The 243,793-nt window shown below is 48.6% G+C and overlaps 3 protein-coding genes and 1 long non-coding RNA gene across 18 annotated transcripts in view; 2 read left to right on the forward strand and 2 right to left on the reverse strand.

Annotated features, from left to right (window-relative positions):
* The window catches only part of LOC119440814 (parathyroid hormone/parathyroid hormone-related peptide receptor-like), a 1,097,515-nt gene extending 1,024,538 nt beyond the window's left edge, over positions 1-72,977 (forward strand). For all 11 annotated transcript variants that reach the window (XM_049662649.1, XM_037705691.2, XM_049662648.1 and 8 more), the window contains exon 14: positions 70,883-72,977. In XM_049662649.1, the coding sequence (XP_049518606.1) occupies positions 70,883-71,145 (263 nt within the window). In that variant the 3' untranslated portion in view covers positions 71,146-72,977. The remainder of the gene's footprint in view (positions 1-70,882) is intronic.
* Positions 72,978-116,255: 43,278 nt separating this feature from the next.
* LOC119443182 (golgin-45-like) lies at positions 116,256-155,832 on the reverse strand. 3 transcript variants are annotated; one of them, XM_037708349.2, is made up of 8 exons: positions 155,629-155,832; positions 147,698-147,833; positions 147,445-147,640; positions 141,338-141,537; positions 135,495-135,623; positions 128,443-128,653; positions 117,989-118,648; positions 116,256-117,414 (listed from the first exon to the last, which is right to left on the reverse strand). In XM_037708349.2, the coding sequence occupies exons 1-7, from the start codon at positions 155,639-155,641 to the stop codon at positions 118,505-118,507; spliced, it is 1,029 nt and encodes a 342-aa protein (XP_037564277.1). In that variant the 5' UTR covers positions 155,642-155,832; the 3' UTR covers positions 116,256-117,414; positions 117,989-118,504. The 3 variants fall into 3 exon arrangements, with proteins under 3 accessions (XP_037564277.1, XP_049518611.1, XP_049518612.1); XM_049662654.1 differs by having other exon boundaries at positions 147,698-147,860; XM_049662655.1 differs by having other exon boundaries at positions 128,397-128,653; positions 147,698-147,860.
* Positions 155,833-156,438: 606 nt separating this feature from the next.
* LOC119443185 (protein Mo25) lies at positions 156,439-242,093 on the forward strand. Of its 3 annotated transcripts, none has more exons than XM_049662653.1 (9): positions 156,439-156,596; positions 172,817-172,955; positions 173,020-173,049; positions 197,971-198,138; positions 204,149-204,267; positions 210,379-210,547; positions 212,713-212,838; positions 223,891-224,034; positions 240,607-242,093. In XM_049662653.1, the coding sequence occupies exons 2-9, from the start codon at positions 172,854-172,856 to the stop codon at positions 240,784-240,786; spliced, it is 1,038 nt and encodes a 345-aa protein (XP_049518610.1). In that variant the 5' UTR covers positions 156,439-156,596; positions 172,817-172,853; the 3' UTR covers positions 240,787-242,093. The 3 variants fall into 3 exon arrangements, with proteins under 3 accessions (XP_049518610.1, XP_037564278.1, XP_037564279.1); XM_037708350.2 differs by lacking the exon at positions 240,607-242,093 and adding an exon at positions 238,791-239,570; XM_037708351.2 differs by lacking the exons at positions 173,020-173,049; positions 240,607-242,093 and adding an exon at positions 238,791-239,570.
* On the reverse strand, positions 206,174-208,850 carry LOC125943372 (uncharacterized). The gene is made up of 2 exons (XR_007465784.1): positions 208,689-208,850; positions 206,174-206,782 (listed from the first exon to the last, which is right to left on the reverse strand). It is a non-coding gene; the product is annotated as an uncharacterized LOC125943372 (long non-coding RNA).
* Positions 242,094-243,793: the final 1,700 nt, after the last annotated feature.

Consider the following 243,793-nt stretch of genomic DNA (forward strand, 5'->3'; position numbering starts at 1 on the left):
CTGCCAATTCCAAAACTGAACCATCAGTGAATAAAAAGAAAATGAACGTACAGCGCCACTTATCAGGCGGCGATGAGCTGTGTAAGGGCCGACCCGGAATGATTCCCCAAGATATTCCTTTCTCTAACATTAACTCAAGCAACAATAACTATTTCAGTACTCGCATGCACATATATAGGTATTATGATAAGTGGTTTTACTGCGCAAATCTAAACGAGACACAGCGAGATACATACGTAATACTTGTAACCAACTAGCCCACCTTAGTTCCTTGAACACAAATAGAGGTAATGCGCGCAGCCGTAATATGTCAGCGATAGGGCCATTTCCCCATCTTGTTGACAAAAACAGCGAAAACGTCTATCTACGTACCACTTCAAATGAACCTCGAGTTTCGACCAAAAAATGCCGTTGACAGCGCGCAGTTTTCAAACATTTTCAGCACTTCATTTTCTAATTACGCTAGCTACGCCGTTACTGACGATATCGGTTGCAGCGACGATCACAGGATAGTATTTACCAGGCTGCTAGAGCCATCACCTCAGCACCCGATTTTCTAAGTAATGCTTGTATACGCTTGATAAATTATCGGACAAAGATATCTTTTTCATCTTTCTGATTGACCCGCAGGTAGAGCAGTCAGTGACGGTGCGTTCAAGCAGCGGCAAATGTCGTAGAGCTAAACCTGGCTGAAACAAACAAGGCTGCTGAAACGAAAACCGGAGTTCGTTTATAAATAAAAGCGTATCCTTGCCTTTCTTCGCTCGTCATCGTCGCGCCCAGAGTGAACTGAAACCTAGAAATCAGCTGCATGAATGTTACGACATTGGTGGTCGACAAAGGGGACGGAAACCTTCGCACGACTGAGAGTTGAAACCGCGTAAAAAACACGTGCACCGGGCATGCCGCCGATGCCGCCACGACGTCAGTCGAACCGGAAGCTGCTAGCAGACGGCGCGCCCCACAATTCCTTGCGATTGCTCATTGACGCCGGCGCCAACGCCTGCTGCCCAACCACCGTTACTAGATTACTTTGCCAGTTTGCAAACTCCGCCGGGATGCAGCGGCAAAGGGTGCGACTGTTTTTGTCACGTCTGTGCAGCAGCTTGTGGCTGCCGACGATTTATTACAAACAAGGAAACATGAACATGTTGGCATAGCTTAGGCGTTGGAGTCAACAACTAGCCAGCGTTCGATGACAAGCTCGCGCTCGTGCCATCACGTCCCGTGCATTCGCGCGCGCACTTCGTTGTCGTCTTCTTCTAGCGCGACATGTCAATTCTTCCTCCCTTAGACGAAGTCTCCATAGCGGTCTGGAGGACGCCTAAGTTCAGGTGGTCGCAGTTTCCTGCTTGTGACGTCGAGGTCGACGGTTGCAAGGAAGTATTGTCTTGCCTGTCGAGCGAGTCAGGCCGTTGAACCGCAGAACTCGACGGTGTCTCTTCTGACGTGGTGCCTGAGAGACCGTCTGCTTTGCTCCAATCTATCGGTGATTGGGTTGCTTGTCCGGTCTGGCTCGTCTTCTTCATGTGGTTGAGGTAACACCGAACCTTTCCTTTGTCGCTTTTTACCAGCCAGGATCGTGGTCCGACGCGGCACAGTATTTCGCCTTCAATCCAATCCGGCTTTTTCAAAAATTGACGGATGAGTACTACCTCCCCTACAGCGAAGCGACGTGATTTCGGTAATGTCTCCTGGATCAAGGGATTTGTATCTCCGTCTCCCTCTTGAGCAGATCAAGAGCTAGGTCATAGAAGTTCTCTCCCGAACATGGCTTTCGCAGGTGTCATCCCTGTGTCAGTGTGTATAGTTGTGTGTTGTCGATACAGGAATCTTGCAAGTCGGCACTGTATGGACTTGTCTGTATCACTCGGGAGTGCTCTCTTCAGCTCTGCCACATAGCGTTCTGCCTGGCCGTTTGTTGCAGGGTGGTACGCTGGTGATGTTATAGCCTGAATGCCATTTGCCGTGTAGAACTGCTTTGTCTCGGTGGAAATAAAGGCTTTTCCGTTGTCCAAGACGACCTTTCGGAGAATGCCAAACGTTGCAGAGAGGCTTCGGAGCACATCGATGACAACCGCGGATGTTGCTTGCGTCACGTGCCGAACTTCCACCTACTTTTTGTGTGCGTCCACAACAACCAAGTAGGTGCGCCCGAGTAGTGGCCCCGCAAAGTCAACGTGCACCGTGTGCCAAGGTGTCCGAGGACGGTCCCAGGTGGGAATGGGAGCTTTGGGTGGGCTCTTCTGCGTTGTATGGCATTCACGGCACTGTCGCACCGCTTCTTCGATCACTTTGGCGATTTCGGGCTACCATACGTAGCTCCTTGCGCCCTTATTCATGGCTACCATGCCTCGGTAACCAGCATGTAGAAGTGCCAGGACGTGAGATCGTGCTGAGTTTGGTATGATCACCCGTGATCCAAGTGTGATGCACTCACGATGAAATGCTAGTGCGGTCGCTCTTCGTCATTAAGGAGCGAACTCCTCTCCAGTGAGTTTTTCCACTGTGCCATCCTGCACTGCCTTGTACAACCTCTGCAGGATGCTGTCTTGTTTTGTCAGACGTGCTATCTCTGTAGCAGTAAACGGAGGTCTCGACAGAGCTTCAAACAACAGTACGTCGCCTAGTGGCCAGGGTTCATCCAAACGTTCTGGTGATGGTAATCGGCTCAAGGCATCTGCATTTTGATGGTTCTTGCCATGCCGGTAGACGATGTTGTAGTCGTACGCCGATAACTTGATACACCATCTGGTCATCCGTGGTGAGACGACTTGAGCCGTGGCTTTCCTGGACATAGTATGCCGAGAAGCGGTTGATGGTCCGTGACGAAAGTCACCTTTCTTCCCGCAATATACTTGTGGAACTTGTGCGCTGCAAACACTACAGCGAGGCCTTCTCTGTCCAGCTGAGCATAATTGCGTTCCGCCGACCCTAGCATCCGAGATGCGAAAGCGATTGGCGCCTCTCTATTCTGGTCATCACGTTGAGACAGAACAGCTCATATGCCGTACGGTGAAGCGTCACATGAGACGAGAAGCTCCTTCTGTTCGTCGTAGTGTGCCAGTACGGTCTGACTGAGAAGCAATCTTTGAAGCTTATCGAATGCTTCTTGATGGTTGGTCTCCCATTTCCACGTGGCGTCCTTCTGCAGGAGCTGGTAGAGACAGCTGGCAATTGTTGCCCTGTTCTTCAAGAATCTGTCATAGAAAGCCAGCATTCTGAGAAATGATTGAAGTGCTTGCTTGCAGTTTGGTGCTGAGCCTCTGTTATAGCTCGGACTTTCTCTTCGTTGGTGCGGACGCCTGTCTCGTCGATTCGGTGTCCCAGAGAAGAAACTTGTCGCACTGCAAAACAGCACTTGTTTTTGCCGAGCCGAAGGTTGTACTTGCGCAGCCTCTTCAGGACTTGTTCCAGTCTCTCGGCGTGTTCCGTCTTTCCCACTGATGATCACGTCATCTAAGTACGCGCAAACGCCTGTGATGCCACATAGCATAGTCTCCATGAAGCGTTTAAAAATGGCTGAGGCTGCAGAGATTCCGAAAGGAAACCGTTTGATCTTGTAAAGCCCTTTCAACGTGTTCAGGGTCCATATCTCTGCTGTCTCTGGCGTTACGTGAAGTTGCTGGTAAGCCTGTGCCAAATCCAGAGTGCTGAAGACCTTGCCTCCCCTCAAGTGGCTGAGGACTTTATCTGTAGTAGGAAGTGGGTAATCTGCCTTCTTCGATACCTGATTCACTGTGCAAAGGTAGTCGCCGCATATTCTCAACGAGCCGTTTTTCTTTCGGACAAGTACGAGAGGCGTTGCCCAATCCGAATTCTGCGCAGGCTCGATTATGCCTTGACTTTGCAGCCGATCCAATTCAGCTTCTATAGCTGACCGCAGCGCAAAAGGAACCGGCCGGGCTTTTAGAAACTTCGGTTTCGCTCCTTCCACGAGTTCAAGCAGTACCTCAGGACCAACGTGTCTTGAGATGTTCTCGTCGAACACAGACTTGTACTTGTCCAGAAGCTTGGAAACAAGTTCGTCGTCTGATACGTCATTGATGCCCATGATCTGCATCATACCCAGATGAGGAAACCAGTTGCGTCCAAGGAGGTTACACCCTGCTCCCTTGATGACAACAAGCGGTAATGTCAGGGTCTTGTTCCTGTGCGTTACATCCACCGTTGCACATCCGAGAACACGAAGGGCCTGGCCTGACCAGGTGCGTAGGAGGATGTTGTCTGTCTCAAGCAGGCGCGGATCCAGGGGGGATGTCCGGATGTCCTGACCCCCCCCCCCCCCTCAAATTTCTGCATCGCCCCCTCGCTGACAGGGGGATGGCCCTGTCGCAAAAAAAAATATGGCCACCAGCATTCTTCAAAAGCATTTTTCACGAGTACCATTGGTATCAGCCCTGTAGAAGTAAAGCTAGCTCGCTCACAAGCTTAGTTGTATTCCGTAGGAGTGTGGTGTCGCGAAGTTGCCGTAGTTTTTCTCATAAGCACCTTGGACCTCCTGGCGCCGGCCGTGCCTTACTCGTCCCGTCGGTGGCGTCGAATGAACTGAGGGGACGTCCCTTTTGCCAAGCACGCCGAGGTCCGCTCGAGTGCCTTCGCGCCTGATAAACTTAGTTTCCCCTTCGGGTGTCAACGGTTACCTCATTCGCTGTCATCGGTTCCGCGACCAACCTGCTTAATGAAAGAGATCTCTCGCTGAAGTGTTCATATATAAATAAAAACAACTAACAGCTAAACTAAGAACTACGCATAGGCAACTTTTTTTAGCTGTAGCACTCATTGTGATCACAGTTGCACGTTGACAATATCCAGTACGAGCACAGTACCGTTCGTACGCTACAAGTTTTTCATTGTGACTTCGCAGTTTTATTGTCGTACATTAAGCATATGAGTCTCAAACCCGCCGGATCCGTTTATCTGAGTGGGCGTTCTCGCGGAGCGGGGCGAAGTCAGCCGCGGCTGCGAAGTGGGCGAGCGTGATGTCAGCGGCGAACGCCAGCGCACGGGCCTGTAGACCTACACCACGGCGCTACGTCACGAAAATTCGGTGGCGCAGTCGTCGGAATTTAGTTTCGCTTGGTCACGGCCGGGCTCGACTGGCGCGCGCGCCCCAGTCGAGCCCGGCCGTGGCTTGGTAGGCACTCCGCCGCCGAGCCGCCGCCCGTGTCGCGCCTACCACAGCAGCCGCTGGGTTTCGCGGGTGGTTGTGCAGTTCCATCTGTGAGGTCTTTATTCTACGATTTTACAATGAAAGAAACGCAGTATGTGGATGAGCTGAGTGGCGTCGAAATACGCAAGAGACTAAAGTTTTCATAGGTTTCCTGTTGATGAAAACAGTCGCAAGCAATGGGCCGCCGCGGTAAAAAGCGAAAGTTGGATTATGATACCAGATCATCCATTATGCGCAAAAAAAATCGTAACCGTTAAGCTTCTCTTTTATTTCGATTGGCGTGCATTAGCCGATCTTAGGATCGTTACGATCTTAGGATCCTTATTAGCGTGCCATTATAATTGCTTGCCGCACTGTGGGAAAGCTAGATTAGTATTAGCCTTGAATGTAGGTCGAGCGAGCAGATGCCCCACAAAACACGTCACATTCGAATTTGTTTTCATCTCAAAGAATTGAGCCACCAGCAGTGTAAATATCCTATCACACGTTCACATACGCAGGCAGCAGGGTCACAGCTGCGTTTATTGCAGTGTGGAAGTCATAAATGCGCCTAAACGTGTCAGCTAAATTTCGAGCGCGAAACAAAATATAGTGTTAGTACAGAGCTGCAGCGATCGGACGGCCGCGGCCAACAGCTAGCTCACATTGCGCGGGCCTACACAGGCGGCGTCGCTGTAGGGCCGGTACCTTTAAAGCCCCTATATTTATATATAGGGGCTTTAGGTACCTTGCCGGTCCCATCACCGAGGAGACCGCTTCTATCGCCGCTCACGGCGACGTAGAAATCGGCTACAGCTTGTTTTTAACATAAAATAGTTCTTAATAGAAAAGCTATCTCGAATTTGCGCGTGTTTCGTAAAGCAGCGCCCAGTACTAAACCACTGGCGCGATATGGAGCAACGACCCGACGGCATTTCGTCTCGCAGACGGAAACCGAAGCACCGGCCGTCTCAGCGAGGCGGCTCGGCTGGCTTGCAAGTACTAAGTTTCGTTTGTTATACGCACCGCACCAACGACACCGCGAAAAGCGATTCATTTAAGCCCACATTAATCGTGTTGTCGAAAATAAGCGCACAATGATGAGCAGCAGGCCAGGCCGCAAGCGCTGTAGGCCGTCACTGCGGCGGTCAACGAGCTAGGCCTAGCGTCTCGTTCGGCCGTATCCCGATGGGGGCGAGATGCCAGAACGTGCATTGGGTGCACATTAAAGAGTCTCACGTAGTCAAACTTAATCCGGCGCCCCCATTACTGTGTGCTTCATAATGAAATCGTGGTTTTAGCTCCCCCACCCCATTAAAAAAAAATACCCCATCCGCGAGTGCAAGCGGTGGCGGCGAAAGTGGGCGGAGCCAGACGTTGGGCGGAGCCTACGCGACGTCGCTATAGGGCCTAAAATATATCGACGGTGCCTACCGCTGTTTACAAACTTGGTGTAGGTCTATAGATAAAATCTTCGCCGCGCGCCGTATGCCCGAGCGGAAACGTGCGGGGACGCGCGCTATCACGGAGAGCGCGCGCACTCAATCTCCCACGCGCACGCAAGGAAGCGGAAAGCCAGCGCCGGAGGGGGGGGGGGGGGGGGGGGGGGGGGGTGCGCACTTCTACTCTGCCAACAAGCGCGCTCGTCGCTCGCCCGCACCGTCTCTTATCTCCACAGGGCTCTGACCTTTGTATGCGCTGTGCATTCGCCGCTCAGCTTCCGTTGAAACGATAGACCGCACGTACCTTCGCCCGCTGCGGCGTATGCGCTTGCTGCCAGCGTTTTGACAGTCGTTGTCTGCAGTCATTCAGTGGGATCTATTCATGTTTGTTTGTGCGCGCTCACACCACGCTTGTTCATTCAGTTAGTAATAGTCGGGCCACATTTTCCAACGCACGCTACACATGCAATGCTGCCCGGATCGGCAGTGCAGCGCTACAGGTGTGTCCCTTCGCACGCGCTGCCCACGGGAAGCGCTTCTCATCAACACCACCGTTTCACACGCGCCTTCTCGTGGTCGTCGAGTCTCTCTTCATGTCGGTCTACTTACACCGCAGCACACATGCTTACTTAATCAGCTCATGTTTACTACCATTCATATTGCGACCAAAGCCGCTCACCTTACTTCGTATGACATTGCTGTGTTGCTATCGCATTCATTGCTTCGCCCTTAGGGCGAAAGTGTGACATTTTTTTTCCCTATCTCTGTTAGGCGGCGCGGTCGGTGTGCGGCGCCTCAGTTTGGATCAGCTCATTCCACGTGAGCGAGAAGTTGGCGCGCGTATCATATTCGCGGCGTGCGTTGTTTTGTTTCGCTTGTGAAAGCGCTGAATGCAACGATGAGCGAGCCTCCTGACCGCCAGAAGGTGATCGAAAAGTAACTCCAAGGGTTACATTATCACGAAGACGGCTACTCCCATGGCTACCTGAAGTCAGACGATGAGCTTAAGCTTTTTAGAGGTCCTTGGCTGCCGTCAACGAGAGGTATGCTATGCGGACATCAAGAGACGTGAACAAGCCGTCTAAATGTAAGGATGTATCGACTGCTTCTTAATGTCTCGCTCTGCGCGTAGATTTATCATTGAAAAACGCAGTAGTAATTTTAACCAGGGACTCAGCCCGGCAGAACAACTTGTTTTCAGTTGCGGTTAGTGGCAACACTAGACAATTGATTTATCTTGATTCACCTGTTTGAATATCGGGTTATTGTTCTGGTTACCGGTTCAGAGTGCCCCTGGCACCGATTTATTTCGGCTTGATTGGAGTATTGTTCTGGTTGCCGCTACATGACCCGATCCTCAGAAATGTTGATAAACGTGACAATAACTCAACTATTACTTTTCGGTTTCAGTCATGATTAGAACCGCGCATGCAAGCGAGCGCGCGCGCCATTCGAGCCCGGCCGGGGCAAAACGTGGCCCCTTTCGGCTCCCGCTCGCGAGGTGGCGCTTCCGACGCCACTGACCCTGTCACATCATGGTTACGGAGCCTGCGCGCTGCGTTAAACGCAATTAATCAGTTGATTCTGTGTAAGGGGAGTTATTTCCGAGATTGTGAACAAACGTTATTTCGATTGTGCAACTAGAGTATCGTTTCAGTCACTAGAGCGATTACACACGGCAGAGATGTGACTGAGATGCCTCAATCTATCTAGTGCTATGCGGGACTCTTATCCATTCAGCTGTGAAGATTAATCTGGTTCAGTTCTTTTAGATGCGAAGCATCTTATGCTCGGGGCTATGTCACTCGCTCCTTCCCTCCCTCCCTCCATCCATCCATCCGCCGTGCGTCCACACCCCTAATGCGCATGCGCATCCTCCTCCCCCTCCTCTCCTTGTCTCATCTCCTCTCCTCTCGGCATTCCTCCTCTCCTCTCCAGATTGCGCAACGAATGGCAACACCTGCGGCTCCGCGCGCGATAATGCGAAGCAGCTTAGGTTAGAGGCGCGACGGTAGGCGCCCCAGAGGCACCGGCAACAGTCAACAACGCCGCGCGCGTTCGGTGCGAACGCGGGCAAAACGCCGACGGCGTCGACAACAGTTCTGCGCGTTGCTGGTGCTGCTGCATGTTTAAGTTTATACAGCTGATAAAACTACCTTGAGTCGACTCCATGGCTGCTTCGCATACTACTCGGGGTTCCCCTACGGGAAGATGGTGTAATTTTTAATTCAGTTCTATATAAGATTACGTGTTTACGGTGGATCACGGAACTTAAGTATCTGATGCCGCCGAAAATATTGAAACCTAGAACCACTCGTTTGTTCGAGAACACTCAATGCCAGGATATGCGTTTTTTTTAAATCAAGATACCGAAGTACTTCAGTGAAAGCTCGCCGTTTTTAAGGCTATAAAACGCGAAAGACGACGAGAACAACATAAGTCAAATTGAAAACAATTTATTAACGCGAAAACCGTAGATAGCTCATGGGCAGAAAAATCCGACGTCCGGTGTTACGGCACCTAAATTCATGGTGCCACCAACAAAGGTTGTGGTTTCGAGTGCCTTAGTTAACTCTACCTTAATTAACATAGAGTTCATTAAGGCACTCGAACTCACGATTTTTGGTGTTACTTAAGGCAAAGTTAATTAAGACACAGTTAATTAAGATATAGTTACTGATGGCACGCGGACCCACTACCGTTGGTGGGAGTCGAATCCTCAATCATTAAGGCGAAGTTAATTCAGGCGCATTTAATCAAGATATAGTTAATTAAGACACTCTACCCCACGACCTTTGGTTTAATTAAGGAGAAGTTCATTAGGGCACACTGAATTAAGGTACTCGAACCCACGACCTTTGGTGGGAAAGAACAAGTAATAGGAAGTAATTGCAAGTTAAAGGTGGTCAAAGTTAACCCAGAGTCCACCACTACGGCGTGCCCCATAATCATATCGTGGTTTTGGAACATATAAAACACCAGAATTTAATTTGATTTTTTAAGCTCACAACGCATTCGAATGAGAATGTCAAGTAATATAATGAATTTCTCGTGAGCGCGCATGCTTTCGCATTCATTCTCTTTAGCATATGCTAAAGTGACTGTCAACAAAGTGACTATCAACATTTCAAAAGCCAAAGTTACAAACGACGCGCTTATTTGTTTGCTACAGCCATCTTTTCCTTGCTTTCTAATCGATACGCAATATGTTCTTTTTGCAGTATGTTACTGCGACATCAAGTGGGCGTACGTTTTGCACTCCAGCGGGAAAGTAGGAGTTAATTATAGAGAGCGGGGAGCAACCCAGAATAGTTATTTCTAATATTAAGATTTCACATTCGGATGATAGGGTATGATGCGAAATTTTTGCTTTATGACAGAATTTAGACGAAACGAAAAAAGCTAATCCGCCACCTCGGGAAGGCCTATCCAATCGAAAACACTTGTAATTGTTTAAATGAAAGTCTTGGTCAGAGGACAAATAAATTTCTTGTAATAGTATAACGTCTGGCGATTGTTGGGAGATTAAATATAATAAATCTGTAGTTGCAGAAAGCATAGATCGGCAGTTCCACTGCAGTATCCTTAGGCACCCTATGTTGACGGTAGACAAGCAGCCGCAACTGCTTGGTCCAGGATACTGTCTTTTAGAAAGTCAGTCCTCGTAAGTGATTCTTTCACGCTTTTTTGTTGTTAGGCGATCTTGTGCGTTTAAGAACTCGAGTGTCCATATCTACATCTCGATTGCCTAGAGTGTCTGAATCGGAATGGCATTCATAATCAACCTGAGCGGAAGTCGAAGGACGTACTGAATCCACACTGTTAGAAGGAAGAGGTGTCTGATATTTAGGTTATGTTGCAAGTAAGGCGGCCGTATTTTGTGCAATGTTTGTTAGTGTCTGAGATATACCAGCCAATTGCGTTGATATTACTGAAGCCAAATATTCAGAGAGATTTAGTAGAATTTTTTCTAATGCCTTTTCCATCGCTTTTTTCTATTGCTGCTGTAATTGCCTGGGGCAGTGACTGATCCATGCCGAATGACTGACGGGCTGTTACACCGGCATAAACCTTTGTCCTGCTCTGAATTTCTTCAAGAGCTTCTCGACGAGAGCACCATCGCCTCTCAATTATTTCAATCACCTGGATTTCTTTGGATCTGGCAGGGCAGTTGGAGTAGTCTACAGCATGATTCGCATTGCATAAACAGCATGACTCTCCTGAGACGTGCAATCGTTGGCATCATGTTCTTCTCCGCATAATCGGCATCGAGCACTTGAACGACAGGCATTAGCGCTGTGTCCGTACCGCCAGCACTTGAGACATTGTAGTGGTCGCGGAGCTAAGGGTTCAACCCTGTAGATTAATGGTCATGCCTTTATCTCTGATGGGCGAGCCGTCCCTGCAAATGTCGCTATGATTGTTTCTGTAGGGACCCTCTTATTGTCTACAAGTCTGGTACAGCGGTACACGGAAACTACACCTGCTGCAGAAAATATGTCTAGGATTTCTGGTGGAGTTAAGCTTATGTCCACACCACGGATTAGGCCTTTGCAGCAAGCTAGATGAGGAGGGATAAGAGATCTCACCGGCTGCGTGGCAAAGTTAGTGCACTTGAGTAGATCCTGTACACAGGTCTGGTCTGGTGAACAGCAAAGGATTCCCCCACGTCCAAACTGTCTGACCTCGGTGATTTGCTGAAAGTGGGATGAGATAGCTCGAAGTTCTGATTGAATAACCTTGGGGTTCTTCATACGGATAATTCCTCCATTGTTAGGTACCAAAGCCAGAGGAACGCTACTGGCTCCACTGCGAAGAAACTATTCCACCGGTAGATCCTGAGGGCGAATAGAAGCAGACCACAGGGTAGCCCTCTGGCCTGGAGATGAGACAGACATCACCTTATCAATAAACACCACTGTCTCTCAAGGGGATTAGAACAAAACAATAAAGTTAAGAAAAGTAACCGCCGGCTACTTGTCAGCAAACCCGGATAGGACCCGATCAGGGCACGCCAAGGCAGCGTCCTTCGAACTGGAACGATCACCGAGCCGCCACGTCCATCGCCGAGCGGCCATGAGCGGTCGTCATGAGCGGCCAGGTGAGATGCGTCCGCTCGCTCCGCCGGTAACTTCTTTCTCCGAGAGATACCACTCTCGTGGTGGTAAGAGGGGACTCATGCTGTAGAACTGAATTATCTCCTACTCTGAGGTCTTGCAAATACTCATATAAGCTCGTCACTTCAGTGAGCAATCTTCCGAGGTCACTCGAATTTTCCAGTGTAATTTTGTAAAGGTAAGAGGTAAGATATATATATATATATATATATATATATATATATATATATATATATATATATATATATATATTGACGCGTGTGCTCTAGGCAGACGACAACGACGATGGGAGCATTAACGGACTCCGTCTAGTGGGTCAGTGGGTTTTGGCTGACGATTAAGAAGACGTGTCTCCGTTCTGTTTTGCTAGAACAGGTTGCCCTGCTGTTCTTAAAGAACGTCTTCCTGTCCTCTCTTGGCTTTGTACCACGACAGTAGTGGAGGCGCTGGGTATATTGGCAGGCCTGATGCTCCGGACTCCTCCTGGGAGTCGTTCATCAGGCCCGGACACATTGTCACCAATTACGACCCCCGTGCATCGCTTCAGTCGTCGACTGCTAGGCCTTGCCCCGGAGTTCTCCTCTCTTCTACCACATCTTTCCAGGAGCTCCACACATCTGGCAATGGCCGAAACCAGCCCACCACAAGCACCCCAATGCAGCCGGTCTCCCAGTCAACAACAGGTAACTGTTCTTCATCCGCTGGTTCCGATCGCTATCGCGGTTCAGCCTTCGAAGACATTGAAGACTGGCTTGACAAGTACGAGCGCGTCGCCCAGATTAACCAGTGGACTGAGCAGCAAAAGCTCTCCCACGTCTATTTCGCGCTTGACGACAGTGACCGTACTTGGTACGAGAACCGCGAAGCTAGCCTATCGACATGGCATGACTTTCGGCAGAAAATCACCGATACGTTTGCAAGTGCCGACGCGACCGCGCCCAGCAATTGATGGAGCTACGGGTGCAACAACCCAATGAGTCGGTCACAATGTTCGCCGAAGACATGGCCCGTCTCTTTCGTAGAGCCGACCCGAACCTGACCGAGGATAGGAAGTTACGCTACCTCATGCGAGGGGTAAAAGAGCAGTTGTTCGCGGGGCTTGTGCGGAATCCACTAGTCACCGTCGCTGATTTTGTCAAAGAGGCTACGGCTATTGAGCGGGCCCTTCATCAACGGTGCAGGCAGTACGATCGACTGTCCACCAGCACCGCAATCAATGCCGCCGCATTGACTTCAGAGTATCAGAGCCCCTTGCGTGAATTGATCAGAGAGATCGTCAGAGAAGAAGTTCACCGGATCCTGACACCGACACTGGATAGCCCCGTCGCGTCAATCGCCGAAGTGGTACGCGACGAAATCAGGCAGGCGTTACCGGCAGCCGATCTTCCCGACCACCAGCGTCTCATGAGTTTCGCCGACGCTGTCCGATGTTCCCCAACCGTTACAACCACACCCCCGTACAACCAGCTCCCGAGAGCCGCTCCTTGGTCGCCGCCGCAAGAGGAGGCATGGAGGCGCGCACCCGTGATGCCGATGCCGTCGTACCGCCAGCCGTCATTCGCCGCGCCTTGGACCAAGCCGCGAAACGACCCTACGAGACGGCCACAATTTCGGAGATCCGACGCGTGGCGCACCGCCTATAACCGCCCTCTCTGTTTTAACTGCGGGGGTGCTGGCCATATTTCGCGCCATTGCTGGCATCGCGACACATCATTTCGACCTCTTCGTCCGTGGTCTGATGGTCGAGGTGCAGATGGTAACTCCTTGCTACGCCGCGAGGATGCTGCTTTTCAGGGACCTTCCATAGCGCACCCGAATGACGAATCCGTGCCCAATGATTGGACTGATTTCGGCCGTCAGTCGCGATCTCCAACTCCTCCACGTCAGATGCCTGCTGGACGTACTTTTGCTAACCTTCAGGGCCGAAGGTCGCCCAGCCCTCGCCGGGGAAACTGAAGGCGGCGACCTCTGGGGGTAAGGTTGCAGGCCCGCCGGAAGAGAATAAAACGCCCCCAACTCGCCCGCTGCAAAACGCCGAGAAGCCGATATCCACCGACCCCGAAGAAATTGTTAGCGCCGACCTTGATGTTTTCGTGGATGGGCAGCCAGTGGCAGCGTTAGTCCACACTGGTGCTGACTTCTCTATAATAAGTCAGGAACTCGCCCTCCGCCTGAGGAAAGTAAAGACGCCAAGGACGAGACCTCACATAAGGATGGCAGGCGGCCAATTACTGATGCCGACTGGAAGATGTACTGCAAGAATTAATATTGGAAATTCTTCTTTCGTGGCCACTTTCATCGTTCTTCCTGCGTGCTGTAAAGATTGGAATGGATTTCCTAAGGGAATATGGCGCCGTAATTAACATTCCAGACCGCTTGGTGACGTTTTATAAGAGCCCTGGTTTAGTCCATTGCTTATCGCCGCAACACAATTCATTTCGTCTAACAGAAGATGACGTCGTAATTCCACCTCGGTCATGTATTCTTGTTTCGGTGGCCTGTGACGTACCATTTCATTGCGAAGGATTTGCCGACCAAATAACTATTCGGCTGCTTACTCGCGGTATCTCGGTCGCACGAGGAATTGTAAATGTCACCGACGGGCGCACGAACCTATTGCTAATAAATTTTAACACAGAGAAACGGCACCTTCCAAAAGGCACGGCTGTGGCTTATTTTGACGGTGTTTCGGATGTTCGCGGCTGCTGTTCACTGCTCGAAGAAGCGCCTACACAAGACCCAGCTCCTGTAATTGACGTCAGCACTGTTTTGCCGCAGCACGAACGAGAACAGCTTCTTACGCTATTGGCCCAGTTTGTCGTTTGCGTCGACTTCAAGAGTCGGTCGGACGCCTCTAACAAAGCACCGAATCATTACAGAGGATACGGCGAGACCAATTCAACAAAATCCTTATCGTGTGGCTCCCAGGGAACGTGAAGCCATACAACAACAGGTGACAAAAATGCTTGAAGACGACGTTATCCAACCATCAGCGAGTCCCTGGGCATCCCCTGTAGTTCTAGTCAAGAAAAAAGACGGCACCTTGCGTTTCTGTGTGGACTACCGAAAACTAAATCAGGTGACGAAGAAAGACGTGTACCCGCTTCCCCGTATCGACGATTCCCTCGACAGGCTTCGACACGCACGTTACTTCTCTTCAATGGATTTAAGAAGCGGATATTGGCAAATTGAGGTAGACCCGAGAGATCGTGAAAAAACTGCTTTTGTGACGCCAGACGGCGGCCTATACGAATTTAAGGTTTTGCCTTTCGGCTTGTGCTCTGCCCCTGCTAGCTACGTTCCAACGCCTCATGGATACTGTGCTTTCCGGTCTGAAGTGGAAAACCTGCTTAGTGTACCTCGACGACGTCATCGTGTTTTCCGCAACGTTTGAAGAACACCTCGAAGCAGTTCTGCAGTCCATAAGATCCACCGGCCTCACCCTGTAGCCGGGGAAGTGCCACTTTGTATGTATGTATGCTTTATTTCCACAAAAAAAGTAAATACAGCCTTGCTGGGGTAAAGTGGGGGAAAAAGCTGCTCGTAGCAGCTTGACCAGTCGCTTTGGCTTTGCGGAACTACAGTTTCTTGGTCACGTCGTCAGCCACGCCGGTGTCCGCCCGGATCCTGCAAAAATTACCGCTGTCGCGCAGTTTCCCGTACCATCCGACAAAAAGCCTGTCCGGCGGTTCCTCGGCCTCTGCGCCTATTACCGGCGGTTTATTGCAGACCTTGCTCGCATTGCGTCGCCGTTAACTCGCCTCACGAGAGACGACGCTGCTTTTGTATGGGGCGATGAAGAGTAAGGTGCATTTAACGTCTTGCGGCAACGTCTCCAGACACCTCCAGTGCTTGCCCACTTTGATGAGACCGCTCCTACATTGCTCCACACGGATGCCAGCAATGTTGGCTTGGGAGCTGTTCTTGTGCAGCGGCAGGAGGACACGGAAAGAGTGATTGCCTACGCAAGCAGAACATTCTCACGCACAGAGGCTAATTATTCCACAACTGCGAAAGAATGCCTCACCGTGGTATGGGCGGTTATGAAATTTTGCCCATATTTGTATGGCCGCCCTTTCAAAGTTCTTAGCGACCACCATTCACTGTGTTGGTTGACGAACCTTAAATATCCGTCTGGACGATTGGCACGTTGGAGCCTAAGGCTGCAGGAGTTTGACATGACGGTCATGTACAAGTCGGGGAAGCGACATACGGATGCTGACTGCCTGTCTCGATCGCCGATAGAGTCGGCTTCTCCACTCGAAGAAGAAGATAAAGCATTTCTTTGTGTTCTGGACACAGCCGCCATCGCTCAACAACAACAGGACGACCCTGAGTTGCTTGCACTCATCAACTACTTAGAGGGAAGGTCTGCGAAAGCACCTAGAGTTTTCGCAAGAGGACTGTCGTCGTTTTGTTTACGGGCCAAAGTCCTTTACAAAAGAAACTTTTATTCTACCTGCTCGTCATCCCTGCAGCTCTTCGTTCGGAAGTACTTCAAGCCCGTCACAATGAGGTGACTTCTGGTCACTTCGGCTACACGCGAACATTGGGCATAGTGCGGCAAAGCTACTACTGGCCGAGGCTTACCACGGCCGTGAAACATCACGTTCGCACTTGTCTTGACTGCCAGAGGCGCAAGTCGCCTCCGACGAAACCAGCAGGCCTCCTGCAACCTGTTCAGGTTCCTTGAACTCCATTTGATCAAATTGGAATGGATATCTTGGGCCCACTTCCTACTTCCACTGCAGGGAATCGCTTTGTTCTCGTCGCAACCGACTATCTGACACGTTGCGCTGAAACAAAGACCATCCAGAAAGGCACAGCAGCCGAAAGGGCGCGCTTTTTCATTGAAAAATGTCACAGTTTCGCCCTAAGGGCGAAGCAATGAATGCGATAGCAACACAGCAATGTCATACGAAGTAAGGTGAGCGGCTTTGGTAGCAATATGAATTGTAGTAAACATGAGCTGATTAAGTAAGCAGGTGTGCTGCGGCGTAAGTAGACCGACATGAAGAGAGACTCGATGACCACGAGAAGGCGCGTGTGAAACGGTGGTGTTGATGAGAAGCGCTTCCCGTGGGCAGCGCGTGCGAAGGGACACACCTGTACCGCTGCACTGCCGACCCGGGCAGCATTGCATGTGTAGCGTGCGTTGGAAAATGTGGCCCGACTATTACTAACTGAATGAACAAGCGTGATGTGAGCGCGCACAAGCAAACATAAATAGATCACACTGAATGACCGCAGACAACGACTGTCAAAACGCTGGCAGCAAGCGCATATACGTCGCAGCGGGCGAAGGTACGTGCGGTCTATCGCTTCAACGGAAACTGAGCGGCGAATGCACAGCGCATAGAAAAGGTCAGAGCCGTGTGGAGATAAGAGACAGTGCGGCCGGCGAGCGACGAGCGCGGTTGTTGGCATAGTAGAAGTGCCCCCCCCCCCCCCCCCCCCCCCCCCGCTCCCTCCGGCGCTGCCGTCCCGCTTCCTTGCTTGCGCGTGGGAGATTGAGTGGGAAGTTCCCCTTGCGCCCGGTTGCAAGATAGGCCTTTGGTGCCGGAGCGCAGCGTCACCCCGCCTCCCTCCCTCCCTCCTATGCCCCCACGCGCGCCGATCGCGTCTGCTTTCCGCCGTGCGCTCGCTCTCCGTGATAGTGCGCGTCCCCCGCACGCTACCGCTCGGGCGTACGGCGCGCGGCGATGATGTTATCTATACGGAACCTCACGGCGACGGCGACGGCGACGGCAGAAATCCAGTTTAAGTGTCCATATAATTGCTATCGCAATAAAATGTTGTGTTGCGACATGGAGCCCCAAGCGTCGTAATTACCGACAGAGGAACTGCATTTACGGCTGCACTTTTAGATCATGTCTTGCTGCTAAGTGGAACGGCTCATCGGAAGTCGACCGCCTACCATCCACAAACCAACGGACTGACAGAGCGCCTAAACAAAACAATTGAAGACATGCTTTCAATGTACGTGAATGTCGAACATAAAAATTGGGATGACATCCTCCCTTATATCACGCTTGCGTACAACACGGCGAAACAAGAGACGACGCGCATGGCTCCATTCACCCTTGTTCACGGCCGCGATGTACGAACGATGCTGGATGCAATGCTTCCACACGAATTTGACGACACTGAAACAGACGCCGATGTGTTTACGCAACGCGTCGAAAAGGCTCGGCAGCTCGCGCGCTTGCGGATCTGCCAGCAGCAAGACTACGACGCAGGGCGCTATGATGCTCACCGTAGAACCGTAACCTATGAAGTCGGCGACAGAGTGTGGGTTTGGACACCTATACGGAAACGAGGCCTCTCCGAAAAGCTGTTAAGGCGATACTTCGGTCCATATCTAGTATTGCGGCGACTGAGTGATGTCACCTACGAGGTCGTCCCCGATAGTCCCAACTATACGAGGCACCGCTCGCACCGTCCTGAACTTGTGCATGTTGTACGCATGAAGCCGTATGTGAGCGAATGACTATGCAAGAGACCCTCACTACCGCAAGTGACATTTCTCGTATAGCATCGGGACGATGCTCTTATAGGGAGGGACAAATGACGCGTGTGCTCTAGGCAGACGACAACGACGATGGGAGCATTAACGGACTCCGTCTAGTGGGTCAGTGGGCTGACGACGAAGAAGACGTGTATCCGTTCTGTTTTGCTACAACAGGTTGCCCTGCTGTGCTTGAAGAACGTCTCCCTGTCCTCTCTCGGCGTTGTACCGCGACTATATATATATATATATATATATATATTCAAAAAAGGAAAAAAAAGACGAACGTTTATGGGCATATTTACTGACTGACGTTTCGGCCGGAGGACCGGCCTTCGTCGGAGTGAATACAAGTGTGGTTGCGTTACAGGTATATATAGAGACACTACACACTTATCGCGTTGTCCCATACGACATGCGCACAATCAAACCCTAGTCACAGCACGGTGACAAAATGAAAAAAATGGCTGGGCAGTTCTAAAAATCACAGTTGATGAAAATCATCACTACATATAATCACATAATCATGCGGTGTTAAAAAAGTACAAGCAGCGCACGAATGTACAACATGAACGCGAGTGCTGTCTTCCGCCCTGTGGAAGAAAACAGGATTAAAAAATCCTGTTTTCTTGTTGGCAGGCCATTTCCGTCTTCTGTGTTACAGAAGACGTGTCCCTTCTTCTACCGATTGGCAAGACTGTAGTTCAGCGCCTTCAGGCCGCACCAGATCCCAGACATCGCAGAACGGCAGGAGTACCGGAACCCCGCCTTACCAAGTTTCGACAGCAACGTCGTTCCCCCACAGTAAGGATCCGCCCATGCCTGGCATCGCATCAAGCACAGACACAGTTGCAGCAGGCCTCGGTGATGTATCACCACGGTGTCCTGACAGCATCATGGCAGGACCGTCCAGCGAGGCATCTGGTGCATCTCCTGCTAGGAATCGCACCGCCTTCGTGACGGTACGCAATGCCAGCATCAACTCTGCTTCAAATTGACTCTGTACCGGTAATGTTCCTTTTCCCGCCCATTCGAAGGACTTCCTTGTAGTTAGAAAGCTGGTTGAGAGACGTGTTCGTGCCGAATCCCATATTGATGCGCTTAAGAAATATCTGAATGCCTCAATCATACCAAAGGGCCTGAGAATCAAATTACGCCCAGCGACTTCTGAATTATGCAATGTCGATAAGACTAGATGGCAGTGTGTGTTAAATACTGCATCGCTTGAACTAATCCGTATCTTAATATCCCGCTATGAGTCCTGTGTGCCGACTTATTGTAAAAAAGAGAGCGCTATGTTTTCTTTGCTTACTTCCCCGGACAAATGTTCTCTAGCACATTACCGGGCACAAAAAGCAGATACACTGAGTAAAACAAAATCTAGAAAGCTGTTACGCGACAATGTTCCCGACAGTGCACCTGCCAAAGAAATAAGAACATTATTTTCTGAAAGTACTCCCCTAACGCACGCACCGCAACATCGCGCGCCGCCTGCAGGAAACGCAGACCACCAGGATCTTCATTCCCAGAAAAAGGTGTCGTCACAGAATAGCAATATCATAAACCTTTCGAACGTGGCTTTGTCATCAATTGAAATTGGGGTGCTTTCAAAAGGATTAAGTTTTTGTCCAGCAACTGGTGGTTTCAGCTATTCAAGGACCTAGACAATTTCGCTCGAAATTTGAGGTTGCGCGAGTTCTTTCATGGACGTGCATGTGAAAACGGTGCTCGCAATATACTTCCGTCTCAGAAGCATTGGACGGCCCCGGCACAGCGAGACAAATGCTTAGATATCCGAGCGGTACAGGATGATATTCTTAACGCCTATAAGGTGCATACGCCCTTTCGTCGCAACCTATCTCGGAATAAAACCAGCGCCTTGGAGGAATTAAGCTCCCGCCAAGACGTCGTTATCAAACCAGCTGATAAAGGAGGAGCGATCGTAGTAATGAACCGCGAAGACTATATCAATGAAGCAAATCGACAGTTAACCAACCGTTAGTTTTATCAAGCTCTTCCCAATGACCCAACCAGTGACTTTAAAAGCAAGGTTAAAGAAACGCTGTCGGAGCTCCTTCAACAAGAATTGATAGACGAAAACACGTTCCGGTCTCTTATGCCACTCAGTCCAGTAGCAGGTCGCTTTTATCTATTACCAAAAATTCACAAGCCAGGGAACCGAGGACGTCCAATTGTTTCAGGCGTACAGACTGTTACCGAGAACCTTTCTCGGTATGTAGACCAGCTAATTAAACCAATTCCCCCAACCTTCCCCTCTTACTTGAAAGACACTAACCATTTCTTAAGCGAAATAGTAGACCTACGCATTCCCTCTGGTTCACTGCTTGTGACGATGGATGTCGTGTCCCTCTATACGAATATCCCCCATCTAGACGGCATTCGCGCTTTATCCATTGCCTATGGAGAAGCTGCCATTGACAAGCCCATTAGCGTTCTCACACTGGGCACCTTATTGAAACTCATTCTTGAATTAAATAATTTCGAATTTAATGATTGCCATTATGTACAGGTCAGTGGTACTTCTATGGGAACACGGATTGGGCCGAATTATGCTAATATTTTTATGGGCATACTGGAAAATGAATTTCTTGAAAACTGCACCCTAAAACCTGTGTACTATAGGCGTTTCATTGACGATATATTTCTTGTATGGCCCCATGGTGAATCGACACTCCTTAACTTTATAACTGGCTTCAATAGCGTTCACCCGAGCATTAAGTTTTCACATAACCACTCAACGTCAGAGATTGACTTCCTCGATGTTACAGTGTCAATAACCGGAAATAGTTTTACAACCAAGCTTTACAAAAAGCCAACGGACAGGCGCCAATATCTCCATTTCCAAAGCAGCCACGTTCGTCATTGTAAAACCGCGATCCCTTATAGTCAGGCACACCGTATTAGGCGCATATGCTCTGAACGAAAAGATTTTGATGCTAACTGTGCAGAGCTAAAGCGCACACTCGTGGACCGCCAGTACCCTAAGGAAATTATTGATGACGCAATAAAACGATCCAATAACTTGAAAAGGGAAGATATTCTCGTGAAGTCAAAGCCGGCAGTGACCACTTCTGCTACTAACCTTATTTTGACGCACTCGGCGTCTATTCCGAATGTTTCTGCCATTCTCAAACGGCATCAAAATATTCTGGGCCAAAGTGAAAGACTTAGAATAATTTTCCCACAGGCACCGCGTGTAGTGTACCGACGCTCAAAAAACATTCGCGATTTGATAACATCTTCTAAAGTCGGCGCCCGCGTACATGCAGGTTGCAGTCCCTGTAACAAACCACGCTGTAAAGTATGCCCGCATATGCTAACCACGACAACAGTGAAAAGCAGTGCTTCTAACTTCGCGCTCCGTATCAAAGGCAGCTTCAACTGTGACACGTCGAACGCCATTTATCTGCTTGAGTGTGGTACGTGCCACCTACAATATATTGGTCAAACAGAAACGCCGTTCAGAATCCGATTCAATAATCATCGTTCTCACGCAAAGCATCTCCCACACCTTCCGCTGTCAAAACACCTGTGCTTAACTGGGCACTCTTTTGACAGTCTCAGAGTGGCTATATTGGAATCTGGTTTTCCTTCCCACCACGATCGTTTAGTCCGCGAATCTTACCTGATATACAAGTTCAACGCCCTTTCTTGTGGTATTAACGAAAACATCGGAAAACTAACCTGCATCAGCAACTCACATTGAGCAGTTCTTATGTATATATATATATATATATATATATATATATATATATATATATATATATATTGCTTGTGTACGTGCGCACTGTGGCTGCTTATACGAGGTTTTCTAAATTGAATAGCTTGTGTTTGTGCCCGGTGACTGGCAGCTACGGCTATGACATTCTCTGCATGGGTCACGTGTTGACTGACTGTTGTATAATTGCAGCACGGGGAAGTTATTATTATTATTTTTTTGTGAATTCATGATGTAAAGGTTTTTGTCCACGTGTGCATTGTTAAATCTGTCCACGGGCGCATTTCTTAATCCTGTTTTCTTCCACAGGGCGGAAGACAGCACTCGCGTTCATGTTGTACATTCGTGCGCTGCTTGTACTTTTTTAACACCGCATGATTATGTGATTATATGTAGTGATGATTTTCATCTGCTGTGATTTTTAGAACTGCCCGGCCATTTTTTTTTTTTTTCATTTTGTCACCGTGCTGTGACTAGGGTTTGATTGTGCGCATGTCGTATGGGACAACGCGATAAGTGTGTAGTGTCTCTATATATACCTGTAACGCAACCACACTTGTATTCACTCCGACGAAGGCCGGTCCTCCGGCCGAAACGTCAGTCAGTAAATATGCCATAAACGTTCGTCTTTTTTTCCTTTTTTGAATATACCTTCGGGTCTGGCGCGAAACCCTTCATCTTGTATGCATATATATATATATATATATATATATATATATATATATATATATATATAGGTCTGTGTTCTTACTTCAGACGCTTTATTCGCAATTTCGCCGCCATCATCTCACCCCTGACGAAACTGCTTGCACGCAACGGGCCCCTCACTTCGTGGTCGTCCCAGTGCGACGAGGCCTTCACACAGCTGCGTCATCTGCTTACCTCCCCGCCAATTTTGCGCCACTACGATCCGACAGCTCCTACTGAGGTGCATACAGATGCGAGCGGGGTTGGCCTCGGCGCTGTTCTTGCCCAACGCAAACAAGGGTTTCCTGAATATGTCGTCGCCTATGCAAGTCTCACGCTTACGAAAGCTGAGACAAATTACAGTGTGACAGAAAAAGAATGCTTAGCCATCATCTGGGCTCTGACTAAGTTCCAACCTTATCTATATTGCCGTCCATTTGACGTCGTCACGGACCACCATGCACTATGTTGGCTGTCATCCTTGAAGGACCCTTCTGGCCGTCTTGCTCGATGGGCACTTCGCTTGCAGGACTACGATATCCGCGTGCTGTACCGCACCGGACGCCAGCATTCTGACGCCGACGCCCTCTCGCGCTCTCCGTTGCCTGACAATACCTGTTCTTCCCTATCCGAGATTATTGTTTCTTCGCTCGACCTTAACACCATCGCTTCTGAGCAGCGCAAGTACCATTGGATTGTCCTCCCTTCTAGACTTGCTTTCTGGTTCGTCGGCCCAACCAAGCACTCGCATGTTGCGTCGCCAAGCACGCCACTTTGCCATTCGCGACAACCTGCTTCACCGACGCAATTATAACCCCGACGGACGCCAGTGGTTGTTTGTTAGTGGTACCCCGCAGTCTGCGTTCCGAAGTATGCGCAGCTTTCCACGCTGATCCACAGTGTGCGCACTGCGGCGTTTTCAAGACTTACCAGCGTCTCCAACAGCGGTATTACTGGCGCGGGATGTACAGCTACGTTCTCAAGTTCGTTCGCTCTTGTCCCGATTGCCAGCGCCGGAAATCTTCGCCCCGCCTCTCGCCGGCCGGTCTGCAACCTTTACCTTGCCCTACCCGGTCGTTTGGACGCGTCGGCATCGATTTGTATGGGACCCTTCCACTCACGTCGGCTGGAAATCGCTGGGCCATTGTGGCAGTCGACCACCTGACGCGATACGCCGAAACTGCCGCCCTACCGGCAGCTACAGCGCGCGATGTTGCCTCCTTCTTGCTTCGACGATTCATCCTGCGCCATGGGCCACCCCTGGAACTGCTTAGTGATCGCGGACGTGTCTTCCTGTCCGAAGTCGTTGAAGCCATTCTCAAGGAGTGCCACGTTGTTCATCGCACAACTGCGGCGTACCACCCCCATACCAATGGCCTTACCGAACGCTTCAACCGTACCCTCGGGGACATGCTTGCTATGTACGTCGCCTCCGACCATACTAATTGGGACGCCATTCTGCCCTTCGTCACTTACGCCTATAACACCGCTACTCAGAGCACCACTGGCTTTTCACCTTTTTTCCTACTGTACGGTCGGCACCCATCGCACACCTTCGACACAATTCTACCGTACCGGCCGGATGCATCCGAATGTGCGCCCATTTCTGACACGGCAAGACATGCCGAAGAGTGCCGCGATCTCGCACGGGTCTTTACATCCAGTGACCAAGAGCGCCAGAAGAGCACACGCGGTGACACCACTTCTGCACCCACCTTCCTTCCTGGCGCGCTTGTGTGGCTCTCGGTTCCTTCCGCTACACCTGGTCTCTCATCCAAACTAGTGCCCAAGTATGAAGGCCCCTACCGTATCGTCGAACGCGCATCTCCCGTCAACTACGTGATCGAACCAGTTGAACCTTCTACGGACATGCGCCGTCGTGGACGCGACATTGTCAACGTCGAGCGCCTCAAGACCTACTATGACCCACTCATAGTGACCAACTGTTAGGTCGCCCGACGGCTCCCTTTTCGCTCCCGGGGGTGATTGTAGCGAAGGATACGAACGCCATAGTGGGTCATGCTCTACAGCCCTTTCTAGTGGGTCGATCCCTCCTGCGCTCTCCTCGAGAAACGCCGCTCGTGCTGAGATCTCGGGCCTTGAACTAAAGGTCAGTCCAAAAGGCTGGTGCCTAATAAGCGCCTTTATATATATGCATACGTGGGTAGGCTTCGGAAAGCTGGTCAGGCCCCAGACCCCTCCTCCCCCCCGGGAAAATGAACACTTTCCGCCTATGCACTGTGGCATGTGCCGCGTCGGAGCCACACCGCTCTGCCCGTGCCTTCGCGGGCCTTTCCCTGCCCCGAGCACAGGCTGGTGTAGCACCGGAGCCACACTGCTTAGGTGCTGGCACAAACTCGCTCGCTGGCCTCGCTTTGTCCCGAGCACAGTTTAGTGCCCTAAGTGCCGCATCGGAGCCACCCCGCTTAGATGCTGGTACGCATACGCTCGCTGGCCGACCTTTGTCCCGAGCGCCTTTCTCGGACGAATACGCCGCGGTGTAGCCTTCCCGCTCCGCCGTAGGCGCAAGCTCGCTCGCTGTCTTTGTTCCGAGAGCAGTTCGGTGTCCCGTGCGCCGCAGCTGAGCCTCCCTGCCTCGCTGTTGGTGCAAATCCGTTCGCTTGGCCTCTCCTTGTCCCGAGCGCAGCTGGGAAGCAATGTCGAGCGCGAGCCGCCCCGCTCAGCCGACAAAGTCGCCGCGCTTTCCGACTACTGCTTGCTTCATGCACAGCCGAGCGACATTTTCGACGTGCGTGAGCCACCCCGCTCCGCCGTCGATTCGTTCGCCGGTCGCCTTAAGCCTCACGCACGCGTCGGAACGGCAACCCAGCTCTCCTCCATGCCGTTTACTGGCCCCTTAGGGTCAGGCGTGCATTTCGGAGAACAGGCGCAGGTTGGCCCTTCTCAGACCGCCGCGCCTGGCACGGAGCAAACGCCGCTGCACACCGCAGCAGCTCAGCTTCTCCAAGTCCTGATGGAGGCGCCGCGCTCGCAGCCTAGTGCTCTAAACGGAGACCTCCAGTCCCCTCAGCCAGGTGTTTCGAGCATCCTACGGGTACCTCCCGGAGTACGGCGGCTATTCGGACCGCATGAGTGCTACGGAGTACCTCGAGGCACTGCACCACTATCAACAGGCAATGCGGCTGGACGACAGCGCGATGCTAAACACTGTATTGCCCGTCTCGCTAACGCCCCACGTGGCACGGTGATACCAACTTGTCGGCCATCAAGCTCGTTCGATGGAGGAGTTTAGGATGCTTTTCCGCAGCGAATTCCTCTCTCCTGACTATGAGCGCCGCATCCGTCGCGAGCTAGACCCAACACCCCGACGAATCTCTGCTCGAGTATGTCAGGGCTATGCAGGAGCTTGATCTTCTTGCTGACCCCTTTGGCATCTGACGCCGAGAAGGTGGAGCGGGCCATTCGTCAAGCCCATCCAACCTTCATCGCCGCTTATCTTCAGAGCGCCTGTTATCGTGACCTAAACGAGTTGGCCTCCGATGCGAAGCGGATTCAGGGCAACATACTGGCAGCGAGAGCCTACTGCCCGCCGCCACCGCCGTCCGCCTCTTTCGAACCTCGGTGCGCGGGGACTGGTGATGACTCGTCACCTCGTAATCCCCCGAAATACGAGTACACGAGAGAGTACCGAGATACGCGGGACCTTTCGGGCCGTGCTCTCGACCCGTACTCGTACGCCCGGGCGCGCTGTTCTGCCCCGCACGGCCAACGAGAGCGGGAACCCCGTGCCCCAGCACACGAGGGGAAATCCGATCGCGGCGCCCCTGTGGCTAGCGAAGGAACACCACCTAGAGATCGAGACGCGCCCAGGCCCCTCAATCGGCCCGAGGCGTGGTCTGCTACCGTTGTCATGAACGCGGCCATATTACCCGAACATGCACTGTAAGGAGATTCTTGTTGAAAAGGGGTGAAAGGTTGGGTTAAGTGCAACGCGATAACTGATAGATGACACCTCAACCGCGCTGCACAGGGATAGGGGGTTGAGAGGTAGGAGACAGGGATCGTAAGCGCAGGAGCAGCAGCAGTAGCCGGCGCGCTGCAGGCGCACAAATGGGCGGGTCAATGTTTACACTCGGTCAGCCAGGCCGGCGTCTGCGCCGCCCGACGCAAGAGCCTCCTCGCCAGTCGGGAAAGGGCGTGTTGGTGAAAAACTTTTATTTGTCTAATAGAGTTTGGGGGCCACAGAGTGCCCCGCTACATGGTCGGCGTCCCTAGTCCTGGCACCGCATGACGAGGCCCCGTCTTGCGCCCGTTTCACCAGAGCCCGTTGGGACTCCAGCGAGGAGCAGTTGAGGAGGGCAGTCTCCCATGCCTCTCGGGAAGGGTTAGGGGAAGGGGGGAGGTGGGGATTTTTAGTACATGCTCACACCATGTGGAAGATATCACAGGTCTCCCCACAGTGCGGGCACCGCCCATCCTTGTTGGGATCGAAATGTTTGATGATTGCAGGACAGAGTAGAGTACCTGTCTGCAGGCGCCTTAAAGTTCGCTCCTCCGCCTTACTCAGCTCCTTTGCAGGAGTCGGGAAAAGGCGGTGGTTATCGCTATAATGTGTTATAATTACCTTGAACCGCAGCAGCGGTAGGTTTGCCTCCGAGCTAGAAGAGCTAGGGTGAGGAGCCCGGTGGGTAAACGCTCGGGCAGCCGCGTCAGCGGCCTCATTACCTCGTAAGCCCTGGTGGCCAGGAGCCCAAATAATACGTTTCGGTGTTGGGTCAGTCGCAGCCCGTCTTAGAATTTGACTGGCTAAGGGGGAGACCTCCCCCTGTCAAGTAATGATCACATGCTTTACGGGAGTCCGTGATGATGATTCTCGAATTTGGGTCCGCGGCATCAAGTGCTATCGCTACTTCCTCAGCTCGCGCTGAATTTTTAGCTCGGAAGGAGAGCCCATCAACGTGCTTTTGCCGGTGAACGACGGCAGCCGTGTAATATCCCGCGGGCGACGGCCCTGCTACGTCTACATAGCATACACCAGGTTGGGAACCGTGTTGTCTCTCCCGAGCCCGCGCATGTCGTCTGCTTTTGTGCGTGTCGGTATCCATGTTACGAGGTAGCGGAGAGACCCAGAGCATATGGCGCCACAGTTCTGGGATACGCTCCGCCTCCTTTGGAGTGCAAGCGTGTTGGATGTGTAAGCGGTTGAGCAGGCGGCGCCCGGGGGCTGTCTGCATGAGCCGCGTGTATTGGTTCACGAGGGGGGCCTCCCGCAACTCCTGGTTGGAGTTGAGCACCCCCAACGCCTTGAGTTTTGCATTAGAGGTAGTCACCGGGAGATCCAGGGCTCGCTAAGTTGCTTTGCGGATGATGGCGTCTATTCGCTCGTCTTCTTGCTTAGTAGTGCGAAGGTAAGGCACGGCGTAGAGGATCCGGCTAGTCACGAAGGCATGGGCTAGCCGAAGCGCGTCCCTGCCTCGCAGACCGCCCCGCTTGTTGGAAACACGGTGGATCATGCGCCCTACCTGTTCGCCTACACTCTTGAGATTCGCAATAGTGGAGTCCGGTCTGAGTCTGTGGTAAATGAACAGGCTCAGATTCCGGAGCTCATTCACCTCTCTGATAGGACCTCCCGACAGAGCGATGTTGACTTATCCTTTGGGTTCGCTCTGATATGCAGAAGCTCTGATTTGGCTGGAGCACATTGGAGCCCACAGTCGATGGCATACGCCTCGGCTATGGAAGCGGCCCGCTGAAGGCGGTCCTCTATTTCCTCAAAGCTCCCCTCGGTGGTCCAGATTGTAATGTCATCTGCATATACCGCGTGTGGAATGCTTTCCACCCGGGCCAATTGGCTTGGGAGGCGCATCATAGCTATGTTGAACAGGAGCGGTGATAACGCCGCTCCCTGAGGGGTACCCCGTGTTCCCATCGTGTAAGGGCCATATTCTTCGTCCTCGATCCGAAGAAGGGCCTGGCGCTTAGAGAGGAAATCTCTTACATATGCGTAGGTCTTAGCGCCGCAATCGGTGGAATTCATGTTGGCCAGGATGCTACCGTGTTTAACATTGTCGAAAGCCTATTTCAGATCAAGGGCGAGGAGGCTTTGTCATTGTGTTGCATAGTTGTGGGTCGTATTACGTCCCGGTGCAGCTGGAGGAGGACGTCCTGTGCAGACATGTGCGGGCGACACCCGAACATGGTAGCTGCAAAGAAGCCCCTGCCCTCCAGGTATGGAGAAAGGCAATCCCGTACCATTGTCTCCATAAGCTTCCCCGCACACGAAGTCAGTGATATGGGGCTCAAGTTGTCCGTATTCACGGCCTTACGTGCTTTGGGGATGAACGTTACAAGTGACGTTTTCCATTCGGGAGGGATAGGACGCCCGTCCCAGATTTGGTTCATGTATTCTACCAAATGGAGGTAGGCTGAGTCCGGGAGGTTCGCCAACAGTTTCACTGTTATGCGGTCCCGTCCCGGAGCCGTACCCCGGCGCATTTTAGCCAAGGCCGCCTTAAGGTCAGGCAACTCAAAAGGGGCATCGAGTTGTTGATTAAGCTTGCCAGAGTACGTGTACTCGGGTCCAGTCGGGTCCCCCGTACGACAGAGATATCTATCGCACAGGGTGTCCGCAAGCTGCGCCGTTGTACCTTGGTACGCAGAGCCCGCCGGAGCTGCTTTTGCGTCTCCCCTCTCGTTTGAGAGGGGTCGATGAGACTGCGAAAGAGACGCCATGTGCCCCTGGAGCTCATCTTATGAGCTGCGGCGTCGCAGCGTGCTATCCAATTTGAATCTGAGAGCTGGGCAGCATACGCTGCAGCCTGCTCTGTGAGTTGGGCTATGCGGGCGCGTAATTTGCGATTGGTTTTCTGCTTTTCCCACCGTTTAGTTAAGCTTCGGCGCGCCTCCCACAAGTACAGGAGGTGAGTTCCCACTGCCGGGATCTCTTCGGTGGTTTGTAGTATAGTTACGTGTTGTTTCTGAATGTTGTCTATGTGTTTTGCCCATTCCGCGTAGCCGCCAGAAAACAGTACAGGACGGATAGTCTGATTTCGGAATTTGTGCCAATCGGTCAGCTTAGCTTGACCCCATTTTTTACGCGCCGCTTTTTCCAAGAGTGTAACCCGCAGAAGGCAGTGATCGCTGCCTAGAGAATCGCCCATGTTCTCCCAGGCGGCGTCCCCAGCATTTTTTACGAGAGAAAGGTCCGGACACGTGTCACTGGTTACCGAGTTCCCCACTCGGGTGGGGCACGCTGGATCCGTGAGCAACGTGAGGCGAAGGATGGAGATGAGCTCCGCCAGCATACGCCCTCTGGCCTTCTCGAAGTAATAGCCCCAGTGAAGGCTGGGAACATTGAAGTCTCCAACGATCACTAGAGGCTCTTTGTCTGCCTGTTTGATCGCGCGAAGGAAGATTTCACTAGACGTTACGCGCGGTTTATGAGGGGGGCAGTATATGTTGAGGATATGTATGGACGGGTCGCGGCGTCTGAAGTACCCGGACCATTGTGTATTCTTGCTCGGTGCTGAAGTCCAAGTTGACCTGAACCGCGGTGTAAACCTTATTCACCAGGATGCACGTCGAGGGGCCCCCCTGGGAGGTGCTGTAGCCTGAGAATTTAGCGTCCATGCCAGGCTCCTGCAGGGCAAGGAGCGCCGGCATGTCACCGAGGGACCGCAGGTAGAGCTGGAGGTGCGACCGCGTTTTCCAAGCTCTAAAACCCCTGCAGTTTCATTGGATGATCTCAAATTTTTCTAGATATTTAGCGTTGCTGTTCCGTCGACTAGACATCTTGTATTTATTTTATGTGGTGGGGGACCGGCTCGAGCCGGGAGAAGGCGCAGTCCGAATCAGGGGCTGCACCGGCCCACCGAGAGCCGCCCCTGAACCGCTTTCCTCTGCTGCCTGGCGGGAGGCTGTCTTGCGTTTGAGCAGCGAGGAGTCGCAACGAGTGGCATTTTTAATTTGGGTGCTGACCCAGGGCTGCATGGCATTAAGTTTCAAGTTTCAAGTTTTAAGTTTCAAGTTTATTTCTTCAAAGTTAATACAAATTGTTTGCAAACACTGTATGACCCCTTAGCCAAAGGCGTGGGGGGTCATTTACAAATATGTATTAGTAATCTTGTCAGTGACACTTTATAGCACAAAATAAATATAACGAACACATAGAGCATATAGAAAAACAGTATAGAATGAAAGGAACACTTGGTTAGTACGACAAAAAAATCTCGTTTGCAACTTAGCATACAAAACATATTTGTAAACTAGTACATATTATTTCTCGCGTACATGGGATGAACATATTCAGACAGGTTCCGCGGACATTTGCTGAAGATAGTATTTTTTTAACCAATGTGATACATTTTTGTTTTGTTTTGCCTCAAATGGTAAGTCATTTCATATTTTTATGCCATTAAATTCCACTAATCTCTGGCCATATATATTTCTTGTCGGTGGTATATTGAAGTTGCAAAAAGTTTTATTTCGTGTTGGGCGAGCAGGCATACGTAATATTGATACATGAAATGGATGATTGTCTGTTATGATGCTATTAACGCATTTGACCATATTTATTTCTCGCAAAGAATCGAAGGGCAGTATTTGTAATTTGACAAAGATTGGTTTACTTGTTTCATTTCGCTGAGAGAAAGTAATGGTGCGGACGGCTCGTTTTTGAAGGCGTCGAATCGGTTCTAGGTACGTTGTGAAAGTCCATGCCCATGACTCAATACAGTATATTAAATGAGATTGAATAAATGAAAAATACAAGATGCGGAGAATGTCTATTTGAAAATGTTCCCGTGCCCTGAGAAGAGCATAACAGCCAGATGCTAGCTTTGAGCAAAGGGCTTCTATGTGGAGTTGCCAGTTTAGATTTTTGTCGAGAATAACGCTGAGATATGTATATGAGTCGGTGCGTTCGAGTGGACATTGATTTATAGACAATGAGATAGAATCACTACTGACGGTTTTGGAACGTGAATGAAAAAGAGTATATTTCGTTTTTTTTTGGCATTTATTGTTAATTTATTTGCAAGAAACCATTCAGAAATCTTAGAAACCTCTATTTGCGTTTTTTCTTCTATTTCCTTGATGTTGTTACCTGTGATTATCAGAGCAGTGTCATCGGCATACATTAATACTTTAGCGGACGTTAAAATCTGGGGTAGATCATTGATATATAGTGTAAAAAACAAGGGACCAAGCACAGATCCCTGTGGCACTCCTGTTCTCAGATGTTGAGGTGATGAGGTTATCTTGTTTATTTCAACGATTTGGTTTCGATTGTGAAAGTAACTACGAAGGAATTCAAGTACGTTGTTGCGAAAGCCATAAGTGCTTAGCTTATTAAGTAAGACATTATGATCAACTGTGTCAAAGGCTTTCTTTAAATCGAGAAAAATAACTGCCACTAGTTGGTTATTATGAAGCGCGTTGTTTATTGCCTGTGTTAATGAAAGTACTGCGGTAGACGTAGAATGATTAGGTCGAAAGCCATGTTGTTGTGGACTGAGTACGTTATATTTTTTTTAAAGAATGTATACGTTTAGCAAGAATTTTTTCGAAGATGGTATTGATAACACTTAGAACAGATATGGGGCGATAATTAGATGGGTCAGATTTGTCTCCCTCTTTGAAGATTGGGGTGACCTTAGCAGTCTTTAACATTGAGGGATAGTTTCCCGTGTGCAATGAGTGATTGAATAAGCGGAGTAGTACTGGACGCAATATATCAATGTTTTCTTTGACTAGCCTCACAGTTATGCCATCAGGTCCTGCTGCTTTCGCAGTGCTTAGATTGTTTACAGTAATAAGTATCTCCTCCATATCAATGTCATGCATAACAAAAGAATTAACTATAGGGGTGACAGAATAAGTGGGCAAGGTATGATCAGGAAGCATTTCTGCTAGACTAGGGCCTATGTTTGTGAAATACGTATTAAATTTCTCAACAGTACTTTCTGTTAAATTATCAGGAAGAATGCTCTGCTTGCTAGACTGGGAGATAACTTCATTAACAATCTGCCATATCCTCTTGGAGTTACCTGCAGCTTGTTTAATCAGTCCTGAGTAATAGTCTTTTTTTTTTCGCTTACGCAGTGCCGATACTGTTATATTGCGGGCTGTTTTATACTCACTTAAGTAGTAAACATTGCTTTTGTTGTGTGTCCACTTATGGTACCAGTAGTCTTTAGCCTTAAGCAGGTCTAATATATGATTTGTCATCCATGGACAAACAGGACCGAGTCAGAGACCTGAGCCACAATTTCGGGAAGGGTTTGCGTTAAGGTCGCCGTGAACATGTCCAGGAAGGATTCGCGAACTGCCGACATGATTTGATTCGGGAGGGCTGCGACTCGCTCCCCCAGTTGCTCGGTTGTGTGCTCCAGGGCCTCGAGGCGGCCGATGTGACCGGCAGTGAAAACTGATCCAACTACCGTGTCCGCGGTCTGCCGCGAGACGCTAGTGAGGCAGGATTTTACGATGACCCGTCATCCCCGTTGTCTAGCTCGGCTTCCTGTGTTGTCTCGGATGGCCCGGCCTGCTTGGCCTCTAATTCATGAATTTTGCGCGCTAGAATTTGGTTTTGGCGCCTGAGCGCCTCTACCTGCTGCTGTCGGGCGGTTTCGGTAGGGGAAGGTCTGGAGACTGCCCCCCTCCAACTGCTGGTTCGACGGGTGCCAAGGGCGGGAAGTCCTTGGCCTTGAGGACCGGGGGCCTCGCCTGGGTCCCGGACTTGACATTTGTAGGTGACCCAGTTTGGGCCTTCTTAGGTTCTGGTATGACGGCTGACGCTTTCTTGGGGCCGCCCTTGGGCGTAGGAACCTGTTTATGGCCTGTCTTTGGCTTGGATCCATGTGGGGAGCCCGGCTTGATGGGTTTCCAGAACCTCCCGCACAGCCGGGAGCTCCGGTTGGGTGGCCGCCTCCGCAGAGGAGAAAGCGCAGAGCACACTGGTGTTCTGCGGGACCGTTAGGAGTGGCATCAGAGACCTGGACCCCGCAGCTTCTGCAGCACCCGGCCTGCGGTCGCGGGCAGGCATCGGCCCGATGGCCCACTGTCCCACACAGGGGGCATGCAGGCACTGTCTTCTTATACCTTCTTATACAGGCGAACAGGGAGCCGCTCGTAGCTGTATAACACCGTCCGCGGCACCTTGGTCCCCACGAAAGTGAGCACCACAACAGGGATTCCCCCCAGCTTCCGCACAGACACTACATTTGGTTCCGCACTGAGTTTGCGTTTCACGCTTTCGGACGTTTCGTCCTAAGAGACGGTCACGACGCCCCGACAGTACTCACCGGAGAGCTTGAGGTGTCCCCGGAATGGCAGCTGGCGGCCCCCAACCGGCAGCATAATATCCCGGAGTAGCTTCTCTGCGGCGTCCACTGATTTCAGCGCGCACACTAGCACGTTTTGGTCCCAGACGGGCCATACCACAAGTCCTACACTTGCGTCGTCCCCGATGATGCTGCGGATTGAAGCCCCGGCTTGTCCAGGACCAAAAGTTTGCCTTGAGGTCGATGGTCTTTCGTGGTTTCAGCACCACGATGATGTCGTCTTTTTCGATGCGCGGCGTGTTCTGCGGCCGCCACTGGAGTTGCTTGGCGCTCTTCGAGGACGCGCACGGCGCGCTCCCGCCCTGCGCATGCTCAGAGCGAGCGGCCGTCTATTGCTGGGCGGCACCCGCGCAGGGATCCCTCGAGGCCGCTCCCCTGTTCTTCCTTCCGCGCCAGACGCGGATGATATCCTGGAGGTATTCTTGCTCGGTTGGTAGAGGTGTCTCGGTTTGAGCCGTATCCATGCTTACGATCCGTAGGGTCTCCGGGTCGTATCCGGTGAGTTGATTTGCAGCCGCCATCGCCGGGGGATCCCCGAGCGGGGCCAGCGCGGGCCTTTCCGCCGTTAGGCTCAGCTCCGCGGCGGCGTGGCAAAAGCTTCAAATGGCCGAAAAAAAAAAGAAAGAACGGCCGAAAATGGCCAAAAGTTGGTCCACTCTCACAAACGTGGTGTCTACGGGTGCCGCAGAGGTTCCTGGAGACGATGGTAAAAGGCTTGCTGGGGCAAGAGTTAACTTACCGCAAATAATTGCGATCTTTACAGTGCCGACGTCGACAGTAGGGGCGCCTGGTGGTGAAACGCAACCTCTGGCTCCAATGGCGTGTCGCGCTGGCACTGACTCGCGCCACGCCCGCGCCTTTCATCGCCCTTACTACAGTGCCTAGAATATACTTACTATTCTAGGCACTGTACCCCTACTAAGTATATTCTAGGCACTGTACCCTTACTATGGCTGGTCGACAGTGTGTGGCGTTGCTGGATAGCAGGGTCTCGGTCTCGCTGTTCGGCGAAGAGGTTATGGCTCATTTGCGCCGGCGTTCTGTCCGCATTAGAGTCTGCGACACCGCCTTCCACCTCGCGAGCGGCACGGCCACCTCGTGCGGCTCGGTGTGGTTGGTTGTGCGCTGGAAGAATCGCGTGCGCCGTCAGCACTTTGTGCATTTCCCGGGTCTTTCCGTGCCCGTGATTCTCGGTCGCGACTTCCTCGTCCGCACGGGTATCGTGATTGACGTCGCAAGCGGAGGCTACAAGGCTGGCCTATCCGGCCCCTTGCAACTTCGCTACACGTCCGCTGTCCACGGCGGCCCCTCAGGCGCCGGATGCCGCGCGAGTGAAGGAGGAGAGGAGACCTAGCGCGGACCCCTTGGCTCGTGTCCCTCACTCCACCGCCGAGATTGGCCCCTTGGTCGGCACGGCGGAAAGCGGTCGGTGCGATCCGCTTTCTCACGAGCATTGCGCTGCTACGGCCTTCAAGGTTCCAGCTCGGACTGCTCGCTGCCGACTTTGTCTGACAGCTTGTCGGTGCACGAGAAGGCACACCTGTCGTCGCTGCTGACTGCACCTCCCTTGTGCGACATTGGATTGACACACGCGACGCACTGCCCTGGAAATGCAATCCTCGCCCCGTTAGTGTGGCCAAGAGGAAGGCAATTGACCAGGCATTGGATGAGCTTATTAAGACCGGTATTGTCCAGCGCTCAAACAATCCCTGGGGTTCTCCGGTGGCAATAGTCCCTAAAAGAGACGGCTCTTTTCGGTTCTGTGTGGAGTACCGCCGGCTGAACGAGGTAACGAGGAAGGATGCTTATCCTATGCCTGACGTGGACTCAATCGTGACTAATCTAGGCGATGCGTGCTACATCATCACCCTAGATGCTAGCCGCGGCTACCTGTAGGTTCAGATGGAGCCGGCGGATGCGGAGAATACTGCGTTCACCTCTCACCGTGTCCTTTACCAGTTCACCTGTATGCCATTTGGCTGCTCTGGAGCGGCATCTACGTTCCAGAGATTGATTGACCGCATTCTCGAGGATGAGAATATCGTGGTACACCACGATATTCCTAGCGAGAATATCGTGAATATCGATATTCATACCCGAGAACATCGTAGTACACCACGATATTCTCGGGTACACCACGATATACACCCGCATTCTCGGGGATGTCATCTTCTCTCAAACGTTCTAGGAGCACCTCCGCCACCTGGAGGACGTCCTCGAGAGGTTACGTGCCGCCGGGTTGACACTATAAACCCGAAGAAAGCCCAAATAGCTGAGACTCGTATTTCCCTATTGGACTTTACCATCCACAATGGTCGTGTTCTGCCGCGCGAAGACAATTAGGTTCGAGCTATCCTCGAATACCCGACGCCGGTGAACATTCAGGGCCTTAGATGCTTTTTGGGAATAGTGAACTGCTACAGACAGTTCATCCCGAATTGCGCCGCTCTTCAAGCGCCGTTGACCGCACTGTTGAAAAAATCGGCACGATGGAGCTGGGGGCCTGAGCAGGAGGGTGCCTTTCATCCACTGTCCCGAGCTCTAGTGGCCACAGCTGAACTGAAGTTGCCCGACTTCAACAGGGAGTTCGTTGTCTAAGCTGACGCGAGCGACCTGGGCCTTGGGGCTGTGCTGCTTCAGGAGCACGGCGGCGTTCTCCTGGCCAGTCGCTTTTGCAAGCCGGTCACTTAACGCCGCCGAGCGCAACTACAGCGTGACGGAACGGGAGTGTCTAGGTATAGTTTTTGCTCTCCAGAAGTTTGACTGCTACGTCGACGGAGTGCCATTTGTGGTGAAGACAGACCACATGGCGCTCACCTGGCTTAAGCGCTAGCGTGAGCCTTCGGGCCGCCTCGCGCACTGGGCGTTGACACTGCAGCGGTACGACTTTGTTGTGCGCTACCGGAAAGGGAGTTCAAACCTGGTGGTGGACGCCTTGTCGCGAGCCCCCGTTTTGGCGTCTGATCCTTTGGTCCGCCACTCCCATGAGCATTCGCACCAAGCCTCAGTCTCCAATGGCTCGAAAGGCGCGAACCTCGCGCACTCAGTAGAGACCGGAGCCTGTGTCTCCAATGGCTCGAAAGGCGCGACCCCCGACGGCGAAGCGATCCCCGGATTGCCAGCCCCGGGAGAGGACGTTTACCTGGTGGACCCCGTTACCTCATCGGGTATCGTCTTCAGCAGGCGGGAGTTACTGAAGGCACAGCAGAGCGATCCATTTTGTGGACGAATTGTTGACGGGCTCAAGGAGCCAAAATCTCAAAAGGAGCGGGGCGGCAATGCCGTCGGGCGCACCCGGACAGCTGGTATACTGTTGGCGCCGAGTGCGACGCAGCTGGTGTTACTGCGGGCACGTTGGATACGTATCTGATTGATGCCGATGGAGTTCTGCTGCGCTATATCCCATCTGTTAAGTTAAGTTAAGGACCGCACAAAGAGCGATGGAACGAAAAATCTTAGGACTAACGTTAAGAGACAGGAAGAGAGCGGTGTGGATCAGAGAACAAACGGGGATAGCCGATATTCTAGTTGACATTAAGCGGAAGAAATGGAGCTGGGCAGGCCATGTAATGCGTAGGATGGATAACCGGTGGACCATTAGGGTTACAGAATGGATACCAAGAGAAGGGAAGCGCAGTCGAGGTCGGCAGAAAACCAGATGGGATGATGAAGTTAGGAAATTTGCAGGCGCAAGTTGGAATACGCTAGCGCAAGACAGGGGTAATTGGAGATCGCAGGGAGAGGCCTTCGTCCTGCAGTGGACATAAAAAAATATAGGACGATGATGATGATGATGATGATGATGATGATGATGATGATGATGATGATGATGATGATGATATATCCCATCTGAGGAGGCTCCCCAGGAGTGTTGCAAGGTGCTCATACCCCGCAGTCTAAGGAAAGCCACCCTGAGCTATTTCCACGACTCGCGGGTGGCCGCAGAAGAGAGTGGCCTTAAGACTCCAAATGTTGTGCCGCTCCGCTACCTGGCCAGGCATGAAGCGTGACGCTCTTCACTACGCCCGCTCATGCCACGTGTGCCAATGTTTGAAGCCTCGCGCGGGCGAACCCCCCGGGCTCATGCAGCCAATCGACAGCCAGCTACCCTGGCAAGTCGCGGCCAGTGACATTATGGGACCCTTTCCCAGAAGCCGGCGAGGCTACGTTTTTCTCCTGGCTGTCACAAATCACTTCACGAAATGGGTTGAATTCTTTCCCTTTCGGAAGTTAACGGCACGCGCAATCTGGGACAAGTTAACTGAGGTCTTTAACCGCTTCGGCTATCCGGCGGAGCTGATAACGGACAACGCGTCCTGCTTCACGGCCAAGATGTTCGTGGATGCGTGTGCTGCCTTTGGCATTAAGCACCGCGAGACAACCACGTATCACCCAGAGGCCAACCCGACAGAGCCGATTAACCGGAACCTCAAGCCCTTAGCACAAATGGTTTCCAGCAGAATGTATGGACACGGACAGAAAGGGACGACGACACACGCTGGACTAGCAACTAAATGTTTATTCTTGGTTTCCCACACCTTTTATAGCACAAGACAGCCAATGCTTTTTCCTTTTGTCATGCCGGTTATCCGTCTTTCAGAGCCAAATGTCGTCTTTGCGCAAGTAGTTTTTTTTTCTTTTTCTATTAGTAGTATCGATGGTGTACTGATGCATGAGTACACCATCCACCATAGGTGGGAGGCGGTGTACTCATGCATAAGTACACCACCGATAGCTCAGGCAAACACTATTCTCAAGCCCTTGCTCGCGGCCTTTGTCCAGCAAGACAGGGATTGGGATGTCTGTAGTGTCTTAACCAGATAGGCTTCTCCTTGCGGTCCACGGTGAACCGTTCGACCGAGGACACGCCCGCTTTCCTTAACTTCGGGAGAGAGCTGTAAAACCCCATGGACCGCGTTCTGCGGCCCGGCAGCAGCGCGTGCGCCACGAAAGCCGGCCTTGCTGGCTACACGGCGGAACTGCGCTCACGCATGGACGCGGCCCTTGACCTGAACCGTTCTAACCTGGCAAAAGCGTGAGCTGGACAAAAGGCCTAATACGACCGGTCACATCGGCACGTGCACTACGGTGTCGCCGATCTCGTCTTGATAGACGCAACCTTTTTTTTTTTTTTTTTTTTTTTTCATCGAGGCTATTGTATACGCAGCAGATTCTGCACTGCCAGACTCATCGCTCGTGCCCCTCATCATACCGTGAGAGAGAGAAAACATTTATTGTTAATGAGGGGGAGGGGGGGGGGGCGACTTCCTCGTAGGGTGGAGCCCTTAGTCCAGGGCCCCATTCACTCGCCCCAGCCCGCGTGTCCGCTGGATCAGCCGTCGCTGCTCTTGCGGGTCTAAGCTGGTCAGCGCAGTCTCCTAGGAGGAAGGTGAAGGAATAGGGGAGTTACCCGGAGGGTGTGAGTACTCCCAGGCGCAATGTTATACTGTGGGCTTTCGCCACAGTAGGGGCAGTATGAGGGATATTGTGTGGGGTGGAATAGGTAAAAGTAAAAGAGACAGAGAAATAAATTGACTGCTAGCTGTCGCCACGCTACGGCATCTTCTAGGTTAAGAGAAGTGGGGGGAGTGGCTCCTGCTACCACTGTAATGTTGTAGAGTTTCGGTGTAGTTCAATGGTTCTGTCGGTGCGTCGTCTGGGTTGGACAGCTCTTCCAATGGCGCCAGGTTAGCGAGCTCTCGGGCTACCGCATTAGGGCGTTCATTACCATGGAGAGAGGCGTGTCCAGGTGTCCAGACGGTACGCACCCTATGTAATGCTGTGGGGTGTAATAATGTAAGGATGCGGTCTGTGCAGGGTGTCACCATCGCTTGTGCCAAAGTCCTGCACGCGGTTTCTGAGTCAGTGACCACTCTGATGGGTACATCCGGTGCCGGTATGGTTGAAGCGTGTACGATGGTTAGGGCGATAGCAGCCTCTCCGACGTGCCACTGTCCACAGTGTTGAGCGTAGCCGAAGCGCTCAGAGTGTCTGCTATCTAGTACGACTAGACACACAGCACGTGTTTGTGGGTACCGAGCCACGTCGGTGTAAAGGACCGGTGTTTCCGATGTGTCATCGCCAAAGATTCGAGCCAGGGCTTGTGCTCTCTCTTGCCTGTATCCGACCTTTATGACGGTCATGGTGCATATTCCGGGGAATTGGGCCACACGTGAATTTTGTTTCGAATGCTAAGCGCAAGAAGCGTACGGTCTTCCTGTTGTGGCTTTCTTGGTGTTTGGTATCCTGGCCGGGATAGAATGAGGTACCCCTGCCTTGTTCGTTGGAGGAGTTGTAACTGGCTGTTAAGGTGGCCTTCCACTAGTTCTCGGGTGGTGCTGCGTACCCCGAGTCGTAGTAGGAGCAACGTGGCAGCATGTTGGGGTAGTCCCAGCTCTGCCTTTATTGCCGTACGGAGGAGGCTGTCCATCTGGTTCGTCTCAGTCTGGGTCAGGTTATGGTAGGGGAGGCGGTACGTTAATCTGCTAATTATGAGAGCTTGCACGATTCGGAGAACATCGTTTTCTAGGAGTCCTTGTCGCCGGTTCGTAATGCGCTTTATCATGTGCGTTACTTGGATGATGTGTTGACGCAATATGTGTAGGGTAGGCAGGGATCATACTGGGACTTCCTAAGCGGATACAGCATCAAGTCCAACTTGGGGCACCACAAGCACTAGAAGACCTACTGCCAATTATGAAGCAATTATTTGTCCAGGAGCGGAAGCATGCGACGACAGACGCTAATGCCAGTGAAATATCAGATTCTCTAGTACTGGGGTTCTGAGGCGACAGTTGTTGGAAGGCAGGCGGCAAACCTGGTTCCTTTGTGGAAGATTTTTCTAAGCACAAGAAAAAGAAAATACTTAGAAAGATGCCTGACGACCTCTCACCACACCTACAGGAAACAATTTTCCTCACTGATCGTGCCGAACTGATAGATGTTGCCGCACAAGTAAATGGAAAGAATGTGAAAGCACTCGTGGACAGCGGAGCGTCAATCACTGTGGTTAACAAGAACGAGATCCGCGAGCTGAAAAACCGGCAGATCCCACGCCCTGTGGGACTCGATGTTACGCGAAGCAGTGTGTGGGGAGTCTACCAAGTTAACGAAACGACCATGAGAGCACCAAGACGTAGGCGGCTCTTTCATGACCTACATGACACGCATGTCATGACATTCATGTCATGAGTCCTCAAGAGTCCCTTTAGCTACACCTAAGAGACCTTAAGGCGAAAGCCGTAGTCATGCTCATGACCATGACTTCTACCACCATCCTTTCGTGTTTCCTTCACTTAGTACCACGTCCGAACCCATTTCAGTGGTCTTTGAGTATTATTCTTTTTTCCCTGAGTCATTGTCATTTTTGCTCAGTCATGGTCATAGCTATGACTTCTACCATCATCGTTTAGTGTTTCCTTCACTTAGTACCGAGGTCTGAACCCATTTCAGTGGTTCTTAATCTTTTTTCGCTGAGTCGTTGTCATTTTTGCTGAGTCATGCTCATGACTATGACTTCTACCAGCATACTTTAGTGTTTCCTTCACTTAGTACCCACGTCCGTATCCATTTCAGTGGTTTTTTAGTGTTAATCTATTTCGCTGGGTCATTGTCATGGCCTACATGACACGCATTTTATGACATTTGTCATGACCTATCTCTTATGTTCGTCATACACTCCTGGCTTACTATGCCAATTTTGATACCTACCAAGTTAACAAAACGACCATGAGAGCACCACGATATAGGTGGCTGTTTCATGACTTACATGACACGCATTTCATTACATTCATGTCATGACATATCATTTATGTTCGTCCTATACTCTTGTCATAGTATGCCAATTTTGGTACATACCAAGTTAACGAAACGACCATGAGAGCACAAAGACGTAGGCGGCTACACAGACAGACGGACGGACGGACGGACGGACGGACGGACAGGTTCACAATGAATGGGCGGATGTGCTCATTAACGTGTCACGGCAAGAGCACCTCCATAAAAGCCCTAGTTCTTAGCGTTGTGAAGTACCAAATGCTTTTGTCCCGCCCGATAACGCAAGAGCTCAGTTTAAACCTCTACTGGGATGTGCGAAGTCACAAAGCAAGACGATCGCCGGTTGCCTTCCTTGACAGCCCTGGATGAAAACCCTCGCAAGCCCACTGCAGTAGAAGACGTCACTCCAATGTACTCATATCTAGCTTGCGTCGGAGGCTACCAAGAGCAAAGTCAAAGTTTCAAGTATTATTCTAGCTACGAGATACGACAGTAGTGAAGCGGAAGGCCTACAGCATGTCGAGAGACAAGGAGCTTTGGCTGAAAGAAGAGCTGCAGGAAATGCTTGACGCTGGTGTCCACACGCCCCTCTACATCTTCGTTTGCTATCCGATCACGATTGCGCCTAAAGGGGATGGAACATTTCGTCTGTGCACCGACTACAGGCAGATAAACAGACGGACCTCTTCCCGTTTCCGATGTCACATATAAACGAAATAATTAATGAGATGGGAGGCTGCAAAGTTTCTTCTCGCTTCGACCTTTGCAAGAGCTTCTGGTAAGTTCATCTGCGAGAAGAGGCGAAGTACTCAGCATTCATCACACCGTTTGGTGTTTATGAATACAATAGATTCCCATTTGGCTGGAAAACTTCTCCAGCCTGGTTTCAGAAGATCAAGAACGGCGTTTTGAAGCCACACTTGGGACTCTTCTGCAACGTTTACATTGACGATGAATAGGAATAGGATCACGATCAGAATAGGAACACTCCGAACACCTGGCGAAAGTTTTGCAAGCGCTCATTGAAGCAGATCTTAAGATAAATGTGATGAAAAGCGAATTCTTTAAGTAAAAGGTGGTTTTCCATGGAAGAGTGTTCGACGGAGCTACCAAGAGCACTAAACAGGAGTCCGTCCAAATGATCACGAAGCTTACAAAGCCGCACGACATTCATCCCTCAGGGTCTTCCTGGAACTCGTAGGTCAATTCAGGAGCTTCATTAAAGGTTACGCCAAGATAACCAAGGCTTGACGGAGCTCACAAAGAAATATGTACCTTTTGTCTGGACCAAAGAATGAGAAAAGACTTATCAAGAACTGGTACAACGTATATTTTCAGACCCAATTCTTACCCTGCCGGGCTATAATTTATCTTTCGGGATGAACACGGGTGCATCAAATTATGGTACAGGGGCGGTTCTGTACCAAAGAGATTTGAAATATTGTCCCACTCAGCAGCTGCGGGTTATAGGATACTACTCCTACACGTCCAACCCTACTCACCTGAATTATTCGACAACTAAGAAAAAGGCACTAGCTGTTATAATGGCTCGGCGTTACTTCCGTTCATACATCGATGGAATACATCGTTCATACATCGATACACCCATCGTTTAACTATGTCAGAGCCCAGAGGGAAGCTGGCCCGTTGGATCAACGAGCTCCAGCAATACGACTTCGACGTCTTTCACCGTGCAGGCAGTCAACTTACAGATGCAGATTCCCTGTCTCGATTGGCAGTGGAGGTCCCATGTGGAATGGTCAACTTGACAAAATTATGGCAAGGGTATGAACACCTGCACTTCGAGGATGGAAGCATCGCTGTACCAAAGACGCTGATACCAAAAGTACTTATATTGTCACGATGCACAAACAGCAGGAACTGGGAAAACAGGGCAGGACACTATGACAATCTGAAAAGCGATCAAGCATGGACATCGTATTTTCTTCTGCCATGCGCGAGATCTCCTTCCTCTACGTGCCGCATATTGGATGTGGCATTTGCCTGCCGCCAGAAAGAGCATCGTCCCGATGATCACCCAACGGCAGGAGATATGTCAGACGAGAAGCGGGCACTTCATTCTGAACAGTAGGGCTTCATGCGTACAATGTGCACGACTTCTGGTGGACGCTGCCTCGCCCTGGAGGAAGAAGTGGCAATATCATTACAGCCCTGATTCTGGTGGCCATGACGGCTTCTGGCGGGCATATAATAAGCTTCTTCGGAGGTTCACATGGAAAAATATGAAAAAGGACATCGAAGATTGCGTCAAGTCGTGCCACTTGTGCCATGTTAACAAGGCCAAGTACCGGCCGCGACCCGACGAACTAGTCTTGCCATATCATTCCGAGAAACCCTTTGAAGTTGTGCACGTAGACTTTACTGAACTGAAGAAGAAGAGTCCTTGAGTGCGCAAGACGCAATCTTTTCTGGTTGCTATATACCAGTGCACCAGAATGGTAGCAGCACGCACTCTAGAAGAAGACGCTATCAGCGTTATGGCCCTCCTTGATCGAGCAATGTTTTCACAGCTGAAAGTTGTGATATCAGACAATGGACCCGCATTCCAAAGCAAGAAGCTCCAGCAGTGGGCAGAGAGCCTTGGTGTTACGCTACGACGTTGCGCTTCGTATCACCCGCCGGCAAATGGAATAACCGAGAGAGTAATTCGTGACCTTAAGCAGTTCATCTCCATGTACCCAACGTTTAAAGGAGGGTGGAAATCCTGTCTAGAAGCGGCTGTGGCTCACCACAACGGGAGGCACACTGCTAGTCTTGGTTGTAGCCCTCATTTTGCTGCTTATGGCAAAGTACCGACGCTGTCAGCCGACAAAGAACTTGGAATTGAAGACAACATGCGCCTGTTTGAGTGCCGTAAGAGCAACGAGGAGCAAACCACGTATCGAAAAGCGATGAAGTTACAATTTGACAAGGGGCACCAAGAACTATAGCACTGCACGGGCCGATTTTTTCAGCCCGGGCCCGGCCCGGGCCCGTTTTTACGTTGGGCTGCCGGCCCGAGCCCGATCAAAACTTTTATGGCGAGACCCGGGCCCGGCCCGGGCCCGGAAATAATCTACGTTACCCGCCCGGCCCGGCCCGCCACCTCTCTACCTTAGGCCCGAGCCCGGCCTGAGCCCGTGCAGTGCTCTACCAAGAACACCGGGTTGATATTACATTGAACGATCTTGTGCTTGTACGAAAGAGGCTACGCGGCAACGATACAGGAACACTTGGCCCATTCAAAGTCGTGCAAACATCGGTACAATAGTGTGTGCTTAAGACTATCGGGTACCTCAGCAACGGACAGCTAGAATTCGCTGCCGTAAGCACTGCTCTCCGCCATCACCCCATGAGGGGTGAACAAGAAAAACGGGGGGAGTCTCAGGTGGACGAGAAAGAAGATGACGCTCCTGCCGCTCCTGCCGTTCCAGAGAGTGTGCTTGCCGGAGATCCTCTAGCCCTGACCCAATCTACTTTCGAGTTTGCTGTCAAGTAGCCGGCTGTTATTCTCTTACATTTATTGCTTTATTTTACACCATTTTTTAAAATTCGTGGTTAATTTTGAGTTGATGTCTGTCTCATCTCCAAGCCATAGGGCCCCCTCTGGTCTGCTTCCATCGCTCCTCAGGATATACCGGTGGAGCTGTTTCTTCGAAGCAGAACCAGCAACCGTCCTGTGGTTTTGATACCCACAAACGGGGGGATGATCCGTATAAATATTCCTAACACCATTCAAACTTAACTTCGGGCAGTCTCCACTCACTTCCAGCAAATCACCGAGGTTCGGCAGTTTGGACGAGGGGGGATATCTTCTGCTCACACCACTGACGATCCTCACGGACTCCCAGCAGGCCTGATGCAACTTCCTACAGGGAAGAATCGCAAGACCTGCGGCACAAGTCCTAGCCCAAATACCCAAGGAGGACACTGACGACAACACCATCATAACCATCATTTGGATACCGGGTCACGCTTCCATCACGGGTAACCTGTATGCCGACAGAGCAGCTCGAGAATTTGCACATAACCGAGCACTCATCACGCCGACTGCAGATGACCCTGACCCAGTTGACCCCGAGTATTCAGCAATCCTGAACTACCACAGAGGGAGTCGCTTGCGATATCCCCCACCCCATCGAATACTAAAGACGGAGGATGCCGCTGCCTGGCGTAGGCTCCAGACAGGCACTTACACGAACCTACACATATTACATCGCATGCACCCCACAGCCTACAGGGACGAATGCCCGTGGTGTGGGGCCACACCAACCCTATACCACATTACGTGGGAGTGCACGCTACACAACATAGAACACCATGACACGAACACCACCAGGGAGCAATGGGAGGCACTGCTGTCCAGCTCGGCCCTCGACGACCAGCTCAAGCTGATCCAGAGAGCAGAGAAGATGGCAAGAGCCAGCGGAGCCCTGGACTAGGGGCCCCGACCATTAGCGATGCCCCATTGGGGCAAGACAAAACTATCTTTGGATTAAAGTTTATCTATCTATCTATCTTCTGCTCGTCGCCGGACCAGGCTTGTGTGTAAGATATGCTAAAATGCACTAATTTCACTACACACCCGGTGAGCAGTTTCATCCCACCTTACTTAGCTTGCTGCAAACGCCTAGTCCGTGGTCTAGATGTAAGTTTAAGTCCAGCAGAAATCTTAGACATTTTTTGTCCGGCAGGTGTAGTATCTGTGTACCGCTGCACAAGGGTAGTCGATAACAAGAAGGTCCCTACTGAAACAGTTATCGCAACGTTTGCAGGGTCAGGTCGCCCATCAGAGATTAAGGTCTGGCCATTGATTTACAGTGTTGAACACGTAACCCCACGAGCCTCAAGTGCTGGCGCTTCGGACATAGCACTAACGGTTGCCGATCAACCACGGGGATGAACATGGTGATAACAATTGAACATATCAAGATGAATCATGCTGTTTGTGTAATGGAAATCATCCCGCTGACGATTATAACTGCCCTGCAAGATCAAAGGAGCTTCAAGTGGTCGAAATAATCGAAAGTGGACACTCTGTTGCTCTCTGTCACAAAAGAGCACGTAATCAAAGCGCGCACCGCGTGTCACGCAAGCCAGCGAAAGAACAGGCGGGCCCCCGCGGCAACTTCAACAGAGAGGGAGAGCGCATACGCCTCAAACAGCCGACGAGACAAGCGGCGTCTAGACGCCTAGAAGGACATCGAAGAAGCGAAGGTAACCAGTGAGAGAGCGGGCGCCGAGACACCTTCTCACCCGGCAAGTCGCGAGAGAGAAAGAGATTACTACAGCGTGAGCGTGCGCCAACAGGATGACTCCCCACCCCCTCGACGACGCTCTGACGGCGGCGGTCGAAGGTGCGAGAAAAGACTAGAAGATTCCCAGGCTTTGGCCATGCTAGGAGAGCACGACTCCGATAGGAATGTTCGAGAAAGCCTGTGAGGGCTATATAACCGCCGTGTGAGAATCAGAAGGGAGGAGACCGCTCCGGTAAAGACATGTAACGGGAAGGCTGACCGTCTGCGGAAGAAGGGGATTCCCCGGCAAGCTAGTCGACGAGCTCATCGAGCATCTGCATTTCCGGAAGAAGTTCCTTCTTCGAGATTTGCCCCGAGCTACGCCGAGATCGTCCGACTGAAGACAAGCACGGTGAATACGATTGGACGCTTAGTGTGCGTATTCATTTTGTACTTTACGTGTTGGACTCTTAAGCTTGTCGTTAATTATTTTCCTGTGTTTTGTGGATACCCACCTGAATTGTATTGTGTTGTGTCTAGCCTAAGTATGCAAGTGAGTGTGTGTAACTGCCTTGTGGGAAGAATATATTTTGTTGTGTTTTGACAACTCTGGGCTCTGACTCAGTCTTTGGAGAGCAACCGACGTTCGCTGGCGCGCCAGAGGGCCCATTCTTAATTGTCCTTACTTTCGTGGGATTATTTTCGGAAGCTGATAAGTCGGCTTTGGAATTTGGTCCGGCGTTTGCGCCTCGTCCACGGGATCTGTGACACTCTCGTCGTGATGCTTTTGCAGAAATTCAGAGAACACAGGGATATGCTAGAGTTACAGCCCGCCACTCACTCAGCACGGACTCATCTTTTTCTCAGACGATCACAAACGTGATAGAGAAAGCTGTTAAAAAAAACTGTCAGCCCTTCCGCTGGTGTGGAGATGGAAGACCAGCGAAGCGGTACTATGGTGGGAATTATGTATTTCAATTATGACTATTAAGATGTGATGCTGTAGTTGGTTATTTGAACTGTTAAAGAATGAGAAATATATATGATCCGGTGGTTTTCATTTATTTAGTGACCACGGGTACCATGGCCTTATGGTCGCTACAGTACACCGCCATAGGGTGTACGGCAAAGGTTGGCACATTCTTCATAAACACGTCGCCAACGCCGCGCGCGTTCGGTGCGAACGCGGGCAAAACGCCGCCGCCATCGACAACAGTTCTGCGCGTTGTTTGTGTGACCGCACACAACCGCTGTCAAAACGCTGGCGTGAGGAAGCGCGCCAGCAGCAACGAGCGAATGTTCATGTGGTCTATCGCTTCAACAGAAACTGAGCGGCGAAAGTACAGCGCATACAAAGGTAGGAGCCGTGTTGCAGATCGCTTTCAAGATACGGTGCGCGCGACCGCCCGGCGCCGCGCAAAGTACAAGTTGCTCACAGAGCAGAAGCCGCAGCCCCTCCCTCACGCGCTGCCTTCCCGCTGTCCTCCTTTCGCGTGGGAGATTGAGTCGCCAGTTCCCCTTGCGTTCCATCGCGAGATACGCGTTTGGTGCCGCAGCTAAACCTCGCCTCTCCTCCCTCCCTCCTTCCCCCCCCCCCCACGGCCTTTCGCGCGACATATGTGGCGTTTGCTCTCCGCCTTGCGTTCGCTCCCCGTGAAAGCGCGCGTCTCTCCCGCGCTTTCACTCGCACATACAGCATACGGCCAATGATAGCTTTTTTCTACATCCGGACGCGATCATCGAAGACTGAGCCCTTAACAGCTTCGCTGTAAATGCAATGGGGCTCCTGCGTTGCCCAAGGGGCGCTGCGAAAATCGTGCTAAAAAGCGCCCTCTGTCCCAAACTGGGTATTACTAAGCTCGGTCGTCTGCTTCAGAAAGCACGTTTACAATATGTACCCGCCACTTTCGGCGGTGTTGTACCACGGCTTGCAGCGAATATCGGGCGCCGAAGATTTTTTCAGGAGTGGCACGCTGCGTAAAGGCAAGAAATTACGCAACGCCGAGTACGTGTAAGCCATTCAAGAAATGAGCGGCGAAGTTTTAGCGCGGTGTCAATCGCAAGTGAAGCGAGCCACGTACGAAATTGAACTTCGGGTAAGGTTTGCACGCTGCTAGATTCAGGCGCACAAACGCGAGGAAATGCTTGCTATCAATGAATTCACAGCAGCGATAAGCAGACATCATGTGTACGGAACTGCTCGAGCGCGCGACGGTACGCGCCGCGTCGGCAGCGGTCTTTCAAGATGCCGCGATGTACGAACTGCTCGAGCGCACGATCGTACGCGCCGCGTCGGCAGCGGCCTTTCGACATGCCGCGAAATGGCGAGCCTCCTGCAATCTTTGTTGACTGCATGTCACTAGACGAGTAATTATGCCTGCACTGTAGTAGCGGCCATCTGTCCCTTTAGCAACTGACAAATAACTGATGCAATGCATATGAGCTCGCAGTAACGTACGTGCGAATCGCACTGCAGCGCGAGCTCGTGCGCTGCCAGCTTGGTGTAGCTTTTAATGACAGCGCTCGCACATCGATGTGCTGTAATCAATACTACTTGCTGCGCTGCCTCAACGTGCTGGCTTGAGGTCAAGGATGAGCACATTTAACTTTCTACCCTGTGCTGCTCGTAGTAGGGTAGTGAATTGTCACCGAATCAGTCCGACCATTTGTGGTCATTTGCACACACCTGGTCATTTCACCACTTCACCCAGCGCGACGAACTGCAGTTATCCAGCGCGCCGGACGCTTCGCTTCGTGAGGCCTTGAAGGAAAAAGGTAGAATCTGACGTTGGGATTCAGGCCTTCTTGTTCATGGCAGCCCACGACGTAGCAATAATGACTGTGACGCTTTTTCGAGGCTGAGCTAGGTCTCTCCGGATCGGCGTCGCCGATGTCTTCTGCTTCCAGCATTACGTCACACGGCACAGGAGAGTCCGTTTTTTGTTAAACTGTAGGCTGCGGCCAACTTGCAGCGTGGTCGGCGTGGTCTGTGGGAAGTGACGAGCCTTTTCGCACTCGCAACAGGACAGAAAAAAAGTGCCAATCGACGCAAAAATCCGGCTAGAAACGTGCTTCGCCACAGCCAGGGCTCAATACAACCCAAGCTGATACTACCCAGATGACGTTTTTCGCCGCCACCAGGCGCCGCTATAGACGGTTTCATACTAAAGTCCCTATATAAGAAAAGTACCGCCATCTACTCTTTCCTCCGCCGCCTCCTCTCCTAAAGCGCTTGCTTTTTTCTTCACTTTTTGCTTGCGAAAGCCAAGTCGACGGTGGCGCACCTAGAAAGTCCACGTTGAAGCTATCAGGCCGGGCGCGCACCGCCGCCGCCGCCGGTGACTGCGGCTGCGCAGAGGACTTTCAACATGGCTCTGAGGCGGAAAAAAAGAAAATATAAAGAAGTGAAAAGCGCGCGCTATCATCGTCCAATCGGAGATACAGGAGAGAGAGAGAGAAGCGGCGTTTATCAAATGATGGCGGTACTTTTCTTATATAGGGACTTTATGTCATCCTAAAGCCATTGTATATAAAAATGTCACAGTTTCGCCCTAAGTGCGAAGCAATCAATGCGATAGCAACACAGCAATGTCATACGAAGTAAGGTGAGCGGCTTTGGTAGCAATATGAATTGTAGTAAACATGAGCTGATTAAGTAAGCAGGTGTGCTGCGGCGTAAGTAGACCGACATGAAGAGACACTCGATGACCACGAGAAGGCGCGTGTGAAACGGTGGTGTTGATGAGAAGCGCTTCCCGTGGGCAGCGCGTGCGAAGGGACACACACACCTGTAGCGCTGCACTGCCGATCCGGGCAGCATTGCATGTGTAGAGTGCGTTGGAAAATGTGGCCCGACTATTACTAACTGAATGAACAAGCGTGGTGTGTGCGCGCACAAACAAACACGAATAGATCACACTGAATGACTGCAGACAACGACTGTCAAAACGGTGGCAGCCAGCGCATACGCCGCAGCGGCGAAGGTACGTGCGGTCTATCGCTTCAACGGAAACTGAGCGGCGAATGCACGGCACATAAAGGTCAGAGCCGTGTGGAGATAAGAGACGGTGCGAGCGAGCGATGAGCGCGGTTGTTAGCAGAGTAGAAGTGCCCCCCGCTCCCTCCGGCGCTGGCTTCCCGCTTCCTTGCTTGCGCGTGGGAGATTGAGTGCGTTCGCTCTCCGTGATAGCGTGCGTCCCCGCACGCTTCCGCTCGGGCATCTGGCGCGCGGCGAAGATTTTATCTATAGGGAACCTCACCGCGACGGTGACGACGACGGCGACGACGACGGCAGAAATCCGGTTGAAGTGTCCATATAATTGCTATCGCAATAAAAGTAGCGCCATCCACTTTCCTCCTCCTCCGTTCCACTATCGCGCTCGGCGCGACCAGCGCGATCGAGGCGCAATATCGACAGTGGCGCCGCCTGCGTCGGTCCTGCCGTGGGAGACGACAGCTAACGCGCTACCAGAGGAAATCCGAGGAAAACTTCGATCGCGCCCTACGGAGAAGTTTTTGAGGCGCGATTTTGCTTCGTCAGTCAGTAACTGGTCTTAATAATGCCGTTTTGGAAGTAGCAACGCAACGATGCGACACGGCGCAAATATCAAGTGTGCAGCAAGCCTTTGCGCACGCCGGATGGTAAACAAAAAAAGCCTTTTGCCCTCGCCTTGTCGGTTGCGGCAACTTAAGGCGCAGCAGCATCCTATCACAACTAAGTTCTTGTCCCTAACACGTTTGATCCGTTTGTGTGTGCAGCACTTTCGTCGCACAGGCCCGAGAATGGCAGTCGGAGCGCGCTGGAAAGAAAAAAAAAATGTCACAGTTTCGCCCTAAGGGCGAAGCAATGAATGCGATAGCAACACAGCAATGTCATACGAAGTAAGGTGAGCGGCTTTGGTAGCAATATGAATTGTAGTAAACATGAGCTGATTAAGTAAGCAGGTGTGCTGCGGCGTAAGTAGACCGACATGAAGAGACACTCGATGACCACGAGAAGGCGCGTGTGAAACGGTGGTGTTGATGAGAAGCGCTTCCCGTGGGCAGCGCGTGCGAAGGGACACACCTGTAGCGCTGCACAGCCGATCCGGGCAGCATTGCATGTGTAGCGTGCGTTGGAAAATGTGGCCCGACTATTACTAACTGAATGAACAAGCGTGGTGTGAGCGCGCACAAACAAACGTGAATAGATCACACTGAATGACTGCAGACAACGACTGTCAAAACGCTGGCAGCAAGCGCAAAGGCCACAGCGGCGAAGCTACGTGCGGTCTATCGCTTCAACAGAAACTGAGCGGCGAATGCACGGCGCATAAAGGTCAGAGCCGTGGGGAGATAAGAGACGGTGCGGGCGGAGCGACGAGCGCGGTTGTTGCCCCCCCCCCCCCCCCCCTGCTCCCTCCGGCGCTGGCTTCCCGCTTCCTTGCTTGCGCGTGGGAGATTGAGTGCGTTCGCTCTCCGTGGCAGCGCGCGTGCCCGCACGCTTCCGCTCGGGCATACGGCGCGCGGCGAAGATTTTATCTATAGGGAACCTCACGGCGACGGCGACGGCGACGCCGATGGCAGAACTCCGGTTGAAGTGTCCATATAATTGCTATCGCAATAAAATGTACAAAAGCGCAACGCGTGCTTCCACGTGACATTGATTGGCCTATAGGGGAGCGGAGGAGGCTGGGGCGACAGGAGGCGGCGAGGAGGAAACGCCGGGGTGAGCGCGGTGGCGGCAAGATCTAAGAATGGCGCTACTTTTTATATATAGGGGTTTTATTTCATCCAGCGCCACCGCGCTCTGGCAACGCTGTGCGCCGGCATCCGGCGCCTTTAGGAAACTTCCGATAGCCGTTCCTTTTGCTCGTTTTTGCTGGTATTAGTTCGCTCGCGCGCTCGTCCTGCGCATTTTCTGTGTTATTTTTCGGGTATATCGATATAAGTGCGACTTGTGGCATTCAGTGTGTTGCGTGACGGCGAGTAGCTCTTGGAGCATCGACTGTTTTCATTACGTTTACTCGTCAGCGGTGTTTTTCAAATCTGGGAGCCTACGAAGAGCTCCCAGATTTGCTCTGCTCACTTCATCCAAGGTACGTTACTACGTGGAGTAACCGGACTGCTATAATGCTGAATAATAAAAGTGCTACTGCACGATTGTTCTGGCCGCATGTCGTGTAAATCACGCGAGAGCAGCTCGACTCTCGCCCCGAGTTTGCCCGCTCGTCCAGTTTCTTGCCTCGGCGTGGATCGCCATGCTGCCGCCGTTTTATTTTAATGTTTTTCGTATCTGGGGCACAAGTGCACTTATGCAGCTTTACTACCTAGGTACATGTGCGCATTGGTTTATCATGTTTAACGTCCCGAAGCGACTCAGGCTATGACGGACGCCGCAGTGGAGGGCTCCGGATAATTTCCACCACCTGTGGTTCTTTAACGTGCACTGACATCGCACAGTACGCGGACCTCTAGCATTTCGCCTCGATCGAAATGCGACAGCCGGGGCCCAAATGGCATCTTTCGGGTCAGCAACCGGGCACCGTAACCACTGAGCCACCGCGGCGGCATGTGAGCATTCGCATCAGTATCGCAGAGCAGAATCGCAGAACAGTTAGCGATTTCCGTGCATGCATGTAGGAAGTTTCGACCACATTCTAAAAGCATTTACGAATTAACAGAGGCCAATTATGGATTGCAATCTCGTGCCCAACACTACAGGTTTCATTTTGTTAGAAGTGTGGTAAATTCGTGAGCATTTAAGTTAGCCCCATTTCAGTCGACCTAGGCTTCTTGCACTAAATGACTTTTGAGAATGTACAGTTATTTGTGAGTGCATATTGAAAAGCAGAAACAAGGCATATGACGCAGAAAGCATATGCATGTACACATGCACAGCTTACCACTTCATTGCTCCATCTTGCAGCAATTAAAGTGCCATTGCGAAATTTAAGAACGCCCGTGTGCTTGTGTTGTGTTAAAGAACCCCAGGTGGTCAAAATTAATCGGGAACCCTCCACTACGGCGAGCCTCATAATCAGAACTGGTTTTGGCACGTAAAACCCCAGAAAGAAGAAAAAAGTGCCATTAAAGTTTTTTCTAGTTTTCGGCAGTCCCATTACCTGCCTTGAAGACAACAGTCTGCGTTCATTGCATGTCCTCACTAAGATGTTCCGCTTGTTGCTCCGGGGTTGTAACTGAGGGAAGGTGTTTGGAGCCCGGCGAAAACGAAAATCGCTCGACATCATCGTCCAGCGGATCGGGCAGCTCTCTGCCTCTAAACATCAGCTTTTGGCGATACCGATCTTTTGCTGCGGTGCTAAGCGCCTTAAAGTAGTCGCTCGTCATCTCGACAATATTGTTACACGAACGAATAACTAAGTACAGGAGACTATTTACAAGTTTATTTACAAAAGATAGCTGCAGCGCTGGCCAGATCAGCCGATAGCTCGAGAGCCCAGAGCAGTTCGTCTTCTTCGTCTAGGCGCCCGCGCGCCTCGTTCAAACAACCAAATACCACACGCGTGTAGCATAATCCCCCGGCGGCAGAAGCGACGTCCCGGAGTGTCTAAATGTCATCACTGGGAGGGTGATACTGCTTCAGTCGTGTAACGTGCACGATATCACTGGACTGGGAAGCAGATGGGGCGTCAGGGGCAATCTCGTAGGTGACGGGAGTCACGGCACGAATCACTCGGTAGGGGCCTGTGTAACGAGACAGCAGTTTTTCTGACAGGCCGACCTGACGCGACGGAGACCATAGAAGCACCAAAGAACCAGGCGGGAAGTGCACGTCGCGGTGTCGCTGGTCGTACAAACGCCGTTGACTCTCTTGGGAGTGCAGAAGGCGGCCACGGCCAATTTCCCTTGCGTGGGCAGCGCGGGCGACGGCGTCAAGTGCATATTCACTGGTGGGTGCTGCATGAACAGGGATGCTTGTGTCGAGGGGCAGTGCTGGTTCTCGGCCGAACAGAAGGAAAAATGGCGAATAACCGGCTGTGTCGTGGCGCGAGGAATTATACGCAAAGGTGACAAACGGCAGAGCGAGGTCCCAGTCAGTGTGGTCGGAAGACGCATACTTCGCGAGCATGTCTGTGAGAGTGCGATTAAGACGCTCCGTGAGGCCATTCGTTTGCGGATGGTATGACGCAAACGAATGATGGATAGCTTGTGCCTCGTGGCACAGGACTGCAGGATGTCCGCGATAACTTTTGACAGGAATGTCCGGCCACGGTCTGTGAGAAGTTGTCGCGGAGCTCCATGTAATAAAATCACGTCACGTAGAAGAAAATCGGCAACATCTGTGGCGCAGCTTGTAGGGAGCGCTCGGGTGATGGCGTAGCGCGTGGCGCAATCTGTGGCCACAGCGATCCACCTGTTCCCAGAGGTAGAAAGAGGAAAAGGACCAAGTAAATCTAAACCAACCCGAAAGAATGGTTCCGCGGGAATGTCAATTTACCCAGCAGGGAGCGTCGACGGTGTCTTGCGTCGCTGGCATTTCTCACACGCAGCTCGTATCTTCGAACGGAGCGAGCAAGCCCTGGCCAAAAGAAGCGTCGGCGGATCCGGTCGTAGGTACGTGACACACCGAGGTGACCGGCAGTGGGGAGGTCGTGAAGTTCGTGGAGAACAGCCGAGCGAAGGTGTTTAGGGATCACAAGAAGTAATGCTGGGCCGTCGGGGTGAACGTTGTGGCGGTAGAGTACGCCATCTTGAAGTGTGAATAAGCGAAGGGAGCTGTCGGCAAGTGACGATTCCAGGCGGTCAATGATGACACGCAAGGACGGGTCACGGCGCTGCTCGTCGGCGACATGGACCAGTGGAAAAACAGAGAGAACGCAGGCGTCGGTGTCAGTATCAGACGTAGAGGTCGGGTCTTGGACTGGGTAGCGAGAGAGGCAATCTGCGTCCTGATGTTGGCGTCCCGACTTGTACGTCACTGTGTACGGATACTCTTGTAGTCGGAGAGCCCAACGACCGAGCCTACCAGTAGGATCCTTCAGCGACGAAAGCCAACACAGCGCATGATGGTCTGTGATTACTGAGAAGGGCTTGCCATATAAATATGGGCGGAACTTTGAAACAGCCCAGACGAGAGCAAGACATTCGCGCTCGGTAATCGAATAGTTGCGCTCTGCAGTTGTCAGGAGCCGGCTAGCGTAGGCTATAACGCGGTCGTGTCCGTGTTGTCGTTGCGCTAAGACTGCGCCGATCCCATAACCACTGGCATCGGTTCGGACCTCTGTAGGTGCGGACGGGTCAAAGTGGGCCAATATCGGTGGATTGGTCAGAATCGTGATAAGGCGTGAAAATGCGGCAGCCTGAGGGGAACCCCACGTAAAAGGCACGTCTTTGTTCAGAAGTTCAGTGAGTGGTCGAGCGATTGCTGCGAAATCTTTCACAAACCATCTGAAATAAGAGCAGATACCCACAACACTCCGGACGTCTTTGACAGACTGAGGTACAGGAAAAGCTGTTACTGCTCGAACCTTCTCCGGGTCGGGTTGTACTCCGGAAGCATCGACGAGATGGCCGAGCACTGTAATCTGTCGGCGCCCGAAGTGGCACTTCGATGAGTTTAATTGGAGCCCAGCCTTGCGGAAGACGTCAAGGATAGCTGCGACGCGCTCAAGGTGCGTCTCAAACGTAGGAGAAAACACAAGGACGTCGTCGAGGTATTAAAGGCAAGTTGACCATTTGAAACCTTGAAGCAGAGAGTCCATCATCTGTTCGAACGTGGCGGGGGCATTGCATAAACCAAACGGCATAACGTTAAATTGGTAGAGGCCATCTGGAGTGACGAAAGCGGTCTTTTCTTGGTCTTGGTCATCGACGGAAATCTGCCAATAACCAGATCGAAGGTCAATGGACGAAAAGTATTTGGCACCGTGAAGACAATCAAGAACGTCGTCAATTCGTGGTAACGGGTAAACGTCCTCTTTAGTGATTCGGTTTAGGTGGCGGTAATCAACACAGAAACGCCACGTGCCATCTTTCTTTTTGACGAGCACCACCGGCGACGCCCAAGGGCTCGACGAGGGCTCAACAATGCCTTTGGCGAGCATCTTGTTGACTTCCTGCTGAATAACTTGCCGCTCTGCCGTGGACACGCGATACGGTCGGCGATGAATGGGAACAGCATCACCAGTGTTTATCCGATGCTTAACAAGGGACGTCTGACCAAGTGGGCGATTGTCAGTGTCAAATATGTTGCGATAGGAAAGCAAAAGGCGATATAGGGCGGCTGCTTGGCCAGGGGCGAGGTGCGGAGCGACCATGGGACGTAATGGGCCGTCGAGGTTCAAGGCATCCTGCGGGTTATCAGGAGGATCTGGAGACGCGTCGGCTGCAAAAGCAGTGACGTGGTCGTCTGTCACTGACCGGAGCGTGGCCACCGCTATGCCTTCAGGTAACACTTGCTTCGTCAAGCCAAAATTGACAACGGGGAGACACATCCGATTAGCGGCAAGGGTAACGACGGAGTGTGGCACAGAGATGTCGCGCGCGCCAGGAGGACATCACGAATAGGGGCGACGACATAGTCGCCATCAGGCACGGTTGCCGTTGAGGCCAATTCGACGAAGGTTAGGGCTTTTGGAGGTAACCGAACAAACGCTGTAGTGCATAGGGTGTGCGGTTGTTCGGGGCGAACGTCGGAAACAAGAGGAAGCTCGAGGCACAGCGTACCGGTGGAACAGTCGATGAGGGCAGAATGCGTCGTCAGAAAGTCGAGCCCGAAGATTAGGTCATGAGGGCAACTGGTCAGCACGGAGAACAGGACGGGAACTTGGCGGCCAGCAATTCCTACGCGAGCAGTGCACATACCACAGACGGCAACAGTGGCGCCATTGGCGACGCGTACGGCTCGAGTGACGGCAGGCGTAAGAACTTTCTTGAGGCGACGACATAGGTTAGCGCTCATTATGGACACTTGGGCTCCAGTATCAATCAATGCCGTCAACGGGACACCATTTACATCTACTTCAATTAGGTTCGTGTTCGTGAGGAGCGTCAACGGAGGATTTGGACAGGACGAACGTGATGCACCACTACCTCCAAGAGCTGCATGGCCTAGTTTTCCGTCCGGGAGGGTCCATAATTGGTCGGCGACGAATAGCGGCGTGGCTGGGGCGACGGGGACCGACGGCGCTGAGGTGACGGCGAGCGAGTGGGACGACTGTCATCGACGGATACGTGAGAGCTAGAAGGCATACGGCGAGGCGAGTAGGGGCGAGGGTCGGCATATGGGCGAGGAGACGGGGAAAAGTAGCTCGAATTCGGCGATGTCCAGGAGGTGCGGCAGTGGCGAGCGACGTGGCCAATGCGGTGGAAACGAAAGCAAATGGGCTTGTCGTCCGGAGTTCTCCACTCTGTAGGGTTGCGGTATCTGGGACGGGAATACAGATCGCTGGCGAGGCGCAGCTGTCGGCTCCAGTCGGGCGTCAGCTCGGGAGATGGAGCAGGCAGCAGGAAAACCGAGATTTGCAAACTCTTGCCGCACAACCTCCTGAATGAGGGAGATCGCTGGGGCTGGTTGGTCAATGGTGGGGTCAAGTGGGCGCGGAAGGAACGTGGCAGGACTGGCAGCCTCGAGCTCGCGGCGAACAATACGCGTGACGGTCTCATTGGAGGTGGGTGAAGCGGTAAGGGCGACGCAGGACGACGTCGCAGCCGTGTTAGAGAGCCGGGAGAACTATGGAATGACGCGGCGGCTTTTGGCGAGCTCAAAGCGGCGGCATTCCTTGACAACGACGTTGATGGTAGACACATTGTTGAAGATCAACAAGTTGAACGCGTCGTCCGCGATCCCCTTGAGAACGTGGCCAACCTTGTCAACTTCGACCATGTTCTCGTCGACTTTCCGGCAATGAGCTAGCACGTCTTGTATGTACGAGACATACGATTCAGTGGAAGACTGAACTCGTGTAGCAAGCTCTTTTCTTGCAGCCTGCTGCCGACTGGTCGGATTGCCAAAGAGGTCGCGGAGCTTCTCCTTGAAAGCGTCCCAGCTAGAGATCTCCTCCTCGTGTGTCCGGAACCAGACACGAGGTGTTCCGCCCAAGTAGAAGAGGACATTAGCTAGCATTATGGTAGGGTCCCAGTGGTTGTTGCGGCTAACAAGCTCATGTAGAATGATGTAGCACGATGTAGAATCAGCTCATCACACATTCCACCAAGCAGTGCAAACATCGACAAGCCGGCCTCACGTCGCGCATGCCTTCAAACAACATAGCCGGAAGTGCTTCTAGCTCTCCTGCCGGAAGTTCCGATGGGGCAACCAATCAGCGGCAAGCAAGGTTTGTTTGTAAACACTGAAACCGTCTATACTATACCTCAAACTCCAGCGCAAGACGCCCATAGAAAAGCTTCTAGCAAATCTGAAAGACTCATTGGCGCAAGTACTGTCTACGCAATCCTCTGAAATATCTCAGGTTATAACAAAATGTAGTGTCCAAAATCAGACCTCCTCTCTTTCTCAGTCTCCTAAATCACAATTGCCGTAAGTACTCCCCTCCGCGAGCACAGATTTAGCGCGAGCTTCAAGTTCACAGCAATTTGATCAAGAAGTTCACTCGAAATCAGAGTTCTTCCTTCTGGGGTTTTACGTGCAAAAACCAGTTCTGATTATGAGGCACGCCGTAGTGGAGGGCTCCGGATTAATTTTGACCACCTGTGGTTCTTTAACGGGCACTGCCACACAAGAACACGGGCGTTTTTGCATTTCGCCTCCATCGAAATGCCGCCGCCGCGGCCGGGATTCGATCCCCGCTAGGCAATCAGGATGTAGACATGGACCCTCGGACTCGTAAACGCACCAGATCTCCTACTTGCCTAGTTGACTAGTTCCTACTAGTTCTCCTAGTTGCCTAGTTCTCCTACTAACTCCAAAACAAAAAGGTGTGCGAAAGATTCTCTTAATAGGGCAGGCTTTTTGAAAGAAAGTATTTTGGAGCAAGCAGTTGCTGCTCCTCAGCTTTCGTCAACATAGGGTGGCTTAGGGTACTCCGATGGAATTGCCGGTCAATACTTTCTGCTACTACAGATTTATTACATCTCATTTCCCAATATACTCCCGATATTATACTGTTGCAAGAGACTTGGTTGACAGCTGGTCAAGATTTTCATTTAAGAAACTATCGTTGCTTTCAATAGGATAGGCCTTCCCGTGGTGAAGGATTGGCTTCGTTGATCTCATCTAAAATTTGTCATAGAGCAAAAATTTCATATCAGACTATATCTCCTGAATGTGAAATTTTATTGTTAGAAATAACACTTCGAGGCTGCGCACCGCTACCTATAGTTAATACCTACTTCCCTGCTGGGATACAAGATGTCCGTACACTTGAGGTCACCGTGGACTACTGCAAAAATAACACGTTGTTCGCGGGTCATTTCAATTCACATAATGTGGCGTGGGGCTTCCGCACTGATGCCTCCGGGAAACGTTTATGGGATTTGGCTTCTTCTAACAATTTTACTTGCTTAAATTCTAAAGCTGCAACTTTTGTTCGATGTCTGTCGCGCTCTGTCTTAGACTTATCATTTGCTAGCTCAAGGTTATCATTCTCATCTTGGGCTGTCGTTGATGACGCCACAAGTAGTGATCACCGTTCTGTATTGATGGATACTGTCTGCCCCTAATTTCTTTATGTAACGAAGTACGTGTTTTCGTGGACTATTAAAAATTTAAGAAAACGTTACAGTCCACGTTATCTTCTTTGATAGGTGTGGAGAGAGACACTAAAACTATGCGCCTTTGCTCGGTATTGAAGGGTACCCTAAAGAAATCGGAGTTTGCAGTATCGACAGCAAAAGGTAGTTTTGGCTGTCCCTAGTTGAACCCTGATTGTGCACGTGATTACGGACGCCGAAAGGCTGCGTGGAAGAAACTTCTTCTTAACCAATGCCCCACAAATTGGAGTAACTATACGTATGCTGCAGCTATGTTTAAGCGAACAGTTTCATTAGCAAAAAGTAATTACGATGAAAAACGTTATAATTTTCTGTCAAGGAATAGCAATAAAAAAAGCGCTTTTTAGGTTTCTTCGTTTTCGCACGGCTATACCAACGCTTGTTGATTCAGTAATCCTATCGCCTAAAGAATTATCAGAATCATTGGAAAAATAGCCAGAGGATGAGAAAACCGTTTTAAAGCTCAGTTACAATTGAACTTTATCAGGATTGTATCCGAGGACAATTTTATAAATGTAACGATTGAAGAGCTTTCGCACGTTGTGAGACTGTTACCTGCCTCAGCTCCAGGTCCACACGAGCATGCTAAAACAACGGTATAACAACGAGCATGCTAAAAATATCAGTTGACGTGTCTCCACAGGACCTACTTAATATCGTCAACTACTTCCTAAAGAACAGTTGGATTCCTCCAGATTGGCAGCGTGCTAAGATTCTCCCCCTAATTAAGAAACAAGGAGCGGGATTGCATATGGACAACATAAGGTTCATTGCATTAACATCTAATCATCATCATCATCATCATCAGCCTATATATTGTCACGAGCCTCGAGAAGTAGTCCTGAAGGTTTAATAAACGTAGAGCAGCTGGCTCTTGGAAGACACGGCCGTCGGGGCTGGCTCGAGCAGAGAAGGAGCGCGCGGTCTTCTTTCTTCTCTTGGGCTCGACCCACTCTTGCCCTCGACCCACTACCTACAGGTGGCAATATCCCCCCTTCCGAACAAAAGCATCGCCTCGATGCTAAAAAAAAAAAATAGGCGTAGAAGACAAAGAAGAGGAAGGCAGGCAAAGCGAAAGTACACAAAAAAAATGTAGCCGTCACGCCGGCACAGTCAATGAACGAAGAAGCAAGCTCCCAAAGATAAATGAAAAGTAGAAAGAAAGAAGGGAATGAGAAAAAAAATTAAAACAAAAAAATTACGGACGCGCAATGTACGGCTTCATGCGCACAACATGAACTATGTCTGAGGTCGGTTGTCTTTGTGTCCTACTCCGTGTCTGCGATGTTGTGTCCGGAACAACTTCGTAGTTTACGTCACTGATGCGGCGGAGCACTTTATACGGACCGAAATACCGGCTCAGAAGCTTTTCACAGAGGCCACGACGGCGAACGGGGGTCCACACCCAAACTTGGTCCCCGGGGTTGTAGGACACGTCCCTGTGGCGGATGTTGTAGCGTCGTGCGTCTGCCTGCTGCTGCTGGCCGATATGCAGCCGCGCGAGCTGCCGAGCTTCCTCAGCACGCTCTGCAAATTCCTCGGCGCCAGTTGTCAATAGGTCAGCGTCTGGACACGGCAGCATAGCGTCCAGCATCGTCTGGACTTCGCGACCGTAGAGAAGGCGAAAGGGCGTGAAGCGCGTCGTCTCTTGCACGGCGGTGTTATACGCGAAGGTCACGTAAGGCAAGATCCGATCCCATGTTTTGTGTTGAACGTCGATGTACATGGCGAGCATGTCTGTGACAGTCTTATTTTGTCGCTCGGTAAGTCCGTTGGTCTGCGGATGGTACGCGGTCGTCTTGCGATGTCTGGTGTTGCTCAATTCAAAAACTTCGTCCATAAGCTGCGCAGTGAATGCTGTCCCTCTGTCTGTTATTACAGTGGAGGGAGCACCGTGACGCAAGACGATGTGGCGCATGAAGAACTGCGCTACCTCTGAGGCCGTGGCTCGTGGGATCGCCTGCGTCTCAGCATAGCGTGTTAAATAATCAGTCGCGACGATCACCCATTTGTTACCGTCGACCGAGAGAGGAAACGGTCCGAGAATGTTCATGCCGACTTGGTCGAAAGGCGTATGAGGTGCTTCAATTGGCTGAAGTAAGCCAGCCGGTTTAACGGATGGTGTCTTGCGGCGCTGGCATTCACGGCAGCCTTTAACCAACTGCTTGACGCTTGCCGAAAGCCCGGGCCAATAGTACATTTCGCTTACTCTAGCGAGTGTTCGTGAAAATCCTAAATGACCAGATGTCGGTTCGTCATGGCAAGCGAAGAGGATGTCGTCGCGCATGTCCCTTGGAACCACCAGGAGGTAAGCACGGCTGGTCGAACGAGCATTCTTCTTATAAAGCACGTTGTCTCGCAGACAGAAGGACGTCAGCGAGCGGGACAGATGGCGTGGTATGGTTGTGTCGCGGCCCTCTAAATGATCGATGATCGGTCTAATCTCAGCGTCGTCACGCTGCCGTCTGCTCAAGTCCGACGAACTAATGGCGCCCAGGAAGCCGTCATCATCCTAGGTTTCCTGACTGGTAGGATCAATGGGTGCGCGGGACAGCGTGTCAGCGTCTTCATGCTTACGGCCAGACTTATAAACGATGGTGATGTCAAATTCCTGTAGCCGCAAGCTCCACCGTGCTAGTCGTCCTGAAGGGTCGCGCATGCTTGCCAACCAACAGAGGGCATGGTGGTCCGTCACTACTTTGAAGGGACGACCACAGAGATAGGGGCGAAACTTGATGATCGCCCACACGACCGCGAGGCACTCTTTCTCCGTAGTCGAATAATTCGCCTCGGCACGGGACAGGGAGCGGCTGGCATACGCTATAACTCTTTCCACTCCATCTTGAAGCTGGACGAGCACTGCGCCAAGGCCAATGCTGCTGGCGTCGGTATGCACCTCAGTATCAGCATCATCGTCAAAATGTGCAAGAACGGGTGCTGACTGCAGGCGCTGTCGTAATTCAGCAAAAGCCGCCTGTTGCTCATTATGCCACACAAACGGCGTATCGTCCCTCGTAAGGCGTGTCAGGGGTTCCGCTATCTTCGAAAAGCCTTTAATAAACCGGCGATAGTAGGCGCACAAACCCAGGAAGCGCCGGACGGCCTTCTCATCGGCAGGAGCTGGAAACGCGGCCACAGCGGCAAGCTTGTCGGGATCGGGTCGGACCCCTTTGGCGCTTACTACATGCCCGAGGAACTTGAGCTCTTCGTAACCAAAGTGGCACTTTTCGGGCTTAAGTGTGAGGTCTGCCGATCGGCAGCTTCTAGCACACTCCGTAGGCGGTGAAGATGCTGCTCGAACGTTTCAGAGAAGATGACCACATCATCCAGGTACACAAGACAGGCCTGCCACTTCAGTCCAGTAAGGACAGTGTCCATCATTCGCTGGAAAGTAGCCGGGGCTGAACACAAGCCAAAAGGTGGCACTCGAAATTCATAGAGCCCATCTGGAGTCACAAAGGCTGTTTTCTCGCGGTCGCGTTCGTCTACCTCGATTTGCCAGTACCCGCTTTTTAAATCGAGAGAAGAAAAATAGTGGGCACGCCGTAGTCTATCTAACGAGTCGTCGATACGCGGCAGCGGGTACGCGTCCTTTTTAGTCACGTTGTTGAGCTTACGGTAGTCGACACAGAAGCGTAGCGTTCCGTCTTTCTTTTTGACAAGAATGACCGGAGACGACCACGGGCTGTTGGAAGGTTCGATGACGCCATCGTCAAGCATCTCCCGGACTTGCGTACGTATGGCTTCGCGTTCTTTTGCCGACACGCGGTAAGGCTGCTGGCGTATCGGGCGTGCGTCTTCGTACGTGATGATCCTGTGTTTAGTGATGGAAGTCTGGCGTACCTTGGAAGAATGTGCGGAGCAGGTCCTGAATTCAAGCAAGAGCTTGCACAGTGCTGTCTGGCTATCGGTGGACAGTTCAGAATTGATGTCGAGATGGCCCAGAGACGTGTATGCTGTCTCCACTACTTCTGACGTGAAGCAGTTGTTAACGTTTGCTACTGCGTCAGCAAACGCTAACGAAGTGCCGCGGAACAGGTGTCGGTGCTCGTAGCTAAAGTTGGTAACAAGCAATTTCGAATGACCAGCACGAATCTGTATAACACTTCGAGGCACACAAACACCTTGCTTCAGTAGGTGTTCCAAGTTACTTTCGGCCACCGCTTCGCCATCGCGTAAGCCACAGCATGTAACGTCGACGAGGACACTGGCTCGTGGAGGAAGCGTTACACTGTCTGCCGAAACACGAAGTACGTCGTCGCGCCGTTGGCCGTCTTGCACGTCGATTGCTCGTGCGGCAGAGAAAGTGATACGACGCTCTTGCAGATCGATAATCGCGCCGTACTCCTGCAGGTAGTCAACCCCAAGAATAACGTCACGGGAGCATTCGCGTAAGACAAGGCAGCTCGCAACGAATGTAGATCCTTGAATCTCCACTCTAGACGTGCAGGCGCCCAGCGGAGTAACGACGTGGCCGCCAGCCGTCCGAATCTGCGAGTTATGCCAGGGCGTGATCACTTTCTTCAGCTGCGTAACTATTTTCCCGCTTAGTATCGTGTAGTCTGCGCCGGTGTCCACTAAAGCACCCACGGCATAACCGTCAATAGTCACTGGTATATCGAGCGAAAGCCGGTCGTCTCGTTCAGCTGCAGGTGATGGCGGATCGGTATGTTTCCGTAACTGCGTCCGTCGGAGGTCTTCAGCGCTTCGACCGTCAGCGACCTCGCCCCCAAAGATCGCCTCAGTTAGTTTTCCCGGCGGGGACTGGTCGACCGCTCGGGAGAATAGCGCTGGGGTGGAGGTGAAAATCGTCTGGGAGACGGCGATCGCGACTGCCGCCTGGCAGGCGGTGGCAGGCGCTGCTGAGAGAGGTAGTCCTCAATGTCCCGGGGTCGCTGGCCGTATCGGGGTGGCGGCCAGTATGCGGAAAAGCCGCGAATCCCAAGGCGCCGGTATGGGCACTGGCGGTACAGGTGGTCAGCTTCACCGCAGTGGAAGCACAGAGGCCGATGATCGGGTGTGCGCCAAACATCCGACTTCCGAGGGGGCGGGCGTCTGTCGTCGACGTAGTGAACCGCTTGCTCCGAATGGTGGGCAAATGGAGCGGCATGAACAACCGGCGGCGGTGTATACCCAGCGTCGTAGTACGACATCGGCTGCGCCGACTGAATTGACACCGTAGGAGGAGCACGAACGAACAGCGGCGTAGAGGGAGCAGGGCGTTTCAGGGCTTCCGCGTAGCTCGCACGCGGATATTCAGGAGGTACTGCCGCAGCGTTAGCAGGAGGCAAGGTGTCACGGAGCGCCTGGTGCACTTCGTCCTTGATAATGCTCGCTATGGAGCTTACCGTAGGGTGCGGTGTTACGGCGGCCTTTTGCAACTCTTCACGCACGACAGAGCGGATGAGTTCTCGCAGACAGTCACCTTTGCTTCCTATGGCCGTGAAAATGTCAGCAGCAGACATGCTGTTCGCTTGCCGCTCATACATGTTCGAGCGATGCAGAAGCATCTTTTCCATAGTCACGGCCTCGGACAAGAACTCTGCGACCGTCTTCGGAGGGCTCCGTACGAGGCCAGCGAAGAGTTGCTCCTTGACCCCGCGCATCAGATGACGTAACTTCTTCTCCTCCGTCATGCTTGGATCCGCCCGTCGGAAGAGGCGCGTCATGTCTTCGACGTAAGTGGTCACAGTTTCGTTTGGCAACTGGACGCGGGCCTGAATCGCACGTTCCGCTCGTTAGTGGCGATCAGCACTGGTGTATGTCTCCAAAAGCTGACGACAAAACTCGCGCCAAGACGTCAGTTGCCCCTCGCGGTTCTGAAACCACGTACGCGCGCCATCCTCCAGGTAGAAGAAGACGTGTCGGAGTTTTTCCGTGTCGTTCCATTCGTTCACGGAGGCCACACGCTCGTATTCGACCATCCAGTCTTCGACGTCTTCGAACACTGTGCCATGAAACGTCTTCGGGATCCGTGGGCTCTCAAGTGTGTAACGGTTTGACATCGTGCTTCCCGTACCGGTTGGGGCGGTTTGAAGAGAAGCGCTGGCCATACCGGTTGATGTGGTGGGAACTGTAGCGTTGACGACTTCTGGAGACAGTCCCCTGATCCTGCGGCTGGCCCGATGCACGGGAGTGTCGACAGGCACTGGATTCGTAGCGCGGATCCTTGGAGGGGTCTGCAACATCCGTGAAGACGCTTACCCAGCACATCCACCAGTTTGTCACGAGCCTCGAGAAGTAGTCCTGAAGGTTTAATAAACGTAGAGCAGCTGGCTCTTGGAAGACGCGGCCGTCGGGGCTGGCTCGAGCAGAGAAGGAGCGCGCGGTCTTCTTTCTTCTCTTGAGCTCGACCCACTCTTGCCCTCGACCCACTACCTACAGGTGGCAATATTCATTTCCACTGCAGGCCGAAGGCCTCTCCCTGCGATCTCCAATTAACGCTTGGGCTTGCTGGTTCCAACTTGGGCCTGCAAATTTCCTAACTTCATCACCCCTCTTAGTTTTCTGCCTTCCTCGACTGCGCTTCCCTTGGCTCCCATTCTGTAACTCTAATGATCCATCGGTTATCTATCTTAGCATTTCATGGCCTGCCCAGCTCCATTTCTTTCTCTTAATGTCAACTAAAATATCGGCTGTCCCCGTTTGCTCTCTGATCCACACCGCCCTCTTCCTGTCTCTTAACGTTAGGCCTAGTATTTTTCGTTCCATCGCTTTTTTGTATGGTCCTTAACTTGTTCTCGAGTTTCTTTGTTAACCTCCAAGTTCTGCCTCATATATTAGCACCGGTAGAACGCAATGATTGTACACTTTTCTTTTCAACGACAGTGGTAAGCTCCAGTGGCGCACCGACGGGGGGTGATTCGGGGGTTGTAACCCCCCCCCCCCCCTGAGGCCGACTTAACCCCCCCCCCCCTTTTGTTTAATCCCTTTTCTTTCCTTACGCATTTGAGTGCTGCAACTAATATGTAAGACGCACAATCGTCTGCACACTCGCAAAAAGCGCATTTTTTGACAATTTCCCGTGAAGAAATCGAAATTAGTGCTGTTTAGATGGTATTGGCAAACTGTCAACCCCCCCCTGGCAGAGATCCTGGGTGCGCTACTGGTAAGCTCACAGTCAGTATTTGGCAATGCCTGCTGTATGCACTCCAACTCAATTTTATTCTTATGTACATTTCCTTATCATGATTAGGGTCCCCTGTGAGTAATTGGCCTAGATAACCGTACTTTTTTACAGACTCTAGAGGCTGACTGGCGATCCTGAATTCTTGTTCCCTTGCCAGGCTATTGAACATTATATTTGTCTTCTGGATATTAATCTTCAACGCCACTCTTACACTTTCTCTGTTAAGGTCTTCAATCATTTGCTATGATTCGTCCCCACTGTTGCTGAATAGGACAATGTCACCTTTGAACCGAAGGTTGCTGAGATATTCGCCGTTGATCCTCACTCCTAAGACTTCCCAGTCTAAGAGCTTGAATATTTCTTCTAAGCATGCAGTGAATAGCGTTGGAGAGATTGTGTCTCCTTGCCTGACCCCTTTCTTGATACGTAACTTTCTACTTTTCTTGTGGAGAACCAATGTCGCTGTGGAATCTTTGTAGCTATTGCCGAAGATATTCGCGTATGCCTCCTGAACTCCTTGATTACGCAATGCCTCTATGACTGCTGGTATCTCTATTGAATCAAATGCCTTTTCATAATCTATGAAAGCCATATATAGAGGTTTATTGTACTCCGCAGGTTTCTTGATTACCTGATTGATTACATGGATGTGATCCATTGTAGAATATCCCTTCCTGAAGCCAGCCTGTTCTCTTGGTTGATTGAAGTCAAGTGTTGCCCTGATTCTATTGGAAATTATCTTTGTGAATATTTTATTCACTGGATATACATGTATATGATATGTGACACTGTGTATGTGCTGCTCTTAAATTAACCTCTTTGATGACAGCTGGGCCGCGGGTAAATGCCAAAGGATATGTTCCGAGACCCATGTTGGCGTCAAAAAGGTTTATTGAAGACACTGTTTTTTTTTTTTTTTTTGTCTTCAATTAACGTTTTTGGCCTCAACTTGGATCACTGGGTACGTGCCTTTTTTTGATAATAATCATCATCTCTAATGGATAAATGCACCGCCAATTTATTAAGGCCTTAAGTGGCTCTATAGTTCATTAGAATGTCTTGAATGGCTAGTTGGTTCATTCTAATAACTGATTGCTAAATGGACAAAACTGAGAAACAGGACACCACACAACAAGAGATACACGGAAAGAACGAGCGCATTACTACCAACAGCTTTATTGCAACGGGGCGTTACAAAATATAGCATTACAGTCCCAATGCGGACTGCCCTGCCTGTGGACTAAGGGCAACATTGAACCATGTGTTGTGAGAGTGTGAAGCCATCGGCTCCGCCTTCGGCGAGGATAGGTGGGTTGCGCTTTTGGGCAGCCCCGAACTCAACGACCAAACCCTGGTCGTCCAGAGTGCCCGCGATAGGGCCGTCAAGCTCGGCTTGGCGGTCCCTACGTGGGACTAGCCGGGTGACACGGGGTCTTCTCTGGACCTAAATAAAGTTATTTCACTCACTCACAGGACAGCGCAGGAGCGTACAATTCGAAAGATAGATAGATATCCTTTCTCCTTCCCCACAGAACGTTCTAATGCATCCGATTAGTCAAAAAGGACATTTCTGCACTGAGCAGTGATATAGATGTGTCACTTATACAGAAGCGCTACCTCTTCTTTTAATAAAGATATCTCGTGCTTGCTTCTTCCTAGTATCTTGGTAAGATGAAATAGCGCCTTGCAGGTGCAGGCAGCGCAGTGAGCGGGTAAATTGCCAATTTCATTATTTTTGATAGTCAGCTGATGTTGCCGTGCGCGGTCGTTTACGCAGAGAAACACGGAACTGCGCACGTTATTTCTGCGTGTCTCTTCCTATCTGGTGTCCTGTTCGTCAATTTTGCGCATTTAGCAATCAGTCATTAAGTGGCTCATGGGTCGAAAAATTGACCGTCCAGCGCAATGGCACCAAAATTAATAGTGCCACCCACCACCAATGGTGGGAGTCGAACTCACGATCTTTTATGGGCGGATTAAGACACAGTTAATTAATATAGAGTTAATTAAGGCACTCGTACCCGCGACATTTGGTGTTAAGGCAGTTAATTAAGGTACAGTTAATTAGAATATTAATAATTAAGGCACTCGAACCCATGACCTTTGGTGTTAATTAAGGCAATGTTAATCTAGGCAGAGTTAATTTAGATGGAGTTAATTAAGGCACTCGAACCCGTGACCTTTGGTGTTAATTATGGCGAATTATGCCATCAATTTCTTTATAATAAAGCGTGAAGCTGAGGCAAACAAGCATCAGCACGACCTGTTGTGTTAAAACAAGGTAATTAAGACACAGTTAACTAAGATAGAGTTAATCAAGGAACTCGAGCCCACGACCTTTGGTGGGAGTAGAACCCACTTGGAGATATGGGTGAACCGGCCATATCTCCAAGTTGGATTGCCATCGCGACCGTCGAGAGTCGAACGCACGACCTTTGGTGTCAATTAGGACGAAGTTAAGTCACTCGAACTAGTCGGACCCACGGCCTGTGTAGTTAATTAAGGTAAAGTAATTAATGCATAGTTAATTAAGCTAGAGTTAATTAAGGCGTTGGTACTTACCACCTTTGGTGGAGTCTAACCCACGACCTTTGGTATTAATTAGGGCGAAGTTAATTAAGGCGCAGTTAACTAGGGTAGAGTTAATAAATCACTCGACCACACGACCTTTGGTGGGAGAAAACAAGTAATAGGAAGTAAAAACGCATTCGAATGAGAGTCAAGTAACTTAATGTCTCGTGAGCGCGCAGGCTATCGCCTTCATCGTCTTTAGCGTATGCTAAAGTGACTGTCAACTTTTTATTGCCTTGAAAAAAACAAGTCCGCTTGTCGAAACGTTGGCTCCTGCTTTCACCTTGTCCTCGTTCTGCTCAGCTTTTTATTTATTTATTTATTTATTTATTTATTTATTTGACACTACATGATATGTCATGATGCTGGAGACAAAAGGCGACATCAAAAGAGGCCTGCGCAATAATCTCTACACAGTAAATTCATATTCAATAATTAGTTAATGTATATTGTAGTTACTAATAGAGATAGATTATTTATTTCATTCCATCGAGCACGTGTAGAAAGGCGCCCACTGGTGACGTGCGCCGCTGTTCGCTTTGTGCAGTGGACAAGCGTGAAACCAAGAGCCCCTCTCCCAACTCTGCAATGAAGGCCCGCTCCAGCCAGAGACTGCTGAGCAATGCCGACCAGCTGGACATCGCCGGACGCATGGAGGAGTATCAGGACAGCCCGAGGGATGACGGAGGACACGAGGACAGGACAACGCCTGTCAGCCAGCACAATGGCGAAATAGCAACGCGATGGGATAGTCCTGAGCCCGTGGACACGAGCAAGGACAACCTGCTTGAGAAGGAGACCTGTCTTTAAGCCGACATAGCTGTGGTCGTGCGCTGCAAACTATCTAGCTTAAGTTGGCGCTGTCCTTGATTATTCTCAAGATACGACTTCAGTGTATGATAATGTTGCCAACCAGACAGAAAGGAAAAAAAACGCAGCCTTGCCAGCAAGGCTGCCGTGTGCAGCTTCCGCCAGAGCTTACTCGACGTGCACCTTACTTTTTCGTTATGCCTTGCGCTGGTTCAATTTGATGTTGCAGTGTCGAAAATAAAGGTGTGTCACTTTTCCACAAGTCAGGACCGGGCGCGCCGTGAAACACCAGCTTCGCGAACAGAACGTAACGGTCGGAACCGCAGAAAGTTCGCGCTTTAATGCCACATTTGCTTTGAAACTAGTTTGTGACAGCGAAATCCGGTACAGTTGACCCCGCAGTTCTACTGTACTTACGAAGTCAGGAGCGAAGACAGCGAAGAGTGCCACCTCTCATGACCATTGGCTTTTGAAGTGTGTCAATCGGGTTCGTGCAGCGGTGTTTAATCGCGCGACGCGGTTGCCATCGACATGCATGCCGAAGATATAAAGCTTACCTTAACAGTACCGGCCATAAGTTAAAACATTTTGCAATGACAGTTGTGCGTAGCATTCCGTACTTACTTTATCTGCGTAGGTGTCCGCGTTTTATGAAGCATGTCATCAAACACATGCGCAGTATAACAATACACCACAAAGCAATTTTAGCCAATGTATACTCCGTTTCAAAAAAGCTCTTCGAAGATAGCGTACTTTAGAGGTTCGAAGGTGGTCACATTGTAACATGCTAATTCCTATGTTCACATCCTGTTTACTGGAAATCCCTTATGATAGCACATCCTTTGTTTAACCCTGCACCTTTCTATATCAAACCCGCCGTATGCTCCTAAAGTTGTCTGTGCTAGTCAATAGCTAAAACGAAATGGCGTCAGCACAGCGTTTTGTCCACAGCATGTTCCTTGTGTTGTGCAGGCCGCTCTATCTTGATGCTCGCACTTATCTGCGAGCTCGTTTTAACGCGATAGCGTGAAGGGCCCCGTGTCGCAGAAAATCCGGTGTTGGCGTCGGTGTGCGGCGTCCGTGGCTGAGAAAATCATCCCGAACCACCCCGACCACGCAGGCCCTCCGCGTGGCGCAGAGTTGTTCTGAACTACTTGAATTTCTCAAAGTAAAATCCGTCAGAAAAGTCGTAAAGTACGACTTAACCACAACCTACAGACATGATAGCGTCGGATTGTAATTTGAATGTACGAGAAAACATAATTCTTTTACAAGGAAACTCAAACACAAATCCCTTTTCCAGCATTTCTACCATAGAATTAACAGTGGCGCGCCCGGGTAGATTACTTGCAAAAACACCATCCAGGTGGCGCTCGCCTCCTCGGCAGGTCAAACTCGGACTTAGCCTGCCTAATGCGTTTTGGACACGCGCGGACTCGGCGCAACAGCAAAACAATTAATAAAATAATAAAAAAGGTCCTCGAGCCTTCACATTTCCATATAAGCCGCCTTATATTGCCCCTGTAAAAATGCCTTCCCAGCAATGCATTTGTGTTGAAAAGTGAAGCCGAATTTAAAGGGATCGGTGTTAGCTTGGTTTTTGTAAGGTAGCTTTCCCACGTTGTATGTTGCAGTGAAGCCTACTCATAAAGAAAAATGCGATGCGAACGGGGCCCGATTACGCTGTCGCGTTCCACTCTTAAAGGCGAAGCTTAAGCGTCCTCCAATTTTTCTTCTGCGGTCTGTTTTGAGCCACCTGTTGATGTTCTCTGATGGATCAATTGTGCACCTGCTTGTGCCGTTGCTGTTCCCCTGTCTGACGACCGAAACATATGCTGGTGTCCACACCTTCACTGTGTCTTCCCATTATTTCTGCTGACTCAAGTGCTACTATTGCATTTGTTCAGTGGCTTGGCTGTGTTTGCTCGCAGCTTCCTGGCCCATCCAGCAAGCTCTCGCGACCACGAACCCTAGGACTAAATTAGAGTAGACTTCGAGTATACCTCGAAAATGTAAAAAAAAGAGGGTTCAATATCTATTTCCAACGCCAATAATTAAGACAGAAATATTAAAGTTTCGCCCTATATTACACATAAGATGCTTCCCATTTCCACCTAATGTAAGCTTGATGTGAGAAAAAATTATTGCAGGACACTGAGAAACATAGCGTAAAGTGGCCATATAATGTTTTTGAGCACTTGCTCAAGAAAGTTTTTTTTACAAAGGACTCATTTGATCCACACATAGTTAACTTCGCAGACAGATTCGATATGGTGTCAACGCCATTTTTCATAAACTTGATTTTAGTGGCATTTGTTGTTCTCTCAGAGCAGCTGGATAAGTTCTGCGATGTTCGTAAAACACACTCCAAAGCAGTTCCATAGGTAATTTACTGTTATAAAGTCGTAATAAGAGCGCACACTTTGAACTTGCCTACTCATTCCGCATACCTTGCCCCTAAGATTACCCAAACATAAACAAGGTACCTTATTTAGTTCGCAGAGTACACCGGGCAAATGTACTACGGACATCGTACAGAAGAAATTACCTAGAAAGCGAGGGTTAAGTAATTATGCACAACGCTCCTAATTAAGCTGAAAACATTTAAGCTTCGCTACACATTACACTCAAGGTCGCTACCAAATTTAATCTTCGTGTTACGTTGAGTTCTCTCGGGACATTGAGAAACGTTGCCGATGACGGCAGTATAGCAGTTTCGAGCACTCGCTCAATATTTTTTTAAGCCTGTGTTTGACGCCCACCAATTTTACTTCGCATATCGATTTCCCAGGTGGTCCAGATTATTCCGGAGTCCCCCACTACGGCCTGCCTCATAATCAGATTGTGGTTTTGGCACGTAAAACCCCATAATTTATTTTTATTTTTTCCGATAGTGCATGGACTCCCGACTTTTCACTAAGTTTCGTATTGGTGGTAGTTGTAGTTCTCCCAGGGCAACGGGATAAATTCTGCGTTGTTCTTACAACACACTTATAATGCTCCGGTTAGAACACGCTTATAAAGTCACTTATTTTGACGAAATATTAATGTTTTATCCTTGACTATGAGCAATCCCGACCAGATGAGTTTTCGTCAAACTGTTGATTTCATTAACAAGGTGCCTCGTCCATTTCATCGAGGACACCGGGAGAACCATCTACAAACCTCGTATAATGCATGAAAATAGGGAGGAAAACGAAGGTTCAGTCATAACTTGCAGTGCTTCTAATTAAGCCAGAGTAGTAAATGTTTCGCGACACGTTATACTTAACATACCCCTTCCCAGTGGCGCACCGACGGGGGGGGGGGGGGGATTCGGGGGTTGCAACCCCCCCCCCCCTGAGGCCGACTTAAAACCCCCTTTTGTTTAACCCATTTTCTTTCCTTACGCATTTGAGTACTGTAAATAAGATGTAAGACGCGCAATCACCTGCACACTCGCAAAAAGCGCATTTTTTTGACAATTTCCTGTGAAGAAATCGAAATTAGTGCTGTTTAGATGGTATTGGCAAACTGTCAACCCCCCCCTGGCAGAAATGCTGGGTGCGCTACTGCCCCTTCCCCCCATTTCTAAATATAAGCATGTAACCACATAAACATATAAACAGCTGGCCCCGATGTTTAAGTTCTAATAAAAAGTTGGCGTACAATGTTTTCCTTAATTAGCATTTTCAAGCTTACGTTTACATGCAGAAAAATTGCAACTACGTACATTGAAATCTGTGACACTATGTTTTTTTTCGAATGATTGTAACATAATTTATTTGTATCTAGCCTTCTTTTGATGTCTATAACGTACATAACAAGTAGCAGAGGTGTTACCAGACTACCCTGGGCGCAAGTCTTTCCAAACGTCAACTGCCTGGTCATTCCCACGCTATCTGTACTTTATTTTCTCGTAAATTTCATTCAGTACCAATATGTTGTCTTCGCCCAGGCATTCATTCCTAATATTGCCACGTAGTAGTGACGCTGAAGTAAACAGTCGTAAAACTGGGTATGACGAAACTGATTCTTTATTGGGCGAACCTGTGCCCACAAAAGCAAGCTACACTCAAAGCACAACGAAAGCGGCGAACACAGTCGGCGGTCGTCGAAAATCTGATCAGCGGCGAGACGCGTCGGCTTTTATACCTGAGTCATCGAAGGTTCCAGATTAATCCCTGATGCCCTCGTGTCTTCCAGAAAGTTCTAGACAATTCGCGTCGCGGTCACACAATCAGATAACATAAGCGTCGGTGAAAACAGGCAACGAAAAGAAGCATCGATAACGTTCTAGAAACTTCCGATACAGGCGCGTCCAGCGCCGAGCGATAACGTTTAACATTTGTTAGCCGGTGGAAAGCGGCCACCGGTGAAAGATAAACATGTATACGTGTCAATACCCTCCCCTTAAAAGGCATCGTCCCGATGCCACAAACACGAAAGCGAAAACAAAACCACGCGTACAGAAAGGGACAAAAATAACAAAGCAACAAAGGACCTAAGTTCGTCAGCGGGCGTAGAAAGGCTTAAGACGCACCACGTGGATGACTTCAGGTCGTGCGCGGCGCCGCTGTGATTGCGAAATACCGTCTGGCACGACCTCATAGTCCAGTGCGCCAATACGTCGGATGATCTTATATGGTCCGAAATAGCGACGTAAGAGTTTCTCGCTAAGTCCTCGTCGGCGTATCGGAGTCCAGACCCAAACACGGTCTCCGGGCTGGTACTCGACGTAGCGTCGTCGAAGATTGTAGTGTCGGCTGTCGGTTCTCTGCTGGTTCTTGATGCGCAGGCGGGCGAGCTGTCGACCTTCTTCGGCACGCTGCAAATAGGTGGTAACGTCGAGATTTTCTTCGTCGGAGACATCCGGTAGCATGGCGTCAAGCGTCGTTGCCGGTTTCCTTCCGTAGACCAGGTTGAACGGCGCCATGTGCGTCGTTTCTTGCATGGCCGTGTTGTATGCGAAGGTCACGTACGGAAGGATGGCATCCCACGTCTTGTGTTCGACGTCGACGTACATTGCCAGCATGTCGGCGATGGTCTTATTTAGGCGCTCGGTGAGGCCATTCGTCTGCGGGTGGTATGCGGTGGTCCGGCGATGGCTTGTCTGGCTGTAGCGCAGGATGGCTTGAGTTAGTTCAGCCGTGAAGGCCGTACCTCTGTCGGTGATGAGGACTTCTGGGGCACCGTGGTGCAGGAGGATGTTCTCAACGAAAAATCGGGCTACCTCGGCGGCACTGCCTTTGGGCAAGGCTTTTGTTTCGGCGTAGCGGGTGAGGTAGTCCGTAGCTACGACGATCCATTTATTCCCGGACGTCGACGTCGGAAAAGGCCCCAGTAAGTCCATCCCGATCTGCTGGAACGGTCGGCGAGGTGGCTCGATCGGCTGTAGAAGTCCGGCTGGCCTTTTCGGCGGTGTTTTGCGTCGCTGACAGTCTCGGCATGTCCTTACGTAATGGGCGACGTCGGCAGAGAGGCGAGGCCAGTAGTATTTTTCTTGTATCCTCGCGAGCGTGCGGAAAAAACCGAGGTGTCCAGCCGTTGGGTCGTCATGGAGAGCTTGCAGAACCTCTGGACGCAATGCTGAGGGTACCACGAGGAGGTAGTTGGCTCGGAGGGGCGAGAAGTTCTTCTTTAGGAGAATGTCGTTTTGCAAGAAAAACGACGCCAATCCTCGCCTGAACACCTTCGGCACAATGACGGTCTTGCCTTCCAGGTAGTCTACAAGGCTCCTTAGTTCGGGGTCGGCTCGCTGTTGTTCGGCGAATTCTTCGGCACTGATGGGTCCCAAGAAAGTGTCGTCATCCTGGTCGTCTAGTGGCGGCGGTTCTACGGGGGCGCGAGACAAGCAGTCGGCGTCAGAGTGCTTTCGCCCGGACTTGTAAACGACGGTGATGTCGAATGCTTGACTCCATCATGCGAGGCGACCTGAAGGATCCTTCAAGTTAGCTAGCCAACACAAGGCGTGGTGGTCGCTCACAACTTTAAAGGGCCTGCCATAGAGGTAGGGACGAAACTTTGATGTAGCCCAGATGATGGCGAGGCACTCCTTTTCTGTTGTGGAATAATTTGCTTCCGCCTTCGATAGCGACCGGCTAGCGTAACTTACAACCCTTTCTAGTCCGTCAGTCTTCTGCACAAGAACGGCGCCGAGTCCTACACTGCTTGCGTTGGTGTGGACTTCGGTATCGGCGTTTTCGTCGAAATGCGCAAGTATTGGCGGCGATTGCAGGCGTCGCTTCAGTTCTTCAAATGCTTCGACTTGCGGCGTCTCCCACTTGAACTCGACGTCGGCCTTCGTGAGGTACGTCAGTGGCTCGGCGATCCGTGAAAAGTCCTTGACGAAGCGCCTGTAATAGGCGCACAGTCCAAGGAATCTACGCACTGCTTTCTTGTCGGCCGGCGGAGGAAAGTTGGAGATGGCTGCAGTTTTCTGAGGGTCGGGGCGCACTCCAGACTTGTTGATGACGTGGCCCAAGAACAAGAGCTCCTCATATGCGAAGCGGCACTTTTCTGGCTTTAACGTGAGTCCGGGGGTTTTGATTGCTTGAAGAACTGTTTCAAGGCGCCGCAGGTGTTCTTCGAAGCTTGAGGCGAACACAACGACGTCGTCCAAATAGACGAGGCAAGTCTGCCACTTCAAGCCTGCCAGTAGTGTATCCATGACCCGTTGGAAAGTCGCAGGTGCCGAGCAAAGACCAAACGGCATGACCTTGAACTCGAACAGTCCGTCTGGTGTTATAAAAGCAGTCTTCTCCCGGTCCCTCTCGTCGACTTCGATTTGCCAGTAGCCGGTTTTGAGGTCCATCGACGAAAAATACTTTGCGTTGTACAGTCGATCCAAGGCGTCGTCAATCCGTGGGAGGGTGTATACGTCCTTCTTCGTGATCTTGTTGAGGCGACGATAATCGACGCAGAAACGTAGGGGTCCATCCTTCTTCTTCACTAATACCACGGGGGACGCCCACGGACTCTTGGACGGCTGGATGATGTCGTCGCGTAGCATTTCGTCGACTTGTTGCCTTATGGCTTCGCGTTCGCGCGCCGGAACTCGGTACGGGCTCTGACGGAGTGGGCGGACATTTTCGTCGGTTATGATGCGGTGCTTGGCGACAGGGGTTTGTCGAACTTTTGACGACGACGAGAAGCAGTCCTTGTATTGCAGGAGCAGAGCTTTTAGTTGTTCTTTGTTATTCCTGGGAAGGTTCTGATTGACGTCGAAAGTTGGTTCAGGTATTATAGTCGTCGTTGCAGGTGCACTGGAATCCTTGAAGGCGAAAGCACTGCTGGCTTGTACTATTTCGTCGATGTAAGCAACCGTGGTGCCTTTGTTAATGTGCTTGTATTCGGGGCTGAAGTTCGTGAGCATCACCTTTGCTTTCCCTGCACGCAGCTCAGCTATACCTCTAGCGACGCAAATTTCACGGTCGAGCAGTAAGTGATGATCGCCCTCGATGATACCCTCCATGTCTGCAGGCACTTCGGTACCGACGGAAATCATTACGCTGGAGCGAGGCGGAACGGTGACTTGTTCTGCAAGCACATTCAAGGCATGGTAACTTATGCTTGTATCCAGTGGTATCGCGTTGTACGTTGAAAGCGTTATCGACTTGGACCTTAAGTCGATGACTGCACCGTGTTGGTTTAGAAAGTCCATGCCTAGGATGACATCCCTGGAGCAGTGCTGCAGGATTACGAAGCTCGCCGGGTAAGTGCGGTTGTTTACCGTGACTCGCGCTGTGCAGATTCCAGCCGGCGTTATTAGGTGGCCTCCCGCTGTCCGGATATCGGGTCCTTGCCAGGGCGTCTTCACCTTCTTTAACTTGGCGGCGAACGAGCCACTGAAGACGGAATAGTCGGCGCCAGTGTCGACGAGAGCGGTGACGTCATGACCATCGATGAGCACGTCTAAGTCAGTAGACCGTCGTCTAGCATTACGGTTAAGTCATAGAGAAAGAAATTCAACAAGAGGGGACACTCGGCAAAAACTGGCAACAGGAAACACGTCACCATACGTCACGCTATACTTTTGACACCGAACGTTAGCTGCCGCGAGCATCTAAAAAAAAAGCAAGTGAACTTAAGTTAACAGGCATTGATTTATTTTTTTAAATTCTTTGCCGCGAAAACTAAAACGTTTTGCGTATAAATGAACTTAAGCTTTGCGACTTATTACCTAGCCACAGGTCAATGACGCGCCAGATACATGCGTCATCCGCCAGACAGTCCCCCGAAGCCAGCGAGTGCGGCCGCGCGCGCGTTTGAGCGCTCGCCCGCGGCGACCCGTCTGTTCCTTTTTTTTTTTTTTTTTTTTAAGTAGCCTGGTTTCGTGGGCTCCCGGCGTATGCTTACGTTCCTTTTGCACTGGGACAAGACACCACTGCACTATTGGATTACGGCAAGGTGAGAAATTTGGTTTCACAGTCTACGACGCATTTAGGCTTACGGCACGGGACCGAGACTTAAGACGCAGTTAGCGAAAAACAGCTCGGCCGTCCTGGCGCAGTTAATTTGAGTTAATGAATCGTGCTGGGACATGTTTCCGAAGCTTCCTAGGGGATTATTGTAACTTATTTCGGTTCTGTTGAGGCACACTGGCCGCGCAGCGAGCTGTGACGCAGTTAGCGAGAACCAACTCGGTCGTAGTGCGCAGTGTAGTGCATCTTACTTGGAGAAGTTTGTGCCGCTTTCTCTGACGCCAGACATTACTGAAGAGTAATTTCGTTACTTTCTGGGGTACTTTTGAGGCACGCTGGCCGCACAGCGCGCTGTGACGCAGTTAGCGATAAGCAGCTCGGCCGTGGTGATAAAGTTAGTTCGGCGTGTAATGAATCTTATAGAGGGTCAAGTTTGTGACGTTTTTTGTGTCCCCGCACCAACATATACCTTCTTTCGGTACTCACGCCTGTTGAAAACGCGATGGGCGATTGCCAAGAGTGATAACATGGGATTGTGCTGCTGGCGCCGGCAGAACGCGCGAAAGATAACGCCGAGGAACATATCACACTTGTAATTCGAAAATTCCGTCTTCTAAAGGACTGAAAACAGGCTTTGCACCCACGCGTTTGTCTTGAGTGCCTGTTGCGTCCGTCTCTGTGTATGTCACGTACCGTCGCATAACCTGAGGCCAAGTTGTGAAAACGCGAAGTCGCCCGTGTATTTGTGGTGCCAAAGTGCAGGAAATAATGCCCGGAAAGGGGGGAACGCTTGGAAATCAGATGTTTTCATACATGTTTGGGATGAGTCGGGTATTTTCTACGCCATGTATGTAAAAGCGAATTGCTTTTGTTTGTAATGCCGCCCATTCACCGCTATCGCACGTTTCGCCTCTACACGCAGTATTCCTATATCTAAATATATATTCCTATATCTATATCTAGCCGGCATGCTAGCTTGCGTTCAAAGTACGCGCGCCCAAAACCGAAACCGGAAGTGATGTAAGTGATCGACACCGACCGCTTGGCACGCTGCAGTCAATTCGGCCGCTGGGCCCTATGGGAGTGTCCCCTCTTGTTGAATTCCTTTCTCTATGGTTAAGTCGTGGCGTCGGATCACGGCTGCGTCGGCTTGCTCCGCTGCTGCTACGTCGCGTCGGCTGGTCTTCTTGCGGCGGCGAAGTGCTGTCAAGGCTGTTGCTAGGCGGTGTGCTGATATGTCGTCGTGATGATTCGCGAATCGTCGTCGTCGTCGGAGGAGGATCTTCGGCATTGCGTCGTACAGCAACCGCACCTCCATCGGTTGCTGCCTTTAGTTTCCCGGGTAAGGGCTGGAAGATCGGCCCCGGGTGGGACCGGTGCACTGACGGCGATGCGGCGAGGTGTAGCGGCCTGGTGACGGCGATCATGAGGGTCGTCGGGGTTGCCACTGGGCTCCGGCGAGGTAGTCGGCGATGTCGCGCGGTCGTTCACCCCGCACTGGACGCGGCGCGTTGACGGCGAACCCTCGTAGGCCCATCTCGCGGTATGGGCATCGGCGGTAGACATGGCCGGCTTCCCCGCAGTGATAGCAGAGCGGGCGGTGGTCGGGGGCGCGCCAAATGTCCGTCTTCCTTTGGTAACTGCGCTGGGCGACGGGCGGGCGTGCTGGCGGCGGTGGACGACGGAACTGCAGCGTTACGGGGCCCTGGCGCGAGCGCGGAGGGGGGCCTTGACGACGGGCGACGGCGGCGTAGGTCATCGCTTCCGGCTCGGGTTGCAGCGATTCGGGAAGTCCTAACGATTGCTGGATTTCCTCCCGCACGATATCGGCGATGGAAGCAACTTGAGGCTGCGACGACGGTAGCAACTTCTGCAGCTCTTCGCGTACTATCGCCCTGATGGTGTCTCGTAGGTCGTCGGAGAGTCCTTGGACTTCGGCGTACTGTGGCGTCGAACGGCGATTGTATTGCCGGTTGCGCATGTCCAGTGCTTTCTCGATCGTCGAAGCCTCCGAGAGAGTCTTGGACTGTCGTTGGTGGATTCCGCACCAGTCCGGCGAATAGCTCCTGCTTAACTCCCCGCATGAGCAAGCGAACTTTCTTGTCTTCTGGCATAGCAGGGTCGGCGTGCCGGAATAATCGAGTCATTTCTTCAGTGTACATACCGATGCTCTCATTCGGGAGCTGTGCACGGTTTTCCAACAAGGCTGCAGCTCTTTCTTTACGGACGACGCTCGTGAAGGTGTCCAGGAATGCGGCTCGGAACAGGTCCCAGGTTGTTAGTGCACGCTCCCTATTCTCGAACCAGGTTCTGGCGCCGTCTTCAAGCGAGAAGTAAACATGGCGCAGCTTGTCGTCGCAGTCCCACTTGTTGAACGTAGCGACCCGGTCGTATGCCTCCAGCCAGCTTTCGGGGTCTTCACATGGCGATCCGCGGAAAGTCGGCGGCTCCCTGGGTTGTTGCATCACGATTGCAGATGTTGGCGCAGGGGCTGTGATGGTAGCCGCTGCCGAGGTGGTGACTTTTGTCCTCTTGGTCGCTGTGGTCTTCTCGGGAAGAAGTCCGTACTCCGGCAGAAGTCCTTGCTGCCTACGGCTAGCTCGCTGGTCCTTGGCGACGTTGGCGCTGTCCTCCGGTTTCGGGCTTGGATCACGGCTTTGCGGGGGCGTTCGCTGCATGAACGCACTAGCACCTCCACCAGATGCCACGTAGGTAGTGACGCTGAAGTAAACAGTCGTAAAACTGGGTATGACGAAACTGATTCTTTATTGGGCGAACCTGTGCCCACAAAAGCAAGCTACACTCAAAGTACAACGAAAGCGGCGAACACAGTCGGCGGTCGTCGAAAATCTGATCAGCGGCGAGACGCGTCGGCTTTTATACCTGAGTCATCGAAGGTTCCAGATTAATCCCTGATGCCTGCGTGTCTTCCAGAAAGTTCTAGACAATTCGCGTCGGTCACACAATCAGATAACATAAGCGTCGGTGAAAACAGGCAACGAAAAGAAGCATCGATAACGTTCTAGAAACTTCCGATACAGGCGCGTCCTGCGCCGAGCGATAACGTTTAACATTTGTTAGCCGGTGGAAAGCGGCCACCGGTGAAAGATAAACATGTATACGTGTCAATATTGTTGCACAAAATTTCAATGTTTACGTTGCCGCACTTATTAGTAGTATATATCTTCACACGAGAGATTGTTTGCCTCTATTCTCCTTTCCGTGCCTATTCCTTCCACCATTAAGAGTAGCGATGATCACGGACAACTTTGGTGCAAGCCCTTCTGGATGCCAGTCGTCTAGCCACAAGTTCCTCGCCTGTCAAATGAACTTTGATAGGCTAGTATATTCTTTATAGTAGCGTTATGCTACATATACCTCGACGTTCCTCTCCCAACACGACGATATCGAAAGCGTCTCCTGCAATCGTGCTTGCGCCGTTGGAATTAAAGCCTGTACGGGCTACTTAGTGGTAGCCAAAGCAGCTGCGGCTTGTTGAACCTGCTTGTTCGCTTGCTTAGTGAACACTTTCTGTTCGTGGCCATTGCTTCTCTGGTCGCAATAACAAGACATTTTGTGTCGAGGAGCAGCAGCAATACCCACGGATGTCCACCAGGAATAAAGTTATTCGCAAAGTTCTACGGCGGAAGAACCAACGAGAAAGTTGCTTTGATTTTGTTCTCCACAAAGGGGAAGGGGATGCAAAAAAACATGCAAACCAGATACGAGTGAAACGTAGAACGGTATGAATAAAAGGAAAGTTTGAAACACACTGACTTCTTCATCGAGCCGTCGCATACAGCCGACGGCATGGAACGAACGTGGAGGAGACAGCCAGCTCTGGCCGATCGAAAGCCCTACACATCAAACAACAGGGCCGCTTGAGGTAACGGACAAGCGAGATCAGCAACGGTGAACAAAAAGATGGCACTAACGAAAAACGTGTCAAGTATGGATGGGCCATAGTCCCTACAAAAGAGGAAAAGACGAACCTGTTTGGCGATCAGAAAGAAGAGCGGGTAATGCAAGGGCAGCCCCAGCAGCGGCCGTAGGTGCTACCTACGGGGCTCAAAAATGGGGAAAGGTAGGCAGGCGAGAAACAGAAAGAGTAATGCCATAGGAAATTGGTGGAACCTACGACGGAGGCCGGCATATCTTTAAATATGGATGTCTGAAAGCAGAAGAAAGAAGCTCGCGCATGCAGGTGGACAGGCGATCCACCTTTAGAAACCTTCTCACCGATATAGCTTACGACAGGAGGTTTGTAAAGAGGGACACAGCCGCAAATGTTGTGGTACCACTTTATTCCTGCTGGTAACATTCTTTGTTACTTTCGCGTGCTGCTGAATGCGGTCATTCACACACGGATCAATTTCTCCTTTGTAATATTTTACAATAAGCTAGTGGGGCCTGTTGGCTCGAGAGAACAACGTCATGCCCAAGGAGAAAGATGTACCTGTAAATGCATTTGGTGCACCCAACCAATGTTCCGGCAAAGCGCCACACCTGTTTTTTCGTGCCCTTCTTTTACTCTCGCTATTCGACCTCAGCCATATGCGTGTTGTCTCCAGCGGTGCGAGCGCTAACGTGGAAGTAAGTGGTTCGTATGGACAGGGAAAGGTTGACGCTATCTTCTGCAGCCCTTGAGGGTAACTCGGCCCCTGTCGCCACAAAAGGAGAGGAGCGCTAACTGCCGCAGCACAAAATGAGCAACGTCAGAGACATTAAAACAAAAAGAGTGTGTAAGCAGGTTCTCTTGTTGAGAACATGACAAGAAAGGCGCGCGACCAACCGGGCGGCTCCCTTTTCACACCCGGGGTACCGTAAAAACCGCAATATAGGTCGAACTTTTTTTCAAAAAACCATTGCGAAAAGTCGACCCTCGTCTTATATACCGGACATTGGCGGAAAAACTACGGAAGTCTTGGGACAATGGGCATATGAAGTAAACAGCCGCCTTCGCCATCGCATTCAGGCTGCTTTTTCACATTTTGTTTCAAAATGAGCGGAAGCCGACGGCAATTCACGGTCGCCTTCAAGAAAAAGGCGATTGAGTACGCGGAAGCTCACGGTAACCCGCCAGGTTGCCGTATCGTGCGACCATCGACCCGCGTGTTTGTCAGCACCTTATCATCACTGCACGGAGCAGCATTTAAATAAATACTGTCACCATTGTGCAACCGGCTGAGTCGCATTTGTTTAAAGGTAAGGGTGTCTTTCGGTACTTTCGCCATTGAAAAATATTTTTTGTTTTTCATTTTTAGAATTGGTTAGTTGGGGGGTCAACCTATATTCCGGTTCGACCTATAGTCCGGTTTTTACGGTAATTGTAGCGAAGCGTTTGAACTCTGAAGTGGGTCGTTCGCTCCCTCGCCTTCTAGTGGGTCGTTTTCTTCTAAAGCCCCTATATATAAAAACTAGCGCCATCCACTTCCCTTCTCCTCCGTTCCACTATCGCGCTCGGCGCGACCAGCGCGATCGAGGCGCGATATCGGCAGTGGCGCCGCCTGCGTCGGGCCTGCCGTGGCAGACGACAGCTAACGCGCTACCAGAGGAAATCCGAGGAAAACTTCGATCGCGCCCTGCGGAGACGTTTTTGAGGCGCGATTTTGCTTCGTCAGTCAGTAACTGGTCTTAATAATGCCGTTTTGGAAGTAGCAACGCGACGATGCGAGACGGCGCAAATATCAAGTGTGCAGCAAGCGTTTGCGCACGCCGGATGGTAAACTAAAAAAGCATTTTGCCCTCGCCTTGTCGGTTGCGGCAACTTAAGGCGCAGCAGCATGCCATCACAACGAAGTTCTTGTCCCTAACACGTTTGATCCGTTTGTGCGTACAGCACTTTCGTCGCACAGGCCCGAGAATGGCAGTCGGAGCGCGCTGGAAAGAAAAAAATGTCACAGTTTCGCCCTAAGGGCGAAGCAATGAATGCGATAGCAACACAGCAATGTCATACGAAGTAAGGTGAGCGGCTTTGGTAGCAATATGAATTGTAGTAAACATGAGCTGATTAAGTAAGCAGGTGTGCTGCGGCGTAAGTAGACCGACATGAAGAGAGACTCGATGACCACGAGAAGGCGCGTGTGAAACGGTGGTGTTGATGAGAAGCGCTTCCCGTGGGCAGCGCGTGCGAAAGGACACACCTGTAGCGCTGCACTGCCGATCCGGGCAGCATTGCATGTGTAGCGTGCGTTGGAAAATGTGGCCCGACTATTGCGAACTGAATGAACAAGCGTGGTGTGAGCGCGCACAAACACGAAGAGATCACACTGAATGACAGCAGACAACGACTGTCAAAACGCTGGCAGCAAGCATACGCCGCAGCGGGCGAAGGTACGTGCGGTCTATCGCTTCAACGGAAACTGAGCGGCGAATGCACTTAAAGGTCAGAGCCGTGTGGAGATAAGAGACGGTGCGAGCGAGCGACGAGCGCGGTTGTTGGCAGAGAAGTGCGCCCCCCCCCCCCCCCCCCCCTTGCTCCCTCCGGCGCTGGCTTCCTGCTTCCTTGCTTGCGCGTGGGAGATTGAGTGCGTTCGCTCTCCGTGATAGCGCGCGTCTCCGCACGCTTCCTCTCGGGCATACGGCGCGCGGCGAAGATTTTATCTATAGGGAACCTCACGGCGACGGCGACGACGACGACGACGCCGACGGCAGAAATCCGGTTCAAGTGTCCATATAATTGCTATCGCAATAAAAATATACAAAAGCGCGGCGCGAACTTCCACGTGACACGGATTGGCCAATGGGGGAGCGGAGGAGGCTGGGGCGACAGGAGGCGGCTAAGAGAGGGCGAGGAGGAAGCGCCGGGGTGAGCGCGGTGGCGGCGGATTTCCGTCGGCGGATTTCCGACGGATTTTCGGCGTCGGCGCCGGCCGGCGGCACTCGACGGCGACCGGCGGCGTGGAGAACAATGCGCCGCCGGTCGGCGCCGCAAGACCGAGCAGGCTAAAGTCCCTTGATGTAGAGCAGGCCAGACTGCAGCGCTGACGGCGGAAGTGGCGGTAGACGCAGGAGACAAACAAAATATAGCCTCCGAGATGGTGCATCGTGCCATGTGAGTGAGCTCGGAGGCCATTTACAAAGCGAGCTTCCGGCGTTGTCGTCCGCGAGTGCCTGTGGTGCCTGTGCCTCGTCTGCGTCCCAAACAGCCGATCGCTCGCGCGTGCTCCGGCCATTGCAAGTGGTGCAGCTTTGTACGGTATCATAGATAATGATGTATACTCTTTCCAGACAGGGACATGCAAGGAACGCCGAAGTGCACACTTAGGGCCCGTCCACGTTACCGGCACGCCAACTCGCCGTTCGCGGGTCGCCGTTTGACGGTGGTTTCGCTCGCGAGCGGCGAGATTTCCTTGCCGTAGACAGGATGGGACCGGGACCCATTTGTGCTGCAGCTGTACAGCGAAGTGGCCAATCAGTGACCGAGTGGTGGTCACCCTGGCACCAACGGCAGCCTCACCGCCGCTGATCGTTCGGCGGCGCCGATATCGTCGCTAGGCCTTCTCCGGCTCACTCGAAAGCTTAAGTGACGGCGCTTCGGAATGAATCACCGACGCTCACCAGCCGCGATATTTTCTCACCGTTGTTGTCGCTCTTCGCTATAATTATACGCAAAGAAGAAAATGCGCTGATATTAGCGGCGCCGTTGGCTGTGATGCGGGCACAACAGAGCCGGTCGTCTGCCGCCGGTAGCCGTGCACTGTAGCTGAGCTCGACAAGTATCGGAGCTCTCGTTCGTGTTTAACGTTCGACAGCGGATATAGTTTTTTATACAATGTAGAATTTACGCGTCACGTTATCTAGCGGAAAGTATTTTTGCTAGGAACAGAAGCTGCTGGTGATGCTATCCATGCTATGCGACTGGTGCTACGTTTTTCAGCACAGACAACCAGCGTATATGTTTGCACTAGAGCTACGGACAATTTTTATGAAGTTTTAAAAGTACAAGAAGTCCTTGCTTAGTAAAAACAATTGTTCTGTTAGCGCAACATTTTGCAAAACTGACCGGCTAAATTCGGGGCCAAGGATCTGGCCACATTGCGCCACGCTTGAAATACGTCGACGCCGAGAGTCTCTTGTGGTTGAGAGCCGTCAAGCGTCCACGCCGCGTGCCGCCGGCCGACGCCGAAAATCCGTCGGAAATCCGTTCCTTGTGGTTGGGCCTTTAGAATGGCGCTACTTTTATAAATATAGGGGTTTTAGTTTTCTTCGGCTCTCGAGCGCCGCTCGTGCTGAGAGTCCGTGCTGCGCTTTTTGGACTGTCGCTCTTGCGCTGCTTTAAGTGCCGTCTAATAAACACCCTTATAGTAACAACCCGCAACCAGGGGCGGATCCAGGTTTTTTCTGAGGGGGGGGTCAGCTTCTGTCAATGATGATGATGATGATAGTAGCCTTTATCCTTTACCTAAATTCACCGTTTCTGCGCACGATAAACCCGCGTTTTATACGGCTAGAGCAACACCTGTAGCCCGCCGTGGTGGCTCAGTCAGCTCAGGCGTTGCGCTGCTGAGCACGAGATCGCACGATCGAATCCCTGCCGCGGCCGCCGCATTTCGATGGAGGCGAAATGCAAAAACGCCCGTATGCTTGCGTTGTAGTGCACGTTAAAGAACCCCAGGTGGTCAAAATTCATGCGGAGTCTTCCACTACAGCGTGCCTCATAATCAGAACTGGTTGTTGCACGTAAAACCCCAGAAAGAGGAAGAAGCCCTATAGCGAAGCCAGGTATCGGTTTCTCCGAGCTTATAGGAAAAGGACGTTACCCAATACAGCCATGTGCTTGGTGGCTGTGCCTGATAATACAGGTTGTTCAAAACTAAGCTTTATGGTTTTCTTAAAATTAGGCACTGGGAGGCACGCGAAGACCACCTGTGCAGATAAGTTATGTGGCCAGGGGGGCACAAACTGAGGTGATAATTACGCTGTGAGCAGCCCAATTAACTAAAATTGAACAATTATTTTTTGTCGACTGCAGTAAGTGGGTATGTTTGTATTGAAAACTTAGAGGCAGTCGTGCTTCTACACAGTATCAGTCGGAAGAATTAATCTAGCGTGTTCGTGCTCCGAGATATCCGACTCCAAATTTCAATTGTACTGCGCAGAGTTATCGACTCGACGCGAGAGCGGTTTATGCTTTGCTTTGCTGTGGAAGGGAGGCATTTTGAACATTTTAGGGCATTGACATCTTGATGGGTGAAGTGTTGTCATGAGATTTGTGCATGACAACACCAAAGTTAAAGCGGCAGTATGAAATATTCGTTAGCATAGCTAAAAAGGTTTCTCCTGTTGATGGTGCAGTTGTTGCTTTTGATTTCAATAAAACTTACAATACTTGGAAATCAGCTGTCACTTTATTTGCGTAGCCCAAACAAGGACCATGCCCGATCATCTAGTCATCATTACGCACGCGCGCTGCCCTCCGGCTTCTCCGCTCGCGCCATTATCTCGGCATGGCTAGAGTGACCTAGGCATGGCAGCTGCCGCCATCTTTACAGGCTGCGCGGTCGCGTGTTACGACAGCGGTTACGGGTTCTTCGATTTTATTGCGATAGCAATTATATGGACACTTCAACCGGATTTCTGCCGTCGGCGTCGCCGTCGCCATCGCCGTGAGGTTCCCTATAGATAAAATCTTCGCCGCGTGCCGTATGCCCGAGCGGAAGCGTGCGGGGACGCGCGCTATCACGGAGAGCGAACGCACTCAATCTCCCACGCGCAAGCAAGGAAGCGGGAAGCCAGCGCCGGAGGGAGCAGGGGGGGAGGGAGGGGGGGGCGCACTTCCACTCTGCCAACAACCGCGCTCGTCGCTCGCTCGCACCGTCTCTTATCTCCACACGGCTCTGACCTTTATGCGCCGTGCATTCGCCGCTCAGTTTCCGTTGAAGCGATAGACCGCACGTACCTTCGCCGCTGCGGCGTATGAGCTTGCTGCCAGAGTTTTGACGGTCGTTGTCTGCAGTCATTCAGTGTGATCTATTCATGTTTGTTTGTGCGCGCTCACACCACGCTTGTTCATTCAGTTCGCAATAGTCGGGCCACATTTTCCAACGCACGCTACACATGCAATGCTGCCCGGATCGGCAGTGCAGCGCTACAGGTGTGTCCTTTCGCACGCGCTGCCCACGGGAAGCGCTTCTCATCAACACCACCGTTTCACACGCGCCTTCTCGTGGTCATCGAGTCTCTCTTCATGTCGGTCTACTTACGCCGCAGCACACCTGCTTACTTAATCAGCTCATGTTTACTGCAATTCATATTGCTACCAAAGCCGCTCACCTTACTTCGTATGACATTGCTGTTTTGCTATCGCATTCATAATTGCTTCGCCCTTAGGGCGAAACTGTGACATTTTTTTTTTTTTCGCCAGCCGTGAGGGGAAGGGGGCAGTTATTATTTTCCAATGCCTCCGCCGCGTTGTCAGACTAAACGCCGCACCCAACAGCCGCGTCACATCAGGGAGGAGCTTTGCGCCGATCCTCACTCTCTTGCATGCGTAATCATGCGAACGACCATTAAAATTTGGAGTTGGATATCTCGGAGCATAGACATGCTAGAAGAATTCTTCCAAGTGAAACTGTGTAGAAACACTACTGCCTCTAACTTTTGAATACAAACATACATACTTACTGCAGCCAATAAAAAGTTAATTATTCAATTTTAGTTAATTCGGCTGCTGACAGCGATAATTATCTCACTTTGTGTCCCCCTGGCCACACAACTTATTTGCGCAGGTGGTCTTCACGTGCCTCTCAGTGCCTAATTTTAAGAAAACCATAAAGCTTAATTTTGAACGCCAGGTATATCTAGCCTGTTTTGTTTCTTAAAATAAAATTTGGGATGATATGTCGCAGGTTCGTTATAAATGCGTAAGCACGGGTCCGTCTTTGGAGTTCTGTTGGGACACCTTGATTTCCTTAACACCTTCGTTTGCTTTGTAGGACTAACTTCCGAATTCTCAAACAGCCCTCGACTCGAAGCTCTTCCTCCACTTCATGATTGATGATGATGATGATGATGATGATTTATTGGCATCCCCTTTGAAACGGGGCGGCGACAAATAGTCACCTAGCCTGCTTGATTTAATCAGGTATACTATACATGTTCTTTATCTTGCATTTTTGTATACCTATCATTATTTTTCTTTTTCAAAAATTTACCTTGTACCGCTGCCTATGATTTTAAGAGATCAGGTCGCATCCATCTTTTCCCTACTTTTTTTCCACCAGTACTCTAATCGTCTCTTGCTGATCCCTACGGCTGATCTGTTTATGTTTCCTTCCACTTTAAACCCAAGCGCTTCTGGGAGTTGCACGTTACCTACGGTTCTCGCTGGGTGGATCCCGTCGCATTCCATTAGGATGTGCTGAGTGGTCTCTGGATCTTTACTGCAGCATACACATGTCTCATCTAATTCCGAATATTTGTTCCGATATGTTTTCGTCCTTAGGCAACCGGCTCGAGCCTCAAATAGCAAGGCACTGCCCTTTGTGTTATCGTACAGATTTTCCCTTCTAATTTCTTTCTTCTCATTCTTGTAAATCTCCATTGTCCTTTTCGTTTCCATTCTTTGCATCCAATTCACGGTCTCTATTTCTCTCACTTTCTTTCTGATGACCCCTGGTTGTCTACTTACAGTTTCGATTATCCTGTACTTGGTTGCCAACTTCCTTGACCTCTTCCTCCATTCTGTGTCCACGCTTTTCATGTAGAGATACTTGTGCACTTTAGCCGCCCATTTATTTTCATCCATGTTCCTGAGCCTTTCTTCAAAACTAATTTTGCTTTGTGCTTCTCTGACTTCAAAAGAGGCCCAACCCATGTCTCCATGCACTGCCTCATTTGTCGTATTACCGTGTGCTCCCAAAGCCAACCGGCCTACTGATCTTTGGTTAACTTCCAAACCCGCCAATATATCCGATTTTAAGCATATAATGGCATTTGCGAATGTTAGCGCTGGCACCATTACTCCTTTCCAGATTCCACGCACCACCTCATACTTATTGTGGCCCCACAGTGCTCTGTGTTTCATTAATGCTGCATTCCGCTTCCCCTTTATTTTCAGATTATCTTGGTGGTTGCTTGAGTAATTCTTTCCTTCGTTTATGTGTACGCCGAGGTACTTATATTGCTTCACTATGGGTATTACTTGCTGTTGAATTGACACCACGAAGTTACTCGTGTGCTCATTAAAGATCATAATCCCTGATTTCTCTGTGCTAAACTTAAGGCCTAGATTTGTCGCTGCGTTCCCACAGATATTCGCAAGTATCTGTAAATCTTTTTTATTGTCCGCTAGTAGCACAATGTCGTCTGCGTACATCAGTCCAGGGATCTTCTGTTGCACCATTTGTCCATTACGCATGTAGGATAAATCAAAACCTAATTCGCTGTTTTCCAGTCGTCTTTCTATGCCCTTGACGTAAAGCGTGAACAACAATGGTGACAGAGGGCATCCTTGCTTCAATCCTTGGTGAATTCCCACCATTTCATTTCCTTTTCGGCCTTCCCATGCCACTTGTACTTGGTTGTCTCGATATATCTCCCTCAGCAGCTCCACGAAATCGTCATCTATGCCTTCGTATTGAAGAATATCCCACAACAATTCCCTGTCTACGTTGTCATAAGCTCCTTTAATATCTAGAAATGCTATCCATAAAGGTCTTTTCTGAGCTATTGAAATCTCTATGCACTGAGTTAGTACAAACATATTGTCTTCTAAGCGTCTGCCTGGCCTGAACCCATTCTGTAGTTCCCCCAATACACCGTTTTCCTCCACCCACTTCGACAGTTCTAATTTTATGGCTTGCATTGCCATTCTATATATCACCGACGTTACTGTAACTGGCCTGTACGAGCTCGTCTTTTCCTTATCTCCTTTGCCTTTGTAGATAAGATTCATCTTGCTTTCACGCCATCCAACGGGAATATTCTTTGTTCTAATCACTTGCTCTATGGCATTAGTCAGCAGTGCCTTGCTTTTTGGACCGAGGTTTTTGATTAGCTGTATTGGGATTTCATCGGGTCCTGCTGCCGTGTTGTTAGGGACATTTTCTGTTGCCTTTTTCCAATAAAAGCTTTCTATGCTGAATTTTGATCTCTCAGGCCTCTCTGTTGTTGCTGGATCTGTTGTCTGAACTACGCTTTTTCTCGTCCCGAAGTTATGCCTGATAACGTCTGTGATGTACCGCAGCGCATCATCGCCTTCATAGATGTTACCGTCTTCATCCCTTATAGCCGTTTGCGAGTTTCTAGTTGGAGCTCCGAGTGCTTTTATATGGTTCCAGAATCTTTTTGGGGCGCCTTTGTCTCTTTTGTGAATGTTATGCACCCAACGTTCACTTGCGCATTTAATTTTCTCTTGCACGAGCTCACTCGCAACCCTTTTCTTTTCTCGGTATGTATTCCATCTAAGGAGCACCTCTTCTTGTAATCCCAACTTTTTGGCTTCTCGATGAACCCTAGATGCCTCTTTACGCTCTTCTATAGCTTGTTTAATTTCCTTGTTCCACCACTTACGTGGTTTCCTCTTTCCAATCCAACAATTGTATTGCCGTGTCCGCCTTATTTCATGCTGCATAACCTCCACCAGTTCCTTATATTCCCAGACTGCTGTAGGAAAAGCCTCAATTTTCTTCTCTATGTTGTTTGCGATCTCTGTTATTTGCTCGTCATTCATTTTTAAAAACTCTGAGGCTATTGGTTCATGTTCTGAGCTGGTATCTCTCCCAAACTTTAATGCTAAACGTCTATGATCGCTTCCCAGGCTATTTTTTCCATTTTCGTCTATTATCATTTGGTCCAGTTGTTCGTAGACCATTTCTGAGACTAAGGCGTAGTCGATACATGACTGCCTGTTTCCGCATTGCCACGTTACCTGTCCATGACACTTATTCTCCCTGTTAACTACTATAAGGTTCTGTTCATCACACAAATCCAGCACTAGAGAGCCGTTGTAATCAGTATATCCGTCTAAATCGTCCATGTGCGCGTTCATATCTCCCACTAATATCACCTGGCCCGAGTTACTGAACTCATTAATATCGCTTCTAATGCAATCGACCAATTCCTTATTTTTTTCCCTGCTATCACTACCTGTCCACAGGTAAGCTACTCCCAGCCACGTCTTTTTACCTTGCCATGTACCACTAATCCATAAATGCTCTTTACATGTCTCGTTTACCCTTCGCCACTTCAGACCTCGCCTAATTAGTACGCCTACGCCTCCGCCTTTCCTTGACCCGGTCATTCTGTTGCACCCTTCCCATACAAAGTTGTCAATAACCGGCGGCTGCTCCAAATCTCGTAGATGCGTTTCGGTCAAGGCGTACACACTAATCGCTTCATCATTCAGTTGCGTTTGAATTTCCAGCCATTTTTCCTGCTTACGACCACCCTGCATGTTAATGTAGCAAATTTTACCTTCTCTATTCTTATCCTTTCTGCGTCTTTTCCTGACTCCTGGTCGCCTAATTCACCTTGTTGAGCACAGCGCCGCCTCTCGAGTGATAAAGACGTGACAATCAGGGGCGTAGCCAGAAATTTTTTTCGGGGGGGGTTCATCGGCCCGACCGGGGGGGGGGAAGCGTCTGCTTTCCACTACGTGACGTGATCGATAATAAGTATCGGTAGTTTAAGCACACTCTATGCATGTATATCAAAGACATGGGACCCCCCCCCCCCCCCCCTCGCGTGTGTGTGCGGCACTGTGTGCTTGTGAAGACATTAAGAAAAACGTAATGTAAGCTCAGTAAAATACAGTAAGTACGACAGGTACAGTGGGCGTTTGGAGCAACCGTCTCTCATCGCGCCACTGAATGGACCAGTCTTCGAAAACGCATCATTGAGACGACCCGCCCGATCGGAGAAGACATCATTAATGGTTAATCTCCGTTAAGCGTAGATGGCGTCGTCCTCGTCGGGGCGAAGTGCGTTTCACAGGTCAAGGACGGCTATACATGTGAAAATGCACGTGTTACCAGGCTATACCTACTCCCATAGCAATAGCTTGTTCGCTGCGTCTTTGCGCTAGAAAACTTAAATACGCGCAAAAACGAGTAATGCTTTTTTTTACGAAGCTTTCGTCGCCTTGCATTTCCTGCGGCAAGTGCATGGGCCGCTGTGTCTTCCGCTGTGTGCGAGCGTGCAGCCGTCATTTGCCTTTACGTCAACAGATTCAGAATTGTACAGAATATTTCACCGCACTGCATAGTTATGGCATGTGTACGCATTTTAAGTAGTGCGTGCGAGTCATTTCTGCTTCACTTAGGCCGGTGCAAACAGGAAGTGGCCTTGTACCTCACAGAATCTCGACTGATTGGTGTACTAGTGATGCAGGAATGAACTCCGGTCTTGTTCAGTGCATAGTGCACATAATCAATTTCTCAGGACGCGTGAACTCCGACGAGAACTGTCAGCGTCTGCAACAAGAGTTTACTTACGCTGTACTGCGCACAGCAGTAATACATGCTTGTCGGCTGTCTGTTTCGTGCATTCTGTTGCGAGTCGGTGGAATTTCACTGCTGGCATCAACCCTTTCGTGTGTACATTGCTGGTTTGGGATTCCACAACACAACAGCAACTACCAGCCTTTCGTAATTGCTGGTTTGGGATTCAGCAACACAACAGTAACTACCAGCCTTCCGTAGGGGCGCAATCGCAAACGAGAGACGTTTTGCGCTGCAGACTATGGCTACGTTCACATTTGGGAAGCGGCAAGCGAGTGGAGAGGCCAAAGCGGCCGGAAAATCTTTTCCGCGCATGTCCAAGTTCACATTTGTTTTGCTACCACCGCGGCCGCGCTGCCGCTTTCGTCCACATCCATCTAGTCTGCGTACGTTTGTCGGCGTGGTGGCGCTCATTATCGCATTATTTCGAGCGGTATGTTCATTCACTGACCCACCCGTCATCAAAAGTGATCATCTTGTGCAATTTCGCGTGTCATCTGCGACCTTCGGTAAGTTCCTCGTTGGCGTTCTGTAATTCTCCTCACACGGGCGCGGTAGCGCTGTGTCACAGGTTGCTGCCTATAGGCGTGATTATATTTCTTTAATAGCTTTTATTTACAAGTTGTAATAACATTTCATCATTTCGTATTATTTTCGGCGCCTCCAGGACACGAAAGCGGCAACGGGAACGCCAAAGCTAAAACCCGGGCTGGCCCTTGTGTTGAGGCTCGCCGAAGCCTGCGCGTCCTACGTGAGACCTACGCTCCCAATCTATCGTCGCGACGAGAAAAGCACCCCGCGACTTCTGCAACATACCGTGCATGTGCGAGGAGAATTATGGAGCGCCAACGAGGAATCTGCCTAACTATTGTCTTCCATGGAAGTGGAAGAAGAAATGGCTTTTATACTTCTACCTACTTGTTTTCTAGAAATGGACAATGAATAAACGGAAGACAAGTAAACCTCGGAAACGGCAGTGGTGGGTTCGCCTGGCTTTGCAAAAGTGTAAGAAGTTACACTTTTACACGCCAAGGCTTCGATGCCGCACCTCCTGTCGTGCGACGTTGAATACTATCGCTGACAGTACGTTTGAGTGCCACTCTTGTCGTAGAGCAAGGGGTGGTTCTTGATCGCGTCGATCAGCATTACAGCGTACACTTTTGGTGCCATGTTCAATGTTACGACCGGAAGTTTACATGCTAGTGTAGCTTCTGGTCGAGCAGAACGACTTTCCGCCGCGTTTCCGCTTCGCCATGGCGAAAAAATTGGTCCCAGACCAATTTGGCTCGCCGCCTGTTTTTCTGCCTGTTTTGCCGCCTAGGCGGGCGGATTTTTGCAAGATTTTGCCGCTTCCGACAGCTTCGAGACCAAGATCCTACGCGAACGCGGCCTAACCGGCACCTAAAGGGAAGCGGCGGAAATGTATACCGGAAATTTCGACCACCTACGGACTTTAACGTGCACCTAAATCTAAGTAAACGGGCCTCGAGCATTTTCGCCTTCATCTAAAATGCGGCTGCCGCATTTGTTGCTTCATTTGTTGCGCATTTGTTGTTTCAGAATGCGGCCGCCACATTCGCGTCCAAAACCTCACAGAGTGTCAAGGCCTTGACAAACACCGTGACAGTTTTTTTCCATATGCAGACATGATTCGCTGTAAATTACCAACCCAAACGGAAGCGCCCAGGAATGAAAATGTGAAAGTAGCACCGGTTCCTTGAAATATGTCAGCGCGAAGCGACGAGAGAAAAGGGTGGGTTAGCGGGGGGGGGGGGGGGGGGCAAAAAATTTCGGGGGGGGGGGGGGTTGAACCCCCCCAACCCCCCCCTTGGCTACGCCACTGGTGACAATTCTCAAGAATTCCCATGAATGATCATGAAGCTCAGTGACCACTTCTTTGGAGGGATGGCGGTGCTATCTTTCCTCTTGAGTCGAGGTGTTGTGTTGACTAGAGGAACGTTCTTGAATACGGGCGTAACGCTCCGCTCCAACGCGGCAACCACTAGGCTGGTTGTTTACGATATGCGAATCACCGCGTATGAAGACTCACGACGCCACCTACAAGAAGAACGATGTGGCGTAGTAGCCGAGAGCGCGAGCCAGCGTCTTCATGTGTTGTTTCCCACGCGACGCCATCGTTTTACACAAGGCGCGCATCTGCTCCCGTTTCTCTAACCACGCGACGCCATCCTAAGCCCGCGCGCTGGCGTTGGCCGCTGACTTCACGCTCCCCCACTTCCAGCCGCTGCTCGAGGCTTCGCCCCGCTCCGCGAGAACGCCCACTCAGATAAACGGATCCGGCGGCTTTGAGCTTCCTATGCTAAATGTACGACAATAAAACTGCGAAGTTACAATGAAAAACTTGTAGCGTACGAACGGTACTGTGCTCGTACTGGATATTGTCAACGTGTAACTGTGATCACAATGAGGGCTACAGTTAAAAAAAAAGGTTGCCTATGCGTAGTTCTTAGTTTAGCTGTTAGTTGTTATTATTTATATATGAACACTTCAGCGAGAGATCTCTTTCATTAAGCAGGTTGGTCGCAGAACCGATGACAGCAAATCAGGCAACCGATGACACCCCAATGCGGAACTAAGTTGATCAGGCGCGAAGGCGTGCTTGGCAAAAGGGACGTCCCCTCGTTTATACGACGCCACCGACGGGACGAGTAAGGCACGGCCGGCGCCAGGAGGTCCAAGGTGTTCATGAGAAAAATTAACTACCGCAACTTCGCGACACCACACCCCTACGGAGTACGACTAAGCTTGTGAGCGAGCTAGCTTTACTTCTACATGGCTGATACCACTGGTACTCACGAAAAATAATTTTGAAGAATGCTGGTGGCCATATTTTTTTGTGACAGTGCCATCCCCCTATCAGCGAGGGGGCGATACAGAAATCTGAGGGGGGGGGTCAGGACATCCGGACATCCCCCCTGGATCCGCGCCTGCCCGCAACCCGTCCGAATGGCGTACCCCTGATGACAAGCCGATCTGCTTCCACTGCTGTCGCATCAGCCACGTCGCTCGTCACTGCCGCAACCGATGGCCACCACCTGCTCGGCCGTACGCTGACGCTTATTCCCGTACCTTTCGACCTACTATTCCTTATGCTGTGAGGTACCTCCGAGACTCCCACGTCCACTTCGCCAGCCGCCCGACAGATGGCAACACCTGTCTGGCATTCTCCACTGCTTTCCCGGCTTTAGCTTGGAGAGCAGAGCTGAGGAGTGAGGGAGCTGCCCCGCTGCCATGTAGGACTGTTGTGTTGAGTCGTGCTGGCGCGCGCTAGCCCTTGTATTGTTCTGTATGCCTAGCCAACATTAATAAAGACGTCAACCTGCGTCGACGTTACTGCCTTCATGCCCAGCCTCAAGCATCTCGCCCCAGCCTCGCCCTCGCAATGCTACCCGCCATGAACCCGCTGCCGCTGATGCCCGATCTCCGAACCTTCGCTACAGCCTCTCGCCCTTACCTCGACGCCATCAGTCTCGTTCGCCCCAACCCCGCCGCTTTTCTTCGCCGCCCATCGCCTCCCGGGTCTAGCCGGAAAACTAGCCACTGCAGCTTCTGGAGTTGAAGCTGCGTTGTCGACCCTGCCCTCAAATCCTCTGCTCACGTTGCCTACGAACCAAAACCTTCTTGACGTTGACGTTGACGGCTATCCTGTCACTGAACTGATTGATACAGGAGCCCATATTTCTGTTATGAGTGCTGCCTTCCGACGACGACTCAGAAAGCTCCTCACCCCAGCGTCGGCACGCGTCGTCCGCGTTGCGGATGGAGATACTGTCCCTACCGTCGGCATGTGTACGGCCCGTGTCAGCATCGCCGGCCGCCACACTCCTGTCCTCTTCACTGTACTTGCTCATTGCCCCCACGACCTAATTCTCGGCCTCGATTTTCTCCCTGCGCATTCTGCTCTTATTGACTGCTCTGCCAGTACCCTTCACCTTGAGTTGCCGATCCTCGCAGAACCTCCTGATGCACCCCAGTGCCGCTTACGCCTCACCGGCTTTATTCGCCTGCCACCAAAATCATTAGCATATATTGAACTGATGTCTTCCCCACCTGTTCCTGATGGCGAGTACCTCGTCACTCCTCTGCCCGACATTCCACTACAGTATGAGGTCACCGTGCCTCACAGTATTCTTACTATCACTGATAACTGCACTCGCATGCCTATCTTTAACTTTGGATTGGCAAAGCAAATTCTCCCGCAAGGTATTTGCCTTGCCAACGTTGGTTGCCTCGGCGACCAAGTCGCAGCTTTATCAACCGATGGTTCTTCCGAACATGGCGGGCCCTTCGCGCCAGCTTCGGGCGCCGATCCCAACATAAAAAAATGGTTGCGGCAGACCTGTCCTCTACACAGGCTGAAGACCTTTGCCAAGTGTTATCGTCGTACCGAGATATTTTCGACTTCGACGATCGCCCTTTAGGCCAGACGCTCGCGGTGAAGCATCGGATTCCTACTGGCGATGCTACGCCTATTCACCGACGACCATATCGAGTTTCTGCGTCGGAACGCCGAGTAATTCAAAATGAAGTAAACAAAATGCTAGATAAAGACATCATTGAGCCTTATTCGAGTCCCTGGGTGTCACCTGTGGTGTTGGTTAAGAAGAAGGACGGCATGTGGTGCTTCTGTGTGGACTACTGTCATTTGAACAAAATACTAAGAAGGACGTCTACCCACTCCGACGTATCGACGACGCCCTTGACTGCCTTCATGGTTCCAGCTATTTCTCTTCTATTGATCTTCGCTCTGGATACTGGCAGATTGCTGTTGACGATATGGACAGAGAAAAAACCGCATTCATTACACCTGATGGCCTATACCAATTTAAAGTAATGCCGTTTGGATTATGCAATACCCCTGCCACCTTTGAGCGTATGATGGACTCCTTGCTCCAGGGTTTTAAATGGTCCGCGAGTCTCTGTTACCTTGACGACGTCATCATCTTCTCGCCAACGTTCGACACTCACCTTGAGCGTCTAACAACTATACTTGATTTATTTCGAAAGGCGAAGCTGCAACTCAACTCGTCGAAATGTTGTTTTGGGCGCCGCCAAATTACTATTCTGGGCCATCTCGTCGACGCTTCCGGAGTACAGCCTGATCCCGACAAAACTCGCGCTGTCCGAGACTTCCCGGTTCCGAAGACAGCCGCAGATGTTCGTAGTTTTGTTGGGCTATGCTCGTACTTTCGTCGTTTTGTTCAAGATTTTGCGGAAATTGCTAGACCCCTCACTAATCTGCTGAAGAAAGGCGTACAATTTTCGTGGGGTACTTCAGAAGCCACCGCCTTCTCTCGTCTCGTCACTCTTCTCACCTCACCACCCATTCTCGTCCACTTCGACCCTGATGCCCCTACAGAATTGCGTACAGATACCAGCGGTCATGGCGTAGGTGCCGTCTTAGCCCAAGCGTCAGCGTGGCCAGGATCGCGTTATTGCCTATGCAAGCCGCCTCCTATCGCCATCGGAGCGCAACTATTCCATTACGGAAAGGAAATGTCTTGCTGTGGTCTGGGCAGTTGCGAAGCTCCGGCCTTACCTTTACGGTCGTCCTTTCTCCGTAGTCCCTGACCATCATGCCCTCTGCTGGCTCTCATCGCTAAAAGATCCTACAGGCCGGCTTGGGCGATGGGCTTTGAGGCTACAAGAGTTTTCATATTGCGTGGTGTACAAGTCTGGCCGCCTGCACCAAGGCGCTGACAGCTTGTCGCGTTACCCTGTTGACGACTCTGACTCCTCCAATATTGACAGTGCTGCTTCCGTTTTCTCAGTATCCAAGCTCCTTAATTTCGCCGACGAGCAACGTCGTGATGCCTACATCAGAGCACTCATCGACCATTTTGAACACGCTCCGGCCGATGCTACTCTACGCCTCTTCATCCTCCGCGATGGTACTCTATCCCGTCGTAACCTTCATCCGGACGGCTCGGAGTTCCTACTTGTAGTACCTAAACACCTCCGCTCAACCGTTCTAGAAGAGCTTCATGACGCTCCAATGGCAGGACACCTTGGCGTATCTCGAACCTATGACCGAGTACGTCGTCGTTTTTTCTGGCCGGGCCTTGCACGTTCCGTACGGCGTTACGTCGGCGCTTGTGAGCTTTGCCAACGACGCAAGAAGCCTTCCCAGCTTCCCGTTGGTTACCTGCAGCTGCTCGACATCCCTGCCGAGCCCTTCCATCGTGTCGGCTTAGACCTTCTCGGACCATTTCCGAAATCTACATCAGGAAACAAGTGGATTGCCGTCGCTGCGGACTGCGCGACCCGCTACGCCATAACACGCGCTCTTCCGGCCAGTTGCGCTACTGATGTTGCGAACTTCCTCCTAATTTTGATGCGTGGTGCTCCGCGTCAAATGCTCACCAACCGTGGCCGTACCTTTTTGTCCAAAGTCATTGACGACATCATGCGTGCCTGCTCAATACAGCATAAAATTACCACCTCCTACCACCCACAAACGAACGGCCTCACTGAACGTTTGAACCGCACCCTTACAGACATGCTATCGAAATACGTTTCCGCCGACCACCGTGACTGGGACCTGGCTCTACCTTATATTACCTTTGCGTACAACTCTTCCCGTCTTGAAACTGATGGCTTTTCCCCGTTTTACCTCTTGTATGGCCGCGAACCGACGCTACCACTAGACACTGTGCTTCATTCCACCACAGCTTCAACTAGCGATTGTGCCCGTGATGCAATCGCCCGTGCTGACCATGCTCGCCAACTTGCGCGTGCTCGTCTGCAAGTGTCTCAAGACAAACAGAAGCAACGCTACGACCTCCGTCACTGTGATGTGCATTTTGCGCCCGGCACCCTCGTGTTGCTTTGGTCACCATCGCGTAAAGTTGGCCTTTGTGAAAAACTGCTCTCCTGTTACACAGGCCCATATCGCGTGCTCCGCCAAGCGACCGATGTCACCTATGAAATCGTTCTAGCCACGCCCACTACGTCCTCCGCTGTGATATTGTCCACGTCGCCAGACTCAAACCCTACACCTCTCCAAGCGCCTTGGATCTTTAACAGCACCGTGACGGCGCTTTTGCCGTTGGGGGGGGGGGGGGGGGGGTAGTATAACGATATCATCTAGAGATGCTCAAGAGACGAGTCACCGTGGGAAAGACGATGAAGTGTGTCTGGGCTTTTGGCGCGAGCAAGGTGTCGGCCTGGCGATTTGGTTCCAGTGCAAATATATTGTAAATAGCCTCTTTCGTGTGTGTCTTTCCACACGTAATATTTCAATGTGTACGCAGGCCAGAATTTATGATATCTTGAAAGAGAAAGAGGTAGCCAACTAACAATTATGTCTAATGATAGCCTATGTCTAGAGAATCAATATGTTGCTGTATGTTCAACTCGCTACAAATTGCTTTGCGCACTTTTTTGACGCTGAAAAAGGCCTGCAGACTTCAGTGACCTCTTCGGCAGAGTCTTTTATCAACAGTGTGTGAAATGCACATGAATGATATGTGTTTCATCATTGCTTCTCTTTCCTGTAGGTAATGCTAGCGACTTATTTAAAAAAACTTATACAACATTTATTGGGGATGGAAATATCGAAACGTGCATGCAGAGGCCAGAAATATATATAATTAACTTACTAACCGAAGTTAGGCCAAGCCGGATTCATTCGAAATCAGAATCAACAGCAGCCATGCTCAGCAAAGCTTCTACTAGGACTCCGAAAAAAAAGAGGCTGCAGTTTTGCCGGAAAGGCGAAAGCGAAGCATAAGACTAGTCCCAGTGAACTATTAATGTACCATAGATGTCTATAGAACATCGTGTTTGAGACATTGCGCACATCCTATAGATATCTATATTTCTCCAAACAACATTACAAATACGTACCATGGATAATCAAGTCCCATCCAGATCACGTTGCTGTAATGTTGAAAGGATGTCGCAGCTGGACATAAGTAACCTCTAATAGATGTTCTTTTTGGGGATGCAGGAGGTCCATAGAACATCTAGTGGATCTTTCCTGTTGACGCTATAATGAACTGCATACCTGCAAGTGCCACAGCAGATGTACTATCGAATACAAATGAAATGCGAACAGCAGAGTGTGTGGCCAATATATATATATATAAGTCGGTTATAACATAAGAAGACAGGAGACGCGCCCCGCCCTGACTACTGAAGCGCAGCAGCCGATTTCCACCGCGACTAAAGAAATAGTCCCGCTGACGCGACTCGGCCCAGAAAATCTATTCTGGACACGCATGGCGGCTGCACGGCCACCATTATCCACCATCTTGGTTGTCTCATTGGCTGTCAAGAGGTCATGTGTTTTGAAATTTGTGCCGGGCAATGGTAGTTTTGCAAAACGCAATTTTGCGTTTTCATCAGAATGACGAAACATGACGTGAAGCTCCAAATTTTATCGACTAATACTTTTTTTGCGGTCCTTGGTACTGTTGCGGCTCGAGGTGACGTTTGGGCCAAGAATCCAAGCCCATCGATGAGTACATCAGGTAGAAGGAAATAGGAAAATTTTTCATTTACATTATGTACACTGGGCCCTGGTACGGAAGCCCACTCCATCAGGAGCATATTCAACGTCTCAGTTCGTATCAGGTCACGTCAACACCTCCCCCACTGCAATCCCTTCGTCTTCCCTAGCAGACTCGACTGGGGAATCTGCTGACCTTGGTGTGGCCAATCAGAGGGGTTGTCGTGTTCACCCCAACTCCTCCTCTACTGTTCGCCTTTTGCTGCCACTGCGTGGTCTTCTGGGAAACCGAGATCGTTGTGGCTCCCACGGCAGCAATTCCTGGAAGCTGGCCTCTCGCCTCAATCCGGTTAACTCTTCATGGCCGACGCTGATGAAAGGCGCTGCCTCGTGGCAACATCCAAAGGTGCGCACTCCCGATTCGGGACGCTTGTCAGCTTTCACCGTCGGTGTCGACCACTGTCGCCGTCTGGGCAACGCTGATGAAAGGGGCTGCCACGTGGTAAATGTCCAAGGTATACCTAGGACCAGGCTGAGAGGCAACAGACTTCCCCGCCGACCTGAGGGTGACCAGCTGTCAGGTTGCCCGAAGCGTCGAGGTTCCCTTTAGCGGTGATGGCCGACGACCTGTTGCAGCTGGGATTCCAGCCCTCGCGTGTTGCGGCCTTCTTCCTAGGCAAACACAAGCACACACCCACACACACACACACACTCTGGCCGGCGTGCCGAGCCACACGCCTACCGGACGCTATGATCCCCGCATCGCTTTGCAAAATTTTACCCCTCTCTCTGTCTCTCTCCATTTCTAGCGTGGTCAGCCCTCGGCAAGACAAAAGTTAGTTGCCTATGTTAATAATGTCGATAGCGATCCGTACAAACACTCCCCTTTTTTTTACCGAATTGTTGTTTAAAATCCCCGACTCAAACCGTCTGCATTCTTATTCTGGCTCCCTTTCCTATACTTGCACTTCGAAGTTGTATTCCTGCAGAATGAGACTCCATCTCAACAGTCTCATGGTTTTTCCCGACATTTGCTTCAGCCATGCAAGAGGGCAATGATCGCTCTCGACCGTAAATTTCGTGCCTTGAATATAGCATCCTAGCTTTTGAATGGCCCATACAATACACAAACACTCTTTCTCAGAGGTGCTGAATGCCTCTTCTCACGGTGAGGGTTTTCGACTAAGATACAGCACGGGGTGCTCTTCACCGCTTTCGTTAAGTTGGGAAGGATGACACCTGCAGAATGAATTCGCGGCGAAAGTCGGGCGAGACAAGCACAGGCCGTGAAGCCAAAGCATAATTCAGATTCTGGGAAGCCTCTTCCCTATCAGCGCTCCAAGCGACCACTTCTGCTCCACGCTTCCGGAGGCTGTCAGCGGACTGGCAAGCTCCGAATAATTTGGAATATAGTGCTGGTAATACCCGACCATTCCCAGAAATGACCGCACATCTTTTTTTCATTACTGGCCTTGGAAAGTTAGCTATTGCCGCCACTTTGGCTTTCATCGGTTCACGTTTTCCCTGTCCTATTTCGTGCCCCAAATACGTGACACGGGCCTGCCCGAACTGACACTTTTCGGCCTTGATACTCAAGCCCGCCCCTCTGATTCTTTCAAGCACCGTCTGGGTATGTTGCAAATGAGACTCCCAATCATTAGAAAACACGGCCACATCATCCAGATAGGGCAGCGCGAATTCTTCCAGCCCTTCAAGCACCTGATCCATCAGTCTTGAAAAACAGAACGGCGCGTTCTTCAAGCCGGAACTGATGGTAACGGGCTGGTAAACCCCGAAAGGTGTTACAAAGGCCGCGTAGCGACTGGCTCGTTCTGTTAAGGGCACCTGCCAGTAACCCCTGACTAAGTCTAGGGTTGTAATGAATGTAGCTCTGCTTACGAGTTCTACCCTCTCCTCTATATTTGGCAAGGGGTAGATTTGGTCTTTCGTGATGGCATTTTGCTTTCGATAATCCACGCATGGCCGTGGATCTTTCCCTGGTACCTCAACTAGCATTAGAGGGGAGCAATATTCGCTATGTGCTTCCTTGATCACACCAAGACGAAGCATCCTTTTTACTTCTGCCTTCATTATGTCTAGCTGCCGCCGTGATAGGCGGTACGCTTTTGACTTAAAAGGCACTTCCGTCGTTAGCTCAATGTCATGTTGTGTCAAATGAGTCACTCCTAACTTTTCCCCAAAACAATCCACGTAATCCTGAGTAAGACTCCTCAAATCTTCAACTTTCTCTGTACTTAACGCCTCCTTGTTAACTGCTTGTGTTATTACTTCTTCCACACTAGGGCCCGTTTTCCCACGAAAACAAGGTAACTCTAGAGGAACGTCCTCTGAAACATTCATAGCTATGCTGACAATTGCTGCTCGCTCAAAGAAGGGTCTCATTAAGTTTACATGATAAACTCATTCCTCACGTCTACGTCCAGGCAACCTCACGGTGTAATTCAGCTCTGAAATGCGATCAATAACCTCGGCGGGTCCCTCCCAGTGGACTTCCAGTTTAGCTTGGCGATTTGGCCGCAAGATCGTCACTTTGTCGCAAATTTCAAATGATCGCTTCCTAGCATTTCTGTCATAATATCACTTCGAAGCGTCTTTCGCTGCTTCTAGGTTACACTTCACAATCTCACGAGACTTATGCAACCTTTGCATTAGGTCCAACACATACTCGACCACACTTTTGGGCACGCGATCGTCCTCCCATAGCTCGCGAATTAGCCTTAGGAGACCTCTACGATTTCGTCCATATACCAGCTCTGCCGGGGCAAGCCCTGTTCCTTCGTGTGGTACCGTGCGCAGCGCAAAAAGCGTGCCCAGTAGGCAACAGTCCCAGTCACACTTCCTTTCATGGCAAACCGCTCTCAAAACTTTCTTGAGGACGGTAGCCACTGTAAGGACGGCGTGCCCTCTCTTTACGCTGTTGCTCTGAGGATGATAGACCGAGCTACGCAAAATTCTGATGCCGCATTTCTCGAGAAATGTTGTCATAAATGCGCTCATGAAAACTGTTCCCTGGTCTGATTGCATTTCTGCCGGGAGACCGAGGCGTGAAAAAAATGGAAGGTAGAGCATCCACTACCTCGACCGAAGTTACCTCTTTTAAGGCAATTGCCTCAGGAAACTTTGTTGCAGGGCACAATAAGGTGAGAATGTATCAGTTTCCCGCTTTTGTTTTTGGCAACGGCCCCACCAAATCCGCAACAACTCTGCGGAAGGGCTCTGAAATAATGGGCACCTTAACCATTGGTGCTTTCCATTTGTCGTTAGATTTGCCTGCTCTCTGACAAGTCTCACAAGTGCGGACGAAATTCTGCGTACGACTGATCCCCGAATGTGATTTGTGTACGACTTCCATCAAACGACGAGCAAGGATACTTGGAATTACGATCCTGTCACCACGGTAAAGCAAGTCGTGTACAATGGATAGTTCTGCACGTACATGAAAATATGGCATTAGCTCCGCTTCCAGAGATTTTGTATCAGGCCAAGAGGATAAAACAAAGTCCATGACTTTTGCGATTGTACTGTCAGATGCACTCTCCGCTTGTAATTCTGCAATGGTTAACATCGGAGAAAGAAGGCAAACAAACTCATCTTCGGCAACCTCATTGGTTTCTCCTTGCAAAGACAGTCGAGAGAGCGCATCAGCCACCACATTATCGCTTCCCTTACGGTACTCTACGGTGTAGTTGTAAGAAAGTCGCACTGACCAACGTGTAATTCGCAATGGCCGATGTCCAACACCTTCGGTTGACAGCAAGGTGACAAGAGCACTGTGGTCGGTTCGCAAGACAAAGGGGCGACCCCAAAGGTACACGTGCCAATGTTCACAGGCCCAAACACATGCTAAGGCTTCACGTTCGCCTGCAGAGTACTTCCTCTCTTGTGGGCTCAAGGTACGGGAGGCAAAGGCAACCGTCTGTAGAATTCCCTTGTTATATTGTTGCAGCACAGCGCCCAGTCCATACCCGGAGGCATCGGTCGTGACGATGGCGGGTAGGTTCGGGTCAAAGAAATGTAGAACCTTGCAAGTTGTCAGCAGTGATTTCAAACGGACAAAACTCTCTTCGGCAGCTGGCATCCAAGCAAATGGCTCGTTGCCTCGAAGCAATGCCCATAAAGGTTCCACAACATCCAAAAAATGGGGAACGAACTTGGAATAAAATCCCGCCAGACCAAGCAGGGAACGAAGTTCATTGATGTTTGAAGGCGCCGGAGCTTCTTTCATCGCTTGGATAGATGATGCTAGTGGAAAGAGTCCTTTGCCGTTCACAACATGTGAACCAGAAACCCAGAAACGTTAGTTCCGTGACGTCGAAAATGCACTTCTGGTTGAGTTTCAGGCCCGCTTTAGAAAGTCGTTGCAAAACGATGCAAAGATATGAAAGATGGTCTTCTCGAGAACGACCATATACGATAATGTCATCGATGTGGAAAAGTACACCTTTGCACCCTTTCAGTATGAGATGCATCATCTTTTGAAATGCTGACGGGGCTGAAGCCAAGCCGAAACATACTCTCCTAAAACGAAAAAGCCCGTCGTGCGTGATGAAGGTAGTGAGATCACGACTCTCAGGATCAAGCTCTAGTTGTTTGGTAGGCAGATGCCAAATCCAGCTTCGAGAATCGCTTGGCACCAGCTAAGCTGTGCAGCAACTCGTCTGTCTGTGGTAGTGGAAAGCTGTCAACAATTATAGCTTTATTGGGCTCTCGCAGATCAACACACATTCGTATTGAACCATCCTTCTTGCGAACAACCACTATAGGAGAAACCGGTTTCACTCAGAGGCGTCAACGCACTCGATTATGTCTTGGGCTTCAAGTTTCTGCAGTTCAGCCGACACTTGTTCACGAAGGGTAGGTAAAAGCTCTGTTCAGCTCTGTGTAGGCAAAAATTTAAAAATGGAATTCTGCAGCATAGTCTAGTGATTGCGACTTCAAGTGATCGCGTTTGACAGAGTTTGCTATTCCAATAATGCGACAAGTGCTGAAAATCTGAGGAGTTTGTTAAAGAAGGGGCGTAAAATTCACGCAGTGTCATTTTTCTCCAAAATCTAGCCCCTATGAAGAAAGCTGAAACCAGTAGGATTTGAATTACCTGGCCATTCAGGGACGCTTTCGCCAACGAATCTGCCATTTTGTTTAGAAATAGGCCCTTATGCCCTGGTACCCACACCAATCTAATCAAAGCTAAGTGAGGGGGCACTAACGATCTGAAAGCTCGCAAAACCGGGGAATTATCGGAAGCTGTGAGGGAGGAGCACAGAGATAAAACCGTCACGACCACTGTGGAACGTGTTGATGTGTTCAGTTTACGGAGGGCTACAACGACAGCTAAAAATTCCTCTGGAAAGATAGGTACGAAGTCTGGGAGGCGAAGAGAGAACAACCAATCAAGAATAGGAGAAAATATTTTAATTCCACAATTTTCTTCATTTTGGGAAGCGTCAGTGGCAATAATTGTCTCGATCGGAACGTGCAAAAAGTAATCATTTAAGATTGAGCTTAGCATGCGGTAAGATAATGCCTTTGCATTTATAGGAAAAATATCATCATACTGAATTTTAATGGAATTGGTGTTGTAAACAACAGGACTCACCTCACGAATTTGTATGTTTAATTTATCTAGGAGAGCTTGAATAAAAATAATTTATGGTGTGTGGAATCGCGGCCAGTAGAAGCCGAAAAACAAGTCTGGCTGGGAGATAAAAACTGTTTGTGAACGCCTTAGGGAATTCATATAGTCTTAAATATGACTGTACAGCTAATAATCGAAACCTCGTAACAAGAGATGGCATCTTAGCTTCCAGATGTAAAACTTCATTTGCTACAAATTTAGGTAGCCCTCAACATTGTCGCAAGACCTGCCTCTCCAGAAGAACAAGGGGGCGAAGTTTATAGGCAGGAGCTCCAGAGTACAGTACACATCCAAATTCCAATACCGGTCCAACATACATGCGGTATATTGTTAAAAGCGTTGCTCTTCGCATTCCTGATCAACTATTACTCAGCCTACGCAGCAAGCCAACCGCACGAACACCTTTTGCTGCAATATAGTCAATGTGCGCCTTCCAAGACAGTGAACCGTCACATATCACGCCAAGATACTTGACTGTCTCTACTTGTGGGATAATATTTAGATGATAGGAGAGGGAAATATATATGGGGTCCTTTAATGGAAAGGCTAGCACTGAGCATTGGTAATGCAATGCAACCAATGTTCCTTAATTTCTTCCCCTCTAAAACCATCATACGATGGTTTTAGAACGTCTTGAGTGGCACCTGGAAGGCCTTCAACTTTTACCCGAGACAATGATAGGCTTCAGAAAACATGTTAGCACTCAGGACGCTATGCTGAGGATCAAAAACCAGGTGTTTGATTTACCAAGTACAGCTCAGCTAAGAACAATCGTAGGGGTCGATATGCAATGAGCTTTTGATAGTGTCACCCACCACGCAATTTTAGAAAACCTCAAGGCGACTAAACCTGGGCCTAGAGTATACAACTTTGTTAAAGACTTCCTAAGTGAAAGGACGGTTAAAGTGAAACTTGAATATGTGTCACCTAGCCATCCGATCACGCGCGGAACACCCCAAGGTTCTATTCTCTCGCCGACTTTATTTAACATTGCGATGATGAAGCTACCCGCATTACTAGAACAAATACCAAACCTAGAACATAATCTGTACGCCGATGATATAACTATTTGGTGCTGTCGAGGATCACCAGGATGGCAAGAACACATTATTCAATGTGGACTAGATACTATACCTGACTACGCCGAAACACTAGGGCTAGAATGTTCCCCTCAGAAATCAGAATATATTGTCATTAGTGAAGACGTTAGCAAGCGAGCCGAAGAATATAAAAATTTAATCAAACTTCGAATGAAAGACGCAGTCTTACCCCACAAGAATACCACAAGAATCCACGGCTTTTTCTACAGGACAATGGTAAAGCATCAACATGGGTGCAGAAGCTGACCGTACAACTGGAACAGATCCTTGCAATGATGCGTAGAATAACTAGACAAAGGAGAGGAATGAAAGAACGTGAACTTCGTAAGGTTATAGAAGCCTTGATCTTTTCTAGGATAATGTACTATCTACCATACGCTAAGATAACCAGCACTCAGTGCAAAAAGATAGACATTATAATTAGAAAGTGTGCTAGACTTGCCCTGGGAGTTCCTAAGTTTGCACCTAACCATAAAATTGAAGCAACCGGCCTCTTTAACTCACTAGAAGACAGAATAGACATGCACAATCAAGCACAAATACAGAGACTTAAATCATCTACTAATCAGGGTCGACGAATACTGAATAGATTGGGGTACGAAACCGCTAACTTACCCCCAATTCCACCGAAACTACCACCGTGGGATGATCTGCCAAGGATAACCGTAGATCCCATTCCAAAAAATATGCACCCGGGAAAGAATAGAAATAGGCGCTCAAAAAGAACAAGTGTAATGCAGAGGACAGAGGATAAAAGCACGTACTACACAGATGCCAGTCATAATGCCGAAATCAGCAAAGCAGCGGTCGTGGGCCATGACTCGACGCTTGTGAAAAATTACTTGGGAGTCCCAACGCCTCACGACGTGGAATTGCTGGCAGTAATGCTCGCCATAACGGAAATGACACATACATCTGACACGATCACAATCCGAACAGACAGTCAAAGCGCTTGCAGAGACATTCAAGATGAGACCTTCCTTACCACATACGCACAAAGCTCCACATGTACATGCATGCTCACCCCCTACTACGCATACGTATACAATGGGTTCCAGGCCATCAAGGATTGCGAGGAAATGTAAGAGCACACCAGCTCACCCGCGCAGAAAATCCGGGACCTCCTATCCTTTGGCTCGTCGAAGATACTTACAATCCCAGAAAAGAGCAGAAGATGCAGCGGAAAGAAAGGATACATATTTTGAAGTCCTCGCAGGGAAGCATCAACAATTCTCAACACACCATCCTACACGCATTCGAGAGAGGATGCCTCAATCATACGAAAAGCACAAACACACACATTACTCACCACCACACTATACGCATTATATTAACAGGGACCCAGGCTCCCCCACTTGTAAACAGTGCGGGGCCTATCCATCAAATAAACACATCTTGTGGGAGTGCCCTGCAAACGCCATGCTTAAAAAGGCAATAATTTCCAAATTACCATACAACCAGCGTCCTGGCAGCTGGGAGGAGTGGACCACTCCCCCATGAAGGTTTGAAAAACTGTGGTGGCCGCTTCTGGTGCAGCACGTCAAGAACGTTCTGGGCCAGGAGGCATGCATGAGCCTACCAGGAGGCCCGGACTTGGGCTTTAGTTCCTTCGGGGCTAATAAATGCTATTTCTCTCTCTCTCTCTCTTCCGCTCTTCTTCTTCTTCAGTGATCGCCAGCGATCTTCTTCTTCACCAGCTGATCAAAGCCAAAAACTGGTCTGCTTCTTCGCTGGCGCCCGTCAATGCAGGTGCCGGCGCATGCTGCGTGGATTAGCGCGCGTCTTCGGCTTTCTAATTATGTACTACATGTTGCAAAGTGTGGCAATATATATATATATATATATATATATATATATAGAAAAATGAGACGCACAACTTCGCGGTTCTCTTAGGTTTATTTACCCAACAGTTTCGGTCGGTGGACCGACCTTTATATATATATGCATATATGGGTGGGGTTCGGAATGTTGGTCAAGCCCCCCCCCCCCGGATAAAAGAAAACTTTCCGCCTATGATCTGACTCAATGCGCGACGCGAATTGTGTAGTATTTTCTGGAAGACACGCAGGCACCAGCGATTACTCTGATCCTTCGACGACTCGTGTAAGAGCCGACGCGTTTGACTCGCTGATCAGATTTTCGACGATTGCAGACTCTGCTCGCCGCTGTCGTTGTGCTTGACTGTTACTTGTTTTTCTGGGTACAGGTTCGCCTAATAAAAAGTTAGTTTAATGACACATTTAAAAAAAATAAAGAAATGGCGAACAAAACCCAGTACCACCATTGATACGAAAATCATGTGCACTGCTCGAGCAAGCGTGATGCTGTGAAAGAACGTCGCAGTTCCGCTCGAAAGGCGAAGCATCGATTGCGATAGCAAATTAGTGGACAGCTATACGAAGTACGAATAGTAGTTTTATCGGCCGTACAAATTTGCAAACATAGGCATACTAACTAAATTAACAAGCATGGTGTCACGCGCGCACAAGCAAACATGAACGCATCTCACTCGATGACAGCGGAAACTCGCTGTCAAAACTCTGGAGTAAGCGCGGCATCAGCAGCGAGTGAATTGACCTTCGTGCTGCGTCTCGCATCAACACGAACTATGAAGCGAAAAGACAGCGCACGGTGTCCCCGACGTAGGTGGCTTTCAAGATACGGCGGTCCGGGTGTGCTCCTCTCCCTGGAGTGTTGCGCGCGACGGAAGACGGCGTGCTTCCTTCCCGCTTTCCTCCATTGGGTGCGCGAGATTGAGCCGCGAATGCCGGCTCCGCTCGCACACTTTCATTCGCACATACAACATACGGCGACCGCCCTTGGACTTTATACGGAACCTCACGGCGACGGCAGAAATACGCCTGGAGTGTCCTTATAATTGCTATCGCAATAAAAACTTTAGATAACAAATTTAATACAGTCCTATTCGACTCGACCCTTGAATATTCAGAATAGTCGTCACCCAATTAGGTCTTCGAATGAAACAGTCAAATTTAAAAATACATTTTTTTCCCAATTCTTTTCTAATACTTTATTGTTGACTGTAAATGATGAAACATGAAATTAAAGCAATGGCCACAGTTAATGGCCACAGTTAATGTGATATTTTTTATCACATTCACTGTGGCCATAACATACCAGAGCACGCTGCGTCTCAGGTAGCCATACTCTTCTAGCTAAACCCAATCACTCATAATAAAATGTTCAGATGCAGCATTTGGCAGTACTCGGTACTATTTGTAGATGCAGCACTTGTGTCCTCTCATCGAATTAAATCAGAATACATTTCCTTGCAACATACTTTATACAATAGCGGCAGTATCTTCCGCAACAATCTGAAGGAGAAAAAATGAGCTTTTTTTTCACTCTGCTGTTACTGCAAATGACACACGTCTTTGATCGCGACGGTATACACATATATTAATTGGTTCACCAAGCTTACCTTTATAAACTTTACATTATAATGCACGACTGCGTATTCTCTTAAGAGCCCAGATTTCACAAACAACCTGCCGAGTTGTTCCTAATGCTCCCTTTGTGCTTTTAATAAAGCGCAATTTATAATATGCAGTGTAATGACAGCAACTTCGGTTGTCAATACCAGGATGATAAAATTGTTTGATCTTAACGGTGAGAAGGCTGTGCATGATTCACAAACTGTTTAAAAATTTTTCAATTCACTTCTGGCACTACAGTAGACCTCCATTAATTCGACTTCGGTTAATTCAGTCACGACCAAAGGTCCCGTCTGGCACCCATACATTTCTGTGGGACCAAACTAGCTTTCTTTATTTCTATTCTGCGGCCTTGAACTCCCATTTAAGTGAATCCTGCGATCTCCTGCTCAGCAACACACCACCACCACCAAAGGGGACGTTTAAATTAAGGCAAGAGGATGAACAAATCATCATCATCATCATCGGCCTATATTTATGTCCACTGCAGGACGAAGGCAACTTCCTTCGCAGTGCGGCTGCGGCACAAGACCAGCTTCTTCATCCGAGACATGCTTTACACTACCGCATGCACAGCCGATTAAGTTTTCGCCAACTGGTCGCCAACAAAATATTCCGTCTATCACAATGTAGCCGGCAAGCCGCGGCAGAATCGCTCTTCATCCTCGACAGCTTCCGCCATGTTTGTGACATACGGCAGGCATTACCAAATACTGACTGGAAACTTGCCACTGTCGTTGAAAAGTGTACAATCATTGCATTCTACCGGTGCTAACAACTTGGAGGTTAACAACGAAGCTCAAGACAACTTACAGATGAACAAATATTACAGCATTATCTTGGCACATATTAAAATTAATGACAGCATAGTCCGGTTGTGCAACAGATTTGAATAACAAAGTGACTGTTACAGCCACACTTATAAGCAATTACTTATGGGGCTGACGGCTGCCCAGGTGGTGCTGCAAGAACACCGCTAAACAGCGCCCCAACCACGCGTCCCTTGGTTTCCAGTACAAAAGGCGCACGTATGCTGCTGAAAGCACAGCAGCACACTGGAGCAGCCAGTTTCGCTTTTGCTGCATTATGGATTCCAGCAAATAATGGACACTGAAAGCTTCTTCAGGCCAGGCACTCTTCAGAGAGGAAATAAATCTGCAACACCAAATACATTTACGACGTGTAAGAGATCGAAGACATTGTTTCGGCAAACTGAAACTCGAAAATGTAGCGAGTATGATACGACGCTGAGATCCAGGGAAGTTCTGCGAGGCATGTTCATGCGATTACTGATAATAATTTAAGAAAGCCAGAACGATAGAGTGATCTGCAATAAACTATGTCGGGGATTAAAGGTCGAACAATGACGGCTGGCCGCATTTGATCGGGCCGCCTTGGGTCCCCCGTGTCTTGCCCGTAGCAACACAAACAATAAATCGCACAAATACTTTCGGAGCATGCACGACAGTTGCATGTACTGTTTGGCATTTGTCTTCCATAAATAAATTGTGTCAGTGCGTGGTGGCAGTTCGTCATTTTGGTAGGTTAGCTCCACTGTGAAACTGCATTGGTCAAGGTGTTCTCTGGCCTTGGCGAGGTTTGAACACAATGCTCTATTCACAGCACCATGAGGAGAGTCACAAGCAGCCACAGTTGCTGCATGTTGCTTGGTGCAGTGGTACAAGAAAATTGAAGCTTTCTTTTGGTAGTGTTTACAGTGGCTGCGCGCTGCAATCCCAAAGCGTGTGTGTCCAATGCTTCCGATGCTCGCGTAGGTTTAGGAATCTGCAGGCAACAGAGTTTCTATTGTGTACTCGCTTTACAACGTCGAACAGCACAGCGCTTCCGCCACTCCACTTTGTAGGGTTTTGAAGGGAACCGGTAGAAACACACATCAGGATTACGACCCTCTTGTTCATGGCAATCCACCACACTACAATAACGGTGGTTACAACACTTACGGACCACACGCTGCCCACCGCAGTCACCGGCTCCGCACGCCTTCGGCACGGTTCGCTGGAGCAAAGAGTGCTTGCTTTCAGTGACCTATGTTACAGGCGGTAGCGGACAAGGTCTTGCGTACGCTAGAACTTTTTGAGTCTGAAAAACTACGCAGAAAACTCAAAGCGTCGTCGCATCTGTACTACTTGGCCAACTTCTTTTTTCGCCACCAGGTTGTGCCACAGGGTGTTCAGAACTCCAGCCCATCAGCCCCATAGGCACTGCATGCAACACAGCTTCTGCCAAGAACCATCCTGCCACCCTCTGAATGAAACCATTCATTTCTTGCAAGATTATGTGTGCTCACAAGGCCAGGTTTACTTGTGTAGATTTCACGAAAACCTTAAAAATCATTCCCCATATAGTAATACAGTACGCCTGCATCCAAGAAGCAGTGTATCAAGATGCCTGGTTCATCTGCTCACACTTGCAGCACACTCGCACTTCGATATAGTGCTTTATGTACAGCCCCACTGCAAGTGCAGTAAAACCTAGTTAATTCAAATTTCACAGGACCAAAAAATGTTAACTAATTGAATGTCAAATTAATGAGAGCATCAGGAGAACAACAAACAAATGATTACAGCATCAACACACCTTTATTTACTGAATTATTCGGCAAATCCTGTTTCTACTTTGCACAGAAGCAGTGCGGAAGCTGAAATTTTTTTCATCTCATCACTGAACAACGCTTGCAGGGGTGAAGGCCTTGCGACTTCCTTCGCAGTGCGGCTGCAGCACAAGACCAGCGTCTTCATCCGAGACATGCTTTACACTACCGCATGCACAGCCGATTGATTACTTTTTCGCCAACAAATCATCTGTCTATCGCAATGTAGCCGGCAAGCCGTGGTAGAATCGCTCTTCATCCTGGACAGCTTCCGCCATGTTTGTGACATTGTACTTTTAAGTCTTTTATTGTTTATGCCTTGCAGCAAATCCCCCGAATAAAAAGAAAAGAATGGCATTGTGCACACAACGCAGCTTCTGCTTGTGTTGTAAAGGACGGCCGTTGGTCGCAGTTCCACGTGATTCGAGTTCATCGGCACTGCATGCACAATCACTATCCCTGCATGCACTTTGCAAACTACTAAACACAAAATTGTGACCTGTGAATCGGAGGACAGTGGGCAACCATGAAGGTGAGGTGAAGGGAGCTTCAACAAGGAGGGGTGGGGTTCCCTAGGAGGTAAGAATGTTGGAGAACCTTGCCTTGAGGTGTGGCTTCATGGCATCATGCGCCACAGTGCCGTGAAGCCACATCTCAACGCAAAATTCGCATATAGCCAAAAATTATGGGGTTTTACATGCCAAAACCAGTTCTGATTATGAGGCACGCCGTAGTGGGGGACTCCGGAAATTTGGACCACCTGGGGTTCTTTAACGTGCACCTAAATCTAAGTACACGGGTGTTTTCGCATTTCGCCCCCATCGAAATGCGGCCGCCGTGGCCGGGATGCATATAGCCAACATGCCGGCTTTTAATAATTAAATTTTTGAAATTTTTAGTGCAGCTTATAAATGTAAAATTATGGAAACCGGTGTGCAGCCAAATACGTCTAAGTTGGTGAGAGTTTGGTGCCATTAAATAATGCATATGTCTACCGGGACGAAAGAACGCGTCTGTATTACTCGATTTCCCAAATTAGTGAGGCTCGAATTAACAAGGTTTTACTGTACTCAATCCCAACAGAAGCTGCTACCTTTTCGAACCTGCTTTTCTGCAGCAATGCCAAGTTCTGCACAAAACATATCATCATCAGCCTATATTTTATGTCCACTGCAGGACGAAGGCCTCTCCCTGCAATCTCCAATTACCCCTGTCTTGCGCTAGCGTATTCCAACTTGCACCTGCAAATTTCCTAACTTCATCATCCCATCTGGTTTCTGCCGACCTCGACTGCGCTTCCCTTCTCTTGGTATCCATTCTGTAACCCTAATGGTCCACCGGTTATCCATCCTACGCATTACATGGCCTGCCCAGCTCCATTTCTTCTGCTTAATGTCAACTAGAATATCGGCTATCCCAGTTTGTTCTCTGATCCACACCGCTCTCTTCCTGTCTCTTAACGTTAGTCCTAAGATTTTTCGTTCCATCGCTCTTTGTGCGGTCCTTAACTTGTTCTCGAGCTTCTTTGTTAACCTCCAAGTTTCTGCCCCATATGTTAGCACCGGTAGAATGCAATGATTGTACACTTTTCTTTTCAACGACAGTGGTAAGCTCCCAGTCAGGATTTGGTAATGCCTGCCGTATGCACTCCAACCCAATTTTATTCTTCTGTAAATTTCTTTACAGAAGGGGACCCTGATCACGAGCACAGAACATATAACAATCATCAAAATGTGAGTGTGCTGCTCAAGGCTTGGCTGCAAGGTCCAAATGCATCAAGTTCTTCAGCAAGAGAAGCCTTCGGCTGAGCTGCCTGTGCATGAGGAGCCAGTGCCCCGTGAGCTGCAATGGCAGTGCGGGGCTGCTGCTCGCCAAAAGGGGAGCAGCTGGCCAAGCTTCTTATAAAACTACAACCCTTTACATTCCTGAAATTTGAGTTTAAAGGTGACGCAATTTCTGGGAGCATCACAGTTGGCACAATGTTTTCAAGATTTGTACTGAGTGCATACAAAAAAAAACAGGTCAATACCAAGAGATGTACATCTTTCAAGGCAGCATGTGACAACTACTTGTCCCTCAATCATTCCTTCACTGGTCACACTACTGCACACATGCCACAATCATACAGAGAGCCTGACACACACAATGTTGTGAGCACTTCAGAGGCAATTCTGTGCAGATCTTGCTGGTGGTTAGTCAACCCCCTTGATGCTCAGGAGTCAGACGGTCTCCAGATGGCCTGAGCAGTGACGGCAGCATGCAATGGTGCTGCTTTGCAAGCCATTGACCACGCACTCGTTACTGGAGGTGATACTGGATTCCAGGGCAGAGTGAGCGCTCGAGGTGAACGAGCACTTCAGGGACTGCAAGAAAAGAACAATCACTTGAAGCTCTCGATCGTGGCCGCAAAAATGGTCACAGGACACCCATATTCGCCATCTCAACATTGCAGTCAACCTTCATTGAGGGGAGGCCAATCTTGATAAAATTCTGTCGGTAGTACTGCCACAAAAAGTGACAAGATATCCCATAAGGTTTCCTCGTGATGCAAACTACCTACACAGGGAAAATTTCAATCAGCCATCCTCGGGTAATGTTGACCAAGTCTGCTAAGCTGAAAGTCTTACAATTGACAGCAAATTTCCAGCTTTTAACTTTGATGCTTTGACGAGTTTATCTGTGTCTAATAATCACAGAATGAAACCATAAAATGGTCCGATGTGACAAATAATTATAGACACTGTTAATTACAATCTCTGGGGTCACATCAATATTAGCACCAAGAACGGTAGCTACTCAAGTGCCTCACCGCTGCAGTCACAACTGACCAGACACGTACGTGATCATGTGGTCTCATTGCCAGGAGCAGAACTGATCTGCTAATCACGCACATGGTACACTATGCAGTGGTGCAACAGCCAAAATAGGATTTGGAGCAATTTTTGGAGCAGAGAAATCTTACTTTTGGGGCAGGAACATCCAAATTTGGAGCAGGTTACGGGAAAAAACACCCCTCTGTTTTGGAGCAGTAAATTCCAAATTTGGAGCAGTTTCACGAAGAACGCTTACTCATAAAACACCCTAAAATTTACCCTGCATAATAAACGCACCACCCAACTTTGCATTGGATTTCTGTGAGTATATATGGTAATTCACATTAGCAGCGTAGGTGAGGGCAGGGGCGCAATCGGAGATCGCCGCTTGGAGCGCGCGTGCAGTTTCGCCGTGCACAGCCTGGAGAAATTGAACGCGCGCTCCGAACAACGACCTCGATCGCGCCCCAGTAATGCACTGCACACAACTTTTTGCGCCAAACATGTGGAAAGTACACATGCATTTCTTCGTGAGTGGTTCCCTTTCGTTTTTTTTTTTTGTTGTTGTTTTTTCGTTTTTTCTGACGACATGTTGCGACGTTCCGGCGGTAGTCGAAACATGCAGCGACTGTTTGACAATCTTTGGTGTTTCGGCAGTGGCCTCCAGTTTCAGATACTATGGACTTCGGATAAGGAGGAGGAGGAGGAACAAACTTTTATTTAAACCAGCAGTTTAGTTGGCTGGGCCTAGGCCTCCCACGTGGGGACATCGAGGCCTTGCCTCTTCGCCGCCTCGCAGGCTTGCTGGGTAGCCCAGAGTTGGTCGTCGAGTTGGGAGCTGCGCAGGGCGGCGTGCCATCTCGACGAGAGGGTCACGGTATTATTTGTCGGATATTGCTTTTTACATTCCCATAGCGTGTGGGGAAGCGATGCTGCCTCAGTCTTACAGATCTTGCAAATGTTACTAGGGTAGGTGTCCGGGTAGATCCTGTGGTAACGTGTTAGTGAGGGGTACGTGTTTGTCTGTAACAGGCGAAGGGTGGTTGCCTGTGCTCTGTTTAGCTTGTGATGAGGGATGGGGAAGGTTCTTCTGTTGAGATAGAATGATTTCGTGAGGTTGCTATAGCTGGCGAGGCGATCGCATTCCGCGGGTGCACCTGCGCTGTCTCCGGCACGGTTGACAAGGCCTCGTGCTACGGAGTGAGCAACCTCGTTGAGGTTGGTGAGGTGCGGATGTACATCGCCAGCGTGCGCTGGGAACCAGACGAGAGTGATTTGCTTTTCAAGTGAGTGAGGGGCTTGGTTTAGGATGCGTAGTGCTTGTTTTGAAATACGACCTTTGATGTAATTGCTGATTGCCGTGCAGGAATCGCTCACGATGGTATGGCAGTCCGGATCAAGGGTGGCCAGGGCGATGGCCACTTCCTCGGCCGTCTCGGCGTTTTGGGTTACGATGCTGGCGGCATGTTTGAGAGAGCCGCTTACTGTGGTAGCCGCGGCGAAGCGGTGCCCGTCTTGATATTCAGCTGCGTCGACGAAGGTGACGCCCGTGGTGTCGTCATAGGCTTTAAAGGGACACTAAAGGCAAATACTAAGTCAAGCTAAAGTGATGCATTAGTGCACGAGTATCTCTAAAGCGTCAATATTATCGCGAGCAGAGCCTTAGTAATAGAGAAATTAAGGTAAATGCAGGACATGATTAGCGACTCCCCCGGGACATTCAAGTACTCGCCCGATGACGAAGGCACTCCTCATTTAAATTCTGTCACTAGTACTGAACCACTCGTTATGAAAACATCATTGTACTGTATTATAAGAAGAAAGAAAATACTACTTCACCAGTTGTATTACATTTTTACAAAAAAGAACTAACTGACATTACACCGTTGACAACAACGCGGGCGGTCAAAATGTTTCGTGTTCGCTCGACTCTGCGCCGCCCGCACTTTCGCGTTTCAGTTTTTCTGTTAACGTGTAGTGTTGCACTTGTTTTTCTGGCTCGCGAACCTCGCACTAACTGCAAGTAGCAGAGAATTCCACTTCCACGCGACGTCGCGGAATGCCCGAACGGTCTACGCCACTTTACCAAAATCAGCTGCAGCGGCGCACCGTACCGCCATCTGTCGGGCGCCGTTACACTCACCAACGGCAGAAAATGGCGTATGCAACGTCACAACTCCTCAATTGGCGTGGCGGGTGATTTGAATTGCAATAAAATTATTTGGACCCTTCAGATCCCATTTTTTCGTAAACTAAGTCTTTTCTTTGCATGAGACAAGCGTTTTGAGGTTTCTGGAAAGGTATTTAAACAGTCCACGTCGACTTAGTATTTGCCTTTAGTGTCCCTTTAATGAGGGAGGCAGCCCTTGCCTTCCGACGTTCTTTATTGTAGTCCGGATGCATGTTTTTGGGAATAGGGTCGGCATGTAGCCAAGTCTGTACGTCGCGTGGACTTGGGTATTTGTCTCCATGTTGACGGTGGTAGGTGATGCCGAGTTTAGTTAGAATGTGCCGGCCCGTTTCTGTAAGGGTGAGACGCTCCAGATGAGACCGACGCTGTGCTTCGATTAATTCGTCTAGGGTGTTATGGAGTCCTAATTGGAGTAGAAGTTCAGTGCTGGTGTTGTTTGGCAGTCCTAAGGCTAGCTTGTAGGCGCCGCGTATAATGATGTACAATTTAGTCTTTTCTGCTTTGACTTCGGATAAAACATTTTTTTTCATCAGGGTCCGTTGTAACGAGAGTCGACTATATATATATATATACACACACACAGTCGAGTACTGCTACAACGAAAATCACGGGACATGCGAAAAATTTCTTTGTGGCAGAATTTGGTTAACGCGAAATTAGTATGTATATACCGTATTTTCTGGTGTGTAAGTCATGGTTTCTTTCCGAATTTTTCGCCGGTGCATCTTATACACCGGTGCGACTTGTGTACGTTGCCTTCCCCGGCAAAACTGCCGTCAAAATCAGATTGGAGGCTATGGCCACACAAAGCACGCTGGGTTGACCTCCTCTGCCACTTAATTGCTATGGGTTCTGTGCACGCTATCGAGTTTCCACACAAGTGCGAGGACGGAGCAGCAACGCAAGGGGCGGCAGGCCGACTGCGAATCAATCGACCCCGAAGTTGTCGCATCTACAGATTTCTTTCAAGATACGGCGCGCGCCGTTGCGCAAACTTCGCAGTTGCTACCAGAGTACAAGCCAACCCCCTCCCTCCTGCAATGCCCTCCCGAATACCATCCCACTTTCCTCCTCTGTGCGCGATTCGGCTCACCGTCGCACGCTTTCACTCGCACATAAGGCATACGACGCACGAAGACGATGTTATCGCCTTTGGACTTTATACGGAACATTGCGGCGACCAAGATTGCAGAAATGCGCCTGGTGTGCCTTATCATTGCTTTCACAATTATGTAGGAATGACACCCATACGCTTGCACATGACCTGCGTTTACGGAATGAAACATCACTTATTTTTTAAAATCGTATACCGAACGAACAGGTGCGCCGTGCACCAGTAAGACTTATATAAGTTTTTTTTTTTTTTTGGAAGAACTGCCATTTATGGAGGGTGCAACTTATACAAAGGTGCGAGTTATAGCCTGCAAAATACGGGTACAGTGTAATACGGGTGAACGAAAGCCGCGAACGAAACCGAAACCATCTTCCGGGAAATCTCTGCGATGGCGTGGGGGCAACGGTTGAGACGTACTAAAAGCGGTCAATGAAGTGTGAACTTTACGAGAGAATGCATGTCACGCCGCAGTTACAGCATTTTTCATGCATTGCGGCTGACGCTTAACTCAAAGCGCATGCCCGGCCTATCGCGAAACACTCGCTTCGCGGCACATGCACCATCGCAATGAAGCGGTTTTAATTATCTCAATTTCATTGCATATTTATGACAAAGTCGGCAAGCTTGGCAAGCTTGAGCTTACCGGAAGTTTTATTTCCAGAAGTCGGTCAGCCTGGATTTCTTACGCTTCACGGCAAGCAAAGCCGTTACGTAACGCGAGTCCCACAGTCCGTTAAAAGAGCATCGCAATGTCATTGTAACTGAAAAATTTTGCGACTGGTCGGGCGTTTTGGTGCAGCATGGTGCAATTTCGACATATATCAGTTTTGGCGCAGCTCGGCGCAAAAATACGAAATTGTATCAAAATGGCACAATTGGCGCAGCTGTTGCACCATTGACTATGTCATCACTGTCTAAATCGTGGTTGACCTCATCATCATGTGAGGCTGACAGTCATGTGCTGACAGTCATGTGCAAGTCAGAATCACTGTCATCGTGGATGTAATGAGCCGCATTTACTTTGACGACGCTTGCAGAGCAGCAGGATAAGAATGGAGAGTGCTGCAAGCAGCGATGAAGCTGACGTGGAAACGTGAACACTGGCCACACTCAGTGTTAGGTTGTTCAACGCCTCTCTCCCAAATGTCATACAGTATAGACCACTTATAACGTAACCGCTTATAGTGCAGTACCGGATATAGTGTGGTCTTTTCAGACTCCCGTTAATTTTCCCATAGCACTCCATGTATAAACGTATCGCCTATAGTGCAGTTGCAGGAAACTAAATACCGGTTACAGTGCGGCTGCCTGGGAGTACGGAAGTCGGCGGAGACGGCGAACGCTCCCCTCAAATGGGCGCCCCAAGGAGTGCTCGAGGAAGAAAGAGAGACGAAGTGGAGGAGAAGGGCACATGGTGCGAACGAACAGCCAGTGAGGCTGAAACCAGAATCTTGAGTGCGAGACGTGAAATATCACGGCGCGCATAGTGAGCGAGGGCCAAGAAACTTTTAACGCCGGCAAGGCACGGCGAAGGGTGCACGCGGAGACCGTGGAATGTGAGGGAGGAGGGCGGCAGGGAAGCGGATTTTGCCTCGGTAACTCCGCCGCTTTGGTGGCTCCCCTCCCCCACCCTCGTAGCTGCCTCACTTTTGACTGTCACCGTGCGCACCCGCCGCCGTGCAGGGGCCGCCGCTCCAGTCGGCCCGGCGCCAGCTCCCCAAAGTTTAGTTTTCTGCCGTTATCAAGAGGCGGGCGTTTGCCGGCGTGGGCAGTTTCGTTGGCCGGCCTGGGACAGCGCCGCTGCTTCCCTCTGCGCCGTAGCCGCAGCGTGCAAGGTCAACACGTGACTAGAAAGTAGAGGAAGCATAAAGGAGAAAGAAGAGTTCACTGCCGTTTTCTATGCATGGCTACGGTAGCGTGGCTGAGACGTTGGCACGTACACGCATGTTCTGGCGCAATGCAGAATCGGCGACCTTGCCATTTAAGAGAGGGTGAAATTTCTGCCGCATTTTTTTTCTTTTTTTTTTCGTTCGCGCGCGACATTGAGGGGTCTCTCCTAAGCTTTTACTCTGTGTGTGGCTGTGCCGGAGCAATGCCGGTTGGAGGTGCCGCCGCGTGATTTGGTTCGAATTAACGAGATTCGACTGTAAATTGAATGCAAACGTTCTAGTTGCATTCCTCGACTGTCGCATACGCGTGGCAGCTCTGTGCACATGTTTTGCATATGTGCGGGCCTTGAAAATTGTTGCTTTGGTTATAGTGCGGTACCGCTTATAGTGCGGATATTCGGGACTCCGGCGACTTGCGTTATAAGCGGTCTACACTGTATTTAGCCTCGTTACTTATAATACTTGATAATGTGCACTACACGTACCAACAAATTGTTCTGCTTAGTGCCACCCACGTCATTATTATTGTCTCTCTCTGTTTAGCAGTAAGCATGTCTGTGTGTTATATCGCACCCTCTGGCTTCGGGTGTCGTAAACACGGATGGGTACTCATCAGCAGCATGCCAACACTAGATAATGCCACATTCTTTGTCTAGCAGCAATGTCTGCAAACCTGGCTGCTACAGTGTACAGTTAAAGCTGCTTATAACGAACCTCCATATAACGAATTCCTGGATATAACGAAGTTTTTGTATTCCCCGCCGTGACTCCATAGAAGCACATGTATTTGAAACCTCTACATAACGAAGTGGCAGCGGCAGACCCCCTCGATATAACGAATTTTCTCCGCCGACAACCTAGAGATTTCGCCCCAAATTTTGTCATTTTTGTGCGAGCAGCAACGGGAAGCACCTGCTTCGTCGCGACGGAATGCGAAGCGGCGGCGTCGCGCTTGGCAAGCTCGAATTCACGGCGCAAGAGCGAGCCCGCATCCCTCAACCTGGCGATCTTGCCGCCGCGGGCGTGACCTTTCCCTTTCCCTTCATTCAAACCTGACCCCGCCGCTTGCTGCAGCTGGCCCAGCCTGCCAACCTGGCACTCTCCTTTTCCTGTTGTTAATGCCGAAGGAAAAAAAAAAAAACACTTATTTTTTTCTTACGCGCTGGCGCTGGCTGCGTCACTCTCTGCTTACTGCGCAAGTCTCTGCGCTTCACTTCACTAACTTGACACTAGGTGACACTATACGACGCTACGATGCCATCGTGTCGCTCGCTCTACGTTTCCGACGCCTCACGCTTCTGCGAAACGATACACGTCCACGCATCCAGTACCTGGTGTGACATTCGAAGGATGAGTGCTTTGACGAAGAAACGCAAGATATTGACCTTGTCTGCAGTTCGCTTTGAAGATAAGCCCGCGCGGGCGCACACTTTTTCCACATCGCAGATCGCTTTCAAGATACGGCTGCCGCCAACGAAGTAAATGGCTGCCGCCAACGAAGTAAACACCTCCCTTTCTCGCCTCCCCCACCGTGCCTAGAGCGGAAGCGCACTTCCGCCCCCCTCCCCCCCTTCTCCCTCATACGCGCGAGATTGAGTTGGCTGACCCCCGCAAGTACAGTGCCTAGAATACTTTACCGCAAGCTTTCACTCGCACACACAGCGAATGGCGCGCAGCCACATCTGTTTGGACTTTACACGGAACCTCAAAGCGACGTCCGCGGGGACGGCACAAATGCGCTTCGCAATAAATGTGCTTCTGCGCGGTTACCACTCCGACGGCGACAGCGAATTCGCACCCCCTACCGGCAGCTTCTCCGTATTACCGAGAACTTATCTCGAAGGCCATGCTTTTGTGCACGGCAATCGGCAGAAAATACGTCATGGTGGCCACGTTGTAAGTTCACTATCGCTGGCAACTGTTGTCCGGGCATTGCAACTCGGGAATCGAACATCTGCGCACATGAGATTTTGCCGATTTTGCGCCTGTGCGTATAGAACAAGAAAAATAGTATGCACTAACCGTTTGGTGCGCAATGAGCGACTACGGCTTCAGCGGTCAGCCAATACATGGGGTTAAGGGGGCTGGGTGGGGTAATCTTCTCGAGTACGTTTAAACCGCAATTACGCATTAAGCGGGTACGTATTAACGAGGTTTGACTGTACTATCCTTACTTCGTATAGCTGTCTGCTAATTTGCTGTCGCAATCGCAAAGACCTTCGCCTTTCGGGCGAAACTGGGACTTTTTTGTTCATCGCAACTTTAGTGTATTGGGGGTAAATCTTGAGCGATAGTACATACGGTAAGCGTTTCTTTTTCCAATTTTTGTGCCGAACCTGCATATAACGAAATCCTCTTTATAACGAAGTTTTTCAGGAATTTGTCAATTTCGTTATATCCAGGTTTAACTGTATTAGAATATGATCGGGTAGACCGAATGGCGCTCAGCCATTGAGGCGCCGCTTAATGAAAAATGGGCAGAGGGCAGTGCAAGCGAAAAGGGTTGGGGCGGACGCACTATCTGTGGCATGTTCTATATGCTTTCGGTGTGGGTGCCAAGTCCAATTGAGCTTGCATGCTCTTAATTTGGCATCTTACTCCAACAGCAAATTAATGCTGACATCCCTTTGCGACATTAATATTGTAACGTGGCGAAGAGGAGGAGACAATATGCTTGAGACATCGATTATTCTGTGCGATGACTCAAAACTTTCTGCAAATGTAAGGAGCATCGTCTGCGAATAAGCATAAGTCCATTGTGCAGACTCCTCGTTAGCTTTTTATAAGCTAGCTATCTTGTTGCAAAAAAAAAAAAAAAAATGAATCTGTGCTGATATGTTAATATCTCTGATTATCCTTACTACAATTTTTATTCACTTCGGCATGCTCTGCAGGTGACTTCAGCGACACATAAGTTGATCGGTATCTTTTTACTACCTGACTCTGTTACAATCTTCCTGGAGGGAACATTTATTTCTTTACTCTGTCTATTAATGCTCTTTTTAAGCCAATTTAATAGGACACCAAGAATAGAGTTGACATACAAGTATTTCTCAGCAGTGCTACTTTAGGACTAAGGACCTTTTTGTGTGCTAATTTATGCAGTTGTTATTATGCATTGCTATTGCAATTAAGCATGCAGTGATTAGGCAGTGTTATTTTATGCATCTATGTAATTTATGCAGCATATATATAACATAGTACACGTGAAACCTGAAGCATCTGCGCATAATGGACACAGGCTCAGGCTAGCATGCAGCAGCTAGTTATGCAAAGTGGCATGAGTTAGGAGATGAGACAAGCAGTGGATACAAAGTGTATGACAACACCGACACTTAGACAACAAGCTTGCTCTAAAAGCGGTAGAAACCACAAACTGAGTGACATTAATACCCAATGCAATGTACAGAGGTGAGCAGCCCTGTCCAGAGCGCACTGCTCGACTCGAGTTAGGTGTCCTCTGCACTTGTGCGGCAAAAAGAGCCGGGTGCCTGCTCATCACTTCCTTGTTCAGTTCTCACCTTGGGCGTTCGCTTCCCCAGCCAGAGCCACGCTGCATGCCTATGTCGCTTTAATATGACACGGCGGCCAGTGCAGCACCGTGCCGCCGTGTGTTACGCGTGTAACAAGGTGGCCGGGCAAGCGCGCGCGTGTAATGGCTGGTGACCGCGCATTTTTGCAGAGCTGGCCAAGTTCCCCATTCTGTAAGGATACAAAATGCACCATCCGTCGTTGCTGAACACGCAGTGCAAAGACAGGCGAACAAACACAGCCAGTGAGCATGGTGCGTATACAAAAATGTACGGTCACCCACCATCACTCGCACGCGCTTGCCTGGCCGCCTCGTTACACACGTAAAACACAGCGGCACGGTGCTGCACTGGCCACCGTGGCAATGTCACATGAAAATAACATAGGCATGCAGCGTGGCTCTGGTGACGGGAAGCGAACGCACAAGGTGGGAACTGGGCAAGGAAATAATGAGCAGGCATCCGGCTCTTTCTGCCGCGCATGCGCAGTGGACACCTAACTTAAGCCAAGCGGCTAACGTTAGATGGCGCAGCCTTGCTCCGCAGTGCCTCGGCTCTAGACAAGGCTGCTCACCTCTGCAAATGCCATGCGAATGCAGATGACAAGGAGGGCTGCTTGCCTCGTAGGCACGGTCGGTGCGGCGGGCGAAGGTTTCGGCTGGTGTCGCACACACCACAGGCGATGGACCCAGCCGCAGGTTCGCACTGCCGCCACGTGGTGCCGCCTGGTGACACAGGCTGCGTGCCACCCGCTGTGCTTGCGCGCTCAGCTGCAGCACATCACAGGGTGCTGGCTCCTTGGGTGCCTCTCCCTGCAGCTTGGCCAACAGGCTGTGCACACAACATGAGACATTGGCACTGCAATAAGAATGTTATTGATAAGCACTGCACTAAACACTCCCATGCACTTGTAAGAAAAAATCTCTCGTTTAAAGTGGAGATGAGAATCGTAGCAGGACAGGATGTATATTCCAAAAGCCTAGTAAGAGGTATACAGTGGAATCTCGTTCATATGATTCTGCATAATACGTTTCTTGGGATAATAAGTTTTTTTCTTATATACCATTTTCTTTTCTTATATATAATTATGTTCGGGTAATACGGTTTTCGGATGATATGCTTTATTTTCCGGTTCCCCGTGAAGATTGTATCAACGAGATCCCACTATATATGGACAACAACCAATTTTTTCGACGCCTTCGCCATGTACCCGATAGAGTTAATGTATAAGGACATCTGAAATTTCGGACACTGAAACCCTTCACCGTCCGATTTTCCGGACCTTTTACTGCGACCACAGGTCTGAAATGGTAATAATTAAAGCCACCACCACTGCCATTTTGATTATCTCGCAGCAACGAACCAGTGCTCTTGCACACCGGTTCACTAGGAGCCGTAGCCACCGCAGCCATGCTAGGCCAAGCTGTTTCGACATTCGCTACCAAACCTCCAGCTGTTTGGTGCTGTGTCTTTCATTGAAATAATTTGCCGCTATCAGCACTGGCGCCGACTCCCCCTTTGTCATCCTCGCTGATGGCTTCGAAGCACGGAAAGTACGGCAAGGGTCAAGCATTGCATAATGCCAGTTCCAGCGAGCCAGCTTCACCGCAATACAGCGGTATAAGCAGTCAAGCATATGCGATGTACTGTAGTGTAGTGAAACATAGCAAGAGTAGAAAGGGAGCCGCAGTCACGGGACACAGTATGTATAATTAAATTATAAACGCTTGCAATTGCGTCCCATAACGGGTACCGATACGAGTAATAAGTGTGCTGGCAGGCCTTCAGAGCTGTTTCGGATGTGCCTGTGGCGAGTGGAGCCCTTGGGGCCAGTAAAAGGCATGCATTCATTTTTTTCGCACTGCCCAATTTTTAAGACGTTTTCACAGTCTCTAGGGGGTCTGAAAAATCCTATGTTTACTGTAGTTGACTTCCATTATTTTTCTTTACAGTACTGACACAACTGACTGAAATATTCGGCAGGTCAAAGTAAAAGGGGATGCAGAAAGACATCCAGATAACCATATCTACCCGATTCTAAAGCGCCCTGGAATCTGTGTTGTGTTTAATGGCGCATAAGCAACTAAGGCTACCATGCGCCAAACACAGGGTAAAATTTATTTTCAAAAGTTAGGTCACCTGAGCAACAGTCCTTGTCTGGGCAAGAACCCCTAGGATCCCAACAAATTAAAGATCTTCTCAGAGTAGAAACGGTGAATGAGGTGCATCATAAAATGAAGTGAAGCGCAGGGTCATAATTCATAGTTTTTCAAGGACAACTGCTTCCCTTAAGAAGCTAAAGATGTAAGCCATATTTACTAGTGCATCTTTGCCTAAAATTAATGATGGATTAAAAGGAATGCGTTCATTGTAAAACGAAGTAAAATATTTTTTTCTCAGTGTTTTGAGTTTCGTGCATGATATTAATATGTGGTTTACGGTAAGTTCATCTTCGCATTTTTCACAAACAGGCTTGTCTTGTTTTGTCAGTAGGAAATTGCGAGTAAGATGCGTGTGTCCAATGCAGAGGCGACATAAAACGACTTCGATAAAGCGTTCTTGGTGCAAGCATGACTTCCATTCTTCTATGTTAGGTTTTACTAGGTGTAGTTTATAGTTTACTTCATTTTTCATGTAGACTGCCATTTATTTCGCAGTTTATGGTGCACTAATTTCATGAAATCTTTGTAAGGAATTCTTACATTTACGATTTTTTTATGCCTAGAATCTAATACAAGCCCAGTTTGCATCAGTTCTAATCTAATGCGCATCCGATTTTATCACAAGAAATATGCGTCGACCTTACCGCTTCACCCCCCTTCAATGGGAACGTCACACGTATTGTTTGCTGCGAGCTCGAGGCTACAAGTCCTACCCCGCACCTCCACCAAAATGTTATGCGAACGAAGGAATAAGCACTGGAGTCTATTTACAAAGTATATTTACAAAGGACACTGCAGCGCCAGCCAGTTCAGCCGTCAGTTCGAGAGTAAGAAGCAGTTCATCTTCTTCATCGGGGCGCCTGCGCGCATCGTCCTCAAGAAACACGCAATATGCATGTATCAATATGTAGCATGCCTCCAATTCTGGCAATCGGGGGAAAAAAAAAATATATATATATATATACAGCTTGCAGAGGTTACCATCCCAGACTGGAAATTTATTTCAACCTAATGTCCATCATCGTTATGCCCAGAAGCTGTTCCTCACCATAATGTGGTTGACTCATATTCTGCATTTCTTGAGAGTAACTCTGACACTATCATGAATGGGATGGTGGCCCATGCTTAGACATTTTCATGCAATGCAGGATGCCTAAAACACATGACACGGCTTCGTTGCCGCTAGCGTAGCACACAAAACTTCTCTTTTACATGAGCTTTTGTAATAAAAGCAGAAATCATTGTTTGCCTTCACCAACCTAAACAAGATCTTGTTACAGTAAAACCTCGTTCATTCAAACCTCATTCATTTAAACTCACCGGAAACAGTGTGCATTATGCAATGGAATCTAACTCTCATTAATATGAATGTACTATAGTAAGACTTCATTGTTACGTTCCGGGGGGAAAAAAAACAAAAAAAAAACAAAAAAACATACTAACCGGGAAAATGTACGATCCGAAGTCAGAAAAAATTTGACAGATTTAACTGCATTTGACATCTGCGAAAAGTGAAGTGTTACACGAATTGATGCTGCACAGGAAGCCCATTCGTGCTGAGCTGACCGGGCCCCGAGACCTGCGTTGTTTGCAGCTTCAGCAAGCTTATGTTTGCACTCCTTGAAGTCGGCCTGGGTCAGCAGCTTCTTCGGGCAGGGCATTTTGGCGACAACTTCTGACATGCCTACTCGAAGAGAATGGCCGCGCCACAAGATGCCGATGCACTGGTGTGACCCAAGCAGCCCCAGATGCATTCAGTCATTTTCCTATTGCATTGTGTTTAAGATGGCAACAGGAAACAGAAACAAAATCAAGCTAGTGGGCAATGGCAGAATATGATGCCGCCCGATTGAAACATGACGCTCACTTCACGCCGCCTGCAACAGGGACTCTTAAAAGCATACAGTACGCTTCCAAAGAAGCTATGCCACATGCGCTGTGCAACAGATAGGTGAAGATGCTTATTGGGTTGGCGCCGATAGCTGTGGATGCGACGTCCCGCAAGAAGATTTGCTAATACCTGAATAGGAAACTGAGCCAGTATTTTCATGTGACAGGGGCGGGCGAGTACTGTGAGGACTCTCGCTTACGCATGCCTGTGGCCACTTCTTGTGCACACGGGCTCATACAATTGCAGTTTGGGGATGTACTGAACGTTAGTGCTGACAGATCATGTTTTCCAGGAACATATTAACCAGTAAAAAAGAAGCACGACTGCATTGGGGCAGTTTTTTGTATTATAGTTTGCAAACGTTGGTGCTGGGAAATCGTACGAAATGGGAACGCATCAACGAGGTTCTGCGGTATTTGGGTTAATTCAGATTACCCACAGAGTGCGCCACAAATGTGTGACGCAATAAAGCAAAAGCAGCACTAATGTCCAGCCGAAACGGAGCGGTGGAGTTCACACCACAACAGTCATCGGCTGGAACCGCCATAAAGTTAGTATAACTAATTCCAAAGGGAAAGCTGGACGAAAAAGTGATAAATTTATAGGCGCCCGATGTAGCTCATCTGTCATTACAATCAAGTGATCTCTATAGCCTTTTGTTGCAGCAGCTCGATGTTCACTGCAAATTGCAGAAGGTATTACAGTAAAACCTCATTAATTCAACCCTCATTAATTCGGAAAATCGGATAATTCGGACTCGTCCTCTGGTCTCGGCAGGTGTATGCATTATTTAATGCGATCAAACCCTCATTTTGGACGTATTTAGCCGCACATCCATTAAGGGGGGACGCGGCTTTCGGTACCAACTTTCTTGTTTCTTGGTGGATGTCAATGAAAATTGGTACATAGAATAAGAATGGCTCTATGATGCTTTCATGAAAATTTCAGAGCGGTACCATGGAAACTTTTTGCTAGACAAATTATTTCTTTCTTGAACCTCGTGGAGGGACTGGAGGATTTACGAAATCAAGTGAAAAGTTTGTTAAATACTGTATGCACAGCCAAACGTATGCAGAAGGGGATAGCGTTCTCGAAATAATTTTTTTTCAACACTAAAATTTGTAGTTTATGTTTTCTCCAGTCCCACTGCAGAGAGCACGCTTACACTGCAAACAAGGAACCCTACTACGAATTCTTAAAACACTAGGATAAACAAAGAAGAGCGTTATCCCCTAAAGTAGAGTTCAGTGAGTCTGACAAAACAAACGCAATCAAAATGTGTCCAAGAAATGTGTCCAAGTAGTTACCAAGATATCTGCTCCACGAGCTGAGCAACATGCCAAAAAAACTGTACTGAGAAAACAAGGTTCAAAGTTGTCAAAGTTTAATAGGCACCAGGGTTATAGTCCTTTGTGTCCTTTGCGATGCGGCATCGCTTGACCATCTGACCTGATGGTCTGATGAGCTTTTGCAGCTTTCTTTTTCCGCATGGCATCTTTTTCGGCTGGGTTCCTGAACAGTTTCGCCAATACGCGCGGACTATGTTCCATCTGTGCTTGAGGTGCTCAGCTGCACGTCCGCGTTGCGCTGCATGCCACCGTCATTGTCACTGCTGAAGTCGCCGGAGCAAACTTTGTTTTAGAGATCGGTGGCTTCGACTTACGAGCACCAAATTGATGCGCAGTCTTGCGTTTCTTTTTGAACAATCGCCGGCCCATGATAACAGACGAGAGCCGTTCTCCAAGCTAAGAAGGGCCGAGCTTGACAACATTTTTCGTTTCTCTAACAAGCGAGCGCCGGTCCGTTATCATGAGTGAGATACGATCTCTAAACCACGCCGCGACGAGTTGAAAAGACGCGAAATCGGCTCCTCAGCGCTGTCAGCGCGACGAGCAGACGACCTTTCCGCCGGTTGCTAAGGGCAACCGCCCAGGAGACCAATCCGGAGCCGCGTACAGTGACGTGGCGCGCGCTGCCGATCAGAAACCGCCGCGAGACCTTGAAACTTTTGCTTGCTGTGCGCTTGCTCTTTGCCTGGTGCAGCTTGCCGAGGCGCCAGATTTGAAGACGGAGAATCGCGCTATCCATAGAGACCAAGATGGCGGCGCTAGGTTACGTGGTTGCGGAGATATCGCGGCTTGAAAAATGCCATTTTTTCGCTATTTTCGAGAAACTCCTCGCCACCTTAGCTTCGATAAACATTTTTTACATCATTTCCGTGCGATTTTCCGTGACGAAATTTTGAAATAAAATAGAAAAGAAGTCATACAAACTGAAAATGTGATTTTCAAAAAATCGTTTTTTTTTGGCCAAATATCGCGATGCGAAAGCCGCGTCCCCCCTTAATTTGGTCAACTCTCGGAGCTCGGTGAGCGCGATGCAAAAGAGCAACAAGAGAGTTAGCGTCCAAGCAAAACAAAGCGGCGGAGTACACATCGCCAAAGTCATCAGCAGAATCGTACGTGAATGACGCTTCGTGCCTATAAAACCTTTATTCTTGTGTTGACCACCGCGCATAACTCCGCATCAGCCGCGTGCCTTCGTAACTGCGTATTCACCAACACGATCGCGTCGATGGCGACCCTGGTTTTGTCCGCAGCGGTTTCGGCAAACAGCAGTTTCGTTTGGACTTGGTGCATGTGCCAGGTGCGTGCCTTCAAAACAACGTAGTGGCCAGCCATGATCCCGTCGATAGCAACCATATAGTGACTGCTGTTTCGTCAGCAGTTGTTGCAGCAAACGGTAGTTTGGTTTTGACTCGATGCATGCATTGGCCGCGTGCCTTCAAAACCACAAAGTCGCCGTCCATGATCGCGACAATAGCAGCCGCAGTTTTCATCGGCAACGGTTGTAGCAAACCATAGCTTCGTAGCTTCGCGGCCAAGCTGCGAAGGAAGTTGTGAGGCCTTCATTCCTATGAGCTCTAACCAGTCACAAAATGACAATATTCCGCACTGCAGTTGAGCAAAATAGAAACAGGATTTGTTGATTCATTTAGTAAATAAAAGTGTGTTGACGTAGTAAGCATTTGTTTATAGTTTTCTTGATAGCCTCGATAATTCGAAATTCTGTTAATTTGGACATTTATTTCAGTTCCGTGAAACCTGAATTAACGAGTTTTTACTGTACTGCTTTACAGAGGCATGGGGTGCCAAGTTCTTGATATCAGGGGAGGCTGTGCGCAAAATGCTAATTTTTACCACAAGCTGCTCCCTCCAGTTACTATCGTGTCGCAGCATAGTTGCTGGCAGACAAAATTGCTCTCCACTTCCATGGTGCTGCCATTGTGCAGGTCAGCAATGTGGAAATGGCAGGATAGTGGTCTATGACGTGGTATGCAGTATGTAGGCCTTGGCAGTTTTAGCAGGGCCGCTGGTGGTTTCAGTTTTCCACTTCTATGACAATGGCGATAGGTGCCTGCTGCTTTGCATCACGTTTCGGAAATGAAATCTTGACACACGAAATAACATGGGAGCATTTTAGTACCCGAATATAAACAATGTCAAATTCATGGACCTTGTGTTACACATGCAGCCTCCTATTAAACACATCTTGACGTCAGTGTAATGCATAGCCTTGACACACGTATACATCAAACCCTGGTGGCAAAGATGCGCACCGACAAGTGGCTGTCAGGTTCGCCTCCAGCTGCTGGTGCTCGCTGGCCATCCACTGCAATGCCTCCTGGAAGTCATCGCACTGGCGCATGAGCCGGGCCTTGCAGCTGGCCAGCTCATCCACCAGCAGGCTGCGTGCATCAAAAGAGACAAAAGTGCATTCACCTGTTATTACAGTGTCCCTTCACATTACCTTGACATTGTAACCATATGCGAGGATAAGATTGTGAAAAAAAAGTCGCAGTTTCGCCCGAAAGGTGAAGCATCAATTGCGATAGCAAATTAGTAGAGAGCTATTCGAAGTAGGGATAGTAGTTTTATCGGCTGCATAACTTGGACACATTCGCTTACTAACTGAATTAACAAGCGTGGTGTCAGCGCGCACAAGCAAACATGAATAGATCACACTGAATGGCCGCAGCTACTTCTAACACCGTGGGCCGCAGACAATGACTGTCAAAACGCTGGCAGCAAGCACAGCCGCTGCAGCGGGCGAAGGTTCGTGCGGTCTGTCGCTTCAACGGAAACTGAGCGGCGAATGCACAGCGCATACAAAGGTCAGAGCCGTGTGGGGATAAGAGACGGTGCGGGCGACTGCCACAGTCGGGCAAAGTACGAGCGCAGTTGTTGGCAGAGTAGAAGCTGCCCCCGCCCCCCCCCCCTCCTTCCCGCGCTGCCTTCCCGCTTTCTTGCTTTTGCATGCGAGATTGAGTGGCAAGTTCCCCTTGCGCCCGGTTGCAAGATACGCCTTTGGTGCCGAAGCACAGCGTCGCCCCGCCTCCCTCCCTCCCTCCCTCCTATACCCCCATGGCCTTTCGCGCGATGGTCGCGTTTGCTTACCGCCGTGCGTTCGCTCTCCGTGACAGCGCGCGTCCCCTACGCGCTTTCGCTCGCGCATACGGCGCGTGGCGACGATTTTATCGCCCTTGGACATTATACGGAACCTCAACGCGACGGTGATGGCAGAAATCCCGTTGAAGTGTCCATATAATTGCTATCACAATAAATAAATTACTCTGGGACAACACCAAATCTATACTGTATCATAACGATTAAGCTGAAAATGTACTCTAAGTGCCTCAAAAAAGTCATTTTGTAAGTGTGTAAAATAAAGAAGACCAAAATCAAGCTCTCATCTTACCCACCACCAAGAGCTATCGATGTTTTTTTGCCTCTCCTCATTTCTCAGAAAGAAAGTAATGTCTTTCCTCCACCTTGCGGTCTTTCTGCAAAACAGATTAAAACTTAGAATATGACTTGCTGTGCAACATTTGAGTAATCTGTGTCAAGAGACAAGACATGGTCACATTGCAATGAGCCCATGTCAGAGCTAATTAACCTAAATTTTTGAGCTCAAATTACGAGTTCAAAGTTCCTCCCATCAGCAGTGGCTGCCCTGTTGATATGCAGCATGGGAAAGTAATGTCGCACTGGGACATTGTCTGCAATGCATAGACCATTCAGCTACACTCAGCTGCTGATGTGGAACATAAACATTTATCACACTTCAGTACTGTTGCCAAGCATTCCCAGCAGCAGGATTCATACAGAACATTTGACTCAATATTCAAGGGCAATTCAAGAATTTCAAGTATGCCAATGGCCAAATTTCAACGAGGGGGAAACAAACCTCATTCGTACCCATACACTAAAAGATAGTCCAAGCAGCTGCTGAGTTGGACACACGCTTCAAACTCTTCAGGTCGCTTTTGCAAGTTTACTTTTCCATTTTAAGACACCAATCTCCTTCTGGAATGATGGTTAGTAGTGTCCAATTGCAGCCAAAGATGCTTGTGTTAATGCCAATTGGATGAAAACTTTCCGCCAGGCATTTCTAGAGCCTAGAGCTAAAGAATGGAGCCATGATGGCCACGCTGTGAACCAACTAGCAAAACAACAAAATGCCAGCAGGGCTTGGTCACTTCATGTCTAGCTCCATGATGGCAACGGCGATCTAAACAAGCCTGGCATTGGCGGCTGTGAACAAGCCCCATTGAAATTGTTTAGCGACACTCCCAAAAGCAAATGTTCAGTCGACTTCTGTTGATTCGACCTTGAAAGGACTAATGAAATTGGTCAAATCATCCAGCAGGTCGAATTAAACAAAGCTGGAGAAAACACCAAAAACACGCCGCTGATTCATTTGGATGTATATTTGCCTTGTTTCTAACACATCTGCGAATTAAACACACACCAATTTTTATGGGTTTGAAGCAGAAAACTAATGTAAAAATGACAATAAAGATCTTAAACAAAGTATAAATTGAATGACCACCCGATCACTCTAGCAAGAAAGACATAGCATGTCTTTGATTTCTGCAATACCAAAAAGACAGAACCAGCGAACTTTTCCTTCACAGAGTGCAAATTTGTTTATCTGATGTCCATCACTCTCAGACAGCACTTTAGCACTAGGTGTGAAAAGCTACAGCATGTCATCATGATCAAACACACGATTGTAGTGTCTCCTCTTCTAGCCCAGCTGTGGATGTGCATGGCTGAGTGCATAAACGACCTGCTCTATACCTTGGAGGTAATCTCCAGCAGGCACAAAGTTGAATGAATGAATTCTGGAGTTTTACGTGCCGAAATCACGATTTGATTAATTTTGACCACCAGGGGATCCTTAATGTGCCCCCAATACACAGGACATGGGCCTTTTTGCATTTCGCCCCCATCAAAATGCGGCCACCGTGGTCAGTACCTAGTGCTTAGAAGTGGAACATCATAGCCGCTAAGCCACTGTGGCGGGTGGAGCACAAAGTTTAGGGCGAGCCGAGCTGGCTGGTGGCTTGATGCACGCCGTCTTCCTACGAGCCTGATGCTGGAGGCCACGTAATCCTAAGTTTCGCAGACATGGTGAAGCGAGAGGCCGCACGAAGCATTCACTTTCAACTGCCAGCGCTCTTAATCATGCCAGCATTGAGATAGCAAGTGCTCCCGATCATTGAGTGAGATATGTTCATGTTTGCCTGTGCACCATGCTAGTAATGTAGTAAGTGAATATACACTGCAATTTATATGGCCGATAAAACTATGAACTTTACTTTATGTAGTTGTCTATAGTTTGCTATCACTATCAATGCTTTGCCTGTTAGGCAATACTGTGACTTTTTTTTGTTTCCTATTTGAATCTAACACATTGGAAAGATTTTAATTGCACTAGAAACAGGGACAAAGGGAGCAAAGGAGGACGAAAAAGACAACACGTCCTCCTTTGCTCCCTTTGTCCCTGTTTCCTAGCGCAGTTAAAATCTTTCCAATATGAACCTCAACCAACTGGCCCAACTTGGTGCACTACTGAATCTAGCACGCATATAATTTTAATCAAGTAAGAATCCAGTAAACATGATATTATATTCTACAATTTAGCCAAGTAACAACGTCCATGTCCATTGCATGCATGTATTTGAAGCCTTTGTGACAAGCAAAAGAACATCGCCTGACAACGAATTCATCATTTGCACACAGACAAGCAAAGGACATTCCACCATCCATCGTAACAGTGCAGCATTCAGCACACCCTATTCATGATGACATGCTCTCAGTTGAAACAGCAATACGCCAACTCAAATGAGCTTACAAAAAAGGCAAAATGCATTGCCTGATGTGCAGTTACCATGAACAAATATTGTCAACATTACGGTGATCACAAATCGCTACACAGTGGCGGGGCGTAATGATGATAATGGTTTGAATGGTGCCATGTGTCAGCAGGTGCCAGAAATAACTGTGCTCCACGCAGAAGCTTCACTCTGTGGGGTTTCTAGCGCTCGCAATAGTTGTGCGATGCCATTCCGTTGCATTTCCAAGAGCTCCATGTCCCTTGCCTCCCTGCCTGGACGGATGGCAGCGGGTCATAAAACACTGTCACTCGGCTGTCATCCCCCGCCCACGGGAAGGTCAACGGGCTTCTCTTATTGGCCGACTTTCTGGCAGTATTCGGCTCTTGCTTGCGTGCGCTCTGGGTGCATGCGTGCACCCGGCCTGGGAAGACCACAGCCAGGCGTCGAAAGGTGAGTTTATGTTCCTCTCAGCCGGCGGCGGCCCCTTTTGTCCGCTGCCGGCAGATGGTTACTTCGGCTCATTGGGGTCCCGGCCTTCACGAGTACGCGCTCTTCCATTGTCCCAATGTGCTGAGGCAGTGCCTTCCGATCGTGCCCCCATCTGTTCCTCTGTTTGTTTCTCTTTCTAATTTCTCTGCTGTGGGCGTGTGCGACGGCAGGCGCTGGCTGATCGATAGGCGGCCTCTCGAGACTGGGTTCCTTGTCCTTTGTTCTCTCTGTCGCAGTGCGCCGTTAACGGCCACCTGCAACCATTTGGCCATGTTGTATAGAAATTAGTTTCAGATTTGGTCGTGTTTGTGTTTGTATCGAAACCCAGCCTAATAAATCTTCTTTGTTCTTTCCGGAGAGCTTTGCCTAGGGTCTTCCTTGCTGCTCGCACGGTCTCGCCCTCCCCTAGCTGTGACCATCTGGTGCACGCAGCAGCGCTTCAGCACACGGAGCAGGCCGGAGAAGGCGTGGACACGGCACCCTGTATGCATGGCGGCTCGGAGTGCTCGAACCCACTGTGGTCGTGGGTTCGAGCCGTGAGCGTAGCAGAGGCCACAAAGAGCAATTTCTCATGCTAGCTCTTTTTAACACTGTTAGTCAAATTTCGTGCACGAGTATGTTTAGAAATGACGAAGTGCCATACACCAGGACTGTTCTAGGAACCTGTCAAGTAATTTTTACTGCTGGAACACAGAAACCTCAACTTTACAAAATTCATAATTTTGATAAGTTTTCTACTGCAAGCATGACTTGGTTATGCTGAGTCTCAGCCACATAAACACAATCTAAATTTGGAATCGCAACCCAAACGCTGCACTTCATCAATAGGTTAAAATAGAATCAATAGGTTAAACGGACACTGAAGGCAAATATTAAGTCGATGTGGACTGTTGAAATAGCATTCCAGAAACCTCGCAGAGCTTGTTTCGTGCCAAGAAAAGACTTAGTTTAGGTGAAAACCATGTCTGAAGGGTCCGCATACGTTTAGTGCAATTCGAATCGCCAGCTGCCGAGCGGGAGAGTGGTCACATTGCATACGTAATCACCGCCCTTTACTGGCGTCAGTGAGAAAAACAGTGCCCGACAGACAGCGCTACCTTTTTTTGAGCAAAACTCAAACGCCAGGCCATGGCGAAATCAAGCCAAGACAAAATGTTGGATTCGCCTCTATAGCTGCTCTTGGTCGAATGGTGTGGACCTGGTTTCGCAAGCTTTTCGCGAGCCAGCAAAGCCAGTGTAGCAACACACGATAACGAAACTACTGAAACGTGAAAGCGCGAGTGTCGCAGAGTGAAGAAAACGAAACCTTTCGACGGCCCACGTCGTTGTCAAGGCTAACGTCAATGAGTCCTTTTTATTTTTTTTTTCTAAAAATCAAACAGAACTGGACAAGTGGCATTTTCTTTCGTCTTATAATGCAATATAATATTTTTATTACAAGTGGTTGAGTACGAGTGACAGAATTATAATGTGGAGTGCCTTTGTCGTCGGGCTAGTACTTGAATGTCTTGGGAGAGTGTCTCTAAACGTGCCCTGCATTTACCAAAATTTCTCGATTGCTAAAGCTCTGTTCATGATAATGGTATTGACGCCTTAGAGGTTCTCAAGTAATAAAATATAACTCAGCTTGACTTCATATATTTGTCTTTAGTGTACCTTTAACTGTGAAACAGCTGCTTGTCGTGGAGTAGGTTCTGTGGGGCCAGAGTAAAAGCAAGTTTGCCAAGCGCTAGTGGTGAATTTCAGAGATGCCTCCCATCTGCCGACTAATCCTTTACTCAATCACATACCTCGCAGCCAGGAACTTTGAGCGCCAAACGTCCGCATGGATGGCCAGCCGATCAATCTCCTCCCGGCCCTGGCTCAACCGTTGTGCATAAGCTCGCACATCTGCGGCCAGCTGTGCCTTGTCCTCGCTGAGGAAGTGCACGCGTGCTTCCAGATCTTCGCCCACAGAAGCCACAAGAAGCTTTTTCAGCTCACGGTTCACCTGGTTGCAAGAGCACACAATCCCCCACCAGCGGTTGAAATACCTTGCACTTGCGGCACGCTCAACTTGGCCTACGCAATATGCCATTGCCTTTTGAAATATTCAGCCACTTTCCGTTCATACATTACATGACTTCATTGCTGCAATGAACATTCTTGGAAGAGTGGCATGCAGCTACAACACAACACTGCTATTAGCACAGGAAATGCACAGTCACTCAATGGGCCCATCCTGAAGCAGGCCATAGCCTCCTATATTTTTTCATGCCCATGCAGTGGAGCGGCGGAGGCCGTCCGCTGCCCTCCCCCTTCCTCCTCGATTTACGCCTGCCTTCTCCGCAAGAGGCGCTCGCACCCCATACTTGCCTGTACATGCTGCGGAGCGTACCAAGCATAGTTCGCTACGCTGCAACGTGTTGAGGCACCTCGAAGTACCTACCAAAGTGGCTCTACAAGCAAAAGTTGTCCCGTGTCCGTCGTGTTGGCCGCAGGTAAGCTTGTGTGTCTTGCGGAAGCAACGATTTTAATTATGTTTTTTTTTTTTAACTATCAGGGAAGCATGAGATAACTCGCAATCAGTGTGTGCAGTGCTCGCAGAATAAAACGCGGCTTGTAAACATTCAAAAACAACAAATGGTATGTGCAATTACATGTGATGAGAACGTCATATCGCTGCAAATCTGACCGCTAATGTTAACGTGGGCTCTGATGTAAGTGTAAGAGGCAGCGCTACGCCATCGTAGCACAAATTCAGGACGCTGGAAGTGGAAGTACGTTTAATACATAGCCTTAAATCATCGCTTTTAATTCCTTGAGCATTGTACAATAAATTAATTACATGAACGTTTATTGTTGAAACAGCGTTCTGAGCGTTAAGGTTCAGTGTCACTGAATGAAACGACCGTTTGTTTACTCGATTTTACGAAACCACATGCGAGTTGCTAGCGCCGTCACAACCTATATTGTTTACTACTATAAAAACCGTAATTTACGGTGCATATTTTATGCTGCATTACGTTCGACATACCAATTTAGTTTTCTATCCGCAGTGTGGAATGAGTTGGGGTGCCCTGGGCCCGACAAGATGCCGTACTGCTGCGTACCACGCTGCAAGTCTTCGAGCAAACAATGGACACCGAGCATATCGTTCCACGAGATACCAAGCGATCCGGAACTGCGAGCGAAATGGCTAAAGGTCATTTCTCGGGACGACTGGACACTGAATACAATGTCGTGTTACTCGACTGTATGCAGCCGACACTTCGGTTCCTCCGACTTCAAGGAGTGCTGCAAAATTCGCAAACTCAAGAAAGACGCTGTTCCCAGCATTTTCGAAGAGTATCCTGCGTACCTGCAGCCTCCGAAAAATAGGGAGAGAAGCGACGCGTCTGTGAGAAAATGTGAGGCAGCTGCGCCAGTGAACACACCACCGCCGAAACGAAGAGCAGTTGAGAGCCAACTGGAATCTCCTTCGCTTCCTCTCAATGACTTGCCGTCCATCGACATCGCCTCTCAAGAGTTATCACTGATGGATTGCTCTGCAACCGAACTGCCGCTACCTCTGGAAAACGGCGCAAGCGAGTGCTGCATCACTACGACCGTGCAGGTGGACAGAGCTGTGCAGGTGTCGTCATTATTCTCGGTTTCAGCAATGGACAAACGAAAGTGGAGACGTAAGGAGCGAGACTTGAACGCGCGAATTGAGCGACTCAAGAACACCGTCGACAAGTACAAACAGGAACTGCAAAAGCTCAAGGAAGAATGCTATGTGTCTGCATTCCTGCAAGTTGTGGAGAAAGCGAAAGAGAAAGACCTGGCTGCTTCAATATTAGTGGAACAAGTTCAGAATTTCGCGAAGAAGAAACCAACGTGGTCTGAGGTGACAGTGTGCCATGCTGTGGTTTTGCGTAACCTCTCGACTCGTGCATACGAACACGTAAGGAGCACAGGTATTCTTCGGCTTCCCTGTCGAAGTACCCTCAAGCGCTTTATGGGCTCATCACGTGGAGAAGTTGGCATGACCGAACTCGTGAAGCAAAGGCTGTCTGCAGAACTCGCTTCTCATCCCTCGTTGCATGCGAGGGCATGCTCTTTAATTGTAGACGAAATGCGCGTCAAACAACGGCTACTGTATCACAAGCAAAGAGATGCCTTCATCAGCGAAGTGGACTATAGTGTGAACTTCCCCAAAGAAACAACAAATGAGCCTGTGCCAGCCAACTCACTCTTGTGTTTCGTCCTTAACGGCCTTTCAGTTTCGTTCAAAATACCCGTGGCGTACTTTTTCGCGAGAAACTGCACTGGCCGTGAGCTGCACATGCTCATGAGACACGTTCTGAAGGAAGTTGAAGAAATAGGATTTTTCGTCGTGCGCACTGTCACAGACAACCACAAGATCAATGTCTTGGCTATGCAACTTCTGTGCAAAGGAAGCCTCAAGCATTGCATTGACCACCCTGGAAAACCGAATCGAAAGCTCTTTCTTGCATTTGATCAGTGCCACCTGATCAAAAACGGGCGATCACAGTTTTTGTCCCGTGACATCGGAAAAGGCGGTAAAATATCAGCGAACCACTTGAAGAGCCTCTACAGAATGCAGCAAGGCAGTCTTGACAAGAAAGCACGTATTCCCTACGAATATGGAAAAAATGAACGTGCAGAGAGCAGCGCAAGTTTTTTCTCCTCCCGTGACAGCAGCAATGAAGCTCTTGCAAGAGCAGGCGGGCCACACGTGCGACGAAAGCTTCGCGGGTGTCGGACCGACGGTGCAATTTATGGACACCGTGCACCGCTGGTTCGTGCTCATGGACGTGAGTAATTGTACCCAGCACATACATCAGAAAAATGCAGACTGCAAGCAGTTTGAATCTGCAGGCGATGAACGGCTAATCTGGCTGGAGACAAGCTTCCTTGACTACCTGGCCGATCTCAAAAGTGCAAAGAACTTCCTAACCTTGTCTTGTCCTAACCTAGTCTAACCTAACCTAGTCTTGTGATCACAACTCGTTCGAACGTTGAGTGCATTAGATATCTTCTTGAAGAGATGTCTTTTCACTTCGTTTTGACGAGGAAAATGTCATCGGACCCAGTCGAGTCGTTCTTTGGCTGGCTGAGGAAATCAGCAGGATCAAATGACCAAACGGACGTCCGCGCCGTGCTCACAGGCATTGAGAAAACCCTTAAGACCGGTATCGCATTGGGGTCGAGTACAAGCAACATAATGGCAGCAGAAGAGAGTGATTGCTTGTCAACGCTGCCGCAACAGAAAAACACAAGGGAGCAAACCAGCGAGGAATTCCGTGCAGATGCACGTAGAGAGCTCATAAAGCGACTAAACCAAGATAAGCCTCAACTTCCCACTCCAGATGTGGCCGCATTGGCTATGGTTGGTGGCTACCTCGCAAGAGCCGTATGAGAAAACTTCGAATGTGAGGAGTGCTTCGCGCTCTTAACAAAGCCAAACGCCTCGACACCACCGGACTCGCTCATTAAACACCAAGACCGCGGTGGACTTCTTTACCCGGCCGCACAACTTCTAGATGTTCTCTACGCACTACAGAAGTTCGTCGAAGTTCTTCTAGCAAGAAAAAAGTGTATGCATCACCCTCTAAAGGAGGCTGTGAATAATGCTACCGAAATCCTCCGCGAGCACAAAGCTTTGATGTGTTCGAAGCCAGGGCACCAAGCGAATTTGCTCAAATTGTTGCTTACGAAGTTCTTTTGCCAAATATTCACCAATTTCGCTCTGAAAGCGACCGACAAACAAGACGTCGCCAAAGTGTTCGCAATAAAGCCACTGTCACGAAAGACCCTGAAACTGTGAGCTTGATCTCACAGCTGGGGGCTTAAGTGAAAGGTACAGTTTTCACAATATGTCTCGTGTTGCTTGCTTTCAATGTACTGTGGGGATGGAAAGAAACTCGAACAGTGCGGCACCTACATTCTCTGATATTTCCCATTTCTTTTCGAGTGGTTGTAGCCTGCATGATAACTAGAAGCCACTATAATAAAACTATTCTAGCATCTTTTTATTCCCACTAGGGTCCCAGCAGGATGAAAACATTGCGCCGCACTGTTTCCGTTTCTTCCCATCACCCCTGTACATCATGAACAAACACTAGTGCAACCTGCGTATTTATTTCACAGCTCCATTTCTAATACGAGCGCAAGTTTCTCTCCACAAGCACGCGCGCAACAGCGTAGTCGCATCGTCTGCTCTGGGACTGGGTATGGGGTGGCAGCGCGGCGTGGTGGCGAGTGCAGGAACTAGAAGGTACGGGCGGAGCGCCTTGCTCGGCTCGCCACTCGGCGGGCATGAAAAAATATAGGAGGCTATGAGCAGGCTTATGTGGGCAATCCAAGCACAGCTACCAGCCGATTTTTCTTGGCACTTGAACATTGTTATAAGTGGGTTCTAGTGTAATGGCCTTGGAGATTGCAGCAAAGCAGGCAACTTCAATGTTTCATTTTTCAGTGTGATAGCCCAACAAGTTTCAAACGACTTGTTTTATCCAGTGTGACACTCGTTGCGAGGACGCAGACGGCACCATAAACTACAGTCTGGCTTGGTCTGTCTGGAATTAATGGGAGCTAACGGCACATTCGATTGCTCTTCTGAGACTGCTTTCAAAGTGCTCTGATGGCAGAGTAAAATGACGATGAAGCTGTATTACTGAGACAAAAGACTTTAGTACCATTATTCTGGATTTGTTAGCGCTATAGCAGCACGCTTATTAACATGATAAAGCTTAGCTACCATATTTTCCGGCGTACAGGTCACACCTTTGTATAAGTCGCACACCCCAAAAACAGCCACTTTTGCAGAAAAGTTAATATATAAGTCGCGCCTTTGTATAAAGAGCATGCGTTTCAGCACTGCAGTTTGCCATACTTACCTGCCGTACTTAACCGATTCTGATGTGCTCAGCTACTATGCACTGCTGGTGCACCGGAGATTTTAGCCACCCAAGACATCAGGCAGCCGATATCAAAGGTGAGCTAGGGGCGATATCGGGCAAGCATCCCACTCTCCGAACGTTCGCTTGCGCTCTCGCTATCTCTCGTGGTGGGCCGGCACCATGCTTTGGTCAGCGGTTGCCAGCACAGCAAGGTAGGAACGCAAATTGAACATTGCTTACTAATTCAGAGCCCTCCATTACGGCTTACCTCATAATCAGAACTGGTTTTGGCACTTAAAACCCCAGAAAGAAGTAGAAGAACCTCGCTTACTCATAATGTGGAAGCCAAAACAAATGTTCGAAAAGAGAGATGCTTGCATGGTCTCACACGATCGGCAATATAATAGAGGAAGGGCCAAAATTGTGCCGCGCTTTGAATGTGTCGAAACGCGGCAGCTTACGCGAGATTGCGTGCGTCGCCAAGCACGCCTGCTCTGAGTGCTGCCGTGTAACACCTGCCACCTTCAGTAAATTCTATACATAAGTCGCACCGTTGTACTGTAAGATGCACCGTCAAAAATTTTGGAAAGAAACCGCGTCCTATACACCAGGAAATACGGTAAATTGTTAAACGACCTTTGAAGCTTCGCAGGAGTGCTTGGAAATGAGTAGTCGAATGTGCCATTAGTTTCGCACAAATCACGATGGAGGTTTCCTGAAAGCGGGACACTGTAGTGTGAACAGTCTGGTGGCCAATTCAACTGGTTCCTACTACGTTCTGAATCATGTTGCAACAATGCAGACGCCTGTGGACATTGTAGCCATAGAAAGCATGTTTGAGCCCAGAGCAATTCTGTTGGATCTCAGTTTTGCTGCCAGCTCAAAGGGGAGAAGAGCACCTCCTGGTGCTCCGAATGAACCAGTCGAATGTAAACTGCACTGCTAGAGCGCTTGAAAGTTCAATGTGCCTTTCCGATGGATCCTCTGCAAATGTCATGGCTGTAACGCACCTCGACCTGGACACGCAGCTGCTCCTGCAGGTCCTGATTGCACTGGTGTGTCTCGCGCAGCCGCTGCTCAAGGGGGGCCTCGGAAGGTGCCGGTGGTGTGCCCTCGGGCACCTCACGGACCACTGCCAGTAGGGGTGGCTCCCCACCCAGTGGATGGTGCAAGGGGAACGGGATCTCGAGCGCAGCCAGCTGGGTTCTGCACCGTGGTGTGCACACTGCAGTAGCATCCATGCCAGTCTCACGTACCACCTACCTGGGAGGCACCATGGGAGTGACCGCAGCCTTGTACGGCTCGTAGGGCACAAATTTTGGCTCACGCCTCCTCACGGGGACTGGAATGTCTGGTGGCAGGGACTCCATGCCATCCCCGTCACAGCGCACACTCAGCTCTGCAGGGGAGCACACAGAATAGACAGCTACCCGTTAAGTCAGCATGTGCACCACATCTACACACAATTTCTTTGCTACCAATCCAACTTTTTATTCTGCTAGCCAATATTTAGCGCAAAATACTTGACTCAGGCCACTGTCAAGATTTTCAGAAATATACCAGCTTGCTTGCCCTACTATTGCAGACTTATATTCTGCATAAATGATTCAACTGCCCCCCATGTAGTGCCCTTGACTCTTTCCATACTGTGCCCATTGGGTATCGTTAGCCCACTATCAATAGCTTAGGTTTGAAACACTCTTTCAAGACCTTCTGCGCCGCTCACAGAGACACTGTGCCATCGGACGTGAAGGAAAACTACACTTTTGTTTTCTAAGCAGTTCGCTTTTTTCCCGTGAGACGGTAATTTTTGAAAGCCCTCTTTTGCGATCGTCGAAGCAGAAAGCAAAAATGGCCGCCTCCGAGGGCGGCGCGCACACTTCGAAAGATCGCAGATCTAGTGATTCTGCTGTGTCTGCGGCTGATCTTATCGATCGATCGTGCAGCAGTGAGTCTTAGGATGCTGCTTTTTCGTCAGAGCGACAACGACTCAAACCAGTCCGGAACATCAGGTGGCCGCAGCCCGGCACGCCCAACTGTAGTGCTTGCAGTTAAATGTTTGTAGCGGAATACCTGCTCCCAATGAAAAATTTAGATTTTTTTCAGAGATAGTGCCTATTAGACGGCAATACATTTTGTATATCTCATAATTTTTGTTACCTGTTTTTCTTAGTAGATACAAGCCTGTCTTTACAAACTTCGTTCCATTTTACCCTAAAATCTTGAGTTTGGCAATTTATATCTTCTTTATGACATACATCTCGTTAATGAAACTTTTATGTGTGAAAAGTGCATTCGTTCTGCTTTTTGCTTATGTATTACATAAAATATTGAGTGCAGTAGCTCCTTCAGAAAAAAAAAATCTGGCGTAACCTACAAAAAACACCTATTTTCCCCGTGATAGGGAAAGAGATATGTCCACCTGGGACTCCTTCCAAACACTCATAGTAGCAGCGTCCACTTTCAGCAAGTGCTCCCACAAACAAAACATACATTCCCATATATACAACCCACTGAAGAGGCCCCCATCACAAGCTGCAAGAATTTTTCAGTACACATAGATAAAGCCTTTCACTTCCAAAGCTGAATTCCATTTCAGTTGAAATTTCTATAACAGGCTATCATCATTGCTCTCTATTGCCGATGCTGCTGGCATCCACATGCACCTAATTAAAAGATTTTGCAGATAGAAAAGAATTGGCTGAGGTTTAACTCTTGTAAACCTAGTAATCACGAGCGAATGGTCTGTTTGGCTTGGTTTGGCAAAGACTATGCACACAGTGTTTCATTAATGCACGCTTCCGCGCTTGGTAAGGTTCTCTATAACGTGCTAATTTGGGGCAGTATTCTGTAAGAGTCTAATTAGTGGACTGTTCATTTCGGCTGTCGCTGATTGGCTGCTGCTTCACGTGCAGGAAGGTGCCAGCCAGTGTCTTTCCTGCACGTGAAGCAGCAGCGAATCGGCTCCGGTGTTTCAACAGCCAGCATTGCCTTTGCGTGATATTTCACAGCCTGCCGTCTAGCTATATCTACTGGACGATTGGATTCAGCCTGTCGCTTGTGCTGAGGCGCACGCACAGACGGCGTGCCATCCATGGCGAGACTAAGCGACCAAGTGCTGGCGAAGCAGCCGTTAAACCCTCGTCTAGTCATGTGGTACTGCAGCGGCGAGGCTCCGAGCGAGCACAGCTGCGACGCCTATCCACAGCAGATCACGTGGCGTGACGTCACACCTGCCACACTTGCGCTCTAGTGGCTCAAGGTCATTGCGACGCGATGAGTGACCTTGTGAGACATGGTGTAGTAGAGCTTTCCCTCTAAAATACATAAAATTTAAATAACTCTTTCTAAAACAAGCACTATGACTACAGTTGATGACCAGACCAACCAAACATGCGACTATGAGACAGACACAACTGCTGCATCTTAGAAATGCCTCCTATATGCTTGATGCATGCATCCACTTCTTGGACAGGCAGTGACTATAATTTGCAAATGAACATGAATGAACAAGCTGCATGCATGTTGCTCTTTGTGGCACAATAAAGACATGATTTCATCTTGCCCAGAGCTCCTACAAACAAGCACAGCAAGTTTCTCACTCGCTTGATTTTTGACAGCACTCGTATCGTCTACTTCCTTTGTCCTTCATCTGGGTAGCGCTCCCCACCCCTAACAACATGTTAAGTTACCAACTCGCCCAGCTTGTTGTGTTCATTGATTTTTGAGTCGCACAACCAGTGAGTTTGCTTGCAGGCACCCACATGGCATGCCTCACTTTCACTATGGCGAAACGGACTAGTTGTTTCAAAACAATTTCAAAGGTAAACGTAAATAAATTGCGAACATTTTAGTATATTTCTAATGAAATACTACATACTTACACATATTGGTTACAACCATAACAAAACATAACAAGCCAACAGACAATGAAGCCAAGAAAAGCATAGATGAAATTTACTGTCTTTTTTTCAATCAAATGTAGAAATTTCACACTAAGGGGAAATGAAAGAGTAGGAAATGACAACTTGCTATCAGTGGGAGCTGAATCCAAATCATTCACATTACGTACGCTGCTCTACCAGCCATGGTAGCCATTATGCATGCGTACAAGATTAGCCTTGGGGGTGCTGGCCAGCACCAACATAGTACCTATCCCAACTTTGGAAAATGTTCAGCTCCCAACAGTGGCATTTTTGTACACTTCAATTTGCCTTTACCTTATCATTTCTACATTTCATTTAAAGAGAAACACACTTACTTCCCCTACACTTTCCTTGGCCTCATATAGTGGCGACTAACAAAAATTGGGCCAATTGATTCCCCATTATTTCTCTTGCTCATTACAAATACTAAAAAATAAATCATGTGTCTCATACTCAAAAGTATTTGTTGGATGTTTAACATCATATAGAAGAATTTTTCAAGTTCTTTTTCATCTGTAATTTTTAACATCTACCTTTAAAAATGGGCTACAAAATAGATTGGGGTTTAGATAACAGTTTTGCTGTTCAGAATGATCTTAATTGGATTTCACTTTTTAGGAGACAGATACCTCGAAAGTGATGCTACCCTTATAATTTCTGCTCAAATCAATGGCAACATGTGGCCTAATGTGAAAAAGGTAATTACCACTAATTAGCCATTTCAACCTAGCAATTTATCATGCAGATAATTTATGCACCCTCTGCAAATCGACCTGAATATTTGAGATAGCACCATTTGTTGCAAGCTGTTTTTGTTGAAATGTGTGGCACATCAGCTAAATGTAGTTGGAACACACAACATTTTGTCCATCACAACTGCAGTTCAAACTCGCATCCCTGCAGCTTAGGACGCTAATCACTGTGCTATCGTGCTATCTTTGCACCTGGTAATTTGTGCAACGTGTAGCGCTCCACATACACTGAAAGTGGTGGTGTCTGGATTTCGAAGGCCACAACAGGCAATGCTGTAGCAGACAACAATGCACACACTTCAGGAAAGTTGTTCTTGCGGCAGCGAATGTCTGCAGCTGTTGCAGTTGAGAGGAACCAATGAACTCTGCTGATGTGCTATGAAACGCACAAGATGGAGATGCATGTTATGTATCATTAAAAGAGAACTGCTGTGTACCCACCAGAGCACAGAAATATAGGACTCCTTTAAATAATTATAAACCTATAAAATTCTAAAAGCATTTTTTAAAATAGTTTTGTTAGGCTTAACCGAACAAAGGGAAAACCAAACATTTCATCAGCATTGTTCACACACAGCTTCCTAATCTTGGTAAACTTTGCAGTCTATTCTTTGTGTTGGAAATTCATCACACTAGACAAAGGTGATGGCAGGACAGAGACCTCCAAGTGAACACCCCTAGGCAAGTGGACTGTGGGCATGCTCACTCCTTGCTATGTGAATGCATCCACCTAGCGAGTGCCACTCTGCAGTGCACAAAAGATGCCACGGCTGCAACTCTCCGACTGAGAAGGGAGATCATGAACAAATGCATTAACCCTAGATACAGTCATAAGCCTTAACAGAACTGATTGAGTATGCATGGTCACTGTGGTCTGTGACTGAGTATATACATGGTCCATTGTGCTTGAGAAGTCACTGGGGTGCCCCATGTGCTGCAGAACTCGGGCCAATGAGATCCGGGAGGCAAAAGCACAATTTTCGGCGGAAAGTGCATTAGCCATGCTCTCGAAAACTGAGCTTGGCGGTCATGGGCTGAGGTGCTGCCCCACAACCTTCCACCGACAATTTCCATTCCTTTCACCTCCCTCCTTTCCTCTCTCTCTCTCTCTATATATATATATATATATGTACATAGGAGGAGGGTGCATGTGTGTGTGTGTGTGCGGAGGTTGTAGACCATGCAAATACAAACTCCTAGCACTCCTCGGACAAGAATGATTTAACGAGGCTGCACGTATTTGCGTTGCTGAAACAACACTTTGCTTAACATCTGACAAAAGTCTTTCATTGCTAAAGCATGCAGCCACTTCGCAAGAAATTATGCTATCATCCTTATGCTAGTTTTAAAAAAATAATAATAAAAGAAACTAAAATTTTGTTTACAAATTGATGCATTTATATAAATATATTGATGACCTATAGCTGGTACATTACTTGGAAAAACAAACAGCGCTAAGAACGGGGCAAAACAAAAACAAGACAGAGCACTATTGTTTGTCTTCTTGCTTGCACTTTGCAGCCCAGACTTGTTGCAGCCCAGGTAACAGTGGAGATAACTGTTGTTTTCCCGCCAGATCTTCTAAATGAGTGGAACATCCATGGCTATGTACGGAAGAGGGCGGGCACTATTTTGCAAGTTGCCTATCAGTTGCGCTTTCGGCGTTGTGGGCATGCTATATTATTCTAGATTTAAAAATACAGGAATGAAGCTTTGAGCTTGAACTTCCACAGTGTGATATGATGCAAGTTTTACCCACTTTTGGTGACCTGCTGTCCCGACTTGTTTGAAGAGATGTTTGGAATTAACTTGTGATCATGGTAATGTAGTCATCACGCAACACATTATTATTTGATCACACTTGGAAATTGATGAGGCAGACAGTCGAAGCAGGGCTGCTTCCTGTTTAAAAGCTTTTGTGAAAATTACGACATCCATAGTTCGCAGTAAAATAAGGGCCAGTAGCTTTGAGAGATTTGAAAGTGTCGAGGCTCCCGACACCTGGCTATTCTGAAAATTGCCGAGACATTTAGTTAAGAGGGGCTCTTTGCAGCAAGCAGCGCATGTTACGACGGGGTAGGTGAGCCTCAGCTACGTGATTGGTTACGGCCGTCTGGTGTTGAGCGATTGGGCAGTGACCAGACGCTCTCCCTATGGCCATAATTATCCGCCAACTTCGTTCTTGGCACTTTTTATGCACGTCTCCCACTCCATCACCCCACTCCTATTCTTAAAATTCTTTTCAATTATTCATTGTCGCGCTCTTTTTCACCGGGTTGTTGAACGGCAGTGCGGCCCCAAACATTCCTATATTTCTGTTTTTACGTTGTCTTCGAGGCCATTCACCTACCTGCCCTCCCACCTTTTTTGTTGTGGCCATATCTTAGCTTCCCTGGCCCAGCACCCCCGTCCTTGATATATTTTGCCATGCGCCAATCAGCGTTCAGGCCTTTCCTTCTTAACAGCATGTACAAACTAGCCTAACAGCAAGCTCTTCTCAATTTTATTAACATAATGAAAGTCAGAGACAAGGGAAAGAAAAACAAGGAGAAGAAAAGGGGGAGGGGGTGCTTATTACGCGTTTCTATAGACAAGTAAGTTGCAACATTTTCGGAATGGTTTTCTTTCACGTAGAGTGGTGGATGAATCGGTCAAGTACCAGAAATGAAAAGCTCTTCGATGACATGAAGGCCTGGTTGGGTCCTCGTCCCATCTTTACCTGTGTGTGGAATTTTTAGCGCTGATCCCCCCTCAGCAGTTACGGTTAACACGATCCTTAATGAGGTAGAGGCGCGCCATCAGTGGGGCCGCAATGTTCTGTGCATGGAAGAGAAGATCGCCCCCATGACAACCCCCCACCTCCCTTCAGACTGCCACTACCTCTCACCTTGCTTCACACATTGTCACTCTTTCTGAGCACATCCTGAAACTTTCCGTTCCGTGGGAGAGGGTTCTCTGGCTACGCCAATGGTCTCAGCACTATATTTAGCCTGTCTTTGTCCTCACATTCAGCGTTGTAAAGGAAAAGAAAAACAATGACTCAGTATGGCAAGTTTTAAAAATTTTCTATTCGCAGAAAGAATTGAAAAAATGCTAAAATAGCTAGAAATCCGTGACGTAACACTGACGTGCCGGGGTTGCGGTTTGAGCGCGAAATAAAGAAAAATAAACTTTGGCCTTTTATTCCCTCTCTAGTAATCGCCTTTTGGCCAATGGAATAGCCAAATGCACGAAAAAAACATCCCTGAAAAAAATACTTCACGATTCAAAACTGATTTAGTGTTGCTCTTCTGTGATCAGAGTTGATCAGATCTCCAGAGTTGATCAGGATATTCCCGCACCACCTTTGGATTAAATGGCATTTCTTCCCAAACGTGCTCAGTAGAATTATCGGCAATCACATGCCAATGATTGTGCACCACAGCCACAGCCACATGCCGATCATGATAAGCTCTGCACCCCCAACAAGCGTCGTGTTCATCATGTTGCCCATCCTTGTAACAGAGAGAAGCCACCACCATTTGAGGCACCAATTGAGAACAACATTTCTTTCCTACTTCGCACTGCTTAGTCGCGAACTCTGAGGAAATCTGCAAACAATAGGAACCTCAGCTTTGGCAATGTTGGCTCTATGCTCCTCCTGTTAATCATGTGCAAGAGGACAATGTGTGCAGTATTAGAAAGTAGCACAGGTGTGGTTGCACTCCCTGTATCAACTACAGCGATTGCATCAGGTTCAGGTGTTCACGACTTGCTTGCCTATTTACAGGGCCCCTTTAACAGCACAGAATGCCCAGGCCGAGATATTTCTGGTTAATTCTTATGTTTTTTTCTGGCCGCGTAATAACTATAAAGATCACTTGTTTTTGTCAGGACATAATCCACAATATAAAAGGTTGTTGAATTTCCCTATTTCCCCGTCGTCCCTAAAGCAGAGGATTTGACGAAAGGTTGTCTAGACGACATGGCAAAGGTGAAAGAACAGAGAGCGCAACAAAAGGCACTGTTGTTACTTGTGACAGCAGCGGTTCCTTGACGGTATAAACTTATGTCAATGGCATTTCTCAGCAACACTGACAAAATGGTCGCTAATGGAGTACGCGCAAGTACTCATTTGTGGGTACCCAAGTGGTCGCTGCAAGAAACCTTCCGTTTTGTAACGGACAGCTTGAACAACCAAGAAACGGAGAGCCCATGGCAAGAAAGTCGCCGATTCTATCATCGTTCCACGCGTGCGCTGCAGCCACCGTGTCCAGAAACCAAGTTTGATGCATACGTCTCGACACGGCGTAGATGGCTTTGGTGAGCAACATATGGTAGTGTATCATAAGACGATAAACGCAGCCCAAGCGACTGCAATCAATGAGCTGATTCAGCGTAAAACGCTGTTGCCGCCTCAATTCTCATCGTTTGCGCTCGTGGCACCAAACTCCATCCCTGACAAAATGACAAGCGGATAGCACAGGGACGTCAACAACCATTACCACAGCTTACTCGCCCTCTGGACTATACGTACCTGGCTCCGACATCCAGGATTTCAACGGAGGTAAACTTTTCTTAGCACGCCTCTATGTCTGCTTCACTTTAGGTCCATTACATGAACTTTGTTCTCTTTTGCAAAACTTGTTGCCTGCTTTCCAAGGGCCTACATCTTCTTCCGGCCATGATCTATACGTCTGCTCTGTCTGCTCTAAAGTTAAATGGTACGCCGCAAGGCCGTATTAGAGTGTACTAGAATGGGGGAGTGAGTGCAGCGGACGCCTTAGCAAGCGACGAGGCTGAAGCAAAAAACGCGGAAAATGTGGCGGCGCTGCCGTTGCCTTATTCTGAATCTCCGGCCAAAAAACGTTGGCTACGGTTGTTTCGGCAGCGCTCATTGGCTGAGGCGAGCTCGCGGGCTGGGCACTGTCGTTGTTGCATCGTTTGCGTTCTTCCATTTTATTTACAATAGATCGGTAGGGAATAATCTCAGTATTACCTCCACCGAGTATCCGTCTGTCTAAGTTTCATGCAGCTTCGGTAGGGTCTCCGACGCGACAAGGGTCCGGCCGGCGAGCGAGGCCGCTCACTCGGGACAAAGCGACGATGGCGCTACCTGGAGTTCAATAAAAAAATGCCTCAGTGCATAGCCCTCGTTTGACCCACTGTCCAAATCTAGCCTTTTTCGACTAGGTGGCTAGTTTGATTAAAGTAAAAATACGTTCAAGTAAAATGAAACTAGTATTTTAAAACTTGTTTTTAGTGCATATTTTAGTGCATTCTTGTAATTTGTGATTTTTTAAAATTCTATGAATGCAACACTTCGGCTAGGAGTTGCGACGCCCATGTCGTTGCTGTTTACGTCAGTCGGTCATGATGGTGTGGTTCTCGGGTCCTTCGGCAGCGGCGTGTAGTGGTATTTCAGAAGAGTCGTGATTTATTTCGGTACTACCGAAACAACATCGCCTGTTTCCACCTGTCAAACGGTCACCCTTGGTTACAAAGGTGAGACACTTATTACTTATTGGTGCCTCCTTAGACGGGTAAAGGTCCCGCCTCACAACGTTCTCAGATGCCTTTCAAAGACTTTCTGTTGGTAAATATGCTTAGGCTTAGGATGTTCAGGAACCACAGCGAACTAGGCCTCAAGTGCACGCTCGTATCGCGCCAAACAAAACCACGAATGTCATCTTGTCGTGACCACAGTTTGCAAAGGCGTCGCGCGGCTGCTGTCCCGACAGGCTCCTGCACAGAGCTTTTGTGGCCGGAATGCCGCAGCGGATCAGAACCGACGGGAGGCCGCTCGACGCAGATAAGCCTTTCGGAAAGCCATCTCGTCTGCTACGAGCCATTTCAGGGGACGTTCACGCGTTTCGTGCTGTGCGACGACGACGAAATTGGCCCGGCCTCAAGTCTTGTGCGCGTGCGGGGGGCTTTGCGTTCACTTGGCATTGCTTTTTGACGCGCACCACAGGCCACAGACTAGCAGACGTTACCTTTCAAACGGAGGAAAAAAGGCAGAGCACGTTACATCTGGACACAGTGGTTACATGCTCTTTTCCACTGGTGTCAGCGCTGTACACGTTTAAATAAAGGATCGTGAGTAGAAGGGGAGGTGTTTACTTGGAACGCGAGCCTCCATCAACGCTAATTGTTGGGCAATTATATATGCATGGATTCGCAGCGTCATGAGATGGAAGACGTTACCCACCAAACACGGAAGCAGCTATTTTGATGTCTAAAAGATGTCTTGAACGGATAATTCAAAAGCCTAGTAGCTGTCTTGATCAACACATTTTGTAGCCGTGAACGTCGAAGTACTGCAGTAAGCCCTGCTAACGTTACGCTCAAAGTTGGCTAACGGACATCTTGACAAGAACAAATGAGGACTTTTATTACACATTCCCTTAAATTTTTGTGGCGGCGGTTACAGTAACACGAGGCGTGTCCACAGTTAGTTTGTTTTAAATGAGGCACGGACATAAACAAAAATTATATTGACGGATAGAGTGATGCACAGGTAGTCTTTCCAGACGTGAACCATGGCAATAGAGTAGCACAGCCCAGTTGGTAGACGAGCGCATTTTGCTTAGACCAATCAGTTGAATGCTGACTGTCTCAATTATTTTGAGAATCAAGAAACATCTGTATTGTTTGCCAATGTGCCCCCATTGACTGAAGCAAGGATGTCACTTCTGCATGAGACTCATTTGACAAAATGTTGCCTTGCTATGACTTCTGCAAACTGAAATAGTTTCTAGCAGGGAAAGATTTTGTCAGTGATGTTGTGGTTCAGGCAAAAATGACATCCTGGGGCCGTATTCTGTAACGGTTCGCTTTGGCTGTTATGTCAGGATTACGTCACACGGAGAAAGAGTGGAACGGGGCCATGGTAGGGACACCAATCACCGAGCCGCGGTCTGTCGGAAGGTCACGTCATCATTTTTGTTTGTACTTTGGGGACAATATAGTAATTGGAGTATGTTGCTAGTTTGATAAAAAATAATTGGTTTGTATAAAACATTTGCACATTTCCAGTAATAAATGTAACCTTTCGATGCAGACAGCCACTGGTGTTTTAATTTTATTTGAGTTTTCTTTTTTAGCTGCTAGGTGGTGTACTATACGATAAGTAATCAAGGCGGTTCTTGGGGTGCAGGCTGCGGCTCTAATGGGATTTTGTTTCGCCGGGGCTGACTTCTTAGGGCGGACGATTGCGATGAGAGTTCCGTCCACAGATCCCACCACTTCGAGAATCTTGCCACGGTCAAGGAAGTGTTCCTTGACTGCAGCTTTCTCCTGCACCGTGAAGGCAAATCTCACCCACTTTTTTTTTTTTTCCCCTCAACTGTATTGGCCCTGGCTATGGCAGTAATGATGTGGCTGACTGACGGTTGCGATGTCATTGAGTTTTCATTCCAGATGCGCATCGTCACATCGCGTCTCCATTCCAGTGTCAACGCCACTATATCTTGTAGTTCGAAATATTCTAGCTCGTCGCAAATCCATCACACTGTCTTCGGAGCTAGCCTAAAATGTCACCGGAACTCTCCTTCACTCATGTCGAATGTGTTGCACCGATGCCTCTTGTCTCGTCGCTGTCTTTCGCCAATGCTCGCCAGCAACACACCAAAGGAGTGGCATTGGCGCCTCTGTCTCGACGCGCCGGCCAGTACGAGACTAGCAGATGGCCACGGTTGCCTTGGCAACCATCTAGCTCATGCATGCGACCGTGCGCGACCCTCGAGCGAACTGCCTTCCAGATGATGGACAACCTGTGTGACGACAACGAAGTGCTGCCCAATGGGGTTCGTGAGAGCAAAGCGAAGCGTTATAGAATACAGCCCCTGGTTTCAGTTACAGGCGACTGGATAGCATAGCACCAATATCCGAAACAGAATGCTGTGCTACAATGAAATTTTAAAACAAAGGATGGTTCACATCTGGAAAAACACTCTGCACACCACTATCTGCCAATATAATCATTTTTATGTCTGTGCCTAATTTAAAATTAAATTGCAACTTACTTTGTGGGTGCCCCTTATAAAGTATTACCATATGCTTGCATATCGTCACGCAGAAATAATGGCCAGTTCTTCGGCATACCACCCATTATTGAATTACTTGCATGTTACTGGAACTGAAAGGTAAATCAGAATATCCTGTTATTTTTTTACACACACTGTATGCTCTTCATGCAGTGCAATGCATAAAGCATGATTGCAGGCTAAAATGTAGCATCATCATCCCATCATCTAACATTCAAACTTTATTAACTAATAAATGAGAAAAGATGCGCAAAGTGTAATTAACAAGAGCAACAAATAGCAGGGAAGGTGGTCATGCATGGATCTTGAAGATGATCGCAGCCACAGAAGGCTGGTCTTCGTAGGAGAGCTCTGGCTGCCCACAAAAGTGTGCTGTTGCAGGTTGTGTGTGAAGGTTCTCATAGACAGAGGGAAAATCTGCACGGAAGAGGGGAGAAAAAGCAAGATATGAAATGAGAATGTGCAAACTGGACCTTCAATTAGCAATATGTGCCAAGCAAGAAGTGTGGCTCACATTAAAAATACATTTAAGCACTCCTTTCTCTTAAAGTACCGGGCTCTTGAGGTAGGCATGAGGTTTAAAATTACTAGTGTATTTCCTGGCATATAGTCATTCAAATGCAGAGCAGAGTAAGACAGAGAAGAGCCTTCAAATTAATATATGGTATTTTGCCACTGAAAAGACACCTGTCAACTTGTCAAACAAGTTTTTGAAAACCTCTCTGCAAAAATAATAAGTTTAAAACAGTTAACCGTCCTGAACGTAAATGATGTGCTATCTTGATTACAAAGGTAAATTGTGCTTTATATTGTTAAACCAAAAGCAAGTTCGACATTTTGAACTGTCAAGCTGTCTCCTTTTTTTCGTACTTAAACTTGACATAGTACAGGGTAAGCAGGTAGCATACAAATGACTGGTAAAGTATTACAAAGCAATGCTTCTGGGGCTGGGTAAATCACATTTGTTGATATATTACATGATACGTCATACAAAATTGAGTGTCATAACATGATCAAATGAGAATATTGCCCTGTCTTGGAAGTGAAGTACAAAATGATTTGTTGAGTTTTCCAATTAATCAGTGCGTCTATAGCCTTGGGTAATTCTGAACATCTACATTGACTATCCCCCAATTGAGAAGCCACTACACACAAAAAACTATTGAAGTAATGGTCAATGCTGATTAATTCCACCTAGTGAAAGGGCAAATGCTTAATCAGAGGGCCAAAGCAAATAAGTTGCTATATTTTGATAACACCTCTGATTGATATTATTGAAATAGATGACAAAAAGCAGCAATGGTAAAGTTAGTTATGACAAAATTTGCAAGGCACCTCTGCATACTGCTGGAACATGCAGCGCCATGTCTGTTCTAAAGCACATATGACACAACACAATTTCTATCTAACACATGCACTTCCACACATCATTGTGCAATCCCCTCACAAAAAGGTTAAAAACAGTCGGCACAAGTTATTCACACAGCACAAACAGTCGGCATGATTTATTTGGCAAGCGCCAGCCAAATGCCAGTAGTGGTAGAGCCAAATTGAAGTTTGTTCTCGTATGGAAGCCTCGGCCCATGTTTTATCAATCGTAACAGCAAAGCACACCCTCTGCAGCACGCAAAGATCTGAGATTAGACTGCTTGCTGATGCTGTACAGTAAATTGCTGTGAAGAAACTAAATCACACAGAAATAATTTTAAAATACAGAACTCGTTGCATACTGGCTTGTATACATTTGTGCATCAAAGAAGCAAAATGCAATGTACGCTGTTGTAGCAAATTTTTACTCATGTATGGAATACTGGTAAATGATGACACAACAGAGTTTATTTGTGAGTTCTTTCATAGCCTTGACTATCTACATTTAAGTTTTGTTAGGCTTAGGGAAACTAAGTAGACGTAAGCAGTGCACGCTGGTGCTGAGAAACTAGGAATAATAGAGGCAGTTTATTAGGGATAAGTGCAAAAAAACCACCTGTTTGTAAGAGACCAACTAGCTATTTTACCGCAATGTGATCCCTGGTCTTAACCCAATATACAAACCACCGTGAGGATCAGAGAGAGTACAGTACATTGGCTTACACTGATCCTAATGAGGAGACCTCTCATCCAGCTAGCACCAAGAGACAAGAAGGATGTCCAGCTGTCTATACAGTGAAAATAACAGACAGCATCAAGTCAGCTGAAAGGCAGATTTGCAATTACAGATGAAGTGAACCACAGTCATTCATTAATAAACAAGCAGTCGTGACTGCACTCCCAGATGAAGCACCTAGGCTGCAAGTTTTGCAGCTTATTTGCAACAAAGCACCAGCGCAATCTTTACATCAGCAGCCGATTGCATTTGACGTATGAAACAATTAAGCATTGCAGTAATATTTTTGTTTTGCTACGAAGTGGGAACGCTACAAGCTCACACATATGAGTGCAAGCAAGCAAAGCTGTAACCCATGCAAAAACAAAGATAGAAAATAGGATGACTTCACTGTGGTTCATGATTACGGCCAGCACCTCCTCTTTCAATGAATTCCCTTCGTTTGTTTCATGCTGCGCTACTCGTAAGAACTATAAACAAGCAGAACCGTCGTTTAAAAAATAAAGAACGAAGACCGGCAGGGCAGAAAAGCCCAACGATCATGAATTCAATCAATCAAAAACTAAGTGTGAAGTATTTGATTTACCGGAAAAAGTGCTATTCGAACGTGCAACATACAGACACATCGAGAACAATGACGGCGGCGAACGCAGATCCCGCCATTATGGTAGAAAGCCGTTGGCGAAAACACACAATACAGCTGATGTCAGGAAGCACTCATGCAAAACACGCAGACACCATCAGCACAGTTTAATGACGCTAGTTCATATCCAATAAATGTACAGAACAGTCGAGAACCGTACAAAACTAGCATAACATACTTAACCGAACCCACGACCAAGACATTGCGTGTGCCAACGGCCTTTTTTTTTTTTTTGAATATTTCTGTCTTCCAGTGTTTCCAACACGGAATCAGATGCCCGACAAGTTTAGAGCCTGTCTAATTGACTGCCACCGTGCTGCGATCACTGTGACACCGGCGTTTTGCTCCTGTCCGTTTCAAATAAAGTTTTATTAGTTCATTCATTCCTGCTGTCAGCCCCTGCTACGCGAGCATGAAAGAATGGTTGCGAGGCGTCGTGTGCGTGCCCTGGCTTGAAAACGATAACACACTCTTGATTGTTGAAGTTCCGGTGTGAAATTATTCAAGATTGAAGCCAGCTTTATTATGGTGCTTCTTGTAAGGTCGTTTTGTCCATCGCGTCTTTTGTTCGTGAACGCCGACGGTCACCATACCTTTAAAATGCCAGCTGGCATTTTATGCACTAGACACAAACATCTAAAAAAGTTCTTGAGTTAGACATTCTGAATGCGTTTAACAAAATAAGACTGGTAACACCAGTAGTGAGTTGTTACTGCAGATAGAGTACTAGTATATTTCAGGCGCTTAGGCTATGTTTAGAAGAAATTCTATTTGCAGTCTTGTCATAGACCAAGGAATCTGTAGCCATTTGTAGCCGTTTTAAGACGTTTTTAAAAGGTTTTGTGTTTCGTGAGCAACTAGTGCCTCAAGAGACGCAATAAGCAGCTATAAGTAAGAAATGCTCGATGACAACCATTGTGCTACTAGGTATATATATACACATTAAGTGCCTAGACAACAGGAGAGACGGTCTACAAACATACGAGGTCTGTTAGAAAAGTATCCGACCTTTGGCCGAAGAAAAAGAACTGGCATAACTGCAGCATTGGAAACCTAATCACCCTCAAAGTAGTCTCCTTGGGACTCCACACACTTCTCCCTGTGGTGCTGCCATTGTTGGAAGCATTCCGAGAAGGCCTCTTTCGGAATGGAGTTTAGATTAGCTGTCGTTGCAGCCATAATGTCCTCATTTGTCTGAAATCGCACTCCTTTCAATGGTCTCTTGATTTTGGGAAACAGCCAGAAGTCGCAGGGGGCCTTATCAGGAGAGTAAGGAGCCTGAAAAAAGTCTGAATCAAGTGCGAGGAATGTGCAGGAGCATTGTCGTGATTGATGCGCCAATTTCCTGTTGACCACAACTCCAGTCTCTTGCGCCGCACAGCATCACGTAGGCGACGGAGGACTTCCCTGTAGTATGCTTTGGTGATTGTTTGACCCTGTGGTGCGTACTTGGGGTGTACCACACCGCGGGAGTCAAAAGAAAGCAGTCAGCATCACTCTGACGTTGCTGCGCACTTGGCGGGCCTTCTTTGTTCTTGGTGACGTGGAATGCTTTCACTGTGACGGCTGGGATTTGGTTTCCAGGTCGTACCCGTACACCCAAGACTCGTCACCAGTGATCATGGTGTTCATGAAGTCGGGGTCACTGTTTGTCGAATCCAGCACTTTTTATTTATTTATTTTTATTTATTTCACATACTTTCAAGGCCTGAAGGCGTTACAGAAAGGAGTGGAGTAAAAAAACAAATAATGCAATAAAGATACAAACAAAAAATATTAACAAATGGCATTCTGAACAGCGGTCTTGAAGTTGGTAGGGTCGGTGATGAGTGTGACTGATGCGGAAAGGCGATTCCAGTCCATGCTTGTCCTAGGGATGAATGAGTCACTGTACTGGTTTGTGCGGCACAAAGGCACCGGGGTGACTTTGAGGCTGTGGTCAGTGCAGGACGAAATATAAGACGGAGGGGCCAGAAGGATTTCTTTTAAAAGGGGGTTCAAATGAAAAACTTTGTGAAAAAGGGAGAGACTGGAACATTTGCGGCGTGACGAAAGATCAGGTAAGTTAAGAGTTAGTTTCATTGATGAGACACTTGCATAGTGAGAGTAATTAGACAAGATGAAGCGTGCACTGCGGTTTTGAATACTCTCTAGAGTGAAAACTAATGAGGACTGAGTCGGATCCCAGATGGCTGAAGCATACTCCCAATTTGGAGCGAACTAAAGTTTTGTACAAAGTTAGTTTCAAGGAGGAAGGGGCAGAGCTAAAATTACGGCGCAAGTAACCAAGCATGCGGTTAGCGTTATTAGTAACATAGTCAATGTGCGAATGCCAAGAAAGGTTATTTGATATGTGAAGGCCGAGATACTTGTAAGAGGTAACTGACGTCACTGATGCACCATTAATAAAGTACGTGTGAATGGCAGTGTTACGAGATATGCGCATGGCCTTGCATTTATTTGAATTTAGTTGCATACACCAATTAGAACACCACTCAGTTATGCGGTTAAGATCGTCCTGCAGTTCTCGTCTACAGTTCTGCAATAAACTTCAACTTTAACGTTGAAGTTTATTGAATACTTAGTGCAGATACAAAAGTATAGATATTTAGTACAGAAAAAGGTCCCATAGTGTAAACACTGTAGGGGGGCCTTTTATAATGTTGAAAAAACACCAATACTACTTAACAGCAGGAAAGCAGCGAAATACAAAAATGAAAATACATATTGATTCAAAACAGTAGTACAATTAAAAATATAAAACAATGGGGATTATGCATAAGCTGAAGTAGAAAACGAAGCAAACAGTATTCAAAACGACAGATTGGAATTTGAGTTTAAAAGACCTATTCAATAAACGGTGCTATAGGTTAAACATAAAATTGCGAAGCTGATGTTTGAATGACGATATATAAAAGGCACGCTTAATGTTATAAGGCAAGGAATTCCAAAGTTTTATTAAAACAAATGCTACTCTTTGAGAACCGTAGTTAGTTCGTACCTTAGAGAGTATAAAATTGTTATTGGAGGAAACGCGCGTAATATTTGAATTAATGAGGTGTTGGATAAGAACAAATTTCAGAAGACTATGATCTTTAACTGCTTGATAAGCAAATGTGCAGACATTAAACTTGATTAGATTGTCAATATTCAGTATGTGCAGTTCCCGGTACAGATCAGTAACATGTGACCGTCGGTTGCTCCAGGTGACAATGCGAATGGCTTGATTCTGTACATGTTGGAGGGAAGAAAGGTGGCAATGATATGTTTGACCCCAGGAAGCAATACAATAATTTAGATGACTGTGAATGAATGCATAATATAAGGTGATCAAAGTAGTCAAGTCAAAGTAACATCTAGCTTTCAGTAATACCCTAATACCATAAAAAGTTTTTCCGCTGCAGCTCATTAATATACAAATTAAACTTTAAGCGGGAATCAAGCTTGATACCAAGGAAGAAACAATGATCTGATAGATGAATTGGATGTTTGTTTAGGAAGAGGGGCATAACTTGCGTGTTATTTATCGACCTGGAATTAAAAATTAATAACTTACTTTTGGGGGGGGGGAGGGATTTATCAAAAGCTTATTTTAGCACACCATGCACTAATATTAATAAGCTCTGCATTAAGGGTTGTTATAAGGTTGCTTAGAGAATTACTCGAACATAAGAGAGTCGTGTCGTCAGCATTGAAGATGCATTCTGATAATGTGGTTAGACACTGTGGAAGATCATTAATATACAGTAGTAATAAAAGCGGACCCAGAATTGAGCGTTTTTTTTTTTTTTAACGTAAGATGCGAGAATTTAATTGTAAAGAATTTTTCAAGGCAAAATTAGCAACAACGAAAAGCTTGATAAAGTGAGACCTTGATGTTCATGCGGCCATTTGTATATCTGCAAATAAAACTAATGAAGTTCTCTTGTCAGTACTTGAAAATACATGTCGGGGGGTGGGGGGGTTGTGTAACAGATTCCCCCCCCCCCCCCCCCCCCTGTCGGAATATCTCCCAGATTCGAACTTGGCAGGTGTGGGAATGTATTCACATAACAAAATAAGTTTGTTGCAAGAATACCATGTGCACAACTATCACATCGATAAAAAGCATGCATAATCTACAAGGGACTGCAAGACCGTAAAGCTTCAAAATACAACCAGTGAAATCGAGCATGTGTGGGTGACATGATCCTTCGTGGTGGATGGGGGTACGAGATGCTATGAACGGTCATGTGGCTGCCACCGGCCAATCGCTGACCACAGCAGATGGACCAAGACATGGTGCCACTTTTAAAAATGCAGAAGCTTCAATTTTGACTTAGCAGCACCGGCACCCACTCCATAGAACCGTGCGTAGCAGCGGCCAAAATTTCAGATGCCATATGCTGCTTCATTTTTAGGACATTATCTGCATGTGCAATGTCGCAAAAGTGGTGACTGCGAGCGAAGGTGAAACTGTTCAACATATTGCCCTTGCTGAGGCAAATTGTCAGCCTTCCATTAGCTGTCAGTACTAAATCGTAACTTTCAGTCGACTTGAATAAAGCAGCGAGGATTAATCTTAGTAATGTGATGTGACTAACGAATATTATTTGATCAATGCGGTAATGGCCGGCAAGCCGTCACATGAGTCTAGCTGCTCATACATTTGCATTAGTAGTTATGAGCAGCAATTGGGCCTGACATCACATGCTTACTGATGGCCTCCTTTGGATCGGACAGCAACTAGCAAATCTTCCTGTGAACTTATGGATGGAAGTGGGAAAACTCGCACCTCACACAGTGACCAGGTTCAGCAGACAACCACACTTGAGCCATGCATGGCTAGCTTGAGCTGTGCCAACATCTCCTGTTCTGTGCCCTTACCTCTTTTGCACAAGGTGGTTGGGAACTACCAGAGAAAGCGCATGTGCTGCATGGTCTAGTGCAAAAACCGAGTTGTCCACTACGTGGTAGACCTCCATTTTTCTCTGCAAGATACACAACGAAAGAAGGAATGGGTGGTGAAGATTGGTACACCAGTGCGGCAGTGCGCATTCTGGGAGGGGCCGACTGAGTCTATTGTTGGCAAACGAGTTTTATTTTTTGCAGTTGTGAATAAGGTTTCTGTAGACAAGCATGCTAACAAATGCTGAACGCATTCTTACCGTACACAAGTAATCTATATTGAAGTGATAAAATTGGGTATCTCACGAAAAGCTTAAACTTTTTTTCTGACATCCTTGGAAAACCTTGAAGCAAAGGATGTTGTCCAGTATGGTGCAAGTTTTTTTATTATGAATATTACAACCTTTTTCCGTAAAGTTTCGACTGATTTATTTTCTTCTCTAGAAATGATTCCCCAAAACTGCGTATGTGTAGCGCCATCTTTTCGGGCTCACCTGAGCTATTTATGTTAATTGCTGTGGCAGCCGCTAGATGGTGCTACATGTAGAAATATACGTTGTCACTAGTCGTTTGCGCATTCTACTGTGAGTGAATGTGGAGAGATGGACGTCCACCTCAAACAGTGTGCAAACATTCTGTGTGGAGCTGGCAAGACAGCCACACAGACGTATGAGCTCCTTCGTGACGCTTACGGCAACGAGACATTATTGCGGGCGCGAGTTTTTGAGTGGCAGAAGAGGTTCGTTTCGGGGAGAACGTCGGTGGAAGACGACACAAGGCAGGGGCGCCCTGCAACCTCACAGAATGAAAACATGGCTCGGATCAGGGAGATCGTACAGCAAGACCGCACCATTACAGTCCGCATGCTATCGGATGCTCTCGACATTAGTAAGACAACATGCCACCAAATTTTGCGTAAGAACTTGGGGAAACAAAAGCTGAATGGCAGACTTGTGCAGCACTCCCGCACACAGGACCAGAAGGACACGCGGGCATCAGTGAGCGCTGATTTGCTCTCCGAGGCAGGGAAGGATGCTGCATTCGTCGACGGCATCATTGCTGAAGACGAAACATGGTGTTTTCAATGCGATCCTCAAAGAGGGCAGAGCACCGAATGGCGGTCCACAAGCGCTCCGGCATCGAGAAAGGTGCATCGACAGAAGACCAAAACAAAGTTGATGCTGACAGTTTTTTTCGATCCCAGAGGTGTCATACACCATGAGTTCGTCCCACAAGGGCGGACGGTGAATCAGGAGTATTATATCCACGTTAGGGTGGCTAGAAGGGGAGGTGTGAATACCGGCGGCGCTTTCCCTTGGGCGCGCGTGACCCCTTTGCACACCGATGCCACCAGGGGGAATGTGGCGCTGCTGCTCACGATGTAGTAAAGCCATGCTGGTCTGCGCCTCCGTGCCTCCGCTGTCAGTTTGGTCTCGTCACCTGTTTTGGAGTGTTCCTCGCGACATTCCGTCATTCAAGGGTGAGATGCAGTCGTCAGCGAAAAAGAAGACGGAGCGGAGCGTTGGTGCTTTGTGCTTGGATGTGATACTGGGTACAGGAAAACCTCAGAAAAAGTATCTCTCTTCCATGCCCCTGCCTGCAAACAAGCGTTTGCCAAATGGGCTCGAGCGATCCCAAGGGCCGACAAAGCATTGCAGGAGAACTCGGCAGTTTGTTATGTTGGCACCAAAGTTATGTTGAGCACCGCAGCGACGCACGGCTAGTCTATTACATTGCAGGTTATGTGGCGAGAAGGCGCGTTTTTGCCCACACATTGTGGAGACTGCAAAGCAGCATGTATAAAGGCAATATCCCCAGAGAACTTCCATCAGAGGCATCCAAAGGGTGGGACCTTGGGGGCCTTTTATATCCCTCGGAATCGTTCTATAAGCTGGTCAACGCCCTTGAAAACAAACTCACTCGTGCATTCAGTGTAACAAGCTTGCATGCCAAAGCTGTGGCCGAGATTTTGCAGTCAATTGGTGATATGCCAAAAATTGGTTGCCGAGACCATTCTGCTGCCCTGACAGCATCAGTTATACGTTTTTATTGCCTCGTAAGGATTCACTTTTTGCTTAAAGGTGTGAATCAGCAGGGAAGTGAGAATAAACGGAAAACACTGAAACCTTGTGTGTTGTAATGTTTCCCTTTTTTTTTTCCTCACTTGTAAATAAATTATTGCATAACCAGATCTCTTGCTTCACTGTCTGCAATCATGGGAAATTGCTTGTATGAGCGTCAAAATGGCATGCTACATGTCTGCAAGCCAGTGGCTCACCGACGGGGGGTTGTAACCCTCGCCCTGAGGCCGAGTTAACCCCCCCCCCTATCGTTTAACCCCTTTTCTTTCCTTGTGCCTTTGAGTACCATGCAACTAAGATGGAAGACGCGCAATCGTCTGCACACTCGCAAAGTTGTGCAAAAAGCGCACGTTTTTACAATTTACCGTGAATACATAAAGATTGGTGCTGTTTAGATGGCATTGGCAAACTACGGCAAACTGTCACCTCTTCCCCCCCCCCCCCCCCCCCTGCCCTTGGCAGAGATCCTGGGTGTGCTACTGCTGCAAGCGCAGAAAAAAAAGTGGCTTGTAAATAACGTCGAAACGTTATCAGGTAATGTCTGCAGTTTACAGGTCCTACGGCACGCATAGGGTGATTGCTGATTTTGAGGACGACGCATTTTCAGGGAGACGTAATGCAAGGCGCCCGTGTGCCGTATGATGTCATTGCACGTTAAATAACCCGAAGTGATCAAAATTATTTCGAAGCCCCCCTCTAGCCCCTAACAGCCCGAGCCGCTTCACGAAATGTGCACAGACAAAACGCGTTTGAATCTCGATACCATGCGAACTGGGCCCGTAAAATTTCACAGGAGTAAGCATGTGGGCTCACATAACATTGTTTTCATGATAGATTTATTCTTTGACGCTCGCAGAAAGCGCGCGATATCCGAAACGGGCTCGCTTTCACTTTGGTGGTAGAGATGCAGCCGACGCGAGGCTGGCGATGCGCTCATTTTGGCTGCTTGCCTTCCCGCGCCTTAAAGGGCTTTACCGCGCCTCAGTCAACAGCGCCGCCCTGCGGCATCAGTGCGCTGAGGAGTCACGCTTGCGCTGCCGGTATTCACACCTCCCCTTCTAGCCACCCTATCCGCGTGCTCCAACACATGCGTGATGCACTGCGACGCTGTCGCCCCGAATTATGGGCATCTGGACAATGGAGCCTTCTCCACGATAACGCAAGGCCGCACACTGCTCTCAGCGTGACAAAATTTCTCACCAAGCACAGCATTACTGTACTTCCCCATCCGCCATACTCGCCTGACCTCTCCCCATGCGATTTTTTCCTGTTTCCTCGTGTGAAGAGAGCCCTAAAAGGTCGCTGGATGGGGAGCGTGGAGGCCATTCAAGACGCCACGACAAAGGAGCTGACAGCCCTGTCAAAAGAAGCGTTTTCCAACTGTTTCCAAGACCTCAAGAAGCGTTGGAAGCTGTGTACAGACTGCAAGGGAGACTATTTCGAAGGGGTGCTGCACAAATTACTTCAATGCTAAATGCATTTTTTTTTAATGGGCTCGGTCTCTGAACTTTACGGACAAGGGTTGTATTAAATTTAGGACACACTGCTGTCATGCACACAACAATTTCAAGCTTTAGTGCTAAAGCAAATGACATGGCAGCATTTAATTAGTACATCTTTACCTTTATTTAGACATCTAGTCGTATTCAGTTTTAATTTGGCTCATAATGTCACACAATGCAAATGGCTTCACATATGTCATGAGCTTTCTCCTGCTTACCATACACCTCTCGATCTTGGTTTACTTCGTGTGCCACCTGTAGGTCGGGTGCTGCAAAAATCTGAGTTTGCCAGAGCTTTCGTTTATGGCACAATAAAATTTTGAGACCGTTGTTGTCGGGTTTTTTTTTTACTGTTCAGCTTCTCATAACCGAACAACAGCCCTGATTGGTTAAAAAAAAAAAGTCAAAATTTACAATAGCAGAAAGATTCATCATCTTTGGAACTTATTGCAATATATACATAAAAATTTGCTAACATTGGCATTGGTCATGGCGGCGTGTTCTTTCTGGTTTACAAGACGAAACATCGAAGACGCCCTTTTAACATGAATACAGGAAAGGCCTGCAGTTGCTTTAATGCAGTATGTGAAATGATGTGCTAGTGCATCCGCCATGAAACTAAAGGCTCAATGCATTCTTCCGAGAACTCCCTTCATGGCCCAGTCGTAAAACGGCAGAAAACTACTGCTCATACATGTCAAATGCTGCTGTCGGTTCCATTTTTGCTTTTGGGTTCACTATTTGAGAACAGTACCAGAATGGACTTGCTAGTGTACTGCAAGTCATGAGGAATGCTTTGCTGCACACGCAACAGCAGAGGGCCTCTCCTCCTCTGTAGGGTCAACCATGCAGTCAGCACCCACGCCAAATGTTGTCGCAGGTGCATTGGATTAGCATCTGCAGGCAAGGAGGTAACACACATCATGAGTAGACCCAGCTTCTAGTTCTTAATTATTGAGAACTGTTTGTTCTAATTTCTCATTAGGAAGCTCAGCTTGACGAGCAGGTTGTGCAAGCTTGTTGTCATGGCACTAACATATGATCAAAATTGAGGGCCCTTAAGTTCAGTTTTTCAGATAAATTGGTTTTTACCAGTGAGTGTGTTGTGGGATTTTATTGGATTAGTCTGAAAATGCATCTTCCTCATGTATAGGTCATGGCGAATGAGGCAGTAAGCTCGAAACTGAGTTGTGGCGACAGGGCCTAAGCTACCAGCATTGTGCAGTAATATGCGACATGCATTACTGATGTTGTTTATCATGAAATTTCAAGTGGATTATTGAAGTAAGGAAAAGTTTGTAAAGGAGTTCCTTGCACAAAACAGCCGAGTTGATTTTGCTCTTCCCTTTCTTTGTAAGTTCCCAATTATTTGGACATTTTTGCAGTTCCCTTTGTGCCTGAAAATTGGTTGGCGACTGTATATATACACACCAAGGAAAATTTATTGTGTTTTCAAACAATAATTGTTGTCTATCGTACATGTCTCTCCTCTCGTTTAACGCCATGTGCCTGGCACCTTAAGGTCACGAATGACGTGCACTTAACCCCTGTATTCAGAGTTGCGCCTTAACCTGAAGCTGCTCGATTTGGCCAAGATATTGCATGGTGCAAATGTGATCAAAATGCTCAGTGCCTTTCCTTGGGCGTGTTCATGTCAGGCATAAGTTTTCACCAAATCAAGCATGGCCTTCAGGTTAGGGCACATTTCTGAATATGAGGTTAAATGACATAGTGTTCTTGACAGGAAAGTAGTGAGTGCAGTGTTTCAAAATGAAATGCATGCAATATTGACAATTGTTGTTTGGAAACAAGATAAGCCCCAATGGTTTGAGTGTAGCAGTCTTGTGGCAGTGCTTATGCCAGTTTCTTTTTTCTTTAGTATTCTGCATTTCGGATCCCTTTATCCTTGATTCTTTGCTGCATCTAAAAGAGACTCAATTGGCCCATTGCTGAAGCAGTGAGTTACAGATACATTCGCCAGTTTTTCTCGAGCCTTCTGTTAAGTACAACATTGCATATTGTTGTAGCATTCTGCTTTTTATACAGAAGGCAGTTTGTAATGACAGTTTTTCTATGAGAGCGAAATATTTGTGTGCTAATCAGTTTCTTTCTTGTATTATAATTTCTTTGTTGAAATGATGGTTTCTCTGGCAGTGTAAGAGAACCATGCTATTGTAATAAAGTCAATGTGCTAGATAGAGTAGTTTGTTATGTGTCTTGTTCGTCTTAGCATGTGGTTGTTTTCTGTTCATGAGGTATTTAGTCATGCTAGTGAGCATTTAGTTTTGCTATGCGGTTTATGATTGCCCCTTCTGTGGTAATATTTCTAATTACTATAGCACGTTTGGTTTTCTTCTTGGGCCATTTTGTACAAAAATGGAAGCAGCTGGGTACTCTGGGTCGTTGCCACCACTGAGTCATCATGTGGCACAGAATGAAGCAGTAGAGGCCTTGATGCAGGTGGGCGGAGCAGGCACGTGCGGTGCCCGCTGCTGCCATGCCACTGTTTGGCAAGTCCCAGAAGAGTCCCTACGAGCTGGTCAAGGTCCTGCGGGAGGCCGTGCTGGCATTGGAGCGGGGGGACAAGAAAGCTGAGAAGGTATGCTGCCACTGTTGTGTGCTGCCCCTAATGATAACATGATTTTCCTCTGCTTCTATGCAAGCTGCCGACAACTTTGGGAAAGGCGCTGCGCGTGAGTATGCCTGCAGTGGTCACAATAAGATCCACAGCCATCGTCTTTGTGTAAATCTACTTTTAGACTGTAGTCTGAGGACTATACAGGTTAAAAGAGGAGTGCTGCAATGCATTTTGACCATGGGGAGTAAATACTACCAGATGCGAGACAGTGCTGCCGTGAACACCCCAGCCAAACATTACTCACGTATAGCAGGGAATGTATAACATTGCTCTGAATTTCCTGCAGCTTTGTAAAAACCCCGCCTTCTACAGTGCGCATGGAACAATTTTGCCCTCTTACGTAGATTGGCTGGATTTTAGAAAACCTCACGAATAGCCATGTCTTTATCAAAGCCCAGAAAAGTGTCTGCAATGCAAACACTGTTCATATTACCACACATATAAACATTACAGAATTCAACACTGTTCATATTACCACACATATATAAACATTACAGAATTCTACGGCATCCAAATCTTGACATGACAATTCTGTTTCCTTCTTCTGGTAGTCATCATTTTCTCAAGTTGTGTTGGCACCTTTGCAGTGCAAGATTGTGCCACCACTCAAATTTCACTGACCTCTGCTGCAGTGTGCATCTGCATGTTGCAGTGCATCTTTGGGCTTAATGCTAGCAGAACTGTCACTCTTCTTTAACTTCTGTCATTATAAGATGTGCAGCACAAACGCAGCATCTCTCATGTTCTCAGTTCCTTTTAAAGTTGTATGGAACAGCTTCTCAAGCCACGTTAATCAAAATGAAAAGGAAATTGTGGCACCATTGTGCAGTTGACTGCAAGAGGGGTAGTGATATAGATGTACTGCATTCGTTAGCCCAAGATGCATAGCTTCGGTAGGGCTGTTTAGAGTGTATTGGACTACCAGCGTCCCAGCAGAGAAAGGACGTTAGTGGTCGCCACTTGGCAGTTTCGTTGAGCACATTCTCACAGCTACAGTGATCACATAAACTCACCCATACAAACCCAACCGTAACTTAAAGAGACAGCATCCGAGTTCAGCGAGTCACGTGTGCCAAAACCAGAAGCAGTGATGTTCACATGAACATAGAAAGCTAAAATTCACCTGCTCGCCATGGTGACTTGCAGTGGGCGGAGTGTTGCGAACACCACTTCGCCGTAGCCTCCACAATGCAATCCGTTAAAAGAGCACCACGTAGGGAATGAAGGCTGATCATTGATTCCTAACAACTCTGCTTCTATGGAATGCGTTAAAATAATTTTTGCTGTAAAATATTACTAAAATGGTGCCATTTAAAAAAGGTCCCGGAACACTTTTGTAAATAATTGTAGATTGGCCTCACTATCAAAGGACATCACCTCACGAATCTCCTGCCTAAAATTTTTTTTTAATCTTTCAAGTATCGTTGGAGTTAAAGGTAGTTATCGCACCGATGCACAACTTTCTCTCTCCTTTCGTCTCCACTAGGTCACTGGAAGCTACACAGGGGGGAAGGCAAAGGGGCAAGGTCCTGCCCAAAAGTTGGAGATTTTCATTAGTTGTTTACAGCATGATTTCCAGTTCAGGTATGCGGGGTGCTCTCTTGACACAAGATGCGTGCTCAGGCTGCGTGTCGCCAAGCACCTGTAGCTACGCCACCCTCAGAGACTAATCCGAGCACGCAATTGCCGAAACGTCTTGCCAGCAAAAGGGCTCGTCGTGGCACCCCGTGGCGGCCACGCTATCTATGATACGCAGCACGCGAATGCAATCTCACAGGATGCACGCAGTAGGCTCAGCTAGCAGCTGTCATGTGTAGACCAGAACTGCAAAGATGAAATGCTCTTTTGGTCTTTTTGAGATTGTACACGTGGATTTTTCAATATTTAACTCAATATTTTGATGCAAGATTGTAAATTCGCTGATGTATTTAGTGCAATGATATTTGGCTCGCAGGTTCACAGGAGCCTTCTCTATGAATCATCAGTGTTTTCTTATGTTCAAAAAGTGTTTCAGGGCCTCTTTAATGCTAAAAACATTTCACAGATTCATTAAAGTACAGTTCTGCCGGAACATTTTCTTCCTCCCACTGCGCCCCAGCAGTTGCCCGGAGAAAGCATAGCTGAGCATGCGGTGGTTGTGCAGTCGCTTACTGCACCACCTGTTGGTAAAAGATGACTACAGCAAAAAGTGTATAGCATATTAAAGTTTATCAGTGCCAAGCAATATATTTTTTGTGTATTGTTGCAATTTTTGTGACGATAGAATTAAAGATGGCACTTTTTTTGTTACTTCTAGACACTGGCGAATTGTTAGACAAAGCTGCGAGGCTGCACAATAGTAGAGCCGGAGGTGCTCGACTAGGCTATTGTGGTGTACTAGTGTGATGGTTATGTTGTGGGCCCAGGCCTCAAGCACACAAAGATGGCACAATGAACAAAGAGGGGCTTTAATGACACGGAGACGGGACTAGGACGACATACACGATAACACACACAATTCACTTCTAGTTGTCTGTCGCTTATACAGCGTTCGCTTCTGGATGAAGTCTAATAGCGTGTCGGTATCACCCACTCGCATCACGAGGAGTTGCAGTGATGACTCTAGCCGCGGGTGGCGCAGGGGATGAAGGCCGGGGCAGAAGCCCGGCACACGACGAGCCACTCGCGTGACAGCTGGGTCGGGATGTCAGCCAGACCTGTTTTCCAGCTCACCCAGGAACACCGGCCTAAGGTAGATGGACAGCTCGGCTCGTTCGGGACGAAAGCCCAGACCAAGCACAGGCTCAGCCCAGGTACAGCGACAGCCCGTACCGCTCTCCCAGCTCAACCAGGAACACCGGCCTGGGGTAGGTGGACTGCTCAGCTCGTTAGGGACGTAAGCCCAGACCAAGCAGTTCAGACTGGTAATATGGCTGTCCCTTCAGCGCCTGGCACCGACCCTTCTTCCTCGTCCATCGCGCACCAGAACAGTCACGCAGATTCGACCGCGCAATTCAAACATAGTCTATTCCTATCACATTCCCCCCAAGTTCAAGAAGTCGAGGAGGGGTGTCGCACGGAAGAGTATCGAAAGTCACTCGCTTCACGCAATAATATTCACATGCTTCGCGGAATTGAGGTATCGCAGTGGTTGGTGCTCTGATTGCAGGATGAAAGGGAGACCGTAAAGGTACACATGAAATTTCTGTACCCCCCACACTATGGCAAGGCACTCTTTCTCAGTTGTGGAGTAGGCAGCTTCACGCGGGGGAGACTTCCGGCTACCGTAGGACACCGGGAGCAAGCTTCCGTCGTGTTCTTGTGAAATAACTGCTCCAAGACTTCTCGAAGAGGCGTCCCTGTGTAACAAACAGTGTTTGCTCCAATCTGGAGCCTTTAGTACAGGCTGCTGTAACAGCTCCTGTAGTCGCATAACTCTCTCTTCGTGTGGTGTCATTTACAGTCATCGTCCTTAGTGGTGCAGGTCCAACTAAATGACATGGCACCGTTCGTTGACAGACGTCACACGATTTCACAAACCGTTTCGTTTCCGACTGCACCCCTGGCCAGTAATATTCAGAAACGATCCGATCCACCGTTCTCTTCACACCCTGGTGACAGGCGTGGATGCCTTCATGCGCCAACTTCATCACGTTCACCCGAAGATCTTTTGGCACCACTAATTGATCGAGTATTTTTCCACCTGACACTTTGTGTTTCCTGTATAAAATGCCATCATGTAATATTCATCTTCGTGGCCACCTGCAATCATCATCTTGCCGACCTTTTCGAAGCAATGCCTCAGAGAGTCATCGTCCTTCTGTAAAGCTTTCAATTGGCTTTACTCTATTCTAGTGACTGCGGTTTGCATGACAGGCAGTGTGAGAAGCGACAGTGTCTTCATTTCCTTGGAAACAGCAATGAGCTTGGCACCAGATTCTTCGTCTTCTGTTTGTCTCGAGGAGGCGACTGTGTTTTTAGCTAGGGACAACGTGTGGTCCTCTGACTCGTAGCTCTGACTGAGTGGTGAATGACGTCCTCGTGGCAGGGTAACTCTTCTTCTCTTGTAAGCTTTCTGTGGAGACCATGAACTGGTCGGGTAATCTGGGGGGTGGGCACCCTCAATGTTTCCCAGTACCACGTCATACAAAGGGTCGCGCATACATTTAACTCGCGCGACGCCTGTAAAGAATGGCGTGTCTAAATGTACTATTGCTTCCGGCAAGTAGCGAATCGTGCGATCAAGCAAGAGCACTGCGCCTTTTGTTCCCGTCATTTTTTCCCTCAGGTACCAAAGAGAGACGCACTACCACGGTACTACAGCCAGTGTCTCGTAAGACAGACACTGGTTGTGATTCAAGGAAGCCTCTTCCCACTGGCAGATTTCCGTCACATTTGGGGCATGGTGGCATTAACGCCACGGTGACTATTGGGACTCTTTCGCCGTCTTGAAGCACGACGTATCCGCCACGCTTTTCTGTCGGTTTGCGACGGAGCCAGCATACACGCAGCTTGTCCTTGATTTTTCCTACTCGAGGGTTCACCTTGTTCCTTTCTGCCGGACCATTCGTGACCATCAGGGTTTTCTTTAGTCCGGAGCCAGCACTCCGAAGCTCGATGTCCCGCTTTATCACAAATGAAACATCGATTAGTTGTCTGCGGCGCCGCCGTTGGGGTTGTAGTCTTGCGAGCAGAGTGTAACGCGAACTCATTGGAGAACTTCTCGCCACCTAGATTGGTCAGGTTATGTGCCTCTTTAAAACAATCGGCATTCTTCGACAATATAGCGAAGGTCTTACAATTTCTTACAACACTTGCAGCGACGCAGACCATCTTCCCAAAAACTGTTCAGCAATCATGGCGTCCCTGAGGGAGTCGTAGGTCCTCTCGGTGTGGGACATTTTAACCCAGCGGTTGAAGTAGCCCGATATTCTTCCTGCATATTTCACGCCAGTCTCGTGGTCTTCGGGCCTTGCGGTTCGAAACTTTTCTTGGTATCTCTCAGCGGTGCACCGAAACCGCTGAAGGAGAGTAGCCTTCAGCTGGTCGTAGTCTAGGGCTGCATTCGAATCAAGTCGTCCTATGACCGTCAACGCTTCTCCTGTGAGGCAAAGGCTGAGGGAGAGTGCCCATTTCGACGGGGGCCATTCTTGACTTGTTGCCACTTGCTCAAAACGTTGTAAGTAGGCGTCTAAATGATCTCCGTCTTTGTTAAACGGGGGGATCAACTTATGAGGACTGAATACCTCAGGAGCCGCCCTGGTAACCGACTGTTGCGTTGTTGGGTCACTCAACGCGCCTTTTGCGCCAGCAGTCTTTTCCTGGAGCTCGATCTTGAGCCTTAGCACTCGTTCTTCCGCTTCCAATCGTAGGCGCTCTTGTTCTGCCTGTGCTTTCACGTCTTCGCGATGTTGAGCGCACTGGTCCCGTTCTCTCGCGATTTCTGCGTCAACCCAGTGCTTCAGCTCCGCTCCTGTCATTCCTAAGTCTTTCCCTATAGCGTACAACCTCCTAATCTCCATCGTTCCTCCTGTGCGCTTGAGAATCCTGGCAGGCTCGCCAAAATTGTGGTTATGTTGTGGGCCCAGGCCTCAAACACACAAAGATGGCACAATGAACACAGAGAGGCTTTAATGAGACGGGACTAGGACGACATACACAATAACACACACAATTCATTTCTAGTTGTCTGTCGCTTATACAGCGTCACTTCCGGATGAAGTCTAATAGCGTGTCGGTATCACCCACTCACATCACGAGGAGTCGCAGTGATGACTCTAGCCGCGGGTGGCACAGGGGATGAAGGCCGGGGCGGAGGCCCGGCACACGACGAGCCACTCGCGTGACAGCTGGGTCGGGACGTCAGCCCGCCACGGCTACACCGGAACACGCCGGCGTCATATGCCCACACAGCAGTGGAACAGGCCGGATCAGGCACAGTTCGCCAGACCTGTTTTCCAGCTCACCCAGGAACACCGGCCCAAGGTAGATGGACAGCTCGGCTCGTTCAGGACGAAAGCCCAGACCAAGCACAGGCTCAGCCCAGGTACAGCGACAGCCTGGACTGCTCTCCCCGCTCAACCAGGAACACCGGCCTGGGATAGGTGGACTGCTCGGCTCATTCGGGACGTAAGCCCAGACCAAGCAGCTCAGACTGGTAACATGGCTGTCCCTTCAGCGCCTGGCACCGGCCCTTCTTCCTCGTCCATCGCGCACCAGAACAGTCATGCAGATTCGACCACGCAATTCAAAGATAGTCTATTCCTATCGCAACTAGTCAACAAAAGTGTTCACAGCCGCGCTTATGTTGCAGAGTTCTTACCCTGATCTCATTTGTTAGGCACTGCGTCAAAAGACGGCAAATCGTCTCCTGAGCAGGTGAGTGGACCTGCGGCAGTTGTAGCAGCCATTTTGTATTTTTGTCCGTCTTACATGCTCTGCTCTGTGAGCTCTCTAGCGGAACAGAGATTCCGCTCATGCGCCTGCAGCAGTGTGTTCAGTGCATGCGCACTTGTGCCCCCACACTTGCTGAACATAGCGGGGCACAGGAATCGTTCCGCTTTAAAAAGGAGGAACGGTGATTTTAGTCAATCCCACATATGCACTAAAGCCATGATAATTTGAACTGCATCCATCTGGATGCAGGTCGTTTACAGTTTACAGTTCTGGCCTCTGAGACTGGCATGCTGCGACGTGCTTCCAGCTTTGCACATCTCGGAGGCAGTGTCGGAAATATGGCGGCCATGATGTGCTTCTGGCTCTTGTGTCTATCTAGTAAAGTGAAATTGCTTCGAGTGCTTGCAGTACATAAATGTATGACCTTCGAGATCGGATCGGAACTTGAAAATCCGCTTTATTTGAAAAAATTTTCTGGTCTGGGAATAACAAGGTTTTACTGTATCAAACTTGAATATGTTGAATTTATGTCGGTATCTAATACAGTTGAACCCACTTATAACGATCCCGGATACAACGAATTATTGGTCACTACGACCCTGCTTAGGGAAACTGCGTCCAGATATAACGAACATTTTCATAAGTGCCGTACTCTTGCAACTAACCCTTCAAACGTCTGTCACGGTAAAAGGAGGACGCACATGAGCGCAATCAGACAGGGTGCACTGCAGCGCGCCACCCACTTCGGACTAACTGCAACGAAGATACGACTAACGACATAAGCGAGCTTTGCGTGCACATTTCAGAAACCGCGACAAATGTCACTTGCTTTCAACCACGCTAGGGTAACCATGCTTACGAGGCATGTCTCCAGCGTGCTTAAGGGCGAGGCAGTACGGCGGCGGTGACCTCCAAGATAGCTTGCGCACCTGTTCAATCTGTGAGGCCATGACGGTGATACTCTCGTTAATGCGCAGTTCTCCATGCAGTAAATGTAGCAATGTGTGCTCTATGCGTGTTTCGACAATTTGGACCCGCTCTGGACTAACTGCGATGAAGATACGACTAACGACATGAGCTACCTTTGCACGCACATTTCAGAAACCATGATGATGTCACTTGCTTTCAACCACGCTAGGGTAACCGTGCTTTCGAGGCATTTCATTTTATTTATTTCTGGAAGTGCCCAAGAACAGCTCTAGGCCTTAGTATTGGTGCACTTGTGTTACACAAAGAACAGAAAATAAAGAACAAACAAAACAGAAAACCTGAAAGTACAGTGCTAAAATACAACATAAATTTGAATTAGAATTATGACAGAAATCAGATAATGAGCAAATGCAAGAGCTGAAAATATCAATATTGTAACGCAAGGTATTTTGTTGACACAAGACATGTTATAGATTTAGAGGTGCAAGATGAGTTAACGTAAAAAATGCTGGGGTTACACAAGTTTAGGCGAGGCACGCAGAATGTTACAGCCGACAGTAACCCCGGACAGGAAAAGTGGTTATGAATTAGTTTATACAAGAATAAGTAGTCGCGACCTTCTCGCCTTAATTCTAGGGGTGCAATATTAAAGGGCAACTCCGGCGATTTTTCGATGTCAACGGATGTCGATGAAATTCGCTGGGTCTGTTCCTCTGAATACCCCCGTCATGTCCTAAAAAAAGCAGGCTTGAGTGTTGCACAGATTTTTTACAAATGAATTTAATTTATTGCCTCGAGCACCCTACCTTACCCCCTCCTCAGTTATAGGCCACATTGTGTATGACGTCAGGAATGGTCCACGCAGAGCATGCCGGGATCATGCAGACGACAGCGACGAGAGCGTGCAGGAGTCGACGATGGTGAGCTAGCGCTTGGCGTGAGATGTTGCTGTCGCGAGAAGTTGCGTTCCCTGTGGACGGGCAAGTGATGCGGGGTGGCAAGCGGTGTTGCGTTGTTGGCTGCATGAACTTCAGCCCTCGCCATCCGCAAACACAGTTTGAGCCGATGCCGATCGCGTTCAGCCGAGGTTAAGCCTATCACAGAGGCCGAGTTAGTGCGTCTGCTGCTGGCGGACCAGACCGACTGATATGAAGCTAATTAAGCTATTAGGATGGGGAAAGCTGCTTCTGTAGTTCAGTTTTGACCATACGGATTTGAAATAAACCATTCCTCATTTCGTACAGTGCACACGCAAAAAGCTAAAAGCGACAACACGACACGTAATCAACATCCGTATACGTTGCCGTTCTCGAATGCGGCCAGTCGCACTCGCCGGCGCTTCCCTAAATGAAATGTGACTACGCAAATCCATGGGTGTATTATTACCCATTGTTATGCTGATATTATTTAGGTTACAAGGTGCACTGTTTGCCTCGTATCCCAAATGGGCAGCAAGCGGAGGCCCCTTCGATACAGCATGCATAAACAACCGTCTCGTTCAGCTGCCAACGATGTCATACTTCATGACATCGGCGTTTCCGCGAGAAATATATACATTCTCTAAATGAACGATCATACGCGCAATGTCCCAATCTATGTCTACTTTACGGAAGACTAATTGTGCGCATGAAGAGAATACGAAGAATAAATAAGCAGGCTGCACAACGCTTCCCTACTATACGGTCTCCCGCTCTCTGTTTCCGAAGGTGCGTGGTCGCACGTATCAGCGCGACCCAGAGTGATGTAACGGTGCTTACGTGCACAAAATCTACGTGTTTTGATATGTTCTGACATTAATTGATTTCACCGATGAGCGGCTATCTCAAGCGAACGACGTACGAGTGGTCGCTGTACCTGCCGATGTAAACAAATGCACCGGTCGGTGCTTTGGACTGTCAGCGGCGTTCTTGTGGGATACAAATGCGGAAAGTCGTGCTCCACATCTTACAGTGAGCATGCGAAGCGGTTACCTGAGAGGGGTAAAACGCCTAAAATAGCAAGCAGCACGTATATCACTGGTTAGGGCTACCCTTGGTCGTCATGTCGCAGCGCGATATGTTGCGCATGGGTGCTGGCTCTAGTGGTGGAGGACGGCGATTCGTGGCTATTGAATTCTTCTGAATCATAACTGCCACTGTTTGACAGATCCGAATAGGTGGTGCAGCTTACATCCAATGTCACCCGAAGGTCCCCGAAGGTCCGGCGCGGTCACGAATAAGCTGAGCGTCTGCTCTTCGCCGGTTTCGTTCTCCCCGCGGGCGAGACCGGCATGCGTTGCGCGCCTTCCCCGCCGGGGATACATTCGTGACGTCACACGCAGAGGTTCGCTCGGCTGCTTGCGCAGGTTTCGGTTTCGTTTTTGCGCTTTTTTTGCTTATTTAAAAGTATTTTCGAATTTGCGGAACAATTCTCCTATCAGGTGCGTCACAGGAGGGTCTCGGGAACCTAAATATTTTATTAGCTCGACATGGTCAAAAAATCGCCGGAGTTGCCCTTTAAACATGCGCAGTACACGCTCATAGGCATAAAATACACGGCATCCCAGAAATCGATCATACAGGATACTAATGAAACGTTGCTGAACACATTCAATTTTAGCGACATTGGTCAAATTAGTACAGTTCCGTACAACGGAACTAAATTCTAACTTGGTGCGGACAAAAGAAAAATACAAGAGAACAATGCAGTTGACATTCGTCAACTTTTTTGTCATTCTTGATATCAGACCTAACTTTCTGTAGGATGCATTAACCATGCTTGAAACATGTTGTTCGAAAGTTAGTAGGGAGTCAACCAATATTCCTAAGTCGCGCATACAACTCACTCTTTTTAAAGGAATGCTATTAAGTGAGTATTTGTATGATAAAGTCGTCAATTTACGGCTAAAGCAAACAAGTGTCTTAGTTGGGTTAATGCGCAAAAAGTTAGAAGTACACCACTTTGCGGCAGAAGTCGCATCTTGTAATAATGGACAATCCTGCACTGTTTCTATTTAACGGTAAAGCTTAATATCATCAGCGCACAAAAGGAGACGCGAATGACGCAAAGATTCAAGATTATTAACAAAGATGTTGAAAAATAACAGGCATAAGATGTTCTGCAAGGCCTTGATTCATAAGGCAAAGAGTATTTAACACCAACGCGAACATAATTTAACCGAGTGGACAGGTAGTCTTTAATCAGTGTGCACAGGCTGGTACTAATGCCGTAACTCGGGAGTTTATGGATAAGGTCATGCGAAACATCAAATGCTTTTGACAGGTCGAAAGTATACTGTGTCTAACTGCCTCCGATTAGCAACAGCGGGTCCCACAGCATCAACAAAAGAAACAAGGTTTGTTTCCGCAGACCTGCCTTGAACAAAGCCATGTTGGCATACACTAATCTTATGCTTAAAGAAAAACGACAGGTGTGTAAACATCACTATTTCAAACACTTTTGCAAAAGGAGACAAGAGGGACACGGGGCAATAATTTTTGATATCGCTTACTCTGCCACTTTTATGAACTGGCACAACTATTGCATTCTTCCAACAAGAAGGAAACGTACTCGTATGCAAAGCGAGATTAAAGATGTGCGTAAGGAGAGGAACAAAAATAGAACCTTTGATAACAAAACTTGGTATTTGGTCATAAGCAAGAGAATGCTTTGGTTTTAACTTACTTACGGCAGCTGCGATATCGTGTTCTGAAAAACATGAAATGTTGAAATGGTCACTGAAGCTATACTGCCAGTCACCAGTGCTAGGAGTATGCGTTGTATTCAAGAAAACTGAGGAAAACTGTTCAGCGAATGCATTGGCGATATTGTCGCAGTTTCTAAGAATGCCACGAGAAGGATGATTTATGACATTAATTTCGGCCGGCTCAGAACTGTGATCTTTTACATAGGTCCAGAAACGTTTGGGATCACATTTTTTTTACCACCCCGATGATTCTGTTTTCTTGAACTTACTATGGTACCTTAGCTTTTTACGAAGTAAACCGCGCAATTCCTTAGAAAACCACTTAGGATAGCGTGCAGGGCGAAACTCTTTGCAGGAAATGAAGGCTTCCAAAGCACATTTTTCATTATCAGTAAGCATGCTAACTACTTTGTTGACATCTGTGGCACGGTACAATTCAGACCAGTCGGCATCATTCAAATAATGGTAAAGACCTAGATAGTCACCGTTCGGAAAAACAAATGAGCGAACAGGCTCGCTTGACACATGAATCGCCTCTAGAAAAATTGCGAATTCGAGGGGAACATGCCAATGGTCAACAGGAACTAAACCGTTTAACATCAACAGGAAGCTCAGCAACACAGAAATTAGCCAGAATCAGATCTAAAACATTTCCAGTGGCATTTGGGACCTTGTTAAACTGTGTTAATCCAAGAAATTTGATAAAGAAGAACAGCGCATCCCAGCGAGGGGATGATAAAGATAGGTATGTCGCGCATGAAGAATCCCAAACAATAGACGGAACATTGAAATCGCCAGCTTTCACCCGTCACCACGTGGTGGCTCAGTCAGCTAAAGTGTTGAGCACAAGATCGCGGGATCGAATCCCAGCCGCGGCGGCAGCATTTCGATGGAGGCGAAATGCAAAAACGCCCGTGTGCTTGCGTTGTAGTGCACGGTATAAAGAACCCCAGCTGGTCAAAATTAATTCGGAGCCCTCCACTACGGCGTGCCTGTTCACATGCTATTATGATGTTCACATGCTATTATACACAGTGTTAGCAAGTCTCTGTCATAGCATTGTTTATTAAAAGCATAACTGCAGCATTTGAAAAAAAAAAAAAAATAAACCCGTTCGCATACTCAGGGCTGGTTGTAATGCTCCTCAAGATTTTCATAGAAGCCAACACATATAAAGTCTTGTTTTAACAGACCAAGAAAGTTCTGTGAATGGATATAGCTAATCTTTCTTTAAGTTCATAATGACTTACCATTGCAGGTTAATTAGGCCAAAATCTGGCAGCATGTCATGCTGCTAGTAAACTCGACTGATGGCAGCCGTTAAAAGCTCCTGCAAGCTGTCGGCTATCTGGCCACACTGCCAAGTTTCCACTGCTGCCATGCGGACTTTGTGCTCTCAACACTCGTTCCCTTTTTATTTCTTTTCCTTCATCAATGGCCCACCTGTCGCAAGGAAAAGCATTTCATAAGCATGAAAAATAATTAAAATAGAGGAATGAATGGATCATTACAGGAATTGATCAATGCAATCTCTTGACCCCTGTTGGTGATCGCTGGGCTTACCAGTCTTTCATAAGTGTGCCGACAGAGGCACACTCATGAAACACTGATGTCACAAAGGTTAGCCTCAGAGACTAAAAAAAAAAAAAAAAAAAGAATTTCCTTTTTTTCCTCTTAATTGGATGCATCCAGTTGTTTCCAGCAACAAGCCTTCAACACCGAAGGTTTGCAAAACTCTGCCAGCATGCTCGCAAAACACTTCAAAGCCTGGGCAGCATGGAGGTAACTTATGCGTGGCAGGTAGAGTCACACAGGCATAACACAGAATGTTCAACGGCTTGCATTACGTTGAGTGAAAAAGAGGCAGACACCATCAGACTTTTCTGTCGGTGTGACCAGACGGGGCATATCTTGGGAGTTATGCCGTGTATTAAGTAGCTGTTAGTATTGTTATGTTATATTATTTGAAATCAATAATAGCCCGATAGTATATAAATATCTACCATGTATATACAGTGTAGACCGCTTATAACGTAAGTCGCCGGAGTCGTGAACATCTGCACTGTAAGTGCAGTACGCTATATAACCAAAACAACGATTTTCAAGCCCTGCACGTATGCAAAACATGTAGACCAAGCAGCCGCGCGTATCCGAGAATCTAAGCGTGCGACCGGGAGCTTTGCATCTGTTTAAATTAGAGGTGGGCAAAACGGCTCACTTCAGTGAGCGGCTCGGAACGGCTCCGCTCACTGAAATGAACCGGCTCATTTGAACGGCTCACCGGTTCCCTTAAATCTGTAGTCTGTCTTATGTACAATCTAGCTATTTGGCTTTGAAAAATCGATGTATGCATTAGAATAACCGTGTTATATGTGATTTCGCTATGTTTGGAGAATATTTATCAATTACTTATTTTCAAAACGTGAATTTTTAATTGTAATGTACCTTTCTTTCCTGATATTGAGGATAAAATGCTTATACTACTGTAAGACAGAATGCTATGTATTTTTTAGAAAATATAACCTCATTGTCATTACAGGAGCTTTTCTGTTTTTGTGGTGTATTAAAATAAACTTTGGTCAAAATAAGAAAAATTATTGTAAGTTTTCTTTCAAATTTATTAACATACACACGCTCACTATAACATGAGTGAGCTGTAACGCCATACAAAATGAATGTGGAAATAATTTCTTCAAGTGCAATACAAAAATCACACGCAAGATCCACAAAACTTAACTATCTGCACTAAAAAGTTCTACATCAAATGTATGTTATGGTTAATAAACAATGTTTTGCTGACTTTATCAGAAGTGAGACGACTCCTCTTTTCGGTACAAATTTGGCCAGCTTTAGAAAATATTCTTTCACACGGTACACTTGTCGCGGGAATACAAAGCCTTTTTATAGCCACTGCATACAAGTTCGGGTAGGTGAGTTTTCTACTTTCCCACCACTTAAGCGGATCATTAATGCGGTTCAAGTACGGCTCGTTTAGGTACTTATCTATCTCAACTACGGCCTGAGCTGTAGGGTCTTGTTTTTCTTGCAAGGAGCTCAAACTCGCGTCAAACTCATCCCATACTGATGAGGTCTGAACAGGCGTCTCGGGCTCATTGCTTGATCCAGGCTCCGTACTTTGGATAGTCGCTTTTACCATCAAAACAAGCGCTTTCTTAGTCGACTTGAACTTCGCGTCATCCCCAAAGCCTTGTGACTTAAACCGTGGGTCCAAAAATATTGATTGAGAAATTAATTCGTTTGATTCTCTGTTACCAAATCGCCGTGTCAGACCATCTATGAGTTCGTTTGCAAGCTTTACAATAGTCTCTGCCACGATGTGCGATTGGTGAGAGTAGTGCGAAATCGTTCGAACAGCAGCAGACAACGAACGGTACCATCCTTTGCCAATTAAGACTTTTTTACTGCTCCCCTCGGTGCAATCGGGTGCCACACCATAAGACGAACAAAAAACCAAGGGGACTGCTGCGCACACCACACACTGCGAGCGAGTACCAGTAGCGCGAGTCGGCCCACACCGGCCACCAATCGTCGGTCAGAAATCGAAAAACATAGAAACCCAGCAGAAGACCCAGCTCTGACGGAACGGTTCGGCACGGCTCATTCAAGGAGAGAGGACCGGCTTCCTCACTCCGAAAGAACCGCCGCTCACTTACTTAACCACGGCTTCCTCTGTCTTCAAAAGAGCGGCCCACTGCTGAGCGCTCAGGAGCGAGCCGGATCTTTTGAAGAGCGAGAGAGCCGAGGCGAAAAGAACGGCCCGCTCCTGAGCGCTCAGGAGTGAGCCGGATCTTTCGAAGAGCGAGAGAGCCGAGGCGAAAAGAACGGCCCGCTCCTGAGCGCTCAGGAGTGAGCCGGATCTTTCGAAGAGCGAGAGAGCCGAGGCGAAAAGAACGGCCCGCTCCTGAGCGCTCAGGAGTGAGCCGGATCTTTCGAAGAGCGAGAGAGCCGAGGCGAAAAGAACGGCCCGCTCCTGAGCGCTCAGGAGTGAGCCGGATCTTTCGAAGAGCGAGAGAGCCGAGGCGAAAAGAACGGCCCGCTCCTGAGCGCTCAGGAGCGCTCAGGAGCGAGCCGGATCTTTTGAGCCGCTCTTTTGAAGAGCGAGTGAGCGGTGGTTCAGTAAGTGAACGGTTCAGTAAGTGAGCGGCGGTTCTTTCGTTCTTCAGCCGAAGGCGAGGGGGTGAAGGCGACTCTTGCGAGGAAGGGCGGGAGGGCAGTTGCTTTCTCGTACCGCTAATGGATGGCGTGGAAGTCGCACCCAGCAGAAGACCCGGCTCTGACGGAACGCATCGGCACCGCTCTCTGAACGCGAGAGAACCGGCTCCCTTTCTCCAAAAGAACCGCCGCTCATTTTTACTGAACGAGCGCTCACTCGCTCTTTTAAAAGAGCCGCTCACAAGATCCGGCTCGCTCCTGAGCGACCCATCTCTAGTTTAAATTTACGAATGTTGAAAGGTCAAAGGGTCCCTGAAACGGTTCGGTCAAATTTTGTAGACGTGTAGGGTGCAGCTACAGTAAAACATTTGCGTCACAATTTAAGTGAAGCTTCTCATATTAAGAGAGCTATGGACGATTACAAGTTACCCTCCTCCCTAGCCATGCATTTCCTCCTCAACTCGCTCGCCAAGTGATTGGGGATAAGCTCCGCCTGCATTGGCTCTACGTCATGTTGTGATGTACGTTGTCGTCTATTTCCGGTTGTCTTGGAGCCAGCGTGCGAAGGCTCGCCAACCTCTCCACTAGCCGCCCGGCCGTCGATCCCCAGCGAGAGTGATCAAGCAGTGTGCATTGCGAGCGTTCTGTCGCAGCGCCGAGCGTGTCCGGTATTCCAGTAACCACAGGCGGGCTGGGTGTTTTGACGGATATCCAGATGCGTAAACTAAAGTCCCGCCATACCGCTGTGATGAAGGAGCTTCGTAGACGTACGTGAGCAGCCTGATCGGCATGCACGGTCGAGCCATCTGGTGGCGCAGAGCTCAAACAGCCAAATACAGATCTAGTATTCCTGTAACCAAGTGTAAAACATTTGAAACATATAAAAAGACAACGTGTTCAAGATTACGCTCCTGCCAAAAATTTGAGCCAGCAGCAAAGTAGAAAAAACTTGGTTACTGCTATATTAGCTGTGTGTTTGGTTGAGCTTTGTGCCACCAGGTGGCTGCACCGTGCAAGCAGTTCACGTTTGCCCCTCCATTCATCACGTAAAACGTGGTAAAACGGCCAGTACACTTACGCTTGCGTTCACCTGAATACCGGACAAGCTAAATTCTATTGTGGCAATCCTTCGACGTGATGTGACGGCCGCAAACGCGTAGATGCTGGCGCCGTTTGGATACCGTCAGTCCGATGCGCTGCAACCACTGCGCTCGTCTGCTGCCTTGCAGCGGGGCACGATGTTGAAGCTTGACATGTCGCCGATTGCTACGTTTGCAGCCCACAACGCAAGGGCAAACCATGGTGCTTGCGAAAAGAAAGAACAAGACCAACACTGACAGCGCAGCTCTCGTCAACACGGAGCACGTTGTAACACAAGCAGACGACGCTTGCTGTTGGCCGGAAGTGCTTTTTGTGTAGTGATACACATGTCCTTGTGCATTCTCTTTCTGTTACTTTCTTTTTATAGAAACAAATTAACATCTAAACTATTAAGAACAACATTTGTTCACCATAATGTTGGAAAAATTATCGATGACGCGACCTGGGCAGCCAATCGGATAGCTGGCCCAGTGACGTATTCTGGGCAAAACACGTCATCTGGGCAAAAAAAATCAGCCACTTGGCGTGCTGCAATCGGCAGCGATGTACATTTTTAAAACCTTACAATAAATTACATGCTTTACGTGGAGCGCTTAGATGCATCAATTAATGATCAGAAGGACCTACTCTTACGACTCAGTACGTTTGTACACAGTCGTCAAAATCGTTTCAGGGTCCCTTTAATGTCCAATGTACCCACGATCTTTGCATGAAGCAGACAAAGTAATAATTTTTTTTAAATGGTGCAGTTTAGCCCGAAAGGCGAAGCATCAATTGCGATAGCAAATTAGTAGAGAGCTATAAGTAGTAGGGATAGTAGTTTTATCGGCTGCATAACTTGACACATTCGCTTAGTAACTGCATTAACAAGCGTGGTGTCAGCGCACACAAGCAAACATGAATAGGCTCGATGACCGCAGACAACCACTGTTAAAACGTGGGCGGGGGGAAGCGCGGCCGCCGCAGCGAGCGAAGGTTCGTGCGGTCTATCACTTCAACAGAAACTGAGCGGCGTAAGCACAGCACATAAAAAGGTCAGAGCCGTGTGGAGATCGCTTTCAAGATGCGGTGCGCGCGACAACACCGACAGCCGGCGCAGGCGCAAAGTACAAGAACACATTTTTTGGCAGAGTAGAAGCCCCCCCCCCCCCCCCCCCTCCCTCCCTTCCGCGCTGCCTTCCCACTTTGCTCATTTCGCGTGGGAGATTGTGTCGCCGGCTACCCTTGCGCCCCGTTGCAAGATACTCATTTGGTGCCGTAGCACAGCGTCGCCCCCCTCCCTCGCTCCCTCTTATACCCCCACGGCCTTTCAAGCGACCGAAGTCGAGTTTGCTGTCCGTGAAGGCGCGCATCCCCCGCGCACTTTCACTCGCACATACGGCCCACGGCGACGATTTTATTGCCCTTGGACTAATGCTCCACGTCTCCTGCTCCTCCTCCGCATCGCCCTCGTTGATCTCCTCTCCCATCGGTGGGCACACCTCATTGAGAAGCGTGCTCGCTACCGCCCTTGTCGGTGAGATTTTCCCGTGGAAGCCACATTATAACCGGTATTTCGTCTCGCGCGGCTGCACTGTAAGCAATATGCATATACATGGAGTTCTATGGGAGGGTAAACGGGAGTCGGAAAAGGCCGCATTGTAGCCAGTTCTGCACTATAAACGGTCATGTTATAAGTGTTCTATACTGTATGCTTGCTTAAGGTTGTCTCTGTACATACTGCGTATTGCTTGAAGCTGCTAGCTGAAAAAAAAAAGACATAAAAATTGCTTTTGGTAACTTTTGGCCACTCTAGCAGTAAAGGAGAGGAGGGGGAGTTACGAGCGGAGGGAATTGAACTAACACTTTTCTCATGGGAAGCAGGGTCTGTACTACTACATTGAAGTCCCCTGCAAGGTTACGTGTTTCTCACAGACAGTTTCAGAGAAAACACGGGGAATGCGGGAGATGGAAATTAAAGACAATGGGCAACACGAGAACAAGGTGGGAGCTGGAGCCAATGTTTCGACAAATGGACTTGTCTTTTTCAAGGCGACATATGCTCTCCTCTGGACAGTATATATAGGTACAGTTCCTACCTATATACCTATACTGTACCTAATATATATATATATATATATATATATATATACTGTGCCGAGGAGAGTATACGTCGCCTTGAAAAAGACAAGTGCACTTGTCGTAACGTTGGCTCCAGCTCTCGCCTTGTTCTCGTGTTGCTCATTGTCACAGATAGTCTGACACTTGTAAAGCATGTTCAATTATGTTTGCAACACTTTTTTTTTTTTTTCAGATTTCAGCTTAAGATGTCTTTTTGCTATCATTTCAAACAAATTTACATGCAGGGTTCGTACACCTCTTTGAAATCCTTGAAAAACCCCTGAATCAGGAAAAAGAAATTCAAGGGCCCTTAAAACTCCTTGAAAATAAATGTGCTCTTTGAATTCCTTGAAAGTTAAGGTTGAGGGCGGCTTTTGAGCATCCAAAGTAACAAACTCTGCATAGCGGCTGTGCCATGGGCACTCTCTATTGGGAAACAATCCTAGATGTAGCAGACTTTAGTTATTTCGATTTTTCAGTTAATATCCCATCCAAAGTTTTGTTATTTCAATCCTGAAGTTAGCCTTTGCCAGATAATTTGAACTTGGCTGGTCATCATGCACACACCCAACTGCAATGGATACCGCAGTGGGGACTCCAGTAGCGGCAGTTAACCGTCTTGGTGGTGCTAGAGAACTGTGAGTGCGCCGAGCCCGTGTCATCTGCTGTAAACGGCTATTTTCAGCCTGTCCCAGGAAGTCATTAAAGTGAAAATGGTAGCCTACAATGAATTATTAGTGTTTACTCAATTCTAATGTACAATAATGAACAATTCTAAAATTGAACTTGTTAATTCGGTGAAATCGCTAGGTGTATTTTTTGACCATACTATGACCTGGCATAGCCATATAGATTTTCTTGCTAGTAAGCTTTTACAAATCACTGGAATTTTTTTTCCTTGAACTATCTTCTCTACTCAATTAAATGCTTGATTTATAATTCACTTTTTCTCAGTCATTTAAATTATTGGTGTCTTCTCTGAGCTACCACTTCGGCAACAAATATCAACAGGTTGTACATACTGCAGAAGAAGGCTCTTCGCGCTATTTGTAATAAACCATATGATTTCCCTTCAGCTTATTTATTTCATAAACTTAAGACACCGAAAGTACAGGCCCTTTTAAAGTATCGTCTAGTGCTTGCATATAAAAATGAACAGAAAAGAAACATAAACTACATTACTTTTATGGCTAACTTGAAGCTACACGAAACTCCATACAGTACAAGAAAGCCAGAGTACTGGCACGTACCATAATCGCGCACTAAATATGGATCACACATGCTGCGTTCCAGGCTACCTCGGTTACTAAATGATCTTATTGTTAACAAAATTGATATTGCGTCTTGTTCTCTTCCCGATATTCTTGATTTTTTCTCTAATATGCGAGTTGTACAATGCCTATATGCTTATCAAGTGCAGTGAGCTTTTGCACAAAATCTCTTACTTTTGTATCCGTTTCCTTTTTGTTCTTTTTTTTTTATGATGGAAATCGGGTAAATAAATTTGTATTCCGTGAAGGTGAAGTTTGCTGGTTTCGTCTTTTTACTACTGCCACAATCGGAGGCATGCTACGTTTTTCTTGCTAGAACGATCAAGTAGCCGCTCTATTTCTACTTTGTTCAGGAGCTTTATTGTCATTCTTATGTTAATTTTCTACTTTGAACCCAATAAAAATTGGTTTGAATTTGATTTGGGGACATGTTAGAAATGGGGTAAATTCTGCCGAATGAATCATTAGTGTGTTTTTTTATGTGTGTTTTTTCTACTTTTTGTTTAATTCGACCAATTTCGTCGGTCCCATTAGGGTCGAATTAATAAAACTAAATTGTATTTTCTTTTCAGAGTGTCACTAAACGGTTGCACACGGTGTGCATAGATCCTTAAAAACCCTTGAAATTGAAAATTATGTTTTCAAGGCCCTTGAAGGTCCTGGAATTCTTTTTTTTTTTTTCCTTGAAAATCCTTGTATTTCTTTTTACGACCAGCTTTTTATGGTGGCTGAGCGTGCACCTAGCAATCTCGCCATTTTAAAAACAATGGCACAAGAAAAAAAGGGGAGACATTGCACCTAGCTGCGTACCACACACCTTCGCCACACTCACTTTTGACCTGCGTGACACGACACGCCTTCATCGCAGTCACACCCTCTCGTGCTCTCTCCCGACTCCCTCCCTCGTCAGCACCATTGGACTCGTGTTTCGGAAGAGCGGTAGGGAAACTGGAAAAAGGTGCATGAGGCTGGCAATGCGGCGAAATTCTGCCACATTGGGTGCATGGCACAATAGCGGGTGCGGCGGCTCACTTGCTTTCTTACACGGCCCTCGCGCTTTGTCTTTGAAGTTAAGCTGCGGTGGGTGCAAAGTCATCCCACTGCGGGCGACGCTATCAGCCGCAGTGGCGTAGTGGACGCGAAAGCTTCGTTTTTGTACCGTGGATGTAAAGATATCATTGACATGGCATGAAAAGCGCATCTTTGGTTGCGGACTCTAAAATTAAAAAAAAAAACGTTTTTCCTCATCAAGTGTTTTTTTTTTTTTTTTTTTCTGGTTGCACGGTTCTACGGCTCCTTCCGTTAAAGAAAAAGTATGTCAGCGACTCCACTTATTTGCATAAAAGGTCCAATTACCATATGACGAAGTGCCAGTTTTACCAACTTCGTTATGTCCAAGTTTAGCTATAGTGTTTTTGAAACATTGGTATAGTAAAAAATTGCTATATGGGATGCCTCTCTGCACCTTTGAAAAAGCTTTGACAGGGCCTTGAAAGCCCTTGAACATCCTTCAATTTCTGTCCCCGAGACCTGTACGAGCCCTGTTGCAATGTGGCATGTTCATAGCCACTGTTGTCTGGCAGTCCTTCGGGACAAAGGAGGCCTCATCGACATACGGGGAAGCTATCAAGTGCTCTTCACGCTTGTCGGTTCTCGCGGCCGATAAGTGTCACCTGGGACTGATGGATGAGCAGTTAGTCTCCAGGCTGCCTCATGCGTCGCTAAATGGCAACGTCGCCCTTTGGTGCGTTTCCGTGAAATTACCAGCGTCACCCGAACTACGACGAGGCCCGGCACCGACGGTGACGTGCCAACCTGGAGCCCTTTCAAGACAACAGCTGCCCTCCCTGGAAATGGTGGCTTCCGCGAACCGACCGCTACGGAGAGACGACTCTTGACTGGAAATGGTGGCTTCCGCGAATTGACCACTACGGAGAGGCGACTCTTGCAAGGGGCCAGCATCTAGCATTCCCGGATGTGGCTCCCAAGGTGTCAACCGCTGCCTGTGTATGGGGGCGACGCTCATGGGCAGGGTTTGGCGAACTGGTCGGAGGTGGCCATTGGCTAAAAGAACTACCGTAAAATACCGATCAAGCGCCCCCCCTCGATGTGAGGATAATGCAGGGAATGTTGGGGAGGGGGCCCTTGTTCGGTACTGCCACAAAATGCAAGATGGCGGCCAAAAATGCTACCCCCCCCCCCCCCAGATAAAAATGCAGAGTCGAAAAAAAAAAAACGGAACCGAAAGAAAAGGAAGACACACACAAAGTGCACTAGGTAGAACTAAAGCTCTTTATTCATTCATTTAATCGCTTTCGAAGCCGTCAAATGAGTCTTCAGAGTCCGATGCGAAAACGAGGCCTAGGCACTCTGTCTGCAAGCCCTCGCGAAGTTCTGGGGCCACGGCGCCGATGTCACAAAGCTGGTCATGCAGCTGACCATCCTCGGAACCGTCGAGCGCGTTAGCAATGCCGCACCCTTTGAAGGAGCGCGCGACAGTCTCTTCCGTGACAGCGGCCCATGCCTCTGACACAAAGTCAAGGGCATCCTGTCGCGACGGCTTCCTTAAATTGCCTTTCGGCGTTCTTTCCTCTTTTCTGATGAAGCTTTCCCACGTACGGCGAAGGTTGGCCTTAAATGGCCTATTCCAGAACACGTCAGCTGGTTGCAGTAGGCTTGTGCAGCCTGCAGGCACGTACACGACGTCTGTGTCGCTCTCGTCTAAGGCGTCCTTTGTTGCCTGCGTTTTGTGGATGGGTGCCTGATCGAGCACAAGTAGTCGCCGCACGTCATCGCTGTTTGGCCCCCACACCCTGGTCAGCCACTCCTGCAGCTTGTCCGATGTCATCCATCCATTTTTTGATGCGGTGACGCGGACATTTGCTACGAAAAGAAAAATAAATAAGTTAGCGGTAATCACTGTGATCGAGCATCTCCGTTATCATTACTCTCCGCTTTGAAAGCAAGCAGAAAAGAACTTTGTGCACAACGGTAATCACTCACCTGGTATGCGAAGACTCATGAATGCCTTGGGTGGAATCCTTCCGCTCGGTTCCTTGAGAATTACGAAAGCTGGGAGCTTGTGTCCACTTGCGCATGCTGCCAATGCAACCGTGAAGCAACCAGTGTTGGCTATCCGCACAGTGCTCTCGCCGACCACATTGTTCGTCCTGTTTGCCGGAGAGTCCATTCTGACCATCGTCTGGTCCATATTTGAAATGTTGAAGTGGGTGTAGTCGTGGCGTATCCGGAGAGCGTTCACGGCAGAGCGAAACGCCTTTGCTGCTTCCGTGAAATCTTCGGGTGTCTTTTGGCTTTCGTTGGTGGCTTGGCGCATTGTAACGCCGAACCGCTGTTTCCATCTCTTGATGTACTGGCTTGATGCAAAAAAATTTCCCAACTGCAAGCTGTGCGCAATTTTAACAGCTTCTTCAGAAAGCAGTCTGTTACTTACAGCACGCCCTGCGCTTCTTTCTCGCTCTAGAAATTCAAAAAGAGCGTCATCCACTTCTTCGCTGAACACCGGCGCTCCATTGCTCAACTTCCGCCGAAGCTTGGCCTTGCCAAAGTTCTGCTGCAGCAAAGTCTCGTACTTCTTCTCCCACTCGCGAATCCTGTTTCTATCTAGACTGAAGTGGCGAGCTGTCGCGTGCACATTCTTTCCGTTGTGGCGATGCCATTCCACGACTTCGATTTTCTTTTTCACTGTGTACGAGTGCATGTCGCGAAGTCACAGCCACATGTGGCACAGCAAAACAACAATAAAATGGTGAGCGTCGCCAGTGTCAAGGTTGCCAGTGTAGGTGGCCCGTTCTTGGATTGGATTTCGGATTAGACAAGAACGTAGCCAGAAGCATGGTTTTTGGCACGGTTTCGGTTTCGAAAGTTCCGGGGCGAGTCGCCAGAGAATTGGGGGGGGGGGGGGGGGGGGCGCTTGTTCGGTAGTAAACGATAACTCGAAATTCTCAGATTATGGGAGGGGGGCGCTTGCACGGGTGGGGGCGTTTGATCGGTATTTTACGGTAAAGTTTATTCCTCTCGTAGAGTGAAAGAGGGAAGCCTAAAAGGGATAAAACAGCGGGACTTGAGTGTTGTGAGGAGGCTTGACCATGTAGAGACGCTCGACCATGTAGGAAACACTCGGAGATTTAAACGCTACAACATGCAACAATGTTAGCATGTGGACTGCTCCAATATCATGGAGCCCTTCTTGTAAAATGTACATTTTGTATGTAAAGCAGTTTTCTGATCTCCCTGGATAACTCCTCCTCTTGGCGCCTGGCACGGCACCACCCATGGAACCTTCGTGGCCGCTCGGACCTTCGACTGTCGTAACACCACCACCGACAGGCTTGTTTAAATGACCATTGCCATTGTAGAGCTAGACAAAGCCAGATTGAGCGACCAAGCCATGCCACTATTTTGTTGTTGTGCTAGTTCACATTGCAGCCATCAAGGCTTCAGTTGCAAGCCCTAGGCTCTAGAAATACCTGATGGAAAGTAAATTTCAGCCATTTGGCATTAACACAAGTATCTTTGGCTCAAGTCGGACATTACTAACCAGAAGGTTATTGACATCACTACGATAGGAAAAACAACTTATAAAGGTCGGCTGCTGCTTAGCTGCAAGAAGTTGCAGCTAAGGAAAATGGGATTTCGCTATTTTTCGTTGTATGTGTGCAAATAAGGTTTGTTTCCTCCTTGAATTTTGGCCTTTTGCATCCTTGAATTTTGAGTCAAATATTCTGTACAAACCCTGTACACAAAACCCAACTCTGACAAATCCGGTAACACAGGTACCATAAATGATATACAGCAACACAGATACCACATAAATTGTGATGACCAGTTTGCTGAGTAGTATTGAAATTGTGTATTCATTACATGGCTTTCTCTGTTTTAAATGTGTGCATCCATGTAGCATGCTGGTTACTTCACTCGAAGCTCTCTAGTTGCAGCATGGCACCCAGTACCACGTTTTTTCTTTAGCACGGCCTTAAGGCTTGTTGCGCTGCTACTTCTGTGCAAATGATGAAGGCAAAGATGGACTGGCGTGTACAATTGTGCTAGAAAAGGCAGTCATGTCACTGATTCAGCAAAAAATCTTGTGGGGCTCTCTCATTTTGCTGCAGGCTTTTCTATCAGCTTTAGCTTATTCAGTGCAATCTCACTACAACACACCCAAACTCTATAGGTTGTCTCAGCTGCAAGGGCAGCTTATAATGAATTTCATCTACCCTTTGAACTTTGTTCTAAGAGAGCATTTACCAAAGTGCAGTTTGCACACTGGTGAGGCCCCACAATTTGAGACTGGTTTTAAAGGTGGATGCATTAAATGCAGGCCCAGGAAGATGTCTCCAAGCACCTGGTGATGATGAAGAACATGCTGTATGGCACGTGCGATACAGAGCCCCAGACGGACATTGTGGTGGCCCAGCTGGCACAAGAGCTGTACAACACCAACCTGCTGCTCCTGCTGGTGCAGAACCTTTCCAAGATTGACTTTGAGGTATGTTGTGCTCTCAACTGCAGAGGGGGCCTTGCAAGCATGGATGGCACTTCTCAGGGCTGGAATGTCCAAATTATTCCGAGTCAAGTCATTCACAAGGGGAAATATTTCAGAAAGATGCTAGAGCATAGATATCGAGCTGCACAAGTGGCAGCAGTGGTGGCTTCAGTTTCGAAGGCACGTGTGGTTGGTCGTCGTGAGCAAACATGTACCCGAATAAGTTCAAGTTACCTAAAGTGACCTCTCGCGCTTTCTTGCCGTAGAGCCCTGCTGGTAAGACCTGCGTTGTCACTCTGCATGCTGTGAGGGTGTTTGTCTCACCAGCTACAGAAGCTCGACCTTGTTCAGAGGTGGGCAGTGCAAAATGCTGGTCTCTGGCTGAGCACATCCCTTCAAGCTGCACATGTGAACTGCTTGATTGGCTGATGCATGCTGAGGCTTTCTATGAAGCGAATGCAGCATGTTTAATGAGGCGAGCATGCAAGGCAGCTCTAGTGTCCTCCAAGTATTCCAAACAAAGGCAGTCTTTGAAGAACCTGGCTGGCCTCCACGCTTGTGAGTGTACAATCCTAGAGTCCTTGCCCCAAGAGAAGGCCTACACCGGGTAGTTGGGCATATGTGCTCTGCAGGTGACAGTGATGAGGAATGTTAAGCACACTGAAATATGACAGAACAATAAAGGAAGAACAGTGCTCGGAGGTACGAGAAATTCATTTTAGCTTGTTGGTACATATTGTGGAGACAGCATAAAAAATGGGACAAGATTGAACAACCGAAACGCAGACTAAATGCTTTTACTTAAATAGCATCTAAACACGCATAAACAGTTACTTGTGCTCGTGCAACTTGAAAGTTGCAATTACAATAATCTGTGGCACTGAAAAATGGAAATATTAAAGCTTATAAAAGGTTCATGTAAAGGTACCGAAATTTCTTCAGTGTAATGCCGTTGAAACTTGATTTAAAGAAGTGATGGCCACCCTCGAATTATTTCGTTAAATCGGGAAGTTCGTAATATCGAGAAAGGGAATTTTCGCTCCTTCTAAATCTAAAACTGTGACATAGTGACGCCCAAAAGCTACCGCTGCGTTGTATTTGCCACTAATCCACTCCTGCGAGTGTTTAAAGGCTGCGAGGGCTGCCCGAATTGCTCGTGCAAAGTGCGATGCAGGTCACGGGAAGCTATGGCAGGCTGCTGATATGCAAAGACACGGAGAACAAATGCAGTGATTGTGCGAGCAGGCTGAGCAAGAAAGTTGCGAGGATATGATCAGTGCCATCTGTCACATAAACCATGAAATAACAAAAGCAACCGCCGCCGTCCCTAGCGCCATCTGGTACATAGAAGCGCTACCGACTGCTGTGTCCGTTATGCCATGCATGGGCGTGGCGTGCAGCCTTGTCAAAATAAAGCTAGGGTCGTGACTAGGGCGCCCGGATGTTTTAATGCGATAGCGTTAAGAGTGCATGCTTGAAAAACAACCTGTCTGTGTCGAAATTAAAAGAAATCACCGTTTTCTTTTACTCATTTAGTTCAGGAAAAACTTTGTTAAATTGGGTTTGGTGTCCATTAGTTTCGTTAATTCACGCTGATGACAACATCGAACCTTATGGGTACCTGACGGGGAATGGAAATTTCTTCGTTAGATCAGGAACTTTGTCAAACCAGGTTTCGTTAGATCGTGTTTTAACTGTAGTGTCGACATAGTACAGTCACCGCATTCTTCAATATTGTGCGATTGCTGACCAGGTAGTGCGTCAGCATCTTGCATGGAACAACCTGAAAGACCACGCTATGACTAGCATGAGCTTATCCTTGTGCATTAGTATTGTGCGAGGATACAGCGCTGTTGTCGTATTATTACCTCTTTACGCACCGCGCCCATTGGGCATCGTTAGCCCTCTATTGATGGTTTGAAATGACCGCTTTCGAGACCTTCCGCGCCGCTCACGGACATACTGCACTATTGGACCTGAAGGAGGAGGACTATGTTATTGTTTTCTAAGCAGTTCACGTTGTTTTTTCTGCGAGGCGGTGATTGTGAAACACTCTCCGAAGTTTCGCGATCGTCAAAGGAGAACGAAAAAATGGCTGTTCGCTATTAATGGTTGATAACACCGCTTTCGAGACCTTCCGCGCCGCTCACTGACACTGTTACATCGGACGTGAAATAGGAGAGACTATATTTTTGTTTTCTAAGCAGTTCTCTTTTTTCAACGCGCTCCGAAGTTTTGCAATCATCAATGCAGAATGCAAAAATGTCCGGCTCCGGAAACGGTGCGCGCGCTTCGGGAGATTGCAGATATCGCGATTCCACTGCCTCTGCGGCTGATCTTATCGATACATCGAATAGCAGCCAGTCAGAGGACGGCAACTTTTCATTGGACTTTAAGTCTGAAAGCGACGACGATGCAAACTAGCCCGGAACATTGGCAGCTGCAGCCCGGCACGCCCAGCTGTTGTGCTTGCAGTTAAATTTTTCTAGCGGAATACTTGTTCAATGTAAAATTGAGATTTTTTCCGGAGACAGTGCCTTATAGACGGCAATACATTTTTTATATCTCATAATTTTCATAACGTTTTTTTTCTTAGTAGATACCAAGCGTGTCTTTACAAACTTTGTTCAATTTCATGGCACAATCTTGATTTTAACAATTTATATCTTTTTTTGTCTCGTTAATAAAATTTTTATGCGCGAAAAGTGCATTCATTTTGCTTTCTGTTTATGTATTACATTGATTATTGAGTGCAGTAGTTCTTCAGAAAAAACATCTGCCGAAACATACAAAAAACACCTATTTTCTCCATGGTAGGGAAAGAGTTAAAGGGCAACTCCGGCGATTTTTTGACTATGTCAAGCTAATAAAATATTCAGGTTCCTGAGACCCTCCTGTGACGCACCTGATAGGAGAATTGTTCCGCAAATACGAAAATACTTTTAAATAAGCAAAAAAGCGCAAGAACGAAACCGAAACCTGAGCAAGCTGCCGAGCGAACCTCTGCGTGTGACGTCACCGAGTGTACCCCGGCGGGGAAGGCGCGCAACGATTGCCGGTCTCGCCCGCGGGGCAAACGAAACCGGCGAAGAGCAGACGCTCAGCTTATTTGTGACCGCGCCGGACCTTCGGGTGACATTGTAAGCTGCACCACCTGTTCGGATCTGTCAAACAGTGACAGTTATGATTCAGACGAGTTCAATAGCCACGAATCGCCGTCCTCCACCACTAGAGCCATCACCCATGCGCAACATATCGCGCTGCAACATGAATACCAAGGGTAGCCCTAACCACTGATATACGTGCTGCTTGCTATTTTAGGTGTTTTACCCCTCTCAGGCAACCGCTTTGCATGCTCACTGTAAGATGTGGAGCACGACTTTCCGCATTTGTATCCCACAAGAACGCCGCTGACAGTCCAAAGCACCGACCGGTGCATTTGTTTACATCGGCAGGTACAGCGACCACTCGTACGTCGTTCACTTGAGATAGTCGCTCATCGGTGACATCAATAATGTCCGAATATATCAAAACAAGCAGATTTTGTGCATGTAAGCACCATTACATAATTCTGGGTCGCGCTGGTACGTGCGACCACACACCTTCGGAAACAGCGAGTGGGAGACCGTAGTAGGGAAGCGTTGTGCAGCCTGCTTATCATCTTCGTATTCTCTTCATGCACACAATTACTGTTCCGTAAAGTAGACATAGATTAGGACGTTCGTTCATTTAAATGATCGTTCATTTAAAGAATGCATAGTTTTCTCGCGGAAACGCCGATGTCATGAAGTATGACATCGTTGGCAGCTTAACGAGACGGTTGTTTACGCATGCTGTATCGAAGGGGCCTCCGCTTGCTGCCCATTTGGGATACAAGGCAAACAGTGCACCTCGTAAGCTAAATAATGTGTCAGCATAACAATAGGTAATAATACACCCATGGATGTGCATAGTCACATTTCATTTAGGGAAGCGCCGGCGAGTGCGACTGGCCGCATTCGAGAACGGCAACGTCGTGTTGTCTCTTCTAGCTTTTTGCGTGTGCACTGTACGAAATGAGGAATGGTTTAATTCAAATCCGTATGGTCAAAACTGAACTACAGGAGCAGCTTTCCCCATCCTAATAGCTTAATTAGCTTCATATCAGTCGGTCTGGTCCGCCAGCAGCAGACGCACTAACTCGGCCTCTGTGATAGGCTTAACCTCGACTGAACGCGATCGGCATCGGCTCAAACTGTGTTTGCGGATGGCGAGGGCTGAAGTTCGTGCAGCCAACAACGCAACACCGCTTGCCACCCCGCATCACTTTGCCCGTCCACAGGGAATGCAACTTGTCGCGACAGCAACATCTCACGCCAAGCACTCGCTCACGATCGTCGACTCCTGCGCGCTCTCGTTGCTGTCGTCTGCATGATCCCGGCATACTCTGCATGCACCATTCCTGACGTCATACACAATGTGGCCTGTAACTGAGGAGGAGGTAAGGTATGGTGCTCGAGGCAATAAATTAAATTCATTTGTAAAATATCTGTGCAACTCTCAAGCCTGCTTTCTTTACGACATGACGGAGGTATTCAGAGGAACAGAGCCAGCGAATTTTATCGACATCCGTTGACATCAAAAAATCGCTGGAGTTGCCCTTTAAAGAATTGGGCAGCTGTACGTATTCAACTTGTTTAGCTGATGAAACGCTTTAACGGATAAACCGCTTAGCAGATGAAATGGGCAAAGAAGTTGAGGACAGCTCGGGGGAATTGACGCTTTATTGAAATTCAGGATTAACTGCGAAATAGGGTTAAATCTGCGTTTGTCTTAGTCTTCTTGCATAATAATAATAAAATGTAGGAGCAACTTGAAGAAAAATACTTTCATCTTAGTATATACAGATTAAATGCAGTGTTTCAGAAAGTACTACCGTACAAACTTGTGTAAGGGCTGCACTTTTTTTTTTTTTTTTTGCACAATTTCAATGAGGTGCCGCCCTTACACGGGACCAAACTTCTTGGTCAAGATGGCGTCAGCGCAGCCGAGAACTTGTGCACACCCGAGGTTTTGTGCACACCTCGGCTCTCGCCATCTAGTAGCGGCACGCAAAAGTAGGCAGCACACAAAAAATTTGGACGACGCTTTAGCGTCGATTTTAAGAGTGGCACACGATAGCATTCAAAGATCCCTCACTGCTTGTCAGGCTTCCTGGCAACTGCAGCTTTCTTTTTTCTGCACCTTCACCTCTATGCGCTGCTGCCGTAAAGCCCCTGTACACTGCCAAGGAGGCGAGCGCCATCTGGATGGCATTATTGCAAGGACCACTGACTGGTGCGTGCCGCTGTATAAATGGTAGAAATGCTGGAAAAGGGGTTTGTGTTCGAGTTTCCTAGTGACAGAATTATGTTTTCTCATATATTCAAATTAGTCTGATGCTATCATGCCTGTAGGTTGTGGTTAAGTCGTACTTTACGATTTTTCTGACGCATTTTACATTGAGGCCCTCTGCGCTACCCTCTGCCTGCGTGGTCGGCGTGGTTCGGGATGATTTTCTTGTCCGGACAATGCCGCTGACACCACTGCCAACACTGGATTTTCTTTGACACGTGGCCCTTAACGCTGTCCTGTTAAAATTCGTTGATGCACGCTTGGCGTGGGGACACTAAATGTGATGGCTTCTCTGTTGGAAAATTTTCCCCGAATTTTAGGCTGCCAAGTTGGGGGTGCGGGCCTTACACGAGTATGGTAACTTAGTCTGTACGGTAACTTATACAGAGCTTCCTCTTTGCACCAGAGCAGTATGTTACTGTTCCAAAGCATTGTTTCCTTGTACTAACAGGAAATTTTGCTGCTCGTAACTGCAATTCTTCCTGCTCCGAAATCTGCTCCTAAAGACCAAGTGCCACTTCGATCACTGCAGTGTCTGTCAGCTGCTAATCAGCTTAGTTTGTGGGCATTCACACCTAACATGCAGGTTACTGATTGCATTGAAAAATCTCATGTTTGTTCCTGCTTTTTTGCTTCTTAGGGCAAGAAAGATGTCGCCCAGATCTTCAACAACATCCTACGACGGCAAATAGGCACACGTTCACCAACAGTAGACTATATTTGTACGAAGCCAGACATCCTCTTTACACTAATTCAAGGGTAAGCATGCATGATGACATACGTGTGAGTGGCATGCAGAAAAATCAATTTAGGGGAGGGTGGGGGGGAGGTGTATTAGATTCGCAGATCTAATACTCACCATTCATTGCATTCAGCAAAATACTTGTCAGTAAGGAGGTCTTGTATTTACTCGATTGTAATGCGAGGGGGTGACTTTTTGTTGCGTCCAGCAAAAAAAAAGAAAACCACTAATGTAACGCGAGACCACCGGATGCATGAAAAAGTAGCTGTTTCGCACGAAAGGTGAAGCATCAATTGTGATAGCAAATTAGTAGAGAGCTATACGAAGTAAGGATAGTAGTTTTATCAACTGAATAACCTTGACATATTCGCTTACTAACTGAAATAACAAGCATGGTGTCAGCGTGCACAAGCAAACATGGAATAGATCACAGTCGATGACTGCAGACAACCACTGTCAAAACGCTAGCTTGAGCAAGCGCGTCAGCAGCAGCGAGCGAAGGTCTGTGCCTTCTATCGCTTCAACGGAAACTGAGCGGCGAAAGCACAGCGCATACAAAGGTAAGAGCCGTGTGAAGATCGCTTTCAAGATGCGGCACACGACAGCCCGCAGCCTTCCCGCTTTCCTCCTTTCACGTGGGAGATTGAGTCGCCAGCTCCCCTTGCGCCCGGTCGCAAGATAAGCATCTGGTGCCTCAGCTAAACTTCGCCTCCGCTCCCTCCCTCCCATTCCCCCACGGCCTTTTGCACGACGGAAGACGCCGCGTTTGCTCTCCGCCATGCGTTCGCTCTCTGTGAGAGCACGCGTCCCTTGCGCGCTTTCACTCGCACATTTTATGCGTTGATTAGAATTTGGTGCATCATTACACTTTTTAGACAACTTGAATTTCGGTATTCGATTGTAACCCGAGGATCGACTTCAGGTAGCACAAATCTGGAAAAAAACTCGTTGCAATCGAGTAAATACGGTACTTTGCGCAGCGTGTTAAATAAAGTCACGTTGGCTTTATTTATTACGGAGATAGGACCATGCATTGTAGCTACACTGCTCCAAAACACCGAGTGTGACCAGCCATGGCAACCTTATTCCATTCATGTATGATAGACTATATACTGCACTCCGTTCCATGAACCTAAGACCTAATAATCTTCATACTTATGCCATCAGATGCCAGCGTACTGTTAGTAGCAGAAGGCGAGTAGTTCTGTGAATTCTGCCAATTGGGCAGTAAACCTCATCATGATAAAAACTTTATTATAGAGACTGAGGAGTTTGAAGCAAGCAGGCTCCAGGGCCCCCGCATGACCCCACGGCACTCAAGCATTTGTTTGTCCGGTCCATAATGGTGGAAGCCCGGTCAGTAGCCATGGTCTGCACGACCGGGTCTCCGGAGCGGAGCAAGGTCTCCCGAGTCCTACCAAGTCTTGAGGTGCTCTAGGCCCCGCTGGGGAGGATCCGCCGGGCAATGAGAAAGGAGATGGAGAGCAGAAGCGCGAGGTTCCGGACAGAATACAGGCTGAAGTGAGGAAAAGTGGGTGATAGTGAGAAAGAATGAGGGGCGAGTGTGTGTCTGTAATTCGCACCAAAGGGTTGCTTATAGATTGCTAAGGGATTCGTGCGGTGGAGGGTACAGCTGGTGCGCCGCCGCCTTGGAGGCATGCGTCAGCTCGTTGAAAGTGTGCCCCCGCTCTTTTGTGAATCGGGATCGCAAGCAAACTACTGGGACACAAGCTAAGGCACGAGAAAAAGACAAGACAGATGTGCCTTAGCTTGTGTCCCAGTAGTTTGTGCTCCGAATTAGCCATGCAACATACTAACTTGTGTTGCAATGAGGCACTCACATACCGTATTTACTTGCATAATGAACGCACTTTTTTTCCCCGGAAAATATGTGCAAAGTTGGGGGGTGCGTTCATTATGCACGGTAAAATTTTGAGTTTTTTTTTCCACGGCCATCTCAAAAAAAGTCGCAGTTTTGCCCAAAAAGCGAACACATTGACACAAGTCGGGATCAAATAAAATCAAATCAAGCGTTATTTCCTTTTGAGAGAGGAGGAGGTGGGACTAAAAGCCGTGAGTACAGCTTGATAGAGGTCCCTGCTCCCTTATTTTTTTTGGCATGACAGCGTACATAGAAGATATACAACTGATTACATTGCACATAGCGTAGAACATATATTTGTGGAATAAATATGATAAAGTACAAGCATGAATACATGCCAGAATAGGGAAAAAAAATTTACTTCCCTAACACAACTGGAGTAATAATAGATGTTATGCCTGATACTTATCATTTAGACATTTTCGATAAGAAAAGTCTGATCTCATTGTTTAAGTAACAGAACGGGTCAAATGATTCTTGATGCATCTTATTTAATAAATGTGGGAGGGTATAGGATAAAGCTCACCAGAACAGGAATTGGCCTCCCTGGTGCAATATTCGGCCGCTACCTCCCTAATGACTCCTACAATTTACCCATGGCCCTCAGTCCCCAGCGGCTGCGGAGCACCTGACCAAGGCGGCGGTCAGACCTGCAATGCAGCAGAGGGTGCTAAGAATCTCTGGGTCCGAACAGGCCGCCAATGCAAACTGAACCTGGCAACGTTCAACACGCGCACCCTACCGAGTATGCCAAGAGAAGGGAAGCGCAGTCAAGGACGGCAGAAAACTAGGTGGAGTGGTGAAGTTAGGAAGTTAGACTTCCGACGTGTCTGACCTCCGGACAAAAATCTTCCCATTGGACGACCAGATGTGCTTCCAGTTACGTTCTCTCCGTTTGGCATTCGCCATTCCGAACAGACGTTTATGTGCTGGGCACAAGTGCTTGTTCACATATACTGGATGGAACATGAGAAGCAAACGCGAAATCGGCTTAACTAACCCTTTGTTTTCTTGCTCTCTGTAGGAAACTCCCGTTTTTCACGGCGTGTAAACTATGATTATATTCAGTGCTTGATTTCCACCCTAAGATCGAACACGATGACACGCCTCAATGTCACTGTCCACAAGAGGTGCTCCAATGACTATTGCAAGTTTCTTAGTTATTTCTAGCACACTTTCGTTTGGTGAGTGCAGTACGTCCTTTGCCTCCACCGTCTGGAGTACTGCCCGGTTTGAACGAGTCTGCTCTCGTGCTCCTTAACACTTTGCAGTCCGTTGTCGGGCCCTGCCCGACAACACAACACGGCCGTAGCGGTCTGCTGTCGGAAAGGGTGTTTGGGGGTTAAATTTCGTGGTTTTTCTCACTGTGATTCATGCGCATTTTTTGTATACATGATGCGCTATCTCTTGAGGGATAAATAAACTTTGTTGAAGTTTACTTCTTTTTGCACTAGGGTGCAGCACAATGTTCAGCACGGCTTCTGGATACCAGAGCGTTCTCACTTGCGCGCGCAACCACACGTTCGCGCAGTTTGCTGAGAAGCATGACCACATTTTCACCGCATGCGTTTTACGGTGGTGCATTTAGTGAAAGCTTCTAGGTGCTTCCATTGTCAGTGGCTTTATTTTGAGGCTCACACAGCTGCAGAATTATGGTGAGAAAGAACAGCGACACCTGCAGTACCACCGCAGCCTCATCCTACAGCTGGTGGGTGACGTAAGGGCTAGAGCCAAAAAGCGAGGCCCGTCTGCGCGGAAGGAGTGCGAGGAAAGGCTGGATGGGAGGAGCCATTTTATCTACAAGCTCCCAGGCCGAAGCAGCAAGGACTGTGCCGCTTGTAGAGATCGAAAAACAAGTGGAGGCAGGAGGGAAACTTGTGTGTTTTTCTGCAAAACCTGCAGTAACAACCCTGGCCTGCACCCAGGAGAATGCTTCGAGTGGTATCACACGCTGCTCAAAATATCGGTAGAGGTGTTCCCTGCAGAATGCAAGAGAAAAAATAAATATCCTGTGAGTTTTTCTTCCACAGTTGGTGGTTTTGTTAGCGGCGCTACAAACTGGGAAAATAGTTTCGGACCAGAACAGCTGAAAAGTGGGTAAAAGTTTCAGACCGCAAAGGGTTAACACCAGCGCGAAGAACATCACATTCATCCTGTAACACTTCCACCGCTGCTTTGAGTTCTACATTTTCCTTTCGCACATCATTTAAGGAGGCCTCCATATCTTGATAACATGTATTTATGAGGGAAAGGCTAGACTTCATTTCGCTGATATCCTTCCCGAGGTCTCGCTAGAAATTTTCACGTTCTCGAATCTCCTGTTTTATGTCGCGTTTTGATTCCTCAAGGAGTTTACTCAAATCCTTAGACATGGCTAGTGTATCTGTGGATACAAGGTACGATTAACTGGTACAATTTCAGTGGTCGACAGTTCCGAAACGGCAACACACTCGCAGAACAACTTTCGTAACCCAACACACTCTTGGGAGCAACAGCATCCAGAATAAAAATAATAGCACTTCCTGTGCTTAAGGTAATTTGAAAAGATCAACCCACCTGCAAAGATTCCACATACGCTTGATTCGAAGATGTGCTTAGCCGCCGCTGCCAGAGTGTGGCCGTGACAACAGCTGTCCGAGAAAAGCGCCACCCCCTGATGAAACTGATAAATCCGAGGTTGCAGTGAAGTTGGATAGATAGCGGTTCTGGCGTTTTTGGTCCTGGAATGGTAAGTCACTCCCAGAAAAGCGAGTCCTGGCACAGCCTACTGCGGCAACGACGAAGGCTCCTTACAGAGGCAAATTCTGGAAGACTGTCCACTGCAAAGATTCCACATACGCTTGATTCGAAGATGTGCTTACGCCGCCGCTGCCGCTGCCAGAGTGCGGCCGTGCCAACAGCTGTCTGAGAAAAACGCCACGCCCTGATGAAACTGATAAATCCAAGGTTGCAGTGCAGTTGGATAGATGGTGGTTCCGGCGTTTTTGGTCGGAGGCAAATTCTGGAAGACCGTCCACTGCAAAGATTCCACATACGCTTGATTAGAAGATGTGCTTACGCTGCCGCTGCCAGAGGATAATAGCTTTATCGGCCGTATAATTTGAAAACATTCACTAACTATGTAAATTAACTAGCATGGTGTCAGCGCACACAGGCAAACATGAACACATCACACTCGATGACCACGCGCACTCGCTGTCAAAACGTTGGCAGGAGGAAGTGTGGCAACAACAGCGAGCGAAGTGACCTTCGTGCTGTGTATTGCTTCAACGTAAACTGAGCGGTGAGAATGGAGCACGCACAAAGGTACAAGCCACTGTCGCACCTAGACTCGGCCCCCGGACGCAGATCGCTTTCAAGATTAGGCTTGCGCGGTTGTGCAATGCGCAGTTGCTGCGCCACCCCCCTTCCTTCCCTCTCCCCGGCGCCATGCACGCAACGGAATACGGCGCATTTTCTCCCCGCTTTCCTCTCTCGAACGCGGGAGATCGAGGCGCAATAACAGCTCTCGTGCTCCTTAACACCAGCGCGAAGATCGTCACGTTCATCCTGTAACACTTTCACCGCTGCTTTGAGTTCTACATTTTCCACCACTATATCATCGCTAATTTTGAGTTAAATCAATAAAAAATTAATACACCTGAAATCTCAAGGTTCATTCAGCTGGTCCGTACCACGCTCTGACTGAGATTTCTATGATGTGGAGCATGCTCCTGGTTGTAGCCAGAGAACGTAACTGGGGGGAAAAAAACACATCTGTGCGTCTTCTCTTGTAAACATGCAAGGCAAGCGGGCACTGACACCACAGTAGCAGTCGCCATGCCAGCAACGGAAGCTGCTAGAGCTACGTGGCTGGAACTCCGCCAGATCTCAGTTGCACTTCCAGGTCGGAAATAGTGTTTGACCTATTGAAGCCCTAAAGTTAATCATACCAAACTGTGTTAAGGCGTTCTTTATCCATACAAGCAATGCGTCATGGGGCACTGAGTAGTAGAGGTCCTTTATACATTTACAGAGATAGCTCAAAGACCTTCGTTGGACTCTGGGAACATGATGTTCAAGACCTCTTGAAGCTTTTTCACTAGGAAAGGGTCATCTACCTCAAGATATTGAGCTTATCTTGCAACAAGGCCAGAAGTCAATCCTTGCTAAGTTTATCATGTACTAAAATTTTCTATTTATCAAAATGAGAAGGTATGTTTTACAGGCATTGAGAGTCCATGAAGGGGTACTTGCTCTTGGACAGGTACGAGAAGCAGGACATCGCACTCAACTGTGGCACCATGCTGCGAGAGTGTGCTCGGTACGAAGCCCTGGCAAAGATCATCCTCTACTCGGACGAGTTCTACAACTTCTTCAAGTACGTCGAAGTGTCCACATTCGACATTGCCTCCGATGCATTCTCCACCTTCAAGGTCAGTCTGCCATTATTTTTTGGCAAATGACGCATGGGCAGACTAGCAGCCATTCAGGCCAGCTTGTGGACATTGGAATAGCAGAGCTTCTTTTCACCATTGATGACCTACAACACAAGTAATGGTTGCATGCCTGAGTGCTTGTCAACACATTGCAAAGCCCAACGTATTCTTTCCAAAAATATTTAAAGGGAGACATTAGTTATGGAGATAATTTTGCTATTTCTTGACCAAATGTGATAAACTGCACATACTTTTTAGTTGTTCATAGTGATGTTAACTTTTTCACAGCTTCTCCATCATACCACGTGACAATTACTGCAAGTTTTTTGGTGCCTTTGTGTGGCTTGCTTTATACTGCTGGGGTCGTACTGTATCTTCTTTTTCTAGCATGCAGGTTGACTCTATGTGGCCGCAGGATGGTTGTGATTTGTTCGTGAGTGGTCGCGTGCATATGCAACCACTCATGACCATTGTCTTTCATGAAAATATTGCGCTGGTATGTGCCGAACCATTTTTGACGTGCAGGAATAGCGTCCGGCCAACAGCCATTCAGAATCGGTAATTGTTGACTGTTACAAAACCTGCTTCAAAACACTCTTGGCCATTCCCACCACTCTATCATCGCTAATTTTGAGTTAGATCAATAAAAAAATTAATACACCTGAAATCTCGTACATTCAGCTGGTCCCTACCACGCTCTGACTGAGATTGCTATGATGTGGAGCATGCTCCTGGTTGGAGCCAGAGAACGTAACTGGAAAAAAAAAAACACATCTGCACGTCTTCTCTTGTAAACATGCAAGGCAAGCGGGCACTGACGCACCACAGCAGCAGTCGCCATGCCAGCAACGGAAGCTGCTATAGCTACGTGGCTGGAACTCCGCCAGATCTCAGTTGCACTTCCAGGTCGAAGATCAAAGCGGCTTTCAGCACTTGATTTTAGCCAGCCGAATGTAACGCACACTCCAGAGCGCTCTGGAGTGCCCAAAAATGATTAGCCGAATGTACTATCGAAAAAGACAAAGTATTTCACCTTTGCAGTTTCAGTTTCTAGTGACAGTTGTCTGCTCAAAGTGTTGCTTTCTTCTGCATTCCATGCTGCTTGTTAATCGTGAAGGTTTCAGTGGTTTATGCTATCATATCAACTAGCCAATAGGACTTTTTCATCGACGCCAGCTCCTACATGGCCGTATTTCGATTGGGGCGAAATGTGAAAATACATGTGTACTTAGATTTAGGTGCACGTCAAAGAAACAGAGGTGGTCTAAATTATTCCGAAGTACCCCACTACAGCGGGCCTCATAATCAGATCATAGTTTCGGCACGTACTAAAACCCATTAAAAAAAATAACAGCTCCAACTGTGTCCATTCGGCTGGCAACCCAAGTCGCTGTCTGTATTCAGTTTCTCACACCCAAGAGAAGCCCGATAGCCCAATCTAATTGTGTGAGACAGCACCTGGCCAATGCGCACATGCATGCTGTTTCACGCCGTACATGCCTCAGTTTAGACTCGCTACAACAGTATGACATCTGAGATTTCGCCTGTGCCATATTGTGTCCATGCCATACAGTGGATGGACATAGGGATCAGAATTCAGAACCCATCTCGGCTGTCATTTGATCCACGCAAAAAAAAAACTTAATAATAAATAATAATGAACAGAAGCTGTGGCCCGAGCGCGTTCTGCGCACCAGAAGCAGGAGTAGCGGCCAACACATCCTGAACAGGAAAAAAAAAGTGAATTGGTGCAAGGCCTTGACATGTGGTTGACTTTTTGGCAGTGCCTCGCGGCTGTTGCCCCCTTGCCATTCCCTCGTGTGCAGCTTTCAGCGAGCTAGTGGAAACAAAAGGAGAAAGCCATGCAGAAGTGTGAAGGCAACTTTCACCTACAGTATCTCCAACTCCGATTATACTTCAAGGATCTGAAAAATTTTTGCTGTAGGAGATTTGCGTAACAGAACCCTTCACTAGTGAGGTGATGCTATGATTTATTTAGAAAGGTGTTTAATGTCACCTTTACAAGTGGGCTATACTGTGCTTTGTGGCAATTGCTTAGCGAGTATTGAAAGGGTTTTCGCATTTTTATGGCAGGTGTGTTTCGTGGGTTATCAAAATGTGCCATTGCTGACAGACATGGGTGCTTGTTTTGTACGATGCAGGAACTGCTGACGCGCCACAAGATGGTCTGTGCAGAGTTTCTCGAGCAGCACTATGACAAGGTGTTCTCTCACTACCAGAACCTCCTCAACTCTGAAAATTACGTCACAAGGCGGCAATCCCTCAAGGTTGGAGCAGACTTCTCTGTTGTAAATCGTTCTTTTTTTTTAACGAGAATTCCGAAACGTTGGTTATTCAGTGATTCTACCGCTGCACCAATTGCGCCAAACTGCGCCGAGAGGCTAACTCTGCTACATCCTGCTACATTTCATCAATATGTGAGAAATCTGCATCCACTCTGCGCCGAAAGGGTTGCTCGGGCTTTCAAAAACGGAACTATGCCCTCAAGCGCTGTTTTACTGCACCATCTAAAGTGTCATTGCGTGGACCAGAGTCTGCATTAGTTCCGTGGTGAACCGAGTCAAGGGATCGTACTGCTGTTTCTTCCGTGGGTTGCTGTCTACATTCAATACCTTCCACCCCGACGCGTGTGGGTTGCTTAGGCAGCGGGACAACCTTGCTCTTCAGGCAGCAGCGAGCGATTGCGCTGGCGCCGAAACAGACCCCGCACTCCTGTAAGACAAATGTAAAACACTGATTGAAGTTTCGGATGCTGTATGGTGTCTCGGTCGATTATTCCAACATAATGCGAAGATTGACGCGGACACAGTGGCCCTGAACAATTTTTCGCAATCAATTTGTCGCCCCCACTTTTCTTGGCATGGCAATTTCACGGCGTAAGAATGGCTTACGGCCAAGATTTTTATCAACTCGGCTACTTTCGCTGCTGGATACTGAGAAAGCACCACTTGTTAAGCCTTGCTGTATCATACGCGTCCGTAACAAAAATTTGCTGCCAGCTGACGCGGTGGTGGGCATGGTCGTCGCGGCGAGATGGCCTCCAATATGTTCAGACCAATAAATCGCTTCGGTGATAGGGCGTGAGGTCACGGGCTAGACTGGTGGCTGAAAGCAGATTTGCGGTCCGCGGGTGACATGCCGGCAACTACCGCACTCTTTCGAGAAGTATGTTTATGCACTTACTGGATGGAATGGCGAAAGCACACGTGTAGGCAGAACGCTCCAAACTGAATTCACGGATCACAGCCTAATCCGACGTTACATGTGCACAGTCAAAGGTCCCGTGCATATATCTGCACTTTGTGGCGGTGTGCGACGCACATTGAGCTGCGCGACGAGCGAAAGCGAACCGCTGCGTCAGTGTCAACCATCACAGCATTTCAAGTACAGTCAATGACCGATTTTCAGCACGGCATCACGGCACCGCCACGTTCGATCCCCATATAGTCGATGCATAAGAACGTCTAAAATTTCAGGTGCAAAAACCCTTCGTCATCCGATTTTCTGAACTTTTTGCCATGACCGCGGGTCCGAAACGACTTTATCGAAGCCACCACTGCCGCCATTTTCATTATCTCACCGCGTCGAACAGGCGCTCTTGCACGCAGATCTGCTGGCAGCCGCAGCCACCACCACGGCAACGCTAGGCCAACCTGCTTCTACGTTCGCTACCAAGGCTTTTCTTTTTCGGTGCTATGTTTTTCATTGAAAGAATTCGCCGCTGTCAGCAATGGTACTGGCTCCACCTTTGTAATCCTCCCCAATGGCTTCCAAGCTCGGAAAGCGTAACGCATTGTATAACGCCTTGTCCTGAAAGTCAGCTTCGCCTCACTACAGCAGTGTTACGCGGTGAAGCATACCGAAAGTGAGTAAGGGCAATTTTTATGGGACACAGTATGTATTCCTTAATTAGACACGCGTGCATCTGCCGTCTCCTATCACGATACGAGCACAACACACGTTCAGAGCTATTTCGACGCACCTGTGGTGATTTGAGCCCCTGAGGACAGTAAAAGGCATACATTCATTTTTTTCGGACTGTCCGATTTTTCGGATGTTTTCGCGGCTTCTAGGGAGTCCGAAAAATTGGACTTTGACTGTAGATTAGTATCAATAAATCGCAGTACAGGAAAAACTATGTAAGCTTTTCATACCGCTGGCGGTAACTTTTTACAAAGGAGTGCTCCATCTTAGAAAATACATTTATAGGAGCAAAATCACGCTGAAGGTTGCCAAACGTATCCCAATTCTGCACGTAGCCTGTCCAAGTGCTTCTGTGCTTTTCAAGCACGTCTCGGGACAACCACAGCTTTGTCGCAGACCACACTAAGGACTGCGATAAAGGGGGGAGGTGGTCATTTTTAGTGTTTGGATCGAATTTATGAACCAGTGACCACTTACTGCTTTCACATGCATTGCCAACTGTAAAAGCCCCATATAATAGTTTGCAATCGCTTTCATAAACCTGCTCCGAAAGTTCATTTTACTGCTTCGAAACGCATTTTTGGCTGCTCCAAAAGCTGCTCCGAAAGGCGATGGGCCAGTAACATCACTGGTCAGTGATGTGATTGCTGCTCCAATTGCTCCAAACTGCTCCAAAAGGCCAATCCTGCTACATCATGATACATTTTCGATAAGGTGGTCCAAAGCTGCTCCGAAAGGTGTTTTCTGCTATTTTAAAAACCAACTAATCTAACAAGCGACATCAATCATCCCACCCACTCGTCATGTGTGCACATGGAGGAAGTAAAAGGTGGGTGGGAGAGTAGGGCTGCTAAGTGCTTGAAATGTAGTGGCTCCGGCCATTGCTGAAATGGCGCCTTTAAAACTAAAAAGTGTGATCACACAACTCTCATAATAACGCTATATGGAAAAGCATTCTGCTTGTACAGCAAAGCCTTTTCACGATGTGACTTTCCTGTGGTTAGGTCAAATGAGTGCATGATGGCTGAAAATTTTGTTAGATGGGGGCAAGTTGTTGCACATGCTACTGAGCTTGTTTCTCTTCGTTGCACTGCTGCCATTTTGCTGTTTTCGGCTGGTGTACAGGTTGCGCACTTCTAACGCTCTTCCGTAGTCGAGTTCCCCAAATTTCCATCTCTATGTGTACTTTTACAGTTCCCTCCATTTTTTGTGCTCAGTCACTTGCAAACTGGAAAGTTAAAGTAGAGATTAGAGAGGGTTTGGGGTCATAATATCGTCGTGATGCTGTAGTGGTCATACCATTTCATCACAGCTTCATCCTCTAATTTCGCTGTCATTACTTTGTCATCATGCAAGGGATTCGCATGTTCTATCACCACAACTTTATGTTGAGCTAAATATTTCTTGGTAAAAATGTGCTTGTTTCTCGTGAAATTGGGCTACCTCCTTCTGTAATCTCTCAAAGGCAATTTTTCCACTTGGAAATATGCATTTAGATGCTCCAAAAGCTTGTTTTTCTGCTCCAAAACGCACTTTTGGTTGCTCCAAGAAGCTGCTCCAAAACAGCCTCGGGCAATCACATCACTAAACTTGCAAAAAGGGTCTAATATCGTATATACCGCTTTTGTGTGTGAAGTTCCCGGATGGTACGCAGGTACTGCCGCAGCCACAAGATGATGTTGTTTCTCTTGAGGAGAGCAGAGTTTCTCTTCCATTTTCGAAAAGAAAAGCCAATGTCATTGAGCAGCCTTTCCATTGTATGTACACACATTTTAGCCATATCCATGTCACTATCACTGGTCACATCTTGAGCAAGTTTTGCGGCTGTCAGAATTTCATTTCGCAGGAAATACTGGTGCACTTTTCTTTGTAAAGCGGTGAGGGAGAAACTGCCGTGAAGTTGCAGTCTCGTTCTTCTGGTTCTGACATTGGTGTCTATGGCTGGGAGACACGGCCGTTTGCGCTTCGTTGACTTCAAGGTACGACAGTTTATGTCGCGCTTAAGGCTCATTCACACCGGCGACTGACAGTGGTCACCAGTCCCAAATGGTCGCTTTTCTCGAAAAGCGACCATTTTGGGCCAGCCGCTCGCTGCTCGATTTTTCAGTCGCACGACCGTGGTCGCAAAGCTGCTCAACCAATCAGTGCCGCGCCGAAAGTGATGTTATATGATTTTATCCAGCGGCCGTTTTATCCAGCGGTCGTGGCACCCAGTACCACACCGGTGCACGCTGCGCGCCATGCTGTACGCGGCATGCCTCAGCCCTGAAGGCGTGCCGCATACGGTTTGCATTGTTCCGAAGCTTGTTCTTCGCTTTTGTGATGGCCGTCAGCGTGCTCTTCGATGTCCGATATTACAGTGCTACTGAAGTCTTCTTCACTCCAGCATCAACTTCTAATGCAGCCAATTTCTCCTTTACGGAAACAGTTCGATACTTCCCTCAACGCGGCATGGTGTGAACAGCAGTGCAGCCGGTGATGGAACGATAAAACGCGTTGGTGTGCGGAGTTGGCCAAGGGTCACGCGGGGCATTCTTTGTACATGCCCGCGCCTGTAGTCTGTCACCTCAGTTTTTTTAATTTCCCCCTCAACACGCAATTCTGTTGGTGCACACGATTTGGCCGCGTTGACACGTGCGCATGCCGGGAGAAGGGGAGATGGCCGAGGGGTCACGCGCGTCCTCGATCAACTCGCAATTATTGGTGCGCACAGTTTCGCCGCTTTGACACGTGTAGGCAGGCAGTCGACTGTTAGATACAGTTAAACCTGCTTATAACGAACCTCCATATAACAAATTCCTGGATATAACGAAGTTTTTCTATTTCCTGCGGTTACTCCATAGAAGCACATGTATTTGAGACCTCTATGTAACGAAGTGGCAGCGGGAGACCCCCTCGATATAACGAATTTCCCCTCCGAGAACCTCGAGATTTCGCCCCAAATTTTGTCATTTTTGCGCAAGCAACAACCAGAAGCACCTTCACCGCCGCGACGGAATGCGAAGCGAGCGCACATGTGCGTGCGTGTGAGAGGCTGGCGTGACCTTTCCCCCTCCCTTCATTCAAACCTGATCCTGCCGCTGGCTGCAGCTGGCATAGCTCGCCAAGCCGGCACTCTCACCTTTTCCAGTTGATGTTGCCGACACACTGGTACACGCTGTGACACATCACACTCAATGAGCACGAACACGCGCTGTCACGGCGAAGCGCCGCTGGAGAAGCGAGCGAAGTGACCTTTGTGCTGTTGTCTATCGCTTCAACGCAAACTGAGCGCCGAGAACACACAACACGCACAAAGCTACGAGCTGCCGACGCACATACACTGCTAGACTCTGCCTCAACGCAGTTCGCTTTCAAGATACGGCCCGCGCGACCGCGCGTCACCGTGCAGTATGCATTTGATGCCAGAGTACAGTACAACGCCGCCCCGCTATCCCTCCCCCCTCGCTCCCTCGCCGGTGCCTCGAGCGCAACGGAAGAAGGCGCGCATCCTCCCTGCTTTTCTTGCGCGCGAGAGATTTAGACGCGGTCGTCGGCTCCCCTCGCACGTTTTCACACGCACATACAGCATACGGCGCGCGGCGACTGCGTTATCGCCCTTGGACTTTATACGGAATATCTATGAGACAAAACCAATTTTAGGGCCACAACTCGTCATAGACACCATCTTTATATAGCAAATACGGATCTCAAGGGCCATACTATTGCTGGCGGAAAACGAAAATACGTCATAGTTGTTGCCCCCGGCACTTTGGGCGGCCAATGCCATCGTCAAGCCACCAAGCCAAGCGACATGAAAAGTCAAAATGGCCGCTCGGGCCGGCGCGGGGTGGCAGTTCGCAACGTATGATGAGGGAACGGTCCTACAGTTGTGACGCAACAGCGGGGTTACCAATGCATTGGGTTCTATGGGAGCTGTGCTGGGACCGGCCGAAAACGACGTAACAGTCGGGAAAACGCAGCCCCTGGGAACGTAACTGCGGGGTTCTACTGTAACACTATACGACGCTACGATGTCATCGTGACGCTCGCTCTTCGTTTCCGATGCCTCGCGCTTGTGCGAAACGACACGCGTCCACGCATCCGGTACCTGGTGTGACATTCCAAGGATGAGTGCTTCGACCAAAACGGAAAGCGGGTGCGCGTTACAATTGAGGGCGCGTTAGAATCGAGTAAATAAGGTAAGCGTTTCTTTTTCGAATTTTCGTGCCAAACCTGCATATAACGAAATCCTCTTTATAACGAAGTTTTTCGGGAATTTTTCAATTTCGTTATATCCAGGTTTAACTGTATAATAACGCAAATGTTCAGCTAGAAGCGACAAAAGCAGCAGATATTTTCCAGCATGGACAAGCACAAAGTATGAATTAACGCAATGGCAACTTTGAATTCAACGGCTTAAAATACATTGAAAACATGCGAGGCAATGGAAAATTTGAAATTTGTTTGAATTAACCGAAAGTTTGAATTATCGCGAGTCTACTGTATAATGATGTTATTCACTGCATATTGGATATAAGAATCGAAATTTTTCTTTTGGGCAGACTTTTCCATGCGTAATAATCGTCAGATTTGCCGTGCTAAGTTCCCCTTAACCGAGACGAGGCGAAATGTTTGCCTACGCGAGTTCATATCTGCCATCATTATCGCGCAGCGCGTCTCGCCCGCACACCGATTTCGAAAGCCATGGAGGGTATTGCAAGTTGGCACAGCGTGCCACAAGATGGTGCCAGCTGCTTCGCGTCCGCATCTCTGGCGATCGTGCGAGCCCAGAGAAGAGAAGAGGAAGGGGAAAAAAAGGCTAGAAGTGAACAGCGCCTGTGCTCATTTTCTACAATCTCCCTCCCTCTCTCTCTCGATGAGCACAGAAATGCGCCGCAGAAGCAGGGAAGCTGTGTTGCTTGAGACGGAAGCTACAAATTTTACAAGACTCAAAGAAGTACGAGCTCGCGCAGTTGATGACATCGACTATTCTGAAAACCGGGAACGCCATGATCGTGAAGGCAAGAACCAGTAGCCATGTGTGATGATTTGGTTTTCCTAAGTCAACGAGGGGTGGTTTACCCGGGAGTGTATTTGCACTTGCATGGTTTGAATTATTGTGGCCACCACTGAGACTAATTCGCATTGGGGAAAAGAAACGACGCCAATTGTTAACAAGACATGAACATATAATTAACACAAACTGTCACACACACAAACTAGCTAACCAAGGTACTAAGACTAATAGAAATGTTCATGCACTTCTAAATGTTCTCACACAATAAATAATAATATATAACAGTAAAGTTCGTGACCGGTCACAATTACTTGGCATGTGTCGGTGCAGCGCTCTACGGGGTGCCGTTGCGAGGGCCAGTCAGATGCAGGTCATCGGTCAAGTGAGGATAAGACGATAAGACACTACTTGCGTCTTGAGGATCGTCCGCAGCACAGCCAAGGAGTCGCAGGAGGGGAATAGGAAGAGCTTGCCTTCAGTACCATGTCACCAGGATCCGCGAACACCAAAGGCTGGAGGTAGGACAGAGGCCGGATCGTCGCTGCAGTCATGAAACTCTGGCCCGACAGCTTCGCTTCTCCGCCTGGCGCTCCCGAAGTCTTGAGACTCGAACCCACAGTCCGACAGCATCGCTTCTCCACCCGGTGCTCTGGAAGTCTTGAGGTTCGGACCCGGAGCCCGACAACCTCGCTTCGTCCACTCGGCACACCGGCCTTTTCTCTTTTCGAACGCCGCCTTCCTTCTTCTCTTCTTCTGCTCCCTCATCCAGCACACGTGTGTCTTCGTGATTGGGTGTTGGCTGAGGCGCTACATCAGGCAAGCTTGCGCCGAATCCCGCCATTCTTTTTCTTTTATGGTCACTGGCCGTCCGCCGCACCAGACACGCGCACATAAGTCTTTGTACATGACACCATGGTGATCAAAGGAGAAGGTGGGCTTTGTGCACCAGCGCAATACCCCGCATGGGTGGAACCAACACGGTGGAAGCCACTGACATTACCGAACTCTAGGAGCACGTCGCTACTGACGTTGAAATAGGTGGGGCTTCAGTGGAGGAGTTTGAGTGCGGATAGTGCTGCCTCATTCTGCATAGAAGTCTCCGACGGTGATCATTGTCGCGACATACGGCGGTGTTGTGTGACGACAGCAGCGGCAGTAACGACAAGTTTTACAATGGCCCGTCTTTGATACCGACCTCCGATGTTCACCCAAAGTGCACTATCGTCGATCGAGTCGTCTGCGCATTGATTTCATGCACGCTAAATTATAGCCGCCATGGTGCATACTGCGGCTGTGGACCTGAAACTTACGCGAACGCAAGTGCAGATTTCTGACTATTTCAGCACGCCTAACGCTGACGTGCTATTTAGAGGTATAAAAAAGTGTTTTATTTTTCATAGCCTACTTTCTAGAACGTATATTTTTTATCGAAAGTGGCAAGATATGTTCGGCACTTTTTTTTTTTTTTCGGCAATCCAGATATAGCGATGATCGGTTATAATGATAGAATTTTTCGTTCTTGATATTGTTATAAGTGGACTGCACTGTATATTGCTTTTCATGAGGTTCGGCACACATTTGGTGCAGAAGTTCAATATTCCCGTGTCCACGCATTGAATATACTTTTGAGCAACACTTTGCTTTCGCACCACTGCACATAGTTGTGCATAAGCAGGGGCTTATTTTCACCATCACTGTGATCGCCATTGCATGTCTCTCTCACTGTGGCGCCACACAGGCTGATGCAGCTAGTTTTGACCTCCGAGATGGCCACGCCTCACTGCGCCCAACTTGTACCAGCCCGCACGACGCACCATATTGAGAAGTGCAATGGCGATGGGGAGCCTCTGCTTGCACAGGGTGGTGCCAAAGACCAGTGCACCCACTTCTCTCTCACTCCGGTGCGCCGTGCGGGCTGGTGAAACTAGGCATGACCTCCGAGGTCACAACGGCACTGGTGCAATCTTGAATGCCAAGTACCAAGGCATGCTGGCGTGGCAAGGTTCGTTAGCCTCCTCAATCACGCAGCGGAGCCATGTGAGAGTGGCAGATCAGCCAGGATCTGCTGCGTAGTCGGCACGCCATGTTGTGTGCCATGTGCTGCTCAACCACAGTGAACTGTGCTTGTGTTGCAGTGTGCAAGCTGGTTATTTGACATCGTCACTGTTTTGCAGATTTCAAGACGCTGTAGACAAGCTAAGTGAAAATGAAAGATCACACTGAAACAAAAGGCAGCTATCATAAAGGCAGTCATGTCAGTTGCTAAGAAGTCGTGTGTTGCACATGCTGAAGATCCTTTCGCTGTTTTAATTAAAATTTCATTGCATACATGGCTGCATAGTGGATCCATGAGCCGTAATTCCATCATGTTCTAATGCATGTTTAAAGTTGTGCATCCCATTGGGCATATACTTTATAAACATGTGCAAGGGTTGCACCTGTGTGTTGGCAGCACCCCGTTTTCCCGAAGAATACTATGTTAAAATACGTCCATATCAGGGCCGCACCCACTCCACTTTTTCTACTACCCCTGTGCATATAGCCTTCAAAACGCACATGTATGTTCAAGCTTCCGGGTGCCACCTGCAGATTGCATGTGAGAAAGCTGCTATTATGGCTTCAACTTCTCTCCCTCCTCCAGAACTCGTTCTATCCATATCGGTATCGGCATCACCAGCTCCGGCTAGTTCGTTTTTTTTTGTTTTCCTGAATTGCCGCCAACCGTTTATTTTATCACGATTTTATCACGATGGGCAAGCACAGCTGGCATAAATTGGAGGCCGTAGGATTTGCTCTTGAACATGGCAAGCATGTGGCAGGCAGAAACTTCGATGTGGACAAGTGTGTCGACGATAGTGCAATGAAAAGGACGGATTGAGGAACACCAGGTTCAAAAAGTGCACTTTCCAAGGCAAGCAATGCAAACTTTCGTAACTGGAAGAAGACCTTCTCTGTTCTGTAATGGGAGTCCGGAACAACGGCTATACGTTGACAACGAACATGCTGCGCCTTGGCGCATGCAAAAAGCATACTGCATGAGAACTTCAAAGCTAATGCCAACTGGGTACAAAGATTTTTGAAGAGAAAGGGTCTTTCCTTTCGCCGAAATGCCAAAGTGTGCCAGCGGCTTCCCGATGACTACATCGACAAGGTGCTCAACTTTCAAAAGTGTATCATCGGTCTGCGCCATGAGCACAACTGTGTACACCAAAGTTTGCTCAGACAGCAAATGCTGACCAGACTCCCCCCCCCCCCCCCGTGTGGTTTGACTGTTCCGAGAACTGCACAGTTTAAATTCAAGGAAAGAACTGCAATAGTCTAAAACTGGGCGACTTAGTTGATCTTCATGCTGTTATTTTTGTGCTGCTTTTACCATGAAGAAAGGAAAGAAGAGTGTTGTCTTGTGGACAATTGGTGCTGCGTGCCAACGCTACGCCGTTACGCTGTGCATCACCGCGGATGGGTGGAAGTTGCCTCCCTATGTTGTTGTGAAAAAGAAAATAAATAAAACGTTTTTCCCACAGGAATCGTTGTTCAAGCCTAAGGAAAGGGCTGGATGGTCGGTGAGTGTGTGCTCAACTAGGTAAAAAGCATTTGGCTTAACTGCCCAGGCGCCACGTTGGCCGAACAGCTGTGCTGTGGCCACACAGAGGTGACCATTATTCTGGGCAGCCTCCTGCAACCACTGGATGTCAGCATAGATCAGCCTATTATGGTTGAATTCCGAAGGTATGAATTGCATACAGCAGTCGCAAGCAGACATGATCCAGGCAGCTCAAGAGGGCAGCGCTCGCGACTGTGCTTGGGTGGAACCTGTCCGCATGGAACTCTGTGTCTACGGACATCATATCCCGCATTTTCAAGGTATCCGGAATCTCCCAACAGTTAAGACAGTGTCGACGACTACTACTTGTAGGATGAACCATGCACCAGAGCTGAGCACCACCAGCTCGGAGTCGGATGACTCGGCGAGTGATGACCATTGAGCGCAGGTGATACAATCTGCAATAAACACCCTCCGTTTGCTAATTAGTATGTTTATTTTCTTGTGGGGGGGGGGGGGGTGGAATTCTCAGATCACGTGAGAATTGGTCACCCTGAAAATTGATCCTCATATCTAGGGGGGGAAAAAGGTGCAGCCCTTACGTGCGTCTGTAAAGTATTCGCATAAAGGGCAATACTAGATATTACGAAGTAATGGATCTAATGGAGTAATTTCAGCTCCCCCTTCCGACTTCTTCAAAGTGAGGTTTTACTGCAGCTGGAATTCAGTTCTATTTCACTCTTTCTGCCATCTTTTGCTTGGGTGTGCTGTGAACACTATCAAGGTGCACCGTTACCAACTTACCCAAGCTTCAACCCTTGCATTTGACACCAGTGTTCTGTTTTGTTACAGCTTCTAGGCGAGCTCCTGCTGGATAGGCACAACTTCAGCATTATGACACGCTACATCAGCAATCCAGAAAACCTAAAGCTCATGATGAACATGCTCAAGGAAAAGAGCCGCAACATTCAATTTGAAGCGTTCCATGTATTTAAGGTGAGTACACACTATGGTGCTTTTCAGTGTTTTCTGTACTCGGATGTGGTTGTATCCCGATTTTGCAAGAAAGGATGGAAATATTTGCTGCGTGCAATGGACACAGTTTATTGGTATGCACAAGTAACACATCAAAAGACCCTCTTCACTTTGCTTTTGCTAGGTCGTCAATTCGTGGCATAGTTGCACTTAAACATAGCTGCATGAAAAGGGGCCACAAACTATGTCTGGAGCAGACTCTGGGAAGCAACTTATTAGGTGGCAACTAAGTGGGCTCAAATGTGTCATTACGCTCTCTTTTTCAGCTGTGGATACTGTCGCAGATGTTTCATAGTTTCATGTTTCAACTTAAGCGGAAAATAATTTCCTACCGGACTCGGCTAACCTTGAAGTTTCCTACAGAAGCCCCTCACTTTGTCACCAAATGATACATTACTCCCGGCCCCTTGCAAGCTGGAGTTTAGGTGTATCGAGCTTATCAGATGTCACACAGATAGGCAAGCTTAGTTACGAATGAAGGGTCTTTAAAAGGCTCTCCAAGCCCCTTCTACTAGAAAAAAGGCTCACTTCCTCCCAGAGCTCAAAAACTCCGGCCAGTGCTTTTGCGCACAGCTGCCAACGCACTTCCATGTGTTGAAGCAGGTACTGGTGTTCTGAACCCCCTCTTTGCAAAGCACTTTGAAAAGGTGACTGGCCTTAGGCCTTGCTTAGATGCTTTTCACAACTTTGACAAATGCTGCATCATGCTCGCTAGCTCTTCGCTCAGTCCATTAGATGCCAAAGCCTCCCTGTGAAGCATTGGGCGCAAGGGCCACCACTGAAACCGCCGGTGCTGCAGTCATTCTTACGTTGAAAGTGGGATCACATGATGTCACTTTGCCACAGCAAGAGGGCGCGTGGCGATTTTATCCCCCAATTTAAGAGCTTTGTTATTTTGGTCGTTCAAAAACGATCTAGATAATGAACTTCAATATGACGAGATTCTCAATATAACGAGGGATCTAGCTTTTTATAAGTTCGTGTCCATAGAACACCATGTATTTAGAACTTTAATATGATAAAGTGTGTTTATACACGATTTCACTATAACATTTCACTGCCGCCGCGAAGGAATACCAAGACTATAAATGGTAACTTCCACGGACTAGTTGAACATACAAGCAGCTGTTTGCAAACGCACATCTCAAATTGCGTGGTGCACGACCTAAAGCGGCTGACGGCAAACCGGCATCCAGTGCCGTAGAACGTCTGCCACGTGACATGTGTCCAAAGTAGACGGCAGTTCGGCCTGCGACGCTACGTTTCTCTGCCACAGGCGACGCAAACATCGGCTGCAACTTCTGTTCCAAGCAAAATAATTTCTGCTAGATAAAGTGATGTGTAAGTTGTATATTTTATGAAAAACGATATCCACTGTCAAACGTTAAACACGAACAAGAGCTCCGGTACTTGTCGAGCTCAGCTGCAGTACACGGCTACCGATGGCAGACAACTGGCTTGGCTGTTCTCGCATCACAGCCGATGGCGCTGCTAATATGAGCGTACTTTCTTCTTTGTGTACAATTATTGTGAAAAGGGACAACAACGGTAAGAAAATGTTGCAGCTTGTGAGCGTCAGTAATTCCGAAGCACCGCCCACTTTAGTGAGCTTCGAAGTGAACCGGAGAAGGCCTAGCGACGATATCGGCGCCGTCAAGCGATCAGCAGCAGTGTTGCTGCCACACAAATGGGTCCCAGTCTCATTCTCTCTACGGCAAGGAAATCTTTTGCCGTCGAACGGCGGCCTGCGAATAGCGAACGCCGTGCAGCGAGTCGCCATGTCGGTAGCGTGGACAGTTCTTAGCCGCGACTCTGCACTTCTCGGCTACCCGCTGTTGCTGCCGTGCTGATCCATGCTCATATGAATCGTGCTGCTATGGGCCCTGTGTCGCACACATGTCTAGAAAGGCCAACACTGTCGAACTCTGTTCGCGCAGCTAATCGGACCACTTGAGCACAACTGTGTTGGAACGTGAGAGATTGGGCACTTAAGTTGCGGGCTGTAATTACCGATTCGCAAGTGCGCACAAGTGAGCAACATGAGGAAGAGCAAGTGGCTGCTTGTATACTACACGGAAGTTGGAGGTTCTTGTTTGACCAATCGACATCGTCTGCTCCTGGTGACATCATCAGTTGCACCCTGGTGACATGACGACTGCTGGGGATACCGGAAAGGCCCGGAGTAGAGCACGGCATTGCGTGGTTTTTTTTTTTTTTTTTTTTGTGTGTGTGTGTGTTTGTGTGTGTGTGTGTGGCGCGCCCGGCGGCACGTAGTGCTGCCGCATTTGGCATCATTGATCATGATGACATTCTGAACTCGATGCGCGTGTTTACTTAAAATGTTTAAAAAATATTGGAGGTGATTTAGAGGCCCTTAAAGTGCACTGAAGTTGGCGGCGGCAGTTACAGTTCGGCACCATTTAGGTCCGAAAACCAGATTTTCAGTGTCATTTTTGTTCCCGGTGCGTTTCCGCACCTAACTGCGAACTTCTGTCAGAAACATCCATCTAAAGAACAAAATGAGGCATCGTGTAGCTCTTTCTAAGGACGCCGGGTTCCACTAACCTGTCATTTCTAAACAGCAAGCGCAGCCAGCATTTTTATTCAAGAGCTTGTGATATACTTTACTACCAGCGGGACATGAATGTATTCTGTACACAAGAGTGAAGCATTCTAGTTGTAGTGAAACTTCAGAGACTACTCAACATTCAGCGAAGGTCTCGGACATCATGGTCTCAGCTTTACGACTGCGCATCAGCCACACAAGAGCCATAAAATTACGTTATCTATGTCGCTTCGGGTGAAGAAAAAAATGCTATGTTTGAAAGGTAAAACGTCGCCACAAACTGTTGTAAGCAATCGGCAAATGCGTAGTAACTGCCGAGCCTTTGCCAAATTACGTGGCGGCAAAGCATAGCGCCACGCGCTGCGCATGGCGGCAGCGTTCTCACAGACTCTGGCCGCTTCGACAGGAGCGCTTGAGCTGCTGTTGTTTCCATGATGGAAGGGCATAGATGGTCGTTCCAAATAGTTGAAACATGATGTGGGGTCTCACATGTGCTCTTGGGACAAAGGAACGACAACACAGTGGTGCAAATAAACAAAGGGGCATTTATTGCGCCTTTCATACACTAATGCACGCTTGCCGAATTGCGCACCCATGTGAATCAAGGAAGTCCGACTGACCGCGACCCGACAGCGAGTGAATATGTTCGCCCCATGCTGTGACGCCATCGCCTAGTCATTCACGTGTACGGTCACGCGAACGGTGGCGCGTTCGAACGATCCGTGTTCGTCCATACCGGTGTCCTGCTCTTAGCCTCGCAAGACGGTCCCGCAAAGCGGGCCGGCGCACGCGCGAAGCGTTCGTGCGTGTTGGTCGCCGATCCCAAGCCAAAGAGGAAGCGCTTTCGACCTTTTTCTCTCAAGTCACCCTGCCGTTCGGTGACGTTAGCATCGCGACACTCGCGCCATCTCTCACAACGCGCCGCAACCACTACGACCGCCTCCGGCGCTTAGGCATGCGGAGAAGCCGGACTACAGGAGACACGAGCTATGCGGAGAAAACAGCAGGGGACGCGCGAGAGTCGCGCATCCCCACAATACGTAGTGCTTGCGATGCCACATGGACATTTGCGCAAAAACCAGAGTGACGCCATCGTGGCATCTGATAACGCACCAGTGCACGCCCCACACCATGCTGCTTGTGCTGTACGCGGCGTGCCTTGAAAATGCATGACTTTTTCGCGGCTTCCGAAATCTTCACGAGGCGGTCGCTTGCTCATCTCGAAGGCCGTACCATCGTTGAACTGGAGTGGTGATGCGCTGCCGTGTGCCCAGTTTGGTTGTGCTTCCGTGCTTTGGCACTTCGCGTGTGCCCTCTTTGTACCGTGTCTGGGTTCGAAGTGTTTGTTGTAGCACTACGGTGATTTTAAAAGTCTTCGTTATATCTGGAAGCAGTTTCCATAGGGGAGGGTCGGAAAATCGTAAATGCACTGAAATGTGGTCATTATAACCAATAGATTGTTATAACTGGGATTGTTATAAGTGGGTCTGACTGTATACCGAAATTTCTATATAACGAAGCAAATTGCCAATTTTACCGACTTCATTAAATCGAGGTTTAACTGTATATCCAGCCAAGGTCGGAATTTGTTCTTGATTTGGATTGTTCATTCAGAATGCAGCCACAAGACCTGCTCTACACAAAAGTAAACTGGTCAGAGATTTTGTCGACAACCTAAACGGGTTAGAGATCCCTCTTAGAAGTGTTGATATCAGTAAGTTGTCGAAGGTTGTCAGCACACAAGATGAGACCACCTTAAAGTTGGTTTAGTGACAATGTCTGCTCTAGTGAACAAAATATTTGACTCCTTTCATCAACGGCAGAAATAAAGACAGCCTTGACTACTACATAATACAAAAAAAGAAATTTAATAAATATTACAGTATAAACACAAATATGACCACTCCCCACCTCACTTAGTAGTTTCATGCTTTATTTTTCTTTTGTTCTCTTCATGCATCTGCTACGCTAAAAAAAAAAAAAAAGAAAAATTACAGGTAGCTATCGTCTTTGTTATCGTGCACTGGGCTGTATGCGAGCCAGACAAGACTACACGGCACGACACGCTTCTGATGAAGGTAAATAAAGGTGCTCGCTGATCCAGAAGGCTCTGCATTGTACGTGATTAAACATAACAAGATAAGCTAACTGAAGAATACTTGCAGCATCAGGTTATGCAAATAATGAAGTAGCATTTCATCGATGAAAACGGCCATAGATACCAATATGACTTATCGAAACAATGTGATACAGGCACAGTTGTCTGCAAGAAAGTAAAACGATTTTTTTAAAGGACAACACGTACCAATAAATTTGAACATCTACAACTTCCCTTCACAGCTTCAAACGAAAGACTATGTACAAGATATCTCGATGTGCCATGCACATGACTGGTTGCATTATAGTCGTCGATATCTTGCTTCACATATTCGACAGCCTCGCTCTTGCGAATGAAACTTGGTATTTCGTAAATGTGTATGGCGGTGTTTTAAAATTCGCCACTGGGATCCAACGACCGTTGAGCTTCTGTAGAAGCTACCGTGCCCTCTATTTTTCTGATAGTAAGTAGAGCGAAATTTGGCCAAAATCAGCACAAAAATACACCGCATGTTTTCATACAACATGTAAAACCTAATGAATAAAAATGAAGCACATGACAGCCCTGAAGCGGATCATGTAGATGCCGAAGTGTCTTACGTTCACACGTCATTCAGGCGTTGGCGGCAGGTAGTGCCATAGTATCTCCTCGCACCCAGTACAATGTATATAAATACAGTAAAATCTTGTTAATTCGAAATTTTGGATACTTCGAAGTAGCCGCCGCGGTTCGTCCAACTGAAAGCAATATGTAAGACATCTCGCAAATTCACACTGAAATCCGCTCTGCCACCAATAATTCAAATTTCACGCCAATGCGGATGGGGAGAGTGCTAGTGCGCGGGAGCACGTTGGCCACGCTGGTGTCGAGCGAGCGCAGGCCATGCAGCTTTGCTCTTTTCATCTCAGGTGCCCGTTCCTGCAGCGAGCGGCGGCAGCGTGCAGTCTAAAATGCGCCCACGCCGCTTCGCCGGCGGTCGCAGACAGCTGTTCATATCGGGTTGAAATCGCCGCTCGAGTTGGGGATCGTTCTGCGCAAGCTCCAAAGAGAGTGTGGCGCGTGCGTTGAAGTTTAGAGGGGACAGCATTTAGGGCCTGCGCAGTGCAAGCCGAAATGTCGTCCTCTAAACTTTCGTCGGCTGCTCTCTTAGGAGCATGCGCAGAACGATCCCCAACTCGCGTGCCACTTTGAACGGCTGTCTGCGACCGTAGGCGAAGCGGCATGGGCACTTTTTTTTTTTTTTTTTGCGCAATGCATTGTGGGTCAGCACAGTCAGCGCGACCAACGCGCGGATTATGGAGAAAGGAAAGCGTAGGAGAGGCCCCGGCCAGCATGGATGTGTTAGAAAAAATGTGGCAGAAATCACGTGCTGTTTTTCGCAAGTAAGCACTGGGACTGGTACCCTAGACGTCAACATTGCCATAGCTACCACACTCCTGAAGCTCTCATTGCTGCTGTCGGCCTCTGAAAAGTGAGATGAGATTTTTCCACCTGCGTCTTTTTCGCAGCACTTTCTGTTTGCGAGACAAGCTGACATTGGAGTGAGGTGTGAAACTTGAAGGTGCGTATTGGGTCTTTGAGTGCGAGTGTCAGCCAGCAACAGATATGCTCAAGTAATCACGGTGCGGGTCTTTGTCATCGTCTTCGACAGGCGATGGAAAAGCACAAGAGTGTGTCTGCTTCACTAAAACTTGAAAGTTTCGAAGGCTTTGTTCTGACACAAGTCAGTAGCACGCACTTCTTACGGTTCATAGCAGTGCAAGTTCAAAGCTTGCGCTTATCTGCTTTGGCGAGCTGATCAAAGGTGCAAAGGGAGATGGCATACCAACATGGCTGCACTTCCAGCTTCAAAAACGTGACGTCAGCGCCTCTCCTATTTTGTTTCTTTCCTTCATGGTGCGGATGGAGCAAAAGCCATTTCGACGTCGGACTGTGTTGGCCACGTCTGGTTACGCTGGCTGCGCCAGTGCGTGAAACTATAGACGCTGTTGTTCTCGCCGTGACATAGCATGAGCACGCGCACACTACGTCGGACTATACACGTGCCTTAACCGACCAAATTTTTCTCTGACTTTCATTAGCTTGAATTTTCTGTAATTCGAAATTTCGTAGCATCCCTTGAAATTAGAATTAACAAGCTTTTACTGCACAACTGAATTCTTCACTTTCTTGACATGGCCTAGCAAATCTGCCGATCCGCAACTATTGCACGGGCACTGTCAGTGCACACTTCCACACACATATTCCAACTAAGTCCATGCAGAACAAAAACAAGAGAACTTTTACTAGTATTGAAGTTTGTAGTCTCCGAGTTCTCTCAAGCTGCCTTTGTGCGTAAGGCTTAGGCTTGACAGCCGGCTCCCTTGTGCTTGCCGTACGGCCGGGCTTCGGTGGTACCAAGACACGCAGAAACACGACAACACATGATAGAATAACAAGCACAAAAACCTTTATTGCTCCAGGGGATTTGCGTAGAAGCAGGCTAGGTTCGACCGCGACATTTGCCGGGGTCGATAGTGGTCGAACAAAAGCAGGGCGCGACAAAGGATGGGAACGAGATGTTTACCTGAGCTCCTTCCTTCGTCGTGGCTCACAGTCTTGTCCCCTTACCGGCATTCGCCGGCTGCGCCAATCTCGACCGCCCCGCCTTGTTCTTGGCTCGGTCCAATGAGAGCAAGGCTCCGCATTCACGTCACCACTGCGTTTGCAACCGATTTCCAAGAGGGTCGCGCCACCGCACAAAACGCCGTTTGGCTCCCCGAACGGGAAGAGGGGAAAAGGCGTCTGCTCTCCGCACTTCCGTGGCGTGCGTATGGACGCGGGAGAATATGAACCTTCATAATTTCCACATCCATCCACCTTTAAGACCGAACGCCCCCTTGACTCCAGTGGCGCAATGTTATGGCGGTCTCGCCACAACTAACCTACTCGCTGTCGCGGTTCCCTCAATGCAGTCGGCGGGTCGATTCTTCAGATTCCTTCTCATCAGAACCCATTGTCTCGTAACATCCCCCAAAGTCAGCCACACCAGGGTCAGCCGACGAGGGCATGGTGTACTTGTTGGGCTGTCCATCGTCGACGTCTGATCGGATGGCTTGTGCCACTCCTGCCCCGCAGTAGCACGGCGCAGGGACGAAGGTACACTCCTTAACGGGTCCTCCGAAGGTTGGCTCACCATGCCGGCTCTCGTCTGTTGCATCCAGTGGGCCCAGGGAGTGCACGAGCGCGGCTAACTGCTGGAAGGCTGGTTGGTGGCTTGTCTTCTTGATCAGCTGAGGTGCAGCCGTGGCTCCGTGCCGTATGCCCTCGTTGACTTCCATGGCCAGCTTTAGCTGCTGCTCCATATGTGCTGGTTCTGCTGCTTCGGGTGGGTCCTGACTGGCTACGGTCTGTTCTGCCGACTGCGAGTATTGTAATGGTGCGCCGCGGGGTTCGATGGACATTCGCTTGCCTGCCCACGGGTTCGTGGCGCAGGCGCCGCAGCTTCCACAGTGCCTTCCCTCCGGAAGTACCGCTTCAACTCATCGACGTGAATTGGTCCGCTGATACGACCTGTGTTCAGATCCCTCAGCTTGTAGTTAAGTCGCGAGAGCTTCTCAGCAACTTCGAAGGGCCCAACCCATTTGGGTGCTAAACCCGCTGCAAACCCTGTGCTCGCGTCGCTGAGCATGTGGTTGCGTTTTAGGACTAGGTCTCCCATTTGGAATTCCATGTCCCGATGCGCTCGGTCATAGGAGGCCTTTTGACTCGCCCTTGCCCCTGCGCGGTTGCAATTCGCTTCTATCACGGCGTTTGCCAGGCGATCACGCAGCCGCCGTGCATGGTCTGCAATCGGTGTTCTTGTACCAGCTGAATCTGTCCATTTGGCTAAGATTGTGTCTGTTAGCGTCTGGAGGTCTCTCCCGAACAAAAGGAAAGCTGGCGTGAAACCCGTCGTAGGGTTTTCACTCGTTCTTAGGGCGAAGGAGATCGCATCTAGGTGCTCGTCCCAGTCGTTCTGTGCTTGGGCGCATCACATCTTGATTCCGGCGCTCCGTCACGTTCGACTGAGTATGGTAGCACGCTGTCTTCACCTGCCAGACACCCATCGCTGCGCACGTATCTCCGATGAATTTAGACGTGAAATACAATGCGTTATCGGGGATCAGCCACTCTGGGAACCCATAGCGGCAGAAGGTCTCCGATAGTTTTTTCAGGACCTCCTTCGTTGTCGCTGCTCGTAGCGGGTAGAGTTCAGCGATTCCACTGAAGTGGCAAGTAATGACTAGGCACAAATTTGTGCCCTCTCTTAGTGCGCGGTAGCGGCCCGATCAAATCGCACGCCGCAAGTTCCCATGGCTTTGTGCTTACAATCGGTTGCAGCAAGCCGGGCGGCTTCCCGCCTCTCGGCTTTCTTGCTTGGCAGGTTTGCACGTATTTACATACATCATGCTTCATGCCAGGCCAGGTTGTGAATCGACATACAGTAAAACCTCGATAATTCGAAGGTCGCCGGACCACGAAAATTCTTTTAATTAAGCGGATTTTCGAATTAACCGAAATTAATTTTAAAAAATAAAACAAGCAAGAACTTGCCGCAAAAAGAAACCACCTTTATTTTCCATGTCCGAGAACGATTACTCGAAGTAATCACTGATGCTGGATTACTTGGCGTGGTAGTTCGCCGGCCCTAGTGCCTTGCTCTCCAGCTGGCTCACAGCACGTAGCATACAAATATCACCCGCACTGCACTCAACAAAGTTGCGGACGATGTTCACGGAATCGATAACTGCCGCGGACGTGGGGGTGTTTGACTCCAAAAATTTGGACTTGCTGGATATACAGGACCGAAAGCCCAGACCACACGTACGCTTGCGGACGCGCGTAAGCTCGCGTCTACGCGCCTTGCGGTTGCCGCGCCTAGCGAGGAATGGCGGTTTGCATCCACAAATACGCGCGACTGCGCGCACTCACTGGCCTCACTTGTTTACACCTTGGCAGACGCCACTTCGTATTCCGTTGTTGGCAGTGCTTCAAAATGGTTCGATATCTATAAACGTAATTGTTATCTTTTTGGAGCTGTTATATAAGCACAAAAAGTGAAGAAGAAGCACTTTCTTGCATGATATAATTCTGCTTAACTGAGAGTTGAATGTACCACGCCGTCGCTGCGTAGCCAGGCGCGCTGACGCGAGGCAGCCCAGGCGCGCGACAACTGAGAGGAGCTGATCACCGAGATCGCGCCGCGTTTCGACGCGTACGAGCCGTGCCGCACCATCTGCGCATGCGTGGGCGCGCGGATGCGAGCTTGCGCGTGTTTGCAAGCGTACGTGTGGTCTGGGCTTAAAAAATGCACCGTTAGGGTTCCCATTGAGTTCATGCCTTTTCGCACCCAATTTTTCGGACGAATTGAGACCCCAAAGTTCGATATTTCGGACTAAAAATCGCTCTTTCGGAGCCACACTACGCAATCTTGGAGGCCGCCATGTTGGATTTTGCACTCTTGGATTCCAGTGGCTCGCGCCATCCTCCAGTCTCGGAGGCCATGACTGCTCTTCCTTGGCTGACAAAATGCTTTGGAGTACTGCACTTTTTCTTTTTCCTTTCTAGTATATGTGCTCAGCACTATCATTGTAACCATTTATTGTGGGATGTTTTTTTATTGCCGCGCGCCCGCCTTATGTGCGAGTGACAGCGCGCGGGGGACGCGCGCTTTCATGGAGAGTGAAGGCACGGCGGAGCGTAAACGTGACTTCCTCCCTCGCCCGAAAGGCCGTTGTGGGTGGGCGGCGACTTCTACTCTTCTAACAACTGCATACATAGTGCAGGAGCGGGTTCTCGCGCGCACCTTATCTTGAAAGCGATCTCCAGACGGCCCTGACCTTTGTATGCGCTGTGCTTTCGCTGCTCAGTTTCCGTTGAAGCGATAGACTGCCGGCAGGGTTTTTCTTTCTCCCCGGTTTCCCCGCGATGAGAGCGGCTCGGCCACCCCCTCCTCCTCCTCGTGACCGGCCGGTGGGGTGTCCTTCACCGGCACCCGTGACAGTGCATCGGCGACCACGTTTGTGGTTCCTTTGCGTTAGCGGATCTCGAACTCGAAGCGCTGTAAGGTCAGGGCCCAACATGCAAGCCTCCCGCTTGGCTCGCAGAGGCGGGTCAGCCACGTCAAGGCCATGTGATCGCTCTTGACCGTGAACGTTGTTCCTTCTACATACATCTCGAATTTTCGGAGTGCATACATCACTGCAAACATTCCTTCTCCGTCACTGAATAGTTGCGCTCTGCCGGTGTCATCGCACGGCTTGCGAATGCCACCAGACGTAGCTCAGTCCCTTCTGCCTGAAGGAGCACTGCACCAATTCCGAAATCGCAGGCATCTGTCTGGATCACGAAATGCCTGTTTAGGTCCGGTAGTTTCAGTGAGGCTGTGTCTGCGATGGCCTGAGCGAGATGGCGGAAGCTTTGCCGTTGCTCCTGCCCCCATTCCCAAGCCATGCCCTTCTTGAACAGTTTTGTCAAGGGGGCTTGCATGCATACGCAGTTGGGAATGCACTGTCGGTAGTAGCCTACCATCCCAAGAAAGCGGCATACACCACTCGCGTCTTGCGGTTCTGGAAACTCGACGGTTGCTCGAAGTTTCTCCGGGTCCGGGGACACCTGCCCTCGTTCCACCCGGTAACCGAGCAAGCTCACTTCTGCTCTGCAGATTTGCGCCTTGGCCGGGTTGAGTGTGAGGCCGGCTGTCCAGAGTTTTCCCAGGACGTCTCGGAGATGATCCAAGTGCTCTTCGAAGGTGTGCGAGTACACGACGATATCGTCGAGATACGCGAGCGCATGATGCCATTTGGCGTCCCCAAGTGCGCAGTCTATCAGCTGTCGAAACGTGCTCGGACTTCCGGAGAGACCGAAGGGCGTCGGCACTAATTCGTAAAGGCCCCTGTGGCAAGTAAGTGCCATTTTACACTTGTCGCCTCGTCGCATCTCTACTTGGAGATAACCTTTGCTAGCATCCAACGTAGAGAAGTACTTCGCTCCGTCGAGGTTGGAAACTATCTCGTCCACCCTTGGGAAGGGATACACATCCTTCTTCGTGACCATATTCTGCCGCCGGTAGTCCACACAGAGACCGGAACTCCCATCCTTTTTGGGGATGAGCACGACTGGGAAACCCCAGGGGCTCGTGGACCGCCGGATGATACCAGCCTCGAGCAGCTCCTGTAGCGCCGCGTCAATTGCGTCCCGTTTGGCAGGACTGACCGGTCTAGGGTTGGATTTCCAAGGCTGCGCGTCGCCCGTCTCGATGCGATGTTGTACCAACTTCGTGCATCCTGGGCGGTCTGTAAACATCTCATCGAAGTCGTTTAACAACGATAAGACGCGGTCTCGCTCGTGCTCTGTCAGATCACCGGCGTTTGCCAGAAGATCGCACCTTTTCTGATCCGGGCTCGGCGAAAATCTGTGTTGACAGGCCGCCGCCAGTGGTTTCGGCAGCGTGCGGGGCGCGTTGATCTCTTCAAAAATATTCCTCCTTTCCACTTCGGCGAATGCCGGTGCGGCAAAATGCGCGAGCGGCACCGAGTGTTCCCGGTAGCCACCGTTGCTGAAGTCGATCACAATGCTACTCTTCGCCAAGAAATCTTGGCCAAGGATTACCGGGACCGCGAGGCCCGCCAGATAGATGAATCGCTGCCTCTGACGCCACTGATTCCAGCGCACGACGAGTCGCACGTCGCCGTTCGAGCAGGCCTCTCCGCACGCCAATTGAAGAGGTAGTTTTCACTGTCACAACTTGACCCCTCTCCGTTTGAGGTGGGAGGCGACCTCGTCTCCGATCATTGATGCACTTGCCCCGGTATCGAGTAGTGCTTTGAAGATAGTTCCCGCGATTGCAAGATCTATAAAAGGGGCATTCACGTTGTTCGGCGCTTTGACTCGAAAGACTGAAGATGCTGCGATGGTGTTTGCCTCACAGGCTGTTGCCGCCGTGGCCGCCGGCAGTGTTACCGGCGGCCCGCCTCGTTTCGCTGCTGGTTAGAGCACTCACGCGCGATGTGTCCCGTCTGGGCACAGTTGAAACAGCGCACGGTGTTCCTCGCCGTGGCTGGAGCGAAGCGGGGCTGCTCCGCTAATCCTCAAGCGTCGGGATGAGTTCGGCCGTACGTGATCGCGTTTCTAGCGGGTCCGCCTAGCTGCGTCACTGGTCTGTGATCGTCTGATCGGGCGTGACGTTGTGCGCCGGACAAGCCTCCTGGCTGTCTTGCTTGCGCGGTCCTCCACCCGTATAAGTAGGGATCGAGGGCGCGGTCTGAGATTTCAAACGGCACGGGTGCGCCCGCGGCCGTGCCAAGCGTAGCTTGGTTCCAAGGACTCCGATAGAGGCGGCGGTGGTCGGTACCTGCGGGCTGCCGAGATTTCGGCTTGCACCTGGCGTGATTCTGCGGCCAGCTCATTCAGGTCTCTGCAATGTGAACCCCTCAGGTAAAGTGCAAAGGTAGGATGGCTTTGTCGAATTACTCGTTCCACTCGCTCCGTGTTCGAAGCACTCGGATCGGTGTGCTCGAAAAGCTCCTGCTTCGCCCGGACGTACTCCACCAGCGATTCGTCCGGGGCTTGTGTGTGTAGCTCCAACTCCCTCCGCATCTGCAGTCGGTAGTCGTACGGAAGGAATTCGTTTCTGAATAGCCTACGAAACTCGTCCATGGTGCTCGCCGTGTGGCCTACCAAACGGTACCACCGGCCGGCCTGGCCGACTAGAGCAACTGGGAGAACTCTCTCCAACACCGCACTCTCGCGCATGCCAGTCGCTTGCTCGTACTGTCGCAACGCCAGTAAAAAAAAAAAAGTTGGCGCTCATCTGATCGCCGTAACCACTGTACGCCGGTTTCGGGACTCCCATGTGAGGCCCGGGTGAAATCGCGGTTTGCAACACCTGTTGCAAAGCGCTTGCCAGCATGTGCACGGGGTTTGCCGCGTCTGCAGGCATTCCTCCGCTATTGGAACCGCCGAAACTGACTAGCCTGATTGCGGAGGTCCCCGTGTTTACTGGGCACCGGTCACTGTCAGGCTCTGTGACGCGTGGCGATCTCGCTGCTTGACGGAGAGCCGACAGAGTTGCGCTGTTTGGCCAGACCAAGTGTGCGCTCAAAGTGCCCGAGGAGGCTGCGCCGGCGGCGCGCGCATTTGCTACGGGCTCACCCTCGTCTGAGTCAGGCCCTGGGTAGTGTACACAGAAATTTTCCGACGTTTTGGGGACACGTGTGGCGGAGGGAGGTTCTTCGCCGTTTGAAAAGGGCCTTCGGGAACCGCCGCCGTAATCCGCTGTATTGACGGCGCACACGGAGGGAACCAAGATTTCCCCAACTGAAGAGAATAGACTCGGTAACCCGCCGAAGAATGCAGGCGCGGTGGTATGGTGCGTGGGGTCGGGCACTCCTACATTTGTAGCAGGTGCGGTAGTGCAGTACATGTTTCCACGGCCCACATTTGTGGGTGACGCGGCTTCAAATCGCATCTGACGTGCGAGATCACGCCATATCCCCAGCCAATCACAGGCAACCCCCTCCTCTCCACTCCTCCACTGAGCATTCGCTCCCCTCTGCCTGCACTCTTGATTATAGCGTCTTCCCACTGCTGGCGACGCTATCAGCCATGGCAGCGGAGTGGGCACGAAAGCTTCGCAGGTTTCAGAAGTTATCATTGACACGGCTTGAAACAGTACCCTTTGTTGCCAGCTCTCAAACAAAATTGTTTTTTTTTTTTTTTTTTAGTTGAAGTGTTTTTACTGGTTGCCCGTTAATCTGTAAATTTTTGCGACTTCTTTTATGTAGAACAATCTGTTGGCAACTGTACTTATTTGCATAAAAGGTAGTACTAAAGTGCTGATTTTACCGCCGACTTCGTTATATGTATGGAGGTTTAACTAACACAAGAGGGGGGGTGGGGGGGAGGAGGGTGTTGTGATAGAGGTGACTTGGTTATGACAAGGTTTGACTATATGAGCAATGTTAGATAGGACTGCATATGTGCTACTTGTGGCACGCAAGAGAGCAAAAATGGTGCTGCGTATTGGTGCAGGTGTTTGTGGCCAACCCAAACAAGCCAAAGCCCATCTTGGACATCCTCCTGCGCAATAAGGACAAGCTGGTGGACTTCCTGAGCAAGTTCCACACGGACCGGTCGGACGACGAGCAGTTCAATGATGAGAAGGCCTACCTCATCAAGCAGATTCGGGAGCTAAAGCCGCTGGAAGGCGACCCTGTTACCACCACATGTCCCCAGGGGCACTGAGGCTGTGTTGCTGCTTACACTGTGGGCTTACACCATTCCATGAACATGCCCCCCCAAAAAAAGGAAGGAATTAACATTTGCTTGTAACTAGACTAGCTGCCGGTGCCATTAATGTTGTCAAGCCACCTGTGTGCAAAGGCACCTGAAATCACACAGCAGCTTGGCCCGCCTGCTAGTGACCCTGTGCACTTTGGGCACCCCGTGTATCTTTTGTTCACACTGCTGTTGTGCTCGGACTTGTGGTGCCTATGCATAAGCCTTTATGCAAGCTGTCTGCCGTGGTGGAGGATGGCCTAATGTAATGCGGGCAGAATAAAAGGCTCAGGTTTCTCTCGCAGCATGCTTGGCACAAAGTGTACAGGGAGGGGGGGGGGGGGGGGAAACATGTACAAGAGTCTGCTGCCATTTGGTCTGTTGTTGCTGGACTTCAGTAGACTGTGGCCACCCTTTCGTGCGGCATTTTTCAGGAGCTAGGAGAGACAGTGAGACGATGCAGATTTTGAAGAAACTGCAAGTAATATTTATATCACTCATAGTTACAATATAAATAAAAGACCAAAACTGTGAGACCTTTCATTTTCGAGTCTTGCAGGTGTTGTTGCCAGCACTGCAAAGCAATCAACTGGAATTGCAAATGGACTGCACTTTTCTCAAAGCATTTACGTGACGGTGCACTACACACAGCAAAAGCTGAAATGCTTGCTTAACTCTTTCCCTACCATAAAGAAAACAAGTGCTTTTTGTGGGTAACGGAACATTTTTTTTTTTCCTGAAGGAACAATTGCACACAATATTTTATGTAATACAAAACAAAAAGCAGATTGAATGCACTTCTCACGCAAGAAGTTTTATTAACGAGATATATGGCATAAAAAAGATACAAATTTCCAAAATCAAAAGTGTGGGATAAAATTAAACAGTTTGTGAAGACATGTCTCTACTAGAAAAAAAATCACAAATATTATGAGATATAGAAAATGTATTTCCGTCTAATTGGCACTATCTCTGAAAAAATCTAAATTTTTCATTGAACTGGTATTCCGCTGCAAAAATTTAACTGCAAGCACTACAGTTCGGCGTGTCGGGCTGCAGCCGCCGATGTTCCAGGCTGGTTTGCGTCATTGTCGCTCTGAGTCAAAAGTCCGACTAAAAAGCAGCATTCGCAGACGCAGCGGAATCACGAAATCTGGCATCTTTCGAAGCACGTGCGCTGCTTAGGAGGCTGCCATTTTTGCTCTCTACTTTGACGTTCGCAAAACTTCGGAGCGCGTTCAAAAATGCCGCCTGATAGGAAGAAAAGAGAACTGCTCAGAAAACAAAAATATAGTTCTCATCCTTCACGTCCGATGGTACGGTGTGTCCGTGAGCAGCGCGGAAGGCCTCGAAAGCAGCATTTCAAACCATCGATAGCGGGCTAACGATGCCCAATGGGGTGTGGTACGGAAAGAGTCAACACTTTGGCATTCACAAATGTCCAATACCCCCCACGAGACACACTGCTGAAAGCTTCCACTGTGGCTTAGTGTCAAACTGCTTCTGTTACTTCTCCAGTCAATTCCTCCTCCTCATTACTAAATGTGTTTTTCCATACCCTGCCATACAGGAACAGCAATGTTGTTCAAGGCCGAAATACAAATTGTTATTGGCGGAAGCTACATCTTCTTTTACGTGGATGGAAACCTGGTGTAATGATGTTCTGCAGTCATGGCACGGATATAGGCCAAGAATCGGCCAGAACCAGGTGGCTTCTTTTCTAAGGAGAGATGCCGAAAAACAAGAATAGCAATCAACTGAATGGTCGGACAGTGCAACAATTGTCCTTATGTAATAGCCAAGTGTTGAAGCCCCACAGATAGTACACTTCAGCAATACTTAATCGAAGTCGAGTCTGGCAAAGTGGAGCTTCAAGAAATTTTATTCACTGGCTTGAATATTGTCGCACGATAATTAGCTGGGACCGATCTACTTAAGTGAAAATTTCAAGAGCAGGATGCAACAGTGTTTACCTGGGGTATGCAATGAGGACACCATTGTTTGTCCAGCTGAAACGGAGGTCTTGAAAATCTCTAAATGTCAGCGATGAATTTGTAGGAAAAAAAAAAGAAAGGAAATCTACTATTTTGTAAAAGAAAAAAAAAATGTTTTCTCGCTGACATAATCTGTATCAGCTAAAATAAACATTATAGGTTCACTGAGAGATGTTCCAGCTATTAAATCTGTCTTTTATTTATAAACCACGGTTGCCTGGCACCCACAGCAAACGAATATTTGTGAACTTGCAGAGACTAAATATTAGAACATGGTAAAGGGGGATATTAGAGTAAATGGATCACTTTTAAGTGGAAACTTTAGCTTGTAGAGAAATCATTCACTGCACCAAGTTAGATGAGGCTTGCTGAACTTTAGAAGAAAAACATTCAAGTCTAGTATGTGTGGAAAGCAGATTTTTTATTAAGACATTAATTAACCAAAATTGTTAAAAATTACAAAATTAGAAAAAAAAATTTTACAATTGAAACTCTGCAGTAAAGTGCGATACCACGATTCTGCAAACTGAACCTATTGACATCCAACAAGGACAAAAATGTATTAATATGCCACTCTAAAATACACCACTAACTTGTGAGTATGACTTTCTAAGTGATTTTCTAAGCGACTTTCTGAATAACCCTTTTAAATGTAACAAATTAAGATAAGCTGTGAACTTGTACAGAGTCAGACTGTACATTTCTGACTGTAGGTCTGAAATTGTATTAATTGAAGCCACCACCGTTGCTGTTTTATCTGGTAGCCTTGAACCAGCATTCTTGCATGCCGAGTCGCTAGAAGCCGTAGTCATTTGTGTTTGGCCACATAGTGCATTTGGTGTGTAGTTTTGTTTCGTTATGCGCTCCACAACCAGTGTTGCTACAGCCATAGGTTGGCAAACCCACTTGGGAGTCTACTCGCACTCGGACCAACACGAGTGAGTGCGATTGAGCCCAGTTGAGTAGAATTTTCTCGGGGTGAGACCAAGTGAGTCCGGCTAATATAATTCACGTGAATTTTGTCCTAGTGAGCCCTAAGCAATAAATATATTTTGTGAGTGAACCTGAGTGAATTGTTTCTTTTGCCGTCCTATGGCTACAGCTAACAATTTTTTCAAATTTTTTAGTGATTCAGTGATGAGCCTTCGAAACCTACAGACTTTGGCGTCTTCCAGGAAAGCAATCGCGAAATCTACTGCTTCTACATAATTTTCAAAATTTCCTACTGCTGCTTCAGTAGGCAATTACTAAAGTGTGATCAACGTTTATTTACTGCACACGAGCAATGCACAATGTATGCCTTTTTCTATCCTTTCTTCTTTCCTGTCATTTATAGCATTGAGCATAGTACAATACACACTGAACACTTCAGATACCACATTTCATCTGAGGCCCTTCTGAAGCTAAGTTGAAGGTTGGCATGAGGCGTCCTTCTAATAGTTGTGGTGTTCCAGATTCCCCGTGCGCAGTGTTTTTTTTTTTTTTCAGACCAAGCACAACGCCAGGAATTTCGTCACTTATTGTATTGTGTTACTGGTGAGCAGATGGCACATTGTATAATTTAACATTATCAAGCACTGGATCTGTGGCGGCTAAAACTACATTGAAAATAACTGAGCCAGGTGTACATGACTCTTCCTGCTAAAAAACTGCTTCCTGATCTCCGCTCAAGTTTCGCACATGGGTAACATTTTGTGTGAAGGTTAGTTTAGTGCCACTTTTTCAGGCGTTGCCAATTTCATTCACGATACCTATACTCGTGGACCTTCTGCACATGGGTTACTCTGCCAAGTAGTCCGGCAACGTTTGGCAGCGCTTTTGGTTTCTCGGAACAGATGCTCAATCAATACAGCCTCCATGTGTGACAGTTATACATTTACTCAGTCGTATGTTACTCAGTCGTATGTTACTCAGTCGTATGTTTTGCCTTATTTAGCTGTTGTAAATAAGGTGTTTGTTTTTTTCTTCCCCTGCAGCTTAAACATGACATGGATAAAAATGCAGGACTTTTTTCAGAAGCGCTCTTGCTTGTGCACACTATGCCTCTGTAGCTTTTCTTTCATTGCCACAGAAAGTTGTCTGCAAGTATATAGTGGTCCAGGCTAATAGACAACTTGGTTCGCTGGGTATGTGCCTTGAGCAAAGCTTTTATTGCTATTGCTATTAGAGTAATGAAATTTACAGGTAATGTGTAATTAATGTGCTAGTTGCAAATGTGGGACTAGTTTTTCTCTTCATAATGAAAATAACTTATATACACCTTTTTCTCTTCTATATCTGTGTGATGACGAAGAAAATGCTTTACTGTAAGCAAGCTAAAAGTTGTGGAATATGTTCCTGAATACTCAAGAGTGCAGTTTCACATTTCTTTCTACCTCTATTCTATCAAATATTACAAAAGTTCTTATAACAGTGTGTCAAGACGCAGACCTAAGTGAAAAAATTGAACTGACAGGACAGTTACTTTGGTTCACATTGTGACATATAGTTAAGAAAATTTTCGCAGCTTAAGATGGAATAGAGTCTGAAACACGAAACAATGCTTATTGCACTCCTTGAGTATTAAGCAACATATTCACACAACTTTTTAGCTGTATGAACCAACTAGCCCAGCAACAAGTGTTGTCACGCAAGTTCGAAGTTGTAGCTTGACGTATCACTTGCTTTTATACCCGCCCTTGTGCCAGTAAACACTACACATCGTCATCATTGCTCTTATGCTCGTCATAATTTCAAAATTGTTCAGGGTGCAGAAGTGTGGTA

This window comes from Dermacentor silvarum, chromosome 2 (genome assembly GCF_013339745.2).
Source record: "Dermacentor silvarum isolate Dsil-2018 chromosome 2, BIME_Dsil_1.4, whole genome shotgun sequence".
NCBI classification, from domain to species: domain Eukaryota; kingdom Metazoa; phylum Arthropoda; class Arachnida; order Ixodida; family Ixodidae; genus Dermacentor; species Dermacentor silvarum.

What these genes read in the sequence shown, in the direction of transcription:
- LOC119443182 (XM_049662654.1), bottom strand. An exon ending in TCAAAGTTCCTGGCTGCGAG is followed by an intron (nt 135,624 to 141,337) that starts GTATGTGATTGA and finishes TGATGCACGCAG; the next exon opens with CCTGCTGGTGGATGAGCTGG. An exon ending in GCACCGACCGTGCCTACGAG is followed by an intron (nt 118,649 to 128,442) that starts GCAAGCAGCCCT and finishes CTTTTCTTGCAG; the next exon opens with TCCCTGAAGTGCTCGTTCAC.
- LOC119443185 (XM_037708350.2), top strand. Translation starts at nt 172,854, where the DNA reads ATGCCACTGTTTGGCAAGTCCCAGAAGAGTCCCTACGAGCTGGTCAAG. An exon ending in GGGACAAGAAAGCTGAGAAG is followed by an intron (nt 172,956 to 173,019) that starts GTATGCTGCCAC and finishes CTTCTATGCAAG; the next exon opens with CTGCCGACAACTTTGGGAAA. An exon ending in CAAGGCGGCAATCCCTCAAG is followed by an intron (nt 212,839 to 223,890) that starts GTTGGAGCAGAC and finishes GTTTTGTTACAG; the next exon opens with CTTCTAGGCGAGCTCCTGCT.